A 288,358-nucleotide genomic window follows, 5' to 3' on the forward strand; every position below is an offset into this window, starting at 1 on the left:
GGAGTTGGAGGCGGATGAGCGAAGAGCTCGAGAAGGAAGATATTTAGGAAGAGAGAGTTGAAGGTATTTTGGCCCAAGGCCCCAGACGGCCTTGTGGACAATGCAGAGGGTTTTGAACTTGATCCTCGCAGTCACTGGGAGCCAGTGTAGTGATTTCAGTCCTGGAGAGATACGGTCCCTGGGCTTGAGGCCAAGGACAAGTCTTGCAGTCCTGTTCTGGATGAGTTGCAAAGGGCGGAGAGTAGAGGCGGGCAGATTAAGATAGAGGCTGTTACAGTAGTCCAGCTTAGAGAGAACCAGGGCTCTAGAGACAGTGAGCTTCTGGGGGAAGGAGAGGAAAGGAAGGATACCTCTGAGGAGGTGTAGCTGGTAGTGTGACTTCTTAGATACGTCGGATATGTGAGGAGAGAAGGAGAGTGTGGAGTCGAAGATGACCCCAAGGTTTTTTGCCTTGCAGGTAGGAGTAGGAAGAGGGCCCAGAGAGGCCGGCCAGAGAGCAGCAGGGAAGGAGGGAGTGGGAGTGCCGATGAGTAGAATCTCAGTCTTACTGGCAGTAAGGCAGAGGTCGTTGGCGGCACACCATTCCTGGATAGCAGAAAGACAGTCAGAGATGAGGGAAGGAGAAGAGGAGGCCGAGGGTAGCCTGAAAATGAGTTGGGTATCATCCGCATAGCACTGAAAGTAGGGGCAGAGGGCGGCGATGTGGTGGGTGAGAAGTGCCAGATACTGGTTGAACAGCCAGGGAGAGAGGTTAGATCCCTGGGGGACACCACAGGTAGAGAAGAAGATGTCAGAGAGGAAAGACCCCAGTTGGACCTGGGAGGGTCGATTTGAGAGGGAAGAGGTCAGCCACGCCAGAGCCTGACCAGTGATACCGAGGTTATCACGGAGACGGTTGAGCAGGATGGTATGGTTGACAGTATCAAAGGCAGAAGAGAGATCAAGCAAAATGAGAACACATGGAATGTTAGAGTCAAGGTTCGAGAGCAGGTCCTCACGGATGTTCAGGAGAGCAGTTTCCGTGCTTCTGGCAGCTCTGAAGCCAGACTGATGGTCATGAAGACTACCAACACATTCAGCATGGAGATTAAGCTGGGAGATGGCCAGTTTCTCCAGGAGCTTGCCCAGGAAGGGAGTGATAGAGATTGGGCGATAGTTAGCTGGGCAGGAAGGGTCGGAAGAGGGTTTCTTAAGAATGGGGTGCACAAGGGAGTGCTTGAGAGGAGATGGGAAGACTCCAGAGGCGAAGGAGTGATTGCAGAAGTCAGCAAGGGCAGGAGCCAAGGAGTCAATGTGGTCCTTGATAGTTTTGGAGGAACAGGGGTGGACCTGTTTTGATGAGACTTTCATAGATCGGACTTGTCTTGAAACCTCGTCAGCAGAAAAAAGGGGAAAGGAAGAGAAGGAGAGAGGAGGGGTGGCTGCAGAAGAGCCAGAGGAAGGGCAGGGAATAGAGGGGGGGAGGTTATAGGAGGAGAGTGAGGACAGGATGTCCTGAGTTTTTGAAATGAAGTGAGAGGCCAGTGCCGTGCAGAGGGCCTGGGAGGGGACAGGAGAGGTAGAGACTGCAGCAGGGTTGGCCAGCTCCTTGCAGATTTTAAAGAGTTCGGCCGAATTGTTAGATGCCGCAGAGATGCGGGCTTGGATAAGGGCTCTCTTCTTGGTGAGAACGGAGAGCCGGTATTGCCTTTGGAGCAGGCGACAGGCCAGTTTGTCAGAGGATGAACATGAAGCACGCCATTTCCTCTCTGCCACCCTGCACTTGCGCTTAAGGGTGACGAGATCCGAGTCATACCAGGAGTTACATTTGGCTTTGGGCTTCAGGCGGATTCTCATGACAGGGGCAAGGATATCAAGAGTATCAGATATAGCGGAGTGGAGAGTGGAGAGGGCTGTGTCAGGGTGGGAGTCAGCCGAAGGGGGAGGAGGGGGCAAGAAGGTGGCAGCGAAAGCCTCAACTCACACACGCTTCATGGGTCGGATGACCGAGAAGGAAGGTGGCAGTGATGGGGGTGGCTTTGCCTGTGGGGTAGGGAGGGTGAGGTGGGAGGAGAGGAGAAAGTGATCGCTCCAGGAGAGAGGAGTGGAGAGAGGGACAGAGAGGGGAAGGTCAGAGGAGATCAGGGCATCAAGAGTGTGCCCTGCAGAATGAGTCGGCCCAGACGGGAGAATAGAGAGTGAGAGAGAGTCGCAGAGGTTGCGAAAGAGTCCAGAGGGGGACAGGAGGCATCCAGGTGGATGTTGAAGTCTCCAAGAAAGAGGAGTTGAGTGGTTGAGGACAGGAGTGAGGAGGAGAGGTCCGCCCACTCGGAGAGGAAGGAGGAAATTTGACCAGGTGGCCGATAGATAGTAGCCACGGTAAGGGAATGGCTAGGAGAGAGAGAGAGTCGGCAGACAAGACATTCAAAAGAGGAGTAGGTCTGCATGGGAGTAACAGTGGCAGGAATCCACTCAGGGAAGATAAGGGCCACACCTCCCCCCGCACGGTTGGGCCTGGGCACAGAGAGGATCTTGTAACCGTCAGGTAGGAGTGTGTCAAAGCTGGTGACAGAGCTGGCCGTGAACTATGTCTCAGTGAGACCGAGTACGTCAAGGTCAAGTTCCTCAAGAAGGCGGCAGATATCAGAGGAATGTTTGACGGCAGAGCGAGAGTTAAGAGTGGCAATGTGGAGAAGTTTGCCATCTTTGAAGGACTTCCGGGGAGGGGTACAGATCAGAGGTACGCCCTGCGGAGGTGAAGAAGGAGAATGAGAGGGGGTGGGGAGGGAGGGAAGAGGCAAGTTAGTCGAGGACAGAGGAGGGGGCACAGCAGGAGAGGAGAGGAAGTTGATGAGGCGTGGGAAGCGTCTATCGAAGAGGTGAAGGTTGGCCTGAGGGCCTTGGACCAAGACGGTCCCATTAGCATAGACATTAATGATGGCCTTAGAGGAGTGGAAGGAAGCCAAGAGGACATCCCAACGGGTGCCACCATTAATGGGGGAAGAGGAGAAAGGAGAGAGCACAGAGACCATATGAAGGGTCCATAGGTCAGGAGAAGGCACGAAAAAGAGGATGTCAGTGAGAGTTTCCTTGGAGGAGGCACTAGTGTAGGTGTCAGCGATAGGGAGGCCTGGGTTGGAGACCAGGATGTCCTTTTTAAACTTTTTCCTACCAGATTTAGTGAGGAGAGCAGGATAGTCAATGGAGAAGCAGTTACAAAAGATTGGTGAGATAGAGAGCACCATAGAATAGGAGGGAGTGGGTGGGGGAAGACAGGACAAGCGCAAGTGGATAGGAAGAGAGCGGCAGGCGTTCGTTTACCACAAATTCAGAACACAGTAAGGGGTATTAGGTACACAGTGGAGAGGCCACCTAAGTTTGAAAATCCTGCAGAGGGAGAAAAACCCTAGTTTACCACAAATTCGGAACACGGTGAACACAGTAAGGGGTATCAGGTACACAGTGGAGAGGCCACCTAAGTTTGAAAATCCTGCAGAGGGAGAAAAACCCTAGTTTACCACAAATTCGGAACACAAAGAAGTGTAGCCACACTGCGAGGAAGTGAACAGGTAGGGGTGGGGTGGGCCGAGGGAGCAGGTGGAGCTCACAAGATGAAGCGGTGGAATGGCCCTGGCGTCCCCTGCGGACACCTGCAGACACACCGGGAGCCGCAAAGGAGGGAGACGCCCTTTGCCTAAGGGGGCCCTTAGCCGCTGGGGCTGCCGGGCAGGGGCTGCCCTGGTAGCACCAATAAGAGGAGGAGGAGACACGGGCCAGCAGCCAATCAGGGGGGAGCTGGGAGGATTGGAGGCGGGAGGGAGGGAGGGGACCAAGGAGAAACACGGAAGGGGAGGGAGGGGGGCTGGGGAGAACACACGGGGAAAAACAATGGCAGCAGCCCAAGAATGGGCAGAAAAACAAACACACGGCCCACGGAGGGCTCAATACCTTATCTGGGGGCCTGCAGTCACCGGCTCTGCCTGATGGAAGTGGCGAGCGCGGTGGACTGCAGGCAGCCTAGCCTCGACAACACACGGGCCGGCAGCCAATCAGGCAGAGCCGGTGACTGCAGGCCCCCAGATAAGGTATTGAGCCCTCCGTGGCCCGTGTGTTTGTTTTCTGCCCATTCTTGGGCTGCTGCCATTGTTTTTCCCCGTGTGTTCTCCCCAGCCCCCCTCCCTCCCCTTCCGTGTTTCTCCTTGGTCCCCTCCCTCCCTCCCGCCTCCAATCCTCCCAGCTCCCCCCTGATTGGCTGCCGGCCCGTGTGTTGTCTAGGCTTGGCTGCCTGCAGTCCACCGCGCTCGCCACTTCCATCAGGCAGAGCCGGTGACTGCAGGCCCCCCAGATAAGGTATTGAGCCCTCCGTGGGCCGTGTGTTTGTTTTCTGCCCATTCTTGGGCTGCTGCCATTGTTTTTCCCTGTGTGTTCTCCCCAGCCCCCCTCCCTCCCCTTCCGTGTTTCTCCTTGGTCCCCTCCCTCCCTCCCGCCTCCAATCCTCCCAGCTCCCCCCTGATTGGCTGCCGGCCCGTGTGTTGTCTAGGCTTGGCTGCCTGCAGTCCACCGCGCTCGCCACTTCCATCAGGCAGAGCCGGTGACTGCAGGCCCCCAGATAAGGTATTGAGCCCTCTGTGGGCCGTGTGTTTGTTTTTCTGCCCATTCTTGGGCTGCTGCCATTGTTTTTCCCCGTGTGTTCTCCCCAGCCCCCCTCCCTCCCCTTCCGTGTTTCTCCTTGGTCCCCTCCCCCCCTCCCTCCCTCCCGCCTCCAATCCTCCCCCTGATTGGCTGCCGGCCCGTGTGTTAGAGGTTATGGTCAGGAGGGTCCAGATCGAGTGTGTAGTTGCATACCCCTTCCTGAATCCCGTTTGTTAATAATTTAGCAGGCCCTTATCCCCCACCCAAGCTTACAACAACTCTAATAATAGGTTAGCAAATAGCTTCGAGCTAGAGTCGAGCATTGCTAACAGTCTATGGTTGGACGGCAGATCGCGGGGTCCTTTCTTAAAAACAGGAATTAAGATAGATACATTCCATGTTCTAGGGAAACCTCCCGTTACACAGATCTGCTGGAAGAGTTGATGTAAAATGTAAGCCCACATTTGCGGGTCGGCCTTCAACACCAAGTTGGATAGGCCATCTGGGCCGACCGCACTCGAGGTCTTAGCTTTAATTATACAGACCACCAGGTCCGCCTTCTTTATATGCAAGCTTACCAGCCAGTTGGCCATAGTTTTGGGTTCACCTGTCCCACTATCGTAATCCTCACCATCAAACTATAAAAGCCGCCCATTAGTCCTCTGTTACCCCAACATCTCTAGTGACAACGTGTTTGGCTCTTGGCCTCGAAGCCAATGATTTATAGTTATAGCCTATTCAAGTATCTCCACCTGGTATCGTTCACAGAAAACCTATGGTCCCGCAGCAAATTTTTATACCTAGCCCTAAGCCTCGCTAGCTGTTTCCACTTGTCACACCCCCAAGAGAAGGTTGTTTCTCCTTATCCTGCGAACAGCTGCATTTAGCTCACGTTTCTTCTTAGCAATAGCACTGTCATAGTGGCGTGCCTTGTTTATAGGGCTATTCCGATTAAGGAAATACCTGCACTCGGTGGGGCCATAAAGGGCATGCAATGCTCCTAAGTCTATATTACAGTATGGCAATTTCTTGGGGTCATTAAGGCCACTATTTCTCAAAGAGAGGTTAAACCTTGCAATAGTTCCAGCCGACAAATGCAGTCTGTTTCCATGTGAGTTCACAACAGGGTTGCAAGTCAATCTCTCTCTGGTCCTGCACTGGGCCGTGTGGCAGCTCAAAGTAAGCATCACATGATCACTTACCGGGGAGAACCTAGTCTCAAACTCTGGGCTTTATCCAGCAAGAGGATCACTCGTAAAAATAAAATCAATTTGGCTGGGCAGTTGGAGCAAGTCATTTTGTCTGCCCCCTCTTTCAAGCGTAATGGGCTGAGTTCAAACTCGGCCAGCTCACCTAACCACTCTTTGGCCCTAGTGCGCAACCATCCTTTTTTTATCAAACCCCCACCGAACATTTGCCCACACAATCAACATTAAAATCACCAGTCAAGATAATTCTTCCTCCAGGATAATGCAACAGCCAGTCTCTTAATGTCTCCACAGCAATGTCAATTATTTTCACTGTCGACGCACCCCCAGCCGGATCATAGATGGTCTCCAGCAAAATTGCTGCAATTCCGTCTCCCAGATTCTTTATATGGGTGGCTAAAAAACTAGGGTGAAGCATGCCAGAACAGTACTCAGATAGGTTGGTCGTTACTCTTGCACCATTGCATAGGCTGCCTTTTTGGGTGGCCTCTTATGGGCGCCCCAGCCAGACAAAGATGGACGATAGCCATCCAGGTCGAAAGCGGCACATAGCAGGTCTCCTGTAAACAGAAGCACGGACCACTCCTCAAGGTGTTCATTGTTTGGGTGCTACCAAGAAAAGAGCTGTGGCCCCTCGAGTTCTAGGAAAGCAGTTGGATCGCACCTATTTCTTCAACTGCAAACTATCACTGTATAAACTGAGGGACCCTGGACCATCGCCCACTCTGTCTCGGGCACTCCTGGATTTTCTTATTTCCCAGGAGGCCCCTCGTTACTACCCGCGGTTGCGTCTCCAAAATACTTGGTACATCTGAAGTGGTAGGTAGAAAGACCAGGATTTCAAAACCCAGCTGCATTAGGGCCCTGACATTATCACATATACGCTCAACCACTAATGGTGATACAAACGTTGCCACCACCCAATTGTCTCTGCTGTTAAATTTTGCAGAGCTCCAGCTTCACCAAGTCCTTTGAGGAAATTATTCCAAGATCCGATATCAGATGTAATAGTTCAAGGAGCCTTGTTCGGTTAAGGAAGGGGCTATACACTGTAGTGTTTGTTTCCACAAACGTAATGTGCAACAAATCTGAGCACCGGGTCAAATTTATCCCTCCCCTGACCCCAGGTTTTGAGCATTAGTTGTTCTACCTGGTCAAGCTAAGAGAACTGTTTGCCATTAGACAGATCTTTGGGACAGCTATGGGGGACAGTAGTTGGAGCTCCCCCAATTTGAGCCTTCTGATTGGAAACCGCCAAAGGGACCAGGGTTGCAAGGGGGCGCCTTTCCGGAATCCCATTCCTGCCCACTTAGGAACGTAGAGTGCGAACTGGTCACTTTTGTCATATAAACACCCAACCCTGTACTGGACAGGACCAGCTTGTCCACCATTATTCGAGGCGTCAGCTTCTTACCGTTCATTTTTGGATCAGGAGAATGGGATAAAGACCCCACTGGAAATGCTTGCGAAGTGACCAGCTTGGGAAGAGGTCTGGCTACCAGCCATCAATAGGGCCTGATCATGTGTTAGTCCAAAAATATGAGGCTATTGTAAAGCAATGAAGACACGCCAGTCACGAGGAACAAATATATAAACAACAGTTTATACACACTCGAGCGGACTCGACTTTTACAATGCACGGCATACAAGCATAGGAAATGTGAGCAAAAACGTGTGGGCGTAGGGGTGTTTTATGCACCTTTAGAATACCATGACAGATTCGAGCTAGCTCATCATGTGATAATGACTTGTGCCCTACAGACCCATGAATGTGGGCAATTCACCATGGCGACATGTGGTCGAAACTCCATGTCACCCTGCAGACTATTTACTGTTTGGAAAGCAAAGCGGAGAGTGGGTTAGGAGAATATTTTGTTCTTCAGTAAAAGGTAACATTCCTCGCACTACTTTATCTATGTTTGTGCTAAGCTAAAAGGTCAGTCTGCATGTCTACTCAGTAGTTTGATCATCTTAGAAGCAGAATATGCTGTAAATCGTCCTTCGCTTTAATTGTCTTGATCGCACGTCCACAATTAGCTGCGGGAAATAAGACAGTCAAAGAAGACAGGATGGCACCTAATTTACAGATTATCTACGTTCGTGCCAGTGCTTCAAGGTTCTCTGTTGCAGAGTTCAGAGTGCTCAGTGATTTTAGCATTCCTGTGTAGGGGTATGTTTAGGGAAGCTTCCGAAGCTGTGACTTTGTGAGGTTTCACCGCGTTCAGAATGAAAACTCAGAAACGAGAGCAAAGCAGCAAAGATGATGTTTTCGGAACCTGCGATGGCGCGGTTCAATATGTATGTGCTTAGGCCAATATTATAATGCAAAATAGATCTACTTTTACACATGGACACCCCTTGTGTTTCTTAAGATGTTATATAAGGAAAACACCCCCGCCTTTAAGGACTGCTGCTCTGCAGCCATATTTGAGCACAATATAAATAGTGCCTCGATCTTAGCCTCCAGCGACCCCAACAAGCTCTTCTCAACAGGAGGCCTGAGATAGTTAGATTCAGCAAATACCTTGTTGCCCTCTTCCGGGCTCTCCTCAGTGTTGCTCTCCCCAGGTGACGACTCATAAGAGGTCATACATTTTTCCAGGTCAGGAGAGCGAGAGAGGTTGGACGACAATGTGTTATCCTGCTCAAAATTGTCCGGTTCCATTGATTTTCTTTTAACCACCTAGCAGAGTTTCAAGAGTGAACCATTATTATCAAGGAAGGTTGCAATGTTCTTATCAGAATCTTCCAATTCTGCACATTAGTGGCCATATCGGACAGCTCCATGAGATCCACAGTCGGATTAGCTGCTGGCTTAAAAACAACTCTATCTTTTGTTGAGCGTGGAGGGCATTATGCGCTGGCAGTGCCAAGACCTTTTTCCTGCAGGGAACCGATCTTAGTTATGATTTATTCATTCGCGGACTCCTGGCGCGCTTCCCTCTCGCCCTCATACCACTTCCTGAGATTGCTAAGCAGAATCTTTTTTTAATTTTCAATGTTATAATAAGAGTCTGGTAGCTTTCAACTGGTTGTTCTTAAGCAAGCAGGTCAGATAGAATTTGACAAGTTGAGGGAGGGCCCAAATAATAAGGACCGTCCCTCCAACCACAGCTCGAAAGGTCCCTCCCCACTCAGCAATCACAGTATTCTCTTTCCTTTGTGCTAAAGCGGGAACCGCCGCACTACTGTTGGCGAGTAAATCTCATAGCAGGTTACCAGGCAATTGAAAGGCGGGGAATGTCAAGATCACTTTACCTCCTCCCGATGCAAGCACTAATCCAATGCCTAGTCCTGTGCGGCAGGGTCCGCTGTCCCTCTGCCCCTCGGCCCCACGGACCACAGACCACTTGCCCCCACTTCTGGGTCAAGGGGATGTTATAGTAGGAGGTTAGAACGTCCTCGTAGCATGTCGCTCCGGTTCTGGTCTCAGCGCCTTAAAGGGACAGAGCACACAGGAAGTGTGTGGCACAATGACACCAGCAGATTAAATTCCGTCCCTGTTCAAAGGCACCATAATGCTGCACAGATGCCCCAGACCACTTGCACCCACTTACGCACGCCGGAAGGGGGTTTTATAGTAGGAGGTTAGAACTTCCTCATAGCATGTCGCTCGGGTGCCGGTCTCAGCTCATTCACTTCGTGGGGTGACATCAACTGTGTCATGTCACTTCTGCTACCTTTGGCATTTTCATGAATTGATGATCCAAGTGGGACAGTTGGATCATCAATTCTCACTCTTAGTAGGTCTCACTCTTAGTAGGTCTAAGCAGACAGGGAGATACAGGGCCGATTCATGAAATTATTTGCGTTGATAATCGGGGATCTGCGTGCCATTCTGCATGCAAATTCCCGCTCGTCGATTCATGGAATTGATTGCGCAGGACTTTTCCAGGACTTGCTTGGAGTTTGCGCAGGCTCGGCACGTTTCTGTGAGTGGTCGAATGCCTTGCGCAAGACCCCACAGAGAACGTGGGCGGAGCCTGCGCAGAGGACGGAGTAGGGGGCAGAACTCAAAAAAAGACCAAGAACAACGGAAAAAGTGTGCATTACGAGGGACGGACAGCAGGCAGTCCATAGTACGACCACAAATGAGCACGACAAAGCGTATTCATGGATGTGACTGTGCAAACTCTCGCCTGAGAAATGCCCACGCTAACCCCGCCATCTCTCCGCCACCCAAAGGCAGGCGCAAGAACACTTGCGCATCGGAATCACAGTGCAGAGGTGAGTTTGCATGTCAGATTTAGGGGTGCGTGTACACAGCCAGGGATCCGATCAGACTTATGGGTGCGTCTTTGCAGTGTAGTGCAGGAACGGTTTGCGGGGGTTCGTACACAGATTTTCCAGGTTTTACCAGAGTTACGACCCATCGTACGCGTGTTGTCGGGGTGCAGGGAACAGTTACAGGGAACCCCACGTAGGGTTCCCGAGATGCAGGGCCGCTTGCAGGGGACCCCACACACTGTTTGAAGGGTGTGTGTATTCGCGCCTGGAGGAGCACGCAAAGATAGCTGTTCTGGCTGCTTTTCCTTTACGAAGGTAGCATGTCGGGAGCGTTCCATCCGACTTACGTATGCGGTTAATTTTTGCAGGAAATTCCATGAACACGCAGGGCGCCAATTTTTTATTCTGCGTGCAGGCTCGCACAGTGTCGTTCTCGGCAATGCGGCCTTTGCAAGAATAATGCACACTTTTCCATGAATCGGGCCCATACTATGTAAATGCAGCAACTTTGAAAATTGAGCTGCAGGTAATGGAAGGCATAGCTGCGCACCTGCGCATAGGAGCCTGATGCATGCTTGTGGGCTGCTTATACTCCTCTCTTTAATAGAAACAAATTGGTTGCACTGACATAACCAGGCTTTTCAGCTCTTATGATTGCCACGATTACGCCTGCTTCACTGGTGGCCATTACCTGTTTGCGAAAGAGCGCAAGCCTCATGATTTTTCATGCTAGCTTTGCTCCTGATTTTTCTCTTAACATATGAGTTCACATTATTCCTGAATCCTGGTAACAGAAAATAAAAACAGCATTCCAGAATTATATAAAGTAATTGCTGACGTTGTCTTAAGGAAAACAATTAAAGTTCCTGGCTAAAGCACCAGCCCTCTCGATTTGAACCAAAAAAACGAATTGATACGGGAAGTCTCAGAGGCCAATTGAAATCAAGGGGAGCTGCGAGAATTTGGACAAAACTGGCACTGGAATTGAAACAAAGATAAGTGCAGACATGTACATTTGTAAATGCATATCCCCGCCGACCCCCATCCGACCCCCTCCTGCTGTAGCCGCCGTTGTGGAATAGATTTGCATGGCACTGCAGCCCTGGGATAACGGAGGCACTCAGGCAGAGAAACTGCTGAGTGCTGATTGTGAGGCCCACTAGAAAAAGGAGCCGGCGTGGAGAATAGGCCCCAGTGCTTCCCTGTGAATTATGAGCTGGGGCTGAGGTAGCTGGCTAGGATCTGTTTTCATTAATCAAACGAGAAAGGTAAGATGTAGACGATGGCCGCCTCAGAATATAGGGGTGCATTAGGAGAGGCGAGCCATAATTCTCTTACAAGGTGAACAGTGATAGGGGCGAGGGGGCTATTTATAACTTGAACTGTAGAGCATGCACACGTTTGATCGAAAGGAGGGAGGGGGCAATGTAAAACAAGTCCCAGGAATGGAGTTAGTCAGTGGGTGGCTGATGGCTCTAGTTATTGACAGATTATTTTTCCATTTCTGCCAATGTATATATAAGGGGGGATTCGCTGGTGCATACGTTCAGGGGCACGTGTGGACAGGGCAGAAATGTGTCGATCATACACCAACTGCTTGAAAGTAGGAATTGTAATTTTACAACTAAGCTTGTTTCGGGCGTGTTACACCTGTGGTCTCCATGACCATACCTAAATAGCCAGATCCAGTCCGTGTTTTCCGGATATCGACACCGTGCACGTTCGATTGCAGTACATCTAAATGGAGTGTTAAATATAGCCTGTGGTGGGTGATCGTGAAAAGCTGGTGTGGACGGTGCTTCCGAGGATGGGCTTAAAGACCTAGTACGCCATTCAGTGTGGCAGTAGCAGACATGTTGTGTGTCTTTGGCAGGTTCTCGTCTTCATCGCTAGCCCTTTGGCGCTTGGGCAATGGCGCGGTCGGTGCATGAGTTCACAGTGAAAGACCTGGTGGGTCAGGATGTCTCACTGGACAGGTACAAGGGCGTTGTACTGCTGGTCACCAACCTCGCAACTTTCTGAGGGTCCACCCTGGAGCAAGTAAGAGACGTCGGTTCTTCCACTCAATGTGGGGTAGCCATATTGGGGGGCGGGATAAGTCACATGACTTGTGCCTTTGTTATGAATGATAACGTAGATACCATTACTGTCAATCAAATGGGGTTGATGGTGTAACAATGCTCTGCAAATGAACTTTTTTGATTAATTGCAAAAGGTTGTCAAGCAGGGTGATGATCTTTTAAAGGATTTCTTTATAAGATATTTGGTTTTAGTGATTGAATATGTTGAACACTTGTTAGAGGCGCTTTTAAATCTAATTTGTAAATGTATTTGCTAGTGTACTCTTATGTAAGGTATCATGCATACTATGAACAAAATACAAACAATTAAAAAAGTGACTGTGTGCAGAATATTTAATTTAAAAACGACATGGGTGTATTTTTTCTGCATACAAATTAAGTACTAATTAAGTACTCATTTATGATAACTACTTCTAACAGTCAGTGCAGTAACAGAAAATGAGGAGGCACCATGTAAAATGTGGTGAGGGGAGCGTCCCTGGCATTCTCAAGTACTGACCAGTATCAGTGCATCTACAGTACAGACATTAGAAACTAGGGCAGTGACAAAGCCGATAGTTTTGGCTTTTGGATAGAGATTACCTTTTCTGTTTTAGGGCACAAGGGCAATGGGCGCAGAGGGAAGTAGTGAACTCAACAGACGCGCAGACCATACACCTGCAACAGGAGCGTAAGCTTCCCTCTATAGCTCCCTGTCAGTCTCTCAGTCTGTCAATCTTTAAATCACACACATACTCACTCACTCTCTCTCTTTCACTCTCTCTTTCTCTCTCTCTCTTTCTCACTAGCGGAATATCCAGTATCCAGCAGCATGGGAGAAGTGAGGGTGGGGGGGCGGTGAACTATAGAAAAAGCCCTGGTTTCTTTAGGGGGGGAGGCAGCAAGACCTAACTAGCCATCTTCATTGGCTTCCATGCCTCACTCCAACAACAACACTACAGTCTAGAGCAGTTGCAGCTGGTGAATTTGTAAAGTTCATAGGTGTAAATCAGGGTAGTTGCTAGGTCTGGAAAAGACCTGGGGCTAAGCTGATGTCGGAACTGTTGGGACTGGGGGCTAGCTAGTCTTTTGGCTGTAGTTCCTGAGATTCTATCCGGGGCTACAACCAAAAGATCAGGGGCTATAGCCCCTTTAGCCCCCCCCTAGCAACGCCCCTGGTGTAAATGCTTTCCATGAAATGAGCCGAGTCAGCACACCTGAACTAATCCAGTACGGTTCTGGCCGGTGCTTCCCCTTAGCCATTTTCTTTTAAAAATGGTTTGAAATCATGCATATTGAAGCAACGTTTTCTGAAAAATCGGGTAAGCATGTAGAATGTACACTCCCCTCTGCAGGGCGCACATAAAACACTCCCATTGATGCCAGGTAACCATAGCCCACAGGGAAATTTTGTAACAGGTGTTGATGATGGCAGTCCCCCAAAAAACAGATGCCTCAACCATAAATGCCACCATTGCCCCACTTGCAACCAGGTTCTTCCCAAACTAGCTCAAGAGGTCTGACTCCAATGCTTTTATGTTTCCAAAGAAAGCAACGAGGCTGGTCTCAAAAATACATGCCAGCATTGTCATGCTACAGGAGCATAAAAAAGGCTTGTCTCAACAATATATACTCACACTGCCCATCATTCATGCTTCCAGTGTCCAAATCAAGGCCTGCATTGTGCCTCAGTACACGTCCATACTGACTCCCGTTCTGCATCATGTCGCTCTCAGCACCAGACACACTGTGCATTTGGCCCAGAATCACATGCATACACAGAAACACATTCATGACAACACCTATACAAGCATACCTTTGTATTTCTCATGAGCCTTTTTCACTCCTGACATTGGAAAACCTCAGATCTTCTTAAACTGTGCAATACCTCTTAGTAACTTCAAGTATTATACACCCCCAGAGCAGCCTTTGAGATAAACTCATCAGCTTGTAGTTATTGTTTGAAAAAGGTATCCATAATGTACAAAACATTTGCACATCAAACTATCATCTGTGAAACTGAAAGAGACCCTGGATTTCTGAGAGGAAATGGCTGCCCCTACATTGTATCCCATGCCTTCCTCCATGGATGCAACTACACTGAAACTTGGAGGCGGGGATGGACTGCCTCTTCAAATGGTGGCTTTGTCAATTGTTACTTCATGGTCCATGTCCATCTGCATTTGACAACAATCCCATGTAAGAATCGGTGACGCTACGGTTGGAGTGTCTTTGAGGTATCAGTGGACAGTTTGAAGGGAGGCCCCAGCCAATGATTAGAAACTGTAGGCACTGAATTGTGTCATGGCACAGTGTCACCTGATGTAGGCGCACTTAGTCTAACATCCTATAATATGGCATAATGAGCCACAACACCTGGAGATTTTTTTTTTCTTGGATATAAACAAATAAATGCGACCAACTGGGATGTTTTCGAAGTGAAACATGTTTTCCCACGTTTTTGCGTGGTTTATTGAGCGAGGTATAATAAGGATTACTATTTAAAAATCATGCTGCCTCCCACCCTAACAGAAAATGCTTCTTGTCACACAACTCCAGAAGCAAAACAACTCCAGTTACAAAATGAAACATACACCACCACTGAAGGCACGTATCGACACTAAACCTCCTTATACGCCACACTAACTCACTTAACCCAACTTTCCTCGCTCCTTAAACACCACAGACAACCGCACAAACAATTCAGATCAGCAAAGTGGAGTGTACATTCACCACTGCTCGAGACAGCTCATGCAATGTCTAACACTTACACACCACAGGAAGCCCTATCTTTTCAGATACGACATTGCAACAGAGCAAACTAACCCTGCTCCCCTAATTCTATTATAGCCCCGATACCAGCTCTTGAAGAACATAAAGCTCTGAGAACCTGTGAAACCAGCAGGAAGTGTATGATGCAAGACTAAATAGCAAAACATAACAGGGCATATCAAGCAGTTCCACTCATTCACCTGTGAGGCAGTACTCTGGATGGCCCAATCAACTTCAGTCATTGACAGCAATAGGGGAGGAAATTAACGTTGGCGGTGCCACAGTCTGTCTGCTATAGTAGAATCTCTGGTGTACTGACTGGTTGGTGAGCCTATATGTATCTGCCTGCCAAATCAAGGGTTATTGTATGGAGGGAGAGCCTGTGCAACAATAACACAATTCTAGGTGACGGTTGTAAGGGCCACTAACAGAGAAGCACCAGCATTTTGCCCCTAAAATCATTATATCTGCCCCTTTGTAAGGGAGTTCTTTTTCTGAGCAGTGGGAACTTAGTCACTTCTAAGGACTTCAATGTTTGCAGTTAAGTCACAATGATATTACATTATTTGCCTCAGATCACACACGTTGGTGTAGCAGTGGAGCCAGGATTTTGAGCCACTCTGATATGTGGGCACGTGCCCACATATGTTCCAAGTTTCACATGGTACAAATATTTATATTTTGGTTTTCAAGGGATACAATAATACTGTCTTGCAGTGATTACTTGCAAAAACAGTGATAGGGGAACTAGGAATAGAAGCTTTTCTGAGGGTGCTTGTTGGTGCCCTACTCCACGTGTGTGAGGGAATTCTTTAAGTGGCGCATTAAAGGGCACTTCTGTATGACCAAGTTGAAAGGGAAGTTATGACGTGATGTCTGGTGGCTACCGTTGGGTATACATTTAGAAACACTATCATGCTAAGTGGTAAGTTCAGTGACACTTATAGGGAGGTCCAAACAAAGGAGCAGTGCAGTGGAGTTCTTGAATTAGCCAATTTACCATGGGTATCATTTAATTTTGTGAGGCCAGTCATTAATATTTAATGTACAAGGTGGGAGAAGTCAGCACAAGGTGGTGTTAATAGATCATTTTGTTTCTAATTGCCCACACACGTTGGTCACTCATGAGATAAAGTTGAATGTGATAGATTTTTTGGGGAAATATATCCGTGGGGTAAAGGCTCCCATGAAAATGGTGATGAGTAATATTGGGCAAATAATGTTTAAACAGATCAAGGGATTTCTGATGGAAGGTGGGATCGAACACAGCGCAACCTCATTATATCATCCTAAATTGAATGGTGGGCTGGAGCGGTCTAATGGCAAAGAGTGCGGGGAAGAATTGCTACAAGGCACTGTGCATGATGTCAGTGTTCAGATTAGCGCCACATGCCACATTCAAACTCATGCCATTTGAAATTTTCAGAAGAAGGAATCTGAACACCAAATTATCCAGGATGGATAGAACAAGCATGCTTTGTTAATTGTTATGAACAGTTTCAAAGGAAGCGTATGGCTGAAGCAGATTTTAAAATGATGAAACAATTACACATTCGTGGACATGCAATCAAAGATAATATATTGCGAGTAATAGAAATGATAAAAGTCTGCTTACCATGATATGTTAAAAAGGGGACTGTCAAGTTTCCCAAACCTTCCAGGGTTGTGGAATTCTTAGGGAATGTGATAAGTAATGATGATCACAGGGCATGAAAAAAGGAACAGTTGCACTTGTAACTGAGTAATTGTAAATGCCCATTGCAGAAAAAGAGGAAGAGCTATGGTTTTCGACAGTAACTGCAAGTCAATACTGTACTTACCGAAAGACTGAACTATAGAAGAAGGAGTGTGTTATGTTCGAGCACCCTAAAGAATGCTTGCAAGTGTTTTAGGAGGTAGGGTTAAGACGTGTCATTGTAGGGAGGTGACACAGAGGGGTTTTGTTCTGTTTGTATGGAGTGTTAGTTAAATAAACATCTACATGAATATCTCTGTGTCAACATTGATTAACATGGCCACTTCATTTGACTCTTTTTTGTTTCATGGGTAAGTTGAGCTTTCTAATTTCGAGAATCACTAGCAACGGATCACCCTTATCCACCTTAAAAATGCTTACCCCTAAAGGGAGCATTGAAACGTCCTTCTAAAAATGTTCCCGTAAGCAAATATATGTAGTTTGCCTTCATCTAACTTGCAATTTGAAGCTATATATCCATTTTTATATATATAGCTAGAAAGATGTCAATAAAGCGACCTTGTATGGCCACACACGAAATGCTCATACTTTAGGCTGTGATTATTCACACTTGAGTGTGATATCAATATGGCCAGACAAATAAGGATTTATAGCTTTTCGGTCGGAATTTAGTGTTTCAGGTCCCTGCTGGCTGGCCATTTCCTGTTATCGACAGCAGTTAACTTCAGGCTGTGTTTCTTTGTCTCCATTATAATGTATGCACCCCACAGGCACCTCAGATTTATGCGCAAAGCATGGGGGGCGCCCAACCATCATGTTGAAATGGGCCCCCACACATCTTCTGCCGGGCATGCATATGCTGCTCCTCATTGTCATGTGCTTGTTGCAGGTCTTCGTCTTTTTCTGCATAATGTGCATGCATGACCCACTCTGATGGGCTTATTCAAATGAGCCGGTAGAGGCTGGGTGGATACTGATGATGATGATTCCCCAGATAGTGATGATGCACTGCATGCGGAGGAACCTGTGTGGATTCTCAGATCCTGCCTCGATCCACAACTGCGTTTAAGGTGGGGATTCGAAAAGGCAGCTGGCATGGCAAAAATGACAGCAGACATTCCTCTGTTGATGAATACAGACTGTACCTGCTTATTCCTGGTGCATGAAAAGAGGGCACAATCCACAGAAATCAAGCCCCATCCCTCCCACTATGTCCCCACCCTCCCACTTACCTGCCCCCCCCCCCAACCGCCCCGAGGACCAGAAAAAGGATCTTCGTGGACCGGCTTTAGGATTCTCTGTGCAGTGCTGCAATTCCAAGTAGAAACTGGATCACACAGAGCAACAGAGGTTCGAATCTGCGCTTACAAACCAAACTCAGGTATGGTGTTAGGCGCTTTATAAAAAAACAAATAATTAAATCCTAGCTACCCACACTGGAATGGGGTGTACATAAAAGAAAGCGTCAAAGGAGTTTTACCTTCCCTTTTCTTCTACATATGCCTATATTCAGAAAAATGACCCCCAAGTGCTGTTTTTGGGCAAACTTTTTATCGCAAAACTGACATTTCATAAACTGGTTCCCGAGAACTGTTTATAAAGAGACTTTGCATTTCTTTGCTTTGCCCAAGTCTCCATTTGCGGGTAACTGGGATATCTTCTGTATTCATCCATATTTATTTTGTATTTCTTATTTATCTACATCTACTGTTTTTAAAAAAAAAATAGGTTATAATTGGTAGTTTTCCACGATTCATTGGATGGAAGAAATGTCTATAATTAGAAATAACACGCAAACCGACAGAAATCGGTTAAACAAATTGAGCTGGTGTTTTGCGCATCAAATCCAAATGCTGTCTAACTTTGAAGAACATGCCTACTTGCACAACTGCTGCACACCTGGAACACGTCTGGCCAGAAATGCAAACAAGCATTGACACATTTCAATAGTTTTGGCTTTTGTGTACGCTTGGGAAAGGCAATTGACAGGCACTCCTATAGTGGTATTAACTGGCCATCGATGGTAGCAGCTGCAAAATAGAGCAAGTACCTGGCCTGTATAATAGCAGTGCCAGGCAAATGGCTAATACTTAAAGCGGTTGGCCTTTTTTTTTTTAATTAAGTGCATTTGGTTTATACAAAAACCTTTTACACTATTAATATTCATCCACACAGTGAGCAGAAAATAAACATATAAACAAAAAAAGAAAAGGTAAGAAAAAAACATAACCATCTTATAACAATGTCACAATAAATTAAAATAAGTGACAAGCAAGTGTATCATCAAGTGACATATACAAATAATTCAAGTAAATTCCCTAAAATACACTTCATTCCACATCTATATTTATAAAAGTGAAAATGTGTGGGTTTGTGGATGGGTTTGTGGCTTGACACATTGTTGTTCCTTATACAATTCCACAACGATACACCAATCTGCACCAAATTCTGCATAGTTACCTGTTAAGACACTCCGGACATTACGGGCTACATGACATTTGGACACCCGACCCCGTTCCCCGGATTTCAGAAAAAGTCAAAATGTGTTTGTGGGTTTGTGGCTTGGAAAAGCACTGTTCCTTATACAATTCTATACGCTGCACCAAATTCTGTATTTGTTAGAACCCTCCAGACATTACTGCTACATGAAATGTGTACACCCCACCCTTTTCCATGGATTTCAGTACCTTCGCACAAGAGAGGGTTGCCTGGCGAAACATCAATGTGGTCGTAACGGACCGCTCGCAACACAAGAAACAAAACTCGAAAATCACGTTTCAAGGCCTTAGGATGCATGGTTTCCGAGATATTTGCAATGCAATGCATCACAATGAACTGCACCATGCCAGGGGGAGGCGACGGGTGGGGAGAGAGGACAGAAGGTCCGAGCCTGCAGCAGCACACCAACTCTTGCCTCATCCCAACGTCTGCTCCTGGGTATAGCAGCCAGCCACACGCGCCCATTCTCTGTGCCGTTTACTTCAGAGTGCAAAGCACATCGAATCAGAACAGCGACTTACAGGATCATTGATTTTCAGCAACTGATGAGAGTGTTGTCATGTCTGTCCACCGAACCCATTCGAAGAACGGGTACTTTTTGCTAGCAATAAATATAATAAATTACACATTCATGCTGCAGTTAAAAAAGAAAAAACAGTAAAAGTCACTGCCAATTTCCTCAGAAGCAAGCTAAAGCTTTTTTCCAAATGTGATAACAAGCAGCAGTGATGACTAGAGATTTTGCTGAATACACAGAAGACCAGAATTGGTCCGACGCGATGCTAAACAAGGTCCTTACAAATCTGCTATATGCTTCACAGCAATTCTCAGTGAGGCAAGGACAATCAGTCAGGTTATGTTGTTTCCCTTACATAGGGAATGCCTTGCCAAGCCCCCACATACTCCAAACGTGTGTAGGATATTCAAGCATAAATACAGAATATATCAGTTAAAATCAGTTTCACACTGTTTTAGCAGATAACTGTGTGGCACAAGGGTCCGGATGTGCACAAGTAGTGGAGGGACCGCCAAAAATGGACGCAGGTGGAAACCTCAGTGTGGCAAGAGGTGTCCCCTCGGGGCAAGGAGTACAAAACATAGACTTGGATTCCTGGAAACGTATGGTGCAGGAATTGATGGCCTCAGCGCACAGTGACACCCAAAGGTTAATAAATGCCCCCTCACAAGAGGCGGACTAGTGACAATATATATATTTGGTACAGTCGAATCCAATGAGTCAGAACAATGTATGCAGAATAGGCTGTGGGAGAGAGGGAGTGTTGGGGGGAGGGAATACACAGACACAATCGCTGTATATTGTTATGCAACGTATATTTGAGTCTGTAAATTACACTGCTGTTAAAATGTAATAAAATGTTTTTCTTTTTAAACTGCGCAGCTGGCCAGGTGCAAAACCTTCCCTAAAAAAACTGAGCATACCTTTTCTTATGAGAAAGCTTCAGTACATTTTGATTGAGTTCCCAATCTACCATTTTGGTTTTTAGCCTTAGATGGAATACGTGGCTGTTTTCCTCAGGGGGTAGGACGATGCCAATGGATTCAAAATGTGACAAAGAGGTGCTATCTTGAAAGTTGTTAGGGAAATTGTCAGCAATAAAGCAAACAGGGAATCCCTGCTACCCTTTGCACAAATAATTTTAGCGCTGAGCTTTCCAAAGTGCCATCAATGACATGAGACCAATTTCGCATTTCAGGGCTCTCGGTAGACACAACAGATAGAGAAGCAGTTTCCCCTCAATAATGTCTAGCCAGTGCACAAACTGTTCCGATAAGACCTCAAGGCCATATAATATTCCAGGATTGGGGGGGCGCTGTAGCGTGATTATCTGAGCAGGACTTGTGTTCTGGTCACTCCGCTCCGACCGGGCCCGCGTTGGAGGAATTCAGGGCTGTCTCAGGGCAAAAGCGTTCACCACGAGGCGGGATCGAGAAGCAGTTAGAGTGACAGCAGGTGGAGGTGGCGGGTTATGCTCCAGAGCCCGCAAAAATGTGTAGAAGTGAGGCGCAGGTGATCTCGGCAACTGCAGGACCAATATGGCCGACGGTAGGAGGATGCCGTGATGCTGAGGATCAGCGCAAATTGGAGGGCGGGAATGGAGCGGGCTGATCGCCCGATTGCCGGGTGGAGGATCAATGGAAATCCCGTGCCCACAGTGAGGACAGGGCAGCGGGAGCACCAGAGACCTGCTCACAGGCTGGAGGTTGCATCGCAGGAGGTGGGCTTCTGTGACCCGTGCAGTGCGGGCAGCCGGCCGACCTAAGGTAAACACTGTTGCAGCCCGGGCAGCAGGAGGAGCTGCTGGGGCGTGAACCCCAGGATCAAGCAGCAGGGCAGAGGAGGTGGTGGAAGGAGCAACAGTCTGGGGCGAGGTATGCAGACCCCCCTCTACAGCTGGGGACTAGTGAAGACCGGAACTTCCATAAAGCCATGCCTGTGAGAACTCTGCATTCATCATTTTACTTGAAACTCACGTTTTGCATGAACCACTTTCCAGGATCCCGTGGGACAACCCTCAAGGCACAGTGCTCTGGGCTGTGAACTCCTCTCACCCTTATGGCAGCAAGCAGACTTTTTGAAACTCAGATGAGGCTTGATAGCATGCTGGTCTTGCACAGCTTGTGGGCAAGCTGTTTAATTTCCTATTTTTACTGTGCATCCGGCAGAGCCACGAGGATGAATATTAGGAGGGTGCATAATGCACTGGAAAAAGCACAAGAGATTGAAGGCCTGCATGCCATAATGGCCCTAGATACAGAAAAAGTTTTCCATTCGGTAAGTTGGGGCTACCTATGGGAGGTTCTTGGCCAAGTGGGCTTCAGTGAAGGTTTTTTGGCGAAGGTCAAATTGTTGTTATGTTATGTTATGTTACTTGGCATTTATATAGCGCCTCATGTATCACTGGTATGTCCTGAAAGCGCTGGTAGGTTGAACACCCTCGGGAACCGCAGTTCTAGTCAGTAGAGAGAGTGTCGTATGGTGCGTGGGTGCACCGGATATGTGTGCAGCTGATGTGGTTGTTGCATGATAGCTGCTTCTTAGCGGTAGGTGTGGTGCTGAGGAATCAGTTGTATGTGTTCAGTCTGGAGGGGGGACACCCAGACTGAGTTCTGGCTGCATTAGGCCTGAGGAGAACGCAAAACTAGCCGGTATGTGCTCAGCTAGCAGTGTTTTATCAGGATGATGAGGTGTTTGTGGGGTCATGTTAGTATGAGAACAGCTAGGCGGAATTTTGTCATAGTATAGCTGTGTTCTAGTTGAATGATGGTGTATAGGAGAGAATTTTGTCATAGTACAGCTGTGTTCTAGTTGAATGATGGTGTATAGGAGAGAGTGAGCGTAGTAGTGTGATATGGTGGTTATCAGTAAAGCGCCTGCAACCAGGCACGAGACGAGAGCAGGACAGAGGGGCGTACATATTCAAACTATAATTCAGTGTCGCTATTGGGCACATTTTCTAAGTTCAAACTTTAAAACAATACCGCTATTAGGCACCCTTTCTAGGTTCAGACTTTAACACATTGACGCTATTAGGCAGACTTGTTGTTGGGAGCACTTTCTAAATTCGAACTATAGCACAACGACACTATTAGGCACACTTTCTAAGGTCAACTTTAACACAGTGACGCTAAAAGGCACACTTTCTAAGTTTCGGACTTTGACACAGTGACGCTATTAGGGGGTCGCTAGTGGGGCAGTGGGGGAGGCAGATGGGAAACCTGAGATGTTGATGGGTGCAGGTTGTAAGGTGGCAAGAGAGGTAGAAGGGAGACGGGTAGTTGGAGGATGAGGGAGGTAGGGCACACAAAGGCAAAATAACCTGAAACCCTCCACTCCCAGCACTGGTCTCTTGCAGACCAGGCCCACTTCCCTATCTCAGAATGCCACTCTCAAGATCTCTCTCTCAAGCTCTCTCTCTCTCGCTCTCTCTCTCCCTCTCTTTCTCCCCCCTATGTCCCCGTTATCTCTCTCATCTCTCTCTCTAACCCATTATATAGCTCTTGTGTTATCTCTCTCTTTCTCTCTCGTTATCTCTCTCTCACTCTCTTCCGTTCTCTCTCTCGTTATCTCTCTCCCGTTATATCGGTCTCTCTCGTTATCTCTCTTTCTCTCCCCTGTATCTTTCTCTTTCTCCCTCTCTTTCTCTCTCTCTAATACTCTCTCTTTCTCGCACTCCCTATCTCTCCCCTTTCTTTCTCTCTCTCTTGTTATCTCACTCTCTGTATCTCTCTTTCTCTCTCTTTTTATTGCACTCTTTCTCCCTTCCCGTGCTCTCTCCCCCTCTCTGTTTCTCTTTCTCGTTATCTCTCTCTCTTTCTCGCTCTCCCTCTCTCTCTCTCTTTCTCTATCCCTCTGTCTCTCTCTCTTTCTCTCTCTGTCTCTCTCTCTGTCTTTCTCTGTCTCTCTCTCTTTCACTATCTCTCTCGCTATCTCTCTGTCACTCTCCTCCTCTCTATCTCTTTCTCTCACTATCTCCTCCTTTCTCTTTTTCTTTCCCTCCCCTTCTCCCCCGCTCTCCCTCTCTCATTATCACTCTCTCCCCCTTCTCTTTCTCTTTCTCTCTCTCTCCTCTTTCTCTCTCTAACTCTCTTTTTCTCTCTCTTGTTAGCTCGCTCTGCCCTTCTCTTTCTCTTTATCTCTCTCTCCCCTTCTCGTTCTCTTCATCTCTCTCTTTCTCTCTCCTCTTGCTCTTTCTCTCTCTCTCTCTGCTTTCTCTCTCTCTCTTTCACTCTCTTTCTCTATCCCTCCGCCTCTCTCTTTCTCTCTCATTCCCTCTCCTTGTCGCTCTTTCTCTCTAGCTATCTCTCTGTCCCTCTCTCTCACTAGCTCTCCTCCTCTCTCTCTCTCTCTCTTGCTATCTCTCTGTCCCTCTCCCCCTCTCACTCTCTCTCCCCCTTTCTCTGCCACTTTCTTTCTCTCTCTTTCTCCCTCTCCCTCTCTCGTTAATTCTCTCTACCCTTCTCTTTCTCTCTCTCCTCTTTCTCTCTCTCTCGCTGAAATAGATACACTGTACCCCATGTGCAAGAAAGCAAGCATCTGCAGATCGGAAGAGGAGAGGAAGTGGCGTCTGGAAGCCCCACTCATTACCATAAGCTACACGCTGAGGCTTATGGGAGGCAAGAACGTTTTGTTCAGAGAAAGGGCTGCTTACATAGGAGGACTGCAGGGGTCCATTGCACCTTCCTTAGCGATTGGTTAGCAGGCTGAGAGATTCCCACCCCTCACTGTAACATGCTCAGACGCCTGCTGGAAGTTTGGCTGTTGGGGTAATCGCCCATTGGGGCTTGCATGAGGTGTTTTTCAGGCATTAGCCAGGAAGTCGGGGCAGGGGTCGGAATCCCTGCTTGTTTCTCCCCAAAGATCCCCCGGGAGGGTAGCAGCACCACTCTGGTAAATTGTGGCCAGTGAGGGCGCAGGGAGGTTCCAGTTTGGCCTGTTGCTGCATGCACTGTATAAGAGAAGTTTAGGGCTCGTGGGGGACAGCAGGATAGTCTTCTGGGATGAAATAAGGAACCGAAAAGCTAGGAGCCGGAGCAGGGATTTCTCGAAGTGTCCCACGATGCTCGGTGCCCCTTCGCTGGGGCTTGTAGGGGATGTGGCGGTTGCAGGCATGCTAGCAGTAAGAGAAAGAGTGCTTGGGTGGGGGCTTGGGTGGGGGCGGGGTGATAGAATTGATTTTCCAATGACAATGCAATCTTGAATTTGCAGTCTCTCTTGCCCCTTGCTAGGTGAGTAAGAACCGCGGCCCAAGTTGCCCAAATGAAAGTGGCGGTGATTTGAGGGTGTTGGTGCCGGGTAGTAACGGAGATGTAAAGGGCTCTGGGATGAGGTGCTTGGAAAGAGCGGTGTCAGAGGTAGGGATGTTGCCATGCTCCATCATAGCGATGCCCGGAGTACAACATCTGTTCATTGTCTAAAATGGCATCAGACCATGAAAAGCACCCAACAGCTCGAATTTTGAACACAAGCAAAGGTCACGGGTGAGATAATGACAATGGCACCCTTCTCTACACTGTAGGATGGGGTGTGCAGAGTAAATGAGCTGTGGTAATACATGTTTCAAGGAGGAAGGGGCTGCAGGTGAGGAATGAGAGTTGGGAAAAAGCAGCAGTGGGTAAGAGAGGTGCTGGTGGAAAGAGGTGCCACTGAGGCGAGACAAACCAGGAGAGATTTGCAGAGTCAGGTGCAAGACAAAATGCCCCAAACTGCACAGTGGCAGAGGTGCCCTCAACGTTTGCCATTTTTGGTTCACATGTTGATGGCTAAACGAACCATGCTGCCATTTAGAAATCCCAACCGTCAAGCCTCGCTTTCCTTTGACCCGTGCTGACCAGCTCAAATTCTGCCCACCGCGGCGAATAACCCCCCCCCCGGCCCGAGGCTTGAACCCTTGCTTGGTGGCAGTGCTACCAATAACGTGTTCTGTTACCGTTCATTCTCTGCCTTCACCTCCAAGAGGCTAGACTCCAGCAGCCCCCTCTTTCATGGCCTGAGCACCTGTGCCTTGACGTCAGAGCTAGCAAAATGGCGTCACTGCCTCCTCACGAGACTCTGGAAATGCGGGCACAGCCCTCCTGCTCCCACTGCTCTTCACTGGTTCCCAGTGGACCAAAATGATATATAATATATAATTTCTTAATTATAATGCGCTTAATACCCAGAGGTTACTAAGCGCAGACCCAGGGATCGAACTTGTGTTGCTTCGTGTTATCTTGCTTCCAAGGCGAGCAGGCGAGTACTTTGAACCCAGGGTCAGGGTGAGCGTGAATGGGTATACAAAGGAGAGCTTTCCATTGCTGCGAGGCACGAAGCAAGGTTGCTTGTTGTCCCCGTTGCTGTTCTTATTCGCGAGAGAACCGCTAGGCGAGAGCATTAGGAGTGACCAGCATCAGACAGCGTTCGCGTGGCAGGGGGTGATGGGAGGACCGCATTTCGTTGTACGCAAATGATTTACTGCTATTTCTGGAGGATTCAAGGGGCACGGGTCCGAGTCCCGTGGCCACAATTCGGGAGTTCAGAGACCATAGCGGATTGAAGATTACCTGAACAAATCTGTGATTGTTCCAATAAAAGAAGAGGGGGTACCAGAAAATTGCCTCCTAGTTGTGGCGCCCTTCTTATATCTTGGGATCAGGATTCATGTTGGCGAGGGTCGTTTTCTTTGGGACAATCTAGATCCATTATTGACCTGGTTACAGGAGGACGCGAAACAATGGGCTACCCTGCCGCTGACTTTGGTGGGGAGGGCTGACCTCTTCAAGATGATGAATCTACCCCAGTTGCTCTGTGTATTAAAGAATGCCCCGGTTAGGTTACCCAACTCCACTTTCACCAAAATAAACTCAACGCTCCAGGGTATCATCTGGGGGCGCATTAATCCCAGAATAGTGCTTAAATACCTCACTAACTCAGTGGGAGGGCAGCCTCGGGATATCTGACATGCATAAATACTACTGGGTGTCCCAGCTGGTGATGGTCAATGAGTGGGTATTTGGGGGGCTGGGCTGGCGCACAAGAGGCTGGAAAGGGAGGTTATGGGTCCAGAGTATCCACTGCAGGTGCTATATGGGTGCTCAGGGAAACGGGATTACCCCCCGGAAGCTAAAACAGTCATAGAGGTCAGGGCGGCAGTCACAAAGGCCATGGGCTACAAAAGGGTGATAACGGGCGGCATGCCATTGCGGTAGAACCCACACATACCCGTGGTGCATAAGCTGGGAAAGCTTGCCAGGTGGGGGGACAAGGGCATTGTCACAGTGGGAGATGTCATCAAAGGGGGGCGATGGTGTCCTTCTCTGAACTTTGTGCCGCATACGGCCTGGGGGGCAGGGACCGATGCATCTATAGGCACCTGAGCCACACCTTACATGGTCAATTGGGAGCTGACATGAAGATCCCGGGCCACACTCCATTAGAAGTTAACCTACTCTCAGGTCGCCTGGAAAAGAAGGCAATCTGAACACTGTACCAAGAAGTTAACAATTTTTCTGCACAACGGCCAGACTTGGTCCAAGCAAAATGGGAGCAGGACGTAGGGATAATGGAAAAAGAAGAATGGGTGGAGGCCCAGATGGTTATTAGGGAACTCAACATGCCTACCAGACTACGCCTAGTGCAATTGAAGATCTTCTACCGTGTCTATTATTCAAGAGTCCATTTTCACAGAATGGGGAGGGTTGACAGTGCCACTTGTTTGAAGTGCAAGGACGAGGACAGGTCTTTCTTCCACATGATATGACCATGCCCCAGGGTACGGGTGTATTAGGACAAGATTCTGTGCATACTGTCAAGCCTGGAGGGCAGCAAAATCCCTACGTGCCTCAAAGTGTGCTTACTGCATATTTTAGGGATGTGGTGACCGCCAAGGGCACTAGAAAGCTGATAAGTACAGGACTGGCCCTGGCAAGGAGGGACATGGCCACCAAGTTGGGGGTGGGGGACATGCCAATGGTGGTTAAATGGAGGGAGGGTATGGACCGCTGCAGGTCCTTAGAGGAGAGGGTATATCGCCACAGAAATAACCTTAAGAAATTCCCCAAGATCAGGGGGAAATTGGTTGAGCTGAGTTAAGGGTGGGGGGAATTGCAAGGGCGTGGCGGGATTGCCGGAGAAGGGGAAGGGGAGATGTGGGGCGGTTATGTTTAGCTTTGACTTCCGACTGTGGCCTTGCTGTGGAGCAGCATCAATCAAAAGTTGTGATTCTGCCGGGATCTGTTTTTTTGTTGTTAATCTGTTTTTCTTTCTTACCATATAAAGTTATTTAAAACATACATATTTTTTTTTAATTCCAGGAATTACATTGGTTTTATACATTTCAAGGAGACCTTCGATGGAGTGCCACCCTTTCCTGGCCAGAATGTTTTAGACTACAAGTCATTTCTTAAAAGTTCTCTGTGGAAGCATATTACCATACAAGGTGCTAGCGGGTATGCTCAAATAAAAATAAGTGTTAGCCACCTCCAGATTTTCACCACCAAGGTTCCAAACATGATTCCTGTTGCTACAAGCTCTTTTACCAATTACTATGTCCTTGGTCTGATATAAATTTACTTCCAAATTGTTCTTTGACGCATAAGTATAAACAGCATCCAGAAAACGCTGTAACCCTATGTGGTTGCCGTCCGGCAAGATTGTATCATCGGCGTAAGAGATCCATTAAATATGCTCAAAGGTGATTTTTGGGGGGAAATTGTGACAAGCGTTCAATGTTTCTTCCATATCCGCAACATATAGATGAAAAAGCAGATGTGCCAAAACGCACCCCTGCTTTAAAACGTGGTTAGTTTAGATAGATCTTGTTACCAAACCATCCTGATCCAAACGAACAACCACTGAGGTCTGCATGTGCATCTGATTAATCAGAGCGCAGAATGGTAGAAGCAAGCCGCCAACGTGCCAGCTTCTCCCATGATCTGTATCGCATTACGCTATCAAAAGCACCAGTGTAGTCAATGTAACACCGAAGTAACCTTGTGTCAGGAGAACGATGTGTATCTGCCATCAAATACTGTCACGTCTAGATGTTGGGTATGCTGCTATAGCCACTCCGGAAGCCAGTTTGTTGCATTTCTACCAATTTCTTCGTTCTGACCCAATTGTTTAACTGACTTAATAGCAATGAGGAAAAGATGTTACATCTCGAGTGATCATTGCAAGCAATCGTTAATTGGGGGCGGTCCAATCTCAGTCCTTTTTTTAAACGCTGGAATCAATATGACCTCGCGCCAGCTGTCAAGTATAACGCTGCTATTTAAAATCATTGCGTAAAGTTTACATAGCAGTTGAGCCCAAAGGGTCAGATAATTTTTAATTCGCAACACCGTTCGGCCCAGGTGCCCTGAATGCTTTTAACTTCCCAATGGCACCTAGAACATCCTCGGCTTCAAAGCCGTCCTCAGTGCTTACTGGCACATATTTGAGTTTGTCATTAACCACATTACTGGTTGTCGTATTGAAACAGAGATTACTAAGGCGCCTTCCCCAGCAATTCTCTGAGATTTACATCTTTGGGTCTATCCGCCGCTAAGAAAGTGCAATACATGTACGAGAACTTTTTGCTGTCATGCATTTTGAAAATACTAAAGATAAGTTTCCAGTAAGCGTTGTTCTGATCTTTCCTATAGGAATGTGCCAGTTTTTACATCGGGTACGCAAAGAAAGAATCATAGGGCTACCAGTCTGTCAAAGACCTACATGCAATTATTTCTTTTCCTTTTTAAAGATAAAATCAAATGTGCTACGGGGGGCCTTGCAGTCATGCTTTACGCTGTTATTACTTCTGGGCATTATCTGTATATTATTCATCAAAGTACGAATATCCCACTGATTCTCAGTCAAAAGGTCACCAATGGACCTACCACAACTGTCCAACTTTCTATTCAATCTTTCCACATTTGGCGTGCAAACTATTCTATTCCACTGCAAATGAACAGATGCATTTTGCTGCGTGATCTTAGTCACTTTTTTCCCTTTACTCAATTCTAGAGTTCATTGCAAGGTGGCATGATCACTCAGAGTATTGAAACGAGTTTCAAATGTTTTGACCAACTTTCTGGTGCCTGAGTCCACAAAGAAATAATCCAGCCTAGACAAGGCCTTCCCATTGGTCCACCTACTAGCTAAATTCCCTGCAATGTGAGGCTAAGGATTCGGAAAATCGAGACCATGGGCCTCATTCCGAGTATGGCGGTAAGGGATAGCGGCCACCGCTAACGAGAGCGGTGGCGGTAATCCCTTACCGCCATACTCCGAGTTCCCTTAGCGCCATGGTGCTTTTAACACCTGCTTTTAGCAGGCGTTAAATACCATGGCGCTAAGGGACCTTGATGTTAATTACGCCACCGTAATTTACGGTGGCGTAATTGACGCCTTCCCCACTCCCATTATGCCCTATGGGGCAAGAATGGGAATGGGGAAGGGTAAATGGGGATTGGGGAATTACCGCCCCGCCAACCTTGGAATGGGGCGGTAATTCCGCCAACCACCAAGGCGCTGCCGGTCCGGGTACGGCGTCAACCAAGGCGTTAATAGCGCCATTGGTTAGCGCCGTACTCGGAATGAGGCCCCATGTCCCTGCAAAAAACTATGCACACTGACAACCCTTATCCAACAATTTCTGATGATAAGTTCCAACTTTAAAGTCACCAGCAACTAATATATTACATTGTGAATGGTCAGACACCCATCCCAAAACTATTTCTTCCATGTAAGATTGAATCTAGGGGGGGTCTTAATACCACCAGGGGGGTCGTACAGGTTAATTGCCAGGAGTTTAGCAGAGGACCACATAGATCCTTCTGAAACAGGGCATAATATGCAAGGGGGATGTTTACCCTTCTTATATTCATACACTAAAAATGCGCTTCGGCACCTATACGCAATCCCCCCACCGACCGATACTTATCTGCTGGGGAAGCCGCTCACAACACAAAGCTGTAACCATCAATGGAGAAATCCCCCACCCCCACAGCCACGTTTTCTGCAATACAAAAACATCACTTGCTTCAAGGATAGAACAATTATCATCATTAAAGAGAAAGGAGCAATGGCATCCAGTATTCCACGAGAGGAGCCGGCAAGATTCAATCAGTACCTCACATCAAGGCTGATAATCAGCACTGGAAACAGAAATCCACCACTCCTGCTGTTTCTCATACGGCATCAATAATATATTACTAGATTGCATATTTAACAGGCTTAATACTTCTGTTAGATGGCCATCACCATTACGTTCCTTAGTTGTTTTACACTGCCTGGTTTGTAAGTGTTCATTCGATTGATTACACCGTAGCATCTTTCTACTGACATTTGAGTCAAAACCCAGTCTTACTAAGGGGGAGAAGTGAGAGAGGATGAGTACCACGATGATGGGAGACACACATTTAACCAATGCCCAATTGCTGCTACAATCAATGTCCGGCAGCGCCACACCTTAAAGAAGGAACTAAATGCAGTAACTGCAGAATGCGGTTGCGATTCAGGCGAGGACTCTCGGCTGTAGGAAAAATCGCAATTTTTTTAATTATCTTGTCCAGTGACCGATCCGGCTTAATAGGCTCCTGAAATGTTGGGTAGATATTATGTGGGTACTAAACTCAGATGACATGCTGGTATCATTTTTCACTGGACCCCGAATGATCTGTGCCCTATCGGTTGCTGCTGGATTTGACATCCTGAGCCTCGTCCCAGGCACAATGGGCATGCCAGGGGTTGAATACCATCATTGATCTTCTTATTGGGGGGGGGGTGGCAATCGCATTTTATCAGTGGCAATACCACCCACTCTCTCTACTTCCTGAACCCATTTATCTAGCGGACCCTGGGAAATGTGTTCTTGCGTAGTATCCTCAAGAATTCGAGATAGAGTGTTCTCCTCATGTGCCGAGATAAGCTGCTTCTCAGTGCAAATGCACATTGAGACATCTTTGCTTGTTTCAGTCTGAGCCCCCGAGGACACCTTGCCTTTACCCTTAGGCTTGTTCAACATAATGATAGCAGGCTCTCGGGATATTGTTTGTTTCCGTTTTAATTGTGTTTGCACTGCTTTCTTCTACGCTGCTCATGAGGGGGCACCTCAGTACTATTTTCCACGGTGTCGTCCTGGTGAGGCACACAAGAGGCCCAAGGGCATAAATTCGTGGTTTAGAAAGACTACATAGTGCAAAAGTACCCACAAGGGAATGCTGTTCATTTAAAGCCGCAATCAGACTCATGTGGGACCAAGTAAGCATCCAAAAATGCCAGTAACTTTACCAAATCAGCTGCGAAATATCAGGGTCGTATTAACGTGGAGCCGTAGGTCATGTGATTGTGAGACTGCACTTACTCGCACTAGCCACGCTCCTGTGCTCGTAATAAATGCAAGTAGCGGAAACAGAAAAGAGCTCACCCACCATAAGCTTACACTTCCCAGACTACACCAAGCCACAGAGGCCGCTCACTCTGCCTCACTTCGCAGTTGTAATAAATATTATTAGCCGCCTTATCAGACGATGAAATGAGGGCACTGATTTACATCCTACAGTTTAGTAGGGCAAACCCCTAACTAGCCCCGACTGCCTAGAGTACACACATCTAAGCCACTCCTACAGCAAAAAACGGCCTCACACCAGGCTCCTTATCGATGCAAATATACCTGCCCCAACTTTTTTCACAGCATCTAGCAACAAAAATAAGCATGCCAAGTCAGACGTTGCCTCACTGCTACAAGTAACGGCAGGCATGCCAGACGCAAGCAACCAGGGTCGCAGCGCCAGAGGTGTTGTGACTACCGCCCCTCCTGGGCTGGAAAGTCAGGTCGACCAGGACATGTGAGAGACGTGTCATGATGACAATAAAAGGGCAGAGTGGTAGCCAGTTTCCACCATGACTCCTGCCTGCAGTGCATTATTTAGCGCTGAGCCTGCACTGCGCAACAATGGACCTGCATTTCAAGACCCTCCACCACGAGGGCTCAGCCTCTATGGAGCCCTTAACACTGGTGACGAGGATGGGATCGGCGCCCCAGTACCATGTGGCCAGCATGGTCCAGATCGCTCCTGGAGGAGCTGGAGCGGCATGGCGAAGTGGGCCAACAGCGTGGATGAAGCAGTGGCATGCAGGGCACAACGGCCAAGATGGTGGCCACAACGAGGGACAGCCGGTCCCTGTCACGTGAGTAGTGTGGCGTAGTGCACCAACGTTGTTGAGGAAGCTGTGGCGTGCCGAGTGCTGAAGGCCAAACTGGTGACCACAATGAGGGGCGTGGCCTCCGCACAGCCCCCAACACATAATTAAGGTCCACCGCCTACCCGGCACCACACAGATCTGCTGGCCTCCCTGGCATGGTTCCCGCGAGGATCGCCATTAGCCCACTGCCAGAAGTCACCCCAGGCGTCAATAGGCTCCACAATGGAACTTGATGTATTGGGAAAAAAAGCATGTACTCCCGCCTGGGGAGCCTTCCAAGTGTGCGGCCCAGACCGCTGCCAGCAATGGCTCCTGCCCGGGGGAGCCAAGACAGGGCTTGGCGGCAAGTCTGCTGTCCTGTCACAGCAGCTTCAAGTGCCACCCTCAATGAGAACTTTGGGGTCTGCCTTCGGCATGGACTCTATCCCACAGTGGTCGCCCCTACCTGTGGGGGCCTTGTGGCTCTGAATGCTGCCTTCAATCAAACCCATTCCCCCCCAGACCCCAAAGCCCACTCCCACATGGGGGAGATCAGTAGAAGAGCGGCACCCGCCACACGAAGGAGAGAAGGGGCGGCCTCTGCCGCAAGGAGCGAAGAGGGGCTCCCGCCTGAGGGAGAGTTAGGAATGGTGTCCTCTGTCGTAACAGCAGGGAAGGGACTTCCGCCTCACCGACGTAAGTTATCCCCACCCGGGGGGGGTGCCCTACCTCCACACCCGTACAGCAGTGGTGCCGTGCCATGCGCAACACTGGTACTGCACCCACCAAAGCCCTGAGGCCAATGCCAACAAGGGTTAGGCTAGAGAGCTGCCTGATCCTCAACCACAGACCATTAGCGCTCCGCACAGCAGATGTGGTCCCTGGGGCACCCAGGCACAGCTTTGCCTGCATGTGGTTCGTGAACACTGGACACGTGAGCCAACCAGTGTCACTGTTTGAGAGGAGTATTTCCAAATGCCCCACTTCTGGACTAATAAAGTTTGCCTGATGATGTATCTGCCCCATTACCTCAATTGGACATCACATGGCAGATGTGGCCCCATTCATACCCGGGTGCGACTTTTCCTGCCTCCCAAAAGGACAACAAACAGAATAAGCACAAGTATGAATGTATATGCCCAATGTCTCTATTAGCTGACTTAGCGATAGCAATTGTGGAAGTATGTCATTTATTTTCTTTATTTCTTTTAATTGATTTTTATATAACACGCTTAATACCCGAGTTCGTTTTCTAAGCGCAGATCCGGGATTTGAACCTCAGTTGCTGAGCGTAGTCTTCCTTCCAAGACCAACACTGATGCAGTGTCATTAAGTTTATTGTTGTTTTGTTGCATATACCTGGCATGGGATGTTGTGACTAACGCCCGTCCTGGGCTGGGGGAAAGTCGCGTGGAGCAGGACACATGGGAGACGTGTCATGATGATAATCAAAGGGCCGATGGTTTCCCACTCGGCAGTCAGTTTCCACCATCACCCCTGCCTGCAGTGCATTATTTAGCATGGCGCCAGTGCTGTGAAACAGGCAGTGGGCCTGCATATCAAGGCCCTCCACCACCAGCACCCGGCCTCTCCGGAGCCCTTAACAGGAGCCACACCTCGCCTCAGCTTGCCTGACCTCGGTCTTGTGAAGAGACACCCCATTGGTCCCATGAGTGATCTTGCCAAATCTCGTTTGCTGGCCGTTTTGGATATCGTGCTCATCCGGGTGTCAAGTGTTCAGAAAAGGCACCAACCGATTCAGAATTATGCCAGCGTCTCACAGAATATTGAGGAAGCATCTACTGCTTTCCAATTCAGCTCCTCTCGGGAGAGAGAACAAGTTAGAGGAAGGGACCTGGGTTCGTCCCAAAGACCTCAATCCGCAAGCTCCCCTCACACTAAAAAACTAGTAACTAGCAAGGCAGCCGTTTTAGGTCATCAATCAATGCTTGTTTTTAATTGGGATGTGTTTTGGGAGGAGGGGCAGGATGTGGGTGGCAATGGTCATACGGATAAGCAGTCAGTCGTTGGGGAAATAACCAAACAACACCTATAAGCTTTGTGTCCTTCCTCATTTGACATTTCTTCCTAGCTGTACTTTTAGTGCCACCTAATGTCCAAAACTAAAAAGGAACATCATGTAATTGTTTTACACTTCCCAAGCTGACAGTTTTCAAAATGATTGGCCTGTGTTAGGGAGTATGATTTAGCTGAAAATTTCCAAAATAAAGGTTTAAAAAAAAAAATTATAATAATTTGCTAATTTCCTTCTAACTTAGAGACCCCCAGCTCATTTTGCTGGACTTTAGAATTTTTAATTTCTCACCTCAAGAGAGCGAGACCCTTTTTCCCACTCCCTCATGTATTTTTCTGTGACTTGGACTCTGTGTTTCTTTTGACTTTGGAGTCTGACAAACACCATAGGCATCATCTTTAAATTGTGACACAGAGCACCTTCAGTGCAGTGGAACAGGGAAGTCTCTTAGATTTTCCAAATGTTTAAATACCTTCTCTTGGTAAAACTTCTGTTTCCAAGAGCAGTGAAGTGAAATTGACTTTACTTACATTTTTGTAACTATCTAGACCCAGCACACACTATCTTACAATAGGATGCTGGAGGGGTTAATTAGTATCCCGTTTGTCTAGTTTCTCATGTAACATTTTTATGTTAACCTTTCTACATTTAATGGCTGGTGGCAGTGGTTTACCTTTTTCTACCATTGTGTGTTTTTACAGTGGGCTGCATTCGCAGCTGCAGTAAGGCACCCATGGGTGCCCATTTTGTCAAAATGGCCAGGTCTTCTTTATTTGCCATTTCTTGTTGCAAAGGTCCTTCATGAGATTTACAGCCACCCTGCTGGGTGATTGACAGCTAGGCTGCAAATGAATGGGAGAAACCTGCATAAAAGGGGAGGCTTTTGGTTTGGAAAGCAGAGTTGACCACTGGATGAAGGAATCCAAAGAAGAACTTGGAAGAGACACCTGCTGCAACTCCTGGACCATTGGTGTGCCCAGTGAAGACCTGCTGCAGTGCTGAAGCTCTGAATTTGCCTTGACTAAATAAGCCCAGCAAAGGTTGACTTCTCCCTTTTGGTTGGTGGGACTAATCGACCCCAAGACAAGCTCATCTGGAAATCCTCTCGGAGCTGGCTGTACTTCCGTTGCTGCTGCAGGAACCGATTGCCAGGGAGAGCAACACCAGGATCGAGTGAGAGTCTTTAAGTTAGGCCTGAGCTACAGGAGGATCCTCTGGACTCCCATGAAGCAGGACTGACCAAGCATGAGCCAGTCAACAGAGTGCTGGAACCCAGATGCGAGGAAAGTCCATTAAGGTATCCGAGAACCGCAGTGGTGCTATTTGCGAGGGTCACGAGAAGATGAAACTGCGAAGTGCCGCTGATCTGAAGTTTGCCCATTGCTGCCGCCGACCTTACATTCATAGTGCAGGAGTCGCCAGATGTCCTCCCTCTTGTCCCAACGAATGAGGCTCAGGAACAAGAGGATCTGCAAACCTACACATGAACAGAAGCCAGCTGCAACCAATTTCTTCAAACCAAAGGTACTGTAAAACTAAGGGGACTTACCTCTTGTTGTGTAGCCTTGCCAGCTCTCAGTTGACACTTGCCTTGGTTGCTTTTGCAGAGTTTCCTGCAGCTTTGCCCCTAACAAGCCTCCCAGCTTGTGACCCTACAGTGATTTCATTTTCTACAAAGACTTCTAAAACATTGTGCAAGACTTTTTGCTTACCTGCAAGAAGCACTTCAGCTCACCTAGACTTTTGCTTAATTAACAGTGTCTGTCTTGGCTCCCTGAAAGATTCTTCTTACCTCTGACTTTGTGCTTTACCTTTCCCCCAGGAAAGGGTTAATCTACTTTGCATTGGAGGGTTCAAAAGTACTTATCTGCTTAAGAATATTTGTTAACCTTTGTTTTATTCCCTAAAACATTTTCTTTGACACCAAATTCTGTATTGCTCTAAATGTGCCAGTGATATATCAATGTCCACAGTGTTCTAGTTATTTAAGTCACCTCAGGGTGTAGAAGTGTCTCTGTGCCATCCCCAATGGGTATCTACTGATTTACAGAAACTGAGAGTGTGTATTTTGAAGTATATTTCTGTGTTATATATATTTTCACCCTTCGAAAGAAGGCTTATTCAACAGACTGTTAAATTAATACATAATTGTTTAATTAAGAAACCTTGAGTGTAAGCGTTTATTTGGATAACTGTCACTATGAATCTCGCTGTTATAGCCCTACAGCTCATATTGACCCCTCTTGAGATATGCCTGGCTGCTCAGTTACGCTACCAGCGTGTGTAGTACATGCTTATAACAAAGGTTGGGTTAACTATTGCCAAGAGGACAAGGCTGGTGCAGTCTCCCACAGGGCACTGAATACAATTTTGCCTAACAGCCTGCAAGGCATGACTGACAGCATGGGGATCTAAGCAGGATGAACTGTGTGTTTTCACTTTTTTATATAGTATACAGCTAGAAACAAATTGATTTCTGTCTTATTTATGTGTAGAAATCAGTAGAAACCGGGAGCCTTATAGTATATGTCCGTTTAGGAGCTCCTACAGGTTTTCTAGGCTCTTCTCCATTTCGAGAAAATGCACAAAAAGCTTTTCTGTCTGGCAATGCAACGACATACAGCGGTTCCACAGTGCACTATACAAGAAAACAGCGTAGGTGAAACCATTGCCGATTTTTATGTGAGGTCAAGTTGGTTCTGTTCAGGACTGCATTTTTTTGTTCTTTAGTTAACATTTTTTTATTAAGACTGCATGTGCTTTTTTGGTCAGGATGTGTTGCTATCTGTTCAAGAACACTCTGACGCTATCTTTTTTCCAAACAGTTTCCTAAACTGAACAGACTGATGCGAACGCTCAAGGATGCTCCCTTCACAGTCCTGGGCTTTCCTTGCAACCAGTTTGGTCTCCAGACACCAGGTATGTGGGAAAAACAATGTAATGGGCACATTTTCTTGAAAGGTAAAACAAATGACACTGACGCACCCACATGTAGACCGGTTCTATGTCATTTCATCAAGGGGTCTAATTTCGATGGGTTTTTTAACAAGTATTTTTTACTGAAAAAACTCATCGAAATAGATTATTTTTATTTTTGGGGTTATTCCCCCAAACTCCCATCCCTTATTCTTTTTTTTAACTATTCCCGACCCCTCCTACGCCCCTTATATACACTTTCCCAACCCCACTATATATTTCAATTAGTTTTTTCAGTAAAAAATACTCGTAAAAAAAAACCATCGAAATGACACCTGTCGATGAAAGAACACTATACCATGTAGACCAACGTTGGGCAAACAGCAAAAGGGCAAAACACAAGGGAAAGAGTTGTGAGGTCGGCTCAAAGATTTATGCTGCACAGGCTGAGGTCCATTAGGCCTCCTACTCCCTCCTCCCAGGCTTAATAGTGGAGCTTGATTTGTTGTTCTGGTGGTCAAAATGGCGTCCACGTCTGTCCCTCTGCTAGTGGCTCGCTAGGCAGCTACTTAGAATTGCCTTATTATACCACTGGCCACAAAGATTTGACCACTTAAGAACAATATAGGAAAGTTGGTTAATTCAAAAGCATCTAATCCACTAAAACCATGAATTACCTGACTGCTCCTCCTCCCGACACTTTGCTGGCTTCCTATTTTCTGCTTCAGACTATGCCAATGCCTTAATACCACGGGTCAGGATTATCCACCACTCCTATTTTACGTCTTCTTGTATCCATCTCCCAACTCATTCATATCACTCATCATTACAACCTGCAAGTGTGTCTGAAATTAGGTATCTACGCCAATCCCAGATTCTGCCTGTCTGATCCGGTGCATTTTCTTTTTATGAGCATAGAATAAGCCATCTCTGTTAAGTCACAAATGTCGCAGCGCCCTGCAGTAGCCATCACTGGCAGCTCACCTCTACTTCAGGAGCACATGAGCAATGCGTTGTGGGTATACAAACGCGAGCCTTGAAAATCGTGTTTATCTTAGAGGGCTGGGATATTTTATACATAGCACTTTCAGCCTAAAACAGGCAACTCTCAAGGATGCAGAGAACTGCAAACATGTTCTATTTTTTCACTTTATAAAGTCTCGGGAGGATAGCTCAGGGGCAACGTGCTCGCCTTGGAAGCAGGACGACGCGGAGCACCACAGGTTCGATCCCCGGGTGCGCGCTTAGAAACCTCTGGGTATTAAAGGTGTTATAAATAACTTATCATATCATATCCCCATGCCCTTGAAAGGCAGCAGCATACTGTGCAAAGACCAGCTCACGAAATATCAGTGTGGAAAGTCAAATGGGATAAAAAGAAAAAAATCGAATGGCTCACCAAATCTTGAACACAATACAAAAATCAATAGGAAGCAAGTAGAGACAGGAAATGAGGTGGGTGAACCTTCCAGGCCCCATGAATCGGGCAGGCTGCTGTGGGGAGAATTGATTTCAAAGGAACAAACGGGGGCCCATAAGAATGGCATTGCCTCCTTCCATGCTCAACATTAAAAGTGATTGAACGATAGACCAGAAGCCTCAGAACTAGGTGAAACATTGAATTTTGAAAAGTAGGGGTAACTGAATGGAAAGCAAGACTTGGCAATAGTAGAGATGTAGGGTTCAGGGTAGTATCCAGAATAACGACCATGACTTAAACTGAAGGCACTAGAGAGGGAATGGCATGAAAGAACAGGCAACTCCCAGCCAGTGAGACAGGCGAAGGGATGAAGTAGTAACAAGCTATCCAGTCCTCGGTTGCACAGAGCCATCAGCCAGACCTTAATATACTGTTGGTTTTCATCAACATTTGGATGTATGGTGAGGTCTGACTCAGGAACCAAATTCTCCAGTGGTTCACTGTAGACGTTACATGATATAGAAGGCCCACTTGGGCGTTGGGGGACCTTGTGCAGCTTGGTAAGGGAAATCTTTCTTGAAGATCCCCTTCTGTGCATCTTAAGTATGGTGGCCTAGACAAGAAGTGCCCAGATGAAAACATCCATTACTCTGTACTTCTGCGATATCACCATATGTCCTCTCTGCCCGCCTTTGAACCTTCAAATGCCTTGGTCCTCTTCTCAGATTCCACATAGTGCCAGCATCTTGCCAAACAGCATACGCTGAAGCAGACCAGTCATACGTTATATATTGCCGTCACATGCCCGTGCATTTCCACATAGACACTTTCACACTTGCATGCATTTATAGGGACATGCCCTCACATACATAGAGGCAGACCATCACACATGCCCACAAATACCCCATTACACTATGCATTCACGAACACAGACACACAGAGGCACTTGCAGGTGCAATCATTTTTTTGACATGTATTTTGAATAGTTTTATAAAGCATGAGATATCACCTCAAGGACCTTGTGGCTATAAAAACTGGTAATTCAGACAGGAGCAATTAAACGAATATTTAAAACAAATCAAAGTGACAGGCGGCAGGCATGAGAGGTGAATGTGTAGAGTGCATGCTCACCCACAGGGCTGACCTCCTTGCCCACTAGACACTCAGCAGGTACTCACTGTTACCTAACTCAATGATACTCATTTTATTGGGATAAGGCACGTGCCAGGATTTCAGCCTTTGACCAAGAGGTCAATCTAAGATTCCTGGTAGTGGATGCATTAACCCACCTCAGCCACACGCCTAGCTTATTTAGCATCCTTTATCGCCATGGAGACATATGTCTGCCATTCTTTGTACATAGTACCCTAGACACATCAATGCCGGGCATCACTGGCTGGGAGTGGGACATCACAATCCATCAGTGTCTGACCCTATTGACTGACAGAAACACACATCGAAGGTAGAGTGCCCTGCTGCTGAATTCTGGGGGATGCTAAACCGCCAAGAAATGTTCATTCTGTTGGAAAAAGGCTGGGCATGTTGCAGGTGGTTGGATGTAAAACTACATCTCCAATGCAGCAACTGGTTTAAAAAGCTAGGGCAGGGATTTCTTCTGAGCGTGTCTCATAGATGACCATGCTTCTTTAGCGGCCATGACTTCTTTCATACCTGTTATGTTGGCGGTGATCTGCTTAGATGATTGAGCCAGACCAAAACCCAATTCAGACTGTATTCTCTCTGCCGTGAACCTGCAGTCAGGCAACACACTAGAGCTGAAAATACTCTCATACCGCTGAATGGACTAAAAACAAACCTCCTTATGGAATGTGTCATTTATGGCTACAACCACGGGCATGTGAAGGGCAGAAATCCCCAGAGCAAGATTGAATAAACTCCTAGAAGGCAACCAGAAAATCAGCAATGCTCGTAGTCAAAGATCAAACCCAAGTGGAACTCCTGCAAGGAGCCTGCAAGCCATTCTCCGAGAAAAGGAAAGGAGAAAAGGAAAGGACTAAGGAAAGGAAGCCCGCTGCTAGCCTTAAGCCTGCCTAACAATTTCAAACAAATGATTTGTGTGACCGAATGACTGAGGACCTATATGGCCAGGAGAAAGGGGTTCCATGGTGAGGTTGTGAATGATTAGCCTTTTGCAATGTATTATCACGATAGCTTGCCGGTTGTATTAGTAGCGCTACCCATTGTGTGTCACACTAATTGGATGTTCTGGGACGAGAGGTAGGTGGGAACAGGATGGAGTATTCAACCTGTGGGAATGTCGATTATGTTCATTGTATGCTGAGGAACCAGGGAGATTACGATTTGACTATTATTTTTTTGTGGCTGTGCTGTTTTTTTCTTTTCTTCCTGTTGCTCGTTGTTTGTACTGTTTTTCTTGTTTTCGTTATTTTCTCCTTGTTATGGAAAACAATAAAACATAAGTAAAAAAAAACACAACACATGATTTGCCAAAAAAAGATTTAAAAACCTTACAGCAGGACATGGGAAACACCCAATCGGTGGAAAACATGTGTGCCCATTAAACCAACAGACAAAATGACCAGACAGAAACCAAGTCTTACACACCAGTTATTGAGGCGTATCTGTAGGGAAGCAGGCAGGCACCCGGAAAAAGAATGAAAGCAACATTTCTCACTGGAATAAAGACAGTCATGTTTAGGAACATTTCTCAGGCCCAGGACATGACAATTCGATGAGTCTGATGAGGCCTAATGAGAAGTTAAAAACACAAAGAGACAAACTGGGTTGAATAGGGTCAGGGGGTTTCGTGTCCCACTATCCAACGTGAACCCTGTCCTGTAGAATGCACCCCTACCATCAGGAAAAACAGAACTGGGCGTATCTCATGATCCAAGGTGACTTCTTAACTAGCTCTTCAAAATGATTACCACCAGACAGGCGCGATTACTTCCTCTTTGACAAGAAGAGCATCTGTATATCACAACACACACTTGCAGGTGGCTTCTTCCGATGCTAACTGAATGTGGCACAGCCTAGCTCAAACGTAACTTCTTTCCTGCCCACACCAAACTTGCATTTGCCTCTGAAACACTGCAATATGTAACTAGACTGCTCGTCCCTATTTATTGAAGATCTGCGTCACGTGCCTGAGAAAAGGAGTTCATGAAAGCTAGCAGCCAAACATATGCCTTGGGTTAACATAGGTATCAACAATGTTGCATGTTCATGAGGAAAGTGCTGCAGCAGTGTGAGAGCAACATTGCTGCTGCCATGCTTATTCTGTTAGATCTGTCTGTGGCATTTGACACTGTGAATCAGTCTACTTTCCTCAAACAATTGGAGGCTTCCCTTGGCATTTAAAGCTGTGCATTACAATGCATTTCTTCCTTCCTTGACTGTAGGGAGTTCTAAGAAAATGCTGAGCCCTTTCTCTCCAAGGTGTGTGTCAGCAATTGAGTGTACTGCCAGGTTCAGTACTATCAGTACTATCACACTGGCTTTTAATGCCTTCATGAAGCCAGTAGCTGTCCTTATGTCCCTGTGGCCTTATCTTTTCAAATATACACTCAAATATATATGCTTGCCTGCAGCTTGCAACATTATCTTATCTTGTCCCTCGCTTACCCAGAACTGGAAGATAGACAAGAGTCTATACCTGAATGCCTACAGGTCTGAGATTGTCCTTGGTTACTGCTTTAACTCCATCCAGCTTCCTTTTGTCTGGCCTCCTGCATGGCACCTGCTCCAACACACCCCTGTTCCTCTGCTAAAAATGTTGTCTTTATTTTTGACGGGATTCCCGCTTTCTTCCAACAAGTTCAGTACCTCTAACAAGAATCACAACCTTAAATACACATCTTGTCTTTCCTTTCCTGATTGTTGCATAAAGTGGAAGTGACAAGAGTCATGGTCATATCCCATTTGAACCCTTGCAGTAATAGCTACTTAGCCCTCTCTGAAAACATAATCCACCGAAATCAGCGAACCCAGTACAAGCCAGAAAGACTTTTTTTTAACTCAAAGCTCAGAGATCACTTTACCCCTGCTCAGGTGCCTCTCGAATGGCTCACTGTTGAAGCGGGACTATCATTTAAAGCATTCCACCATGTGTACCAAGTCCAATGCCCCATCTATTTCGCATGGACGATCAAAACACACTTCCCTACCAGAAACCTCAGATCTGCCAGGTCCATGACTCACATGGTCAGCTCTGTCAGGAAAGAGAGGTTTGGAGGCGGTGTTCTAAAGTGGCTGGGGTAACCTTTGAACTACTTACCTATTTCCCTCAGAAATTAAGAGACCCACCTTAGATTCTGGAAGCAATTAGCAAGTCGCTCCTCTACACAACTCCCTCCTACACACTACATCTCCCACCTACACACTACAACTACCACTCCACCTTCTTCCTACTCAGACAACCCAATTTCACCCACACATTCACTTCACATTCACTCTCTATTCCCCATCTCCTAACCACATCTGCCACACTTTCACACACATTCACAACGCAGTACCATACTCACTAACTAATCCCACACATTCTAAAGAAGGTTTCTCCACACACCACTGCTCCTTCTTTCGTCCTGCTGGTATCTTCGTCTGCCACCTCCTCCTCTGACCTCTCTTAAACTGCCCACTACTTCCTGTCTCTGGCTAGCGTTTTTATGCTCCCCTTCTTCCATCAATTCAATTACTAGCCCTGGCCAATCTGACCCTGTGCACCCTTCCTATTAGGTGTTCTAAGCAACAAAATGAACAAAAAGCGGGTTAAACCCGCCCACTTTCTCCACACAGGTCCAACGAGGATTGGGAATGGTGGCCCAAGAAGCTGAATATCCAAGTTCGTGTTAGGGTGCCTTGGGAACCGGCTACCCTACGGTGTTCAGGGATCTGTGTTTCCCTGTTTACTCTCTGGTGACCTTGTTCCGGGTAGCTGCTGGAGCTATGGCAGAGTGCAGCACAGCTTCCCCTTCTGCCTCATAGGTGCTTTATTGCTGAGTCTCTCTCTCTCCTTGTCTCGGGTGGGAGAACCCAACTTGTGAGGGTGAGTTGTTCTTACTGACTCTGGTCTAAAGAGTGTTGCATGCATTGTGATGTGTGGGAGTGCTGCTGGTTGTTGATCTTTGTTTATTCTAGACAAAGTGTCTGACAGGCATTCTATCCCAGGGGCATTGTGTGAGACAAAGCAGGACTGCACATTTATAAGCTGGAACAAAGGGGGTAAAAAGGGGTTGGGGTCCTCTGAACTGCCACTGTCTTCCTCAGGGGTAGGACTGGCTCTGGATTTCTCGCTGTTAGGCTGCCCAGCCCTGGGGGTTTCATATCCCCTATTGGCTATGGCACTGGCCTTGTTACAGTGAGCAAATAATTACAGGCAGAATGTGATAACTCACTGAAAATACATTTTGTTGGGGCTGGATGGCAATGGCATTTGGCATTCTCTAAGACTTCATTGCACCCCATGAGTCTTCGTGAGTAAACAAAAAAAAGGATTAAGAAGAAAGAAATGATATGATAGAATGACTAATCTCTGGATCTTTATTAAGTCTACTAACCATTGACAAAGTTTTGTTGCAAAAGATGATAAATGCTTCTAGACTAATGAGCAAGACTGGAGTGAAGAATTGCCACGGAAACCTCCTAGCGTGCTGTGTCCTAAGAGGTATGATATGATATGGCATTTATATCACTCCTGTACACAAGGGTTTCGAGGCGCAGCAAGACAAGGAGGGGAGGACAAAACAACTTTCTTACTAGGACCTGTGTCATTCAGATCCAGCCAGTGCACGGAAGTGGAAAGGGAGAAGTGCTGAGGGGTGGAGGGAGAAGTGCAGGTAACTCAAAAGAGCAGCCATCGAGTGGCTCAGTGCTGGGATAAGGGATTATAGGTTTGCAGATACAGACCACAAGTGCTAGGGGAGCCGGGAGGCAGTGCGAAGTGCAACTGGACGTGCAGGAGCCTGGGCCCAAGTTCAGAGGGTAGTCAGGTGAACAGTGCGTGGAGCAGTCGGATATCAGCAGGGGAGAGGAAGAGAGAAAGCGGAAGCAAAGAGGAAGGTCTTTAGTTGCTTCTGAAACTGGAAGTGGTTCTGCTCAAGTTTGAGGGAGGCACCGATGCTGTTCCAGAGGGAGGCCCCAGCCGAAGATAGAGATCTGCCCCCAACTCTCTGTTTGGAAAGGGGACTGACACTCAGAGAGTTGGAGGTGGGTGAATGGGGAGCTCTAGAAGGGAGATATTTAGGAAGTGAGAGTCGGAGGTAGTGCAGTCCCAGGACCCAGAAAGCCTTGTGGACGATGCAGAGGGTCTTGAACTTGATCCTTGCCGCCACTGGGAGCCAATGAAGAGATTTCAGAAGTGGAGAGAAATGATCCCTGGACTGGAGACCAAGAACAAGTCTTGCAGTATTGTTCTGGATAAGTTGTAGAGGTCAGAGAGTAGAGGCAGGACGATTTAGAAAGAGGCTGTTGCAGTAGTCCAGCGTAGAGAGGACACGAGCTCTGGATACAGTAAGCTTCTATGGGAAAGTGAGGAAAGGAAGAATACCTCTGAGGAGGTGCAGCTGATAGTTTGACTTCTTAGAGACGTCAGAGATGTGAGGGGAGAAGGAGAGGGTGGAATCGAAGATGACCCCAAGGTTATTAGCCTCACAAGTAGAAGCAGGAAGAGGGCCCAGAGTGGGTGGCCAGAGAGAGAGAGAGGAAAGGAGGGAGCTTATGTTCCCATGAGGAGGATCTCAGTCTAACTGGCATTAAGGCAGAGATCATTGGTGGCACACCATTCCTGAATTGTGGTCAGACAATCTGGAATGAGAGAAGGAGAAGAGGCTGCTGAGGGGAGAGCCTGAAAGACAGCTGGTTGTCATCCGCATAACACTGAAAGTTGGGGCAGAAGGAAGCAATGCGGTGGGCAAGAGGTGCCAGGTATTGCTTGAACAGCCAGGGAGAGAGGTTAGACCGCTGGGGAACACCACAACTAGAGAGAAAGAGATATAGGAGAGAAAATACCCCAGTTGGACCTGAGAGGGTCAGTCAGTGAGAAAGGAGGTCAGCCAGGCCAGGGCCTGATCAGTGATACCCAGGTTATCATGGAGGCGATTGAGCAAGATGGCATGGTTGACCATATCAAAGGCACAAGAAAAATCGAGGTGAATGAAGGAAAGTTAGAATCTAGGTTAAAGAGCAGGTCTTTGCAGGTGTTCAGGAGAGAAGTTTCTGTGCTTCTGGCAGCTCTGAGCCAGACAGGTGGCCGTGGAGACAACAAACAGAGTCAGTGTGCATATTAAGCTGGGAGATGGCCAGCTTTTCCAAGTGTTTCCTCAGGAAAGGAGTGATGGAGATCGGGCAATAGTTAGCCGGAGAGGAAGGATCAGCAGAAGGCTTCTTAAACACCTTAACATAAACATGTGCTTCCCACAGTGAAACCCTGTGCTTCAGATTTGAATGGACAAACAGGAAACTTTGTAAACCGAAACTCCAACAATCAGATATATGCTGGAAATGTACCTAAGAGAATAAACAATACATATATGACATGCTACTGAACTACAGTATCCTATTTGTGATCAGTTTATCAATAATCAATCAATATGTATTCATTTTTTATCTGAGGATGACTCTCCTACTTCTGATATTTATCATCAGACCCCAGTCAATGGGAATTGACAGAATGTCTAGGGTATGGGTCAAGAAGTGTGACGCTTTAAGCAGAAATGTACTTTCCAACATTGCAAATTGAAGAAGAGAGGGCGTTTAGAACGGTGGCATACCGCAATGATGAAGCTCACAATGGTAATGTTGACTATGTGACTAAGAAATAAGCAAACTCTGTTTCAACTGATACCGGACAAGTACATAGAAATGGAAGAGTGGAACATGGAGATCAAAACTGGGTTACAGACTGCCTCTGAATGTATACTTTCAAACTGCACACTTTATTTTATTTTCTCTTTATCCCTGCAACATTTTCCTGGCCCAAATGATTAAATACATGTTTAAAAAAAAATACAAAAAAATCATACACAATAAAAATACACCCTTGCTCCTTACTGGATCCTTTTGGAATACCTTTTGGAATATCACTGTCAGGACAATCGGAATAACCTACTTAAATTAAACAGTAGGTTAGTGTGTAATGTAAATTAGCATATAATGAGACTTACTAGCCTTTTTGCCCTGATGAAAGCAACAAAACACGAATGACTAAAACAGGTCAGGATGCAGAGCATAAAGGACGTGATTTTTAGTAGGCAACCCTAACATGTGACACAGATGTAGCTTAAATGCAGGATACATGTACTGCAGATATACATTTGTACTACTATCCTGATTTTCATTGGTTGGTGCTGAACTTTAACTTGTCATTTTGCTATAATCAACATTCCTTTCAACACTTTCAAGTGGTATTTGGTATGTATCCCCGATTACATATTTAAAAACCTTGGAAGGGGGCTTGTGAGCCCAACAAAGAAGTCTGCTTGTATGTGAGCTCCTGGACGGCCCTTAGAACTCCGAAAAATATCCTGCTAGTGTGCCGCCTAACAGCCACGAATTGTGAACCATATCTCATGTGACCATCGCGGGTATCCACCTGGAGGAACTCCCCTCCTGAATTGACCCTTCTTCATCGATCCGGTGCGAGGGTGCCACAGTGGTGCATGGAACCATTACGTGGCGTGGTGGAGTAGAGAACCGAACGTCCTACAGTAATGCTGCTGGGTGGTTATACCTGCGATATGAGGCTGCTTTGCCGGCAGACTTGCATCACTGCTGAGGAATGGTGAGAACGCGAGCGGGGGGAGATCATTGCCTACCATGAGTCCCAGACCAGGGTTCGCTCGCCAGGCCCTGTCTTCCGGTGTGGAGAGCTGCCAATAAATGAGACTGGTGGTGTCTGACATCTGAGTTGGCCAGGCTTGACATGCTTTCGGGGTTGACCTCCTGGAATGGCCTGGTGGCTCATGGCTTTCCTAGTCCTTCACTAGTGGAATTGGATGGCTCAGATTGTGCAGATTGCTCTTGAGGAGTGTGTCCATTGGGGGATGTCAATGCTAGGTTTGTAATCGGACGAAGGGCTCAAGAACCGGCTTGAGGCGTAACGTGAGAGGCGGCAGGAGGTGCTGGATGATTGGTGTGTTTGAGGCGTTTAGCTCTTGAGTTTCAGTAATATTGCTAATGTGGGCTCCTTTTATCTGTAAGCCCCCTTGGTTTTAACCTCTCTGGTAGGTGAGAGTATTTTCCCCAGTACTGGGTATGAACTGTGTGCTGTTAAAATTGCACTGACACTAACTGGTGGTCTGACAATGTACAAAGGGGTCAAGTCTGTAGCTAGGACACTGATACATTAAACTATTCCTTTGTTCAATATGTTCAATATGGGTAAATTGGAGAGACAACCGTTTAAACTCCACTTTGACACCCCAGCTCACAATAAAGAAAATAAGGCAGTGGAAGCACCACCATGTGTGCAGCCCCTTTGCTAGCAGCTGATTCAAGTGAAGCTTGACAAGATATTCGAGAAATGTTTACGCAAGTGCAATCTGGCATTCAATCTCTAGATGGCAAGATGGACACTTTAACCTGCAAAGTGGATCATATGCAGATCCGCATGGATAAACATGGTGAAAGATTAGATGAAACTGAGATGAGGGTTTCCACGGTTGTGGATGAGTCTTCTGCAACTTTGCAGGAACTTACCCAGTTTACAAGGGCGCTTAAAGGGGAAGTTTGCTTAGAAATGGTATTGACCCGATTGATCGGGCATGTATTTTTTGAGCATACATCGATCGATTGATTGTAAAAAAAATTCCAATGCATCTTACCTTTGTTTTTCTAACATTTACACTTGTGAAACTGACAGGTTGGGTAACACCATCTTGTACTTAACTTAGCCGTTGATCCATCCCCCTTAACTTCAAGTGCCCTTGCACCAGTAATTCATATCACCCGTTCTTCAAGCTGACATCACTAGTCAAAACGATATGCTCCACCCATTCTCATGATACATAGCGGCAGCATTTGACACTATAAGTCATGCAAAACCAATAAAAAGAATGACAGAATGTGGCATACAGGAATCTGCCCTTAAATGGCTCGCCTCACTCCTAACAAACCAAACCGAAAGAACCTTCTTACCACCGTTCACCTCAAACACCAAAAATAAGTCCTGCGGAGTCCCTCAGGGATCCAGCGTCGCTCCTCTGCTCTTCAACATCTACATGTGCCCATTGATGAAAATCATTCAAACCCACTGACTTACCGCCTACAACTATGCAGACAAGACCCAAATGATGGTGAAAACAAACAGAACACAGGAACAAAACAACTGCCTCACAAACATCTACAATTGGATGAGAACGAAAAACCATAAACTGAACCCGGTAAGAACTGAAATAATGTTCTCACCCACAGGATTCGATGGATGGAACCCACAACTGGTGGTACTGGTGGTATTTACTACCGATGTAGTAAATAACCTAGGAATACTAATGGAAAACGGACTATCTCTGGAACCGCAAGTCATTGAAATCACCAAAAAATGCTTCTTCCTTCTAAGACTACTCAGAGGACTACTCCCCTACCTCTCCCTCAGTCACAGAACTCTCACAATCATATCCCTAATGCTCACAAGAATTGACTACGCAAGACTCAGGATCACTTATGAACACAGCCTAACTAGTGCACACAACCACAACCCACACAACACATTAACACAAACAGTAGAACACACCTGAGGCACTGAGTCTTACCCATTTGTTTACAATGCATGGGGCCTGCGCACCAACTCCCACATGCAAAAGAACACTCACAGACACTAGTTCCTCCTGGTTTTGAACCTATCTGCTCCTCCTATCCTCACTAACCTCCCCAGGCCTCCTTTATTCCAGAGCAACATGAGCGCCTTGGTACTTCCCCTGGGTGGTAGCGTTGCACGGTATAAATCAGCACAACATAACATAATGCTCAAAATAGATTACATCCACGAAAACATTGATATCTTTTGCCAATAGCAGTGATAGCTAGCAAACATTGCTTGCTTTGCATTTTTTCTATAACTGTCAAGCTCCGTCATACATTGTGGATTGGGTTGATAGATTGATTAATCCCTGTATTTGCATTCTCTAGTCAAAGTTCTGTAAAATAAATGCGCTTATGTTCCATCACCAGTGTTTCATTAACGCACATGGTGTTCCATTAGTGAGAAGAAGGAGTCGTTTCACTTTGTGATGCAACACTTTTCCATCTGCACGTATTCAGACCATAAAGGCCGGCATGTTACTCTTTATTACTGCAATCGTAAAAGGACAAATTGGTGCAATCGTCTCAAAATATTGATATTACAGATGTGTTGTTGTTGGTTATTGTCCAATTCTGGTTGTAAAATCTGCCCACGTGAAGATAGTATCCATGACAAATGCACATCGACAGAACATAGCTATGTAAATTTGGCAATGCAAAAATACATTTCAGTACCCATTTTAAAAAGAATATACAGAATATATAAATATGTTAATTAACAATTTATGGTAAACTTTACATGTACAATGTCTAGTCTTTGCATCAAATTGAACAGTAATCAGGCACATTGTAATCATCAAACATACAACACACATGCCAACCTCAGTCGCATAAATATGATGTAAAACTATGCTTCCATTATTTGCTGATTTTCCATTGTCTCCATATAAAGATGAGCAACCTCCTAGAACGACAGGTCTCAGTAATAGAAACTTAACTTTCGTATATCCGATTTCATCATAGTGAATCCTATCAATTTTTTGTGGATATTCAACCCATTGTGTCCTTCAAATTGTTAGTAAGGGTGATTCAAGGACAATTAACAAAGAGACCCTTTATTGTGTGTTCTCAGCCAGCCAGGAAAAAATGCTACAAAAATGAAAAACTATTCTTTTCTGCTTTCAATTGGAAGCTGTACAGTGAAACTAATGAAATACTTCAACTGTTCCACATACCAAAATATATATTTCTATTTTAATGGTCTCAAAGTGCCTTTTCCCACCCCATTTTTGGCTACTTCTACAGATGCGGCTAGGAAAGGTGCACATCACAGACACCAAACATTGCTGTGCGCTAATAGCACAACCAGTTATGTGCTCTTGGCCTGTATGTATTCTTTGTTATAGATGCCCATAAGGGAGGCAATCCTGCAGCAGTGTAGGTGGGGTGCAGATCTGTCTACTCATAGGGTTCAGATCGGGCTAGGTGGTGATTGCATTACTGTTGAAAGAGATTTCACTAACTCATGCCAGTCTTTCTTCAGTGTAAAGTCAAGCAACCACATCACAATGAAACCTAATTGTATCAAGCCTGTACGCATCCAAGCAATCTCCTCACTTCTCAAAAAACAGAATTCGAATACTTAACATGAAAACAGGCTTTTCCACCTCGAACCCAATACAACGACCTCTGAAATTCTGTCCATCTGTTAAATCATTCCACCCTTGGGACTCTGCCACCTATTGCAACATTACTCAATGCACGTACTTCCCAACACCTGATAAGTATGTATTGCTGTTAGCTAGCTAGGTATTCGCTACCCACCTTCAGTGTGGATTAAAAATGCACAAACTAATTTCACAAATCATATGTGACTTATTAATATGGTTACAGCGTGAAATACAGATGCGTGGATATTGATGGATGAAAAGCGGTGGGTTAACATATTGAGACGGCACGGGTGGACCGGGAAGGGGGGCACAGGGGTGAATGCCCACCGGGCTGGCTAGACAGTTGCTCCCAGGGCCAGAGGTGCAATGAGCAAAGAAAATAAAAAGAGATCACCCTTAAAATTATAGCTTGTCTAGAATGAGCTGAGTTTTGAAAGGCTTACTGGCTTCTGTGTAGATCTAACCAAGCAATCATGTTGATGTCAGTAATGTTGCAGGTGTGCCTGGGTGGCCTCCACATGTGGGCCTCCACAGTGAGATGGAAATGAGCATAGGCCACTGGTGCTTTTTCATACTGCACATCGGCAAAGTATGCATTTAAGTGACATATTCTGTCTCTAGGGATGTCAATGTTGGCTAACACTGTGGCCCATAAACCTTTTGTCTGTTGCAATCTGCTTCCACTTACCACAAATCCTACTTGCCAATTTAGTTAGACTCCATAACTTAGAAGAGTTTTTCCTTGCTTTGATTCTGTATGACTGCTTCTCCTCTGTTCCGATGAGATTCTTGAGCACTTACAAGTTCATTACAAAAATAGTTTAAAAGCACCCTGAATAATAATCATGAATATTAGAAGTGTGCTAGTTTGTCATACTCACTTTTGGGCACAGTTGAATAACACGTACAGAAGGAGGTAAATGTCATGTATTACTTAATAGTAGAATAATACCATTACTGGTTATATTGCATGCACATCGTAGTCAATATTGTCCCTTTTAAGAATTTCCTGTAAAAGGGCTTGAGAATGTGGGCATCTGAGATGTGATCCTTTTCACCCTTTTCCATGGCCCTTTCTAAAAACTTTAAGTGTTTTGGAGGAAAGTGCCTCTGCTTCCTTGAAAACACAAATACATATTATAGGCCACTCTTACTCCATTACAATATCCTGGATGACATCTCTTGCATTTACCTCTAATTCCATGAATTAAAGTATTCCGCAAACTTTACAAGAAAGTGCAACATTGTAGCAAAATAAATGTCAAGTCAACTCAGCGTCTTTAGCTGTGTTGCCACGGGCAGTCCCCATAGCAACAATTACAATCAAGTACCCGACCACACTTTTCTGTCGTGCCCTGCAGAAGATGAATGGCAAATAAATGTGATCTACCGTGTACATGTGAACCAGGGCCATGGAAGCGGGAGAGTTACAAGCAGTTAGTCAATGAACAATGTGGGCAAAGGAAAGGGATTGTGTGCTAGGTAAGGGAAGGGAATTGAGTAAAGAGTAAAGGGACGTTGCAAAAGGGTAACTGAGGTGTAAAACTTAATTGTAACTAAGCGGAGGATGAAGGGGCATGAAGCATGTGGCATAATGGAAGAAGACCACAGGGTAAATGAGACAGAGGTATAAATCATGAAAGGTACGTCATTAGATTGAGTGTCCATTGCAAAAGATCTATGCCTGACTTGCAAGCCAATGCAACTTCTTGTGGAACTGGCATGACTCCTTACTTGTTCTAACAAGGGGATGCATACTTGCATTAAGAACATATGTTTCAATTAAGACTCATCTTAATAACTTGTCTTAATGCAATGCGGCAGAGAAGTAATGTTCTTCCAAATGTACCATTAAATGCATGTTTGTTGCATGCTAAAATCCATACACTGTCAGCCTATTTCCTCGGCGTTGTGCATGGTCAGACCATAATCCAGTGGTCAATTCCCACAAATAAATTGGGCGGAATCATTAACATACCAATTGAATGTTCTTTCACTGGAAATTAGCATATGAAGCTGCCTTTAGAAAAAGTGGGGGGACTCCTGAAAACAGTGGGGCCATTCCATCCACACTTGTGTCCCTTCGACTTCAGCCTTGTCATAATGCTTGATTACTATTAACCACAAAACTAATAGTCCTTTTCCTGTCAATCCATGTTCTGTGTGCAAGATAAATTGTAATACATGTAACATTACATCGGGCATATGTTGTAATGTAAAGATTCAATTGTGTGAATACATTTCGTGCTATCAATGTTCTATTTCTCGTAATGAAAATTTCGCCATTACCTTTTACACATTTTTTTAAAATGGAAAAACATATGTATACAGAATTTTAATCATAAAAGACTTATCCATAATTTTAAAATAAAGGCACATGCCTAAAATAATCACATTGTTATTTATTGTTGTAATATAAATCTATCATATAGAGGGAAAACAATATTTTAGAAAAGGACAACTAAAACAGAACTATTAATGCATATATACTAATATTACATCACAAACAATAATTAAATCAAAATAAATTCTTCATCAATTACATTACAAGTGTTATAGTATTACATTTTCTTTGTGATCAATAACGTTTCAAAACGTTAGATAAATGATTGAAACTTGCTTTGGATAAAATTGTAAAGACCCCAACACATCATTTGAATCTTGAAGTTAACCTTTCAACAAGTTCACATTTTGGAGGAGAAATCAATTTTGCAATGTTCTGTGGCATAGGCTGGGCAACTAGCAACAAACTCGGGAGCCATTCCATGTGCGTGCATGGCCAGCACAGTCTATGTCAGATCTTTAAAAAATTCAAAATCCATCTGCTGGAATATTGGCTATGCCACCCACTGTTTGCTGCTTTTTGTAAACGCCATGTTGTAACAAAGCATCCTGAAAGATCCTGCAGTTCTGGCTCATTCCTTACCAACGTTCTCGTTGTGTGCAAGTACAGTCAGTCTTGTTCTGGCCTTCATACCATTTATGCCGAAATGCAACCTTTTAGACCTGTACTTTGGGCATATATTATGGAACACCTAAACATCTCCAATGTCATAGAATTCTGTGAGTCACTTCATGTCTCTTAAAAGTGTTTTGTTGCATGCAATCTTCTTGAGTGCTGTATGAGTAGGAGAGTCTGGCACCAACCACTTTTTCTTAAGCCCCTGCTCCTTATTCAAAGGTCCATGTACACATTTGTGGAAAGGTTCATTTTCTTCCCAAGAGTACATGTTTGAACAATGGTGCAGCATTGAACTCCACTTATTAAGAACATTATCTACAGATCTCTCACAAGTTTTTCAGCTCCACCAAATATGGTTGCTAATACACTGTGACCAATTAAACATGTTTTTTGTACCCTTTTTTTGTACCAGCAGCTGCTATTTTTTAGAAATTGATTTTGTGATGAGCCATATATCATATTGATGCTGTATGTGTGGGAACTGCTCTCACATTGCCTTTGCTGTTCCAACATTCCTGTCAGTGGCTATCAGGTCTATTTGTATTTTCCTGGATTTCAGATGTTCAATGGATTTAATGAAACCATATTTGGCCATGGCAGCAGAAGATGTACATTCAGAAACTTGCACAATGACTTAACTCACAATTCTTTTGCTTTCTATGTCTTGGAAGTGGTAAGTGCAATATTTAGCAGAAAAATCAGGACTGTTGCACTGTCCATCACCAGTAAGCCTGAGCCTTTTGCCCGCAAGAGCATTGTCCATTGATACCTGTTTGAGATTCCAGACCTGGCTAATAGTGGGGAACAAGAAATTGATATGTGTAGTGTGAAGTTTTAGCAAGGAACTCCAGTCCCACAAATTCACAGAACTTGAAATTTACTGAACGTTCATCTACTAAACAACAAATCAGGTGAACAAAGTACATTTGCAGCAATCACTTTTCCGAGAATTGGTTGAGCAAACCATGAAAATGTGTTATGTTGGTGGACACAGCGACCCTTGATCTTCAGGTTGGTGCATTTGACTACACGAGTAAACTTCACCAATGGCTCCCCTCATATCCTCCAATGCAATTGATGATCGCATTTAATCATTTTGATAATCTCTAGCAGGCAGCAGTCGAATACAAGGGATTTTGGCTCCCTTAATAACCAATCATCCCACAGTACAGTGGTTTGTGATTTGATGGTGGTGGACAAGTCCTCCACACTAGGAATAGTGAAGTTCAGATCATGAATACATTTGTTGATCAATTCTGAAGACGCTTCAGTTATTTTAGTCTGTGATATTTCTGGATTGTAAACAGGTATTGGGGAACAGGGACATTTTTTAGACGGTGTGGATTGATGCCGGATGTGGATGGGTGTGGATGATGTGAGCGTAATAGGTCCGGAACATAGTGAAAGGACACATACATATGTTGATTGCAGGGACAGGGTCGTCAGAGGGGAGTCTGGAGACACTGGGTCTGGGGTAGCCATGCGGCCAATGCTCCCCATGTGGATGAACCCTTGGAGGTGTATGTGGTATCTGGCACCTTGTTAGTTTCCGGCAGCACTTTTGTTTTCAAGTAGGGATGAATTCAAAATGTGAATACCCATTCCAACAAAAATAGTTTGTGACATAGGGAAATATTGTTTTTAACTCAAAGTGAAAAAAATGGAATTGTTTGGCCGTTAAATATAATGTTAACTTTGGCATGAGATTAGAACAAGACATTTTTCAAATATCAGAAGAATTCTTTCGTCAGTGATCCATCAAAGTTTTAATGACATGGGAGAACAACCTAAAATGTTAGCGGTCTTGGTTGGCAAACACGCAACGTATAAAGAGGAAGCGTACTCATTACTCAGATTATGAGGACAAACTGTTGCTCGAAGTTCGTGCATAAGGACCATCATCATTCACAATGGTTCTATGTTCTTACATCGCCAGGTATTTTTATCGCTGAGTTTTTTGACGAAAATGTTCAGCCGTAAAATCTCATCGAATTTAAAAAATATATATATTTGGGGGGGGTTTCCCCCAAACCCTGCCTTTGCTGTTATCTAGTCCCTATTCCCCACATCCCCAACTCCTTATATACCCTTAACCCCCCGCCATATTTTCCGATGAGTTTATTCAGTCGAACATTTCTGGAAAAAAACTCAGTAAAAAATACCTGGCAATGTAACAACGTCGTACCATTGGCAACACAGATCTTGTAAGGCAGACTACCCTGATGTCATAGTGGTGGTGTGCCTTCTACAACTATGTAGGCCAAGCAGCCAGAGTTTTCTCTACAACCGCAGTTCTCCACCACAGTTGGCATCACCTCACATTAATGGCAGGTACACCATGTGGAAATGTCTTCCATGTGACTGGGACCAGGCACCAGTGATTGATAGTTGCGACTTTCATCTGATTCCCCATTTTGGGTTCTTTCTCTTTCAACCATTTCCTCCTCTGAATAAAAGCGATTACTGAGTTAATTTAGTTAGGGTATTGTAGGTACCTGCTCTCAGTACGTCGCACTTGGTAGATAGCTGAACAGAGCAAGTCAGGGAGGCTGTGAATGAAATATACTCACACAAAGAAAAAAGAAACTCCAATGTTGTCTGATCAGAAAGGGTTTGTTTATACTTGTCGAGGAAAGAGGCATCCTGACATTTCATGGAGACACTTCAATAGACTGCGCAAAGAGGACGTTGTTATGAGACGTGCATTGGCATTGTGAAAAGGGGCATAAGCGTCTAGTGATGTCAGCTTGAGGGGTGGGTGATCTGAATTATTCCCGCAAGGGCACTTGAACTTAGGGCGATGGATCATCTCCTGAGTTTAGCACAGGATGGCAGCACCCAACCCGTCAGTTTCACAAGTGTAAATGTCAGAAAAACTAAGGTAAGATGCACTGGAATTTTTTCTACGATCGATCGATGTATGCTCAAAAATACATGCCCAAATAGGCCAATAACATTTTGGACCGAACTTCCCTTTTAAAGAACTGGCTGACAAATAGAATGAATCTCGAATCCAGGTCCCAAAGGAACAACCTCAGAATAATTGAGGTCCCTAAAGTGGCTGACCAGTGATCAATGGAACTCCTGGTAGAATCCATCATACAAGAGGCTGTGAGTCATGAAGGATTTTCTTCAGCATTTATTCTTGAACGGGTGCATCGGATTTAGTGGAGGGAGACCCATTCCTGAAGCCCATACTCGACCAATTATAGCAAGGCTGTTAAACTATCAGAATAGAGACCTTGTTCTTCATCGAGCAAGAGAGAAAGGTGTGTTTTTGGAGGGAGGCTGGTTGTATGACCTCAGATGTTACAGACAGCAGTTTACTCTTGATGGGATTCCTGATTCACTGGTGTGTCAAATGAAGATGAATGGTAATCCCGGTAGAGTAGTTGGCATTCATAGCCTATAATGTCTAGTGGGTAACATTGCATGTCATACAATGTAAGATTTCTGAACTTCCCATTGAAGGACCATAGGCTGTTGTTGTATATGAAACGTCATAGAGTTGACGTCGCCTTCCTACAGGAGATGTGTCTGTGCACCTTGGGGGAGTCATGCTTTGGTACAGTTCAGGGGTGTCATAGATGTTTTTGATCATATTCAAGCTTTTCTAGAGGGGTGTGTACTCTCTTTAGTGATTTTGTGAGCTTTCGTTTTAGTGAAAAGGTGAATGGGCAGAACTGTGTTGGTGACTGGGGTAGTGCATGGACATCAGGTCACTTTGGTGAACTATTATGGACCTAATGCTGAATGGGTGGATACTTTGGAGTGGATAGATGTGCAACTGTCCAAGCACCCATCTAGCGTCATACTTTGGGCAGGTGATTTTAATACAGTGATGAATCCGGTGCAGTGCTCGATTTGGGAATTGAGCGACCTCTGGAGGGTGCACCATGATGGAGAAATTGGGTATACCTTTAGGTCCACAGCTCATCAGTCGGCATCCAGACTTGACTACTTTTTTGTCTCTGAAAGGGTGACTGGATTGGTCAGGGATTGTACGATACTGGCGCATATCATGTCTGATCATGCCCCGGTGGTTATGAATAAGGGGATACCGGGGAAAATGCTAAATGCATGGGTATTCAAAAATGAGGGTCTGGCAGATGTTGTATTTCGCACTGCGATTTCTGATGTCGTCACCACTTTTTTTCACAGATAATGAAAATTCTGTTGGATCGAAATCCGTATTGTAGGAGGACCTTAAGTGTGTTATGAAGGGGGAGTGCATTTTGAAGGAGTCTGGCATATTGCAAACAATTAGGAGAGAACTGGCAGATAGTGAGGTAGCACTATGGCAGGTACAGACAGATATTTATTTTGCAGGTGATCCAGTCAAGCAGATGAGGGCACGTCATAATGTGGCACCGAGGGAGGTGAAATTCCTGCAGAGGTGGCTATCAGCACATCAGTGTGGGGAGGGTCAGTGCCCGGGTAGGTTAGTAGCTAGTACAGTCAGGGCTGAGACATCTAGATCAGATGTGATGGGTATTAAGGATAGTACAAGCGTCTTACAATCAGTGTTAGACCGGTTTCTTGACCAGGTAGCATTATATTGGTTGGGACAGGATAAGAGGAAATGGTTGAGCAACCCTATCACCCTATAAGAGGTACATCAAGAGATCAGGTCATTATCGTCTGGGAGAACTACAAGTCCAGATGGGTTTACCGTGAATTTTATAAAGCTTATGCGAATATCCTAGCCCCTCGTCTGTTGGACTTGTATCAGCCGGTAGTGATTGATGGAATACTTCCTAATTCGATGCAGGAGGCAGTGGTCACTATATTGTTGAAACCAGGAAAGACTGCAGCTGAGTGAGCATCTTACCACCCTATTTAACTTAGCAACTTGTATAATATAATACTGGCCAAGATCTTGGCAGCTAGGCGATTCCTCTGATGTGTCGGTGTGTTCAATCAGATAAATCTGGCTTTATTCTCGCCTGTTCCATTTCTTATGGGTTACAATGTATATTTGGGTTGATGTCAGCGGAAGATCAGGAAACTCCTTCAGTGGCAGCATTATTAGATGCTGAAAAGGCGTTTGACTCAGTTGAATGCCTCTTTCTTTTTATAGTGTTGAGGCGGATGCGAGGTGGGAAAGGGTTTATGTCACTGGTCTCTTTATTGTACACCTCTCCTAGTGCTCAGACCTGGGTTAATGGTCAGCTGACCAGACCAGTGCTCATAGGTAGGGGTACGAGACAGGGGTGCCCTCTTCACCCCTGTTGTTTGCAATAGCGATCCTACAATTGGCTGAATTGATTAGAGATCGAAATAGAAATGTGTGTGTTGCCCAAAATGGCAATGTGTTAACTGTAGCTCGATCTAATGGTATTTTGTGGCCAATTGACCTTAGTTTTCCACTATGCTTGAGACCCCCTAGGATGAATCCTGGGTGACCTTAGAGTAGCAGATATGCTATATAATGAAACATCTACTAGAGACAACTTTAGCCAAAATATCTGTATTTATCCATAAAAGAGGACAATACTACATATTTGTGAAGTTGCTTGCCTGGATTCAGCCATACTGTGACTAGAGGTTAAATACTGGTCCACAAAATGCTTTACTAGGCAGATGAGGGACAATTAAGTGTGAGCATTCCTTAGGCAATTCAGTTTTGAGCCCTTTGGTTTGTCTTCTTACAAGGTCATTGATTGCTGCTTTATTAGCTTCCAGGGAGCGACACTGGTCAATCAGGTGGCCAGGAACGCTGGCGGAATCTGACAGTAAATGCTCTGGTCCCTTCCTAGCCTTCAGCTCCTCTCTTTCCTGGCCATCATTTTCCTCCACTACCCCAGCCGCACATTTCTTCACTCTCTCTACCTCCACCACAGACATAGATACCCCTAACCCTCCAACCCTGCATACCGCTTACCTCCACATGCCTCTCCCCTCCCTGTGCCATCTCTTCTTCGTCATTGCACCCAGCCTAGGACATAGATATAGTAAAGGTGCTTAATCTCTTTAATAATTTGTATTTATGCCATCTTCTTGTGTTGTGTTTTTTTTAAAGGAAATTGGGCACTCGCTTCAATCATGGTCAGGATTTCCCCCAAAAAACAATTAGCACCCCAGAGAAAGGCCCGGACTGGTAATAGTCTGATGCATTCATGTGCGGACAGGGCTGGTAATATCAAAGAATCCTCATTGAGGCCCTCAGGCTCAGGCTGGCCAGTGGTTACTACATCTGTTCAGCCCCAAATACAGGGAGGATTATATAATCTCTTCCAATTTGATGGCAACTGAAAATGTACACCTCATTCTGGAATCAAGTCACATTAAAGAAAATTGATTTTGGTTAATTTAACACTCATGTTTATTTGGTTATGTTTACTGTGGTGACTGATAGAATCGCTCAAATGTTTCGAGCATCCATCAGCAGTTACAGATGTATTTCTGCCACATGGGGTGCTGCAAGATGTGCATAAAACCGAATCTTAAAAGGGAATCTAAAGAGTGGAGGAGCCCCTTAAGGTCCTGCGACCGCAGCACTCTGAACTCTGGGTCAGTCATGAAGCATGTATGATAGACCAAGATGAGATTGCAAGCCTAGCTCGTGAACATTGGCTCGGATTTCACTTTCCCCAGATTTAGTGGCTCTGCAGTGGTTATGCAGGAACCACACCCGACCCCTAAAGCAATTGGGGAACCATACAACCAGGAGACAAGTATCTGTTCATTTAGAAATTGCGGCACACCTCTCACAGAGTCGTTGTCCAGAGCCGTTGTGTGATCTGGCACGTAATTGAAAGAAATTAGCAATTCTGCAGGCTTCACCCATTCCAACAAGCCCACTCACAGCTCTCACACAGCTGCCACAGATCTCACCATTACACAACCTGAGCCAGACCTGCTAAGGCATAACAATGACGAGAGTTAGGAGTCAGAATGCAGAGGTTCAGGAGAGCAGGTGAGTGCAGTTCAATGTATGGCTGAGTGGTGAGGAGAAGGAGAGAGGAGCAGGTCGAGAGTAGCAGGTCGAGAGTAGCAGGAGAGTGGGAAAAGGGATGAGAGGAGGAGAGAGGGAGAAAAGAGGAGGAGGTTGTGAGGAGAACGAAGAGAGCATAGAGCAGTATGTAATAGGCAGAGGAAAGTGCCTGAAGGAGGAGGAGAAAAAAGGGAAGGCAAAGGAGTAGAGAGGAAGAGGTGGTGAGGAAAGGAAGCAGGGGGTAGATAGGAGGAGGTGGAGAGATAGCGGAGAGGCAGAGGTGTAGGTGAGGTGGAACGGAGAAGGTGATAGGGAGAAGAGAAAAGAGCAGAAGTGGAGAAAGAAGAACTTCTTAAGACGGTGAAGGTGGAGGTGGTACACGCAAACCTAAAAGGAAGAAAGAGAATGGGGAGTGATACACAAGGAAAGGCAAAAGAAGAAGAGAAGGGCCAAGGAAAACTAAAGAAAGAAGAGGGCAAGGCATGAGTATGATGTGGGAGAGACTGACAGCAGGAGATGGGCGATGACCAGGTGGAGGAGAGGACTCAGAGAAGATAAAGGGGGAATAACTCTGTCAAGGAGGGCAAGGACTACAAAGTCCTTGATAGATAAACTGGTGTTCTTTAAGTGTAGAGAAGAGACCAGGACAGGAGCTTGAATGAGACCCAAAGAGCCAAGGTGAGGCCAGGCTGCGAAGCCAATATATCTAGTGTGACTACGAGGGGAAGGTGTCGGTCCCCTGAGGCCCAATTGCTGCCTGCTGCCTGACCTCCACTGGAAGCATATTAAGGGTACCATTTGAGGGTGCTTGGTAGAAGATACTGACAACATTAACTGCAGTCTCAAGAAAGTCAAGAAGAAGGTGTTTGAAATTATATAATTCCCAAAGACTGTGAGTGACTGCTTAGCCACTACCAAGACAGACACAATCAAATGAGGGAGGCAAGGGCTGGGACCACGGAATAGTAAGAACTTGTGAAGGCCCAGACTATCAATTATTGTGTAACCTAACCCCATCTAGTAGGGCTCAGGCAAACATAATGTCTATTTATTTTGTTAGATTCTCATAGATTCCTCGGCTGTGACTGCTGTCAATGTGGGGGAAAAATGTTCACCTTTTATGAATTGGGCATATGATCTCAATTTGGCCCTGACCCAGAGAAATACAATTATGAGGTGGTCATCAGTGATAATGCAAATAGGCATTTTTATGATGGCACAGGCAATGTCAGTTTGTGTACGTTTGTAGAATATGATTAAAGAAAGTCATAAGGCACGAATTATGACTTTTATAACATAGGAAATAATATGTTTATATCTTTCTTTACCTTGCTTGGCATCTTAATGTTCATTTGCCTATTTCTGATTGTGATGCATTTGCCATTTTTAAAGCATGTCGAAATGAATGTATGTATTAATTTGTATATGCTCTAGAGAAAACAAAGAATACGTTAATCATTTTCAAAGTGTAGTATTCAGATGAGAACTACTGTAAACTGTCTCTCTGAACGCCTACCTGGGTGAACACAATTGATCGTTTGTTATTTTACATTTCAGAGGAGAATAAAGAAACACTGAACGTCTTAAAGTATGTCAGACCCGGGCAGGGGTTTAGTCCAGATTTTCCGATCTTTGCAAAGGTTGAGGTAAATGGACTCAAGGAACATCCACTGTACACTTTCTTGAAGGTAAATAGAAACTTGTTTTATGTTCAGTTAATAATATACATTTTATATTAGCTTGTATGAACTTGTAATTAATATCACATTTATGTACAGTGGGGTTTACGTTTTCCTATCCACCGAAAATAGCGCAGAACTATTATATAAATCAACACTCTTTGGGGGTAATTCATGGAATAAATGTGCGCCGAAATTTGTGGCGTAAACTGGCGCAAGTGTGAAAAAGCTAGCGTGCGATTCATGGAAGGCCCTGTGCGTGTTTTTCCCGGGATGTGCGCCAAATCCACGCTTACCTTACACGTCACTGCGACTTTCCAAACGCGTGCCCTACAGGAATGGGGAAAGCGCACAAATTCTCGAACACACACCTAAAAAGCAGGCAGAACACAGGGAATGGGGAACAACATGTGAAAATGTAGGCGTAACGTGGGAAGTACCGCTGGGAAACACACGCAACGCCCACACACTAGTGAACAACACGTATTCATGGAATCGAATAGGGAAAACCTGCGCACATCAAAACACACGCACAAATACGTCCGCCACACGAAAGCAGGCGGAAGTGCCCCCGCTGCATAAAAGTGCACGCAAACAACAAACAGGCATATACAGCTACGATGAATGTCCCATTCCTCGCAACAGTCATCGTGGGACACCGCAGGAGGAGGAGAATAGCCAGGCCCCGCATTTCTTTTCCCAGGACCAGCCTTTTTGGGATGCCTGATGACCAAGTATATGGCTGGTATAGGTTTCCACCTCATATCATCCTAGAGCTGGTCAGGGAGTGGGAGGATGAACTCGCATCACCATCCTGTGCTCCCCTTGGATAAATTGCTCAATGTACTGAATTATTTGGCCACTGGGTCATTTCAGCGGACAACTGCGATAGTGGGGGGCGTCTCACAGCCCACGCAGTCACATTGCCTACACCAGGTGTTGGCAATCATCACTGTGCGCCCCGCAGTCCGCAGGCACATATATATGCCCAGAACACCCGCAGAAAGGCAGGCTGTGGTCCTGGACTTCTACAGGGTGGCACGCTTCCCCAAAGTGCTCAGTGCCATCGATTGCACCCAAGTGGCCCTACATCCACCTAGGGCCACTGAAAACATCTACTGCAACCGCAAGCACTGGCATTCCAAAAACGTGCAGGTTGTATGCAATGCCAAGAGAATCATCACCTCTGTCTATGCAACCTATCCTGAGTCCACCCATGACAGTTTAATATTCAGAATGTCCGCCCTGAACCGGGCCCTGGAAGCTGGGAAGCATTGCGACAAATGGCTCATAGGTGAGTACAAATGCCTGTGCACATACATGCATGTCACACACAGACTGTCACGCCGTTACGGCACTGGTCTCTTTGGCAGCGCCGCTGTGTGTGCGGAGTAATACGATCCAACCTGTCCAAGATGGCCGTGGATGTCCGTACCGTAGCTACAGACAACGGTATAGACTCGGCACGCTCCCTAGAGACGCAGATGGCTGCTCATGTGATCCCATTTAGTGAAGGAAGTACGGCTACCCGCCGCGTCGCTACTGCTGATTTCGGCGCTCCATAGGTATCGCTGCTAGGTTGTCCTTCGCTGATTTATATCAATTCTTACTCTCCCTGACCTCTGCCTATTTACTCTCCTTTCTATTTAGACTCTCCTCTCTCGTCTCGGTTTCGTACTGGGCCTCATTTTTCCCCGGCAAGTCATCCGCTCCCAACATCCATTCAGACTACCCGCACTCTCGACATTCCCATCCAAAGTAAGTTAGCATCCTTCCAAACACCCGTTCTCTGCATACCCTTTCCCTATTTGCTTTGGCAGAACGATAAACTCTTTTTCTCTAAGGGTGGACTGATATGTCCTTTTCCGGACCTCAGTATTGGAAACCGGTGTTCCTGATCACCGTATAGTCCTCAGTATATTCGGCAACTTCTTTCCGTAAGTGCCAGCCTACTACGCCTCCTGAATTATTCCAGCCTTTTCTTCACTATTGAATTCTTACCTGCCCAGAGCAATGCCAGAGGTCAAGATTTATTCTAAACCTTCCAGCCATCAATTCTTTTGTTTTGCTATTGTCACCCCGAGTGGGAAGGGTATGCCCAGACGTGGGTCCCTTGCCTGCTGGGCCTAGAGACCCAAGCTACTCCTCACTGATGACGCCCAACAAGGCTGAAACATGTCTGGGGATGCTTGTGGTCTCGTGCAAAAAGGATGTGACCTAGCAGTTCGGGCTGGACTACCCCTTTGGGGATGGGACCAAGCCTGATTTGCATATGGTTTTTCCCCTTTTGTAATGGCTTGGCAGGTGAAGAACGATGGTCTGGAGGGTTGCCCAGAGCAATGCCAGAGGTCAAGATTTATTCTAAACCTTCCAGCCATCAATTCTTTTGTTTTGCTATTGTCACCCCGAGTGGGAAGGGTATGCCCAGACGTGGGTCCCTTGCCTGCTGGGCCTAGAGACCCAAGCTACTCCTCACTGATGACGCCCAACAAGGCTGAAACATGTCTGGGGATGCTTGTGGTCTCGTGCAAAAAGGATGTGACCTAGCAGTTCGGGCTGGACTACCCCTTTGGGGATGGGACCAAGCCTGATTTGCATATGGTTTTTCCCCTTTTGTAATGGCTTGGCAGGTGAAGAACGATGGTCTGGAGGGTTGCCCAGAGCAATGCCAGAGGTCAAGATTTATTCTAAACCTTCCAGCCATCAATTCTTTTGTTTTGCTATTGTCACCCCGAGTGGGAAGGGTATGCCCAGACGTGGGTCCCTTGCCTGCTGGGCCTAGAGACCCAAGCTACTCCTCACTGATGACGCCCAACAAGGCTGAAACATGTCTGGGGATGCTTGTGGTCTCGTGCAAAAAGGATGTGACCTAGCAGTTCGGGCTGGACTACCCCTTTGGGGATGGGACCAAGCCTGATTTGCATATGGTTTTTCCCCTTTTGTAATGGCTTGGCAGGTGAAGAACGATGGTCTGGAGGGTTGCCCAGAGCAATGGCAGAGGTCAAGATTTATTCTAAACCTTCCAGCCATCAATTCTTTTGTTTTGCTATTGTCACCCCGAGTGGGAAGGGTATGCCCAGACGTGGGTCCCTTGCCTGCTGGGCCTAGAGACCCAAGCTACTCCTCACTGATGACGCCCAACAAGGCTGAAACATGTCTGGGGATGCTTGTGGTCTCGTGCAAAAAGGATGTGACCTAGCAGTTCAGGCTGGACTACCCCTTTGGGGATGGGACCAAGCCTGATTTGCATATGGTTTTTCCCCTTTTGTAATGGCTTGGCAGGTGAAGAACGATGGTCTGGCGGGTTGCCCAGAGCAATGCCAGAGGTCAAGATTTATTCTAAACCTTCCAGCCATCAATTCTTTTGTTTTGCTCCATCTATAGAGACTCCATCTCCAATACGAGTTGTCTGTTACACCGAAGACCTCTACTTACCTCAAGACCTCTTCCAGACTATCAGTGAGCAACATCGTCCAGGGTTTTCTTTCCCAGAGGGTTTCCCTGGGGGTTTTGCTCCTTCCCACACTGGCATATTATCATTTCCGGTGAGGGGAGAGTAGAGCTTTTACGGGGGAACTTTCATTTCAGCATTTGCATCCTTCATGGGAAGTCGCTATCAGATCATGTTAGTGATACTTTTGAGATTGAATGTTGTTCTAAAGGTAATCAGATAGTTACCAGAGTTTACAGAAGCTAACAGATAGCAATGCCATAATTAGGAACTACACTTGAGCTTTCAGATTTTCCCATGGAGCAACAAATGCAGCAGCTCATGGCTGCGATGCAAGCCATGTCTCTCGAGGTACAGTCTCTTAAACAAGACAACGCCCAACTTAAGCAACAGGTCGCTAGAGCTTTCTCTGAGACTCCTCCAGCAACTTTAGAAATGGGCACATTTGATGGGGATCCTCACAAGTTGAAGGAATTTCTGGATAGCTGTACCATCCAGTTTACCTTCAAGTCTCGTTTTTTTTCCCACTGATAAAGACAAGGTGGGGTTCTTAATATCTCATTTGGCCGGACCTGCATTAGCCTGGGCAACCCCATTGGTCACCTCTGGTAATGCCATTGGTGATTCTTATCCAGCCTTTACTAATAATCTAAAGTCAATGTTTAGGCGACAAGAAGTTGCGGTTACCACTCAGGAAAGACTACCTGATTTGAGACAGGGATCTAAAGACCTCATGTCCTACATCACTCAATTTAAACAATTATCCGCCGAAACGGGATGGCCTGATGGTGGTCTTCTCACACTCTTCCGTCGAGGACTGTCAGAGGATCTTAAAGATGAGGTTGCTAAAGTTCCTTGCCCGGCCAATCTGGCAGATATGATTACTCTCACAATGCAGATAGACTATCGTCTGCACGAACGCTCCTATGAGAAAAGGAAGGGAAAGAGTGTCCGGTCAATGCAAGAATATCATCCCCCCGCTAACAAGCCCTCATCAGGGGACGAGCCGATGCAAATCAGATCGGTTCGAGGCCCTCTTTCTGGTATTGAGAGAGAAAGACGAAAGACCCTTGGCCTATGTATGTATTGTGGGTCCTCTTCACACATTCTACGCGATTGCCCCTTAGTCCCACCTCGTCGTGCATCGATCCCGGTGCCGGGAAACGCCAAGGTCCTGCCGTAGAGGGGAAGATGGCAGGATTATAGACACAGGATTCCCCACAAAAATTTGGATCATCTTTAGAACCACCTTCCGATAACCAGACTATGGTAGTTCTCTCCCTGACCATATTGTTACCAGACAGGACATTAAGGGGTATACCTGCATTGGTTGATTGCGGGGCAGCAGGGAACTTTTTGGATGATCAGTGGGCTGCAGAAAGAGGGATAGCTAGAGAACCTAAATCTTCGACCACTTCTATTCAAGGGGTAGATGGTAATCCATTAAGCTCTGGACCCATACGAGAACAGACCAGACCAGTCACCTGCATGATCGCTTCCCACAGAGAGTCTATGGTGTTCGATCTGATCAAGACCACCCACTTCCCAGTTATATTAGGCCTTCCTTGGCTGCGGGTCCACAACCCATACATTAATTGGACAGCTGGTACATTATTTTTAGGCTCGGAACATTGGCCCTCATTACGACCCTGGCGGAGATCGTGGTGCAATATGCACCATGGAGCACGGCGGAAAGCTGCCGATACCGCCATGGGGGTTGGCGGATTTACCGCCCCATTCCGACCTTGGCGGGGCGGTAAATCCCCATTCCCCATTTTACCCTTCCCCATTCCCATTTTTGCCCCATAGGGTATAATGGGAGTGGGGAAGGCGTTAATTACGCCACCGTAAAATACGGTGGCGTAATTAACAACAAGGTCCCGTAGCGCCATGGATTTCTCCGCCCGGAAAAACCAGGCGGAAACCGCTCCATGGCGCTACGGGAACTCGTAGTAGGGCGGAAGGGTCCGCCGCGAATACCGCTGGCGTAAACCCACTCCGCCAGGGTCGTAATGAGGCCCATTGTGTAAATAATTGCCTTTCTCAATATACTGTTGGAGTTCAGATCCCTTCGGAGATGGTTAGTCCTCTCACGGCACCTCTGGTCAGTCAGCTGGGACTTATCCCAGAAGGCCATCAAGCCTATCAAACGGTGTTTGCAACACCGGAATATCCAACGCTACCCCCTCATCGGAGAGACGACTGCCATATAGACCTAGTGCCTGACACTCCTCTACCATTTGGACGCATGTATGTACTAGCTCAACGAGAAAAGAAGGCCCTCAAAGAATACCTACATGCCAACATCCAGAATGGACTCATAACAGAATCCAAATTCCTGACAGGAGCCTCACTATTTTTCATTCCAAAGAAACTTAGACCCTGCCTTGACTATCGTGGCCTCAATAAGATCACTGTGCCCGATAAATATCCGATGCCATTGATAACTGATACACTAGAAGCAGTTCAGGGGGCTTCTGTCTACACAAAGCTGGATCTCCGAGGTGCGTACCATTTGATACGGATAGCCCCGAGAGACGAGTGGAAAATGGCCTTTCGGATACCGTTTGGCCATTATGAGTATCGAGTTATGCCTTTCGGCCTTGTTAACGCTCCCGCTGTATTCCAGCACTTCATGGATCATTTGTTTGCTGACATCCTCCTCCATTTTGTCGTCATATATCTGGACGATATTCGGGTCTTTTCATCAAACAAGGAAGAACATATTCGACATGTCAACATAGTCCTAGATCACCTACAGTCAAACCTCTTATATTGCAAAGCTGAGAAGTGTGCCTTCCATCAAGATAGCGTTACCTATTTAGGATTTGTACTGTCTGCACAAGGAATCTCCATGGATCCCAAGAAAGTTTCTGCTGTATTAGATTGGCCTTCCCCGACCAGTATCAAGGACATACAACGTTTTCTTGGTTTCGGGAACATCTATCGGAAGTTTATTCCCAATTTCTCAGACATCATCCTTCCCATCACCAGGCTACTAAAGAAGGGGGTTGTATTTACATGGGATAATCAAGCCCAAGAAGCCTTGAATACCTAAAAAATGTATTCACTTTGGCGTCCGTATTATTGACTCCAGACCAGTCTCGACAATTCATGGTAGAAACTGATGCTTCTCATCATGCTTAGGGGCCGTTCTACTACAAAGTTCGGATGAAGGAGAGGAAAGACCAGTCGCATACTTATCCAAAACCTTCAATCCTTCGGAAATAAACTACTCGGTTCTTGAGAAGGAACTTTTAGCTATAAAAAGGGCCTTTGAAGAATGGAGACACCTTCTCCTAGGCTCTCCCTTTCCGGTTAAGGTACCCACTGATCATCATAACCTCAAAGTTCTTCAGCAAGGCCAGACTACCAATAGCAGACAAGCAAGGTGGGCCCATTTCTTCCTACCATTCCGGATTGAATTCACGTTCCTAACGGGAAGTCAAAATCTACGGGCGGACGCCCTTTTCTCGAAAGGACACGCCCAATCACAACTTTTGTTCGGAAAAGCTATTCCCAAAAGCTTAATTCATCGCTGTGCTTACCGCGTTTCTTCAAAGGTTACAGCAAGACTCAACTCAACATTTGCATTTATGTGAGAATCTGGAAACATCATACCATCTCATAAAGGACCGAGGGTATTACTTCTATGGGGAACAAGTCCTTGTCCCTACACCTTCCCTGCAAAAGGAAGTCCTGAAAATGTGCCATGACTCCCGGGCAGCTGGGCATCGCGGCTATCAAACTACCCTCGATTTGATCAAGCGACATTTCTGGTGGCCCACCTTATGCTCTGACGTAAGGGATTATATAGCAGCATGCACAGTATGTATACAATCCAAATCTTCTCAATCCCCACCATTCGGTTTGCTGGCTTGCATGCCTATCCCGGATAAACCCTGGCAAGTGATTTCCACAGATTTTATTGTGGATCTTCCATCTTCCTCTAAATACACTACCATTATGGTCACTATTGACTATTTTTCCAAACTGGCACATTTCACCCCGTTAATAAAGATCCCAGGAGCATCTCACATGGCCAAGCTGTTTATCAAAGAGGTATTTTCCCGACATGGCTTACCAGACACCGTAGTATCAGATTGAGGCCCTCAATATACCTCTCGCTTTTGGAAAGAAGTCTGTCACTCACTGGGAATCAAGAGAGCTCTTAGCTCAGGATACCACCCCCAGACCAACGGACAGACTGAACGCCACAACCAAACTCTAGAGTGTTATCTGCAGTGTTTTGTCTCAGCGGCTCAGGACAATTTAGTCGATCTACTTCCATTAGCGGAATTCGCTTACAACAACTCCACCCATTCTGAATTGAAGACTAGCCCCTTCCACTGTTCATATGGATATCACCCTTCTTTTGTTCCTACGGTTTCCTCGTCCTCTACCAGTTGCCCAGGTGTCGATGATCTGATATAAAATATACAGAATGGACATCGGATCGCCCGTTTGTCTCTCCAAGCGGCACAAGAACGAGCTAAACGGTTTGCTGATCATCATCGCCGTGTGATGCCAGAATTAAAGGTGGGAGATTTGGTCTGGCTAGCCTCACGGTTCCTCCCAAGACATTTAACTCCATCTAAACTATCTCCAAAATTCTTTGGCCCTTTCAAGGTGAGAGAATTAGTATGAACTGCCGCTGTTCGTCTGGCATTACCCCTATCATGGTCTCGTATACACCCAGTCTTTCATATCTCTCAGATCAAGATGTCAGTAAATGACCATTTTCTACGTTCTAACAAGGCACATCCTCCCCCGATTATGAGAAACAACGGCCCAGAATATGTGGTGGCCAGTATCTGTGATTTCCGTTATTATAGGGGCCGCCTTCAATTTCTGGTAGACTGGGAAGTTTACTCCCCTGCTGAGAGAACATGGGAACCTGCTTCGGGGGTTCATGCCCCTAGACTTATTTGGTGATTATTTCGGTTCCATCCAGGAAAGCCAGGTTCACCCCCTTTGAGGAGGGGGCATACTGTCACGCCGTTACGGCACTGGTCTCTTTGGCAGCACCGCCGTGTGTGCGGAGTAATACGATCCAACCTGTCCAAGATGGCTGCGGATGTCCGTACCCTAGCTACAGACAACGGTATAGACTCGGCACGCTCCCTAGAGATTCAGATGGCTGCTCACGTGATCCCATTTAGTGAAGGAAGTACGGCTACCTGCCGCGTCGTACTGCTGATTTCGGCGCTCCGTAGGTTTCGCTGCTAGGTTGTCCTTCGCTGATTTATGTCAATTCTTACTCTCCATGACCTCTGCCTATTTACTCTCCTTTCTATTTAGACTCTCCTCTCCTCTCTCGTCTCGGTTTCGTACTGGGCCTCGTTTTTCCCTGGCAAGTCATCCGCTCCCAACATCCATTCAGACTGCCCGCACTCTCGACATTCCCATCCAAAGTAAGTTAGCATCCTTCCAAACACCCGTTCTCCGCATACCCTTTCCCTATTTGCTTTGGCAGAAAGATAATCTCTTTTTCTCTAAGGGTGGACTGATATTACCTTTTCCGGACCTCAGTATTGGAAACCGGTGTTCCTGATCACCGTATAGTCCTCAGTATATTCGGCAACTTCCTCCCGTAAGTGCCAGCCTACTACTCCTCCTGAATTATTCCAGCCTTTACTTCACTATTGAATTCTTACCTGTCTTGTCTCCGCCTATAAAGACTCCATCTCCAATACGAGTTGTCTGTTAGACCGAAGACCTCTACTTACCTCAAGACCTCTTCCAGACTATCAGTGAGCGACATCGTCCAGGGTTTTCTTCCCTAGAGGGTTTTCCTGGGGGTTTTGCTCCTTCCCACACTGGCATATTATCATTTCCGGTGAGGGGGAGTAGAGCTTTCCGGGGGGACTTTCATTTCAGCATTTGCATCCTTCATGGGAAGTCGCTGTCAGATCAGGTTAGTAATACTTTTGAGATTGAGTGTTGTTCTAAATGTAATCAGATAGTTACCAGAGTTTACAGAAGCTAACACAGACAAATACACAAGCCCAACTAATGACAACCATTATCACCTTACCAGGGGACAGTGCCTACCCTCTGAGCACTTACATGATGACACCAATACGGGACCCCACCACACCACCCCAGGTAAAATACAACGCAGCCCATATTGCAACCAGGGCCATAGTGGAGCGCACATTCGGAGTGCTCAAGTATCGCTTCCACTCCCTTGACCACTGTGGCGGACAGCTACTATATGCACCCCCAGTAGTGTGCAGGATCATTGTGGCAGTATGTATCCTGCACAACGTTGCAACATGGCATGGCGTACCGGTGGACATGGTGGTTCCCCCACATCACCAACCACACGCACGGCCGCTGCGCATGGGATGGGAAAGGGCATGTGGCGAGGCAGCCCGTACCCAGCTTGTGGCCACATTTTTCATCTAAACTCCAAACCCTGCGGAGTGCACACAGGCCTGGCACATACCAGGTGACCATCAATGATGAGAAAGGGACAGTTAACTGTCACAACCTTACCACCCTGAGAATGTGTCCATGGAAGTGCCATATTGTGTGCATCCCTACCTATTTAAACACAACCAATCCCATGTGACCAAAATGAACACATGCAAGCATATCCCCCCACCTGCAAAACAGGGCATGAAAGTACTGGTATGCCACCCAAACCCTTGCAACCCCCATGACCCACGTCTGCCACACCATACCATGGTATGCAACGGCAAAACATCAAACCATATGCACAACACTTGACACAATAATCATCAAGTGCCACGTGAGAAATGTAAATAGGCACCAGACAATTACACCTGACATGGAATCTGAAGAAATGACTGACCAAAACCTCACACCCTGAAAAAGGTGGCACAAATGCATGCCACCAGTGGTGCAAGCAACAAAAGTCAGAATACCTGGTGCCATGCACATTGGACAATAGAAAATTGGCATTTCAAACACTGTGTGCTGAGTGTGTGTCCCCTGCAACACACCGCTCACCAGACAGCACAGTGGGTGTGCATTGCGTTAGGGAAACCCCTTGAGCATCATGAAAAAAAAGTGCAATCAACCAAATAGTACCCTGTCATGCATGTACACGATCAATGAATCGGAAGTGAACATGGATTGTCGGGACACAGCATGCCTGAGAAGGCAATCTGGGTGCACGTGTGTGCATGGTGTCGATGTAGTTGGTGTAGGGGGTGTTGCCTAAGTGTTTGTGTCAGTAGGGACATGCATCGAATACATGCATGTGAAATGAAGTGAGCCTCAGTGTCCTGTACACAGCACATGTGAACATTGCACTCAAGGACCCCCCCTGTGTGTTAAACCACACCCACCCCGTGACACCTCAAAATAAAACCCAACATAGGATCAGCCATCGACCAGCAGAACATATCATGTACAGAGTACCCCACATTGACAATGGCAGACAGTGAGCAATCACTGATTGATTGAAAATCCTTATAGGGCCTACAAACAAAGTGCATCAAAGCACCTCAAGGAGGGAGGGAACAAGGGGGAATAACAGTACATTCCTACAAGTGTTTCAAACAGTCCAGAATGTGAAAATGAACTATCAAATCAAAGTACATAGTACAAGTGCCTGGAACAATAAGGGAGAGGCTACAGAGGGAATGTGGGAAAACAAAACTAGCATCAACATTGCTATGCCTGATGGCAATAGTTGCAGTGCAGGAGTCACATAAGAAGGGGGGTGAGGGAAGAGGAGGGAAGATGTGAGGAGAGTAACAAAACGAGTGACAAACTGTGGAAGGTTGACGAAGAATCAAGATAGTGCTGGGGAGGGGGAATAGAAAAACAGAAGGGAAAGGGGGAACAGACGACCTGTAATCAGTGGTGGAGGGACCGATGATAAAAGTAAGTGCCAAAATAAAAGTCAAAAAGGTGAAGTTGGGGGGTGGATGGACGGAGGCAGAGGGGTAAGTGTCTGCAAATAACAAGCAGCTATGTATCACCATGCCTGATGGCAATTGGGGTAGTGCCGGAAAAAGACAGACAGAGGACAAGGAGGAAGGGAAAGGGTGGTGAAGAGGGAGAGGGAGGAGAGAAGGGAGGAGGGAGGCCAAGGAGTAAAGGCAGGAAGGGGGATAGGGGAAAAGAAAGCACACACAGGGGGCAGAGGGAAAGAAGACGGTGCAGAAGGGGAGAGGGTGTGATGGTGAGGGGGGAGACAGAGGGGGACTGGCGGGGGCAGGTGTAGACTGGCGCGGGTCAAGGGAGACAGGGGGAGACTGGCATGGGGCAGGTGGAGACAGGCGGGGCAGGGGAAACAGGGACAATCAAGGGACCCATAAGGGTGGTGGACAGGTGTGGACAGTGGTGTTCAGGGGTAGACAGGGCCTTCATTGTGGGCCATTGGCAGTGGTGGCAGGCTCCAGCCTCCTGGTTGGCCGGATTGTCACAAGGGCCAAGTGCAACCAATGGGAGGGGTGGAGCAGGTCCAGGCCACAAACATGACAGTCAAGTCAAAAGCAATGTGGCCATATTTCGAATGGCACAACAAAATACCAGGCAGGGCTGCAAGATGGCCAAAACAGGGGAAACAAGGAAATGACGGTAGTTGAAACAAGTGGTGACAAGGATAACTCAGCGTGAAGTGTTCATGTTGCATATCAAAATCACTGTAGGGCAAGTGTCCAAATGCAACATTGTCAGCACACAGACCTCTCCCAACATCAGTGTGTGTCACACAGCCAAAGGGTGTATGGTACCGCCTACAGCAGGAAGTGCATGAACATAGACAGTCAATTCTTTAAAAAGTCATAAACTACATGATGAAATGCACAGTCAACATAATACTCACCAAAATGAAGTGCAGACATGCATTGGAGAAGCCATCCAGAATACCCACTACCTGTGTACACACAAGTAGGACTGCAGGCTAGCCACAGATATGATGTAAGCCCAATGCCCCTGTGTGAGATGCTGTCACACCAAGCCATCCTTGCGAGCCCATGGAAAGGGGAAGCAGGACTAGCATATGTGTCAGGACCCCAAGCAAAACACATACTCGAGACAAGCCTGAATGGGCCCTGCTGGAACACCCAGTGGATGCCTTCAAATGCCACGAAGTACCACACTGTCACATGAATGCACAACAGACCAAAATAAAATACTTGCAGAAAAAAAAACAAAAAACAAAATAAAAAATGGCCACATATGACTGGGGAGTGGGGGAGGTACCCAGGAGGGGGGAGGTACAGGGTGCACCTCAACACCAACATGTGTAGATGTTGAGATTTTAAAAAAAAACTCACTGGGCGCAGCGCCTGCACGGCCCGAACTATGTGGGAGATAGGTTGACGTCATCACCCTCTGGATGGAATTCAGAAGGTGGATGCAGCACAGTTGCCTCACCACGCCTTTCCGCAGCTTGCCCCTCAACAGCAGCAAGCATGCAAGTCTGATAAGCCAGGTCCTGCATGGCAATGACACGCAGGTCTGCATGCATTACCTCTCGTGTCACGCATGCTTCCTCCTGCAAGGACTGACGTCTAAAACAGAGTTCTGCCTGCATGGCCTCACATGACAGACGGAGTACCTCCCGGCTTGCATGGAGTTCAGCTGAGATGGTTCTTTTAAGCCGCTCCTTCCTGTCTTCTGCTGCCTACTGTCGTCCATCCTGAGAGCACCCAGAGTAGATCGGAGGTGTTGATGTTCGGGGCCATGAGTTGGGGCCTGCTGGCAGGTGCCCGTCAATGGGGGGTGGGGTGGGGGACATGAGTCGGGGCCTGCTGGCAGGTGCCCGTCAATGGGGGGTGGTTCAGGGGACATGAGTCGGGGCCTACTGACAGGTGCCTGTCAATGGGGGTGGGGTGAGGGGGACATGAGTCGGGGCCTGCTGGCAGGTGCCTGTCAATGGGGGGTTGGTGGGAGGACATGAGTCGGGGCATGCTGGCAGGTGCCTGTCAATGGGGGGGTAGGTGGGGGGACATGAGTCGGGGCCTGCCGGCAAGTGCCTGTCAATAGGGGGTGGGTGGGTGGATATGAGTCGGGGCCTGCTGGCAGGTGCCCGTTAATGGGGGGTCGGTGGGGGGACATGAGTCGGGGCCTGTTGGCAGGTGCCCGTCAATGGGGGCTAGGTGGGAGGACATGAGTCGTGGCCTGCTGGCAGGTGCCTGTCAATGGGGGGTGGGTTGGGGGACATGAGTTGGGGCTCCCAAGTGCATGGTGCCATGTGGCCTGCCTGCAGGACATGGTCAGAGTGGATGGGCTGCCTGCGGGGCATGGTCAGAGTGGATGGGCTGCCTGTGGGGCATGGTCAGGGTGGATGGGCTGCCTCTTGGGCATGGGGAGAGTGGATGGGCTGCCTGCGGGGCATTGTCAGAGTGGATGGGCTGCCTGCGGGGCATGGTCAGGGTGGATGGGCTGCCTGCTTTGCATGGGGAGGGTGGATGGGCTGCCTGCGGGGCATGGTCAGGGTGGATTGGCTGCCTGCGGGGCATGGGGAGGGTGGATGGGCTGCCTGCGGGGCATGGTCAAGGTGGATGGGCTGCATGCGGGGCATGGAGAGGGTGGATGGGCTGCCTGCGGGGCATGAGGAGGGGTGTAGGGTGGACCCCTGGGGCGTGGTCTGGCTGCAGGCGGTGCATGGGGCTTCTCACCACACTGCTGCATGAATCCGGGGGTACGGGAGTGAGAATTACATGTAATTGGGCTGGCGCGAGCGGGGTATGCGTATTCCAGGGGTGCGCAGGGAGTTTGACAGGCGATTTTGCTGGCACAAACGGGGTACGCTTATTCCGAGGGGTGTGCATGGAGTTTTACACGCAATTTCGCTGGCTCGAGCGAGGTACCCGTATTCCGAGGGGTGCCCGGGGAGTTTTACACGTGATTTTGTGGGCGCTAGCAGGGCATGCATATTCCGAGGGGTGCGCGGGGAGTTTTACACGTGATTTCGCTGGTGTGAGCAGGGTACGCGTATTCTGAGGGGTCCACGGGGAGTTTTACATGCGATTTTGCTGGCGCGAGCGGGGCACGCGTATTCCCAGGGGTGCGTGGGGAGTTTTACATGCGATTTCGCTGACTTATGAGGTCTGTGTGGCGTTTTTAGTGCGGTTTTGTGGTTGGGGGGCTGTATGCTGGTCCTCTGAAACACTTGTGTACGAGCGCAATAGAAATAAAATATCAATCAATCAATCAATCACTGGCATTTGCGCCATGTAGGGGATTTGTGCAATGTTTTTGGCGCACAGGGCGGGGTTGGGGGCATAACTGGCACTGCTGCAGGCTCGCTGCGCCACTCTGCACCACGGCTGGTTATGGATGTAAGTATCCATGAAAACGCTGCCTCTCTGCGCTGCCCGCGTGTGCTGCTTCTGCGCTAAATTCTATGAATTACCCCATTTGACAGATTCTCAAAACTTTTTGGGCGTAAGTGAGGAGATGTGCTAACATTTGCACCAAACCAAGTGACAGCCCAATGGACATAAAATGCGCTCATTGAGATGCCCTTTTGTCCCCCTTGCGCATTTGCGCATATAATGGGGCGTTTCAGGGTATTTAAAATTGCATCGTGAATTCACAAAGGCCATGCACTTTCAAATGCCCTGTAACAAAGGGCATGCCTCTTAAAACAAGTGCAGGGGAAGATTCAAATTGTGGCATGGAAATTTCTGACCCTGCCATTGTTTGTTTTTGAAGTGTCACAGTCACAGGTTTTTTTCCGATCATTTCAGAGAGATGGCCTCTGTGAAGTGCGCTTCCAGCAACCGCACGCATACATTAGTGTTGGGAAGGAACTACCGACACATATGCGTGTGAAACGTGCTGCACTGCACATCTTTACACCGCTGTCCAGCCCCTTCTAAAATGCGCACGTCACTTTTTAGAATAACCTGCTAATTTCTAAAAGTAGCCCAAATGAAACTAGCGCATTCTCTGCACTCCTTTCATTGACGCTATTTTTTCTGAATCTGGCCCTCTGTGTGAACGGTAAAACATCCATCTGGGATCTTTAATGCCTTTCTATTAACAGTTGTAAGCGGTTCATCCAATTTAACTAATTTGTGGTGGTTCACTTTGATTAACATACTTTGTGGCTTTTATTTCATATGTGTATAATGGGGTCCTCACTATAACACCCCACCCACTCGCCACCCTTATATATATATATATATATATATATATATATATATTACACGGCCTGCGTTAGCAGCCGTGTAGTTATGGTTAAGTTGCTCTACTCATAGGAAGAGCACTTTTAGGGCAGCTTATAACTTCGCTCTCCCTGGAGGAATCCTTAACAAACGTTGCAAATAAAGTATATGCCTGCTCTGTGTGTTTTGGCAAGTTTGGTGAGGGGTTGTCAAGGGGGGGCAAAGTTATAGGGGGTGGCACATTTTTTTTCTCCATAGACATAATGGAAAACATTTTTTATCACGCCTACAGCCCAAACTGCTGGACGGATTATCACCAAATTTGCGCCAGGAGCGGCGGCTTAGTCCAAAAAGTAGGTCCAACAAAATGAGTGATAGCTCTGCTTCGCAGACCCATTTCCCTGTTCGGACAACAGAGGTGCCCACTGATTGGATGCTGAAAAGCGTGAAGTGCGTCAGATTTTTGGAAATGCCTGCCATGTTGAATTCGTGGACATCCGCCCGTGTCCGCAGACACACCATGGTAGAAACATATACAAAAATTGCACTTGTCAAACTTATCAAACAATCTCTGGGGAGGTAAGGGGTGATGAGGATGGGATGGGATATGGCAGTAAGAAGCCAAAAAACAGGCGTTTCTCACCCCAAATGTCAGCGAATGCTCCGGATGTTCTGGGCAGTCCTGCGATTTTTGCTAACACTTCAGATGCTCGGGGACATCTATGCCTATTCCTGCATTACAGGGTTGGTAAAAAGCAATTCTAGGATGGCTTATAACTTTGGCGCCACTCAATGAAACTGCATGAAATGTTTGAATTTTATTCTAGACTTGATTCTGAATGGATTTGGAAAGTCTGGAGCTGTTTTGTAAAGAGGGAACCAATTTAGAGGGTGGGTCCCAAAATATTGTAAAGGCTTATAAAGGTGGTGCCATTTGACGAATATGCACAAAAGTTTGCAAAACAATTGTAAATCTAGATATAAATGTTTCTGTAAAGTTTGGTGGGATTTTCTCAAGATGGGCTAAATTAGAGGGGGGTATCAACATTTTTAGATGGCTTATAACTTAGTTGCCATTTGACGAATGTGGACAAAAGTTTTCAGAAAAGTTATAGACCCAACCTTCAATGTTTGTATAAAGACTGAATGGATTTTGTCCAGTGGGGGCTAAGTTATAGACTATTGTATGTACATACATTTTGGAAAAAATAAAACATGTTCGCATTTCAGGGGGCTGCAATGGAGGATAATGGTCCGGAGCCTTCGTTATTTATTTATTTATAACACGCTGAAGCTTGCAGGCATCAGGGTGCACACAGACACACTTCGCTTGGGCCGATAACTTGGGCTGCTGGGCCGTTAACTTGGGCTGCTGGGCCGTTATCCCCCGTTCCGGTCCCTGCAACGGTGGATGAAGGTCACATTATTGCCATTAGCATAACACAAAATGCTAATGGAAATGTTGGAAAAACGTATTGAGTATATGTCCTTTACTGAGAAATGTAAAGTAGATGGAGTCTATAAGATTTTCTTCAGTTCTATTTTTTAACTGTGAAAGGTGGTTCCTAAAGGAACCCTTCTTTTGTTGTTTTTTTAAAAAAAATTTGCAGGAGAGGTTAGAACGTGGGAAGAGGCACCAAGCACTAATATGGAGGTGCAGGTGAACAGGGGAAGATGTTGCGTGTGTGTTATTTCTAAGGTAGTGGGCAGTGTTTCTAATGCTCCTTGATTACAGCTTCAAACGCAGGTCGAAATTGCTTCCCCTTGCAGAGTGGTGTGTTGCAGTATAAACAGAGGACTGTTGTCTTCCAAAGATATGGGTGAACAGCCTCTTTTATTGCTTGGAAGGTAGCTGGTGGGATTTTGTGTCTCACAGAAGTAGGCTGTGTGGTTACAGTATTGGTTGAGGAAGATGATGTGGAGGAAGACAGCCTACTACTTGCTAAGAATGGAACAATCTTTCTGAGAGCATTGTGGTAGTTGGATTTGTTGTGGCATCACATGGAGGTGCTCCCATAGGAGTTATGTCCACGTAGTCCGCGACTGAGTACAAAGCTGCATTCAGTACATTTCACTTCTGTAGCTTTAGCCTTTGGTACATTCCCAACAGTGGTAAAGAACTGCCACACCCATGATTCTCTCTGGGTGCTAGAGATTGCCACTTCCTCTACCTCATCTTCTTGGTCCTCTTCATTGTCTTTGGAAACACTGTGCTTTTTTTGTTGTGTGGGTGCTCCAGCTGGTGGTGGTGGTGACTCTTGGCGAGAAGGCATGGCAATAGCTGATGCCATTTTTAAGATAAATAGCAGTTTTGCTACTATTCTTCCAATGATGTGCTTTGTACTAGATTGTTAATGGATAATGAGTAGGAATAGGTGTAGGAGCTGTGCAAGTTGTACATTTTGAGCTTGAAAGTTCCTAGATCAGTAGAAAATGCAGTTCCGAACTGTTCTCAAAGCAAAGACCCGAACACGAAGTGCAAATGCATTCATGGACATGTCATCATGCCGCGCACATACGTATGGTCACATGGCACTGTCTGGAAGATCCACAATGACGTCAAACATTTGTGGACATTGACGGAAGCAAAAACAGTGAGAAAAGTATAGAAGTGTTAAAAATTATGCTAGAAGGTGGTAAATGGCCGCATTTTAAGGTGAAACGTTGTAAATTGGACACAAACTTTGCTATATTGTATGATATTAGTAAGTTCTAGGAAATTAGCATGCACTGTTAAAAACCCATGGAATTCTCTGAAAAAAACTTTGTTAATGAGATGTTATGGTTAAGTTGCACTAATAAAAACAGATGGAATTCAATGAAAAAAGTTTGTTAAAGGGATGTCATGGTTAAGTTGCACTAATAAAAACCTATAAAATTAACTGAAAAAAACTTTGTTAAAAGGACGTTATGGTTACAAGTAAAACTGAAAAACGTCAAAAATTCACCAGTTATGGTAAGCTAAGCAACCATAACTCGAGCCACAACTCTGCACTGCTAAGACTAACACCCAGGACATCAAAGATGCCCACATTATGGATTAGACGTGTCTGCTTTGGGGATAAAGGGAGAATCCTGAAATTGATACATGATGATTTGTTATCAGGTGAAGGTGTGTACTACACCCTGTTGATTGATTGATTGATAGATAGTTTATTTGTATAGCACCTATACACAATGTGTTTCAAGGCGCTTTAAGGCAGGGAGGGAGCAAGGGAATAATACAATAACATTCTTACAGGCCTTGAGACAACAAGAATGGGAAATTTACTATCGTACTAGGCCTGACGACATTTCAGATAGTGCAAGAGCATTGACAATAAGTGAGGGAAGGGAGGGAGGGTGGGGAAGGAGCAAACAAAGACTTATCGTGCTAGGCCTGATGACATTTCTGATAGTGCAGGGGATAAGACAATAGAGGAGGGGAGGAGCAAACAAACACCTATCCAACTAAGCCTGACAACATTTATGATAGTGCAAGTGCATTGAATATGGTGAGGGGTGGGAGAGAGAGGATACAAGCAGGGGAGAGGAATAGAGGAGTGAGTAGCAGTGAGCGAGGTGAAAATGGAAGCAATGACGTGGATAAATAGTGATAAGGAGCACACAGACAGATGGAATGAACACCGCCAAGATGAAAAGGTTAATACTGAACAACAAATGTTGCAAGAGACCAGCATGTACAAAGGCAGGAAACAAAGATTAGTAGAAAGGTGGGCCGCCATCTTGGAGGGCACAGAGACAATGAGGCAGCAATTGAATGCTGGCAGCAGATGGAACCCAGAAGTGGGTGGTGCACGGAGCGCAACAATGCGGGCATCACAATTCAAGAGTCAGGCGCGGCATCGATTCAGAAGATATTGCAGCACTGAATAAATGTCAGCGCACACACATGTAAATGTGCTCCCAAAATTTTTCAGCCTTACTCCAGCACGATTGCAGACAACAGGTGGATCTCGGTGCGAGGAAGGCTGCCGGGGGTGCAGGAGGGAGTGCTCCGTTTGGTAGAGAAGAAGAGACACAGAAGAGTCCACTCAGAACCCTGGGGAGCCATTTCAGTGAAGCCAGACACACCCAAGACAGAAATTGAAATATTGAAGGCTATTGAAAATATTTGGATGGGTAAAATGTCTGTGTCTGAGGGCCTCCCCTATGCATTATCTGAAGAGTGTGGTGTACTGCTGGCCAACCTACCTGAAACAGTTATGGTAGAAGGCTATGGGATGGATATGATCTGATATGATATGGTATTTGTAAAGCGCCTATACACAAGTGTTTCAAGACAATATTACTAGACTCACTGGTTGAAGCTGAGTAAATGTCTTGTGGCTTGCACAGGATGCTCTCACTGATGAATATTGATTTTAAGAGTTTTGCAAGTTTTTGTTTGCGGTCACGGATTAGATGGGGTTTGGGAAATATATCTTTAACAGTATGAGTGCTTGCTTTACTAAAACCCCAAAGCCAGTGTGCGCAGTCACTGTCTGAACTCTGAAAGGAGTGGTACTAGACAGGTCATTCCTCTAGCCAAGCTCCTATGTGCGCTAGCAAAAGGAGGAGATCTGACGGTTGAGGTCTGGCTCTGGATGGCCACAAAACTATTATCTCATTGTAGCTAGAGAATGTTTTGTTCTACATCAGAAGTCCAGAGGTGAGCCTGGCTCCAGTCGTCCAAAAAGTTAACACATTGTTTCATTATTCATATATTCTAATAAATAAATAAATAGATACAATTATTCATGGTTAAAAGTGAACGAAGCAAGTCTATTTTATTCCTATTGACTGAAAACATGGAATGCCCCGCTTAGCCTGCAGTATACCGTCAGGCTCAGGATGAGATTATGGGCCTTGTTATGAGTTTGGCAATAATTGTGCAATTTAGTGGTATGAATGCCAAACTTGCTTACTGTTTAGCGCCACACAGTCCGGCAGATTTACCGCCAGATTATGAGTGGTGCTAAAGTGGGGTTTACTCCCCATTGGACTCTGTGTTGATTTCGGCAGTTTTACTGCGATCCATAAGTCTGATGTAGAAAATCTGCTGCCTTAGGCATCTAAAGTGGAGGATTTAGGCTCGGTTTAAATCATCCACTTAAACTCCAATCCAAACTGATAATTCAGCTGTGCAGTAAAATTGGCAATAAATGTGCAGCACTCCGATACTCGGAATTAGACCCTATGGGCCTCATTCAAAGGGGTGTTTTATAATGGCACAATCCCATAGGAAAACGCTCTGTGAATCAGGCCCTAAGTGTCTAGGCGTCCAATATGCAGAAGGGCTGGAATGTTAGATTGTAGCCATGAAGTATACCCCACTGATCTAGAGTTGAAGGTCACAAGATGGTTCACACCCCATATTTCATTATATGGCAGCATGTCAATTTCGAAAAAGTGCATAAATAATTCATAATTTTTATAAAGCACAGGCCCAGCATTCTACTTTGTGTTGCTCTGCGTTGCCCCTGAGCTATCCTCCCGGCTCGCATAGCTCCAAAACTCTTGTATTATTTTTCAAATCTGCTGATCTGGCCCGATGGAAAGTATTGAACTAAGTTATGGTCACTGCTAATTCCAACATTTTGGCAATAAGACTCCATTCACAAGTTGTGATTTATTGACAAAAACCTTTTATTAAGTGGGGGATTGTGGCCCTGCTTTTGTACTTGTATTTCGAGTTGCGCAAGCGTCGTTTGTGGGGTATGCAGGTCGTCCACTTCTGCATGTAGATATTCAACATGCGGCGGTGCATCCTCTACCCCTCTCATCCCTGCTATTGTGATGAAAGACTGACAATGACTGTTGATTTGACACAATGAAAGGCGATTTCGTTGCACGCCTTAAACATTGGAGAAAATTGAACACAACAGAACCAATTGTGAAGGAAGTCTGGATATAAAGGAGCCTGCTCCACGTGTGACCCTAATATCAAGCAGACTTGAAAAGTACTGGCATTTGTAAAACGAGGAGGCATGTTCACTATGGGTGCTTTTTCTTCACCTTGAACATATATGGTGAAAAAGAGGGCCACTACGTTCTTTCTCTACTTGCAGAAGCAAGAGTGTGATATATGCCATTCGTTGCCCATGTAATAAAATGTACATCGGAAAAACCTCCCGAGCAGTGCACTTGAGGATCAATGAATATTGCTCAAAAATCCACACAAGAACACTTAATGGCCTGCTCATAACACGCTATGTGGAAACTGGACATAAAGTGGAAGATTTATTATGGTTTTGTGTTGAAAGAATTTGTGATTCTAAGGCAAGTGAGAAAATTAGCGTACAAAGAACAACTATGGATTTTTAATCTCAAGACCATTCAACATGGTCTTAACTCAATGGAAGAATTTATTTTTATTTTTATTTATTCGCATTTGTATAGCGCACTTGCAGCCCAGAGGCATCGAGGCACTGTTACAAGAAATTGTAAGAAGTTTTGATTAATTTGAAAGACGGGCGACCAGAGGTCTCATGGTTACAGGTAGACACTGTATGCAGTACGGGAATGGTAAGGATTGCATAATAAAGTTAATACAGTTACATCATAATACAGGCATTCATTGACATTTTACTTTCAGACAAAAAGCTTGGTTTTGATTGCTTTGCAGAATGCTTGGTGAGACTCTATCATTCTTAGGTGGCTGGGGAGCGCATTCCAATGGGTGGCGGCCAATGTGGGAAAGCTGGAACCCCCCGCGCAGACTTTACAAGTCCTGGGGGTGAGAATCATGTTGCAGTATCCCTTCCTCAGAGGTCTTGTGGCGGTGTGCATGGTGATTCTTTGAGCCAGGTAGGGGGGTGCCAGGTCATGGAGGCATTTGTGAGTTAGTGCAAGGGTTTTGAATACAATTCTCTCTTTGACTGGGAGCCACTGGGCCTGCCTTCTAACTTCGGAGATGTGATCTTTTCTGGAGGTTCCTGTGGCTGCCCGTAGGGCGTTGTTTTGAACTAGTTAGAGTTTGGCAAGATTTTTGCAGGAGGTCCCAGAGAAAAGGGCATTACAATAGTCCAGCCTTGAACCAATTATTGCCCTAGCAATGGTGAGGCAATTCTGGCGCGATAGGAAGGGTCTGGCAGCATTAAGAACCTTAGAGTAGTATGCTGACAATGAGGCAATGGCATTCACCTGTCTGTCCAAGGTTAGATCGGAGTCTAGGTAGACTCCAAGTGTCTTGACGTTGTTGGAGACCTTGATGGGGATGTTGTCGATAGTAAAAGATGAGTACTGCTGATCGAGGTTGCCCAGGGTGGTGGGTGACCCAATGAGCAGGAGTTCAGTTTTTTCGCTATTGAGGCAAAGCCAGTTGTCTGCCATCCAGGATGGGATGGTAGAGTAGATGGTGGTGAGCATGTTCATATCTACTTCATAGTCACCCGTGAGTGGGATAAGCACCTGTGTGTCATCTGCGTAATTGGTATACGAGATGCCCATGGAGTCAAGGATGCTGAACAAAGGCCTTGTGAAGAGGTTGTACAGCGTGGGTGCTATGCAAGATCCCTGTGGAACACCACATTTGATATGGTTCGGGGTTGCACAGGCTGAGTCAGAGAAGACTTTCATGACCCTCTCTTGGAGAAAGGAGGTAATCCAGTCACATGCTTTAGGGGAGAAATTGGCCTCAGTTTCTAGGTGGCGGCACAGGGTGTTGTGATCCACCAAGTCAAAGGCAGCGGAAAGGTCAGAGAGCAATAGGAGCGCAGGTTTGCCTGTGTCTCTAAGATCGTCCATTTGGATTTTTAAGTCTAGGAGAGCCATTTCAGTGCCATATCGTGGGTGGAAGCCAGATTGCCGCAGGCCGAGGAGACGGTTCTCTTCAAGGTATTTTTGGACTTGCAGGTAGGCTGCTTTGTCCAAGATTTTGAGTAAGAATGGGACGGTAGTGATGGGCCTATAGTTCCCTGGGACCGTTAGGTCGAGGGATGTTTTTTTTAGGAGTGGGCGTACCCAAGCTTCCTTAAGGCAAGTAGGGACATGGGCCACCTGGAAAGATGAGTTGATGATGGGGGTTATGAAGGGTGCTAGGATGTGTGCCACGTCTTTGATGAGTTGGGCTGGGCAGGCAGGCAGAATGAGAAAGGTGTACCTGATATCATGTGGTTTCAGTTGTGTATTGATTTAAGGGCCTTTCCCTTAACATTCCTATTACAATTTCAATTGCTGTAATCCATCCCACCACTTATAAATTGAGGGACTAGCCACGTGCCACCTTTATTTATCCCATCGCTGGACTCAGCCTCCAACGCTGTTTAGGGAACTTCTGGCTTCCTCAACGTATTGCATTTTTCCAGCTCTAATATGTCTGCCATAGTTATAAATGTTTCCATTATTAAGTCTAGTCATTTGGGCAGGATTACCATATTATTTAGGTAACCCTTCATATGCCGGTCGCACCGTCGCAAGTTCCCGTGCAATGGTATGCTGAATTGCTTGTGTCCTTCTTCCTGCTACACAGTTACGCTGCCACGAGGTGTATGCTACTTGTCCGGTTACTTGTTAAATTCTTTTATGGGCAGTTAGTCTGTAGGTGGATTGAAACTGTTGCAGACTGGCAACACGGGCCAGCCAGATTCAAAATACTGGTCCGTAAGTTACTTTTCAGCATTTCATGCCAATTTGTTTTGTTGGCTCATATGTGTAACCCAGGCTACAGTAATGCATTGATTATTTGTACGTGTGCTCATGTCCAGGCCATTCCATTGATTTTCAAGAATATGGTCAATAATACCTTCTACACCTGCAATGTGATGTGCATGCAGGTATTCTATTTTAGTTCCAACGTTGTTCACACATTGTGTTGAGCCCCTAGAGTAATGTATGGGTAAGCAGAGTCATCCCATTACTGGTTTAGAGTTGTTTCATTACTGCCTTACTTTGTGGTATCCACTGGTAGGCTGCTCTCCCTTCTTTAACCACCGTGTTCTGACTAAAATCTTTGGTTCAGGTACTCCTTCAATGGTGATGCACTTTTGCTTTGACACCTGGTTATGTGAGGAGTCCTACATTTTTATGGTCTCCCTGATTTTTTACAAGCCAGCAATTTGTTTCTGACGGCCATTTGCCTGTATGCTTTTTGTTATTTTGCTTTACATGTATGGACATTTTTCAGTAGATGGGTTTTAATTATATATGTATATGCTTCTACTAGGTAGTTTGTTCCCCTGATGAAGACGTTGATAAATCAAAAAGTAACATTGAAACCGGTCGCTGGTGTGTTCGAGTATCCTGAAGATGGAAACAAGAATTAATTAAGCATCTCAATTATGGGCTACATGTTTTAGAACCATGAATTTATTGGACATTTGTTCTAGTTGTGCATTGATTGGTGAATGCTGAGAATTGTAATATGTGTGTGGAATGATGTAATGTGTGGAGTGATGTTGTGTGTAATAACTGATTGAATCAATGGATGTGAATAATTTTTTTCCATTGTCCTCTTATATTGTAAATAGTGTTATGGTGATTTACTTTACAATTGATTCGTTTTGTATAGTGATTAAAATGAATTTCATGTTTGAGTAAAATTGTCTAGACTCATCTTTCAGTATATAATATTTTCTGTTGATGAGTCTGCGGGGTAGGGACACCTGCTTTTAACTATGCTTTGAAGAGGAGGGGGAACCTGATGAAGACACTAAAGTATGTCCAGCCTTTCAGCCTTTCTGTTGTGGAGAGGCATTTGTTCCCTAGATCCTACGCCTAAACGCTTATTGAAAATACATTCTGAATGCTTTGGGTCATTGCTTATATTTACAGATTGGCCCATATTGATTCTGGCATGGGAGTAAACACTGGCAGGCCACAATGTGATCTTCATTTCAGATTTTCACTTTCAAACGGTCTCCCTTAACTCACGATACAAACTAATCTGGGCTACGGTTCTGAGTAGAGTTGTTTTACGCCAAGTTAAAATGAGGGTCTTTAAAACTGATGGCAAATCCTATTGCCTGTGGTGTAGAACTAAGGACAAAGGAGGTTTGTGGAGTGCTCGATTGTCAAAGCATTTGGTCCAATGTTCTGTTAAGACGTTAGTCTCTCCTGGTTGTCTCTTTGGTAGGGAGTTTAACGACCTTGCCAAATATAAGTATAGATTAGCCTTCTCTGTGTTGATATTGGCCCACTGATGTATCCTAACAACATGGAATGTTGATATAATATTGCTGCTGTCTACATGGGTTTTGGGATTTATTGAGGTGTAGTGAATGCAAAGATACCAACTGTTGTATATTATCAACTAGGAGCAGCCCAGAGATGGCGAAGGACCTCTCCATCTCTTTCCGCTGGATATGAACTCTTCTCAAGAGTGCATGCTTCAGTTCTACAGGGATGTTCATTGTATGCACTTACTACAAAATAGTGGCTTCCTGTGTGGCTTGTCTCATGACTGTTCCGTCCTTAGTCAGCATTGTGTCTTACCAACACCTTTCGTGAGATGGTTCCTGCCGGACATGCATTTATTTGCAACTGACTTTTCATTTCATTGTAGTTCCACTGCAATCTCGTTTCATATATTTTGTGTTCTGTCCTGAACTCTGTGAGTCCTGTTTTGGCATGGCCTTGCCATCTACTAAATTGACCTCTGGCATGTACGATATACACATTTTGCTTTCGGCTACTGTGATCAATCAAAAATATTTAAAAAGTGATTAATACATATGTACAGTCCATGTACACCCATGGGCGCTTTGGCACATGTTCAATATACTTTAGATACTGGAGGTGAAGTCTTATTTCTGGGAGGCCATCCCTACTTGAGAAATAACCACATTTTCATAATTCTTTGAAAGCTTAAAGATTATACACAGACCAAAGCCAAGCAGGGTGAAAGTTGCAAAAGCTTGCATCAGAAAGGGATAACGCATAACCTCTTTTACATTGCCTCCCTCTGGAACCGCCTCCCTGACACCCTCTGTCTTGAGCCTGAAATTCTCAAGTTCCGGAAACTCCTCAAGACCTTCCTCTTCTCCTCTTCCTTCTCTCTCGTGCTACCCTGCTAACCTAGCTCTCTGCTATTCCTTCTCTCCCTCCTTCCATACAGCTTATTGACTGGCCGCCTGGTATACCGCAGAGTCTCACAGGTCGCAGGCACCCCTGCCAGTCCTTCTGCACTTGCCGCAAGGCCCAACACCCCACTGCACTTGTAATAAATCCTTGAGAGCTTCTCTCTCTGCACTTCACCAGTCTCTACTGACTGGGCGCATTTGGTCCCCTGCCCTCTCCCCCCCCCCCCCCCCCCGCACTGCACGATCTGTATACATCGCTGCCTGAAGATCGTTGTCTGTTCTCCCTTGTCTTCACCCCTTAATGTGTACTTGAAATAAAAAGAATTGCTGGCAGGCCAATTTGCTGTATCTAAACTTTTAAATGTATAATATTGACTTAATCTGCCTGTGCAGACCGTTATCGTCTCCGAAATTCAAGGGCTCTGAGCGACTGTTGTTTTTCCCTGTGTTCCTTCCCTTCTTGAGCGCTTTGAAACACTTGCCTGTGTATAGGTGCTATACAAATAAACATTACCATACCATTTGGCTATGAACATTGAAAAGCGTGAAAAATCAAAGGACTATGGCCTGAGAAAGAAGGTAATGCTTAGACTTGCCTTGAAGAAAAGATATACTTCCAGATAGCGGAAGGTTCGATGAGCAATAGGTATGGGCCTTAGAGTGGATGCATTGGCTGGCAGGCAGATGCGGCTCATGCCACTTACGGACAAGGGTCTCAAGGTATCAACGTGGACATTCCTTGAATTTCGGACCACAATCATGAGCAAATAAGTATATTGTGGCTTTCCAGAGGGAGACCTCTTGGCGTGAGGTTAAAAGGTGTGGTGTAAACCTGTCTATAGTGTGGAGGGAAAAGATCTCCTTCGCAGTTTTGGCAGGATCTACCAATGTAGCCCTTTATATGGCAGGGTCAATTTAAACAAAGAAAGAACAAGCATGGATCCAAATAACATCATTATACAAGTCCAACTTTCTTTTACTTGCCCACCCCTTTATAGTACTAAGAGCAGGCAGGCCCCTGGCCCGCCCCCTTCAGTGTATGGCCTTCAATACAGACCTCAGTCATGGGCACTAGGCAGAGCTATCTGGCAGACCCTGCCCCGACTTGGAGCACAGCTGGGACGATCATGAAGATGATGACAGCAAAGGTTGTAACATGAAGCAAAAATGGCATAACGCCCCCTAAGGTGTTAAAATGTGTTCAGTAACCTGTGGTCCAAACAATGGCCCTGAGTATCTGTGAGCCTGAGCTCTTGGATCACCTACTGCATAGGAATTCCATGCCTCCCATGACACGACCCCCATTTTCTCAAAAAAACTATTGGACAGAGAAGTGACCCAACAGCCACAATCACTCAAAGAAAAAGAATATCACGCATAATCAGTGCTCACCTCCATCCTAGACAGGCACTATAAAGGCACTGGTCCTGCCTGATCTGTAAACTCACTTCTATAACATAGACAATGATATGAGTCTGTGGGGTGGTTAGAGAATCTAAGCGCGACATGATCCGTATGTCGGAGGTAATATAGTGGGCTAGTTATTAACCCCTGTCGCAGCGTGTGCGGGAAAAAGAGTCAACCCACTATACTCTTTTTTGATTCAATGTAAACAATTGCCACCACGCTATCTGTGCCAGTTTAGATATATAATTAAGTTCACTTGGTCTAGATGTTTGTTCCGAAAGTGTTTAATCATAACTAGTGACCAGAACATATGACACGTGTTTTGACCTATGGCCTTCTTCAGAAATGGACTACAATTAATTCCATCAGCGTCCACGGTGCATAGAGTAATCATAATGACATCACATTACATCGTCACAGTACAGACAGTCATTTAGAAATGCATTGTATGATTACAAAATAGAGACAGAGATTGACAGGTTGGGCAAGGGTAGGATATGTTGGGTAACATGAAATAACCCAAAGACAGAAAATAAAAAAGAAGAAGAAAGAAAAAGGACATAAAATTTGATAAATATAATGAGAAATGCCATAATACGACAGTAAGATATAAGGAACATAATCATATGTAGGAGCATATTCACTGAATGATATGAGTATGACCCTAAAACATTGAATTTGCTACGCTTTACATCTCATCTGTGAGTCATAGCCATGTTTCCGATATATAGTTCCCTCTTTGCCATTGGGTGTACGATACCAGGACATATGACCCCACTTATTTGATTTGTCTGCTTAATCTACTTGCTGCAGGTCAAAACACTAACGTGTATGTAAAGTAATGTATTCTATTAATTCCTTTATTTGGCAATAGCTAAGAGATCCATGCCTAATTCTAGGACATAGTACGCTAATGATCTCTGACAAATTAAGGTGAAAAATTAAAAAGTATTAGCAAGTGGCAAACTTACCAATCTCACTGTCAATTAAATCTCCTTAGGTCGTTATAGCCAAATTATATGTTCCTGCCGAAATCGCGTCCAGGTCCGGGTTCCCAGAATGAGGAATTACCGGGCCATTCCGAGTTCGGAGGGCCCGGTAATTCCTCCTTCTAGGAACCCGGACCTTCCCCATTCCCATTTCAGCCCCCATAGGGCTGGATGGGAAAGGGAGCAAACAACGGGCCAATTACGAGCGGCCCCTTGTTTGCTCCCTCCTCTCCTCGCGGGACCCGCTCTGCACGTCTGGTGAAACCAGACATGCAGACCAGGTCCCGCGAGGGAACCTCGTAATCAGGCGGGACGGGGTTGACGGCGCCGGCACCTTTACCGGCGCCGTTAACCCCGTCCCGCCTGGGTTACAATGAGGCCCCATGTCTGTAAATATCATGCAGAAAACAGTGCTGTTCATAATGCATTTAGAGTCATAATTTGCCTTTACTGTAAGCTCGACTGGTTGTATACGAATTGTTCAAACTATAATTGTTCGAATAACAATTGACCTTTGCACAATTGACCGAATTGTGAAGGCCAATTGTTATATATATGCGGGGGGAACCCCCCGCAACCCCCCATTTTATATATATATATATATATACATATATATATATATATATATACACACATATATATATAACCAAACCAATATATATATATATATATATATATATATATATATATATATATATATATATATATATATGGTCAATTGTGCAAAGGTCAATTCGGACCCTTGACTTTCGGTCTATTCGGTCATTCGAACAATTGTGTTCGAACAATTTGGGTAATACCAGCTCGACTTGATTAGCGCCGTTTCCTATTGATTCGTACCAAGAGGTAAAGCCTTCCCACTTTAGATTAGGTAGCGTATAGGCTTATTTGAAACTTGCTGACCATTGGTTCTGCATGGGATTCTATGCGTGAGTTTCTAATGTGACGTTTGTACAGACAATGTTCATTATTTAGAATAAACCAAAATGAACTGGGGCATCATGGCCATATTAACGTTAGTGTCAGCACGACCTGCTGTCCACAATATTCCACACAAAATGGTGTTATAATTTTGCACGGGATTCTCTCTGCAACAGACTCTGCCTGCATGGGAGCTCTGTCGTGATCTAGGCTCTGCATTAGAGTACTGCTATACCCATATGCGACTTCCGTCATAAGTATTGTAATCTAACCTTACCTAGTTCCTGGAGTTCTGTTCTCCCCGCCTATGTTCAACAAAATGAAGTTCCCAGCCGCCTGGTCTACGTGTTGAAGTAGAGACACACCTACTTCTGGATTGGTTGCTCCCAGTAAGGGTTCCCAACCAATCAGTAATGTTATGCGGGCAGTTCCTTGTTACCTAGAAATGCACGGTTCGCGTTGTTAAAATAAATAGAGGGATATGTTCAAGGTGAAGCGTTGACGCTCGTTTGAATATCCTGTGGGCCTGGGTTGCTTTCTTGGTAGGTCATCTGCTTTGGGACCCGATGGTAACATCCGGCCCTCAAAGCCCCGTCAGAGGCGTTTCGAGGATAGGAGGATAGCTCAGAGGCAATGTGCTTGTCTTGAACGCAAGACGACACTGAGCAACACAGGTTCAATCCCGGGTCCGCACTTAGAAACTGTAGTGAAGTGACTCCCAGCCTTCTTAGGTTGACTTGCTAGATTTATTATTGTCATTACAAGCAGTCAATCAATAAGTTACATATAGGACAATAAAACACTGGCAGCCCATCACCCAGGCCTCTGGCTGAACAACTGACCAGGTTAGAACATTCACCCATGCATTCCATCACACACACCACATGACATCACAACATTCCTTCTGCAAAGCCAAGCCATACACAACACATCTCCTCCCTTTACATTGCACATCACACACAGCAAAGCGTTACAGAACACATCTCCCCTCTTACGGCAACAGCGCAAGACATTACACGACACATCTCTACACACACCAACATAAGCCATTCACACCGACTCGCATCATCAGGGCTAGCACACAACACATGCTCTGACACTCTACCACTCACCTCATACCTGATGCACTGGCCAGGCACACCAGAACCAACAACCAATATCACTGTCACACTTTGTACCCTGATGAGGGTGGAAAGAGTCATAGAAGCGCACACAGTACAGCTAAACACAGCCGCACTGCATGTGCACAGAGAAAAAAATCTAATTATTTGTGGTAAATAAACCACAAAGTCGGGGTAGTGTTTGACCATGCAATGCCTAATACCACAGACATGCCCATACCAAAGTCGAGGGCGCTACCACCCGTACACACATACCCCTACACCTACTGGGGGCGCTACAACCCAGACACCAAACCAATCACCTTGCATGACTAACTTCAGTCACACCCCGACAATTGGTGGCGCTACCACTTCACACAGCCATACATGGAATTACCATGCATAACCTATTATAGTCACGCCGCGACGGAACTGGTGGCGCTACCACCAGAAACACACGTACACTGTTTAACCATGCGTGACTCATCACAATCACGCCCACACCAAACTGGAGGCGCTACCCCCAGATACCATACCATGTGGCACTACCTTTCAAATACCCTTGTGGCATACCCATCCACATCCATACTGGATGTTAGGTTGAAGGCGCTACCCCCAGCAACCACATTGAGAGGTAAGACGTGCTGACCTGGCACTCACACCATCAGCAACCATACTTATACATTTCATATAAGCTTCACCCAAAACCAAACACATGGGAGGCGCTACCCCCTCAATCACCAGACAACCATATCAACACCCATACAAGGGATACTTGAAGGCGCTACCCCCAAAATGACTTAACTGCCCGGATCCATACAGATCTTCCATACCCTACTCCACACATCACATATTACACAATATGTAGTTCACATTGCAATATTTTCAGTATTAGTTTGGATGCATTTCTTAAAAGACACCTCATTACAACCCTGGCGTTGGACCATGGTGCTATTAGCACCATGGTCCATGCCGGATTCCGCCATGGTGGATGGCGGATTTACAGCCCCATTCCAAGGTTGGCGGGGCGGTAAATCCCCATTCACCATGGCCCCTTCCCCATTCCCATTTTTGGCCCATAGGGCTCAATGGGAATGGGGAAGGCGCTAATTACGGCACAGTAAATTACGGTGCCTAATTAGCACCAAGGTCCCTTAGCAGGTTGGACTTTAACGCCTGCAAAAAGCAGGCGTTAAAGTGTGAATCGGGTGTTAAGGGTTTAACGGCGCCGCAGCCTTTTACGGCGCTGTTAACCCCTTAACGCCAGGGTTGTAATGAGGCCCACTATATATGTCATGAAGCCCAAACCAAATCCATTCCTAAAAGCCCATGTCGCTATTTAGCGACCTAAATGCTGAAAATCCTCAAAAAGGTACATCTAGTCTCTAAAACATTAGATGTCATGAACCCGACCCAAATCCAATCCTAAAAGTCCATGTTGTCAAATAAAAGTCCATGTTGTCATGGGACAACGTAAATTCTGAAACTCCTCAAAGACATCAGAACTAACCATTCAGGAAACCCCGAATTCCATGCTCATTTTGGACCATACCATAAACTTTACTCCATACTAAAAGTCCATGTTGCTTGCTGCGACCCTAAACTGCAAATCCCCAAGAGTGTTAAATCTAAAACACTCTCATCACATCCAAACCATACCCATCCATACTTAAAAACAAAACACCAGATACCAGCCTGAAATCCATCTATGTGCATCAAAGTAAATGAAACACAGATAAGCACATAAGCAAAATACACACTAGGATGCTCCATATAGCACATTTTCCTTCAATCCATAGAGCAATCAACTTCAACCATTTTACCCAAGTCCATAGCTCCATAGCTTAAAGCATATGTAGTTTTACCCAAATCCAGGCTCCATGGATCTGTCCCACGCCGTACCATGTCTTTTGTTCTACCCAAATCCAGGCTCCATGAATCTGTCCCAAGCCGTACCATGTCCAAACACCTCCATCGTGCAGATGTGTCCATAATGTTGCCAAACTGCGCAGCTTTTACCAACCTCCATTACGTATTCCGATCCCCTGCATTAGTACTCATTGCAGGTTTGTCCAACCACTGCAATCCTTTGACCACCAGACCTTCTATGTACCACTGTCCTCCCTTATGGGACCCAGCTCAAACTCTCCAATGCACAGATGGGACAGTCTCTTATAGTTGTAAGTTGTAAGTGCAGTAATGACATGCACATAAGCCCAGCTATGATGTTAGACTTCAGTGCACATAACCGGAGCAGCAGTTTTTAGTGCACATAACCACAGCAGTTATTCTCCAGACCATCAGACTCCTCTCTCCTGCACATGAGACTCGCTTCACCTGCCATGCAATTCATGCCCAGCATCCAAGCGCTATGCATCTTCCATTAATTGGCACCTCAAAACTGGGAAGATGACTCCATAAAGATGTCCCTGGATCATAATAATCCGGCTAATAACCAATCCGTTGTTCCCTCTCCTGCTTATGGGACCCAGCTCTGCCTCTCTCTCCTGCTGATGGAAACAACTCCCCTTTCTTCAACTTAAGAGTTGGCTTCCCTTTTGCAGCCCTGCAGTACCTTGCCACCCTGGGTGATGGGCCTTACTTCATTTGGGGGCAGTGTTGTCCTCTTCTTCCTTCCTGCACCCCCCGCAGCAGGGCACCAGCTTTACACCTGTTTCACGCGTAGATTTTATTTTTAAAAGACCAACTCGTCCCCATTGTAGTGAAGTGACTCCCAGCCTTCTTAGGTTGACTTGCTAGGTTTATTATTATCATTACAAGCAGTCAATCAATAAGTTACATATAGGACAATAAAACACTGGCAGCCCAACACCCAGGCATCTGGCTGAACAACTGACCAGGTTAGAACATTCACCCATGCATTCCATCACTCAGGCATAAACACATCACATGACATCATAACATTCCTTCTGCAAAGCCAAGCCATACACAACAGAAACCTCTGGGTATTAAGCGCTTTATAAATAACCCATTACAATTCCTTTTATGTACCGTCTATGGGAAGGAATCCAATGGGCACAAAATATTACAGGGTTTCTGCTCCCCTGTTTTAGCTTCATTTGTATCTATTAACTTGATTAAGCATATCTTTGCATTGCTCGAGTCACCAATAGTGACTTCTTGTCCTTGTGGGAACCTGCTCCTATCTTGATAATCTCTCTCTAAATCTTGGACAATATGTGGGATTGATCGTCCTCTTTGCTTATACATCTAAAGTGATTGATACAACTGCCTTTGTCTGCTAAAGACAATCATTATTTGATATCAGTCTAGTTATCATTACAAGTCGACTCGTTGGGCTCAATCAACTTAAATGTCATAAAATGTTGAGATCCACAATGCTGATCCCTAATAATATCACTGAGTGAATTTCGACCTCCAATGGCATTCAGGAGTTACCAACACCTTTACACCCTGCCTGAATCTTTGAGTTTGGAGAGGCTACGAAGCCATTCCTTGCATGAAGATTAGATACTCTCTAACCTCATTGGTTGAGAGCTCGGTCCATTGAGCCATGCAGTTTGAAATTGTACATCTGGATACAATTGTATACGTATCCAACGCATGAAGTCCATTAGGATTATAACCACTTATTCATATAGTGTTAATACCTGTTGCCTGACTTGCTGTAATATTAGCTGTATCACTACATTTACTGGCAGAAATATATGGCTATTTTACTGCCTCTACCTGCCTTTTCTTCATTGCAGGCAGGGGCTCACACGCCTTGTTTTCATGAACACATCCCTTTGGACTCCCCATTTTTTAAAAATCTTAGCTCTAGTACAACAGGTGCCTGTCATGCTGCACTGAAACTTTAGAACCCCGGCTTCATGGGGCAAGTGTTGTGTGCTTGCTTTTCCTGCCAGATGTTAAGATTTCTTCTAAACCTTCCAGCCGTTACCTCTTGTGATTTGCTGTAGTGACCCCGAGTGGGACGGTTATGCCCAGACATGGGTCCCATGCTTGCTGGGCCCAGAGACCCAAGCTACTCCTCACTGAGTGAGGCCCAATGAGGTCGAAACATGTCTGGGGATGCTGGTGGTCTTGTGCAGAAGGGATGTGACTTAGCAGTTCGGGCTGGACTGCCCCTTTTGGGTTGGGGCAAGCATGGTTTGCAAATGGTCTTTCCACTTCTGTAATGGCTTGGTAAGTGAAGAACGGTGGTCTGGAGGGTTGCTCAGAGCAATGCCAGAGGTTAATATTTATTCTAAACCTTCCAGCCATCATCTCTTGTGTTTTGCTTTTCCTCCCGTCATGATGGCCGGTGGCTCTATGCCATGCCAGTAGCAATCTGGACCACCACGGACTTCCTCCTGGTAGAAATCTGACACAGATTTGCTTGATGCTCACCCGCCTGGCCACAGCTTTCCGTGCAGAAATTCTCATTGCTTCTCTGTTTGGTGCATCATTTCACCAGTAGGCATTGTGAATTAGCGCTTCTTTTTTTGTATGTGCTACATGGCAAAGGAGGTAGGAACGTGTTAACACAACAGAGGAAAATGTTGAAAAAGAAGTACTGGCGAATATGCTACGGTGAATGGAATCAGAAGTTGCCAAGGCATATAGGACGGACAGCAGGAGCGCGCATGTATTTCTCCCCACCCCTGTTACAGGGGATGTAAAGAGCCAATTTCATGCAGATGATTGATGTTCCATTGTTGCTAAGCAGCCAAAAGTAAGATGGGAAATCCCCAAGAAGACCACTCCAGGAAATGGCTTTGTCCCCAGGAGAGCTTCCCATCCTTTGCTGCCCTGCCCTGCCCCTTAAGGGCACAATGGTGGCTCTCTAGGGGACATGTGTGATGTTTTGTAGAAGACTTAACAGACCTTTCTTCAGAGGCCTTCAGAACATGTGACCTGTGGTCTTCATATTCGGGGTTCTCACTGGTATAGCAGAATGCAGGTCATCCAAAGGTAAGGCTGCTTTTCTACAACAAACATCGGAAACATTCTGACAAACTACTCGTTTGTTTCGTGAGGAAGTTGATGGAATATTTTATTTTTTTCTGACATCGAATGAAGAAGTAATATTGGAAGCCCTGAGGTGGAAAGGGCTGTGGAAGTAAAGCTGTTTTGCTCTTTGGCGAGTGGTGAGCGGTGACCAATGGCGTCGACCCTGTCCCGAGGACACGGGCTCAGAGGCGGCGAGATGGTGTGGCTGTCACAGACGATCCTGTGGTTGTTCACCGCCCTCCACGCCCTCAGAAAGTAAGTCGTTATCACACTTGCACTTCTGAGACAGTCGAGTACAATGAAGCACTTTCTCATGCACAGGATGCACATGTCTCTGAATTTGCAGCGGTTAATACGTCCCATACACTCCCATACACAATGTGTTTGAAACTGCAAGTTATATGACTGAAGCCATTCACGCACAAGATGGAACTCATGTGGTGTGCGGTGCGGCTGGCGAGTTCTGTGTGCCGGCTGTCGGTGGCCCCCGGTGTGCGACCGCGGAGAGCGCCGAGTCCGGTGCATCCGATGTCTCTGGGGCGTTGTCTTGCGGCGGCGGCGTGGGCGCAGGTGGGGATGGGGCTTCGCCTTGTATCGGCGGTGCTCTCGTCCCGGGGTCTGACGCGGGGTGCGCTTGTCTGACCTGCACTCCTGGGAGTGACGGCTCTGAGGGGGCGGGACTCGGAGCGAGGGTGACTTTGAACTTACATGGCCTGAGCGGCTTGCAACGCGAGGTAGTTCATGGCGGCAGGGAAGAGGGTGCAGCTCCCCCTAGAGGTGAGCACCCCTCTGAGTCTGTTGACGATCAACTTAAAGATCGGTTATTGGATTGTTCTCTCTCCAGCCTACCCTGTGAGGACATGGGGCTCATTGCAAAGGATACAGATGCAGTGATCACTGCAAGTTACCCAGTGTGTGTAACCACAAACTTGGAAACAGTGGGTTCGCATGAAGGTAACGTGAATGACCTTAGCTACCAACAAAGCATTTTAAACTCAGGCATGCATGGTTGCGACCACAACTCAAAGAATGTCAATCTGAGTGAGTCGAAGGCAAGCCATTTAATGACTGCAAGAAGAGACTCACTCGGGGTTGTGAACAATGTTCTTCAGAACCTAGTGCTCCTGAACAAAGCGTGTTCAAGCAAGTTGTCTAAAGAGCAGAGGTTTCCTGCCGAAATTAAGGCAAAAACAGCCATAAAACGTAACAACAGTCAGTTGTTGGGAGCAACGTCTGACATATGGCCAGAATCTTGTTACAAACGGCTAAAGTCAATCGATCACCCGTCAAAGGGTGAATCGAGGCATGAGATATCTGACATCCATCTGACCTCCCAAAAAAGACATGCCACCTTTAACTGGAAAACAAATGGAGTCATTGATGAACCTGATTGCAATGAGCACTCCTCACACAACGATTCTATGGACTCTTCTCTAATGGAACGCCCGTTTCCTAAAATTCGCCGCGACAAGGAGCCTTCTGAGTTCCATGCAAATTCATCAAGTGAGGTTTTACCGGCTGTGTCATCTTCGACGGAACTACAAGCCCTTCTAATGGCTTCCTCGTCGATCTCTTTGGCCCCGTTTATGAAACTTTATGAGAATATACACGAGGCCACCAAGGATCTAACAACCGTTGTAGCAATGATGAATTCCAAATTAATACAACTGGAAAAAACTTGTGATCGCTCTTATGTTGAACAACACAAGTGCTTTAAAAGACTGGATGCAGCGTTTGTCTTGTTAAGCGAGAGCAGGAAAAGTGACTCATCTGACAAAAGACTGTTTGCAGAAGTGGCCCGAGAGACTCTTGCCCTATTTAAACATGACACTAAAAACGCAGGCAGGCATTTGCCTGAAGAGTGTACCTGCTCCGATGGTAAGCAACCGAGTGCGAAGTGCAAACCTCAAGCTGAACAAGAACATAATAGGTCAGTAAAACAACGGCATCTTCCCACTGATGCTATATCCATCCAAGAACCTCACTGTCCTCAGTCGTTAACGTCAACGCACATCACTTCAGTGGAAGCGGACCCAGTACTGGCAACTGCAAAGGTCTTCGAAGCTCCCCTAGACACAGGATGCAAGGTCGCAAAACTTTCATCGAAGACTGGTCCTTGCTCGTCGGTTATTCCGTTTGTATCGAATGTTGTTGACCTGTCTTTTAAAACAGCGTTCGAACAGGCAAGATGTGCGGCCAATAAAATTTGTAATGACCCCCAAATGGCTTCATCTTCAGGTGTTGGTTTTCTAACTGAACCAACTTCAGAAGTTTCAATTACTTCCTCCATTGTGGGCCTACCCAATGTTTTCTCCATCTTCACACGCGGCCCTAATGCCACGGACAAACCCGCGACTTTGCCATCAAAATCAAAATGTGCTGCAACCAGCAAGAAACCAAAGAACCAAAAGGCAAAGAAAAATAATGCTTCAAATGGAGCACGAAAATTCCTCCGTAACATAAAAATGGTACAGGCAGATCCTACTGACTTGGTTAAGACCTCTACTGCCCCTGCTTCATCTAATAAAAATGCCAAAAATCAACAAAAAAGTGCTCTCTCAATTCCGATCAAACAGACCCAAACAAAGAGTACCACGCCATCTGAGGAGGACGTGACAGAACTTCTGGACCTGTCAACTTATGATGAACCAGAACAGGTAGAGTTAGAAACCGACTTACCAACAAGCTCTGAGTTGCCCCTCCACACTGGATCTCTGCCAAATGTGGCCCCGATTCAATGTAAGGAGAAACCTGTACGATCGATGGCCAATGTTGTCTTGGATAATCCTGCAATAATGCAACCATGTAATGTGGAGGTTATTGGCAAAAACCCCGCGACTAATCACAAGTCTCATAAAAGATATTGCGAACTGATTGAAGTATGTGATAACACGACCTCATTGTCTCTGCCAATAGTCAGTCCTGTGTTTATGACTATGGACGAGAAGAGAAAACATTGCATAGCTAACGCTCTAGTCGTTAGACCAGGGAGGCCATTGTTAATGTCAGGACAAACTAACAAAATAGTTAAGGAAAACGAGTCCTATAGGCCGCAGATGGGAGGGTTGGAGGCTGACGTCCTGGAAAGCAATCGAAGAAAGCTGAAAGAGCTGGTGTTTGATAGACGTCCTCAAACCTTAAATGAAAACGCTTCAAAGTCAACGCTGAACAAAGGCCTTACATATAAGCTGACAATTGAGAGTCTTGAACCAATCGAGAATTTGATCTTGAATCGAAGAACGGTTCTTCAGCTACTCCACCTTGTACCAAGCTTACGTGCAATTTCCTCTAATGACATAAAAGTCGTGGAGTTTCCAGCAGAAGGAACCAATGACAAGGTGGTGCTCCATTTTGCCTTGAATCTTCTAATTACATCAATATTAGAAGAAAATGTAGCATTGTTTTCACTAGGTTTTGACGTCTATAAATTGAACGAGTCTGATGTACCTCGACCAAATTACAATGGAACCTCCAATAACGTAAAGGAGGCACCTCCGAATGTAGTTACAGCACCTATGCCTTCAAAGGATACGGCAACAATGATCTCAGAAGGGTCGTCTCACTTGATTCAAACCAGTAATCAAAATCAAAATCATATTCAATTACAGTGCCCATCAAGGATACCTCAATTGCCAACGAGTGATGTTAGTGTAAAATCTGACGGCCTAAATGCACAAATAAGAATCACAATCAAAAGAAAGGAGCCTTCCGACGAAACCATTAAAGAGTCTCATCAATCCTCAACATCTGCATCTGGAAATCATGAATGGCATTGGCTAGCAGGGGCCTTAAATGCAAAGAATAGCCAATAATGCCAGGACTCGGTAGCTCCCACAGTTTGTTCCTTAGCCTCCTGTAACACTCAAGGGTTCTCACACTTGTTTAACACACTCTGGTTAGACAATCTCCAAATCGTGTGTTTACAAGAAACATGGCTAAGTGAGTTACCAGTCACCTCGGACTTTGAGTCTGTAATGAATCCGGCCATAAAGTCTAAGCTTGGCCGCCCTATGTCAGGCCTTTTAACGATGGTGAGAAGAGCATCAGGTTGGCGTGTTATAAATTCCATCAATCATTCTCCCTATATTCGGGAGACTATCATTGAAGTTTTGGGGGACAGGATTCGGCACAGGACAAGATCATAATCTTGAACTTGTATTGGAACCATCTACGGGCAGGAAAAATGGAGTTAATTGATCAGATAACAGGTCTAATTGATCTCCGTATGGAATCATTAGACTTGCCAAAGATACTTCTATGTGGTGATCTAAATATCGATCTACTTAAGGAATCAAACTCAGACCAAAACTTAGTAGCACAGGCATGGTTAACCGAAATGAGGCTACGCAACTTTCAGATGTTGAATGGCAGTACCTGTGGCGATATACCATCTGTTCAAACATGGCATCGTATGGATTCATCCTCAACAATTGATTACTTGTTTGTATCCGAAGCTTTGCATCCTAGGATACAATCGCTGACGATTTGTGAAAAAGCAAATAGCGATCACAATATGTTGCTCATGAAATTTGCAACAGTTAGACCTACTCAAAGGTCAAAATGGGCACATAAACTTGAGGTTGAATCAAATAGAATTTGTTTAAGACTGGAGGAGAGCGAAGTCAAGGGTGTAATGATCCAGTACTGTCAACTGAGTGCTGACCTTGAATATGATCAACTATTGACACAATTCAGAACTGCAAAAGTGGGCTTAAAAAATCTCAAATTGGTCCGTGCCCATCACTTCAATCTCGAGATCCTGATTCAAAAATGAAAGATGCGTGCGGCCATTAGGAGAGCTAAGTCTCTCGACATTGACACTCGCAAATTGGAAACAAAGGCGTTGAAGCAAAAATATAAGAACTGGTTGAAAATGCATAAATATACTCTAGTGCAAAACAACGCAGAACAGATGCTAGCCACTCTAAAGAATAAAAACTCGAGTGACTTCTGGAGACTCATTAATAACTTTCAAGCTCCTCAAACGGCATTGCAGTCCTGCATGGTCTCGGAAGCAGCTTGGGTTGACCACTTCGAAGCCCTCTACAAAGCAGAAGTCCCTGGCATCACTACATTGGAACCAACTTCGAAACCATGGGATTTGACGTTTCCAAGAGAGGAGATTTTGTCTATAATTAACAAGGCAAAAAAATCTAGAGCTCCTGGACCGGATGGTCTTACCAACTTCACGATTAAACAGCAGCCTGAGCTATGGGCATCAATATGCGTAACCCTATTTGACAGAATATGTAAAACCCAGAAGACTCCTAAATCCTGGAAATCCGCTGTTATTGTCCCGATATTCAAGAAAGGGGACAGAACATGCCCAAAAAACTATCGCCCAGTGGCATTACTAGATACTCTGGGGAAAATCTACGCCACAATGTTACAGCAAAAACTGGTGACCTGGGCAATTGAGTCTAATCATGTAGACAAAAGACAATCTGGCTTTGTGAAGCAAGTGGGCTGCTCATTAAACTTGTTACTCCTGAACCTGATGAAAATGGAAGCGATAAAATCTAAATCTAAGGTATATTTGGCCTTTATCTACTTCTCAAGTGCCTTTGACACCATCGACAGGCCTCGCTTGTGGTCAAAACTACAAAGTTGGGGCTGTCCAGCTGACTTAATGGCAGCAATTCGAGAATTGCACTCCGAAACCTCCATAAAAATCCAGTTGGATCGATCTGGAAACCCCAATTAAAACCTATAAAGGGGTGAAACAAGGCAGTCCCTTAGCTGCCGCAATATTCAGTCTATTCATCTCAGGTATTGGGTTGGCAATTGACTCTGTAAGATCATTTCCCCCGAAGATTGATAAAACCCGTCTAAGTTGGCTGTTATACGCCGACGATCTTGTTCTTATGGACCTAACACCTGTCGGCCTACAGAGGAAACTGAATGCGGTTGCCCATTACGTTGCATCTAACCACTTGGTGATAAACACAAAAAAATGTGAAATTTTGGTGTTAAAGAATCTTAACAGCGGAAGACAAAACAAGTTGAGACAACCAAGATGGCACTTGGGTCGGGACGCCATTCAGATAACTCAGAACATAAAATATCTCGGAATGCTAATAAATTCATCAATCAACGATGGATCATGGATTATTGAAAATAAAAGGAAATGCAAACAACTGGCTAGTCAAGCGGTCATCATACAGAAAAAATTTGGGAAATTTTCACTAAAACCAGTTCTAGCTTTTTACCATCAAAAGGTAATCCCAGTGTTATTATATGGTGCTGAAAACGCCTTGGGGTGCAGTCATGATACATGGTCATCGCTGGAGCACTGCTTTTGGTCTAAAGTTTTGTCTTTGCCAAGGGGAATTCCGACATCTTGTGTGAGGTATGAACTCTCGCTTATCTCGCTACATGCTAGGGTATGCTGGGCCCTAATAAGTTTGTTTCGGAAATCTCGTCAGCGTGAGCACATACCACAATTTGACATCTTTCATGATCCATCGCCAGCTAATGATAGCATGGGGTCATTATGGTCTAAAAGATGCGAAGAGATCTTGAGTGATCACGGAATGAGCATGGATAAGCTGCATGATGACCCGAATGCTGCCAAACTGAAAATCTGGCGCGTGGACTGGGAGCAAACTTGCTCACAACGTGCCACAGCCTCCATGATGAAGGACGCCCCGCTTGAAACAAGGCCATTTAACGTGCTACAACGCTATATCGAGATGTTTCCAGACTCACAGGCTCGAAGAGTGTTCATGATGCTGAGTCTGAACGCATTTAAAACTAACGAGCGGTTGGCGTCATGGAGAACAAACAAAGTCTCAACCTTAACGTGTAGACTATGCGCTAAAGATAAGGAAACCCTGAAGCATTTGGTGCTATTCTGCACGGCACTTCGCTCAGAAAGGACAATTCACCTGGGGCTTTGGGGCCTAAATTACCCCTCCCGTTGTGCCGACGACTGGTTGGCCTATATGTTTCAAGGATGGGACATGAAACTGATATTACCACTAACTCGATTTCTAATGTTAATTGAAAAACGCCTGAATATATTGTCGGCTGATGAGTAACAACGACAGTGCATTGCTTACTCGTTTGATAACTGGGAGGGGTATTTCTAAGGGATTCCTAAAGGATGACGTATTCTGATTATGTGTTGTGTTTTGTGTTTTGTTTGTAACGATTTTAAAGGTTTGTAAGAAACCGATAAAATAAAAAAAAAAGAAGTAATATGAAAACACTAGCAATATTCCACGAGCACAGTAAGATGCAATGAAATCGATATTTTGAACTTCACATGTGGGCGTGGTTATAGCGTAGCAAACTTCCCAGAATGCCTTGTTTTAAGATGACGCATGACCTTTATTCTCAATGGAAGGTGAAAGCCAATAAATCACGCAATATGACAGAACAACCACTGTTCTCTGAGATAAGAAAGTTCCTGTGAAGTCCCTAGGATTACCACATTGGTCCTCATTACGAGTAGGGTGGTGCAGGGAAAAATGGCAGTAAAGTGGCAGTAATTGCATTACCTCCACTATACTGCTGCATCACCCCACCACCACCGTTTTGTGAGTTTGGCAGTAGGGAGCAGGATTTACCTCCAGCAACGAGCTGCAGGTAAATCTTCTATTTCACAGCTAAAACTCAGTGGACCTACTGCGCGGTAATACTGCCGGCGGTAAATCTGCTAAAACTCCCAGGGAATCCTAAATACTCCATAAATGGGGACTAACACCACTAACCTGCCACTCTTAATCCTATGTTAAGTCCATGGTACCAAGTGGTGGCAACAGTAAACGAATTTGGCAGTAATTCGGCTCATTTGGACTCATCACAAGTTTGGTGGTAATTCGGCAGTAAATCCAGTGAATTACCACCAACATTGGTTACTGTTACCTGCACTCAGTCCAGTGGATTTACCACCGGATTCCAAGTGGTGGTATGGCAGCTTACCCCTCATTTTGGAGTTTGGAGTTGCACAGGGGATTTTGGCAGGTAATTCTGCCACAGTAGATTGACCGATTTGTGGCGTTAAAGAGGGCGATTTACCTCCAGCACCATGCTGAAGGTAAATCCTCAACTTCAAGGTCAAACTCGTAGTTTATCAGTGCAGTAAATGTAGCAGTAATTCCGTTACAGCCAACAACCCCTTTTTTTCTGCACCGCCAAACTTGTAATGAGACTCATTGGCCCTCATTCCAAGGTGGGCGGGAAGGGATACCGGGCACCGGTAAGGAGACCGGTGGCGGTAATCCCTTACCGCCCTACTACAAGATCCCTTAACGGGTCTCTCAAGTAACGGCTGGTCTGACCAGCCGTTGTGGATGGGACCCGTTAAGGGACCAGGGCACAAACAACGGGCTTGACATTCGCGAGCCCGTTATTTGCGCCCTCCCCATTCGCATTGAGTCCTATGGGGGCTCAAATGGGAATGGGGAATGGCATTTTCAATGGGAACTTACCGGTCCCGCAAAGGTCGGACTACACCGGTAAGTCCCCATTGAACTATACCGGTGCCGGACCCGTTATTGGTGGCAGTCATGGCGCAAATAGCGCCAAGACTACCACCAATCTCGGAATGAGGCAAATTGTCTTTAATATTTATTTATTTGTTTTTTTGTATACCGCCGGGAACCCGCGGGCATCCGTGCGCGCATATACACACAAGGCGAACACAAAAGACAGGACTCAAACAGGGAACATGTGAGGGAGGTCAACTTCACTGTGGGTCGTGAGGGCAATAATTATCTGAAAAAAAGGGTCTTTAAAGAGGTTCAAAAGGTTTTCTCGTTTTGGTCCATACGTAGAGATATGGGCAGGGACTTCCAAGTTTTTGCTGCCAGTGTGGGGAAGGCTCTCCCCAGGCACATAACTCTTTTAAATGTATGGTCATTTATGAGACCCAGATTGGTGGAGCGTGGGTTGTGTCCTGGTTTGTATAGTATGATACAGGACTTCAAATAGACAGGTGCGTTGCTAAAGAGGTATTTGTGCACTATGGATGCGGTCTTAAACTGGATCCGGTCCATGATAGAGAGCCAGTGAAGGGACTGTCTGCCAGAAGAGATATGCTGACGTTTGAGGGATGCCCTTGATGAACTGGACGGCATCATTTTGAAGAATTTCTAACTCTTACAAACACTTTTTGCTAGCCCCCAAAAACAGAGCATTGCACTAATCCAGGCGTGAGAGAATAATTGCTCGAGCAAATGAGGCACAGTTTGCCTCTGAAATGTAGGTTTTGATGTTCCTTATTAGTCTCAAGTAGTGATAGCAGTTCCTTGAGATATAACTCGTTTCAGTCTCTCAGTCTAGTGAGGAGTTGATGAACACACCCAACGACTTGACTTTACCCACAACAGGAATAGAACAACCTTTGAGACTGAGACAGGTGTATTTAGCTCCTAATTTGGCTCTAGGCGCAGCAGTACCGAACAGAAGTAGCTCAGTTTTTGCTCTGTTAAGAGATAGCCAATTTCTAGTCATCCAGTATTCAAAGTTCAGTTGGGTGACATCTATGAAGTTTGTGAAAAAAAAAACTTTTCCCCCAATAAACTACAGAGAGGTTTGATGTACAGATTAAATGAGGTGGGCGAGATGCATGCCCCCTGTGGAATCCCACAGAGGATTGGGGAGAGCTTGGCTGAGATACTCTACCAGCATACCACAGATTGTCTGTTAGATAAGCAGTTTACAGATTAGATTGAACAGTTCCCGACATCTGAGAGAGTGTTAAGCAGATGTTTATAATCCAGCACATAAAAAGCTGCAGAAAGATCAAGGATGACCAGGAGTCCAATCTTCCCCTGGTGCATCATCTCAAGCATATTCGTCTGCAAGTCTATTAGAGTGGTCTCTGTGCTGTGGTCTCTGCGAAATCCAGATTGTTTACTATGGAGGATGGATTGTGATTTGCAGTTGATTAGTGGCTACCTTATCCAAAACTTTCAGTAGGATGTTAGAATTGGTAGTTGGCCTTAGACATTTTGCGTCTTTTGGCCTTTTTTACCAGGGGGGTGATGGTGACAACCTTAATAGCCTCTGGAACGGTTAAGTAATCAAAGGAGGAGCTGTCAAAACGAGTTAAGAAAAAAGTGAAGATGTCTTTGTGTTCCAATACCAGTTTTGTTGGGAGTTCATTGAGGACAACATTCAATCCATATCTTGCTCTAAGATATGTTTAAAGGAAAATGTACCTTGTCCTTCTTGTTATTTGGACAGAGTAGGAGATGGGGAGAGAAGAAACACATCAGGTTTAAAGTCCTTTTTTATTCTATCGTGGGGTGTTTGGAGTTTGTTGGTGAAGGCCAGCTGGACCTTTTCACAGTCCTGATCAGTAGGATGGATTGGTTGGACCAAAGTCTTGGGGCTTTGAAGACGTTTCATATTTTTTAAAATTGCGACCTAATGATGTGGAAGGGGTCATGCTTCAATGTTAACCCCTGTTCTACAAATATTTAGTAACTTTACGACCTGAACTGATTGGTTCGATGATAAGTTAAATGTTACTTACAAGATTAAAAAAGCAAAGTGATGTTGCTAGTCCCAAAACTATATGGCTTATTGAGGTTAGTCTTTACTACTGGATGCTAGCTTGAAACTTACTTGACTTTTCTCACCTTTGTGCTAGAGATGAATGGATCTTGAAGCCTTGGCAGTCAGTCTAAAAAAAAACATAAACAGAAATTCATTTGATTAAGCACTATTTCTCTAACAAAATAAATTACTTTTTTCAATGTACTTATGTCTTATGCCATTAGTCATTGTAATATGTCTTGGTCTGTTTTATGTCAATAATATTCTTCATCTATGTTTTAAACTTTATTTGACTTCAATTTACTTTGTTGTATGATCTCATGTCTACTTCGAATCATGCTGCACGTGAATTGCATTACTCTGACATCCCTCAACATTATCAGGCCGATTCATGGAATGAATGTGCGCTGAAAAAATAGGCGCACGCGTGCGAAAACGTGCAATTCGCAGTGCTACTGGAAAAATCGCAGTGCAAGTGCGAATATCACAGGGAAACCAGCGCACATCTATTCCTGGAAGTCCGTGCGCGAGTAAAATGTGGGATGTGCGCAGAAAAAGTGCGCGGCGCACGCCCTGCGCACAGGTCATCTAACGGCGTGCGCTAAGGCCACAGCGAAAGTGCACATAACGCGGCGCACATAACAAAAGTAGGCGGAACACAGGGCGTGACACGCGGAATGTGGAACAACTCGTGAAAATGTGGGCGTCACGGGGGAAGTACAGGAGGCAAGTGCGCGGAACGCCCACATGCTCCCCTACAACACGTATTCATGGAATTGAATAGGGCAAACCAGCGCACGGGCAAAGGCGCACAGGCCCATACACATCCGCCACACGAAAGCAGGCGGTAGCGTCCCTGCGCATGAAAAAAATGTACGCCAAAATGTGTGCTAACAAAAAGCACGTATACACAGCTCTGATGAATGTCCCATACTGTGGCCCTCTAGGACAAATGACGTGCAAAGGGGTATGCGACAAACACGGACACCCGCTGTGTGAATAATAGCGTGTGCGTGTATTCCGTGGGTGCGCGGGAAGTTTTACACGCGATCGGGCCTGGGGGAGCGGGGTACGTGTATTTCAGGGGCTCGCGGGAAGTTTTACACGCGATCGGGCCTGGGGGTGCGGGGTACGTGTATTTCAGGGGCTCGTGGGAAGTTTAAGACGCGATCGGGCCTGGGGGAGCGGGGTATGTGTATTTCAGGGGCTCGCGGGAAGTTTAACACGCGATCGGGCCTGGGGGAGCGGGGTACGTGTATTTCAGGGGCTCGCGGGAAGTTTAACAAGCGATCAGGCCTGGGGGAGCGGGGTACGTGTATTTCAGGGGCTCGCAGGAAGTTTTACACGCGATCGGGCCTGGGGGAGCGGGGTACGTGTATTTCAGGGGCTCGCGGGAAGTTTAACACGCAATCGGGCCTGGGGGAGAGAGGTACGTGTATTTTGTATTTCAGGGGTGCGCGAGAAGTTTTACAAGCGATTGGCCTGGGTACGTGTATTTCAGGGGTGCGCGAGATGTTTCACACGTGATTGGCCTGGGTACGTGTATTTCAGGGGTGCGCGAGAAGTTTCACACGTGATTGTCCTGGGTACGTGTATTTCAGGGGTGCGCGAGAAGTTTCACACGCGATTGGCCTGGGTACGTGTATTTCAGGGGTGCGCGTTAAGTTTTACACGTGATCGGGCCTGGGGGAGCTGGTACGTATATTCCAGGGGCTCGCGGGTGGTTTTACACGCGATCGAGCCTGGGGGAGCAGGGTACCACTCACCGTCTGCCTTGCGTGTAGAAGAACGCGTAGCCAACACCCACCCGCTGTGAAGTAATAGCGTGTGAACCCCAACACCTGGAAAACACACGCACCGCACCCCACGAAAAGCACGTACAGAGCAATGGAAATCCACGTGGGATCTTCAAGCCCTGCCAGGACAACGCCCGTGCGTGATACGTCACAGACGCGCTTACGCGCTAAGGGCCTGTGGTCCAATGAAATCGTGTATGCGTGCTGACGCGCTTACGAGCTAAGGGCCTTTCCTGGAATCACACGCTGACGTGCAGAATTTTCACCTGCCAAATCACTCCGTATCAAGCTGGCCACGCCTATGCACACGGAAGACCACGCTCCTGCCCAGAAGGCCGAATTACTGCCCCCAGAGCCCCGAGCACGCTCCCACCTGCCATCTACTGCTGCCTGACTGCCTGCTGCCCACGTGCCCTGCTATTTGCTGCCTGCACATCAGCCAGGGGTGCAGTTGCTGTGACCACCCCTGCTGGAACTGAAGACTCCCGACTGGGATTCCATCGCTCCACAGCCCAGCCCCAGGACCCAGTTGCCCACCCACTCCTGCCTCTGGGGTTGCCATGTCGGGCACAATACCATCTGGCAGCACTGGCAACCCCCAGCCAGAGAGGCAGAGGGCCACCAGCTTCAGTGCCACCGAAGTTGGTGTCCTGGTGGAGCAAGTCCTGGGGCAGTATGATGCCCTCTTCGGAAGTATGCGCGCCGACAAGGAAGGACGGACCAGGATCTGGACGGACATCGTGACTGCCATCAACGCGGAGGGGGTGGCAGTCCCCGACTACGAACATGTCAAGAAGCGCTGGGATGACTTCAGGGCCAGGACCCTCAACAAGGCCCGGCGCCTCGTGAAGCCAGCGGATGGTAAGGGGCGCCTGGGCCACCTGTCGGAACATCAGATGAGGGTCCTGGAACGCGTATTCCCAGCGCTCCACAGCCAGGTCCTTGAGAGGCAGACCCGTCTGGAGTCGAGCTGTAAGTGTACATGCATGCTGATTGTAAGCTGTGCGTGTGGTGGTGTGCCTGTAGTGTGCAGGTTGCACATGTGTTTTTGGAGGGCCATGTATGGATGTGTATGTACAGGGCCGTGGGGCTAACACATGCGAGTTCTCTCTTGTGTGAGACACATGGATGGTGCATGTGTGTGTAAGCTTGCATGGCAAATGCAGATGTCTGAGCACACATGTTTGAATGACTGTGTATGTAAGTTGTCATGGTTGTGGTGTGACACATGGATGTCGGTTCCAGCTGCATGTATCTGCACCGTGTACATGTGCATGTGTGTGTATCTGACAAGGGTGCAACAGTGATGCAACATGGATGCTTGGGACGCTGATATGCAGAAGACTGATTGCCCGATGTGACATGGATGCAAATCTCATCACTGCGACAGTTGGTGGAGGTGTATGGTGGCGTGAGTGCATGTCTAGTGCACTACCTGTGTTTCATGTGATGTCTGGCTCACCTTTGGCTGCTCATGCTGTTGTATGTGTATGGATGTTGCTGCCTGTTTCCATATGGCTGTGGAATTGCTCATGTGTGTGAGTTGACATGCCATGTGTGTGGGGGATTGTGATGCCATGTCTGAAGTCTGACACTGCCACTCATGTGCAACTGTCATGTGTGTATCAGTCCATTGTACAGTGTCCTGATGCCTGTCTCCTAGCTCTCCCTGTCTGCAGCGTCAACTGATGAAGAGGGCGGAGAGGGTGCTGTGGAGCACAGCGGCGGGGATCACACCACCAGCCGGAGACGCAAGGCCCGGCTCCCCTCCCAGGTTTCATCTTGTCAGGGAGTGAGGAGTCCGGTGCCGCGTCCCAGGCCGCAGCTGCTGGGGGAAGGTCCAAGAGGCGGAGGTCGGAGTTGGACTCCTCGGCAGCAGAAGGGGCAGCTGAGACCCCACAGGGTCCGACGGCGGAAGATGGCACAGAGTCATCCAGGTTGGTGAGGGGTTGGGGGAGGAGGAGGCCGTGCAAGGGACAGAGACGGGGTCTGGAGGTGGGGATTTCACTGGTGCTAGTGGTGCAGCACAGGGACAGGAGGCAGCACAGGCCGCCGCGGAGGTGCCTGTGTGTAATCCTGTCCCCGATCCTGTGACTGCATCATCTCGCACCAGCAGGGATGCCTACGTCCAGACCCATTTTTAGGGAGGGGATAGCCGCACAACAACTGGCCTTCCTCTCCCTTCAGACGTGGCTATCCGGGACCGGGTTGAGCCTGTCCTGAGTGTGGTGGCGACGTGTCAACAGGCCATGCGAGGTGACCTGCGGTCTTTTCATGAGGAGACTTCAGGTCATCTCGTATGGCTCGTTGACCGCGTCAGCCTACTGGGACAGGTCACCCAGGCCGGAATCCTCCGTTTACTTGAACTTGCTACGACCCCCTCCTCACCTGAACCCCCTATGCGCCAGTCGTCCTCCGTGCCATCTTCCCACCCATGTATCAGCTGGGTGTCCTGTGGAGCTGCCTCTGACCGTGCGGCCAGGCTGGTGGAGGACACATCCCTGCCACAGTCGGGAGTCGGACGTCCAGCAGGGGTGGCCACCTCGACAACTGCACCCCAGCCGGAGGAGGATGTGCAGGCAGCAGGAGGCAGGGCACAGGCACAGGCACAGCAGCAGCAGCAACAAGATGGGAGCCATGATGGCTCGGGGCCTTCGACGTCGGAGGGGACGGGAAGTGTCTTCCGTGTGGCAGCGGTTGGGCCACGCCATAGATGCGGAGCAGCAGCGGGCGGAAGAGGCACGGCTCACGATGGTCAGGGCGGAGAACTCCATGCCGAGGGCCCTGAGGCGGGCCGAGTGCCTCGAGGCGATTTGCAGGGACTTGGGGGTCCAGATGTCATCGTCCCTGCGAACCCTCGGGGACATGGAAGAGGACCGCTTCCGGGACATAGAGCAGGAGTTCGATGATGCCCTGGCCCGGGACATCCAGAAGTGAGCCGTCAGATTAGCCCGCTGCCCTTGTAAATAGTTCTTTAGTGTTAAGTTTCCTTTAGTTTTTTCTTTATTTTGTTTGCGCTTGGACAATGCACCACGTTTCCGTATATATTTTTTTAGTAGGTAGGATTTTTGTTAGGTTTCATTTCTTCAGTTGGGATCATGGACCCTGGATTGTTCATCTGTATATAGTTCACCATTGGATTCTTCTCTTTATATTTTTTATTTTCTCACCATGGAGCAATGGTTTTCACTATCATTTTTTGCCTTGGATTTGATTTGTTGGACTGTGACTTTGGACACCATTTCTTTTGGATTTCTTTGGATTTTGATTTCTTGTTTTTCATTCTTTCACGAACATGCTGCTTTTCTTTTTTTTATTCCCATTGTTGTTTGTTTGATTTTAATTCCATTCATGTTGTGATTAATACATTTTTTTCTTCATACTTCGATGTGTGGTATTATCTCATTGGTTTCATGCATGTCATGATATGGGTTTTGACATTCACTTTCACCCATTGTGTATGTGTGTGTGACGGACATGTGTTCATTTACATACTTGCCATTGGGGTTGTATCATGTAATTGCCTTTTCTATGTGGGTGGATGCAATACTTGGTTGGGTCTTTGTGCTGGGTATGCTGGCAATAAGGGCCATGATTGAGGATCGTCATGACCTGGGGGCAGGGGGACATGAGTGGGACATGAGTGGGGGCCTGCTGGCAGGTGCCCCGCACTGCTGGGGTGTGGGGGTGCAAGGGGACATGAGTGGGGGCCTGCTGGCAGGTGCCCCGCACTGCTGGGGGGTGGGCGTGCAAGGGGACATGAGTGGGACATGAGTGGGGGCCTGCTGGCAGGTGCCCCGCACTGCTGGGGGGTGGGGGTGCAAGGGGACATGAGTGGGACATGAGTGGGGGCCTGCTGGCAGGTTCCCCGTGCTGCTGAGGGGTGGGGGTGCAAGGGGACATGAGTGGGACATGAGTGGGGGCCTGCTGGCAGGTGCCCCGCACTGCTGGGGGGTGGGGGTGCAAGGGGACATGAGTGGGACATGAGTGGGGCCTGCTGGCAGGTGCCCCGCACTGCTGGGGGGTGGGGGTGCTGGGAGACATGAGTTGTTGAGCATATTGAAACGTGTCATGTGGCTTGGCTGGGGGCATGCACATGGTGGATGGGCTGCCTGCGGGACATGACCAGGGGTGCAGGGTAGTCCCCTGTGGTGTGGGCTGGCTGCAGGGTCCGTGGAGGGGGTAGAGGGGACACCTGGGAGGACCCACACTGCCAATTCACGTGTAGGACTTCCCGTGCACATCTGAAATACACGTACCCAGCCCAATCGCATGTAAAACTTCCCATGCACCCCTGAAATACACATACCCAGCCCAATCGCGTGTAGAACTTCCCGCGCACCCCTGAAATACACGTACCCAGCCCAATCGCGTGTAAACCTTCCCGCGCACCCCTGAAATACATGTACCCAGCCCAATCGTGTGTGAAAACACCCGCGCACCCCTGAAATACACGTACCCAGCCCAATCGCGTGTAAAACTTCCCGCGCACCACTGAAATACACGTACCCAGGCCAATCGCGTGGGAAAACACCCGCGCACCCCTGAAATACACGTACCCAGGCCAATCGCGTGTAGAACTTCCCGCGCACCCCTGAAATACACGTACCCAGGCCAATCGCGTGTGAAAACACCCACGCACCCCTGAAATACACATACCCAGCCCAATCGCGTGTAGAACTTCCCGCGCACCCCTGAAATACACGTACCTAGACCAATCGTGTGTAAACCTTCCCACGCACCCCTGAAATACACGTACCCAGCACAATCGCGTATAAAACTTCACGCGCACCCCTGGAATACACGTACACCGCTCCCCCAGGCCCAATCGCGTGTAAAACTTCTCGCGCACCCCTGAAATACATGTACCCAGGACAATCGCGTTTGAAAACACCCACGCACCCCTGAAATACACGTACCCAGCCCAATCACGTGTAGAATTTCCTGCGCACCCCTGAAATACGCGTACCCAGGCCAATCGCGTGTTACCGCGAAACCCGTAATACACGTTCCCCGCTTGGCGTTTGCTGTTTGGCAGTCCGGTAAACTGGTCCAGGGTTGGCGCAGCCCTTTGCGCTGGTTTGGGGATTTTGATGGCTTTTCCTTGCGCGAGGGCGTTCTTGGGGGCTTAACTGGCGCTGCTGCAGGGTCGCTGCGCCACGCTGCGCCACGGCTGGTTTTGGATGCGAAAATCCATGAATACGCTGTGCGCGGAAATCGATTTTTTCGCACGCCGCTGGCGCAGACATTCACACGGGCACGCTGTGCCCCAGCCGCGTGCGACACTTTTGTGCGAAATTCCATGAATTACCCTGTATATATTTGAGTCCAAATCCTGTAAGTGGAATCCAAGACAATGAGGAGCAGCTACAAAAATTGGCTCTATATACTATATTGATCCTTCAACGGATTCTGTGAGATTTTGTTTGAGTTACTACTCCTCCACGTACAAGGAGCAAGATCCACACATTTTCTTTCTATTTACATAAATTCCGTTAAAATACACCATATAATATACTTACACTCTGAAATGTTCTTCCTCTACGCACATTAGCCCGTGCACACAGGCTCTTCCGCTGATCCTTTAATATTTGGTCAGCCTGAAACATCCAAAGAGCAATGTATCAGAAAGGCGATCAAGAAAAGTTCTATCCCATGTTCCACCCTTTAGCCAAACAGAAAGTATACAATGCTCATATATATTTCAGGTGGAGAACCCTTTTTCAGGGAGTAGGTAAAGCCACCAAAACTAAGTAAGCTTATAAAATGACACTGCAATGCGACTTTAATTAGATATAGATATGCAACTTTGGGAGTCTCATTACAATCAGGCAGATTTTGTTCAGGAACATTGCAGCAGATGAATACCACTACCATTGGTGGCATCCCTGAAAATCTACCCAGTTCAGGGGTTACCACTTCCACAGTGATAAAGTAGTTGTATTGCTAGAATATTACTAGAGGCACTCCAGCAACACCACTTGCAGGATTTAAAAAAAAAAATGGTGTGTCTATTTCTACCCTTGTATTCATAGTGGGACAAAAGGATCATATCTTGCCCTTTTGTGTATTACACAGGATAGATGAAGGGGGTTGACATCACAGATGCCCACATGTTCACCTGCTCCAATGTCCCCAAGAACTGGTTTGTTTCCTCTATTGGAGGGAAGCACGTGTGCTGCCCGCAGTACCTGAAAACAATTTTAGAACTATTCTGGAGGCAAGTTAAAACTTGTACCTTCACCAGTGGGGTGGAAGTAAAAAATGAAAAGAAATGGTGGATTCTCAAAATGAAAATCCATTTTGTAATACCTCCAGTACTGCTCCATTTGATTATTCCCTCCAAACCAAACACAGAATTGGGAGAAGAGTAAAATTGGTGGAATTTGAAAAACACTGCCAATTTGACCACAACCCCCCAACTCACAATGATGCCTTATTTGTCAAATAATGAATTACCAGTAAGATAGCTCAGCAGGTTGAGCGCTCATTGGGGCAATCATTTTGTGATTTGCAGGCCCAAATCCCTGTAAGGTGGACGCATCCTTCCGAGGTCGATAAAATCAGTACCAATTTTGATTGAGCAAATATAATTGTATATAGAAATGTTCTATGTAAGGCACTTTGGATAAAAGCTATTTATTAATTAATGACAAGTTATTATTAATACAGCAAATATAATTATGAACTTCTTGCCACTGAGTTCAGTACTTGTTCTATCAAAAATGGACTACTATAAATTATTAATTCCTCAGACTAAGATGCTGCCTGTCTCCAAGGCAGGCATATTATCACTGAATGCCATTAGAAAGGGCAGAAAATATATTCATCTAGAGAGAAGAAATAAACATGTCGGTTTATTCACCAGGCAAAATTAACAAAGAATACTACACCCATTATCTAGGGTAACATGTGATGTTAACGAGTCACAAAACAACAATTGAATTTTAATGTATCAAAAATGTCAACAACAAAAAATAAAGATTTGTTGTTCATTGTTTTGGGGGTTTCCTCCTCAGCCCCCCTTTTTTTAATTCATAATTTCCACCCACCCCAAAACTACTATTCCCATTCCCAACTCCATATATATAGTTTTAAAAAATGTGAATTTTTTTTTTTAGACGGTTTGGGTTTGTTAAAAATGTAATTCTTTGTTTTGTATTTGCCTCTGCATACCATTATCTGGATATAAATCACGTTAATGAGAGATTTCTCAGGAAGTTCTGTTGCTGGAATTCAAGTTTTGTTTCCTTTTAAAACACATTCTAGTCCTGAAAGACAAGGTAAACGAACCACTGGCCTGTGCTTTTGGGATGATGGCCAAAAGTACCGGCACGCCAAGATGTATCCATCGGAACGTGCCAAACCCCCTATTCTTACGTCTAGCATTCATTTTTTGCAACACTGGGCCTCATTTTAAGTATGCCGGTACGGTAACAACGGTGCAGGTAAGCCATTGACAACGTTGTTACCGGACTGGCATACTCTGAGTTCTGCGAGCGGGTGCCTTTCCGCCCGCCAGGTTTGAACTGGCCGCCGGAACGGCACCGCTTGCAGACCTTGACGATAGCATCGGCACTATTCATGAATGGTGCCGGTGCTACCGTCCTCCCCATTCCCATTTAGTCCAATGGGACTCGAATGGGAATAGGGAGTCATTTTTTCTGGTGCCCGGCAATGGGGAATTACCAGGACCGCCGGGACTTTAATGCCCCAGTAAGTCCCCATTGCTGGGCGCCGGGAAACAAATGACTCCAGTGGCAGCTGTGCCGTTTTTACCGGCATGGCTACCGCCAGAGTCATAATGAGGCCTACTGTCAATTTGCCACACCTGAGCCAAAACCTAAAAACGAAGCACACACATTTCTACAATTAGAAAAACTACACAGAAAAAAACGACTGCAGTACCCTTGAACGGTTGAATAAAAACTGATGGCCCTGCAGAGTTAAAAAAAGAAAAGTGACTGGGGGCATCTCCATTAGCTAGCTCACAAGATGTCAATGAAAGCATTCCTGTCCAAATGCATGTATTTGATTCCACTAAAAGTGGGCCTAAACCTCTGCCCCTCTATGTCCCATTTCTTTTAGGAATCCTGCTCTTTTGTGAACCCCACCATTGGGGATACGGACAGGCTGCACTGGTCCCCATTAAAAGTGAGTGATGTGCGCTGGAACTTTGAGAAATTCCTTGTGGATGCAGAAGGGATCCCCCAAAAGAGGTGAGGAGCAGCCCATATCATCAGGCTAATGCTCATTAGGTTGTAGCATACTTTCTGATTGCTGAACATTTTAGTATAAAATGATTACATGCCTTGGATTTACCTGGTGTAGTATACGCTTTAATCAGAATTAATATTTCAAAGTGTAATAAAAGTATTTTAAACTAATGTAGTGTTCGCTTGGCATTGTCTGTATCTAGCAGAAGTAGTATTCATTTATGTAGCGCCTTTTCCCATTGTTATGGTCTCAATGCGCTTGTGGTGGGAACGCCCCTAGCGGACCGAAGTCCAGGTATGGGACAATTCTCAAAAGGCTTAGAATGCGTGAGTGCATTTAGCAAAGGTTAGCGATGCGATGGGCTGGCTAGGCTCCAGTCAGCAACCCAACAGGTCGGGCATGTGGGTGGGTGCTGAGGGGGGACACGAGTGTGTGCGAGTGTAAGAGACTCGTTGTGTGTCCAGCTGGACCAATATGGGGAAAAGCTAAAGCTATAAAAATAAATGTGCTTGCGACACTGGACCACCATTTCCTTGCTCTTGGGGGAGGAGAAAAAGAGGTTCTGTTGTCGTGGAAAATTATCAAAATTATAAATGCCCACCTCCCACCAATTTCTCCTCCCCGAAAAGTGATTATGCTTGCATCGTATGCTGTATAAGTGTGCACAGCCTTACCTATGTCTCCTAAAATATAAAGATTTTACTGTGTTATGAACACCATCTCCAGCACTCACGGGATCCCCCCTGCACTTGCACGATATGAATGACACAATGGGCCTCATTACGAGCTTGCCAGTCCGGATACAACAGTACCGGTAAGCATGCCGGTACCGTTGTATCCGGACCGGCAAACTCTGAGTTGTGCTCGCGGGTGCCTTTCATTCCTCCAGGTCTGACCTGGCAGAATGAAAGGCACCCGCGAGCACAGCATGTTGGATGCACCGTCACCGTTATAAACGGTGCCGGTGCATCCGACTTCCCCATTCTCATTGAGCCCTATGGGGCTCGAATGGGGAAGAATGTTTTCTGGCGCCCAGGAATGGGCAAATACCAAGGCCGTCATGACCCGGTAATTGCCCATTTCTGGGCACCCGAAAAAAATGGACACCGCGGCAGCTGTGCCTGTGTCACATACATTGTACAATCATTAATAAATATACACAATAGGCCTCATTACGGGTCCGGCGGTAACCCTGCCGGTGATACCAGCGGATTGCCGCTGGACCCGTAAAAAGTTACCGGCGCCTGACTTCCCAGTGCCACTGGGCTATTCCAAGTCCAGTGGCCGGGAAGCCAGCCGCCGGGAATTCTGTTAGCCCCCATTCCCATGTAGTCCCATAGGACTACATGGGAATGGGGACACGGGAGCACCGGCACTGTTAAGAATGGTGCCGGTGCTCCCATGAGAACTCTGCGAGCGGGTGCCATCTAGCCAGGCAGGTCTGAAGCTGGCGGGCCGGACGGCACCCGCCCACAGAGTTGTAGTGTGCCGGTCCGGAAACAACAGACTGTTGTTTCCGGACCGGCCCAATGACTTCACCAACTTGAACTATCTGGAACGAAGGAATCCACTAGAAAACTCAAGGATTTAAGTATAACGAGGCAGACCTTTGGCTATAGGTCGAATGCTTCTAAATTAAGCATCTTTAGAATCCATATTGGGATGTTACTTCAGCGTTATGCACACAAAACATATGTTTGATCACGTTGGTGATGTGCATATGTTTGCTGAAGGAGAACTGCCAAGCCTAACTACAAACAATCCATCCCCATATTTCCCTGCCCAGGTTTCATGATCAGAGTGCATCCTTCACTAAGGGTAATTAAACCGATATCCTGCTTGTAAGCCTACTCATGTTTTTTCCACTTATCCTTCTTGTTAGTGAGGTGTGGTAAGAATCTGGTGGTACAGTGTGGCGTTCCGCGTGGCAAACAGAAGTCACGCAGATTGCAGCCCTATACCACCAGGTTCTTGGGTTTAAAATCCCCATATATGATTTGAGAATTTTGGAGTGTCTGGAACTAGAACTTGGGATAGCAATCCCGCCTCACTAACAAGTAGGCTATGTGGAAACAATATGAGATGGCTTACATGCAGGATATGGAGATATGGGAAGTGATCCCAACAAGGATTAGAATGTAAAGTACCCATGAGCGTTTGAAGAAACACAGAATTAAGATTGGCCCTGAAGAACGCCCTACGAGGGTCGAAGCACGCATTGGGTGTTCAATAAAACACAGAATGCCTCATTACGACCCTTGCGCTCCCGGAATGAAGGGGGCCGGTACGGGACCGGCTCCCTTCTTTACGGTAGCACGGATTACAAGGTTCCCTTTGCGGGACCCGGACCAGACATCTGGTAAAACCAGACGTCTTTTCTGGGTCCCGCGAGGGGAAGAGGGAGGTAACAACGGGACACTTGTAATGTGCCCGTTGTTACCTCCTTCCCCATTCCCATTGAGCCCTATGGAGGCTCGAATGGGGAATGGTTCCTGCAAGGAGGAATTACTGGGTCCTCCTATGTCGGAATGACCCATTTATTCCTCATTGCAGGAACCTGGTAAAGGAGCCCGGTTTGGAGGCAGCCATGGAGCTGATAGCTCCATGGCTGCCTCCAAACTCGTAATGAGGCCCAGAGTCTCTAATTTGGAGTATTGGTGTGGTGGTTATCTGATCGAACAGAATTGTTTTGATAGCAGAAAGTATTGGCTTCATGCAGTGTAGCCTGGGCCAATCCAGAAGTGAGGGCCGTCTGGGATGCAAAATGGTTGCTTGGCAGGAGAGATGAATCTAAGTAGTGGCGAAGAAAGGTTTGCTCCTTCCTCTTAGTCCTGACTGCCCCTCCGACCTCTTTCTTGTTTGCATGATTTAGTCACTTCTGGCCTAATTATCTGAAACAAAAGTTTAATGAACTTCAGCAGATACAGTCTGTGAGAGGTTAACAGATCTGTCACATCTACCAGGAAAGCAGGTTCTTTGTCTATTTGACCAAGTCTGTCAAGTCCTCAAATAGTTAATCTTGGCAAAACATTGGCTCTGCCTTATTGTGACCTTAAAATTGAGTTGACCTGTTGAGAGTGAATCATACACATGTGGCCCCATATAATGATTTTATGTATATTGTGAAGTTGATTTAACATGTGGTTTGACTGCTTTGAAAGTTAGCATTATTGTACTCGGTGTACTGATGCAGCTTCTGTAAAACAACTGTTGGTGCAAATGTAAAGATGGGACAGGAGGATATATCAACTTCCAGCTAAATGGCAAACAGTGGAACATGGCACCCGGGGCTCAAATTCCAGCGTTCCCACTTGACATAATGTTGTTGTCCTAGGCAAATCACTAGTTCATTTGCCATAACTAGCAAACCTAGGATCACCTAGAAGTGATATAGTTTTCAAGTGTTGTTGCTATAAGCGAGCAACAAAGCAAATTGCTTTGCATTGTGCAATTATCAGTGGCCACTTTTTTTTTATCCATGAAGGAGCGCATATCATAACCAGTTAAACTATGAGTGGGCTTCTTTGAAAAGTTCCTTGAGAACTAAATCACAATTTGGAAAGGTTGGGTACTATAACATTAAATGAGTGGCCCAGGATCACACATAAGTAGTGAAGCTGAGACTTGATCACACATCATTTGATCACTCACCTTCCCCCAGAAACTCAATGGGGGTCATTATGAGTTGGGCGGTAAGGGATACCGGGCACCGGTAAGGAGACCGGTGCCGGTAATCCCTTACTGGCCAATTCCTAGGTCCCTTAGCGGGAACCGTAAAGGACATGTGGTCTGACCACATGTCCTTTACGGGTCCCGCTAAGGGACTAGGGCGCTAATAACGTGCCAGCTATTTGCGGGCCGTTATTACCGCCTTCCCCATTCCCATTGAGCCCTGTAGGGGCCCTGTAGGGGCTCAATGGGAATGGAGAATGGTTGGTTGAATGGGGACTTACCGGGTCCTCCAGGGTCGGAATGACCCGGTAAGTCCCCATTCAACCAGACCGTTGCCGGACCCGGTATTGGAGGCAGCCATGGCGCAAATAGCGCTATGGCTACCTCCAATCTCGGAATGAGGGCCAATGTCTCCAGAGCTCTGGTCCGCTCCAGGCCAGACTACTGCAACAACCTATTTCTCAATCTGTCTAATTCCCCCCTTCGCCCCTTCAACTAATACAGAATAGGGCTGCAAGACGTATCCTTGGCCTCAAGCCCAGATACAGCATCTCCCCAGTCCTAAAATCTCTTGACTGGCTCCCAGTTGCTGCGAAGATCAAGTCCAAGACCCTCTACATCATTTACATGACTTTTTGGGGCCTGGGACCCCACTGCATTCAACTCTCTCTCCCTAAATACCTCCCTGCTAGAGCCCTTCGGTCTTCTAGCTCCAACTCTCTGCAGATCAGACGCTTTTCCAAGCAGAGAGTGTGGGGTAGATCTATATGCTCCACAGGTCCCTCCCTCTGGAATGGCCTCCCTACCCCAATAAGACTTGAGATGGATCTCCTTATGTTCCGGAAGCTTCTCAAGATCCTCCTTCCCTCTCCCCAGCTAATGTTCCCTCTGCCTCTTTTTGACTGGCTACCTGGTTCCTTCTGATTCTTATAGGGCACCAGGCCGTCCTCGACCAGTCTACCCCTACACTTGATCTCCCCTGATCCCCCACCCCTAAACCTGGACTTGCCCTTCCGGGCTCCCTTCCCCTGCACTAGCCTGGCTGGGCCTGCACCCCATTGAGCCCTACCAGCCCCTTCCCTCACACTTAGCATGTGGATCTTCTTTCCCTTGCACTCTCAGCATTCCCCTGGCCAATGTTCCCTCTAATTTATTTTGGCTTCGTACGCCAAAGAATAGTTGTGTGCGGGCTGCTTTGTGCGCAATTGAGTGATGAAGTGGCGGTCGGCGGCCCGCCACTGAGCTAGTGGTTAGTGATCCACTCTGAAAGCGAGGAATGCGAATTTGCAGCACAAGCTCTCCTTCAAAGGACATTTGAGTGGTCTATTCTCCTCTTAAGACTTTAACTAATCTGCAATTGTGTATTTTTAAATCTCAAAACATTAGCAAGATCTTTTGTTTTATGATGATTGGTACAAGAAGGGAGTCTGGTTCTTCTGGTGGAACACAGATTCTTCCTCACAAATGAATATTAGCAGTAGCACAGCAGTAGCACCTGCATTCTCAGTACACTAAGTGCATGGGCGTAATTATAGGGGGGGACAGAGGGTTTTGTCCTCCCCCCAACTTCTGTGGCATGCCTTTTTGTCCCCCCCAACTTTTGGAGGGAGAGCAGAGGGGCCACAATCATCAATTAAGTAATTGGACAGCGCAAGCCCGGCTGGGGTGCCCAGCAAGGCTTGCGCTGTCTAATTTCATAATGCTGAAATGCCTGGCAGCCACGCTGCAACACATTCAGGGCCGGGATGCCCTGCGTGGCTCAGTCCCTCACCCTGGCTGGCCTGACTCAGTCAGCAGCCGTGGCGCAGAGAATCACTTTCTGGCTTTGTGTTCGTGCGACAGACAGACAGGAACCAGGAAGCTCATTCAGCTTGCTGGTTTCTGTCTGGAGGTGCGTGAGTGCGTAGAGGTTAGGTCGGTGTAACATGAGACGTGGCCTGGACGGCATTTGAAAGCAGAGCAGAAGTACTTTTTTTTTTTTAACTAATGTTTAATTGTGTTTGTGTATGTTTGTTGGGGGGCTGGGCTGAAGGCTGACCCTAGTGTGAGGGCGCGTGTCACATTTGGACAATGTGAGCAGAGCTCCCAGTACACATTAAGGCCCCAGGTATGAACACACTAACAATAACAAATGGTGCATTCTCTGTGGCAAGCCACAGCTTGGCAATGCCTCTAAGCACCACCATCCTAATTTTAAAAAGAAGTTGGCGGAAGGTGCGCCCTCCCAAGAAGAGTGGAAAGAGTCAAGCTGAGAAAACCTGTGACCCAAAACTGTCACACTCTGCAAATTCTGTGAAATGAATTTGAGTGCTATACGCATTCCAAACATGGTGAACCGTTTGTTAAGCAGTTTTTGCTCTAGGTGTGCAGAAGGAACCGTATGGAATTTTGTGTTAAAAGCACACTTTTAGGAGCCCTGTATAACTTTTCCTCCTGCCCCCAAAAATAATTTTCACCAAACTGGCAAAAAGTATTTCAAGTTTTGCAGACACTTTTTCAGGACGGTTTGGTGCATATTAGTAAATGAGTGTCATGGTTCAGGTTACAGGCCACCAAAAACTGCTTCACTTACCAAACTAACAAGAGGAGTATCCAGCATTGTGATAGTGTGGGGGTTGGGGTGAGCAATGAAAAGCAGTGTGTGGAATTCCACATGGTCTCATTGGTGCCCCCAAACCGCCCGCCCCTGCCCCAAGCTACTTTCTTGGTAACGTTAGTGGAAGATGCATTTTAACACACAACAACAAAAATAAAATCACAGGATCATTCCAGATGCAGGAAACTCTTCTATTAGAGCTCTGTCCAAGCCCTCTGAGGCAGAATACATGCAAACTTCCTAATTATTATATGGATTGCAGCAAGTGACTTCACAGAAAATGACTTTGCAAGGCGCATCATCCGTCTTTGATACTTGGAGGCGCTGTGGAAGCGACTTTAGAATAAGTTGCCATAAATAAGCAAAGTGACAAATAACTTTGTGGTGCAAAATACCTAAATTGCACTTTTGTTATATGTGGAGCACCTCCATAGGCATTAGGCTTTTCCATTATAATACCATGATACATTAACATACGCTTTGAAGTGAATCAGAGTCACTTGCAGAGCTGCAGATAAATCACAGTGTGATTAAATGATTTGCTCAGGATCACACACTTGGTTAAATGGTGAAACTGGGATGTGGACAATTTAAGCGACCGTGCACATCTTTCCAGGTTTAGTTGATATAGATATTTATTAAGGTTTTGCTTTACATTTCATGTGCCTAACTAATAATGTATAGCAATGCCTTGGAAGCAAACCACATTACATAATAAACTAGCCTTTCATAGTATACTAACCATACACTATATACATTGTCATAGAAATATGTTGGGCAATGGGAATATGACTTTAGTTTTACTCCCCCCATTCTGCATGCAAATTCACAATAGCAGCATGTAGATTAATGTGAGCCTAACAAATCCCCCTTGGGTTTTAAAGCCATAGGGCCTCATTACGACTCAGGCGGTAAGGGGTTTACGGCGGCGTAAACAGCGCCGACCCTTACCGCCTGAGTACGAGGTCCCTTAGCGCCATGGAGGTTTTAACACCTGCTTTTAGCAGGTGTTAAAATCCATGGCGCTAAGGGACCATGGAGTTAATGACGCCACCGTAATTTACGGTGGCGTAATTAACGCCTTCCCCACTCCCATTATGCCCTATGGGGCAAAATGGGAATGGGGAAGGGTAAATGGGAAAATGGGGATTTACCGCCCCGCCAAGGTTGGAATGGGGCGGTAAATCCGCCAACCACCATGGCGTAAACGTAGTTTACGCCATGGTGGTAAAGTCACGGCCCAGGCGGTAACTTACCGCCTGGGTCGTAATGAGGCCCATAGTCATTATTTCATAAAGCATGCAACATTATTCACCCTTCTCACTTCTGATCACTCCCTCCCTTTCAAATTTCTAAAGGGACAAAAGTCCCTTCTAATGGTATACCCCCTCCCTCCAATCAGTGCTTAATCGCTCACATTGTAATGCTCTGTTGATAAAGAGCCACCCGAGGACCCTCTGCTGCCCGGAACTCCTTGGGATATTGCCCTGGCAGCAGGACACCTCTACCATTCAGAATGGGTAAGGTGTCCTGCTGCCAGGACAACGAGCATGCTGAGCAGGAATTTCTCAGCACACATTGTCCTGCCAGCGGGACACCTTTACCGTTGGGCGCCCTCTTTGATGTGTCGTACGGGAGAGGTGTCCCAATGACAAATGTCCCAGTCTGGCTCTTAAAAGAGCCACGGGGGGCAGCTTGCCCCCCCCACCTCTCCTGCTTGGTATTCCACTGCTTGGAGCCATTTGAACACAGGAAAACATACCTTCATTTTAATCAGTCAGAATCTTGTAGAAACAATCTATCAGCACGTACATATATAAGGTGTTGTGCAGAACCCAAGTTTTGGAGATATATGGCATTTAAAAATTGATACCAAGTATACTTGGTCACCCACTGCACTGCATTAACCAATGGTTTCTGCCTTTGAATGAAAGGAAAAACCAAGGGAATTGCTGACATTCCAGTGTATCTGTTCCTTTCGGCCATGGCTTTATAGTTCAGCTAGGTCAAGTCAACTTAGACGAAAATTTTAGGTATCATTGGGTGATAAAGTCTGGTCTTCTCAGTGGACGTTGAGCTCCTATTTCCATGTGTTATTGTATATGTACATGTAAATGGTGTGTGCACACAGTGTATGTCAATGGAGGTGCTGGGTGCATTTGTGTGTGAGAGTCTATGCAAGCATATGTGTGTTGAATTTTGTGTCTGAATGAATGATAAATAATGCATTGTTTGTATGTTCTATAGGAATTAAGTTTGTGAACGTTATGTTGTGTCACTGAGTGCATTGCAGGCCGGCTGGAGATGTGTGGGGACCCAATTGAATTTTAAAGATAGGCCACCAGTCTTATGAAAGTTATTACAGAGCGTCAGCAATGGACTCTTGTGGTGTAGTAGTCTAGTGTTATCCCTCAGGGATTTAGGTTGTTTGACCGAGGTACAAAAACACGGCGAAATTGACCGTAGTCATTTTCGCTGCAAATACGTTTCTACCTTGGTACAAAAAAACAAACCCATGTCCGCCTAAACCGCCAGTACTCCCATAAACCACCCATACTTACCTTTTCTCCATCCGCCGCCTCTCCTGTACCCTGCAGCGTCAGATCCATAAATCTAACACGGAACGGATCTGACGCTTCAGGGTCCCTTTTTCTTTTTTTTTGTTGGGTCCCCTGCCACCAATGCTGAGGAAGCAAGGGACATCCCCGCAATCACAGAAGTAAAACATACTGAACAAGGTGAGCAGGGGACAGCCCCGCAACCACAGCTCTTAATGTTCGGTATCTTTGGCTTCGAACTAATGGTGGTGACCAAATTCAGTGAAAAATCTATCATTCAACCAAATTTTATCGAACAATTTGGCCGAAACGATCCCTAAGAGCCACCATCCATCCTCCCTCAACCCCTGTCCCCCCCAACATTTTCAGCAAAGTTACTCCACTGACTAAGTATATGGTATATAAAGGAAATGCTTTCTATTGGTTGAACGAAATAAGCAATACATGAACATTATCATTGACTGAGACGACTAAAGAGAGGGGGTATGGGGAGTTAAATAAATACCACTAAATCATATAATGTCCGATTGTCACTTCCACTACTTAAATAAGCACATACCTGGTCAGAGTAAGTAACCAGAACTAGTTTATATTAGTCCCTCTTTCTAGAATGCCGAAGGTTATTGAGTAGCCACAAAAACACGTACCTAATGTGGCGAAAAACAGGCATTGTGTGCAATATTTGAAAATCCATGCAAAAGTTTCAGAAATTGAAAATATTATTGGCATTGGGAACTAACCCAAAAAGGGTTCATTGGCTGGTGAATCAGGCCTGCTCACTCAGTGGGCTTGATAAACCAAGCCTGCACGACTTCAGAAGAACACATACTGTGCACTAGGACAATGGCAGTGACCAGTATGGTGTGGGATGAGGATAAAAAGGAAGCATTGCCAGGCTGGCAGGCATATCTGAGGTGTTGTATGTAGGTCCCTTAAAAGTGAAAAAAAGCACCAATTTCAGAGATATTCCGATGCACATTTCCTGTTTTGGAAAGTGTGAACCTGTTTGGGTGTACTGTACAGGCAGGAATGTCGTATAAAACTGCATGGGGATTCAGTGGGGAAAACAGGTCAGGGACTCTGCACACATTTCGGGAAAATGGCAAAACAAAGGGGATATCAAAGCTGAAAATGCTGCTGAAATATGTTTGTCAAAAAATGAACAAGAAATAGTCTTTCACTATAATGAAAAAGAAACCGCATTGTGAGGTTTGTTACAGATGTCTCCTATGCAGCCCCTTGAACCTTGTGTGAACTGTGCACTTTTGGAGTCTCCACTTGGCGCGTTACTCACAATGGCCATTAAAAGGTTTTTGCAGCATTACACAAATATAGCTCTGCCATATCTCCTGCTGCTAGTGCAGCTCTATTAGCAAGTTGAGTAGGCATTGGCAAAACATGTACTTAAAAATAGACAAAGGCTGCTGTCGGCATAAAACAGATAAAGTATAGACTATGCTCCAGATAGGTGTGGACCCCATGCAGGTCACTGGGAAAGGGAGGTGAAAGCAACGCATTCAGGGGCAAGGCTAGTGTGCATGTGCAGTGCACCTGGTGCACTTAACTAATATCCAAATCAACTTTAAGATAGAAAAGGGTCAGAATAATCTCAAGGATGTGGAGTCATACAATCAACTACGGCACATGGTTGCCATGCAAGCCTCGTGAATTACAAGGAACAACCTAACAATGTACGTCAAACGTAACAAAACGTACAAGCAGTGAACATCTTCCCTGCAGCAGATATGCCTCGTGTTTGTGCGTGCGAGCACCTGGCTGCCATGCATGAGCAAGCCCCTTACATAGGGGAATGCATTAAAATGCATTCAATAAGACCTGGATCATATAGCCAAAATAAGGCAGAAAAAAGAGAAAGAAAGATAGAAAAATAGAAAAAAGATAAAAAGGAAATAAACAAAAAATTATATATATGTATATAGAGGGCACCATCCCACGCAGGTCAAGACAATCAATGTTTCCTGCGAGGTAAATAGGTTGTCCCCAATCAAAAATCTATTTTATTATAAGAAGACAAGTAAGAATTGCATCAGTATAAACTAAAACGGATGCAATACTTGTCTCCAATCTGACCACAATAGTCAACGACCAGTACCTGGTACAGTTACCACAATCTCATGGACTGTACTGGTATCTAACACAGGTAGTTTCGACGACTAGTTAACAGTGTCTAAGCCGTCTGTCTCCTAACCTAGCAGGAGAGAGAAGGCTTGACAGTCGTCTTCCTCAGGACAGGACAGATTAGGTAATCAATTGTGCAAAATACATGTAATTTCTCCACACATACATTTTCAAAAGGCACTTGTTAACAGACAATGAAAGATGTCTTGATGTTATTCCATTTGCCCCTTCTTCATGCGGTTCTTCCTTAATTCGTGACGATGGTCAATACGTTCCATCTTAGTGCTACTCAAAGTTAAGGTTACATCAAATAAGGGAAGAACATAAGAAAGAAGAGAAAAAGAGTAGTGTGAGACAATACGTCAGTAAAAGTTAAAACTGCACAGTTAAAAACATACCTTGACCTGATCTAGCAACCCCATACATAACTCCACAAAGGCAGTTTAGAAAAATATTATTCACAATAGTAATGATCAGGAGATATTCCCACAATCTACTCTCGAAAGAAGTCAGAGGTAGGGAATCCAAAATTGATTGGAAGGATAATGTCAAGGGACATGTTGCCCCTTCATCTGTGCCGTGAATATACAATTAAGTTAATCCAACCAGGCACATGGGGAGAGGAAAGCCTAAATCAATCTCGGCATTCACTACCATCCCAGTGGCAAAAGAACTAAAATACAGAGTGGAAGGCATCCTGAACAGTTCAATATATTGTAAATCACAAACCATACCTTCAAATCGAAGGAAGACACTCCTCTTGAGTGTATCCAAGGGGAAACAGTCAAAGAAGGAAGTGAATCTCTTAGTAATGCGACCTCAGAATCTTCTGAGGGTGCAGTATGAATCCAAACTAGGTGGGGAAGAAACCCATCGCCTAGTGTCCTAATGTGAACCGCGTCCTGGAAAAAAGAAGAAAGAAAAAACAGGGGGAAAGAAACGGATAAGAAAACCATTAAATGGTCTGGTATTACTCAAAATGCCATACCCTGACGAGCTCTAGACCTCTGTCATAGGGTGTGTTGTATTCAAGAGAAAGACCCGTTAATTATATGGAATTAAGGTCCCTGGGTATCATTACCCAGGACTACACAGATATGCTGTGGGCCGTATTGCAATAAGCAGATACCACTAGGCAGATCCCCTCCAAAGCGGTGATGCCCCTTGTCCATAGTATAGTAATCCCATAGCTGAAAGAGACAGAAAGAGAAAACACAGTGAAACTGTCACGAGCCCAATGGATTGATTCACGTGACCCTCCCTTTCTCTTTTGCTTATTGGTCTGTTACTCCCCTGGGTCCACGTGGTTGGGGACGCCTATCCTGGATTCCAGGATATGCAAAGGCCTGCTCACAGGCAAGAAAGGCCTGCCTACCGCTGTCTCCACAGGCCTGCTCCAAGGCCGGATACTATGCTAAATGTGCAGACGATGCCACTGCTCATCACAGTGAGTGGCGGCAAGCTCTGACATCTTCCTTCCTACACTTTTATATTAAAAGGAAACGATTCAGGAATTGTTTCGTTTTAATATGAAAGTATAGGAATGCTGAAAACATTTTTTAAAAAGGAAAGGCGCGCCGCTCCCTCCCAGTGCCCAAGCCAACCGCTCCCATATTTCTTCAATCACTGAGTAAAGCACTCTGTGCATACCTTTTTACAATCCGATTCCGGTATGAAGAGAGGGTGCCTCTGCTGGTCTTCAACAAGTACACGCACGGAAATATTCCCCCACAAGTTCGCAACACTTACAATCTATGCAGCGCATGGGCCTGAAAACAACTGGCTGGGGCACGATCAATCTGCATTCACACCACACTGGATCGCTTCAAGTTTCCACGCCTTACACACGAGGGCTGGTGGTTGAAGGGAGCCGTGTTTGATTGGCTGTAGCTGCGCAGCACGTGCAGCCAAGCGCTGCTGCAGCCAATCGTCTTAAAAGCATGGTATTTGTTCACTGTGCACAGCTCCTGATTGGCTGAACACAAAATACGATGAAGGGAGGGCAGGACAGCCACAATTCATGTGCGTGATGATTGAAAGAATGTGCGCTGCTTCAGAATCAAAGGTGCGCGGCCACACAGCCATGCACCTTACAGGGAACATTGCCCCTGGCACTTGTCCACCTGGCCTCCCCTTAGCACTTGCCTAACCCATGTGCCCTTTTTCTGCCCTGACTGGCAATCTACACCCACCTCTCTCCCCCGCACTTCTTGTTACTGCACTTGCACGATCTGAACGACACAAGGCCTAGTTTTACCATTTTTGTTTTTCTTCATCCCCTCTTTTGTCTTGTTGTGCCTTGAAACACCTTTGCTGTATAGGTGCATTATTAACACCCAATCAATAAATAAAAATAAATAAACTCATGGAAGATACAACCACTAATAGTGTGTAAAACAGATGAGTATAGGTTAGTGCCCACATCTGTAAAATATACATCTACCTTTGTACCAAGGTTTATATAAGAAAACATTCAATTTACCCAATGAAAGTGATTTGCCACCCATCCATCTGGGAAACGACTAGAGCTATAGGAAGAGGAAAGAATTCCCAAAACGGGCCACAGGAAAATAAAACTCCAGAAATACATACAGGGGGACAAATCAACTCACAATAAAAGAGGTAAAGAGCCACAGAAGAGAACATAGAGCGTTACAGCAAGAATAGATGCACAAGCCAGACAACCAAAAACACACACTTAAACAGTAGCTGTTCCATAGAGGGGAAATCACAGGAGCAGGAGACACATTTGAAACCTGTACAATTGCACGAAAGGTAAAGTGGCAAAAGAAGAAAGAGAACAAAGAGCGGTGAGTCCACTAACACAAAGCAATCTAAAAAGCACAAGCAATGGAGATGAAGAGTCAAATATAAGTAGGAATTGAATGTTGCAAGGTACTGGAAAAACAGGCCACAGAACTATAAATGTCACCTCTGGCCCTTACCCGGAAGTACACTCTTCACTAAGGACCTCCAGTCTCGATCTATCCCAGAATTTCTACAACATGCCAAGCTTATTTATTTTGAGAAAGGGTACATTTTGCATTGTACCAAAGTATTCTTGCAATTTCCACCCTAGAGAAAGAAATGGCAACTCAACAGCTTCTACAGTAAGGTGAAGCCCACCCCCTTTTGCATGACTAGTAGTTGGGATTCTGGCCAGCCAGTGGGGACTAAATGTGCTCTTCTTTGCAGGGCAGTGGTCGAAGTGTCTGAAATGAAGTAGTGGAAATATGTTCCCTACTGGTCTACACTGCTCCCCACACACCCCATCGGCACGCCACATCCCATGCACAGTACAAACCCCAAAACACATGTGCCTGATGTTTAAAGGAACGTCCAGTGCAGTGCACTGAAAGTGCAAGTTTCAACTTCTTCCCACACTTTTATTTTAAAACGAAACCATTCCGGAACAGTTTCTTTTTAAAGTCAAAGTATAGGAACGGTAAAACGTAATTAAAAGAAGTAGAGGAGCATCGCTCCCGCCCACTTCGACCACTGCACGAGAGACGAACTCCTGAGGTCTCTACATAACAATACCCCTGCCATCCTCCTGCTAGATCTTTCAGCAGCGTTTACCACTGTATGTCATTCTGGTTTGCGCCACCATTTAAAAACGTCTTTTGGCATTAAAGACACAGCATTAAAGTGGAAGCCCGCTCAGGAGTAAAGGGCGCGACTGTTTCTGCTGTTCGGCTGGGACCCTGTCATTCACTCATTGCCGCATTTTGATACCCTGAACTTACTATCTCATCAGGAGGAAGCCGCTCTGACTCGCGTGAGTCTGTCAGCAGGGGCTGGCAGCAGTTGAAGCGAGCGGCTCATCGTTGTGAATCCCCACGTGACATCGGTCACGTGACTACTTGGGCCACACCTCCAGGAAGTCCTCCTGCATAAAAGCAGAACAGCGCGACCCTTGCGGCGTGAAGCCCGCTCAGGAGTAAAGGGCGCGACTGTTTCTGCTGTTTCCGGCTGGTCCCGGCGGTTCGTGGGTAAGTGCTGAGAAATTATGACTCAAATATCTTCCAGTGTTTCAGCTGTATAAAATCACACAAGGAGTGTGGTCTGGCAAATCGACCCTGTACTCATCCATCCATAAATTAAAATCAGCACAACCAAATAAAAGAAAAACCCAAAACACCACAAACCAACATGAAGAAGGTAGTGACGGCTACCCAGAGTGTCAAAGACAGCTGCCCGCTCCCAGGAGAACCCCTATTTAACATCATCGACGAACCAGGTCGTATACTACGAAGTGGCCTCTTAACAACAAAAAACCTGCCTGAAATGACCATCACACACCCCATAGCAATACTGTCACCCCCAATACCCCCTCTTCGATCCCCACACAGATACAACCTACCTATTTGTGACGACGCATGCTCATCGGACACGCCGGGTGCTGACGATCCCTCTGGGGTCCGAGAAGGGAGCACATCTGGTTGCAGCACCGCCTTGTTGGCGGTAGCCGGTGGAGGGGAAGGAAAAGGTTGCTCGAATCCAAAACCAGGGGAGACGTCGGGTAGTGAAAGAAGTACTACACAAGATAAAAAACCCGCACAGTTCTCGGCCTTGCGACCATCTGTGGACCAAGAAGAGGCACGACGAGGCAAGACGGAGGAGGAAAAAGAGGAAACATCGGTCGGGCCCGTCAGAGTTTCCACAGACAACGAACTCTGTATCCACCACCGTAAAGATCCATAAAACAGAGACTGGCGAAAAATACAGCCGGACCTCGGTCGACCCGAAACTTAATACTTTCAATACAGCTAAACCACTACAACAGACTTTCCTCACAGAAAAAAGTCTAAAAAACTTACCAGACCATACCTCTTTCAAGAATCAAAAAGAGAGCAATACGTATCCCCCTATTCTTGAAATGTTGACTCAAACAGAGACACATCCAGTGACAGCCAGGGCAGATCTATCAAGCCCTGAACTGAATATAACCAACTGGAGAGAAAACTGTTCAATGAACGGAACTATATCCTACTTGACAGATCAAGATGGTCAAGAAACTGACGACACTAACATCTTGAGAGAACACAACTGGGTCAAACTTCAAACATACCCAGCCATAGACCCAAGTAATAAAATCCCGTCCCAAAAGGATTTGAACCTCTCACGTGTCGACCAGAACGACAACACGGGCAAAGAAAATACTCAGGAACTAAAAACCAAAGATCTTGAAAATAATAGAAATTAAAAAAAAACAGAAGTCAGTATCTCTGACGCTACTTTTTCATCAACTCCGATCTCCAAATCCGTGCTGAAACCACATAAAAAAAAACAAGGTAAAATGACGCCCCAGACAAACAATCCGATCGGAAGATTCTTTGAGAAGTTAGGGAAAACTCCCACTACGAATCGGTTTGAACTTTCAGATATGGAAATACTAGAGGGAATCCCTTCATCCCCTCAAAGAATTCCACTCAAACAAATACCAGCAACGCATTCCCTGGTAATAGGAACCCCGACACCTCAATTACGATGGCACTTCGGCCAAATCGAGACCCCTCAAGATAAACCAGAAAAATCAAAATTAGACACTGAAACTTGGACAAGTGCAAAGAAAATGACTCAAAATAAGGAACAAGAAAGAATTTTGGAACCCAAAGTGTCATCTAAAGAAAATGAGAACAATCAGAAAACGAGATATAACCTAAACAATCAATGTATGAATAACAAAAAAATAGTCACATTGACAGAAGAATTTTCAAAGGAAAAAACTACGCTAAGCGAAAAACCTGCAACTGAAGAAATTAGAAAACCAAATCAAGAAAGGACAACAACGGAGGCAAAAAAAACCATGAGAATGCACAGAAACCAAACACCATTCGTGAAAGAAGTCAAGAAGAAATACAGTTGACAGAGGCCATACTAAACTATAAAAACATGGTTAGGCGCAGAGAATCGAATCCAGATTTGAAACCTACTTGCCAGCAAAGAAAAGAAGATTCCTTGGTGGAGGCTCTGCACCCACTCTATTCGACCCCAAACAAAACTAAACCGGGACAAGAAACCACAAAAATAAAAGAAAAAAACTCACCTGGAAAAAAGCCGGACCTACAACTAGTGATGTCTGCAGTAACAGTTGGTCTAACACCATTTGGTAAATTATATGAGACCATCAACGATACGTTAAAGGACCACACCTCTATATTAGCATCTGTAAACTCAAAGCTGACCCACTTAGAAGGATACATTCTGGCTCTCGAAGCGTGGAAGGCTAGCACAAGAAACCAAGGAACACAAACGGATAAAAAAGGAAAGAACGACGTGTTTCAATTCAAGAAAAAATCAGTGAATAACAGCACTCAAACTATACTGATGAAAACAAGTGAGATCCCTAACGGAAAAGAGCCACCAGAAGCACTAGAAAAGCATGCTGAGAGATCAGCACAAAAGTGCAACAAAGATAAACCCAAGAGAGACACACGAGAACAAACTAGTATTAAAAAACATACGAACCCGAGAGATCAGCTGAATGTAACCGAGCAACTAACAAAAAGTGAAAGGAAAGCCGATCATTCTAAAACTCCACAAGAACTGGAAAACGCCAACATACAACAGGCCCAGAGGAAAGTGGAAAAAACAACTAAAACAAACGAACTAATGACAAAATGGATAACAGTCACAGACAAAAAATTATCCATGAAAGAAAACAGCAACACTCAGATAAATCAAAAAGGAGATCTTAATCAGGAGCCAGATGAGAGCACGATCGACATATCTAACATCAGCACTTACTCAATCGAAACTTCTGAGTCTGAAATACCTCCCTCCATGACAAAAAAAAGGAAGGTATCATTTGCGGAAAATGAACTACCAGCAGAAAACCGAAGGGAAAACCAATATAAAAAACAAATGAGAAATGCTGAACAAAAAAGAGAAAAGCTAGAGGATTCAGAAAATAAAAAAGATCGGATCTCCCCAGAAAGAAAAACGCTGTTCCGACTATCAAAAAGAAAGCTTAACAAACATGAGTACAGACAAAGACCTAACGAGGAAGCTTACCCAAAGTCCAGCAAAAGATTGTTCGAAAATGAGAGACAAAAAGAAAAAGAAAAGAGAGGTGATAGACGATATCAACAAACTTACTTGACCCCCATAGGACAGAAGGACAAGGCAAGCGAGATAAGAACACGAAGAAGCCAAGTTACCGAGACGTTCGACAATAGAAGAAGAGATAAATCTTCAGAGAAGAGAAACAGGTCTAATCAAAGACCCTTAGACCAGTCTTTTCAGCAAAACCGAACTAGAAATTCGGCGATATTTACTCGCAAAAGTAACTTGACCCGAACATTAAAACTTGAAAAAAGATCCACCTCAGAAGAGAAAACCATCCTGAATAGAAGAACCATGATGAAGCTCCTGGACAAATTCACAAATGGAGATCAAATCAAAAGCATAGACATAAACATAGTAGAATTTGCGCATAAGGGACGGACAGACAGCATTTTCCTACACATCACGTCCCAAAACTCTTGCTTCAGATGACAAAAGAATTTTTGAATCGGGGTTACCTCTTGCGAGAAACGACACCAGAAGAGAGAGGACAAAAGATCCAAAAAATGAACGAAACAAAACAAAAGGACAGCTATGAAGATAAAACAAGCAAAACCAATGACTGGATAAAGAATACTTCGAACAGAAAAGATAATCTGAAAGAAAAAAGAAAATATCCCGCAAGCCCGAGGAATCATGAACATACGAAAAAAGTAGAGAGAGAAACAACTAGCAAACTTAAGGGTTCAAGTTCGGCAGAAATTACAAAAGAAACAAGAAAAGAAATCTCAAGGGAAGATCATCACATTAAAAGATACCGCAAAGACGATGATGAGGATACAGAAAAAACCAAATCTAGAAAAATAAATGGCCCAATCAGGCGGCAGGAGGGTACAGGAACAGAAAAAACAGCTATGAGAGAAACAACCTCAACCCAGAACCGACTAGATCTAGCGAAAAAAAGTTCAAAAATATGGACATGGCTCCCTCAGGCATTAACACGCTATACTGGAAAATAGCAGTCAAAGAGCTTCCCTTCGGGTAAAGAAAGGGATCAAACAAAGATGGCAAATGCGCTGTACAACAAAGAGCAAACAATCACTATCGGATCATGGAACACTAGAGGCCACATCCATCTGACAGAACCCGGTGAGATAAACTTAGGCGGATTCGACCTACTAAGCCTACAAGAAACCTGGCTGCAGCTGCCACCCAGCATGGATGGTTACGAGATCCAACTGTCTCCTGCCCAGAAAGGTGAAAAAGGTCGCCCAACTTCGGGCCTTTTAACAGCCGTCCGTACGGGCGGATCACTTCGAATAGTCCATAACCTGGTATCAGATACACTAATCCAAGCGATTGTCCTAGAATGGGCAAAAGAAGAAACCGCAACGAGAAAAAAGAACAAAGATCTTATCCTGCTGCTGAACATCTATTGGAACCCGGCCAAAACTAATACAATCACTTTTCTAAAAGAGATAGAAAAAATATTAACCTTGGCTACAACAACATTCAATGTGGACCACATTTTAATATGTGGAGACCTAAACTCGACTTGCCCAATGGTAGAAGATGTGAAAACTTTAGGAAATAAAACAAACACCTGCTCAAAATCAACAGCAAGAGGCCTTGCATGGGCGGAGCTGATGGAATCCAGAGATCTGTACAATCTAAATTCCCTGGAAACAACTAGACCGAGAACTCCTACCTGGAAGGGAGAAGGAAACGCAAGTACCATCGACTACATATTTGTATCCAGGGATCTATACCAACAAATCAAAAGCTTTGAGATAGTAGAATCCACCCGGAGTGACCATAACTTACTCAAAGCGACATGGTATGCCAACAAACCCCCGCAACTTAGCATGTCAACCAAGACGGCCATAAATACCCAAGGAAACCGACTACGAATCACAAAAGAGGGAATAGCCTCGATTACAGAGTCCTACAAACAAAAAGAGCTAGGAGAAAACAATAACACATTGAAAAATCTGGACTACTGCCCGTTGCTCATACCTTACCTTCAAACTAGGTATGCAAGGAAAATAGAAAAAAACCATCTGCATAAATACAATGACGAAATCCGCTCAAAGAAATCTGAGCTACGAAAATCATTAAGGAAAGCCAAAAAATACCCCACACAGTTAAACTTAGATCTTGCAAACAAACAAAAAAGAAAGTATAAATGGTGGCTTCAAACATTCAGAAGAAACTTGTACCAAGAAGACGCAGAGACCATGCTTAGAGCAGTCTGCAAAAGAAATTCGAACGACTTCTGGACTCTACTATCAGGTCCAACAAAAACAAGTACTAACAACGTCCCAGAAGACAGATGGCTAAAACACTTCACAAAACTATTTGCAGAAACTGAGCCATCGGAAAAAAGACCACCAAAACCTGCAAAAACTAAATGGGTGGCATGTACGGAGGAAGAGATTCGAAAGAAAATCACTAAATTAAATAACTCCCGTGCACCAGGTCCGGATGGAATTACAAACTTACATCTCAAACAAGAGATGGAAACTTGGGCCCCTTTAATTACAGAAATCTTTAGAAGATGTAGGACAACACAATCTATTCCGGCTACATGGCGAACAGCTAATATTGTTCCAATTTACAAAAAGGGGCTGAAGGATGATCCAGGAAATTACAGACCTATCGCACTATTGGACGTGCTGGGCAAACTCTTCGGATCCCTGATGCTAGAGAAACTCCAAGACTGGCAGAAAATGGCACACACAGCAGATCCCCTACAAACAGGCTTTGAAAAAAATCTAGGTACCGCGGTCAACATTATGATAATCAGTATTTTGAAGGCCAGAGTCTCCGAGGGCTATCCAACAATCTTCATAGCATCGATCGACCTGGTACAAGCCTTCGACCGTGTAAACAGGAGAAAACTATGGTGCAAACTGGAAAAACAAAGGTGCCCTACTTCACTCCTCAACCCTATCAAAGCGCTGTACAGTAACACCTCAATCAGAGTTCGCCTGAACGAAGCTGGCCTTCTATCAGAAAGTATACGAACAGCAAGAGGAGTCAAACAAGGATGCCCTCTAGCTCCGGCCCTCTATAAGGCGTACATGGCTGACATAATGGATGCAGAAATCGACAAACGCTCCTTCCCTCCAAAAATAGGAGAGTCGAAAGTGACAAGACTGCTCTATGCGGACGATATCCTTCTGCTGGATCAAACACCGATCGGACTGCAGCGCCAACTAGACAGTCTTGTAACCTATCTAAAGAAGAATGACTTGGATCTGAATACTGCCAAAACTAAAATCATGATCTTAGAAAAATCATCCAGGCCAACTAAAAGACCACAATGGTTTGCCAACGCAGAGAAGCTGGAGACAGTGAAAACCTTTACATACTTAGGAGTGAAAATATCTCGCAGCCAAATAGAACTATCGATGCAAGAACACCTTATCTTAAAGATGAAAACATTAGCTGCACAAGCAACACTCCTGGAAAGGAAATTTGGAAAATTCACCATCCTCCCAGTACTAAAATTTTTCAAAGCAAAAGTCACTCCAGCACTAACTTATGGGGCTGAAGCAATGCCTCATATTCCTCCTACACTGTGGAAAAAATTGGAAGGCGCGTTTTGGCGCAAAGTCTTGCGACTCCCCAATTCAACCCCAACAGCAGTAATCCGAAGAGAACTATGTCTTCAATCACTGGAATCAGTAGTAATCAGAAACGGACTACTGTTCCTGGGAAAAATTTTAAGAACTCCACGACCTATTATTCTGGATATCATCTACCAAGAAATGACGAACCAAAAAAACAACATGCTGACAAAATGGTACAAAAACTTATTACAACACTCAGAGAAAATCGGATGTTCGGAATGGGAGATAGAACGCACCCCAGAAAAAATCAAGAAAAAATTAAAAATCTATGATTGGATCGAGACCTTGGAAAAAGCAGAGAAGCACACATCACAGAGTCACCGCACAATCAACATACAAAGGATAGACGAGACAAGGAATTATCTAAAACAATTTCCAGACAAACCTCTGCGTATAATCTTTCTGAGAGCACGTCTGAATATTCTAAAGACGAAAGAAATCTTATACCTCAGAAAACAGGTTCGAGATAAAAACTGTCGGTACTGCGACACCCTAGAAATCGAAACAGTGCAACACCTACTTCTTTACTGCTCAGGTACAAATAGTCTCAGAACGACCTACCTACGACCACACAAAATGAAACATCTTACCACCAGTGACGAAGATTGGTGGAACATGCTAATGAGTGGAGAATCCACAACATTGACAGTAGCAACAGCAAAATTTTTCGAAGGTCTAAAACTGGAAGAAAAACTAAGTCGAGAGTAAACAAAGAAAAACAAAAAAACATGGACTTTAAAGAAAGAAATATAGAAACAGGGAGAACTTTAATTTCACCAATCAAGGATTCGCAATGGAAATGTCGGAAAAACAACAGCCAACAGAAAGTTTTTGCAAAAATTGTAAAACAATTAAACGCAAAAAAATAAAAAAAAATAAAAATAAAGTGGAATACAACTTTTTTTTACTGAATAGCGAGCTGATAGCCAGAACATACAACTTACCTTCTAATGCTACCATCCACAACTGTGGTGTCCTCCCAGGATCCACCCTGTCGCCATGGCCTTTCAGCCCTTCTTTGAAACTTCGAGCAGACCACATCGAATAGGTTTCTGAAACCTTCCAAACTTAGATCCGGCTTTGGTGGATCCATATCAACCTCTGCCGTAAAGACTCAAATTCTAGGGTCATTTACTCTGACTATTCCATCCTTCCTCCTCTCCAGTTCTTTTGGACACCCACATTAGGGGCCTTGCCCATCCTTCTCCCAACCAGTTATAAATGTGGCAGTTCTTTCAGTGGGATACTTTTCTCTCTTACTGAAAATAAAGATGGTAACAAAGAAATCCCGCTTTCAGCTCCAGGTCCTGATAGTAGCGACCCTCTCCTGAATATGGCAAACAGTGCAAGAGGCACTTACCGTAGTAATATCATGCCTGAATGACTGCAACAGTCTCTACCCGAGTCTATATAAATGCCTCAACCATCAACTTCAGACCTTACAGAATAAGGCAGCTAGATTCCCCATTGGCTTGACACCATGTGTCCATATCCCCCTGCACTGCTTTCTCCACAATGGCCCCTGGGGGCCACCTGAATCAGCTTCAAGAGTCTCTGTCTCACACACCGAGCCCTCTAACACTGGCCATGCACACTGAAGCGTACGATAAAGAAATACTCTGCAGATCCACTGTCTACAAGAGGAGGCATATACAGGATTGTCTAACAAGTGGGGCCTGAAGCTACGCTAGTTGGGCCCACCGCAGTGACATTAACATCTGTAAATGCCCACACAGTGCTGCTGAGTGGCCTTTTCCAGATTTTGGGTGGGCCTTGACTGCTCGGGACCTACCCTGTCTACACCTGTGACCCCAAGACCCATGTCATGGTGACGTTCCGAAAAAAAATAAGCCCAGTGGAAGAACGCTTGACAGCTTTGGAGTATCCCGCTCAAATGAACTCCAAATTAGGATTTTTTGCTCAGCCACCTACAATTTAATGTGTAAAAGGATACCTCAATTTTCTTCTGTTTTTTATTATTTACCTGATCATTATTCAACCATTATTAAAGATGCTTATTTTGAGGTGTTTCATGCAGGATGCTCTACCTGTCCTGTTTACATCCCCGTGTAAATGTTCTACTTAGTACCATACTCTGAGATAGATTGAAAATGATGGACTTTTTATATGGATTTGGTGTATAGAAAAGCAGGTCAGCTAAGGTCAGTCCTTTATTGTGATTGTCGTAGGCATCAGCTAGGATAGAGTCTGGTAAGCCCTTTATGCAGCCCCCTTTTCCAAGGGGATGTTAATTGGGAAAAACAGGTGTATGGCACTGACCTGTGCAGATGAGTGGCAAAGTATAGCCCTTAGGGGAATACAAACTAAATATTGGATGTCTTCAGTAACTGTGAAGTGCCTCCACCCGGCGTCAAGGTGCAAACTCCAAGATCCCCTTCAAAATATGCAACACAATGATAGTAAGACATGTGAATAAACAAAGAAATTGATAACCTTTTCAATTGTTTTGATTACGTGTATAATACAGCCAAATAGGCTTCACATGCCTTCATATGGGCCCAGAAGGATAGCTCAGGGGCAACTTGTTTGTCTTGGAAGCAAGACAACGCATAGGAACACAGGTTTGAATCCTGGGCTCGCGCTTTGAAACTGGTCCCCGGTATTAAGTGCATTATAAAAGAACTATTATAATTATATACAAACATAAGATCCAATTAGAATTGCATCATCTGTTTCATAAAATATGTTGCTTCATATTTCCCCAGTCGTTCAATTTCACACCATTGCCCTGTCAAATGGTAAATCAAGTTCAGTTGCATGTATATATCCTAAATTTCCATGAGATTCAATTCCAAATAATTGTGAATTCCATATGTATTTAGTGTGAAGGCATCATGAAGCAGGACACAGACAACTAACTTAAAGTTCAAACAAATGTAGTTTATTAACTTACATTTCAGGATGGAGTAAGGCCTAACTTGCCCTATTCTAAGTTGGGATTTCCCTACCTGGACTAAACTAAGTAAAGTCTGAGTCAAAGAGTTCAACTTAGTAGTCCGTCTGTGTCCAAAACCTACTCTTTCTCTCACAACTAAAACAAACAAAGGTATAGGGATGTCAAAGTCACAATAAAGTGTTCTGAGCTTCTTCCAGCTCACAGCTTCCTCTTAGCTCCCCTTCCCCTAGCACAAGAAAGTTCCATGATAAAAAAATCTTTAAGTTTACCTTTCCCCAGTTCAGGGTAATATAGTTCAGAATAAATCCTGGACTTCTTTCCCAAACTTCAGGTGACACAATCAAAACAAAGAGGGGGTCTTGAGATTATGGCAGGTCTCATGGTTCCCTTCCCCAAGACTTCAATGTTTCACACCAAGTTCCTTGGTACTTGCCCTGGTGCGCCAAGTTACTTTTACTTGTCCTGGAATTCCCTTGCCCAAGTTTCAAAACAACACAATCCAGCAAAAGGGGTTCTTGATATTGATATTGATATTTTATTTTTATCGCGCTCGTAAACAAGTGTTTCAGAGCACGACAAGGCAAGGGAGGGGAACAGGGGAGAACAAAACAGCGCTCTACAAGGCCCAGTGACATTGAGAACGCGCAAGTGCATGGGAGAGGGGGAGGGGAAAAGTCCATGGAAGGGGGGAGAAGTGGAAAGTGCGAAGCAGAGGAGAAACAGATTCTTGAGACTCCAATCCCAAGACAATCCATATGAACTTGCCTGGTCTCAGGGTTCCCTCCCCCAAGACTTCACTGTTGTAACCAGGTTCCTTGGTACTGGCTCCTGTGCACCAGGTCACCCTTACTTGATTTCCTTTATTGGTTTCTGGGTTTAGGGCGGGTGTTCTTGGGCTCCTCTGGTGTTCCCTTAACTTCCTCCTACATCTACCACCATGTGTTACACCCCTTCTTAAATGTTAGCCTTGTAACACTGTATTCAAAATCACAGTTAGCTGGTTAGCGTTCCTTCACCTTTTGATGTATTACATTTAAAAGTTCGGGTTCATTTGCTGTATAACGATTATTCAGGGTTGTTAATATGCAGTTCAGGAGGTTATGCAATCTTGTATTATTCAATTATATTCAGTTTTGAGCTTTGAATCTTTTCTTTGTGCCCCATGCATTCAGTATTCAAAGATTACTGGTTTGCTTCAATGTTGGGTTTCTCTTAGGTTCAGTATTTATTATGCATCAGCTTTCTTTAAGTTTCCCTTTTGGTTCAGTATTCCATATGCATTGGCTTTCTTTAAGTTGCCTTTTTGTTCGATATTCAATATGCATTGGATTTATTTAGTTCAGTATTCAATATGCATTGAATTTAATAAAGTTTCTTCTAAGATCCGCAAACACTTCACCAACACGTTAATTAGTTCAAAAGGGAATGCTTTGTCTCGTTCAGAGACTTTAAAAAATGTGCTTGTTTCTTTTACAAGGCACTCAACCACTCTGTTACATTGTATATGTCTCTGCTTTCATTCAACAATAGCAGTTCACTTTCCGAGCCTCGCGGTTACAGTAATACCGGGTTTCTCTATCAGGGAAACTCACCGGCTCACTGTGAAGTTGTTTTTCAATGTCGCGCTGGCCACAAACCCAGCGGCATCCTTCTCAGGGTACTTTCTCTGTCCCTCAGACACTCTCACGCCCTTTCAGAGCCTCGGGAGAATAAGCAGTTGTGCTGATAGAATGAAGGATGGTCTCCTTCCTTCTCCTTGCCTCGGTGCCACAGAGCTCCTGTTCCTGCTTCACACTTGCCCAGACCCTCGGCTGCTTCGATCCTCGGCATGCTTCTATAGCAGCAGCACGGCTAACCACGACTTGCATCAGCCTCTCACCCCTCTCCTCTCACCTTCCTGTGTAAAGGGGTTGCAGGTGTGAGTCCTTTCCCTTAACTGCCTGACTATAGTTAGGCTGATTAGCAATAAATGCCTGATCTTTACAATGCTACTCTTCTGAGGCCCTCTTCCCTGTCTCAGTACCAAAGTGGTGCATGTCAATGTGCATTACTCCTAGTTGCCTCTTTGCCTCTTCCTTGTCCCAGTACTGGCAAAAGTCATGTGTCGAAAAATGAGGGGCGTTGGCTTAAAATAGCCCATAAAGTTAGGGGGAGGGTTAGGTTTATCATCAATGAGAAAAGGTGGTTGCCATGTCTCGCCCAAGGGTTTCCCACTCCCAATCCTCAAGGACCCTCCATCCAGGTGGCCCTCCCACGCTTCTCCAACCGCAGGGTCAGGATCCAAGAGAGATGGGCTTTCCATGGCCAACTGCGCATACGATCCAAGGGGAGTAGGAGTGAGAATACCCCCAGGTTTCTCACAGTAGGTGCTTCATTTGTAGAGTCTCAAAGCAATCTTAAATCTGGCTCCCAGGTTTTCTCTTGATGCTATTATATTGAACTTACTTCTGATGTACTCTCTTATGATTCTAGAGGTGAGAAAATTGACCAAATGTTTAGGTGTCATTCCTAGTCTAGGTACATAAGATACGAGATATAATACTGATTCTTAGACTTAATATCCAGATTAATGATATTTAAATGGTCTATTTCACTCATGGACTTTTTTATGCTAGACTTGATGTCAGTTTCAGTGAGCATCACTCCATCTAAATTGAGAGTTGCATGCTATTTACTGCTTTCTCTGACAATATAGTCCATAATGGACCCCTTATATTAGTTTGGAAGTACTTATGGGTCCCTTGCCAGATAGAATACTAGTGTGTTAGTGGTAGCATTTAAAAGCCTACGATAGATTCTCAATCTGCCTATGCTGGTATACATTTCCATTGATGTAGTGCCCAGTTTGGCACGTAAGTGTTCTACTGGAACACAGGTGGGCAACCCCATAAGATATCTAAGGCAGAATGCCCCCATTTTCTTTAGCTCATGACCATGCTTCATTCCCCATACCTGTGCTCCATTTGCAACAGTGGGCCTGATTTTATGTAAATACAACTTGCCCGTAAAGCATAATCAATTGGCTCCTTCCACTTTACCTATCTTAAGTAACTGTGGTAGAGCCTCCCTGGTGTGAATGGGCAACCTCAAGACGCCCTTCAACATATGCAACACAATTATAGTAAAACATGTGACTAAGCAAAGAAATAGATAACCTTTTCAATTTAGTTTAGTAGGCAGTATTTTTCATGTGGAAAAATTACAGTTAATGTAATGTAATGTAATTGTCATTTGTTTAGCACCTTTTCCCATTGGTGTGGCCTCAAAACGCTGTAGGTGAACACCCTTGAGGGACCGAAGTCCAGGGTATGGGAATTTCGTCAGTGGAGTTTAGACTGTATGTGTGCCTTTTCGCCAATACGAAGGTAGGTATGGATGGCCAAGTCCATGCTAGCTACCCATGTTGAGCTGGGATGTGGATGGGGGTTGTGAGGTGGTCTGGAGACTATGCAAGTGTAGGAGACTCACTAGGAGTCCAGCAGGACCAAACTGTTATCAGGGGGATAGCTGCATTCCTATGGCAGAGGTGTTGTGCGATGTATTTTAAAGTAGTGTATGATAGCAGATCCATTTGTGTGGGTGGCCGTGCCTTCGGCTGTCTTCCATAAGCCTGGAGTGTGATACGTACCTGCGTGTCCTGGTTGGTTTCTTGGTTTCATAGATGCAGCTGAATTTAGAAGGGGGTGAATTCAAAGCGTGCCTTAATTCTACACAGAGGCTATACTCAAAATGCAGTTAGATTTAAATGGGGCGAGTTCCAAGCGACGATTAATTCTGCACAGAGGCTTTACTCAAAAGGCTGCTAAATGTAACACATTGGCTGTACTCAAAAATGCAGCTAAATATAACACAGTGGTTATACAAAAAAAGCAGCCAGGTTTAACACATAGGCTGTACTAAAAAATGCAGCTAAATATAAGATATTGGCTATACTCAAAAGGCAATTAGATTTTAATGGGGTGAGTTCTAAGAGATGCTAAATTCTACACAGAGGATATACTGAAAATGCAGCTAAATATAACACATTGGCTATACTCAAAATGTGACTAAATTCAGCACAGTGATTTCACTCAGAGGGCAGCTAGATTTAAAAGGGGGTGATTTCTAAACGAGGCGACATTCTACACAGTGGCTACACTAAAAAAGGCAGCTAAATTCTACATAGTATACTTACAAAAGGCTGGTAACAGTGGCTATATTCACACTGCAGCTGAATTTAACACAGTGGCTATACTAAAAGATGCAGCTAAATGTAACAAAGTGGCTATACTAAAAAAATGCAGCTAAATTCACAAAGTGGCTATCCTCACAAGTCAGCTGAATTTAAAACTGTGGCTTTACTAAAAAAAATGTCGCTAAGTTCAACACTGTGGCTATACTCAAGGCAGCTCAAGTTAACACAGTGGCAAAATGTAAAACACTGCTAGATTAACACAGTGGCTATTCTTAGAAGGCAGCTGAATTTAACACAGAGGCTATAACCAAAGGGCAGCTAGATTTAAAAGGGGTCTATTTGTAAGTGAGGCTACATGCTACAGAGTGGCTATACTCAAAAAAGGCAGCTAAAATCAACACAGTGGCTATATTCAAAATGCAGCTAAATTCAGCGCAGGGGCAAATGAAGCACAACAAGAGTGAAGGCCGTGGTGACATTATAGATCAGGTAAATATAAGACAGTGTCACGAAATCGCAAATACAGCACGAGCTTTGCAACCAAATAGTCATCTGTTACCTGGCAGTTGCTGCAGGCAGCTTTAGAGGCCTACTGGGATGCCCAGGGTGATGAGGCAAATAGGCGATGGAGGTACCCTCGGGAGGCGCTCTTTGACTTGTCACTTAGCCAGCGCCCGGGCAAGGCTGCCCAGGGAGCTGTGCTTAAGAAATGGAGAGTGAGAGGAGAGAGGAAAGGGACAGAAGCTAACAAAGGATTAAACTCCAGAAGGACAACACACAGGCTGTAAACTCCTTACCAGGTGCTTGCTGGACAGGACGGCTATGGTTTACTAACAGTAAGGCAGGAGCAGTAGAAAAGGACTAAAAAAAACAGAAGCAGGGACACTTGATTGCCTCAGCCATTTGCTATGAAGATGGGAGGAGAGAGGAAAGGAGAGAGGAAAAGGACAGAAACTAACAAAGGACTAGACCACAAAGGCAGTACCCTCTATAAACAATCCAGCACAAAAAACAGATTGGACATCACACTAAATCTCTCCAAAAGGACACCACATAGACTGTAAACTCATTGGCAGGTGATTGCTGTGCAGGATGGATATGGATTACGAACAGGAAGCCTGGGTAAAGCAGTACGAAATGACTTCAAAAAACAGAGTGCCGGGACACTTGACTGCGTCATCCACTTGCTGTGGAGATGGGAGGAGAGAGGACAAGGAAAGAAACAAACAAAGAACTAGACCAAAAGGCAGTGCCTTCTAGAAGCAATCCAGCACAAAAAACAGATTGGAAACCACACTAAAAACACACATGTCTCCAAAAGGACACCAAACAGTCTGCAAACTCCTTACCAGGTGCCTGCCCTACATGATGCCTATGAATTACTAACAGGAAGTCAGGGGAAAGCAGTAAGAAAGGACTAAAAATAAAAAAGGGCCAGGACACTTAACTTGCCGAGCCAATTGCTATGAAGAATGGAGGAGAGAGGAAAAGAACATAAACAAACAAAGGACTAGACCACAAAGGCAGTGCCTGACCATGTGATGCATTGGAGGCCCCACTACGCAGGCGAACAGAGTCGCCAGCCCACAGGCCTGCAGTGAGACAGATACACGCAGATCGTGAAGGGCACCCACCAGCAATCACCAATACGGTGGCCCCTCCACTGCGCAGGCTGACAGAACAGCGCAACGCCGCAAGAGAACTCACGAAAAGCACTGCGGCCCAATACGCCTCATTGAACCATGGCAAAAACACGACGAGGCCCACATATTGAACACCACCAACAACCCATCGAAAAACAAGTTCAAGCCCGGGCCTGCACCATCCACCCTGAAAGTACCGGCCACAAAGCCACAAGCTAACAAGCTGCACAACTCCACACCAGACCGCCAAAAGAGAAGCAGGGCGAACCAAAAAAAAAAGGAGGCCATCTCACCCAACCGTAGAAAGCCCTTCGAGCGACAAACAAGGCCCTGAGGACCACGGTGAGGCACCAGGCAGAGTATAAGCCAACCCAAAGGACAAAGGCACGAGCGAGGCACCCATCCCGCCAACGCCAGCTAGCACAAAAGCCCTCACAGCCCAAGCGCAAATGCCCACAGGACAGCGAAGGTATCCCGGGTGCCACCACCATTTGTTCCCTCCCAAACTACAGCCACCAGCCGCCAAGGGCAGCAAGATCAATCCAGCTCACACAGCGACCTGCCAAGTTACCCCCACAGAGATACCCCACGACCACGCCATGGGAGGATAGCAAGAAGGGATGACTGACAACGCTATCGCAAGGATCCCTGCCACAACACCCCACTATCATGGGCAACCAAGCGCAGGTGGCTGCAGACGGAGGAGCACCTACCCTGGCCGATCTGGGACCTGCATCATACGCCACCCTTATGCGACGGCCAAACCCATTCGCAATGAACCCGCATCACGACCAGGGACAAAGATGGGAAGACTGGGTCGAGGAGTTCGAGGACTTCCTAGGAGCAATCGGGGGACAGGTCTTACCCAACAAAATGAACATTTTCACCAACATGGCAGGAAAAGAAATAAAAGGCATCATCAAGACGATTCCAGCACAAGACAGGACCACGTACCAACGCCTTCTCACTGCAGTCAACGACAGGCTGTTAGTAGGCTTCAACAAAGACTATGAACGCTTTGCATTCAATCAACCCGTGCATCTTCCGCATGAGTTCATCGGAGAGTTTGTAATCCGTCTCCAACAGAAAATACTGCACTGCGACTTCGCCAACTTCAATGATGAGGAGGCTATACGGCTGAGGATCATAGAAGGGTGCACCTTGTCAACGCTGAGAAAACACCATCTCAAAAAGCCTCTACCCCTAATGAAAATACTCACTCTGGCAAAAACGTACAAGCGGATCGATGCACAGGCAGCCGCCATTGAAAGCAAAAACAAACGTGACTTAATTGCGGCCCTCACCGTAGGGCAGCCAAAATACTCTTAGCCCACAGGACCCTGGGGACGGTGAAGACTTAGAATCCACCGGCAGCAAAGCCAGAGCAATGCGCAATGCCACAGGTGCGGGTGGGAGATCCCACACAGACGACCATGCCCGGCCATCGGACAGAGATGCCGGCGCTGTGGCCAAGAAGGCCACCTTCAGGCGGTGTGCAGAGCGGGACTGCCTACAAACTCTACATGGCAATCCATACCACCACCAGGAATGACCAGACAACCTGGACAATCAGGAGGCCCCCACGACTGACCAATGCACTGGAGGATCCGAGCACCACCACCCCAAATAAGATACACAAGTACGCCAACAACACGGCTTGATGTCAGGAAGGATATTGAGGACATGGACACCAACCCACCAAGACTATACGGGTTCGAACACCCCATCTACCCAGAGCTAAGTCACCCACGGAGATACGACCAGCACACGGCACACGAACCTCACCCGTCCTGCGAGACGATTGTGAGCCACACAACCACCCAGGACCCTTCGAGATGTCATACCGGGGGTGGGGAGATGTGTAGGCCACAGCAAACGTCGGTACAGGGCTACGTTACCAAACAAGAGCGGAAGCACACCCCCTGCACAAATTCCAAGCCCACATAGTGCAGTGGAGAACAGCACAGCCGACACAGCCAAAAGGACAATCACAATGCAACCCAACCAAGGGAGACCGCAGAGCACCCACCACCATCCACATGATACCTAGCCCGGCCATAATGCACAGCCGCCTCAGCCATCGAACAGCTCTACAGCGCGCCCTCACCAACAGTCACTATAGATCATTCGAAGTAACCCAGATGAAGGACCACAGTGAAATGACGCCGCAGGCCTCCATCCTCCACAAGTTATACTTTGAGGAACATGAACCAACGAAAGAGGCAGCGATCGAGATGGAGGAAACAGAGAGTGCAGAGACCTATGAAACGCTGCAACGAGAAAATGTGGGGGGGGGCCCGCGAGCAACCAAGCAGGCCCCATGGAACCACAAAGAGACCCCAACGGCTTATTGAGCAGCCCGGGAAGTCTCATGTTAAGTGGGGAGCAGGTGTTGCGAGTGAATAAAGAGCAGAGACCCTTTAAGGAGAGGACACAGAATAATGGGAGGGAGCGGGAAGAAGGAGGAAGGGGAGTGCCAAGGGAGGAGGAGGGCGGTTTTTAAACGGAGGAATAAAGAGAAGGTTGAGCGGACAGAGGCTCCCGTGTCATTTGTGTGTGGAATGCGTGAAGAGACCCCCACTAGGGTCCAACAGCGCTTTCTAGAAGCAATACAGCCCAAAAAATGGATTGGAAATCACACTACAAACACACATAAATGTCTCCAAAAGGACACCAAACAGGCTGCAAATGCCTTACCAGGTACTTGCGGTACAGGATGACTATGGATTACTAGCAGGAAGGCAAGGGAAAGCAGTATATTTATTTATATATATATATATATATATATATATATATATATATATATATATATATATATATATATATATATATATATATATATATATATATATGTAGATATACCTACTTCTCAGCCTCACTCTATCCACAGAGTGAGGATTCCGGTGAACTTTGCAGTGCAGCAGAACAGGATACAAACAGTGATCGAAGTGGGCGGGAGTGATGGTCGGTGCTCCTCTGCTTTTTTTAATTACGTTTTACTGTTCCTATATTTTTATTTCTTTAAAAACTGTTCCGTAAAAAGGGCTTCATTTAAAATAAAAGTGTAGGAAAAAGTTGAATTGTGCACTTCAGTGCACTGCAATGAACGTTCCCTTAAACCGCAGGAACGTTTGTTTGGGGTTTGAATTGCTCGTTGGAGGGGTGTGGCGATGGGGTTCATGGGGAGCTGGGGCAGGCCAGCAGGGTCCCCTACTTCTTTTCATACACTTCGACCACTGGATACAAATGGTCAAATGGAACTCTCTGCTCAAGCACTTCTGCACAGTAGAGGAACACATTGCTGTCAGAAAGAAAGCTAAAAACCTGCCTGTTGAACTAACACCAGTATAATACCAGCATTGAAACCTCAATTACATACCTACTTACAGCAATTCAGACCCAATGGACATACCAGGATCACACACAGAGGTTCCTGACAAAAGGCTATTGGAGAACAGATTAATTTGGGCTGACCCCATTTGTTTACTACCCTCTTCTTCCCGACAGACTCCCTCCAAAATCTCCTTTCACCTTACAATAGACACCCCCCCCCCCTTTACATGGCCTCTTCCCCAGCTTACACAATAACATTAATCAAGCTATGATGAAGCTCACCTCTTTATCTCGAACACCCTCCCCACTTGAGTGCCTCATCCATACCCGTAGCTCTTTAATTAGTCAGGCCTGAGGACCTACCCCTCTGGATAAACATGTTCCCAAGTATTACCGCCAAACAAACAGAAGCAGATCGGCACTCAGGATTGGTCTACTTAAGACCTGCACTCATCAACTCCGCAGGTTTTGCATCTTCCTCTATCCCAATAAGAACCCCAGCCAAACCCTGTCATGTCTTATCGGACTGCACGCAGAGGAGCCACCAAAAATGCCAGAAGGGTGCTTTACAAGAGAACCATACATTACATTAAGTGGCAGAAAAATGTCTGAGCTGTCAGTTAATAGCAATTAGCCAACAGCCACAGATTGTGTCTGAGCCACAAATCTCAGTGTGCAGCCCATGTGTACTGAAGTCCAGTCTGCTTATGCGTCCAACAGAGGTTCTCCTGCAACCAAGTATTTTCTATTCTAGAGGGGTAATCTTCTACAGAGATGAATGTCCCATGCATTGAGCATATTGTTTTCCTGTTGACAGTCAGATACCCAAGGCTTCCAAAAGAAATTCTTGAGGAAGTAATGATATGGCTGTATCAGTGGCAGCTTGTGAATATTTTGACAGAAGAGGCATATATATTCTGCACTAAAGAGAGCGAGGGGCTGAGTGTAGCGAGGGAGACCCAACCAACCAAGGGCAGTCCCACAGGTTCTCTCCCCGAAATAATTTATTTCAATAATGGGCTAAAATGCTGCATTGAAATGCACAATTGCCTTGAAAAATTAGGTATATAACCATACAATTTACAATCAGTTCTGTTGGATAACATGAACATTTCAGTACATGCCAGGTCACCCTCAATACTGAGAAATGTTTTCCATTGTATTTTCATGATGCTTTTGCCCACAATATATGCCATCATTGCCACTGTACAATAAATCCATAGTATTTGCAAGTATTTTTTCACTATAAGAAGACATTTTAATTCTAGCTTTGTCAATACAGTATATGCCAGAACTGACACTGCCAAGTAAGGCCAGTATTTGCCACTGTGAAAACATTTGTGTTTGGTATACCTAATAATGGTTTTTAACACTGTATGAACACTCGTGCGGGCGGTGCCCAGTAAGGACAGCTTTTGCTATCTAAGAAAACCTCTGTTCCAACTGGGCACAGTTATGACTGTATTTTCCACTATGAACAGACTTGTGTGTGCTGTGTCCAGTACACCCACTACTTGTGACGGTAAGAACACTGGTGGTGGGTGTGCCCAGTAAGACCAGTATTTTTGACTGCAACAACACAGACGGTGTCTATGCCCAGTAAGGTTAGTATTTGCCACTGTATGAACACTGGCAGTGCCGACCAAGGCCCATAGACACCACTTTAAGACCACTACTGTTGGTTGTGCCCACTAATGTCCTATAAAACACATGTCCCAGGGTTCCACGTGCGATCAAGAGAGATGGCAAGACTGGGTGCCAGAGATTACTATCTTTTTTAAGGGATTGTTACAAGATTCCCAAGCAAAGAAAGGACAAGATAGCTCTCTTCTCAATTCCTCCTCAGGAACCCCGCCCTCGCTCACATATTTTTTCTGCGGGATGCAGGTGTCTATGCTTTTCGGGCCTCTAAAGGAAATATCTCACTGTACACAGTTCATATGGTGTTGCTGCATGACTTCATCTATGTAGGATTTAGGGTGCCCCCAACTCTTCTTCTTCATCTGAACTAGTTGCAGGCTTCCCCAGGTCATGAATCCCATAAATCACCACTTTTATCCATGCATTAGATAAAAGGGTCAGTATTGACCAGTGTCTGTATTAAACAATACAATAGGGGTATGAACCATTATTTCACCTTCATTTACATGAAATGGGCCACTCGTGGGGTCGGATTTCCAGATATACCCTAGAAGAGGTGGTGATTTCTTCCAGCAGTATTTCTTCCTGAAAAAAACACCAAACTCTGAATGAGCCCTCACTCTGAATAGCTCCAGAATTCTATTTTAGTCCAAAGTTTGGGCTTGAACATTGTCAACAAATTTGGATGAACAAAGCTCTGCGACGAAGCCCCTACATGTTACTTTATATCATTGAGGGCCTGATTCATGGATTGTTTTGCACGGTGTACACTTGGCACTGTTCCATGAATCAGGGTGTTTGTTGTCAGTGTAAAGTCACTTTTCACCAGTGAAAAGTCACTTTGCGCCATGCAAAAAATTCCATGAATCAGGCTCTGAGTATTTTGCACATGTGACCCACATCTAGAGGATTACTTTTCATGTTTGGCCAGACCAGAATGGCAAGCTAAGTTTCGGGCAAAGTAACATAAATAACCAAAATCAACTTATTTATTAACCAACATGTCTATTTAAATGGTTGATCTTTTGTAGAAAACTAGGTAGACACACTTGAAGACGCATGCCACCCTTTACAACTCAAACTAACAATATGGCGTTAATCCCCCGTTCCAAGGGCTGGAACGTGGGTTAACGGCCAAGCAGCACAAGTTATCGGCCTGAGCAAAGCGAGGGCGGATAACGAGGGCTCCGGGACGTTACTCCCCGTTCCAGCCCTTGGAACGGGGGTTTAAGGCTATTAGCAGCCCGGGTTGCCAAAGCGGTAACGCGGGTGCTAAAAAAAAGTATTTTCCTTTGTTCAACGGGACACCACACGCATCCACGAAGGAAAATACTGTTCCAAGATGCCCACCATTGAAAGGGAAGGCACGGCTCCATAGGGAGCCCCTCATCCCTTTCCATCGCGGCCAGTTGGAGCAGGGGAGAAGGGGTGGCTGTAGTAGCGGCACTCGCCACTTCAGAAATAAGGACGTCAGGCGGCATGGAACGTGGGCTTTCACCAGCAGTTCAAGCCTGCGTTCCTAGCCACTTGATTGGCTGGCTCCCTCCGCCAGGGTGCTAACAGCTGTTAAGCAACTATCTGAGCAGGTGCGTCACGTTCAAGGGATGACTACAAAACATTTAAAGAACATGGACTCACTTAAGGTGACTTTGGCTGTGGCGTTTTTCAGATCCTGTCAAACATTTTCGATAGCTGCTAAATGGATATTATTAGATGATACGCAGCCCCTCCTGGTCATCCATCTTGTGACCCTACATGAACATGCTTCCACAGTAGCGCAGCAAAAGGATCATGCGAGTGTGTGGGAGGCCTGACAATCAGGTGAATAATTAGGTAAAATGTGGGGTAACATACATGCAAAGTGTAAAGCCAACATGCAGACTTTTCAGTGTTTCTCAACCCATCTATTTTATTGTGCTACCCCTGTAGCCTGGATATACGGTGGAGTATACAAAAGCAATGGCAAATCTTTTTGTGACTGGAAGATAGTGAAGGAACAAAGGTATATGCACAAAAGAAAGCCTCAACGGGGCGAGGTCTGTGATTAGGGGATGGATAAGCATTTTAATGGAGATAATTTTCAGATTTGTAATCTAAGATTTTCTAACTCTTGAAAATGTTGACCGTTCACACCTCCCTGCACCCAACCGCATTAATGTTCTTCTTATTCTTCCATCTTCCAGGTATGACCTGAAGACATCTTTTGAGGTAATTGAAAAGGACATTTGCATGCTTCTTAACAAAAATACTCTGACAAAATGCTAACTTTACAACAATACAAGAGATCCTGGACGGTCCATACCTGGAGGCTGAATGAAGAACATCTGGTCAAAGCTGGAAAGCAGCAGCTAGTTGTTACTGATGAGGTACACGAGTCATTTCTCTGCACCGTCTTCTGGAATGGACTATTAAGGACTTCTTCAAGGATTTAAGCACCATATTGGATTCTGTTTTATATCACAAAGCAACAAATAAAACGTTTTGCCACAGTCAAATGTCCCCGACTGGTTTATCGAACTGGAGCTGTACAGGCGTGTTTTCGGCTGTACTGTTGTGTCTACAATTGAAAACTCATTGTCCGAGTCTCCCTTCACTTGCACAATAGGAAATGCGTTCAAAAGTAGTGAAAAGGTAGTGGCTGACTGAAGCCCCTCTTAAAATGTGCCATAAAATATTGCTGCTGCAGAACTGCAGAAAATGTTGCTTCAAAGGAGAGTTGATAGTGATATTAACATTTTTACAAGCATCTGAGGGCACGGGTAGTACTATGCAGAAGTCAAGGATAATTTGAATGAAGTGTAGACTGCAAGCACCACTGAGATTTACTAATTCCATTTTAGAGAGTGTGCCTTCCATTGTCAAGAGGCTCCATGAAATGTGGAGAAGACCTTTGTGCACTTGTGCAGGTCATGTGATGCCTCCTCCAACCACCTTCTGCTATTTTGGCAGTGATCTCTGATAATCTAAGTCCTTATTGATATTGGCTTCCATTGTCAGGACTGCATCTCTGAGCCCAGATTTGCAAACCACTGCTGGCGAGGATCAGGCAGGCAGTGCGTCTCTCCGTGCAGGCGCCTCCCCAAAGCATCAGTGGCCAAACAATACTGCAAGTTAAAATAGTTTTCTATACAAAACATGCAACATCCTGTATACTGGACGGATCGCACAGTTTTGAGCACAATTCACCTTTGTCTTTCTACGCAAAATGTCAACAAGCCTTTTTCATAACATGTGGCCTTACCCTTTACGTTTAGACACATATCTATCCCCACATTATGACTAGATAGTTCTATTTTAAAAATACCAATGAATTATGAATTGGGGTCGAATGTGATATTTACCACGTGGGTTTCATGAAAAGTGCTGCATGGGATAAACATATTATTTACCCCATGCAGTACTTTCCATGTACCCGAATAGGTAAACATTGTAGGCAATTAAAAATAACAACACATAGCATTTACAATTAGGGGTTATTTAACAAACACATGACTGTACTGTTGTCACCATTCGCATTATGTGGCATGAAACCTCTGCGAAGCTTATTTTTATCAGGGGCTCAACGTTAATGGAAGGCGTAAAAGTCTTGTATAAGGCTTTTACGCCTTCCATTAACCTCGTGCCCTATTTCATCTTATTTGTATGGCAGAAAGGAGGGCCGGAAGGCAACTTGCGTTTCCACTGCCTCCCTTCCTCGCCACCATACAAATGCCCCAGCATTTGCGCCAGCATGCATTTTCATGCAGGTGCAAATGCTGGGGATTCCTATGGAGCCCGCCGGCTTTAATGCTCATGGATCCATTGTACACGATGCCTGCCATGCTCGCATGGCAGTCATCATTTACAGATACAATTAAACGCTGCCTACCATGCACGCGTGTGCACCACCTTTTGCACTGTACATTTGCACTCTGCCGCGCAAATGACCAAAATTTGGCAGCAGGCTGCCACCTACGTGTATGTCTACACGTAAAGACCACTCTCCGCCACATTTTTTTATAGAACAAAATGAGCTCCTACATGTCAATCTCAGTGCCGCCAAACGTCCACTATACATGTTACTGCAAACCCTCAATGAAGTTTAGGGTGGGAAACCAGGAGACCTCACACCTCCATGTATGCTTCAGTTCTATCAATCCATGGCTGAAACAACAATTGTACAGTTATATGTGACTTTACCGACCACAATTACAAAGTGGTAAATGTCATCACGGAAAAACACTGAATTTTATAATTTGGGGGTGTCCTCCAAGCCCCCCCCCCATTTTTTAACCCTTATAAAGCCACCCCAACCCCATCCCAACCCATTATAACCCCTTTACCCCACTACCCTTTATTTATTTAATTAATGTTTGCAGTGTTTTTCGGTGTTATGGTCCACTCTGAAATGTACCACTCTGTAATGTTTTAGATATATTGACTGGACAGCCAATTGTACTTGTGTGAACTCAGATTAGAGTAGTTTTGAAACTAATTTACAAGAAACTGATTATCACAGGTAGCAAGTAGAATACTTTATAAAGAACGTGCAGTTGTGTGTGAATACGCCTGTTAAAGAACTATTAGGCTTTTGCCCAGTGGCAGAGGCAGCTTTTGGTGCCGGGGTGCAGAAAATAGGGCGCCCGGGAGGCTTGTGGGCACACAAGGCACCCACAGGGATCCAGAGGTGGTGGCCACCCCCCTCCACCCCTCTCTGTCTACGCCACTGCGTTTGCCCTCATACACAACAAATAGCCTATTATGAGTCCACAAGTGTGCCCTTTCTCCTTTGCTCCATGTTTCACTCGTATCCTCAACAACCTCCCTGCTTCTTCTTCCACCTCCACCTGTCCTTTCTCCGTACAACACTGGTTCCTTCAATAGCACTAGGCACTAGGTTACAAGCCTATTTACAGACTGCAAACTCCATATGGCTCTACACTTCATGTGCCTCCCTACTTGCATTGTAGAAGGGGCTTCGGTTCAATGTTTGGCACGGATGTACTATGGTGTAGTGTCGGCTGGTCCGCCATGCATGCGGGTATAATGGTGGTGTGTGAATGAATGGCAGCTCAGGAGAATGTTGGACGTGTGATGATGCATGGAAGGTACAGTGAACGCCTGCTGGGCCTCAGCTGGAATGAATGAGGATCTAACGAGAAAGCATAGCAGCCAAAGACCTTGTCTCCCTCTAGTAACTTGTTGGCGGCAGAGCAGTACAGCGAGCACTTTCACAGTATCTGGAAGTATCTTTGCCACTTGTGCTGTGCAGGGTCCCTGCTGCACGCAAGGGCTACCCAGGATCAAATACTACAGGGTGCTCTCTGTCTTCGGAAGGGGCAATCCCTTTGTGGATTAAGCTCAGAGTGAACGCTTGCACGTTATTGATGGTTTACACTGTATTTCCTTACCGGTATGTTCCAGTTCATGGTGGTGATCACGAAGGGGCTGTCGCTGGGATCTTAGCAGAGGATTATGAGGTGGTCTGTCCTCCGCAGGATCCGGTAGGAAGTGATGACTCAAGAGGAACACTAAGGGACAATTCCAGCTACACAGTGCACATGTATGAAAGTTGTGTACACTAGTGAAGTGTTTTCTCTGGGAGATTGGGGGGGTGACAAATCATCAGAGCTGCGTGGGAGAGGGGGCAGGGCCAGGGGGGTAGAGCTCTTCTTCAATTTGCTGTGTGCCGCACTTTATTGGTCATCAACAATCCCGGTGACGCCAATGTCCATCCTGAAAAGTGCTCTGTTGCTACAGGGCCTGACTGCTTGCTGATGTGGCCCGGTCTGTCATGTGGCTTTTTTAAGGTACTGTCGGTTTTAGTTTCGCCAGCGCCAGAGCTGTGGAGGCGCTGGTCCCTAGGCAGTCTACAAGTGAAAGACGCTACTTGCTCCTTCACCAGCGCACGTTAGTTCACCTTTAAACCTGCTCAGTGTGATAGGACGCCAGCATAAGAAGTGCAGACATTGATTTACCATAATTACTTCCTTGATTCAGAAATTACACTTCCGAGAAGGTAAAACAATAACACAATTCACAGCAAAAACAAGACAAGTTACGATAATGTTATAACAGTAAAGCACAATGTCATCCAGTCGGCATCATGTCTACCGGATCAAATTGGACAACATTTTAAAGGTATTAAAATATCCATTACAACTACACAAAATAGAACAGAAGCAGCCCATGGCATTATTATATTAAAATAGCAGATATACCTTTTATAAGGTGCAATGCACAGTGAATAACATGTGCAACAGCCAATGTGATCTTGGCAGAGCTTGCAGTTTTAAAAAGCGTTGATGTGTTGAAACTCCTTGGCTGCCAAGACTGAAAAAGTGTGTTTGCTTCTTGCCTTGCTGTATAGTGGGCCCATGAACATAAAGTGCCTGTCGCATTCGATTGAATTTAGGTGCAAATCAAACATTGATCTGCGCCAATCAGATTCAATGTTACCATTAAAAAAGGCGAATGGAAGAACATTAAGTCTGTATTTCATAAAAAGGACTCGTTTCCGCGGACTCGATAGCGAACTTAGATATTTTTGATATTTCTCTCTGCACTTATGAGCCACCCGCTGGCTGCACTTATTGAGTAACCTGCACTTAGCCACCCGCTGGCTGCACTTTTTGAGTTACCTGCTCTTCTCCCATCGCCTCCTCTGCACTTCTACCCTTCCACTTCCCTGCACTTGTGCAATCTGAATGACACAAGGCTTAGTAAGATTGTTGTTTTGTCCTCCCTCTGTTTCCGCCTCCTTGTCTTGTCGCGCCCAGAAACACTTGTGCACAGGCACGTTATAAATGACATAGCATATCATATCATAACCCCAAGTGATTTTAATGAGCAGGTATTGCATGGTTAGAACCCTGAGAGACTTTTGAATTGAAAGGTTTTGTAATGCCCTCTCTTAAAACTTGGTTATAAAGGCTTTTGTCCGAAACCTCATCAAGTCTAGTATTTCGGAGTTGTCTTACAAATCGAAGCCACTTCCACATTGGTCGCTCGGTAGACTCAACGAGTTCCCATAAAAATATGTAGTACGGCAAATCAGACAACCCATTGTGGCACAGCCAAAATATAGCAGGTTTTAGACATGCTTCATAGGTGGCTGGGCAAAGACCACGTCCAAGATACAGTGGTACTGTGGGTGCCCTGTTAGGGAGCGCTAGCCTTTTCCTCAGAAAACGGTTCTCACCTGGTTGTAATTCAATGACTGATATCCCCAAAGTTCAGGGGCATACAGAATGGCACTCCGTACCTGTGCAGTATACACCTCTGGGGTTGGAGCTGTGATCTTGCCACCAAACCTATGGGCAAAGTTTATGGCGATAACAGCGTGTTGAGAAAGAGTACATTTGTTGCGAGCCACCTGGTCCACCCAAGATCCGTTAGCCATCAGCCTCAGGCGAAGGTAGTCAAAGTGGGTAACCTGTTTGATGGATTCGCCATGAAGCTTGAAATAAATCTTTGTTTGGATGGCAGGCCATTGCCACTATGAAAAAGCTACCGTCTTCACAAAAGTCAATTAAAATGTCCAATTTTGGGGAAGGCAACATGGAGGGGCATCCTGATGAGAGAAGGGTCCAGCAAAGAGAGGGAGATGAAGCTAATAGAAAATAGACTTAGAAAGGAGATTTGCCATCGGGACAAGGAGGCTAGGAGGGATGTTAGTGTGAACCTCCATAAAATCAATGAGGCAAGAGAGGAACACCGACTATTAGAATATGACCAAACAGTGCGCAAGCTGCAACTCCTGAAGCAGAAATTTTATGAAAAAGGAGACAAAGCTGGTGCACTGTTGGCCGCTAGACTTAGGGAACAAAGGGCTGAGCAAAAAGGACTGGAAGTGGTGGAGGAAGGGCGTTCCCCAGTCACCACACTTACCGGGCACTGAAAGTTACCTCTCCTCGGTTAATATGGCAAAGATATCAGGATCGGATTCGCAGTTCCTGGATTCCCCATAACGGGACAGAAAATCGAAAATGCAATTAAAAGACTGGCTTTAGGCAAATTCCCAGAAGAGGATGGCTATACGGTCGGATTCTATAAATCCTTCATTGCCCGCCTCCTACCCTTCATGGTCGAACTCTTTAATGAAATCTTAGACTCAGGGAAGATCCCAGATTCCTTTGTCCGAGCCGTAGTCACAGTAATTCCCAAGTAGGGACGGGATCCCAAACGGTGTGGCTCATATCATCCCATATCTCTGCTTAATATAGATGCCAAAATGTAGATCCGAATCCTGGCCTCTAGATTAGAGACACTCATGCCACGACTCATCCATGCTGACTAGGTGGGCTTCATATTGAGAAGACAAGGTTCTGACACTATGCAAAAGATCTTACATCTTATCAATGCATCCCGGACTATGACCAACGACCCTGTCCTACTCTCAATCGATGCAGAGAAGGCCTTCAACAGGGTTGAATGGGGCTTTTTAATGGCGGTTCTGAGAAAGGTGGGAATAGGCCCAAGGTTTAGGAAGGGGATACAGGTGGTATACACATCTCCCAAAGCATCTGTATTTGTAAATGGCGAATACTCTAGGTGGTTTGAGCTAGGGCGGGGTACTAGACAGGGGTGTCCTCTCTCGGCTATTCTTTTTGCTCTCTCATTGGAACCCTTGGCCGAAAGGTTGAGAGAAGACCCTCAGGTAGAAGGATTAAGGTTGGGTGAGGTTGAATATAAGGTTGCACTGTATGCTGAGGACGTACTCCTTCATGTAGCTAACCTGATGACATCAATTCCCAGAGCCCTTCACCTTATTGAGGACTATGGTGCACTCTCAGGCTTTAAGGTAAACAAGGCCAAGTCCATTTTGTTCCCCCTGCAGAACACTGAACAGATCAATGAAGCTAAATTTGCCCCACTGGGTCTTACGATTGAACATTGTAAATTGAAATATTTGGGCATACAAATCACCAGGGATTTAAATGATCTATATGGGGCCAATTTCCCCCCTCTTCTGCAGAAATTCCATGCAGATCTTACCAGGTGGGATAAATTGACGATATCCTGGTTAGGGCAACTCAATGCAATTAAAATAGTTTGTCTCCCCCGATTTCTGTATTACTTTCAAATGCTCACTATCTCAATGCCAGGATGCTTCTTTAACAAGGTCAAGAGGGCAATTTCTAGATTCCTCTGGCAGGGGAAAAAGGCTAGGGTCACCTATGACACTCTGACGTTATTCAAGGATAAGGGGGGAGTGGGTCTCCCAGACCTTAGGAAATATTATGAAGCAGCCCAATTACGAGATCTTATTCCTCATTTGCGTAGCCACAAGGAACCCCAATGGATTGCCATGGACAACCATTATGTATCACCGACAACAGTTTCAGAATGGTTGTGTGCCCCAAGGCATAAACTCTTAAACAGACTGAAAAATCACCCCATATTGGGAACCATGGGAGATATGGAGGGAGGGTACAAGGACGCAGAAAGTCTCCACCTGGTCGTCTCCATTGAGCCACCTGTGGTCTCCGGGTAGCAATGAATACATCCCCAATGTAGATAGATTCCAATCATGGTATGAGGCGGGACTGGAGAGGGTGGGCCAATTATTGAAAACTGATTCATTCATCAAACTACCGGAGTTGGAAGAAGCCCTGGGAATAGGCAATTTGTATATTTTTGCAGATTAAGGGTACTTTGATGAGAGCAGAGTGGAAGGATAAACTAAAGAGAGACCTTACCCCATTCGAAATGCTCTTGAAATCCAGAATGGAGATCAAAGGCCTGATATCTGCAATGTACAAGGAATTGAAAGAGGCAGGATATGGGAGCACGAAGACGCTAAAAGATAGATGGGAGAGAGATCTTGGAGAAGACATAGAATCAGGCATGTGGAAGAGAATATGCAGAGCAGCCTCACAAACCTCGATATCGAGTCAATATAAACTGCATGCTATTAAATTACTACATCAATGGCAGTACAACCCATATAGGCTCTCTAAGATGTTTCAGTCAACTAGCCCACAATGTTGGCGTGAATGTGGCGGGATTTCAGACTACTGGCATATGTGGTGGGGCAAGTCATTCTAAAGATTTACAGCTCTAAGTTGTTAGAATTTTAGCGGTCTCCATACTGGATCAAATGCAAGTAACTCCAACTTTGTTCTGTGTTTCCTTGCTGACATGTTTTCGTTCATGACTTGCATTTGTAAAAACTTAATAAAATCGAATTTAAAAAAGAAATGTCCAATTTTGATATTAATGCCAGACGAGACTCAGAAATCAGCACCACGTCATCGGCATAAAGTAATATGCCCATTCTAGTACTAGCAATCATCGTTGCATCACAATCAGAATCTTGGACCTTATTGATACACAATAAGCACAGCAGGGTTGCCAAGACACATCCCAGTATTACACCCTTATTATGCTCAAATCTTTGGTGTTTTTCCCTCTACGGCCAAATCTTACTCTGGCTGTGTGTGTTATTAGCGTACAGTAATCAGATCATACTCAAAAGGTAAGTTGGTATTGCTTTATTTTTTAGGATATGCCCCAGCCTCGTCCTATTAACCCCAACAAAGGCAATTTTAAAGTCTACAAAGTTTGGGTAAAGGAACATTTTCCTTTGGATAGCAACCTTTTGGGTCAAGGCACACAAGAGAAAACAGTGGTCAATAATGCCTTTGTTTTGCCTAAAACTGCTTTGCAAAATTCATATTAAATTTTGTCCACATACCCAATCATTGATCCTCAAAAAAAGGACCTTATCATTAACTTTTGCCAGAGAATCAATGAGCGATATTTATTCATTTATTTAGACATTTGTAGAGTGTACCTAGCACTGATGCATCTGGGCAGTGTTGGGGTGGTGGTTCTCCGAATAGATACTATGTCTGTTTTGAAAATGTGGACTATTTCCGCCGAAGTCCCAGAACTTGGTTATCTGAATAGCATGTTAATACGATTAAAAGGGGATGTTAAAAAGGGTACCCAGACTTCACATTCTTCAACAAAAAAGGGGATGTTAAAAAAAGTACCCAGACTTCACATTCTTCAACAAAAAATGATATTGACATTTTGTCACGACGGGGCGCTTTACCTCCTTTTTGTGACAGTAAAGCACTTAAGACCTTGCTGCCCAGAATGGTAAGCGAAGATTCTGTGCTTTTATGAGGTTTCTTAGGGTGTCCTACCGCCATAAAGTTCTTTAAAATGAGTGTACCACTGATCAGGGGAGATACTAGTAGTCGCTGGGCTAAGCTCAATCACTGCACGCCCTTTGGCCACTATACACCAAAAGGCCTGTTGCTCTTTATTCGGTACTGCAGTCATCAGCGAGGTCCATTCTGCTTCAATTGCCTGCTGTTTTCTGTGCTTAATACGATGCTTATATTCCGCTTTTACTTGTTTGGTCACAGTTGAATTTGAACAACAGGTTCCCTTCGCTAGCGCTCTTTTTTTTTGTTGCACAGACTCTATCACACCATTTATTGCTGGTGATTGTATGTGATTTGAGTTAGGTGGCGTTGTGACCCCAGTGCCCAGCCGTAGATTAGATACTTGTCACGGGATAGTTTAGGAGTACTTTATAATAGTTAGTTGCCTTGGTCCAGTCCGACAGTTGGAAGGTGTGAGTAGCTGTTGCTGTGGCGCCGTGTTAGGGTTTTAATTGTTAGCTACAGAGTATGTTTGATTGGATTACTGTGAATTGCTAAAAAAAAATGGACCTACTGGAGAATTGACCGAATTATATTTGTTTGATTTTTTTAAAGAAATAATGCAAGGGGAGACCCCCCTCTACCCCTTACTCCCCCCTACCTTAACCAATTGCCTTACCCCACCCCACATCTACATTTAATAAAAAATAACCAAAATACCTAACGAATTCGACCAAAGAAATCGGTATGGCTGGCATATATTTTTTTATTGTAATTTTTTTAATTGTATCTGGTTTAAATTAAACCTTTACAAAAGAAACATCACAAATACATATACAGAGATTCAATTTACATATAAACAACATATGTAAAAATGCAAAGCATAATTACATAATTTGCAAAACAAACCCATAGCTACCAAAATGTATAATGTACTGCAAGAAATACTAAAAGGGAAAGAAATTAAGAAAATAAAATAATCAGACATTTCCCTTTTTTAAGGCAAGCAAGCAAAGCATTTCATAACTGAACCCTTCAATTAATCAACAATCAGAGTCAAAAGGTACAGCTTAAGAGCAGAACAGACCAGAGATAATAACCAGGAATACCATTGTACTAGTACTACAAAAAATTAAGGGTTTTAATTCATTATAGCATCTATCAAATTGGACAAGCACTAGAACCCCAAATTCAGTGTGTTACTTGAACGCTATCGCACCAGGATACAAAAGGATGGGAGGCTAGATATTGGCCATAAGGGGATAAGCCTCTTCTTAGAAGTTTGGGAAAACCATCGACAAGAGACTAGGCGACCAGTTTAGGGTCCACTGCAGGGATACCAGCGTAAGAGAGGAACTGTGGCTAAAGCTAAAGCTTGACAAGATGTTGGTGATGGCAAAAAGAGTGGAGCTCTGCGTGAAGTGTGTGGGCAAAGTAGAAAGGAAAGATAGGGCGCAAAAGAGTGTCACTGGCAGTAGAACTGTCTAGACAATGTCAGTGCCAGGACTTCAGACAGGAGGTTCATTAGAAGCAGCTGAGTTCAGGCTGGGGGTAGCCAGTCAAACAGAGCCAATCCAGAATATGGATCTGAGAGCCAGGAATGCAATATGGTCAAACCATGCTAGGGGTGCATCAGCAGGATACACCTGAGGGGAAGTGGAGAAGGTACAGTGCCTAGGAATTCAATTCAAGAAATTATAGGAAAGAGCCCACGATTAGGTGCTGCAAGGCATCTAAAGTGAATTTAGTAGAAGAGCTGTGCAAAGACGTGGACAATGTTACCCTTGTGGTTACAGGTGAGGACAATCCAGAATACACAGTCTATTGAGTCAACTCTCTCTCTTCTTCATTTGCCGGTTTTGATGGTTGCCTTCCTGGCTTTTCACTTCTCTACGTACACCAAGGGGAACCTGCTCCATTGGGTCTCATTGGTTTCAGGGAGTGATCAAGCAGTGCAGGTAGTGGAACATAGTGGCCTAAATTAGCGTTTTGGTGACCCCAGAAAAGTGCCCCGGGCCTGTTGCGCAATTGGCATCCCACCCTGTAATGGTATTCTTCTATTTAGCTCTGAGACTAGAGCTTGAATTGAGGTGTGTACCTGCAACGTTAACAGCATTTGTGACCAAGCTGTTTGCTGTTGCCCGATCTCTGAAGTTGTCCCCCCACACCAACCCCTGCAAGACTCTCTCATCTGATCCAGCGTATCATATTATATTATAACAGCAAGGCAACAAATTCACTGGCCCCCAAGTAGCAAAGTGTGCTTACCTATAGTTTAGATCACACAATTCCATTTGAACAAGTACTCTATACAAGGCTATTATTATAATTTCAAAGCCAATGCCCTATTGTGTAGCACCATCACCCCAGAACATAGCTTTCACATGTTTTTAACTCAAGATCCTTCATGAAAATGTCAAGGATCTGTTTGCCTAGTTTCAATTCTTGCTTTTCTGAGCGCTGTAGTTTAACAGTACGTCAAACCTTCCTTGTACCTACAGACGGTTATTGTAAGGTGTCCTTCTAACACTCACGGCTAAAGGTGTTTACTCAGTAAATATATTTCTGCCAGTTAGTCATGAGTTAAGTATTCACGAAGCGGTTTATATAAGCTGTCACGTTAGGACATCTTAAAAGAGTTCTGACAGAAAGATATGGCAATCACTATTAAAACATAACAGACTATTAACAGGGTAACTTTTTATTTTCAGCAAAGATTTAGGACCTGACTCGAGGAATTTCTGGCACGGTGCATAGTGACTTTGCACTGCCAACAAACACCCTGATTCACAGAGCGGTGCAAAGTGTATTTTTGCAGTGCAAAGTGACTTTGGTGCAAAAACGTCCTGCCATTCCTTCCCCATATTCATCCGCCGAACAGCCCTCTGGTTCACAGAGGTGAGGTTGAATGCGGTGGTAGTGGTTGGTGCTGGCAGTAGTTGGTGATAGCATTGAGGTCCAACAGCAATTACAACAGGTGGTGCAAGCAATGACAGGGGGCGGTGCCACGAGTGGCAGTGCTTGGCAGCCTCTCAATCAGCACTATGATCCCTGGCACTTATGGTAAGACTTTAAAATCTGTAATTGAACCCTATGAACTCCACCAGTGGGGATTTCCCATGCCTACACAAAAGCCCAAACTGTTGGTATTGCTAATGCTTTTTAAACTCATCCCATGACTCGTCCTTGGTAATATTTTTGCTTCCAGACTAAAGCGATCAGTAGGAATTTGTGTTTCCAGTTGGTCTTTCAAAGGATGTGTTTAGCTATTTTCCCCTCCGGCCAGATTGTTTTTAATTTTGCAACTGCATCAAGATTTCCAGCATGCACTCACTAGTCGCCGTGGTAGGTCAATCCTGAAATATCCGGGTGTGAATGAGGCTGTAACAATGTACAAAGTGGACATCCGGAGTTCATTCCATACACAGCCATGTGCCAGTAGAGGATTTCAATAGTTACATCTGATTTTAACGAATCACAAAGCAACGCATTAATTGTTAACGAACCCAAAATACCTACAAAAAAAAAATGAATACCCCTGTTTTTTATTAATACTTTTCCCCCACTCCAAAAACTACCATTCCCATTCCCAACCACATATATATAATTTTAACAAATTCTGTTTTATTAGGTGTTTTAGGGTGGTTATAAAAATTCAATTCGTCATCTCTCAGTTGAAATCACTGCATACCGATTTCAATGGTTTGGGTCTATTTGACCTAAAACATTTGACCTAATCACATTTGATCGAATTTATTTCACCTTTTTTTCAGTCTAAAATGCGGTAGGGGAGATCCCCCCCCCCGAAAATCACCCGCACTTCCCCTCAACCGAATCTATACGCTTACCCACCCCTATATATATTTAATTAAATTTGTCCGGAAAAAAGGTCAAAATATTTCAATCAAATGTTTTAGGTGAAATGTTTTTATGTCAATTATGCTAATACCATTTCAATGACCGCCTATAATCTTCCTTTCTCCCCCATGAAGCATGTGGTGCAGTTTTAAAAGGAGACTACTCGAAAGGAGCACACAGGCATGCACGCTAGTCCACCTGCATTCATCTCCTCTCAATAGCCAAAACGGACCCCATAACGGGCAAACAAGAGGCCCAAGGTGAAATCACTCTATTAACTTGGAGCCAAGTGATTTCCATGATGAGGACACCAATGTAATCCCTTATAAAATCCGGGGTCACTCATTTGTGAAGCCCTATGTCACCAAATGTGCTTCATGCCAGCATTATTTCGTTTTTGTTATGTATATTGCCGTTGAGAAAAATGACACAGAAACAAGTTTAGAGAGTAACACAAACTATTGTAAACATGTAAAAGTCTTTATTCATGCAGAGGTACATTTGACATGTCACACCGTTGAGTGCTCCCTAATGTACTGCAACTGCATGCATTACGTATGGTAAGTCGAGACTGTTTATCACTTACCTGATTTAATAAAGCACTGATTTCCTGGTTAAATCAAATATGCAAACAAACAGCACTTTAGAAACTCGCCTGACGTACCTGATTGGCCATCCAGCTAATGACTGACCTTGGTGTGTCCAAGCGGGAGCAAATCAAAGTCCGCATCTGAGGTCATTTGTAACGAAGATCTTCCCCAAAGGTGGGGACAATGGTACACAGTGCAGCCCACTGGCTGGCTGTTAAGAGTAAGCCCACGTTTTTCCAGAGAGATCTTGGTGGGCACCGGTTCTAAGTGTATTTGAGCTGCTGAAAAGTGACTTTGCACTGCAGACACAAACCCTGATTCATGGAACCCTGCAAAGTGTATTTTTTCAGTGCAAAGTACAGGCAAAGTCAGCGCATAGTCATTTTTGCAGTTCAAAATGATTTTGCCCGGACTTTGCACGGCAAAAATACATTTAGCTCTGTTCCAAGTGTCAGGGTTTGTGTCGGCAGTGCAAAGACACTTTTCAGCAGTGCAAATTCACTTTGATCCGGGCAAACATTCCATGAATCGGGCCTTTTGTCTTAAGGAGAACTGAATTCTGCAGTGGTACCCAGTGCTTTAAGTGTGATTAGCAATCGAGGGGAGTGGGGGGGGCTCTAACACGTTGTGATGCAATATGAGGGTGGGGTAGGGGCTAAAAGTGGTCTGGTGCAGCTTCAAATCCCAAGTAGCTAATAAACCTTTAAAAGAGGTGGGGCTTATGCAATTAAAGGAGTGACCTACCAGACCCTTTCATACGAGCAATGAATGGAAATACATTCTAGTTAAAAAAATATGCTACAAATAATCCATGTGCTGTAAGAATATTGACTAAAATAAATATATTAAAATATATAATTGCACATCAAATCTAAATAGGTCAGCATACCATGCAATCCCACATTTCTTTTTAAAGGAATTAATGATTGTTATGGGCTAATTACAATCATCGGAATGACAATATTTAATTGTTTTACTATTATTATTAATGTTACACAGTCAATACAAATATGAGTTTTCTCGTAAAATCAGACGATATCCTATAAACAATTAACATAATATGTCCGTTAGATAAAAACAACTTCATGATTAAAGTCTCGTCCTAACCAATAGAATTTTGCAAAAAGCCTAATTCATTCAGAAAATGCATTACCTCTAAAGTTAGTACTGTCTCGTGTCCAGAGTACAGCCTCAGCCAGAACTACTCTGTTTCCAGCTATTAAACATTATTCACAAAACTTTTATGAAGTGTATTTCTTTGTTCGTAGGTGCCAAGGCATTCTGTCGGAATGTGATATAATGTTTGCGTATTTCAAAATTACGCAACCTATAGTTGGATTTCATCCCACATCCTTTTTCACGCACTGCCAAAAGCTGTCTGGTCGGTAACAAGTTTAAACAAAATCTCAGAAAGCCCCCCTTTTTTTTGCATTAGGACATTTTCGGAGGTAAGAAGGCACAACACCCCCTGGGTTTATCTAAAATTGCAAATGTGTTGTGCAGCTTAAAGTTACGTAAAGCATTGTTTGTCTTTATCCAGTCTGTTCTCAATGGTGCTCTTTTTACACCCAGTGGATGCTCTGCCAACTCTTCCAGTGATCGATCGCAGTTGGATAGAATTTCCGACACTGGGCCTCATTACGATGTATGCCGGTAGTCATGCCGCTATTGGCGGCATGGCTGCCGGCAAAACCGCATCCGTGTCCGTGTCCTCGGAATGAGGACTTACCGGACCATTCCGAGTTCGGATGGCCCGGTAATTCCTCACTCGAGGACACGGACACGGTTCATCCCCATTCCCATTCAGCCCCCATAGGGCTGAATGGGAATGGGAGAGGGAGTAAACAACGGGCCATTACGAGATGGCCCGTTGTTTACTCCCTCTTCCCCTCGCGGGACCCGGTATGCACGCCTGGTTTTCCCAGGCATGCTTAACGTGTCCCGCGAGGGGACCTCGTAATGTGGCGGAACGGGTTGAACGGCGCTGCAGCCTTTTACTGCGCCGTTTAACCCGTTCCGCCAGGGTCGTAATGAGGCCCACTGCCTTTTGTAGAGTTCTTAATTAATAGTCAGAGTCACTCTGTACCATTTGATGCACATCTTCGTACAAGGTGTTTGCTGAGGGAAACTGGATTGATCTGTATAGTTGAACCAGTTTCCAATCTAGGTAGGCCGTCAAGCAGCTCATTACTAGCTCGTAGCGAAGGGAAGTCTTTGATAGTGACTAGGGTATGTTTAGGACTTTCATCCATACTCGCCCTTCTAATGTTATCCAGTTCAACCTCCACACCTGGGATTCTATGTCCATTCCATATAGCAATGTCAGAATTACCTTCCCTTTGTAGAATTTGATTAAGGGTAGGATTGAAAACCTGCAATACTTGCCTAATATGGATTGATTATGAAGTAATTCTGTTCTGCATTGGTCTCCAATCCATGTAGTCAAAACTGGAGACCTCGAGGAGTTTAGTTTAGTTTAGTTTCTTTATTTATACCGCGCACCGAACCCTGAGGTAATTGGGCGCCAGACACTTAGAGCGAGTTCAACAAGTTGCATGCATTTTCATATTATACAGGACAATAACAATAAGTGCAATTGACCAGGTTACATGATGGTCGCAGAACTGATACAAAGTGAAGTAGAGTACAGGTGAGAGACAGTGATTCGTCAAACAATTGAGCAATTCTTGGTAGCAAGCCAGGTCTTAGTTTTAGCTCTGAAGGTCCAGAACGATGGTTCCATTATGAGGTTAAGCGGTATAGCATTCCATTGTTTGGCTGCTAGAACTGGGAAGCTAGAAGCACCCGCTTTTTTTAGGGAGAATTTGGGAATGGTGAGGCAATGCGAGTACATTGTTCTAGTTGGTCTGACTGACAGACGTTTGTTGAATTTAACTACCAAATACTTGGGTGCGTCATTCGAAAGGCAGTTGTGGATGATGACAAGTGATCTAAGGGAGATTCTGTCTCGAACTGGGAGCGAGTGGGCGTCCTGTCTAAAGCTGGAGATGTGGGAGTGCCGCAGGATGCTCAGTGCAGCTCTGAAGGCATTATTCTGCAGAACCTGGAGTTTGTTCAGGTTGCGCTCCGTGGTGCCAAGGAAGAGGGTGTTACAATAGTCAATTATAGCGAGTACTAGCTCTCTGGCTAAGGTGATGCAGCTTTTGGGCGAGAGGAATGACTTACAACCATTTATGAGCTTGTTTGTGTAGGCCGTGGAGGATGTTGTGGCGCTTACTTGTTTTTTGAGGGAGAGAGTGGAATCCAAGTAAACCCCTAAAGTTTTGATTTCTTTGGCCACTTTGATGAAGTTTCCATCTATGTTGATGGAAGCATAACAAGTGTCAAGTTTGTTTAGTCGTGGTTGGGATCCGACGAGAAGAAGCTCAGTTTTCTCGTCGTTGAGGCATAAGCCGTGTTCAGCCATCCACGCCTGGATCTCCAGGTAAAGGTCGTTAATCAATTTGGAGTCCTCTTCGTAGCATCCTGATAGTGTAATGAGAGTGTAGGTAGTATCAATAAGATGTAGTATGTATCAATAAGATGACATCAGCGTATGCGATCCAGCAAACCTTGCACAGCCCCACTTTTGGGCATACTAAAGGTTGATCCATTAGGGCATTATTCTGGTCTGCCAAATAGAGGTTGAAGAGGCAGGGGGCAAGAATGCACCCCTGCCTCACTCCTCTCTCAGTTGGTATCGATTTTGTTAGGTGGCCTTGTCCATCCAAACATACCTGTACAGATGACTTCTTATGTAAATGCATTAATTTTGTGAGGAGACCTGACTATACTTTAATAAAATGTGTTGCAAAAATCAAACAATAAATTCTGTTATAATTTCCCTTATATGTTTGAAAACAAACTCACTCCAAATATTTTTATTTGATATTGTGATTTTAAACACTGGTGATAGTGGCAACTACTGTTGAAGAGCCTTATTGTCACTAATCCTTTTATTTCTATTGCTACAGTGAAATAATTCTGGTCCGCGAAGTCAGTTAGGGAGCCCCGCAGAGCCCTGGCTCAAGGGCAATATCTGGAGATTGGCAGGGCTGAGCCCTGGCTAGCCCTAACCCACTTGAAGGCCTGGTGGTCCCTACCACCCCTGTCAAAGCCTGCAGTAGATCTGTGCGCTGTACCAGTCCCTTACTATTGATGAGGTCCACTGCTTCCAGCACCTCCACAATATAGAAGATTACTACGGCGACACTAGGCGTCCCAAGCTCTGTTCTTCTGATGTCCTGGAAGAAATGGTGGTTGTTATAATCTGCCAGAAGTGGCCCTCCAGCGCTGCTAGGGTGAAGAAAAAAACGGACAACAAAAATGGAGCACTCTGGCACTCACGCACTAAGAGATGCATTACTAGACTCAACAGAGCCTCATGCTCATCAAGGAGTGAGTAATAGTGCACAGCCCAGGTGGAAAAAAACGAACAAAACATCTTCTGCAGCCAAACCCTGGGCATCTACCTAGACGCCACCCTTGACCTCTCTCACAAGGTCAACGCCATTGCTTCCTCCGCTGCCCACACTGCAAAACTACTGAATGCCAGCAAGCCATTCCTCACCACAACCAACCGCCTCACTATAGCCAGAGCCATCACCGGTGCCAAACTGGATTACTGTAACACTCTTGTTGCAGGAACTTCTGAACAAAACTTGTGCAAGCTGCAAACCATCCAAAACAATGCCCTCTGAGCAGCCCTAGGTTTGTCCAAGCATGACCACGTCACAAAAGCCAGGAAAGTCGCCCGCTGGCTTCCGGATCCGAGAAATTATTACATTTAAGACCCTCTCCATCGCACACAAGTGCATCACGAACACTGCTCTGGCCTACCTCTCACGCCGGGTGGAGAAATACACCCCACTGGGCCCTCTAAGAACCACGGACAGCCATCTCCTCAGAGTGCAAACCTTCTACCTAAAGACCACAGGAGGACAGAGCTTTCCCATCATGGCCGCCAAGCTCTGGAACAATCTCACCATCACCCTGAGAACGGAACCCTCATAATGGCCATTCAGAAAAAACCTGTCTTCTTTTCACCTAAAAGCACCCCGAGCTATGGGACTAAAACATTTGGATACCTGTCTCGGCACCCACTCACCCCTCCGCTCCTTGAACCAAGACTCTAAGACACTATAGCACCCCTCCTACTCCATTGTGGTCGCGTTTGTTTCCTGTATTCTCTGTTTTTTATTGTCTCCCTACTCTGTATCTCTCTGTATTTCCATGTCTCATAATGTAACTAGCACCTAGATACCCAAGGGTTCAGTGTGCTGCAACAAATGCAAAAATAAATAACTGGATTACAAATTAGCAAACAAAAACCTGTAATTGTGTTAAAGGAGTGACCACTATAGATTCTAACCATTTATATTGGAATTAATGCACTGAGCCTGTATATGTGTAACCAGATCTCTAAGCCACAAAAGAGATTTTTATTCCGCTGGGCAGAAGTGATAGAACAATAAACCTCAAACATTGGTCCTATCCCACCTGGATTGGGAAAAATGCACTCCGCAAAGGCCTCCCGTCATCCTCCCTTTGCTACCTGAGAAGTGTCCAACATGCGGCTGCACGCCTCATCAAGGGTCTACGCAAATACAAACACATCCCCCTGGCCCTCATCAACGTTCACTGGGTCCCACTGCACTCACAAATCACCTTCAAGTCTTGCTGCATCATCTATAAGGCAGTCACCCTCAAGTCACCCAGCTACCTCGTGGAGACACTCAGCATTTCTGGTGGACAGCACACCACCCGAAGCCAGGATACGTGCAGACTTGAAATCCACTGCTGCAAAAAGGAAAGCACCAGAATACTAGCCTTCTCTATCTACACCCCAACACTACAGAACCTCCTCTTCATCAGCATCAGACTCGCCTGCACACTCCTACAATTCAGAAAAGAACTACTCAAACCTATCTCTTCAAGGAGTCTCTCCTCCTCAACATATAGGCCATCACGTCACCCCTCACGCCATATGACTCACTAGGCGCTGCCTGACCCTCTCCTCCCTGCCACCTGGTACAGCTGTACTCCTGCTCTGTGCCCCTCTATATCCTGCCCCACTGTATATCTTATCTGCTGTTACCTCTGAAAAAGTGCTCCATTATGCATCTGTACTGTTGTAGACCTCTGTAAAGCGCTTCGTTGCTTCTCGGAGCTAGGTGTGCACTCAATAAATACAATATAATAATAAGAATAATAATAATAATAATAAAAACCTCAGTGGAACTCTGTAGGGAGAGAAATCTAAAACACATTCTGCACCCTATCCTACACTGATCCACACATGAGAGCGATTTACTATCCCCTATGCATATCTCATGAAAAATAAATAAAACATTTATTAACCTAAGGAGGAGGATGCTGTACTTACGAGCCTCTATGGCTTTAACATTAATTAATTTTGACATTTATATAGTGCCTTTCACCATAATTATGTTCCCAAAGGCACTGTTTATTGAAGGCCAGTGGAGGGACTGGAGTCCAAATATGGGAGAATTAGGGGGTGCTATTATGCATATGTGCATTTAAGCCATTAAAGTTATATGAGGGTGGCCAAGACCCTGCTAGTCACCTGTGCCTGACTGGAGTGTGGATGGGCGCAGCAGAGGCAAAATATGAACTAAACATGGGAGGACTGTATTTAAAGAGATAGAGATCATGTGAGAAGCTACAGTTCGAATTGTTGTCGTTAAAGGTAGCTTCATTCTTATGGCAGAGGTGTTGTGCAGTAGTTTATGTGTTATATGTGAGTGCTGGGTGTGTGGAATGACCCTGTGCCTTCCACTAAGTAACAAAGGTGCTGTGAGTGAGGGGAGAAAATGAGTTAGCTGTACAAACAACAATGTCTACATCCTGGGTTCAATCGATGTACAAACAGCAGTGCTACGTTTCACAGACGAACTAAGTGCTAAATCAATATATAATAGATAATACTCTCCCTCTGCGTTGATTTTAAAGTGATTAATTTCGATCCCTAGTTCCGTCAATTGTGAACAAGGCCCTGCTTTCACGTTTTCTCAAAGCTGCATGGCCCAGCCTCAAGTGCTTTAAAGTTACCTAATGTGCCAACTACCAAGGAGGGATCAGATGTGTCTGATTGTCCTCCTCCCGGGAAGAACCAAGTGTTTTTCCTAAGGTGCATTTTAAGCGTGATACTTTGCCCACCCTCCCAGCCCAAATGAGTGCAATACCCGGCCCACTGTCAGGATTCTTAACATGTGCAAGTTCCTGGAATACCTTCTTGAGTCCTCCGTATGAGTTTGCAGCGCCCCAGGCAGGGTTTGAGGTGGCAGAGGATGGAGGAAAGATGAGGCAGGTAGCTGAGAGAGGGACATGTGCATGGGAGCTGCTGGGTGAAGCTAGTGCGCAAGAGTGGGGGACTGGTTTCAGGGAAGGGGGATCAGGAAGTGGGGGGGGAACAGACAGGTTTGAGGGCTTTCCTAAAGGCAAGGTGATCCTCTATGAGACGGAGTGTGAGGGGGAGGGAGTTCCAGAAGGTGAGTGCAAGGATGGGGAAACAGGCACCTCCTAGTCTGGAGAACTTCAAAGGGGGGCTACCACGAGGTGTGCAGAGCCTGTGAGTTTGTGTTGGAGGAATTCAGGGCCTTTCATGTAAATAGCACGATGGGTAATGCACATGGATTTGAAAAGGCCCATCAGCTGATGGGCAGCCAGTGAAGTATCCTGAGTGTGGGGAAGATGTGTTCTCTGAGGGAGAGTGCGAGAATGAGCCTTGCTGTGGAGCTTTGGGTCCATTGGAGCTTTTTGCTGTTGATATGCAGGCACACCTAGTTAGAGTAGTCTACACGCCGAAGGATGATGGCCATGATTGCGTAGACTCTGTAGGGGAAGGTAGGGATTTGGAACGATCCGCTTAAGGATGCAGAGGTGGAAGTTGCATGATCTGGAGGCCGCATTGATGTGACGGGAGAGGTTCAAGTCCAAGTTAAAAGTGCATCCTAGGTTTTTGAATGAGGGGGATGCAGTGGGTGTGGGTCGAATGAAGGTGGCCGTGGGATAGGTTGGGGAAGTAGAGCTGCTTTGCCGCAGATAAGGATTTTCTTTTTTTCCAGGGTTTAGGAGCAGGTGGTTGATCGTCATCCAGAAGTCAATGGGCCTCATTACGAGATTTATGTTAAAAACCAAACCTTACCGGGCTGGAGGTAAAACCGCGTCTGGGTAGCAATGATGCCGCTAACAGCGGCCGATTACGAGAATGCGTGCACGTGCATTGCGGCATGCTGGTATTGTGTGTACCGGCATGCCGTAAATGACCCCAAAACTGCCGTTAGCGGCATTATAGAAAGTTCTGACACCCCCTCCACCTCCGTCCACCCCTAAATAACGGGCACCGGTAATAACAGGCCCGGCAATAGCGGGCCCAACAACAACGGGCCCGTTATTACCAGAACCCGAAGTAACGTCATCGCACCGGAACGGGAAATGGTACGGCAGCCATCTTAAAAAACACAATCCATTGCAATTCTAAAGATACAGGACCTGGAGCCACACACCACCAGCCACATCTGCACCCACACCTCGGCACAATGCCAAAGGCCATAAAAAAGGTGCATCCCGCCAGAGAAAGGAGAGATTCTCAGAGGATGAACTTAACATGCTGGCCGACACACTGGCAGAGAATGCAGATGTGGTCTTTGCCTCAGACCTCAAGAGAGCTGCACAGATGAAGAAAAAAGAGGTAGTGCTAAGAAAGAGGGAGCTAGTGGCCCAGAAGGTCAGTGCGGTTGGCACCACTCCTGCACCGTAAAGGATGTTAAAAAACACTGGGACGACCTGCGCCTCCAAGTGCGCAATATCTTGTCTGCTAATCGGAGCCAGGGTCTGGCTACTGGCGGTGGATCCAACTCACCCATTAAACTAACCCGCTGGGAAGAAACCTGCACCAGCACCATTGGAATGGAGTCCATAGAGGAGTGGGAGATATGGAAGGTGGAGCATCGTCATCGGCAGATGGAGGTGAGTGTCCAAATAAAACACTGTAATGCAAAGTATGATGATGGTCCACCAATGTGACCGTGCCATGAGGCAATGCATGGGCCATCACACAAACATGGACACATCCCTGCCTAGATGCTGTCCCCAGCACCGTCACATTCACATGCATGCAGCATGCCAATGCCATATCTGAGACACACACCACAAACAGGGAAACGGCATGTGTCACACTGCACGTAGTTCACAACACAAAGGCATGTCACACAGCATACACCACCTCACACATGTGTGAACCTAACGTATGCCTGAATAACCCCACCATATGGCAAGCAACCTGTATGCCAAAACTGTAAGACAGCAAGTCATCAAATGTGTACAACTGCACTAATACCATTGTATGCATGATGCATGTACAACCATCACTGATGCCGTCCCTCTTTCGGTCCCCTACAGGCCCTGATACCGACAGCGATGCACAGGACTCTGCTGCACAGGCCACCACTCCATCGAAGAGGGCCAGGTCCAGGGAAGACACTAACAGGCCTTCCACGTCCAAGGGCACAGGCAAGGCACATCAGCCACTGAGGCCAAAGGCAACACAGGATGGCAGGGAACAGGGCCGTCAAAGGACATCCACTTTACCAAACGTGCCAACACCTGTGGAATCCACTGCAGTTGAGCCAGTGGCAGATGGGACCCTGTCTGCAGCTAACAGCTTGGTAGGGGAGGCAGCTTGGAACAATCCCAAGACGAGGTATGTGTCCCTGAGGAGGACAATCGCTCAATTGAAGTTGGTGGCACACTCAGCCCCGCCCAAACACCCCAGTACACCCCATTCAGCACACCGATGGCACCTCGCACGTCCACTCTGGAGGAGAGGCAGAACTAGAGGCCTGGAGCACCACAGAGGACCCACCTGAATTTGGCCCCTTGCCACACGTACCATCCACCTCCACAGGGGTCCGGGACGGGGAGTTCAGAATGGCACAAATGGAGGCATGGCAGCAGGAGCTGATCAGGCTTGTAAAACAATATGTCTCTGATGGTGACGTGACGAGGAAGGAGGCCCGAGAGAACACTGCGGCCATGAAAGGAGCAATAGAGTCGTGCACCTTACAGATCTGTGAGGAGCTGTCGGCAATGAGGCAGGTCCTTGGCAGGATTGCGAATGCCTTTGAGGCTCAGCGTCCTGCCCCAAAAGTAGAGCATGCGCCCACAGGGTCATCGTCAAGCTCCACACAAACGAGCCCCCTGCGCCGGTCTGTGTGCACCATGCAGCGCCCCAACAGGCCGTTCCGGAGTCCGACACAGGACATAAGTAGCAGGGTCAGTCTGCATGTGCAGGCTTATGCAGCAGACTCGAGTAGCATAACATTGCATGTCATGTGTGGGGGGTGTTGTGGGGGGAGGGGGAAGCCGGAGGGGGTGTGTGGGGGTGTTGTGGGGGAAGGGGAGGGGGAGCGTGGGGGAGTTGTGTGGGAAGGCGGAAGAGGCAGGGGGCGTGTGGGGGAGTTGTGGGGGGATGGGGCAAGGGGAGGGGGTGTGTCGGGGTGTTGTGGGGGGAAGGGGTGTGTGTGAGGTGGAGGGTCAGTGCACTTTTTACTTATTTCCTGTTAAATACCCACGCTGTGTACCAAAAAATCACATGACTGGACATTCCTTATTCTGTATGTGTGCTTTATTGGTTTACAGTGAATAGTGTCCATGTACCCCCACAACCAGTGCCCTGATTCCCACATTCATGGCACCCTCTGCCTCCATGTGCCTTAGAAATATTGGCCTTTCACAGACTGGTGCACGTCCCTCCTGTGCATCGCCACCTGGATGATGTGAAACCCCATCTTCTTCATCTTCTTCATCCTCACCTGGTGGTTGCTGTTCAATGTCAGGGGGCAGAGGCACGTTCCGTCAGATGCACATGTTGTGCAGCATGACACATGCCATGATGATCTTGGCCACCTTCTCATGCCTGTACAGGAGTGCCCCACCCGACCTGCTAAGGCAGCGCAAACGTGCCTTGAACAAGCCAAAGGTCTGCTCGATCAATACACGGGTACGTGTATGGGCACTATTGTAGTCCTCTCATTGCCTGTTCTGTGGGTTACGGACAGGGGAGAGGAGCCACAGCTTCAAAGGATAGCCACTATCACCTGCATGGGTGCAAAATAAGGTATGTATAAGTCAATTCCTGAAAGACACCTGTACTTATCACACATGCCTGCAGATATTTGTTGTTCACATGCATATGTCCCTGGATGTATGCACACATTTTACCTTGTCACAATGTGTGCTGTCCCATGGTCTAATGGTGTGGGTTGCGTCGTCCATATGACACAGTGTGTCCACTCCCTTGCTGGTGTTCATGCACTGTGGATGCATACTGCTGTGTTTGGTATCATAATGTGATGTGTAGTGATTAGTATGATTTTATTACTAGCAGCATTGGCACAAGTGTCAGCATGATTTCTCATTCAGCGCTTATTATTCCCATGGTGACATGCAGCGCTACTGTGGTGGTGGCCCAGTGACAAGCAGTGTATTCCCTTGGTGGGATTGGTTTGTGTGCACTCATGGATGCTTGTCCTGTGTTGTGTTTTGCTGCAGACATTTACATTGTGCATACTCACAGCATGTTGCTGGATTGTGTTACAGAGGGTGAGGTCTGATGATGTGCAGTGGACGTGTTGTGGGATGTGGGCTGATTGAAAGTCAGGCATATTGCCATTGGTGTGCAGCTTCCATCATTACTATGGGATTTGGGTGTCATGTTCAGTTTGGGATGCTTTGGGGCACAGTGTTTTGCAGTATGGACATTGTCCAGTCACCACACCAATGACACCACAGTGGTGTGTGCATCTTTCCCCCCATTACACTGCCATGTGCCTGTCATGCAACTTACCAAGCAGCCAGGCACGTCATCCTACATGTTGCTCCATGTAGCGTGGTGCAGTGGAGTTGCGCAGGATCATGGAGTCACGAGTTGATCCGGGAAATCAGGCACAACAATGTGTGATGATCTTGCTGGAGTCACATACCATCTGTACATTGATGGAGTGATATAGCTTACGATTGTGGTACACCACCTCCATGGCTTGCGGGACCCCCAATTCCACATGGGTGCAGTCAAGAGCACCAATACAATTTGGCATGCCTGCCAGTGCATGGGAGCCAACTTTAGTTTCAAAGATCCCGTGGGCAGTCTGTGGTAGGGATATGTAGTCGCTTGAGTGCTTCAGGAGGGCATCCAGCACTTGGTTCAGCATGCATGAAAATAAGGGTTGTGATATGCCATGCATCTGCCCCACTGTGTGCTGGTAGGTGCCTGTGGCCAGGAAGTGGAGCACAGACACTACCTTCAGTAGAGGGGGGGAATGTGGTGCGTATTTTAATCAGGCTGGCTATGTCATTGTGTATCATGTCCACAATGGTGGTGATGGTGTCCAGGTCCAGGCGGTACAGGGTGTGGATCTGTTCAGGGGTTAGGGTGAATGGACTGGCTCTGATGCGACGGATTGGAGTCTGCCTGCGTGATACCACTGGCTGCACTGGTGGGACTTTCTGGGCCTGTCTCACCCTCATCCTCCTGTGTCTCCTCTGTGGTGCTTGTTGTTGTTGCTTGTGTAGCAATGCAAGCATGTCCTCCAGCCCCAATATCGCAACTGCAAGTGGGATCATTTTGGTGTGGAAAGGGGTCTGATGTGTGGGTGTGCTCCTTTTGTGCTTGGCCAGACTCCATTGCCTCCACCTGTGCTGATTGTGTGCACCTGTGGCAGTTGGGAACACTGTACATTGCTGTTAACGGGTGATTCGCAATGCTGGTGTTGCCGCCATCCCGGTATCCTTTATTACCGCCTCCGTGATGCCGGTAGTTGCATGTCCACATGACTTGTGATGTCCTCTGGTTAGCACCATCCCGGTATTACCGGCCCAAAGGGCCGAGTGCCCACGCACATGCCGGTACAGTGGGTGCACGGTCTCAGCGGTGGCGCTAATACCGGGCTGTTGACTCGTAATAGGCCGGAGCGGTAGGCGGTGCCGGTATTCCCTTATCGGCATTGTTTTTCCATTACTGCAAATCTCGTAATGAGGCCCAATGTATTAGAGGTATGATGCCAGGTCTGGGCAGGGTATGGAGGTGGATTTGGGAATCTTGAGTATGATCTGGGTTTCATCAGCATAGTTGAAACAGGTGAGATTGTGGGAGCGGATGATCGTGGAGAGGGGTGAAAGGTAGAGGTTGAAGAGGTGAGGTGAGAGGGATGCTCCCGGAGGGACTCCATGGGGGACTAGGCGGAGGCAGAGGAGAAAGGATGGGTGAAGACGATTGGATTGGAAAAAGGAGATCCATCTGAGGGCAGAGCCCCTGATGCCTAGGTCAAAGATTCTGTTCGTGAGGATGGAGTGGTTGATCGTGTCGAAGGCTGCTGAGAGGTTGAGAAGGATGAGTGTGGCATAGATCTCAGAGTCTCCTGTTCTTTTCAGGTCATCTCAGATAGAGACAAGGGAGGATTCATTTCTATGGAGGGGTCTGAAGCCAAACTGGACAGGGTCATGAAGGCCGTGGTATTCGACGAAAAGGATGAGCTGAAAGTATACCGTACGATCTAGTAAAGCGATTGTTATTTTTTATTAGTTTATTGTGCATTTAGTATGCGCTTATACATCCAAAAGGTGTTTCAAAGCGCATAAAGATAAATAATGGGGGGAGGGGGCAAGGGAGATTAAAAAACAATACAGAAGTACAGAAACGCTCTTAATTGGCCTTAACACATTCGGAGCGGGTAAGTGCTAAAAATGAAGGGGAACGAGGATGAGGAGAACACGAAAATAACATTCCTACTAGTCCAAGGATATTCGGAATGGGCATGTGCTGAACAGAAAGCAAGGGGGGGTGGAAGTGCGGCTAAGTGTAGGTAAAATTGCATTATGGAGAACCAGACATGCAATTACAGCAAAAGCAGATAGGGTAAGACTGCGGCCTGGAAAAGCCACGCCTCATGGAATGAGGGGCTTCATCTGGCATATAGACATGCAATTATTGCATTCGGATTGTTCAAGTGCTTAACAAGAAAAAGGCAGGGGAAAGGGTGAGGGGGGGCAGATAGGGAGGAACAAGGAAGAATACACAAACAATAACCTTCCTACTAGGCATTAGAGACATTCTGAATGTACAAGTGCTGAACATGAAAGCAGGTCTGAGGGGACGGAAGGTGCATGAAGAAGGGAGGCAGGAGAATACAAAAAGTGGGTTCATTGATACTTGTTTCAGCACAAAGGGAGCAATGGGTCATACAATATCACTAGGGGCCTTCAGAGAAGATCCTGGGGGACAGAACCACAATGTACCTTGTGTTATCGGAGTTCTTGGTGCTCAACTGTGAGGGGTCTGTTACAGGGGTCTTTCCAGCTTCTGCGACAGAGTTCAAGACGGGAAACAGCTGTGGATATGAGGCAGCAGGCAGTTTGGCGATTGAGGCTGGACGGACGGCTGCAGACTGTCCTACATGGCAGCTCGGGGTAAGGAATCGTCTCAGTGCTGATCATTAGTTCTGAAGCACTGATCGAGGCATCTCGGATGGCTTTAGCGACTCTGGTGTAACAGGCAGCGGTGCAGTCGGTTGCAACTCGAGGGGCTCGACTGGCTGAAAACTTTCCTTTAAGGTGGACGTTGGTAGATGCTTGTTGATGAACTACTCCTAGCTTCTTTACTGGTCTTGTGTCGTCCTTTAAGGTGGACAGAGAAATGCTGAGGAGAGTGTTGTAGGCAGCTGCCTTGTCTTTGGTTTGGTTCAGAGACCCTCTGGCACTTCCCACCTAAGAAGGTTGCTGCAGAGCCTAGCAGGGCATGCTGTGTACTGGCTGGGTTCCGGTTCTGGAGCTGCTGGAGGGTCCTCTGGATTCAGTATCTCCCTCTGTTACCTGTGAGATGTTTAGAGGTGGGATCTTGCTTCACTCTTGGAGTTTCTAGCCTTCCTGCACTGGTGGAAGATGTAAGGCAGACTGTACCTTTAGCCAGGGTCCAATGCTGAGTTGTTCTTTTTACTCCTTGCAAAGTCTTCAGATGATCTGAGTGTCACAAGTGTAGGCGGAGAGCACAGGACAGAGGCTATCTCTCACTGTATGCAAGTAGATTAAGGCAGATTCCGGAGACAATTCTAGCATATAACAGATTAAAGGTACCTACCACGCTGTGAGTTGAACAGGTATTCACAGGAACTGCAGGAGCAGGCTGTAAACAAAGAGACAGAGAAAAGGCAAAGACAAGCAAGTACACTGGGCAACATGGATTGATCAGAAATAAGGGTGTACTGGAATATGATAAAGCCCTTGGGATAGGTACCAGCAGATTACTCGTGACAACAGTCATACTGCAACGTCATGACTTAGGCGTGCCAAGGAAACTGTTGTACTCAGTGCAAGGGTAAAACTGAAAGACCATATACTGAGGCAGGTACGACTTCAACGGACTAGGTGAAGGCAACAGAAGTCTTCCCTTATCTGATCTAAACGGAGACCAACCCAGGGTCACACTGTAAAATGGATTCGATTGGCGGCACCACAGTGGACCAAGATGTATACAAGTAGAAAGCAGCGTTGAAAGAAATAACCAGGTACAACACAGGATAGGATATCAGAAGCTAGAACAGGCAGCTTGCAAGGCAAGGTGCCCAGAGGAACAGGGCAGAAGGCAGAAGAGTGTGGCAAGTCTGCCAGGCAGGGAATCCCAGAGAAGAAGGGCAGAAGGCAGCGGTGTGTGGCAGAGCCACCAGGTGGGAGCCCAGAGGAGCAGGGCGGAAGGCAGCGGAGTGTGGCAGAGCTGCCAGGTGGGAGACCAGAGGAGCAGGGCAGAAGGCAGCGGTGTGTGGCAGAGCCACCAGGTGGGAGCCCAGAGGAGCAGGGCAATAGGCTGCAGCAGAGAGGGAGCTGCAAGCAACAACAGCAACAGGAATCAAAGGCCAAAAGAGGATTTCCAGGAATTTTTAGTAGCCTGCAGCAGTAGCAGCAGTGGTTTCTAATCAAGTGCTCTCTAGCTCTCTGCAGCCTAGCCTGCAGTAGCTTGGAACAGGTGAATGCAATCAGGCCCTCTGCAGCTCTTAGTCGCTTGCTGCAAACAAATGTATTTAGTATGCATCCTCCAGCCCTCTGCCTTTTGGACAGCATACATGTCCCAGAATGCATCTGCTGGTTTAACTCAAAAGCCGGAATGGAACATGCAATTAGATTAGTCCAAAACTGCAGCGGTAAAACAAGGAAATAAAGCAGAGGCGCATGTAGCGGTACTGGGTGGCAGGCGAGTAGGATCGTGACACTGAGGGGTGGGTGATGGTAGAGATGGGGTGTTAATTAGAGGGCACAAGGGGGTCAAGAGAGGACTTTTCTTTAGTAGTGGCTTGATGTGAGAGGTTTTGTATGCTGTTGGGAAGATCCCTGCTCTTAGGGAGTGGTTGATAATTGATCTGGCGAGGGTGCCTGAACAGGTGGAGGAGAGAATGTTTTTGAGGAGCGTCAGGGTGAAAGCTATTGGAGAGAAGCCTTGAGAAGGAACTACTATAGAGGGTGCGTGTAGGGGTCAAGGGTGGATGGGCGGTCGGTGACGGGGCAGACGAGGGTAATAGCTTAGAGTGGATGGAAAAGTTCCTTTGAATGGCTATGTTAAAGTAATGGTCAGAAAGGGTGTCGCACAGCGCTTGGGAAACGGGGGACAGAGAGGAAGAGCAGAGGGTCTTCAACTCAGAGATGATCTTATGGAGTTCTTTGCAGGGGTTGTTTGCATTGGTGATGCAGGAGGTTTAGAAGGCATGCTTGGCTTTTCTAATTTCAAATCTGCATTCTCTCGTATGTGTAGCAAGAGTGGCTTTGTTTTGGCTGGAAGGGTTGGTCCGCCAATGGCATTCCAAACAAGGGTTGAGGCTTTTGAGGGATTTGAGGGTAAGGCAGAACCACCTTTGGGAAAGACCTGTGTGGTAGGGAGGGGGTTGTGTGAGGGTTAACAGCGGTAGAGCATCGGAGAGCCATTGGTCAAAACGGTCTGGGTATGGGGTTCCTCTTTGGAGTGGGAGATTGGGAAGGGAGGAGAGTAGGGAGGAGGATAAATCCGGTTTGATGGCTACCTTGTTCCAGAGCAGGATCCTAGGCAGGGTGGAAGTGACGATGGAGGGGGGTGTGGGAGTCAGAGCTGAGAAAAAGATATCACAGCGATCAGTTCAGACGAGGAGGTGTGTCAGAGGGTATGAGATCGGGTTGGACGGGCTGAACACTACATCTAAGGTATGACCTGCAATGTGTGCAGGCCCAATATAAGCTAGGTCATTTTGAGGGCTTCTAGGTTGTCAATGAGATGGCAGGTCATGGAGCTGGAGAGGGTGTCAAACCAATTGTTTATATCACTGAGAACGGTAAGCTTGGTATGAGAGATCAAGATGGCCACTACACAGTCACTCAGAGAGTCTGCAAAGGTTCTGTTATAGCCCATGGGTCTGTAAAGGAGGAGGAATCTGAGGTCGAAAGTGGGAGTCAGATGGAATTTGACTAGCAGGAATTTACAGCCATCATTGCACGGTTGTTCTCGACCTGTAAGGTGTGAGGTGTAAGGAAGGCATGGTATCGAAGTAAAGACAGACACAAGTGATCACAGTTCAAGGGTTTTTATTAAACTGTATAATAGGTGAGATAAACGCCTAATCTAAATCCTAAATCTAAGATGGAAGCAAGCTACGACCATCAAATAATAATAATACAGTCCTAGTGGTGTCTAGTCAAATGAAAAGGGCTTATACTAAAAGAAAAATATTGCCAATCCTTACCGCTATGCTGCAAAAGCGTGTGGGATAATGTTCACAAGAAAAGAAAGAAGTGTTCTCAAAATGATAAGTCAGGATGGTACAGCTGGGGTCTCCCTTTCCCACGTTTTTAGCCCAGGACAAAACAAGACCCCTGAGCACAGCACATAGGGCTTCTCCTGTACGACGTTACAGTTTGTTTCCAAAATATCAGAGCCTTCTCTGGCCAAGTCTCTCACACAAAGGGCCTCATTACACGGACAACGGTAAGGGCACCGGTACCGGTAAACCCTTACCGCCTTACTACGAGGGCCCTTTGCGGGTAGGTACTTTAACGCCTGCTGTTTAGCAGGCGTTAAAAACCAACCCGCAAAGGGACCAGGGTGCTAATTACGGTACCGCAATTTGCGGCACCGTAATTAGCGCCTTCCCCATTCCCATAGAGCCCTATGGGGCAAAAATGGGAATGGGGAAGGGCAATGGGGGAAGGGGGAATTACCGCCCCGCCAACCTTGGAATAGGGCGGTAATTCCCCTTTCCACCAAGGCGGTGCCGGTATTTTACCGGCATGGACCAAGGTGCTAGTAGCACCTTGGTCCTCCGCCTACCGTGTAATGAGGTCCAAAGTCTCTTGCCTCAGAGGGCCTGATGTGCCATAAACAACAAAAGAAAAGTTCCTTTCAGTAATCTTCACCTCAGGTGATTTCTCTTCACCCTTGGATCCCCCTCCACTTGGCTCCGATCCTTCTTTCAAAGTTGGCCTCCCTCAGTCGAGTTCACTGCAGCCTTTCATTCAAAATATCAGCACCTTGTAACGTTCAAGAGTCTCAATGTCTTTTTAAACAATCATTCATTGTGGACATCCCTCAGCCAGGTTCACACTTGTCGACACAATGTTCACAGGTGTATTGTGGTTCACCCTGATTCACAGGCATCCCTCAGCCGGGTTCAGATTTGCCAAATACACAGTTCACTTTGCTTTACCACAATGTGAGATTCACTCCCCTTAGCTTTTTATCTTGACAACGTGTCAAAGACTTTCAATTGTACAAGGGGTTTGACTTGACCCGCATATGACAACTTTGCCACCTCACACCGGCCTCTCCTAGGGCCTCTTGATATTTGTAGTTTCAACAAGGGAGACCAGCCAGAGTCCTTCAAATGAGCACCCCCACGTGGCGCCGGACCATTCTGCAGCTGGCTCTTCACTGGGTTTGCTTGGCTATCAGTGCGAGAGGGCCCTGTGTACCATTTACATCTGTCACACCATACGCCAGCTGTATATCCTGGTCTTATAATTCCCTTTTCGGAGGCTTTGCAGGTCTTGGTAGAAAAGAGCAAGGGCAATTCCCTCCTTGTCGTCCTTTCAGGTCTCGTCACCTTTCTCCTCCTTTTGAACTGCCATCCTGGAATAGCTGCTTCCTCGTACATTTGGCATTGCTCAAAGTGCGCTCTCGTGCTTCGTCTTTTATCTCTGTGGGGAAGGAAAAGGACAGTCAGGTGTGTGTAGTAATCAGCAATTTCCTGACTCTGCCTGACCATTGAGTTGGGACATGTCAGGTAAATGGCTCTGGTGTAAGTCTTTTGTCTTTCACAGTGTGACAAAGAGTTTGTATCGGAAAGGGGGCAGAGCTTCTAAATATCCTACTGGATAGGATGGGGAAAAGGTGCTATAAGCAAGGGGGTACCGCGTTTCACCCTTCAGTGTCCCACTTCCACTCCCCGAAGTCTCCTCATCCAGGTGATCCTCCCCCACTAGTTCACCCCCAGGAGCTAGATCCAATAGTGATGGCCGTGTCCTGGCCACCTGGGTGACAGATCCCTGGGGACTAGCGAGTGAGACACCCTCAGGTTTTTCACAGAGGTGAGGTTTATGGAGGATAGCTATTCCAGCTGCTCTGCTGGCTCTGTGTGCGAAGAGGAGGAAGTCATCAGAGAACAAGGTTTCAGTGATAAAGAGGATGTCTGGGTTTTCATCAGAGATAAGGTCAAAAATCATGTTTTAGTTTCTGGTGACTTATCTGGCATTGATGAGGATGCAAGAGGGGTGGTCTGGGGAGCAGTGTGCTGAGAAGGGGGTGGGCCTTATGGAGGGAGATGCTGCAGGTAGGGAAGGGCTGGATATGGGTGGGGTAAGAGGAGGGACAAGGTGAAAAGGAGTGATGGGAAAGGAGCATGAGTGGAGAGCATGGATGATAGCCGATTGGTGGGAGTGGTGAGGTTAAAGGGGGGAAGTAGAGTTACCAGGGGAGAGGAAGAGAGGACGGATGGAGTTGGGCATGGGGGAGGAGGTAGGAGTGTAGCAGAGTGGTGAAAAGTGGGGTCAAGAGGGTAGCGGGGGAGTGGAGTGTTCCAGGTGGCAGCTGTGAGTATACGGTCTTCTGTGCCTGAGGTGAGGGTGCTAAAGGTGTGTGGGTGAAGGTGGGGAGGTTGGTAGTGTCAATTAACTTCGCGAAACAGGCTAAATCATTCTTGAGGAAATCGGTCAATTCACACTGTGTCCTGTTTTCACTATTCGTTGTCCTGTCTTTTTGTCAGCGCTCTGATGCCCGCGGCCTTTCAGCGCTTTACAAACAAATAAAAAGAAATAGTGTAGGAGAGAAGGAAGGAGTGGGGTCACAGTGGTAAAGTAGGCAAAGATTGCAGTGGCCATGGTGGGGGCTGAGAATGGATGGACTTCTGTTCCTGGGCCGAAGGGAGGGTGCCAGAGGTGTGTGGGTGAGGGTGGCAGGGTCTGTTGAGAGGTGAGTTTTGACCATGGCTGTGCGGGCTGTGCTTAGGTAAGTAAAGGTTGGGTGTCAGACAGGAGGGGTTTGGGCAAGGAGAAAGGGGAGAATAGGTGGAGGGTTTGGGGAGGGACAAATGGGGGAGGGGTGGGCATGTGGAGTTGCTGGGGTGGTAAGTGGGGTGGGACACGGTTGGGCAGACCAATTGGGCCAAACCACACCACCCGAACAAAGAAGGAGGAAGCCAACTAACCCAAAACAATGGTTCTATCCAAGAAGGAGTGACCGCCTCCCCAGAAGACAGGCCAAGCAACAACACAGATTCATGGGCCGCAGCAAGGAGAGGGAGGAGGGTGGCTAAGCTCCATGATACCCCAAAAGAGAACCTCAAAGCTAAACAAGAGGAAACAGGGTTCAGTGGGACTACAAGCACTCTGAAACGGAGAGAAAAAAACAAAGAGGAAGGTAAATTATATAGGCCAAAAGGGGGGCAAACCAGAAACCAAAGAGTAAGCAAACTGTCCAAAATGGCTCAACTCAAACCATATATCCTAGCAGGCATGACTGAAAGCATAAAAGCAACGGAAACAACCACATGGGTTGTAGCTGAAAGATACATTCCTCAAGAAGGAAACTTTAACCCAAGAGGTGTGGGCCCAACCAAGTTACACCTAGCAGCCACACACTGCATGGGGAGAACTGTGTGCCATTATATGAAGCAGACCCACCTGGTCCCAGTAGAATGACCGACAAGTATAGCCTATCTGATATGCAATCACCCTAGAAATTTGTACCAAAAACAGGGGGAGGAAAGTTGAAAGAGTTACAAGATCAGTTGGAAGCCAAACTATCAGAATTGAGCCACTTGTTCTGGAGGAAACCAGGAATGTATCCTTTATTCTCTTATTACCTAAAATTACTTGGTGATTTGTTGGAGGTTTATGAGAAAGCTCAAGCGTAGTCGGCTAAGAGGAAGATTATTTTCTTTTAGATTTTGTGGGAAACTTAAGGAACACACTATTTCTGTTTGAACTGTATCCAAAGCCAAGACCCTGAGAGTTCAAGAGAGTGACGTTTACAAGAGACACTTTTGGGGAGCGGGGTCACGCGCCAACCAGCAGAAGCCAAGAAAGGGGGAAGTGAACCACTTCTCTAGGCCAGGTTTTGTCTTTCTCTTATTTAGTGGTAGGGCCAGTTTGATAAGGATAGGTTTGGAAAATTGTGTTTGTATGACATCCTGATGAGCACTGTTACGAGCACTGTTTGTTATTTTGCAGAAAAGGGAACCCCTGCCATAGAGATAGGGCCAGATGAGGATTTTCTTTAGTTGAATAAAACCAAGTGTTGAACCCAAGAATGTCCAGTGGTCCGCCTCCAATATCTTCCTCATCACAACAGAAACACATCCTTTCAGCACAGAAGCAGTGAAAAGCCAAAAGCTTTGACAAACAACACATGGAGAAGACAAAAACAGAATTCCTGTTAAGGGAAAACCAAAGATTATATTAACCGGCAAGCAAATCTTATGATCCTTGTAAGTGAGGTTATCGAAAAATAAAGTATGCAGAACTAGTTATGAAAATTATGCAAGAAGTCATTATAATCCTTAAAGGGAGTAATGGCAACTCAAGATGGGAACGGAGGCTTACGTGGTTAACCAACACAAGTTCAGCAGAATCCTAGGGCTGTTGCCAAGTTTTTATGAGCTGCATTCAGCAAGGCATATTGGCATCCATACAAGGAAAACTGTGAAAAGCAAATGCCCTGTGACCAATGCATAGTCCGGGCTGAGAACCAAATAAACCATGACTAGGGTAAAGGGTCAATACTGGTTGTGATCCAAACAATTTAGACAATGTTTCATGGCAGGAGCTGCAACCAATATATTGTTCGAAAAAACTGAAGCGGCCAATCCATTCATAAATAGTTTTAAACAGCCCAAACAATGAGTTATAAATACAGGTGCAGGAATTGGGAGGCACACATAGAAACCTACACATTTGGCAGAGAAGACAGGAGATGCAATAGTTCAGTGGATTGTGAGCTGGTGGCTTTAATGGAGCAGACAAGGAGGAAGCCAAGAGAGATTGTCCTAAAATATTCCAGGCCCCTGAAATATGATCGGTATGTTTTTCAGCTGGCAAAGAGTGTGTGATTTAGCAAATGCAGGCTGCATGCAATTGCACATCATTTTTAAATTGACAGGCATATGGTTGTGGTTTTTCTGATTTCAGTTATTTTTTAACAACTGAGAGCCACAGAGGTCTTTGTTAGGATCAATAGTGAGAGCAACATTCAGTAGCAAATGAGAAAGGGGTTTGAACTGTGTTAAAAATACAATATATATGCAAGACAATTTGTATTTCGTTTTTAAGCTGAAGAAGCCAATGGGATTAGCCTGTCCTTGCGCCAGAGTATATTAGACACATTTTGAAAGCAAGATGACATGCTGTTTTTAAGCGTATATGGTTTGGTAAATATTAGGTGTGTGTTGTGAAATGAATGAACATCAAACTAGATCAACCAGCATGTTATAACAGCAGAATGGTTTTATAATAACTTGGAGCATATTGCAAACGTTATATGAATACTGCTGCTTTATGAAATCCTGCACCAATGTTGAATTGATCAAGATCTTGTGAAGGACTAATAGCAAGAAAACATATTAATGATTTGAGGCAGTACAGTTGGTATAATGAACACACAAATAGATGCTTAAAATGAAATGTATACTTTTAATATATATTTTAAACATAACCAATCAGTGTTTAGAGCCTTCACACAAAAGTGGCTAATTTAATGAGCGATTTCTTTGTCATAATATTGTGTGGTAGTATGCTCATAGGCAGTATTTAAATATAGACTAGCGAACCATGCACAGGTCCATGTATCTACATAAGGCTACGTGGAAACGAAAACATGGTGCACATGAATGCATGCTTTTGAGTTGTGTATAGACACATTAAGCCCTTCACTTAATATTTGGCTTAAATGCTGACATTTGCTTTTGCTAAAAAAAAATGACGATTTTGGGGGATTCCAAGATGGGCACCGGTGCAGGGAGACGTGTGTGAGTCTAGATCCTGCTGGGCCAGTCAGCTGCACCACACAAAGCAACGAACCTGAGGGTGGCCGTTCCATCACCATGCACCCATCTTCGCCCAGAGACACCGGACGTGCACGGGAGGTGAATTCCCCAAAGCCCGACCTCCAGCGACACGGTGTGAGTGGAGTGCCCCTCCCCCACCGCGACTACGAGTCGCCCCTCGCGGCCCAGCGATTGGGGCGGCGGCGCTTCGTGGGCCGCGGAAGCAGGGCAGAGCAGATCATCGGCCCCTGGGACACACAGCGGTGGCGGACAGATTGGGCCGTTCCGGGTGGGGGAATTGAGCCGGGGGTCCCAGCGCTGCAGAGCCCTTCGAGGCGAACATTACGTCGGCGGCCCGCTGGGACGGGGCCTGCGCTACCCAACTCCCACAGATACTGTGGAAGGAGTGGGTGAGAAGCCGGAGAGCCTTTGCAGGACCTGAACACACACCGTGCCCCCGAGGCGGGGGGCACCAACGGCGGTCCCCGGCCCGGTGGACTGACAGGTGAGAGGCCCCCCCGCTCATTCCCTCCACCTCCGCCCCCACGGCCCAGTAAAACGGCAAACAGACCCAGGGAGCCTCCTGCTGGGGGGGACACCCACATACCCCGCACGGCAGCAGCTGGAAGCTGGACACTAAGGAGGGCCGGGCAACACCAGTCCTAACGAATGAGGGAAGACCCTACCCCCTCCTACACCCCGCGCATAGACTGGTGATCAGCCTGGGGACAGTGAGGCACGGAGGGGAGGGATAAGACAATTGGAACCCCTTCCTCTATAACCAATAGAGAGCAACACTACCAGGGGCTTACATTAGGTGGAAGACATAAATGAGTGACTGGGACCTGTGTCCTCTCAGTAGAACCAGCTAAACGAACTCGCTCTAAACGCTCAGAAGGAGATCACCAGAGGTACCACTTAAGAGAGCGCTGCGCAGCCACTCAACAAGAGAGTGGAAGACTCTGGACTGAACGGCGGCATTGGAACATTGAAGGGGTTATGTCTAAAGCAAAAGGGAAAGGGGGGGCCCAACAGAACCCGCAGTCTTCCAAACAGGACTCCAGTTTATTACAGATGTGGGCAGCGGAAACCCCAGTAACAACCAGAGGTAGATCGCAGGAAGACTCATCCATACCAACAACGAACCCCAGTCACATCACCTCCAGCAACCAACCCCCAACAAAAGAAGATATGCATGCTTGGTTTGTAGAGCTACAAGATAAGCTCATGTTGACAGTTCAGGACCAATTCGCCGCAATTAAGCACGACATGCAGCAGGCAATCCAAGACGTTAAACACGACATTGCCAACCTGGAAGAAAGGACTGACACCTTGGAAAAAATAGTGCAAAAGGTAGAAGACGAGGCTCTACAGAATAGCGAAACACAAGAGCACTTAGTATTTCTGACCCACAATCTGGAAATACAGTGTGAAGACCTAGAAAATAGGTCCCGCCGATCGAATATTTGCATAAAAAATATGCCATAATCAGTCTTGGACAGGGACCTAAGGAAAGCGGTGCAGGAAGTCTTCAGGGACATAATAGAAGCACAAGAATCGGATGATATAGGGATAGACCACATCCATAGAGTGGGCCCTAAACGCACAGGGGCACCAGGGGAGAGACCCAGAGATGTGCTGGCAGCTTTATCTTCTAATCCGCAAAAAGAACTCATCCTACGGAGAGCGAGGCAGCTAGATCAAATCAGGATGAACAGTGTGGATATCCAGCTCTTTCAAGACCTGTCAGCCGTAACACTCCTAAAGAGAAGAGAAATGGCCCCACTCATAAGGGAACTGGTCGCGAGAGAGATAAAATACAAATGGACATTCCCATTCGGTCGGCTGTTCGACTGGGAAGGAAAGCAAAGGAGGGTGACCACCAGGGAAGAGGGGCTAAGCATCATGGATATCCAGGCAGAGGAGACATCCACCGGGAATGAAAAGACGAAGGGGGAACAGCAAAGGAGACCATGGAGGTGGGAAAGGGTCCGCCAGAAAAGGAAATGGTTCGGAAGGGGAAACAATAAGTCAAATACAACTGAATAGAGGACTCGACTCTGCAAAAGTTGAAAGGGTCCAGGGTCCTGTTTCTAAACATGGTTCGCAGAACGGTACCCAATGAAGGGATTCGTATTCATCAGATTCTTTAAGCCCGGTGAGGATCAGGAACGACTCACATCAAGGCCTGAGGAAGACGCGGGGTTTACGACTCCCCGCAAAGTTAGCCTCGAGTCTACGAGGATAGGGAGCGATAGGCGGAACGCCAGAGCTACCATAGGTACCCGGGCCCTCCTCGGGAGCAAAGTTGGAATAAGGTTAATGGTTGGGGGACAGTTGGGGTGTTTGGGGGGGTGGCCTGGGAATGGGGAAGATTCGGAAGAGAGAGGGGACTATATTGCCCGGGCAAATGGGGCACCCATAAACACCAGCTGAAATGGGAAAGATAAGAATCGTAACTTTGAATGTTAATGGCCTAAACTCCCCTGTAAAAAGGAAAAAAGTGGAGAATATGCTATGGAAGGAAAAGGCTGACGTGCTCCTGTATCAGGAGACCCACATTAAAGCCCTGGATAAGGGGGAAATACGCCTTAGAGGCTACGATGTAATTGCACAATCAAACGCTCCAGAGAAACGGGCAGGGGTGATGATAGCAGTAAAGGGGGGATTGGAAGCAATATTGGTCGACAGGCAGACTGACAAGGAAGGAAGATACGCATTTGCCAATATCAAATTACATAATGCCATGCTAACTTTGGCATCTATATATGCACCGAACACGGGCCAAGATGGCTTCCTGCGAGATACAATGGGGAGGCTGGAGGGATATGCGAAAGGTGAGCTAATAATTGGGGGAGACTTTAATATGGCCTGGCACCCTCAGATAGACCAGAGCGCGGGGGACCCCACCACTAGGGCGCACCATCCGAGCGCCTTAAAAGACGGTTGGAAGGTATGGCACTTTGTGATGCGTGGAGGGAGCATAAAGGTCAAACCAAGGGATACACTTACTACTCGCACGTACACAATACGATGTCGAGAATCAACTATTTCTGGGTTTCGGTGGGGATTCTGGGTAAAGTTCAAGGCATGGAGCTTGGCCCCATTTCACTGTCAAATCATGCACCCCTCTGGATGGAGCTGTCAACCCCAGGGAGAGAGGGAGGCCTATAGCGATGGAAGCTCCCGCAGGATCTATTATCAGACCCAGTGATGGGAGAATCTATAAAAGACAAGATCGCAGAATTCTTCGGTCACAATGATACAGGAGCGGTCTCCCTGGGCACAGTATGGGAGGCGTTTAAGGCGGTAATCAGGGGTCACATGATCGCCCTGAAAGCTGCTACGGAAAAACAAAGACAACAATGAGAAAGTGAACTGGAAAATAAACTTTTGGAAATTCGAGAAGAACTAGTGGCAAGCCCCACCAGAGACTAAAGAGGGCATTGAAACACACACGGGGGCAACTTGAACTATGCCGTAACAAAAAGGCACAGAGATCCCTCCTATACCTCAAGCAAAGATACTACATCAAAGCCAACAAGGCTGATCGTTATCTAGCTAGACAACTCTCCTCGAAGCAAAAATCTATGACCATCCGGAACATTTAAAACGGACAAGGTGACACGCTGACGCGCACCAAAGATGTTGGGGACTCATTTAGGGCATTTTATCAGAAATTATATGCAACAGAGCACCCAGTCGAAGCAGACCAAGATAGATTTCTGGAATCAATCCTCATCCCAAAAATATCAGAAGAAGCCAAAACTGAATTAGATACCCAGATAACAGAAAGTGAAGTGAAGAAGGCTATAAAGGACCTCCCGCTCAACAAAGCACCAGGCCCGGACGGCTTCACAGCTTCATTCTATAAAAAATACGAGCACCTCCTAAGACCCATCCTTACTAGACTGCTGAATTCCTTTAGAGACAGTGGGAATGTTACCCCATCCATGAATGAGGCTAAAGTATTGGTATTTCATAAACAAGGGAAAGACCCCTCCCTCCCAGGCTCATACAGACCAATTGCTCTGATAAACTTAGACTAAAAAATCAATACGAAAATCCTGGCAGCCAGGCTTTCCCCACTGCTACCCTCCCTAATTAATCCGGATCAATCAGAATTCATTCCGGGGAGGCAGACACATGATAACTTGAGGAGGCTCATACACCTGATAGAAAAAATAAACATGTCCCACACCCCAGCAATGTTACTATCACTGGATGCCAAAAAGGCTTTCGACCGGGTAGAATGGTCCATACTCTTTAAAACCATGGAATACATGGGATTTGGGAATCAATATATAAACATGGTCAAGGCCAATTACTCCTCCCCTTCGATCAGGATAGCGGTAAATGGGGAAGTCACAGAGAGGGTGACTGTCATGATGCCTACCCCCGGGCATCCGGATCAAGCCCATCAGCCCCGGGAGCAGGAATCCAGGTATTTAATAAAACCCCAGCAGCCCCGGCTCATAATAGAAATCAGTCCTGGCGCCATGGGCGCCAGGCTCATAGACTTTACTTACCTTATGCAGACCATGCTGCAAATGAATCCAAGCCAACGTGAGGCCTGGATGGGACTATTTTTCTACAGGGACTATTTTATTACTCGGGTGTGGTTCTAGGGACTTCTTACCTGGAACTACTTTGGAGGCTATTTAAACCACGCCCGAACAGCAGCACATGCTTCGTGTTATTCTGCATCCAGCAGCGTAACGCTCACCGTGCCTGCAGTCAGCATCCAGTCTTCAGCCACGCCCGTCTCGAATCCAGAGCTCCTAGCAATATAAGAAAGAAGAAGGAAAGGTTAGAAAACAGATATTATTTCAATCCTTACCTGAATTCCGGATCCATCACGTCTTCGAACTTGAAAAGGACATTATCCTACACGCGTTGCATCGCCAGCTGCAGCGCCGCGCCATACTCACCAGTCCTCACAGCATTTTTCGATCCGGCGCAGCCTCCATCATTTTCTCCACCGAAATCCACCATCTAGAGGACAAAAGAAACATAAGTTGAGCCGAGAGAGCCAACAAATACAACCTCTCCACCATAGACTTACCTGATTAACAACCAGAGGCATTATTCTGTAACAAACCGCAACTTCTTACGCTGCACCTGTAAGGAGAGAGAAACCAGCACTTTAAACACACGCATCTTTTGCCGGACAGTGTTGGGTAATGCAGACTCTTACCTCAACACCATCAGCTGCCACAAGACAATCTTCCCTTGGACCCAGTTGCAACACAAGAAAGGAATGTACAAGAGTGAACATCGGACATATTGAACTCTTTGAACTTTATACTTACGGGTTCTCGCCTGGAACCTCGGAGTCAATATTCATCCGGAACTCTTCCAACGCCCTCAAACCAGTGAAGTAACTGGTATCTACGTGCCCCTGCATTCCACGCAGGATGGAGAGCTCATCATTTACAAACAGAAGGTGAGCTTACAGAAAGTGAATATCGGTGGTGATTAGTGGGGAGAACAGTGGGGTGCCATTACTAAAATCCACGGGTGGCTGAATCCCTTTCTCCACTTGCAGGAGAATATTTCTACGGGTCAAGCAGATGAGATTAGGCGGTCCAGTCTGTCATCTCTGCACTACGCTTCACGTTGGAGGAGGTCGCAGCTGTCCGGGTCCGATTGACGCCCCTGTGGGAGCCAGGTGAGCGTAGCAGAACACAAAGCCTATCTACAAATTCCCACCCGGGTGTTATGGAAACCTCCGAAACAGACCAACTAGCCCAATTATTTGGGGAACTTAGGGCAGAAGTGCACTCTGCGCGCCAAGAGACTAATGCCCTCAGGAGAGAACTGATTGTGTCAAAGGAACGCACAGATGATCTTGCTAGACAACTGCTGCAAAATCAAGCTGGGCAAACACCCCTACCTGGACTCGGGGGAAACCCAGCTCCTGATTCATCAAGCAATCCTGTGCAAGTAATCCTACCAGGGGCTATTCCTTTAGCTCCACCCGAACGCTTTGCTGGGGACCCAAAAAGGTTCGCAGTGTTTATTAATCAATGCCGCTTGCACTTTTTATGCAGACCTGGAGCTTTTCCAAATGACCAAGCCAAAGTAGCCTTTGTACTATCATATCTTAGTGGCAGCGCAGCTGACTGGTCAATTCCACTAGTCAACCAGGATGATCCTCTTTTCAGGGTTTTCAAAGAAGCATGGAAAGACTATTCGCCAGACATTCACAGGGACAGGCCCTGGATACAAACTTTTATCCCTTCGACATGGTAATCAGGATCTGCTAACCTATATCGCAACCTTCAATAGGTTGGTGGTGGTAACCGGATGGCCTGAGGAGAAACGAATTACATTATTTCAACGTGGGCTTCGGGGAGAACTCAAAGATGTTTTGGCTCAAGTTGTGAACCCACCTCAGGATTGCGCAGAATATATAGACTTAGTGGTCGATGTTAGACCACTGACTTCAGAATAGAAAGGCTGAGCGAGCTAAATTCGAGAGTCGGGTATGGGTTAAACCCAATGTCACCCCCAAAGGAACAGATGCATCAGAACCTATGCAGATCGGGGGGGTTAAAGGACCCTTAACTCAAAAGGAAAGAGAAAAGAGACAGCAGATGCAATTGTGTCTGTACTGTGGAACCTCAGGACATTTTCTACGGGATTGCCCTATAAAACCACCCAAGAAAGTAGTAGGAGTTGCTGACAAAAGTCAAATAGAGCCTGATTCGGGAAACGACCACGCCCGACAAGCGTAGAGGTCCGCTTGCCGAGCTTAAAGAAGGACACTCAGACCTCCCACCTAATTATACCAATGGTCCTAATTGATCCAAGGCAGCCATCACGTATGCATGCAGTAAGGGCATACATTGATGGCGGGGCCGTAGGAAACTACATGGACCACGAATTGGCCTCAAGGATGAATCTACCGCTTTGCAAAAAGACCGCTTCGGATGTCATCACCACAGTCGATGGAACTGAAATTGCCTCTGGGCCTGTAACTCATTCCACTACTGAGCTGATACTGCTGGGTCAAGATGGGCATCGAGAAACTATTGTGTTTGATTTAATCAAGGCCCGCAATTCCAAATAATTCTGGGAATGCCATGGTTGGAAACAAATAATCCTTGTATTGATTGGCGAGAGAAGAGAGTGACCTTCCCAGATTGTGCACACACCTGTTACCTGGAAAAAACCTTGAACAAAAGCCTGGCCACCGTTACTAATCCAGTTGTGCAGTTAGCTCAGGAATATCAAGAATTTCAGGATGTTTTTCAAAAAGAACAGGCAAATACCTTACCACCTCACAGATCATACGATTCTCAAATTGACCTAGTACCCAGTGCACAACCTCCATGCAGTAGAATCTACGCCCTTACGGAACCCGAAAATCTTCACCTATGACAATATCTGGACCAATACCTTGCTAATGGCTTCATTCGTCCATCCAAAATCTCCTGCATCCTCAGCTCTATTCTTCGTGCCTAAAAAGAAAGGTGACCGTAGAACGTGCATAGACTACCGCGCATTAAATCAGATTACAGTAAAAAACCGATACCCATTGCCTCTGATCCCCGAATTACTAGACCAAGTAAAGGATGCTTGTAGCTACACTAAGTTAGACCTCCGAGGGGCATATCATCTGGTACGTGTAAAGAAAGGCGATGAATGGAAGACTGCCTTTCGCACCAAGTACGGGTTATTCGAATACCAGATGATGCCCTTCGGGTTGTGGAATGCACCAGCAGCCTTCCAGTATTTTATGAATGATGTCCTTCGTGAACTCATTGACGTCTGTGTTGTCGTATACATAGACGATATTCTAGTGTACTCCTCCTCAGAATCAGACCATGTGAAGGACGTTCGTGCAGTCCTAGAGAAACTACGCCAGCACAAATTATACGCAAAATTGGAGAAATGTGTTTTTCATTCTACAGAAGTTGAATTCCTGGGATTTATCCTGACTCCAAAAGGAGTTCGAATGGACTCTCGAAAGGTGGACGCAATCCTCAAGTGGCCATCACCCAGTTCTGTTAAAGGGGTACAAAGCATGATTGGATTTGCTAATTTCTATCGCAGATTTATTCCTGAATTCTCACATATTGTACACCCCATCACAGCACTTTTGCAAAAAAACAAACGTTTTTTGTGGACTGAAGAGGCTGAAAGAGCCTTCCAAGAGCTAAAATCGAAATTCACGTCTGCACCTGTCTTAAAGCATCCACGCCCTGAGCTTCCATACATAGTTGAAACCGATGCATCCAGTTTAGCCATGGGAGCTGTCCTGTCCCAGAAGGATCCCGAAACCGGTCAACTTCATCCAGTAGCATTCTGGTCAAGAAAGTTCTCAGCACCCGAATTAAACTATGCAGTTACTGATAAGGAGTTATTAGCCATCAAGTCCGCCTTCAAGGCTTGGCGGCATTATCTTCTCGGTGCCAGGCATACCATCACTGTAATCACAGATCACAGGAATCTGCAGTATTTGAAAACAGCCAAGGCCCAATCATCGCGTCAACTTCGGTGGGCATTATTCTTTGCCGAATTCGATTTTGTGATCACTTATCGACCAGGTTGTAAAAACGGCAAGGCAGATGCCCTATCCCGAATAGGGATGGGAGAAGTATATTCGAACCCGGAACCAGTGCCTATAATTTCAGAACAAACAATTCTTGGCATAACTACTCTACAGACTCTAGAAGACATTCATTTAAAAATCCAATAACTTTTCGATCCAGCAGCCCTGCAGGACTGGGTAAAGAAAGGCCAAGATTATTCAGTCATCAATGACCTGCCTTACTATCAAGGACGACTAATTCTACCACACAAGGAACTACAAGAACTAGTCATCTCCAATTATCATGACACCCTTACGGAAGGACACCCAGGTATCGCAAAAACTGAAGCTAAAATTAAAAGACAATTCTGGTAGCCCACCTGGCGAAAGGACGCAAAGTCATTTGTGATGTCTTGTGGTATCTGCGCCCAAAACAAAAGTCAGAAGAAAAAAACATCTGGCCTTTTACAACCTTTGGATATTCCACCTACACCATGGCACACCTTGTCTTTAGACTTCATTACAGATCTACCTCCTTGTAATGGATTTAACACCATTCTAGTTATTGTGGATCTTTTTTCCAAAATGGCCCACTTTATTCCTTTAAAAGGATTACCTTCCGCTTCGATTTTGGCCAAGGAATTTCTCGAAAACATTGTTCGAATCCATGGATTTCCTTCCGTATTGGTCTCTGACCGAGGTAGTCAATTCATTTCACAATATTGGAAGAAATGCTGTCAATTGGCGCAAATCGATGTAAGGCTATCAACCAGTCACCGCCCCCAAACTGATGGTCAGACGGAGAGGACCAACCGGACTCTTGAACAATACCTACATTGTATGCTACACCAAACCGAAAGCAATTGGAAAGATATTTTATGGATTTCCGAATACGCATACAATAACTCCGTACATTCAGGAACCGGACAAAGCCCCTTTTATACCATATATGGACATCATCCTCGAACCTCAGAACTCGATTCGCCTCAACACTTAGAAATGCCTGCAGTGACTCATCTGCACTCTACTATTACACAAGCCTTTAAGGAAGCAATAGAACACTTGAAACAAGCAAAGGAGAAACACAAGAAAAATGCTGATCGACATAGAAGTGAAACTCCACAATACCAGATTGGAGTTCAAGTTTCGCTAGCTACAAAACACATACCTCTAAAGGGAACTCGAACTTTCAATCCTAGTTATTTGGGACCTTACACCATTAAGGCCATTATCAACCTGGTGGCCGTCAAATTGGAATTACCCTCTAATTTGCGGATTCATCCTGTCTTTCATGTTTCACTTCTAAAACCAGCTCAACCTGGGACAAGATTAACCAAACCACCTGACCCCATCCTAATAGATGGAGAACCTGAATTCGAGGTAAAGAATATCCTGGACTCTAAGATGGTTAAATCAAGACTTTTTTATTTAATCGACTGGAAGGGTTACGGACCACAAGAAAGGTCATGGGAACCTAGTGACCACGTTCATGCACCTCGGTTGGTGAAGAAATTCCATCGGAACTTCCCAGACAAACCAGGACCAAGGGGAAGAGCAACTTTAGGAGGGGCCTTGGGGGGGAGTGCTGTCATGATGCCTACCCCCTGTCATCCGGATCAAGCCCATCAGCCCCGGGAGCAGGCATCCATGTATTTAATAAAACCCCAGCAGCCCCAGCTGGGGGCTGTCTGGGTTCAGTCCTGGCGCCTTAGGCGCCAGGCTCATAATAGAAATCAGTCCTGGCGCCATAGGCGCCAGGCTCATAGGGCCTCATCACGATTTGGGCGGTAACGCCGGCGCTACTAGCGCCAGCGCTAATAGCCCTGCGCCAAATCCCCCGGCGCTATTAGCGCCAGATCACAGGATTGGCGGAAGGGTTATTGCCCATTCCCCATTGGTCCCATTTGGGAATTCCTCATTCCCCAATGGGGAAAATTTGCGCTATTACCGCCGGCGGATTTCCCACCGGTGGTAATCGCGCCGAAAATCGGCAATTATGCCACGGATTTCCCCCCAGCTCAGAGCTGGGGGGAAATCCGCCAAAGCCATGATCTGGAGCACCCTTAAATGCAGCGGTAATAGCGCTACCGCCGCATTTAAGGGTTACTGCCAAACTCGTGATGAGGCCCATAGACTTTACTTACCTCATGCAGACCATGCTGCAAATGAATCCAAGCCAACGTGAGGCCTGGATGGGACTATTTTTCTACAGGGACTATTTTTTACTCGGGTGTGGTTCTAGGGACTTCTTACCTGGAACTACTTTGGAGGCTATTTAAACCACGCCCGAACAGCAGCACATGCTTCGTGTTATTCTGCATCCAGCAGCGTAACGCTCACCATGCCTGCAGTTAGCATCCAGTCTTCAGCCACGCCCATCTCGAATCCAGAGCTCCTAGCAATAGAAGAAAGAAGAAGGAAAGGTTAGAAAACAGATATTATTTCAATCCTTACCTGAATTCCGGATCCATCACGTCTTCGAACTTGAAAAGGACATTATTCTACACGCGTCGCCAGCTGCAGCGCCGCGCCATACTCACCAGTCCTCACAGCATTTTTCGATCCGGTGCAGCCTCCATCATTTTCTCCGAATTCCACCATCTAGGGGACAAAAGAAACATTAGGGGAGCCGAGAGAGCCAACAAATACAACCTCTCCACCATAGACTTACCTGATTAACAACCCGAGGCATTATTCTGTAACAACTTCTTACGCCGCACCTGTAAGGAGAGAGAAACCAGCAATTTAAACACATGCATCTTTTGCCGGACAGTGTTGGGTAATACAGACTCTTACCTCAACACCATCAACTGCCACAAGACAATCTTCCCTTGGACCCAGTTGCAACACAAGAAAGGAATGTACAAGAGTGAACATCGGACATATTGAACTTTTTGAACTTTATACTTACGGGTTCTCGCCTGGAACCTCGGAGTCAATACTCATCCGGAACTCTTCCAACACCCTCAAACCAGTGAAGTAACTGGTATCTACGCGCCCCTGCATTCCACGCAGGATGGAGAGCTCATCATTTACAAACGTAATGTGAGTTTACAGAAAGTGAATATCGGTGGTGATTAGTGGGGAGAACAGTGGGGTGCCATTACTAAAATCCACAGGTGGCTGAATCCCTTTCTCCACTTGCAGGAGAATATTTCTACGGGTCAAGCAGACGAGATTAGGCGGTCCAGTCCAGTCTGTCATCTCTGCACTACGCTTCACGTTGGAGGAGGGCGCAGTTGTCCGGGTCCGATCGACGCCCCTGTGGGAGCCAGGTGAGCGTAACAGTGACGATCACTAGGGGAACGAAACAGGGTTGCCTGCTCTCCCCGCTTCTTTATGCACTATTGTTGGAACCGCTACTAATTAAAATAAGGGAAACAAACCAAATTAGGGGGATTGAGATGGCGGACAGACAACATAAGGTGATTGCCTATGCTGACGACATGTTATTAGCACTCGAAGACCCAACACACACATTGCCCGGTGCTATTCAGCTGCTTGAGTTATTTGGGGACATCTCGGGTCTAAAAATAAATAAGAAGAAATCGGAAATCCTACATTTAGCCGGGAGCAGAGAAATATTGAACAGGGAAACAGGGTTATCTGGCCTAAAAATAGCAGAGGAAGGCATTAAATATTTGGGCATAACATTCACGCATAAGGTAGATGCCTTATACAAAAGGAATTACCCCCCACTACTATCCAGAGTAAAAAAAGACCTAGAGCGTTGGTGCCCCCTAAATATCTCCTGGTGGGGAAGAATCAAATCGGTAAAAATGAACACTCTTCCTAAATTGCTGTATTACTTTCAAGCCCTCCCGATAACAATCCCTAAGTCATTCTTCAAAACATTGGCAAAGACAGTTTCTTTATTCATATGGAACGGGAAACCCCCAAGAGTTGCAAGAACAGTTCTCACTGCTCACATCAGAGAGGGGGGCCTAGCGCTCCCACACTTTAGGAATTACTACCAAGCGGCGCAATTATGGATCTTGAAAGAATGGCTGGGGGACAACCAGCGAATGATCTGGGTGTCCCAGGACAGGGCGGTTGCAAGAACACCGCTAGAAGATCTCTTATGGAAACTAAAGCAGCATAGACACCCAAACCTACGCATTAGCGAGCTCATGAAAGCCACACTGAATGCTTGGGACGAGCTGACACGGAAAGGAAACATCACCACGGCAACGGCCCCATTCACTCCAATATGTAGGAATCCACAATTTCCACCAGGGCTAGAGCATGGCGCCTACGAGAACTGGGAGGAAGCAGGATGCAGGAAAATTGGGGAAATGTTCTTGGATAAGGAAGTGAGATCTTTCGCTGAATGCAAGACAATCTGGAACCTCACAAATGCGGATAGATACAAATATGAACAGCTCAGACATTGGCTGACAACGCCAGAGATAACCCGGGCGGCGACAAGGGAACTGACCACTTTCGAAAAAATATCTTCTTACCAACTCAGGGGACAAGAAGCTAGTCTCCGCTCTTTACAACTTCATAAATACACAGGAAGAGGATCTAAAATGGGCATACATGAAAAAATGGGAAAGAACACTGGGAGAAGATATCACGACCCAACAGTGGCAGACGCTATGGGCTGACATCCCCAAACTAAAGCGAGCGGCCCAGACCAGGGAAATGTGGATTCAAATAGTTACACAATGGCACTATACGCCAGAGAGGCTAAACAACATGTACCCGCAAACGTCAAGCCGTTGCTGGAGAGTCTGTACAGACTCCGGCACATGGAGACACATCTGGTGGGACTACCCAAGGGTCAAAGGCTTCTGGACAGAAGTGATATTGGAAATAAAAAAGATATTCCCAGAGGCGGATCAACTAGGGGCAAAAGTGTCGCTCTGCGAACTGAAAGGGCAACAAGCCAAAACATACACCAAGGCGCAATGGAGAAGTTTCATGGGCCTAGCCATAGCGGCTTGTGCCACAATTGAACTGAGCTGGAAGAAACGAGACCCACCACTACTATATACATGGTTACAAAAGGTCTGGTTGCAAATGACCATGGAAAAGATCACACATAATCTTCAAGGAACACAGGACTCCTTCATGAAAGAATGTAATGGAACACACCGTTCCATTACTCGGGTACACTCGTGTTTTCAAGCATGCAAGCTACTCTCTGTGGTTTAGGGGATAGGGGAATAGGTTCTCGAAGCACAGCAGGGGCATACTCCATCATGGCGCAATGATCACAAATGGTGACTGGTTGAAGGGGTCGGTACAGGAAGCTGAATTTAAAGGAGTATCCCCACTGGTCACTTTGCACTGCTCCCCAGGAGCATCGCAGCTCAACATTCCCATAGGCCTGACTTCCTGGTGTAACCTGCGTGGCTCGAGCTGTTGTACCTCTGGAAGTGGCTCCATGGAGACAACCATGGCAAGCCTAGGATTCGGTGGCTGGTTCTTTGCAACAGTCCGTGGCTTGAGGACTATTTTCATGAATAGGATAAGAGGCTTCAATATCTGCGCTTGAATCCTCTTAATCCAGTCCCAGGGGTTGTTGGGATGTGATTAATGCTAATTTGCAAAAATATTTACTTCAGGGTTCTCTGTGTTCCCCTCCTCAGCTTCTGGATGTGGTCTGTTCTGATTGTGGGCATTATTTATTTTTTATTTTATTACATTTGTTATACGCCCAGACCCGGGGGTATCACGGTGTAGTTACAGACAATGGGAGAATGCAATCTTAGAAAGAACACAGAGGTACACAGGGATAGCAATCAATACTATACAATAATATACAAAGCAGTCAGGTATGTACAGTTAATTGGAGGGGATTAGTGCTCTGGTTCAGTTAGAACTTATTGAAGAGCCAAGTCTTCAAGAAGCTTTTGAATTTAGGGAAGGAGGTTTCATTCATAATGTGGGTAGGTAGCGCATTCCAATGTCTGGGGGCCAGTGTTTTGAAGCTACTACCCCCTGCTTTCTCTCTTTTGTATCTGGGGGTTGCAAGGTATGCGTTTTTGTTGGACCTGAGGAGTCTGGTCTGGGGCTTCATCATGACTGTGTTGTTGAGGTATTTGGGTGCTTTGTTAGCCCTGCATTTGTGGGTGATGCTCAGGGTTTTAAATAGAATTCTGGCTTGGATGGGGAGCCAGTGGTGGTCTCTTCTGGTGTTAGAGATATGTTCGGATTTTTGATGCCTAAAGCTGCTCTGAGGGCTTTGTTCTGCATGAGTTGAAGTTTGGCTATGTTGGCTTTGGAAGTGCCAAGGAATAGGATATTACAATAGTCTAGCTTAGACAGTATGAGTGCTCTGGCTAGAGTAACACAGTTGTTGACTGAGAGGAATTTACGGCTGAGGGAGATGAGTTTGGAGGTGTAGGAAGTGGACAAGGCTAATGTGTTTACTTGTTTAGACACGGATAGTGTTGCATCTAAGTAGACGCCAAGGGTCTTGACTTGTTTAAGAACAGGGATTATGGTTCCATCGATGGTGAATGATTTGAAAGCGGGCTCAAGGGTGTTGATTTTGCTGGAGGAGCCTAGTATGAGGAGCTCGGTTTTGTCGTTGTTGAGACAAAGGCTGTTATTAGCCATACAATTTTGGATGAGTGAGTAGATTTGGTTAACCAGGAGGGAGTCTTGTTCATGATTGCCTGAGAGAGGGATGAGGATTTGGATGTCATCGGCGAAGTTAGTATAGATGACACCCATGGCATCCAACGCTGCAAATAATAGTTTAGTGTAGGCATTATACAGAGTGGGGGATAGGCAGGAGCATTGCGGCACACCTGCAGGGACAGGCACTGGGTCTGCTGATTCTTTGCCGATGGATACTCTGGAAGTCCTATCAGCCAAGAATGATTTGATCCAGTTGGTAGCGTTCTGAGCTAGGTTGAAATTGTTTGCTAGAGTGTTGCAGAGTTTATCGTGGTCAACCAGATCAAAGGCCGCTGAGAGGTCCAGGAGCATCAGTAGACAGAGTTTACCTGCTTCTCTAGTGGCATCCATTTGGATCTTCAGATCAAGGAGGGCTGTCTCTGTGCTATGGTTGGGACGGAATCCTGACTGGCGGTCTCCTAGTAATTGATGTTGTTCCAAATGGTTCTGAATTTGGCAGTAGGCTATTTCGTCAATTATTTTTAGGAGAAATGGGACTGTTGTAATAGGTCGGTAATTAGTGGGTATTGTTGGGTCCAGGGATGTTTTTTTTAGAAGTAGTGTCACCCAAGCTTTTTTGATACTGGTGGGGACTGTGTTTGTGAGGAAAGAGGCATTGATGAATTCGGTGATGATGGGTGTAAGGGTGGGGGCACATAGTTTCACTAGGTGGAAGGGGAATTGGTCTTCTTTACAGTTGGAAGGTTTGAGTTTCATTATGGTGTCAAATACTTCTTTGTTAGACACTGGTGTGAATTGAAATGGGGAGCCAGTAGTGGCATTTGATGTGGTCATTGATATGGTGGATGGAGTTTTGTCAGCTAGGAGCGTTTTTTTACTATCGATTTTATTTTGCAGTAGGAGGATTTTAGATGAGAGTGCGTATTGTATAGTGGTGCACCAGTCTTTGCTAGCGTTAGAAGGTGCTGAGGTTTGACAAGGGTTTTCGAGCTCTCCGAGGATGGTAAACAGTTCTTTGCTGTCTGAGGACGCATTAGTAATGCAGAGGTTGAAGGCATTGGCTTTTTGGGTGATTATTGCTGATTTATAAATTTTGTTGGCTTCAGCGAAGGCTAATGCCGATTCTGGGGTATTGTTTTTCTTATGGAGGTGTTCAAGTGATCTTTTTGTGCGTCTTAAGGCTACAAGTTCCTCATTAAACCAAAAACAGGAACGTTTGTCAGGTCTACGGGTTTTAGTGGTGATGGGAGCAAGTAGGTCAATAGTTTGGGTAAGGGGAGTCGGCCACCAGGGGGCGCCGAATGAAGACCTAGCTTCACGTCGCTCCGCCAGGGCCGCCTAAATCCTCCATAATCCTGCCGTTCCTTCGACCCTTCTGTTGACCAGCACCTCGCACCACGGTGGGGGAATGCACCGGCATCCCCTCCGAAAAATCCAGAGGAAAATCGGACCTGCCGGAGCCTCCCGCACCGTGTGAAAGCCCGGCCGGGGCCGCGAGGCGGGCCGCGCGAGTGAGTCGGCGCGAACACCAGCGCGACCAACGCGGCTCCGCCAAGGATACATTGGGCACCTCGGAGATCGCTGCGGGTTTACCGCCCCGGGCCACGGGACTGCTGCTGGAGGATCGGAATCATCGCCCAGCGAGGCGTGAGGTGAGGACCCCCCCCCCGTGGGCCTCTGTTACAGCCGCAGCCGCCGGTGCCGAGGGACTGGGGCCGCCTCCTCTCCCCCAGTGCGGCAACCGTGCGGGCTCTCCCTCCCCGGCCCCCGCTGTGTGCGGGCCGCCTGGGTCGAGGGGGAACATCGAGTGCGGAGGGGCACGCGCGACGGCTGGGGGAGGGGAGGTGAAATTACCAGGGGATCGAGGCGGACCTGCTGGGGGACTGCACCAGGTACTGCAAACTGGGGCCCCCTGCCATCGGGCAGCCCAAAAAGCACCCGCCACGTATTGAAGAAACGAGGGATTCACCCCCCGCCCCCCAGGCTCAGACTTGCCAAGTCCAACACCACCCTCTGCCGGCATAATCCCCCCCGGAACCACACGACAAAGCAGGCCCTGCGCTAGGCCATACGGGACATAGCACCAGATTGTGCAGGCCAAGGCCAGATGAGGGCCCAAGCAGTGCGGCGCAAACAGTGATAAGGCCACCGGCCGGCGACACACGGTGGACCACGGGGGCGGAGCGGAGGGCGGAGGACCATCCACGAGGGAACCTCAACCCAAGGAGACACACCCGCACCTAGAGTCGCCCCACAGGGTCAGGATGGGCAAGGATCAGCCCCGTAGGGGAGCGACCCAGAACAAAATAGACAAATACACGATGAGCACCCCGGTGGCTCTCCCGGACCCAATTAGTGGGGTGGAAAATGAGACTATTAAGGGGGGTGCGGCCCAAACGCTGTCCCTCACCGACATCATGGCAGCAATTAACGACTCCAGAACCTCGGTAGAGACCAAAATAGACGGGTTGGCCTCCGAGGTGTCCTTCGTGAGGCAAGACTTAAGGAACCTCACTGCCAGGGTTGGGGAAGCAGAACAACGAATATCAGACACCGAGGACACGGTTAAAAACCTGGGAAGCCGCCTTGAGCAAATGGAACGGAAAATCACCACACTTGAAAACAGAGCCGAAGATAGTGAGGGTAGGTCCCGCCGGAACAACCTCCGCATACTCGGCCTTCCCGAGAAAGAGGAAGGGCCCTCTATGGAGCTCTTTCTGGAACACTGGCTAGCGGACTTGATGGCTCCCAAGCAGCTCTCTAAATTCTTCTCAATAGAAAGAGCACACAGAGTTCCGACGGGCAGACCAGTTCCGGGGGCCCCCCCAAGAACGGTGATCGCAAAACTCATGAACTACAGGGACCGGGACACACTACTGCACATGGCAAGGGCGACCGGCCCCATCACCTACAATGGTCACCGAATCGGGCTCTTCCCCGACTACACGAGGGAGGTCCAGAAGTCGCGACAGTCCTACGACTCTATCAAAAAGAAACTGTCCCCCCTGGGCATCAAATATGCACTCTTCTTCCCGGCAACATTCAAAGTATACCACAACGGCAAGGTCCAAGTGTTCTACACTCCCCGCGAGGCCTGGGACTGGTTGGAAACACAGGTCCTCTCTACTCCACGCCCGAACAGACCGGATGGAAACACACCCCGCAGGAACGATGGAGACAACAACCGCCCTACTGGACAGGTCACCCCACCACGTGGGGAGGCGGGAGAACCCGGCCCCCCGATAGACACAGGACACACCTGAAAATGTGCAGCTGCTGTGGGACAGGAACAAGGAAACAGGAAGAGATCCTTGCGACCGGCGGCCCTGGCTGGCTACCACCTCTTCACCCCCGGAGGGGGACTCTTCACGGCTAGCTGTACTTTAAGTTCAGTGGTTATTTTGAACCACACACGTTGCGGGGTAGGGTCCTTCTGACCCCCCCCCGCCTCCGAGTTGGGGCCTTCGCCTCTTTAGTAGTTTAAATGGTTAGGGAAACAGGTACTTCAGGTTGGGGGGAAGTGCGGGGTGGGGGGAGTTTGGGGTTTTTGGAGAAGGAAGGGACTGGCCTCATGTCACAACAGCTAGTAACAGTGGGCTGCAAAACAGAAGTTCACAGAAAGTCTTGTACTAGATATGAGTGGGACCGACACGTCCCCCCCACTGGCCAGAACATATCCACCTGCACGGACGGGACCTATGGTGCACAGGATGGGGTTCCAGAGTTTGCACATGAAGTACACAAAGTAGATCACCAAATAAGCAAGGCAGAAGGGCTCAGGCGCCAGTTACACCTTAGAACGACAGGCAAAAGAAGAAAATGGGAACCACCCCGCATCCTTACATATGACACCAAACCAAATCCCACGCTGATATAACACAAAAGAAACAGATATCCCTGTTGACTTGGAACGTGAACGGCCTGGGGTCGGGCATAAAGCGTAAACTGGTACTCCAGTACCTTAACCGCCATTCCCCAGACATTGCATTCATAACAGAAACCCACCTGATCGGTACTAACTGTGGGCTCTTTAGGAAATCAAATTACCCGCACACATACCTCGCTGGGTTCTCCAGAGGCTCTAGGGGAGTAATGATCCTCTTGCATAAAAGATTTCCGTTTACTACAAGGAAAGTCAAAGCAGACCCTCGGGGCAGGTTTGTGATGGTGCTGGGTGAACTGAAGGGGGAGACGTGGGGCCTCGTGGCAGTGTATGCACCTCCCACACTTACAGCGGAACTCCTTGCCGAACTCCAGGACATAATACTAGAAGAACAGGCAGACTCATGGGCGATTGGGGGGGATTTCAATGAGGTCATGGAGACAGCTCGGGACAGAACACGCGTGGGCAACAGAGCTGTAGGCATCCCGACCAGACTCCACACCTTTGCAGAAACTATGGGGCTATCTGACACATGGAGGGCAGCCCACCCAATGGACCGGGGCTACTCGTTCTATTCCAATGCACACCGGTCCCTATCCAGACTTGATTATATCCTCACCCCAAGGAATATGGGCCATCGACTATTGTCCGCAGAATTCCTGGCGAGAGGGATCTCCGACCACTCCCCCCTATTGGTAAAACTCAAGGGCCTATCAGCAAAACAAGAACCCACCTGGCGCCTAAACACCTATTACTTAGGGATACCCGAAATACTGGAAGGACTCGAGAATAAAACATCGGAATATTTTAACCTAAATGTGGAGGCAGTGGACTGCCCAATAACAAGGTGGGAGGCATACAAGACCGTCATACGGGGGGAAGCAATATCCTTGGTGGCAGCTCACCGCAAACAACATAGCGAGGCAATCTCCGAAGCAGAAGCCCAGGTAACTAGGCGGGAGGAGCAATTCCTCGAAGAGGGAACCCAGGAGGCACATGAAGCCTTGGTAACTGCCCAAATAATCCTGAAAGACAGGGCCTTAGATAATGCCCGAACCGCCCACTGGCTGGCCCAGAGCCATATATACGAGAGAGGAGACAAGGCTACCAAAACACTAGCCTGGCTGGAACGTAGGGAGCAGAGCAAAGGACAAGTATGGGCCATCCAAACCCAGGGCGGGAACTTATTAACCGGGGACGCTGAGATCGCGGGGGAATTCGCAAACTACTATAGAGAACTATACTCCCCACAAATACGAGACCCCACAATATACGTCCCAAACTTCCTGGACGAGATCACGATCCCCCGCCTTTCTGAACTTCAGACAGAACAGCTAGACACTGCCATCACTGAAGAGGAGGTAGGGGAAGCCCTTTCACAACTACAGACCGGGAAGACCCCAGGCCCCAACGGGTTCCCCGTAGAACTGTGGAAAAAACTGAGCGCAACGACAACGAAACACATGCACGACATGTTCCTCCGTAGCAGAGAATTGGGCACCCTCCCCCCAGACCTCCGAAAAACGACAATAGTGGTGATCCCCAAAGCAGGGAAACCCCCGGAGCACTGCGCCTCCTACAGGCCCATTTCTTTAATAAACGGGGAGGCAAAAGTGCTAGCCAGAGTCCTCGCCAATAGACTGCTGGGGGTGATTGGATCTCTAACTCACCCAGATCAGTGTGGATTTATGCCCGGCAAGTCCACCCGAATGAATCTCCGCAGGGTCCAGATTGCCCTCGACAGAGCTGACGAGATCCGGTCTCCACTGGCCCTCCTGGCGGTGGACTTTGAGAAGGCTTTCGATACAGTGGGATGGGATGCCCTGTGGGACATAATGGAACGCATGGGCTTTGGACAATACTTCATGTCATGGGTTAAACTCCTTTACTCCCTCCCCGAGGCCTCTGTAAGAGTCAATGGGAAATCATCTGCCACGTTTCAGCTGAGTAGGGGGACCAGGCAGGGATGCCCCTTCTCCCCCCTGCTGTTTATCCTCGCCATTGAACCTTTGGCAATCCGGTTGAGAACTGATACACGATGGACAGGATTCGCCTGGCCACGGGGCGGGGAGGAACGGGTCTCGCTGTACGCGGATGACCTTTTGATATATTTGAGCAACCCAATAATCTCCTGCCCGATTGTGACCAGAACCCTGGAGGAATACCAACACTTCATGGGACTACGGGTCAACACACAGAAAACAATCTACTTCCCGGTACAGGGAGGGGAGGAAGCAATCCCAGATCCCTGTCCATACTCCGTTTCAATCCTGGGCTTCACCTATCTAGGTATACGAATTAACCAAACACAGGAGGACTTCCCCAAACTGAACTTACACCCGATAATGGAAAAACTGGAGAACGATGTCACCCACTGGCACTCCCTCCCACTTTCATTACTCGGGAGGGCGGCACTTTTTAAGATGCTGGCTCTCCCGAGATTTCTGTATGTCCTCCAAAATGCCCCGCTCCCTATCCCGGCCACAATATTCGCAGATATAAACAGGACTCTCCGCACACTTCTCTGGGGAGGGAAACAGCCGCGCATTGCCCTGAAAACGCTCTATCGCTCTGTGTGGGATGGGGGTATAGGACTGCCCAACATTCGTACATATTATTGGGCGGCACAAGCGGGAGTGGCAAATGAATGGCTGCACGGAGACCCGCGGCTACCACATATCCGCGTAGAGACAGGGGACACTGGCTTGCCATCCCCCCTGCACGTACTATATGATAGCCCAAGGAACCTAAGAGCAACGCCGACAGGGTCCCGTCACATACAGCGAGTTTGGAGGGAGATACATAGATACTTAGGCTGGGCAGACAGACCAACCCTGATCCAACCCCTCTGGCGTAATGCACACCTTCCCGAAATACAAAAAATGGGCCATTTCGAAACCTGGGAGAGGAAAGGGATAACCACACTGGCGGACATAGTCCAGGAGGGGCGAATGATGGACTTTGAAACCCTGCGAACGAGACACGGGCTGTCACCCATGGACCGCTTCAGATACCTCCAGCTTACACATGCCATTAACACCCAACTCCCGAACCTGGCCGATATACCTGCCTGCTCTCCCCTGGAAACAAACATACTCCCGCACCCCATCCCCCATAAGGTAACCTCCACCCTCTATCAGGCAATTAACTCCTTCGGATCCAGGGAACTTGACAATCTCAGGGCTAAATGGGAACAGGACCTAGGGCCACTAGAGGCGGAGGAGTGGGTGGAGGCCCTGATGTCCCCGAGGGAAATAGGGATAGATGCCAAACTCCGGCTGATTCAGCTCCGAATTCTGCACAGGTCCTACTACTCCAGAACGCAAATGGCCAGTTGGGATGGGGATGTAACCGCAGAATGTAGTCGATGCAAGAGGGCAGAGGGCACCTTCTACCATTTGTTATGGGAGTGTGAGGTACTACAGGAGTTTTGGACTGCGTGTTTACTCCGCCTCTCCAGAATACTTGGCTCCACAATCCCGAGAGACCCTAAGCTTATCCTACTGGGTATAGGGGGCGAAACTGACCTTAACAAGTATGAAAGATTGTTTCTAGGAGTAGCACTTGGTGCTGGAAAGAGACTCACGGCAGCCACATGGGGTTCGGGGGACAGGATAACCATTGACAGATGGTCCAATGAAATGGACAGATGCGCCTCCCTGGAGAGGCGAATTTATAATGCAAGGGGCTCCCCCCGTAAGTTCCAGAAAATATGGGGAAAATGGGAACTATAAATGCTAAGACCAAAACAAGGGACAGCGGCGACGCCCTACGCAGCTGCCGGGTGGAGGGTGCGGATTTCCGAATTCGAACCCCAGCCCCCCCCCCCGCAGAACCACACAACTGTCAAGGAATATGTTGAGCACCCTGTCTATTGCGATCTTGATGATAGGTCTCCTAATGTCTTTTGTGTACTCATGCTGAAAGTGCTACCTTTCTTTTTCTTCTTTTTGTTCTCTGTTTAACAAACCAATAAAAAAAGATTTATTAAAAAAAATAGTTTGGGTAAGGCATTGTTGGTATTGTTCTGCTAGATAGGAGGGGTTGTTGGTGCCTAGAACCATTTGGGCAAGGGCAGCACTCAGGGCTGGAGTGAGTTTGTCTGAAGAGAGCTTTTTGATATTTCTAGTTTCGAATGTTTCTGGTTTTTTAGGGGTGATGTGCTCTGTACTGGCATTGTCTATAGTGAAGTTAATTACATAGTGATGTGACCAATTGACTGGGAGGATGGAGTCAATGGTGACTAGAGAGTTAAGAGTGAGAAGCCAGTCTAAGGTTCTTCCTTTTGAGTGGGTGGGTTTATCTATCAGTTGTACGAAGTTAATTTCTGACATGGCTGTATAGAATGTAGATGCTTCTGAGTCCAGGGGGTCATTGTATCCTAGGTTAAAGTCACTGAGGACTATTTTTTATCTGGATTCTTAGATTCACTAGCTTTTGGTTCTTTAACGGTCGTCTTTTGGTACCATGTTTTTTGTTCTTATGGCCAGTATGGTTTTGCTCACAGGCCTGCTGCTCTGTGTGGGCATCCTTTTAGGGGAAAGAGGGGCTTCCGCTGCTTTTGACTCATCACCACCAAGTGTCCCAGTGATAGGACACGGTTTCAGTGAAGAGGTATTGTGACGCAATTTTCTTTTCTTCTTTTCTTACTCGAAAGATTAGTAAACTGTGGAAATGGTAGCTGATGTAAGGCTGGGACCATTGGTCACAAAGCTTGTTCTGTGTTCTTTTTACAAGGCTTCTTATGAGGACATGGTCCTCAGGCGGCAGGTCTTGAAACAGTAATGTGGCGTCGCATCGCTACGTCATTCTCTGCTGCCACTTGTGTCAACTGATCTGCCTGGTTCAATTGATCTTGGCAAGCTTCCATACTTGCTATAGTTTTTGGCACCAAGCCCAACCAAGGAAATACCAAAGCACCAGGCATTCCTCCCTAACACGAGCTGGTATGGAGAGAAGCGGGTGCTGTCATTTCCAGTGAAATTCTAGGCATAAACCAAGATGGAGACGTGTTGACTCCAACAGGATTTTTCTGTAGCTGTCTAGGTACCCAACATGCCCAGAAGTATGCGATTACATCACTCTACATGGACGTTCACCTGATGGTGGTATGAGGGCATTTTCGTTTTCATTAGCCCCATGAACAACATGAATTCTTTATAAATTAAACAAGATCCACAATCAGGCCACTAGTCGCACTGGAGCCAGGCAAGCCAGCTGTAGTTTGCAAACATTTCTTTTATTTGTGTTATGGTTTATAAAGAAAACCTTTCACAATTTTCCTCTGAAATCATTTTCATACATCATAAAAGCAAGAGAAAGAAAAGATTCAAGGGAAAGAAACAAACAAATGTCCTTACAAGAAAAAAGAGAAGAAAAAAAACTATATTTAGGACCAACGTTTCTTCTTATAATTGCTGTATGTAATACATAGGTTTTACTAATGCAATTATTGGATGTACGTGATTAATTATTTTCCGAAAATTTCGATCCTGCAAATTATGCATTTTACATTTTCTAATCACGAACAACACCCCGCCCACTAGTCCACCTCCCTCCACATCCCTAACCCTAATACTTACCTCCGGCACCCAACTTACCTTTTCTCCTACACTGCAGTGCTCACCTTGCGACTTGAGTTCCACCTCCCCATCTAGAGGCAGAACTTCCACCGAAGTGTCCTTTTCTTTTTTCCTTTTTTAAAAAAACGTTCTTTGTACCCCACTTTCCTTTTTATGGAAGTGGGGGACATCCCTGCAACCCCGGTAGTCCCATAGTGTCGATCAAGCGGTGTGAGCCCTGCTCCCGTTGATCGACATTATAGGACTTCGGTCATTTTTCCAATGCCAAATTCAGCATTTTTGTCCTTCCTATTTTTTTTTTTCCTACAGCTATGATGGGCAGCGGAGGGGCTTACAACCCGAATATATAGCCGTTGTGGTAGGCCTGGAAAACATGTGCGCTCTTTTCAGCTTCCAAGGAGTTATTCAGCAAACAACGATTATGAACAGCTATAGTTACGACGAGGGGAAAACGCCCCCTGGAAGCACCGGGGATTAAGACGGTTATTTCTAATTGTTTTATAGTGTATGGTGGGATGGAAGATGCTCAGGATTTAATGGCCGACTATGAACCCAAAGAGTTCTGGGTAAACAATGATTTGGGGTTTGAGCAACCATCTGAGGCCAATGTGGGCTAGGAACACAGGCACTGTGAATCTAGGGTTTTGCAGAGCGATGGAGTGATGATGCCAGAAACTGATCCTGCCTCCTGGGGACTTGATGAAAAACAGAGCCCTCTGTGCGGGGGTGAGGAGCGCAAAGCTGTAGCAGAAACTATCAGTATTTACTGTGTTTGCTGTTCAAACCAACTTGAACACCCAGTGGATCCTGATAATAGCCTGTGGGGGTCATCACGGGTTGGGCGGAGTGGCAAAAATGCGGCAGTAACGCTATTACTGCCGCATTACCGCTCTGCCCAATCCCAAGTTTGGGTGGAAAGTGGGAGATTTACCTCCAACTTTTTGCTGGAGGTAATCTCAGCACTTTCCTCCCATTTGCGGCACTATTACCGAGGCAAAAATAGCACTGCAGTAATAGTGCCCAGAATGCCCAATTTGGACCAACGGACCCAGTTTGAATGGGGACTTACTGCTAATAGCACCAGACTGAGTTGCGATAACGCAATATGTGTTGGCAGTTTCCCGATGGATTTACTGCCAAAGTCCTGATAGAGCCCTATGTAAAGACTGTGTTTCGCTAATGGAGACTTATGGTGTTAAAGACAATGTTATTATTCATTGTGCTTGCTGTTCAAACCGAATTGAAAACCCCGGGGCTAATAGTCTGTGTAAGGAATGTATCTTGCTAAAGGAGACTAATACGTATAACGACTCGCTTCCGCCCTGATATTCGGGCTACCCAGGGGTTTACAGCCATAGTGACTGTGGCGTGTTTAAAACAACACTTTTACAGATGGTGCTACAGGCTTTAAACTGATGATCCCCAGCAGGATGCTCACGAATGTTTGGAAATACCTTACACGGATAATTCACTACATAAAATATGTTATGTGTTTAGCCCCAAATATCTAGTAGATTTGCAGTGCTTGACGCAGCCGCTGACACAGATAAGGATTGGCGTAGGGACTGAACAATGCATGTCTAAAACATTATGGGCTATAGAATTGGCAAATATCATCCTTTTCAAAATGAAGCGGTTTAGATGCATGTGTCCGAATGGCGTTAGAAACATCTTCAGAAAACAGTTTGTAAGTGGGGGGATAAAGTATATCAAAAACAGTATGGTAGAGCAGTGTGCATGTGGCCCCGTAAACTGACATACAAGGATTGAGACTGTAGATGTTTTCATATGTATCTGTGCTTATTTACAGGAAATAAAAAAATATGATCTTCTGGAAAGCAATCAATTTAATGTGAAACCCACCATTGGATGTGTGCAGCGATAATTGCTTGCTTTACTTAAAGAGCATTTGAGTACTTTATGTCCACGGCTGTTGTATTATCTGGAAGCTCCAACTGAGATATACAGAAGGGAATCTAACAATATTTTATGTATCGCAAATATATGCGTCAACACCAGCCGCCCGTTAATCGACAATTACTGGCAAAAGCACCACAAAATGGGTTTTGGCGATTTAAGTTTGTCCGTTGGGCCCTCATTGCGATTGAAGATGGTCAACCTGCAACAGAGTTTTCTCTTTGTTAAAGGATAGTGGCTGTTTGACAACAAATTTTTGTCAACCATTTCTCTATTGTGTATGTTTGCTTATCGACGCAGTGAAGACAGTCCGTCTATGAAGTAACTGCTGATACCACGCATTTTGTAGCTGACAGGATCATCGTAAAACGTCTGATAACCCAAACTACTGTGAATTAAATCTTAATAAAAGTATAACACCTAGTTGTATCTTTCTGTTCAGCGGTTATCAGGCAAACATAACCGGGCATGAAGTTCTTGGAAATATATTAAGACAAAGGGACGTTGACAGGTATGGAAGGATGTTAAGAGCTTGTAACATCATCTGTGAAAATAAAAAAGCCAGCATCTGGAACAACAGAGTTCTACTCTGCGTCTTAACTTACAACGTGTGATTAAAAACATAGAAACTGTTTCTTTAGCCCATATGGGATTGGTGGTCCCCAGCACACCCTAGCCTTACACCTCTGAATAAAATTATACATAATAAAAAGGAACACGTAATAAAGAGCCAGACCATTTTATGATTTTGAAAACATATTTATTTATATAAAAAAGACATAGTTAATACAGAAAGGAAAAAAGTATGTACAATCAGTTCAATGGAGAGAAGAAAAGTTTTAATGCGATGGAAAAAATAAACGTGCAGATTCAAACAACAAACTCTTCAGACACTCAGCTAGGACGGGTGCATTGCCTCTGTGGCATAGATGATTTAGAGGTTGAGAGATGACAGGGACTGTGTGAAATAGTTAGGGGGTGCGTAAGAGATTAGCACCACAATATTAAATAGCCACAGGGGTGCGTCAATCTGCATGGTGCCAGCATTCTTTTGTTAAACACAACACTGAGCGTCTTTTGTAGAGTGACAGTGCTAATTTCTGACAGTTTTATATCACGCACTATACCCGGATGTGTAACAATGATAGACTGCGTGGTGTTACACATGGCTTCAAAAACAACTCCATGCTAGGCCCTTCTTCTCTTTCCGGCACATAACCACAAAATACAGATCCCACACTAGCTCATGCTCCCCTCCACAGTGTATGCTTCTCTGGCCTCCAGTCCTCCCTTATTGTGGCAGGGTGTCAGTTCTGCACCTCGGGAGCCCTCCTGGGCCTTACACCCTCACAGGTTCTACAGTAGTGGCAGATCCTCTGTGTTCCTGCCTCACCAGCAGTCCTAGCATCAGGTCGCACAGCAGGCTCGCAACACACTGGGAGTACCTCATGGATGTCAGGGCTGGCTCCATTAGTAAGTGCTGGCCCTGTGCCCCTCTGTGGCCATCAAACCCTGAAGTGCCGGTGTTGTTCTTAGTGTTTTGCGCCACTGTCGGTGCGAATGTGGCCCGCACCCACCACTGTTCAGCACCGGCGCAGGCACCCCACTGGTCCTAGTCACCTGATTTTCGTGTTGCAGTGCATGCTTTAGCTGGCCGCAGTGAAGCCCCCTCCTACATGCCTACAGTAGTGGCCTGCCTACCGCACCATCCTCGCTGCCAAGATAGCACCAGAGCCCAGGCGCTCATTGCAGCAGTTATCCTTTCGGGGTCTCTGAGCCTCACTTTCTCCACCAGAGCAGAGCAAAATGTAGCGAACACACTCTGGTTCGATGGAAACAGGTTTTCAACTTAAGGATAGCAGCGGCCTGAGAGGAGCTCTAAGGGCTCACGTCTGCATCGCCTCCCTGCGCAACAGCACCCCTGGTAATCTCATACTTAAGAGAACCTAACTCGCCACTTCACTGTACTTTGTAATGATATCTATGAATGGAAGACATTTAGTTTTCTAAGGATTCTTATTGCAGAAGCAGTTCACTAATTTAATATGCTCAAAATGCAATAATTTCACCCCACAATCTGGGACAAGAAACAGGCTGTTTTGATCTGAATATAACATTTCATTTAAAATAATAAATCAAGGAATTGAAGTGGTCCTGTATATTTCCATGCTGGGGTCACCCACAATATAACAACTAAAAACGGACAGATTGCCTACAGAAAGAAAAAGGGAATCTATGTGATATGGGACCTCATTCCGAGGTGGGCGCAAAGGGATACCGGGCACCGTTAAGGACACCGGTGCCGGTAATTCCTTTGCGCCCTATTCAGAGGTCCCTTAGCGGGTCCGCCCCGTTAAGGGACTTCAGAGCTAATAACGGTACCGCAAATTGCGGTACCGTTATTAGCGCCTTCCCTCTTCCCATTGAGCCCTATGGGGGCTGAAATGGGAATGGGGAATGCTTTTTCAATGGGGACTTACCGGTCCCACAAAGGTCGGACTAGACCGGTAAGTCCCCAATGAACGAGGGCGGACGCGGTACCGGTATTGGAGGTAGTCATAGCGCTAATAGCGTCATGACTACCTCCAACCTCGGAATGAGGCCCATGGTCTTGCGAATGATTTAATTCTAATTCACACAAACATCCGTACATAGAAGAACAAAATGACTGACTACTCTAGACAATGTAATGACATCCTTCACAATATAGACATAAAAATGGATTTAAAAAAGGTGAAACAGTTCTTCGAATAAGGTTTGAAACAACAGTTCAATTTGTTTTCTCTGAAACCATTGACAAGGATTATCATCGGAGAAAAATACTTGTTCTAACATATGGGTCTCTGATTCTTGGACTAATTTTAATCTAAGAGGTTGGACACTATCTGTGACAAACTATTGGTTCCTAGCTTGGACATAGATACAATTCTCTGTGGTGTTTAATTGGTTGCACATATTTTAAAGTCATCGGTTCATGAATTCTGTTTCTTTTTGGAATGCTGTGTCAGCAAAATATACACCTCTCACTATTCTCAAGGAATCAGCCTCACCCTAAACATCCTACTTCCAGGAGTTCCTTAAAGAATATATTTCAATTTATTTATTAACTATGGAAGGTAGAAACCACAAAGGCCTCTCATTCCACATTTCAATTGGGGGTGTATAGGGCTTCCACAGGCCCCAAATAAAGCCATATTATGTGAAGCTTCCCAGGGTTTCATGTTAGATATTAATCACAAAGTAAATGTGCCTTGTATTACAGTCCCTCTTTCAGTGACTGCTTGTAAACAGCTTTGTCCCAAAAACATGTTAATTGCTACCTTTCGGTTAATTGTTGGGACATTTGTCTAAATACTCTGGGATCATTGCACTCACATTTGGTTTGTCTTTCAAAGCCACATAACAGGTAGGGGCATCAAACAGCTTCTGCCACCAGTGCTCGCAAAATCCCTCTCAGAAAATCTGGTTGTGTCTTGGGAAAGTACCATGCATTCAGTCCCATCTTTAAAAAAAAGCTCTTTTAAGGAGATTTCCCCATTAGTCCATCTCATTGGAATCCACATATGCTCCTCTCCTGTACGATGGGCTCTCTTGCGTTTCTATTTTCCGAAAACACTCCCCATCCTATACATTTGAGTTCAATTACTCTGCAAACCTCACCCATGCAGTATATTTTGAGGAAGTCACTTTGGACGGGTCAGAGCCTACGATAAGTTCACTACACTTATTCACATGCCGGGGGCTCTCCTCCTTGCTTTCATTGGCCCGCTGAACTCTGTGTCACAAGGGGATGTGTTAGCTATGAGTCAACCCTCCCCTCAGGAATAATGGATTAAATTGGACTGAAATATTCATTTTTCCTGCTATACTCCTAGGGCCATGTGATATTAATAAGAACAACACATTCAAATGTGTGAGAATATTCTGAGACATGCTTTATGCGTTCACTGAATGCATAACAGTTACTAACATAAGCAGATTGGTGCATACATTTTAGTGCAGCATTTTTATATGCATAGGATTTGGGATGTTCTGCTGAATTCAATCAGTTCGATATTATGATTTCCAACCGGACAAATAGTTTTAAGGTAAACCTAAAATGCTTTTCCAACTTGTCCTCTGTGAATGCACATTTCTTTTTAAATATACTTTTTTTATACATATATTAATTAACTCATTTCAATTGTATGGGGCCTGCCCCTATCACCAGAAACATCTCATGGGGTGACATTTGGTGGAACAAAAGCGATCATTTTAATAGGCTGTTTAATTGAACAGATACACTTTTCGTGAGGCCTTCATGAGGTCAGTGGTTAGGGTGTGTGTACGAATTTGCTTCTTTTAAATTAATCAAACGGTCGATTAGACACACAAGTCTATTTCGAGTGTTTCTTTCCAAATTAGCTTAAAACATGAAGACCATGAAAATCCCAGTCCTGAAATTCATTTTGACTTGTTTTTTTTTTATATTCTCAAGTAAATACAGCTGGGACCTTTACGTTTTCCCTACCTGGGTCAAAGTCATGGATATTTGGGGCTAGGCATTCCAGTTTCCAAGAAAGCTGACACATGCAGAAACAAAGTTTTGGGTGAACTGAAGTCCGCAGCTTAGGTTCACAAAATGTCAAAGCCACATGAGATATATCTTCTCCATTGCACCAGATATGTGCAATTAAGGCTGTGGTGCCTATAATGACAATATAACAACATGTTGTTGATTACTATCACTTGACTATACTTTAAAAACAATCCATAAGCACATCCAATCACAAAAAATCAAAAAAGAAATGATTCACTTTTTTCATTGGTTACAATGTTAACCTATTGTGGCAAGTCAGAATCATGACTCTGACATAAGGCTTTGTGTTAAGGGCTTATTTTTGTCAAGTTCACCTAATCTATCCCTAAATCTACAAGCTCCAGCCTATTCTATAAAAGAAAGTCCAAAGGGTGCTCAACAGGATGTCTGTATATTACCAAAGTTGTCTGTCCAGAATTCTACTGTAATCTAACCACTTTCCCTATATGACAAAACACAAAAATAAAAGAAACAAAGAAAGCCTTTGTAAAACTGTTCATTTGAAAGGGTGGCTGCTGGCTTCTGCCCCCAGCCATGTCTCTTTTAGTAAAGGCCTTTGACCATCATCTAAGTTAAAGGAAGGCAGTTCTTGGTGAACTGGAAAGCTATCAAGGTGTTCCAGCCCAGTTCTCGCTACATCTCTTACAACATGGGGATTCTTCCAATGTTTCTTCATCCCCACCCTGGGGCTCTTCTCCTTCTTATTCCCCACTGTGGGGTGTTCTCTAGGGTATGCTTCCTCTTTCTCCACTCTGGCTTCTTTCCCTGCTTCCTGCCCACTGTGGGGCTTTTCTCTGTCTTCCTCCACACTCTAAGGCTTTCTCACTCTCCAACCACTCTTGGGTACCTCCCCTCCTCACTCCCCTCCTCTGGGGTGCTCTTAGTCTTTCCACAATTGTGCTTTTTACCTCTCCCCTTCGTACACCTCCTTGTCCATTGGAGCCACTGCATACATGAATGTCTCGAGCGGTGTTCCTCGGGGTGGGAGGGGGGGGCGATGAGTCTTGTTGTTTTTTCAGGTTGTCAGCAAGCAGCAAATGCATCTCTTCTGCTGGGCTTGGCAGTCCACTGGGGTTTGAATCTCTTATTCTGGCCACTCGGTCAGCATGGAGTCGCTCATGCAACTTTTCAACTGATAGGATTGGATGGTCATTAGTACTGAGATTAGTTTTACCAAATCTTTGTACCTGCATAAGAGATTTCCTTGGCTAGCGGTTTAAAGACTTTAATGACCTTCAAATTGCATTTGTAATATGTAGCTCATTGTGTGTTTGGGCACAGTAAAACTAGGCATGGCATAGAAACATACGCTTTTGCTGATGACTGATATTTGCTCATAACATTTGTTTTTGGAGTGGCTCATAACTAGCAATTGATCCATTACTACTCCTTGTTCAGTGCTTACTTTGTCCCATAGTACATTTTTCTTGCTTCAGAGTTTAATCCCTCTTTCGTTTTCCTTGTGTGAACTCATGTGCACTATTGTCCTCTACTAGTCTTCCTTCTGTGGTCCAGATCATTATCTCTGTCTTGCCCGCCCCATCTAAATGAACACATCTTGGTGATAGCTTCAGTTTTGTCTTTAGAAGTTTGTTGCAGGTTTCAACGCTTCATCTAATGCTGTTCCTGTTTCATGCTGTTCCTGTTTCAGTTTGTCTCACTCTTTTTAGTCCTTTGCAGAGACATTTTATGTAGGGCATTAAAGCAATGTGCAAATGTGTCCACTTTTCCTAGTTCATACTCTTTTCTGTTGCGTAGAAGTGTTGTTTTCTGACCTTTATTTCGGATGTGTTTGTTTTAAGATACTCTGCCCTCATTTTAATACGGCTGTTGTTTTCCTCTGTGGACTCCATTTTGGCTAGGTCCTGTTTCACTTCAGTGATTTGCATGGGATTTTCGTTCTTTCTTGTTCAGCTTATTTGACTAGAATTTCCAGGTGGATTCCTTTGTTGATATTTCCCATTCACTCAGCATTTTATGGTCAAGTTCCTCAAATGAGGATATCGTCATTATCCGCAATCCTCCAGGTATTCTTTTAATGTTTAGATCCTGGGTCTGCAACCTACTGCTCACCAGACGGCACCCATGATCCCTCACCATTGACTCTGCTGACTAGAGATGTATGCACATATCTGTAAAGCCGAAGGTTGCAGATTTGTGGTTACATAATTCTGTAGAGAGGTTCCCTGTGACATTTACTCACTTTATTTCTGTGTTATGTACCCAAGTGTTTGACAGGTTGTGCTAAAGTCTATCTTTCTGGATCATCCTCACTGCTTTTCTTACGTACTCCCTTTTGGGAGATGCTAGATTCTTGACAAATAATTTAGATAAACCTGCATCTCTGGAGACATCCATCAATGCCATTCTAAGCAGTTTTAAAGTTTTATTTTTTATTGGGTATTTGTAATGTGCCTTTACACAATGTGTTTCAAGGTGCAACAAGACATAGGGGGGCAGGGGAGACGGAAACAAAAATGGTCCTGCTTGGCCATGCGACATTCAAATCATGCAAGTTCAGAAACAAGACGTGTGGGGGAGAGTGGTGAGGGAGAGTGCAGGTAAGGGAGGAAGGGCCTGTGAGAAAGCGAGTGCCAGGGGAGGCTAGGTGGACAGAGCCAGGGGAATGCAGAGGGTGCAGGGGAGAGAAGGTCCACAAGCTAAGTACGAGGTAAGGGGCTGGAAGGGCTCAGGGATGCCGGCCCAGTCAGGCTAGTGAAGGGAGGGGCCTTGAAGGGCAAATGCAGGTTCAAAGAGAGGGTGAGGGGGGTAAGGGGTGACCAAGTGCAGGGTTAGACTGGATGAGGAGGGCCTGGTGCCCTGTGAGAATCTGAAGGAACCAGGCAGCCAGTCAAGGGGCAGATGGGGAAATTAGCAGGGGAGGGGGAGAGGGAAGGAGGAAGATAAAAGGAAGGTTTTGACAAGCTTCCAGAAATTAAGGTGATCCGGCTCAAGTCTGAAGGGGGCAGGGGGGCCATCCAGAGGAAGGCTCCTGCAAAGGAGATAGATCTCACCTTCCCCCCACACCCCCCCCACTATCTATTTGGAAAAGCATCTGATCTGCAGAGAGTTCAAGCTAGAAGACCACAGGGCTCTAGCAGGAAGGTATTTAAATGCTTTATTGCATGGACTAGGAATGTCAGAACATCTCACTGTGGTGGCACTGCATGTGCCCAAAATAATCACAGTTTCCTTGGGGTTGTGTTTGTCTCGTGGGTATCATTAGTGGGGCAAAAGTAAAATAAAGGTAGTTCCATACATCGAGCCTCCACTTCACTCTGTGCCACGTTATTGAACACTCCACTCTGAAAGGTAAGGTATGTCAGCATGTATATAAATATCTTTAGCGTTCCGAGCAGCCTGAGTGCTGCCCGCCAATGTCCCTTCCATTTCCCGCTCCTCCTCCTCTTCGACGCTCTCACCTCACCTCTTATCATCCACTTAGTTGTCTACGTGGGTGCAAAGGGTGCTTATTTTTTTTTAAAAAGAAACAGACCTCGCAGCGCTGCAGCAAAGTTTCCAAAGTGTGTTTTCTTGAAACTGGCGTCATGGTCATCAAAATGAAAAATTGACTTCAGAAACTACAGCACTTCACAAGGTAAGTAATTTTTTTTTCATTAAACACCCTTAGCACCCGCATAGGAAACTACACGGGTACTAATGGGGATATAACCCACGGCGGGCCCTTAATTTGGGCAGCATGGCACTAACGGCAGGGTCGGACGACCGCTAAGGGTTATATCTCCTCAATATCACAAACAATTAACATTTACCCGATAAAATACCCACTGTACTTTCCTGACAGCAATTCAAGAGCTGTGCAACATCATTTTAAATGATTTCTACTCACTCTAGTAGCTGAAAAGATTTTGTTAGACAATCATGTGAACTATAGAGATGCCAGAAAAAAAATTGGCTAACTTTTTATGTGCCATCACAAATGAATTTTGGGAACTACATAACATTCACACTATTCTTTTTTAATTACACACAGAACCCATGGCCACATACTTGAATGGACTTCTATACATGAAGCTTTTGCTGTGTCACACACCTTCAAACTGCATTTAATGAAAAACATAAAATTTGACATTAGCGTAGTGGCTTTTTATTAAAACACAAAACAAAGCTAAATTGACATTTCTAATATAATACCTTTAATGAGTTATACCACTTATTATTCTATCTAGGCTTGCCTAGTAAAGACCAAAAAAAGTATAAACCCCACAGGAAATCTGTTAAAGTGCATTTTCCAAGCAGCATCACACAAGAAATTGGCCTAAAAGAAAAAACACTATGTTTGCTAAACAGAAAATGAGTAATCACCCTTTGAATGCAGTCGCAAATCATTTTTCTATAGCACTAATAATCTATCTCCATGTGCATTTTTTCCTTTAAAACTCCGCCCCAGAATGGGAGGCTAAACTATCACTGCCTTAGAACCACCAGGCATCCAAATGACCAAGAAAAACATTTTATGGAAAGGAAATGTGCCCTGTCTGTGCCTGTCCGGGCAGAGGAGGGCTTGGAGAGCCACAGATTCACAGCTCCAACTATGATCCGTCTCCCAGACTAATTACTTGACTGCTTCACTGCCACCGGTTCAAAAGCCATTCACGATCCCTGCAGACATGAAAGTGAGTTTGGCTAACCTCCAACACTAGCTCGCCTGAGGTGTCTTCAGTGCGTTTCACCTCCTCCATCCTCGCCTTAACTAACTTCATTCCTTTCACTGCATTGTTTTTACTCATTTGTGTTCAGCATTACTTGTGCACCACCTGCATTGCATTGTTTGCTTTCTCCATTTTAAAATCGAATTTGGGGTGTGTATAGTCTGTACATCTCTGTACCACTTATCCAATGTAATTCTATTCCTTCTGGGTTTCACCTATTCTTTCCGACTCAATCTACTAGGCTTCCTAGTGAGTTTAGCCAGAACTGTGCAGTGTTGCCACTCCTCCCTCATTCCTTGGCTAAACCTCTGCCTTCCTATGGCTCTCTCCATCTCTCCTATATTCTCTGACTGCTTCACTATCACCTATCCCCCATCTCTCTCCAAGTCTGGCAGGAAAAAGCTCAAAAAAGACATCCTGAGTGAAAAAGCTGGACTTCCCATTACAGACTCCTATGCCAGTGCTTCCTCTAGTGAGGTTTTCACTGATATCCTTTTCTCTGTCCCCTCTCCTGATCTTTGGACCCCCATCTCATCTCCACTCTCTCTCCTTCCACACACTCCTCTATTAACGGTGGCACCAAGTGGGAAGTCCTCTTGGCCGGTTTCGGCATCCTCAGGCTGCTTCGGTAATGTCTATCACACTGGCACCATTCTGGTTCAGGGTCCACAACCCAACCTCCTTCTCTTTGACCGCATCCTGCATTCTTTGAATAACTTCCCTCTTTCGTCTGCATCCCCCCTTTCTACTCTCTCTCTCTCTCCCTCCTCTAAATGGTGCACCACAAACCTGTAACCCACCTCAGAAAACCTTCAAAAGCGCTGACAAACTCCACCTGGCAACACTTTATGCCCGCTCAGTCAACAAACACTCCTATGACATCTATCTCATTCTTCAAGACATTGACCTCGACATTCTCGCGCTTACTGATACTTGGTTCAATGCCAGCTCAGTCACTGCCCTTGACTCCCTCCTCCCTGATGGCTTCAAGATCATCTCCAAGCCACGACCTCACCGCACTGGCGGGGGTTGCCTTAATCTTCCTTTAGTGGGTTCCTGCTTCCATCTTACCTACCCAGCCCTATTCCTCTTTTCAAAGCCTGGTTTGAAAGTTGGTCACCTCTCCCACCTCCACCCTGACCATTGCTACCGTCTACCGGCCCACAGACGCCACCTCCCTATTCTGCTCTGAATGGGCTGACTTCTGCTCTTCTTTACTTTCATCCACCTCTAACCTTCTCCCCCTGGGTGATTTCAACATTCAAGTGGACTCCCCATTGGCCCTTGACCACCTCCCAAAAAGTCCCACCAACCTCGTTCACTAACATCTGCCCGATTACACGAGTGACTGTGGTTGCCTTCGCCTCCAACTTCACCCCCTCACCCCTCCTCACCGCCCCACCTCTGCCCTTAGCAACCTCTATCTTTCTATCTCCAACACTCTTGACATTCTTGCCCCAGTCATGAGGATCCGTCTGAAACCTGCCTCAAAGCGTAACACTTGGTATGACACAGAGCTTGCAGCCCTGAAACGAAAGTGCAGGACAGCAGAATAGAAGTGGCTAACTTCAGGCTCATCCTCTGCCGCCTGCTCCAAAGGCATTTGAGGCTCGCCATCCGTAAAAAGAAAAGAGCCCACATTCAGGCACGGGTAATTGGCGCATCCAATAACTCGGTGGAACTTTTCAAAATCTGCAGGGAACTAGCCAACCCCTCCGCAGTCTCCTCCTCCCGAGGCCGTCTGCAATGCACTGGCCTCACACTTTGCCACCAAAACTCTAGATATTCTGACCACCCTTTCTACACTCCCTCATAACCCATTCCACACCCCCACCACACTCCCCCACCCTCCTCCTTCCTCCTTCTCTCCTGTCACACTGAAGAAGTTACCAAGTTGTCCGCTCCATGAAGGTCTCTTCTGAACAGGTCTCCCCTTGCTCATACAGGACCATCATGGACAACATTGGCTCTCTTGCCCTTGCTCTCACTGACTTCTGCAATCACTGTTTTGTCACTGGATCTTTCCCCTCCCCACTTAAGCACTCCCTTGTGCGCCCACTCCTGAAACAAACATCCTCAGACCATACCTGCCCTGCCAGCTGTTGCCCTATTTCCATCACCCCCAAGCTGGGGAAGTTGCTTGAGAAGCTGGCCTTGCCCCAACTCAACTCTCAGACTGAACTTGTTGGTGGCCTCACGACCATCAATCTGGATTCCGAGCATCCAGAGGCACGGAAACTGCTCTTCTGAACACCTGTGAAGAACTGCTCTTATCTCTGGACTCCAAATCCCCAGATGTCTTTATCCTTCTTGATCTCTCCTCTGCATTTGACACAGTTAACCATTCCATCCTCATACAAATGCTCCACAATACACTTGGAATTTCGGAACGGGCACCGGATTGGCTTTCCTCTTTCCTCACTAACCACTCTTCCCATATCATCCTGGACCCCTTCTCCTCTCCTACGTCTAACTCCACCTGTGCTATCCCCCAGGGCACTATACTGTCCCCCTAGCTCTTTAACATGTACCTTGCTCTCCTTGCACACCTCATCTCCTCTTTCTCCTCCAACTTCCAGTGTTACACAGACAACACACAGCCCTTCTTCAGACTCCCTGCTGACCCTCTTGCACTTTCCATCATCCCGACTGCCTATCTGCCATCCATTCCTGATGCGCCTCCAATGATCTCTGTCTCAACGCCTGTAAAACTGAGATCCTTCCGATGGGGACCCCTGCTCCTTCCTTCTTCCCCTCACTCTGGACTTCCTCCTTGGGCTATCCCACTGCACTTTCAACTGATGCCACAAACCTTGGAGTCATCTTCGACTCCTCTCTCTCCTTCCTCCGTAACACTCAGGACATTGCCAAGAAGTCTAACTATCAGCTTTTCCTTCTCCAGGGAATTTACATTTTTCTCACTTTCCCTCTCTCAGAGGCTCAATGTGACTCAAGCCCTGGTCCTCCCTACACTTGACTACAACAGCCTCCTCCTGAATCTTCCTTCTTCCACTCTGCGAGCCCTCCAGCTTATCCAGAATAGAGCAGCAAGACTTATACTTGGCCTTAAGCCCAGGCACTGCATCTCTCCTGCACTATAATGTCTGCACTGGCTCCTGCACCGATTACATTCAAATCCCTCTTCATCATCCACAAGGCTGTCTGGGCCGGTGACCACACTATCTTCAATTTTATCTCACTAAATACTCTCCCTCTGGCACCAACTCTTTGTGTCTAAAGTGTTTTGCTAAACAGAGGGCAAGGGGTTGCTCACTTTCCTCTGTGGGCTCCCTCCTTTGGAATAGCCTCCCCCTGCCCCTGTGCTTTGAGCAGGATCGTCTCAATTTCCGGAAGCTCCTTAAGAGTTTACTCTTTTCCTCTTCCTTTCCTCCTTCTCTCCTCTGCTAATCCCAGAGTTGCTGAATTGGTGTCCTTAGCCCTTATGCATCCTCGGGGGCCTTGGCCTCCCACACCAATTCTTCACAGCTACTGTCTATCCACAGCACTTTGCAACTGCACACCCTCCGCTCTGGAGGCTCGCACTTACACATCCCAGGCCGTGTAGCACTCAACATTCCTAGCACTTGGTCTATGGCTCACCCATGAGCTAGGACCCCCAGCACTTACCCCCTCTTCCCTCTTCCTTTCTGCACTTGCATGTTCTGAATACTCACAAGGCATAGTAGGTCACCCCCCCTCTGCTCTTAAATATTTGTGTTGTAATATATTTCTCACCCTTGCTCCCTCACTGCCCTGTGGCCGCTTTGAAACAGTATTTTCTTATTGTATAAGCGCCTAGCAAGCAAACATGAAATAAATAAAATAAATAAATAGTAACCAATGGGGTATTAATGTATTTAAGTCCTATTCTCTCCCATTCTGTTCTCAGTCATCCCTTGGTAACAACAAGGCAGGCCTATAATGTTTGCTGTGCATACATGGGCTCACCCTCACCAATGCGCTGAACGATCTAGAGTGGTTTGGCCTGGTTAAGGCTGCTTTCCTGCCCCAGATAGCCCCAATAGACATACTGTGTAAGAGGACCAGAGTGTGTATTTGTTAGGGCCACCCTTAATGGCTAGGAGCTGTCACATATGGCTGAAGAAACACTCCAAGTCTCTAAGACTGCCCAATGCTTTTTATTAAGAATTCAATAGGCCCTATGGCCATCCCTCTCTCGTCTACAAAAGCACATCCTCCCTAACCAAGGTGCCCCTAAACCCTATGTTAGTAAATACTGATTGTTGAACCCTACGCTCTGACTTTACCGGGTGGTGAAGACCTAAAGGCAGTTTGCCTTTTCTATCTACACTCCCTCAGTGACTTCCTACACTGTCCCTATGCTATCAGTAATTTTAAATGGATATTGGAATGTGTCTTACAGCCACTCTGCCTCCTTTCTAGACTGCCAACATATTCCTCTCCCTCTATCCGATTTTCTTCCTTTACTACTCTCCTCCTTCCAACACCACCAACCTTACACTCTTTCTACTTCCTGCATCTGCCTCCTCTGTCCCTCACTCCTAAGCCCCATCTGCACCTTCTGATGTTACTACTTTTTTACCCAGCAGTAGTACTCAGCAGTAGTACTCAGCAGTAGTACTCTCGCCTAAACACTGCTACTCCCTCTGCCACATGTGTTGAATCCAGAGAGTTTGTCCCTTCTCCCCAGTGTGAGGAGTCAGGAATGAAACTCGGACACAAGTTAGCCATGGTTTTTGGTTATAAACCTTTATTAAAACAAAAGAGTGTTGGAAAAAGCCTCTCTGTCCCTGATCTAAGAGGATTTTTTCCCTACCTAAACTAAAACTAGGGATCAGTCTGTGTCAGGATGTCAAAAAAAGGCTGTCCTTGTGTCCAAAGGTTCTACTCTGCCCATCAGACTATAAACCAAACAAAGAGGTGAAAAGGGGAAATGGCTTTCACCTTTGATGCCTTTAGAAAAAGTGCTTATAAAAAAATATAAGTAGTTCCAACTCTAAAAGTTCTTCAGGGATAAGGAATCCTTGTTCCAGAGGCGGGCTCCCTTCCCCTGGATTCCTCTTTATTAAAAACAAATGTTTATGTGACAATTCCTTATATTTTGTTGGGCCTACAATGGCACCATTACTACACACACAGTTTTAAAGTTCCATTTATTTGAAAGATCTGTGGCTAGATTCCTGCTCCAGTTTGTCTGGCCTTCACAGTCCTAATATCCTTTTGGGACTTCTTGGTTACACACATTTTCAAATTGCCCAGTATACTCTCCAGCCAGGACTTCTTATACACTTGTCTTGCCTGGTATACTCTGTTGCCACGACTTCTTATTCTTCATGCACATGTACTTCCCTGGTATACTTTTATGCCAGGACTTCTTGTATTTATCCACTTGCACAATTGTATGTCCACTTTGCTGAACAATATATTCTCTTCATGTACCATTTGCATCTGTGCTTCCATGTAATTGCATTCCATGCATTCACATACTGCTAAGGGCTTTGGGTTCAATTCACTTTCCCTTTTTGTCAATAGTCTCTCTGTTTTCTCTTATTCTTTAATCTGTTTTACAATTCTTTGCATTTGGTGTGCCCGCTGATAGGCCCCAGGGTCCCCACTATCCTTGGGTTGACTCATCGGCAGTTTTTGGCATTCTTGGGCTCTAGGCCGGTAACTGGGTGAATGTACTCTTCCTGTTTTCCCTTTGTGACTGCTTTCTCAGCGTCTTTCTGTTCCCTGCGGCTTCCCTTCAGCATGCTGGTTTCGGACTGGGCTGTCGCAAGTAAGGGTCTGCTTTTGATGGTCAGCTAATGCCCAGGAGTCTCTTCTGCTCTGCCTCCCCTTCTTTCATAATTTCCCTTCTTCTTCTGCTTTGAGCCGAGCGGCTCCGCCACACCTGTTCGTTACCTCGAATCTCACGGAAAGGTGGACTGTTCTCTCTCCTACAACAGCAGCCTCTGACACTGGGCGGCTGGTGTTTAAATTTCCCGGATCCCGGGGGATTTGGCAAAAAGCTAGAACGATTGGCTGAAAGCCTCCTTCCTTCTGTACTGCTCTGCTCCTTTTCCTCGTCCCAGTACTCAGAGGATTCTGGGACAAAGAGTCAGTTATTGGTGTTTGATAAATTGATCGTGTTTGGTCTGCGAATTTTGGCCTGTTTCTCTCGGTTCGCTTACACTTTCCTTTCCAGTGGTGAAGGATCTCAGTGTCAGACTGTGTGCTTCACTTTCATATGGTGCATAAGTGGCAGCTGTCTGCCAGTCCGGTCACTTCAAACTAAAGATCCTACGGAAAGTCCTCCCTTTCATTCCGGCTCAGCTCCATGCTCCTGTGGTTGCTTCCCTTGTTTTGAGCGGTGCAGATTACTGCAACTTGCTCTTTTTACCTTAGCCACAGCACTTTTTATGACAACTTCAGATCTTACAAAACACCACTGCGCGTGTGCTGTCCAATGTCCCGTTTGCCTCCCACATCTCCCCAGTTCCCCGCCAGCTTCACTGGCTGCCTATTGGGAAATAAGTACAGTTTAAATCCCTGTGTATTGTACACAGGGCATTTTATGGCCTGGGGGGGTGGAGAAATTCCGGCCATATGTCCCCAGTCGCGCTCTGTGCTCTCAGGACAGTGCAGTTACCTCTGTTCCCAGGATTCTGCTCCTCTTTGTTGGTGGCCGTGCCTTTTCTGTGGTGGCCACTGAACTTTGGAACTCGTTGCCTCAGTCGCTACGGGTTATGGAGGATGGTGGCGAGGATGTCTGATGGTCTATGTTTTGCTGGTTCTTCTAGCACCAAGATGCCTATGGGTGAATGTGCACTTAATACATATTGTAATAATAATAAAAAAGAGTTTGGATAATCATTTTCAACATGCCTTGATGGTAACAAAGTTCTAGGTGATGAATAGATAGGACTAATAAAGGCATTCTCATTACTTTCAAATGGTAGACCAAAGTTAGGGGAGTTTGGTGTGTATGTTTTAGTGAAGAATCTTTTATTTTATTCCAAGGGGAGGAGTAGGTAGGCCATGAGGGTATTGGGTATGAGAGGATTATCTTCAAGGGCAAACTGAGGATACCATGTGCCATCCAATGAAGCCGTGCTATCTCCCCAGAGGTTGTCTCCTCCTATGTGATCCTCCCTCATTAAGCCACCCCAAGGGTCAGGATTGGGTAACGGCTGCCGTCCTCTGGCCACATGGGAGGTGGTCACCACCGGGCTAGCAGGGGTGACTCCTTCGGATTCATCACAGGAGGTGAGCCTGCTACATGAAAGACTCTCTAGAGGACAGATCGAGCAGACTCTCACTGGGGGGTGCCCCCCCCTTAAAGGGATAAGTACACCCGAGCCAAGTGGCTACAACATCCTACTTGCAGTCAGAGTCCCACATGTTCATGGGTTATATAGGAACTGAACAGTGTGTCAAAATATGCAGGGCCCTTTAAAGATATGTGGCTTGGTCTGTGACGCAATGTTATTGGCCCCTTTGCCTTTAAAATGGAACCAATGGTCTCCTCTCTCTTGTTCCAGGGAGGAGTATAAGAAAGCCAACACAGAGCCATGGAGAGAGATAACCTGCCTGAGCAGCCTACAGAAGGGATGCCTTCCTTCACTGGGCGAGCGTGGTGGGTGGAGAGAATAGAGAGACTGTGGAATGCTGCCAATCCCAGGAGGGCTGAGAACTTGAGAGACGCTGAGCCTCAGTATAAAGGGGGAAGCAGAGTTCTGTTGCAACTTCACACAATGGCGTCAAGCTATTCCAATGCCAAAGTTCTGCCAGTTAGAAGTGGGAATAACCGATGTGCAAAACCCGACCACGAAGACATCAGAGTCACGGTCCTGAGACGCAGAAGAAAGCCACCTCCCCAGTCAAACCACGCCACAGGAGAGAAGGTACGAGGGCAAGAAGTGGGAGAAGGGCAGCGAAGGGTCTGAGAAGCCCCAAAGAAGCAGACCCTGGAAACAGCCAATAAAGAGGGGAACTGAACCAAAGAATCACTATGCCTGGAGGACCACATTCTCCAAATGGGTTGAAGGTAGAAAATACCAAACGAAGGGTGAAGCAAACCTGAAAATCATAAAGCCTAGATGACTGAACAACCCAAGAGGGGTTGAACCAGGATCCTGCATGCGAGTTGTAAGGAACTCCTGGTGGCGTGGCAACAGTGATCATAGTTCAAGAATGTTTATTAAACTGTAAATGCAGGGTGGAAAAACGCCTAGCCTAATCCTAAATCTAAGATGGGAGCAAGCTTCGACCATCAAATGAAAAATAAGGCAGTCCTTGTGGCGGCTTTTCAAAGTAAAAGGCCTATAATAAAAAACAACTATTGCTTAATCCTTACAACTAATTACAGAAAGAGTGGGGGATAGAGGTTTCAATAAAGAAAGACGTGTTCGCAAATAATAAGTCAGGATGTGATTGCCAGGGCTCTCCCTTGACCACGTTTTGAGCACGGGACAAGGTGGATCTCCTGAGCACAGTACACACTCGAGCTTTCCCAGCACGAGCCGACAGTTCCGTACCAGCTATCATGTTCTTCGATGGTTAAGTCTCTTTTCAATAAAAAGTCTCTTGCCTTCAAAGGCCTGATGTATTCAACAACCAACAAACAAACAAAGGGTTCCTTTCCAAATGACCTTTGGGTGATGACTTTTCAGCCCTTGGATCTCCCTCAGTCGGGATTGGACCCAAATGACAAGAGGACAATTCACTTCCCCTGGTCTTACAATACTTTTTGCATTCACAAATCTTAATCTCTTTTAAAAAAATTCACTATGGACATCCCTTGGTCGGGTTCACTCCTGTCAACACACTGTTCATGGGATTTCAGGCTTCACCCCTTCTTGTTAGCATCCCTCAAGCATGTTCAACCTTTGCAACACACTGTTCATGTTCACCAAGCAGGATTCATTTCCCTTAGTTTCACAATCATCTGTCGGCCAAAGACTTTCAACTGTACAGAGGATTTTTACAAGACCCCTGTATGACCACTTTTTTCAGTTTTTTCCAAGGTGTTCTGGTTAAGGTAGTTCCTACCATCAGGTAATCGCCCAGTTTCCTGCGTGAGCACCAACGTGTTGCCGGACTTCTCTGTTGCTGGTTTTCCCCAATAGTTTCGTTAAGCCTTTCAAAGTTCAAATTAGTCGTTGGCTACTTTTCGTTCAACACAGTTTGGCTTCTTATCGACTCTCCCCTCGACTCTCCGGCTGTGATGAACTGCTTGGCTTTCTTTCTCCTTGGAGTTTACGGTTAGTACCACAGAGACAAGTGTCTCTCCCCGACTTGGTAATCAGCAGAGATGGGTCTCACGTACCGTTGACATCTGCTGCAACACACGCTGGCTATTGTTCGCTGTCTTATGAATCCTTCTGCAGAGGTTTCACAGGCCTTGGTCGGAAAGGGCAAGGTTGCTTCTCTCTTTGTCACCCTCTCGGTATGCGCCGTCTTTCTCCTCCTCTTGAACTGGCCTGACGAGTTAGCTCTCACGTCGTGCGGTCTGCCTTGCTCCTCCTGTACTATCATGCTCCACCTTTTATCCCTGTCGGGAAGGCAAAGGGCCGTCAGGTGTGTGTGATTCTGGTCAATTGCCTGACTTTGCCTGACCCTTGTATTGGGAAATCTTTGGTAAACGGCTCTGGTGTTAGTCCGTTGCCTTTTGTGTTGTACGAATGAGTTCATGTCGAAAAAGGGGGGGGCAGTGTTTTGGAATATCCTATGTGGCAGGATGGGGAAAAGGTATTGAAAGAAGGGGATACTACATCTCACCCGTCGGTGTCCCACTCCCCAAGGACCCCCTATCCAGGTGATCCTCCCTCACTAGTCCACCCCCAGGAACTGGCTCCAATAGCAATGGCCATGTCCTGGCCACCTGGATGACAAATCCCTGGGGACTAGCTAGGGCGACAACTTCAGGTTTCTCACAGGGTGAACCACAGGAAGAGTTGAACAGCCTGGAGGGCCGACTAGACCAAAAGGGGCAAAACTAGAGAATACAGAACAAAGGGGAGAAGCAAACATTCCAATCATAAAGCAAAGAGGGCTGAATAACCCACATGAGATTGAACCAGAAATTATTCTACATGGGGGTGAAATGCACAAAAGAATCATAAGGACTGGAGGGTCAAGAGTCCGACAAGGGGCTGAAATAGAGAATATTGTATGAAAGGATGAATCCAGAACGATAAGGCCTGGTGGGCCAGACAACCTATACCAAGCTGAGGAATTTGAGAACCTAGAACAAACACATTTTCCTAACCTGAGCAATCAAACTCCTAATCATCAAAGGGAGACCATACAGATTGTTAAACCCAGATTGAAGTTGAAGAAAGGCGTTCACTTAGAGGGAGCAGAACTTTTTCAAGGGCATGAACAGTATGAGCCTTGAGAACTTTACAAGAACCTTTTTATCTTTGAACTGTGTGAGCAGGCCAGAGCCTGAAGAGGAGAGAGACTCACCAGACATTACCGGGTGGGCACATGGACCAGCCACCTCATGCTTAACATAGTGAGCTTAACTAATTTATGTAGAATTTGTTATTTAGGTTATTAATGTTAGGGAGAAGTATAGGACAGATCAGGTTTGGTACTAAGGACTGAACCTTTGTAAGACATTCGGACAAGCACTGGTTTTGTTATTTTCCTTACCTTTTTTAGCATAGGGAACATAATCACTGTAGTTGGTAGGGATAGGAATGGCGTTTGTTTTTTTGTCTTTAATAAAACAATCCCCTGTTACATCATGTCCTCTGGTCTGTCTCCTATCTCTGGCTTACCACACACATTACTACTCCCTTTGGCAGACTACTACAACAACTGCACCCCACCTCCATGTCAGTTACCGTCCCGGGATGGCCACATCTGGCATAAAGGGAGCTGCTTGAGGGCGTGAAGGAGCTCAATTTCCTGTTTCTGATATTTTCTTTTTCCCTGCTGCTTGCACCAAGCTTCTCCCTGGTGCGCCAGTCTCTGGTTCCCTCCATGCTGACTCCCATTCTTTGGCTGAGCTTCTGAGTGCCATGCTATGAAGCTCTGCGGTTTCCTCTTCTTTCTTATACTCTTCTCCTATCAACAGGGTATTTTGAAAAATAGAAGAAAACAGGGGGCTAGAACTTGGAGTCATAGGCATTGGCTTATGCAGATGGGTACTGAACATGACATTTGTAATGTTATCTTTGATGTCCTGGGTGTTAGTCTTAACAGTGCACGGTGGTGGCACGAGTTATGGTTGCTTAGCTTACCATAACTGGCAAATTTCTGAGGTTTTTCGTTTTTACTTGTAACCATAACATCCCTTTAACAATGTTTTTTCAGTGAATTTTATAGGTTTTTATTAGTGCAACTTAATCATAACGTCCCTTTAACAACGTTTTTTCAGTGAATTTCATGGGTTTTTACCGGTGCATGCTATTTTCCTACAACTTACTAATATCATACCCCAATATTGCAAAATTTGTGTCCAATTTACCAAGTTTCACCTTAAAACTCTGCCATTTCCCATGTTCTACCATCATTTTTAACACCTCTATATACTTTTTGCAACTTTTTCCAGTTTTTGCATCCATCGATGTCCTCAAACGTCTGACTTCATCGCGGACCTTCCGGACAGTGCCATGTGACTATGCACTTGCGCGCGGCATATTGACATGTTCATAAACGTGTCCACACTTCGCGATCGGATCCATGCTTCGAGGACAGTTCGGAACTGCATTTTCTACTTATCTAAGAACTTTGAAGCTCAAAATGTACCCTTGCACAGCTCCTACACCTATACTTACTCATTATCCATTAACAACCTAGTACAAAGCACATACTTGGAAGAATATTAGAAAAACTTCTATTTATCTTAAAAATTGCATCAGGTATTGCCATCCCTCCTCCCCAAGTGCTGCCACCACCAGCTGGAGGACCTACACAACAAAAAAAGTGCAATACTTCCAAAGACAAGGACCAAGGACATGAGGTAGAGTAAGCTGCTACCTCTATCACCCAGAGAGAATCATGGGTGTGGCAGTTTGTTACCACTGTTGGGAACGTACCAAAGGCTAAAGCTACCAAAGTGAAATTCACTGAGTGCAGTCGCGGAATACCTGGACAGTACTCCTACGGGACCACCTCCATGCACCACCACACAAAATCCAACCACTGCAATGCTCTCAGAAAGGTTGTTCCTTTCTTAGCAAGTAGTAGGCTGTCTTCCTCCACCTCATCTTCCTCAACCAATACTATAACCACACAGCATACTACTGTGGGACACAAAATCCCACCAGCTACCTTGCAAGCAATAAAAGAGGCTGTTGATCCATATCTTTAAATCTTCAAACAGTCCTCTGTACATACTGCAACACAGCACTCTGCAGTGGCAAGCAATTTCAAAGTGCTTTTGAAGCTGTTATCAAGCAGCATGAGAAACACTGCCCCCATACTATAGAAGTAACACATGCACAACATCTTCCCCTGTCCACCTGCAACTCCATAATAGTGCTTGGTGCCTCTGCCCTCATTTCCCTCCCCACCTTATGTTCTAAGGTCTCCTGCAAAAAGAAAAATGCATCAAAAAACAACAAAAGAAAGGTTCCTTTAGGAACCACCTTTCACAGTTAAAAAAAAGAACTTTAAAAAAAATCTTATAGGCTCCTCCTATTTTACATTTCTCAGTAAAGTAGATGGACTCAATAAGATTTTCCAACATTTCCATTAGCATTTTGTGATCTGCTAATGGGAATAATGTGGCGTTCACCTCCATTCCAAGGACTGGAACGGGGGAAAACGGCCCACCAGCCCAAGTTATGGGACCAAACGAAACAAGGGCAGATAATGAGGGCTCCGGACCGTTATCCCCCGTTCCAGCCCCTGCAATGGGGGATGAAGGCCATTAGCACCCCGGGTTCCCAAAGCAGGAACCTGGGTTGCTAAAAAAAATGATTTTTTCCCTACACCTGTAGGAAGGAAAATCCTTTTCCAAGATGGCCACCATGGAAAGGGTAGGCGGGGCTCTGTACAGAGACCCTCTTCCCTTTTCATGGCAGTATGCAGAAGGCGAAGAGAGAACCCTATGACCATATTACCACAAGCACATTCTTTTTTCCCTTTCTAACCTATCCCACTTTCGAATAACTTTACCACAGAACCAGTCCCAAGAGGAAATGGCCACTTTAACCCAATTTGTCTTCCCTTGTGGTCATGGCCAGCAGCTAGATTGTCTGGGTCATGACCTTAAGCCATGACCCGAACAATCTTGCCACTGCCCACAGCCACAGGCTATACCTCAGTCAACAAAAGTATATCACTATTTTTTGTACCTACATTATGACACTTGTCAAAAAATAAAACACATGCACATTTGCAAAACCATGCTTTAAGGTCCTTTCCAATGCTCCTTACATGAGTTTCTGGGAAACAGGAGGTTGTATGTGTTTCGCCCAAAGATATGAAACCAGTTACCAACTGTCATCCGGTCATGGCCATCGTTAGAATGCTTTAGAAATGCACTTAAAACCTTCTTATTTAAGTGAGCCAAAGAGGCATGGGTTAAAACAGCTTTCTCTCAGTCAAAGGTTGAATCGTAGTTAACATCTGCGCCCGAATGCAGCTTAGTCTGCTTGGTGCACACAAAAATATGCAAAATCCCAAATCCAAATCTGTAATGCAGAATAGGCATCTGAAGTGTTCGCAAACATCACAGGACCGTACCCGAACATCCAGAATGTTTGCGGGCTTCGGAAATGAAAAACACCCGTTTTTTGGGTTCTTAGGGCCATATCCCATCCCACCCTCATCACCCCTCACGTCCCCAGAGATTGTTTGATAAGTTTGACAAGTACAATGTTGTGTTTTTTAATATGTTTTTACCGCGTTGTTCGCGGATACCGGCGGCTATCTGGAATCCAACATGGCAGGCGCTTCCAAAGATCTGACGCACTTCACGCTTTTCACCATCCAATCAGTGGACGCGTCCCATGTCGGCAGACATCGCGTCGCTCTCTAGGACAATTGGATGCCCGTCCGCAGACCAGTAAGGGAAGTGAGTGCACGGACCAAACCCAGATTTCACTAATTTATTTTGAACTACTTTTGGGCCGTTTAAAAAGAAAATACTGGACGGATTCACACCAAATTTACAAAAGCACGCTTTCGGGACTAAGCCACCGCTCCTGCTGCAAATGTGGTGCTCTTCCTATGGGTTGAGCAACTTAACCATAACTACAGGGCCGCTACCGCAGGCCCTGTAATAAACGAGGTATATTACATAAACCTCAACCAGAAATAACCACCCACAATACAGAAATACAGAAAAAAATACAATCATATCAATTGGTACAAAATATATAAACACCAATGACCCATCACCAAGTGACAATAGTGATCAATTAAATTAACTAACAGTTATTTACCAATAAACAATTATTAACATGAACAACACAATGTAATGGATAAAATACAGTATAAAACAGGCTTTTGTAAAAAAAAAAAAAAACAGACATTTACAAAACACAACCAGAACCCTGCAACTGCTAATTGCTTGCAGGTTCTATGCCTCTGTGGTAGGACTGGCTCTATATTCCTCCCTGGTAAGCTTTCCACCCCAGACTGAGATGGGCTCCCATCCCCTCTTAACTTGTCACACTGGCAAAACATTTGTGCTTTTGCCTGGTGTGCGATTGTAGGGCTGGTATAGACCAGCCTATTAGTGAATGGGTATGTCTAAGAGTGACCCTGCCTATTACTCAGATCAGTGAATTATTGCCTGAAATTGCTAGAGGATTTGCCACTAATCTGGGGATGCTGAATTTTAGGACCAGGTGTGTCATAATGCCCGAGGGTTCCTTTGTCTCTTCCCCACCTTCTTTTTTTGGCAGCAGGATATCCTTCCTGGGCTGTTCTTCCTCCTACACCTGGTCCTCCTCGCGAGATGGACTGAATGTCTTTTGTGGGGACTGTTTCTGGTCAGTTCCCATATTGTCTCCCTGTGTTAACTTCCCGAGGCTCATGGTAGGGAGTCTCTGCCATCCAGAAGAGTGTTGTGTCACCACTAATCTACCATGGCAGTCTAAATTGGCTCATTTGTTGCCCCCATCATGAGATTGTTTCCTGCTAGCTGACTTCCCTGTGTTGCCCTTTGAGCAGTCAGGATCTGCTTGACAACATTCCTCAGTCCTCCAGGTACCTTCCCTTTTGCTTCTTCTGCTACTCACTGGTTGGTCAGCCTCCTGTGAGAGTGGACTACTCTTCTTATTGGTTGTTGCTGGTTCGGGTTGTAAGCTCCTGGTTACCAGATCCTGTAACTTGCCATGTGGAAAGGGCCTTACACTCACTAGGGTTGTTTTGCTGTTTTCGAGCCAAGTCCTCTGCATCTGGTGCTTTATGTACTACACCCTGAGCCCTGGGTTACTTGTCTAACATCCCATCAGTAGTCGCCTCTGTCCTGGATTGTTGAGATATTGCAGCACCCACATGCATGATTTTCCATTGGCTTGGATCCTTTCCTCTCTTGCTGGGTGAGTCTCTAATCTGGCTGTGGAACTCATCAAGCGGTCTCCTATGGCGTACTCTGAGATTGGTTGCTCCTTGGTGGGGGGATAGAACAGTCACTTACCTGTCTTTTCCCACATAACAGTTCATCCCTGCCAATTGGATGTGTCCTGTTTAATCATCTGCGTAAGTTTTCAACAACTCCTAAAATCTTAGCCATTACTCCTGGTTTTCTAGCAATTTAATTATATTAAATAGCTCCACTGCACTCCTGTTACAGAAAATGTATTGTGATACTGTTTCTATCTGTCGTTATGTAGTATCACTCTTTTTCTAAAGCAGGGGTCTGCAACCTGCCATTATCCCTCAACATTGACTATGCTGGGTAGGGCTACTGGGATTTGTGGTGTAAAATGTCTGGAGACCCATAGGTTGTAGGCCCCTGTTCTAAGCCTAACCTAACGTTTGGTGGCCCATTTAGACAGTGTTGGAAAAGTGTTAACCCATATATATCTGCATGTGCCTTGATAATTTTCTTATGTACTAATGCTGGTTGGGACTACAGTGACTGTAAATGTGTTGCCATTTTGGGTTCTGATTAAGACTGTGCAAAAACATTTTCCCTTTTTCTTCCCGCTGTGCTGCCTTTTAAGCACTGAGTTTACCATCAGGTAAGGAATATGTTACTTACCTGTAACTCCTGTTCTCCAGTATTGGTATCTTACATAGATTCCCATGGTGTATGAATATTTCCCGTCATCAGGCTGGGAATCCTCGGTAACAGGAGTTAATTTTAAAACTGAAACTTCGGTCACTTTACTGCTCTAGAATGGTAATTTTTGGGTCATATTGCCCATAGCAAATACAAAGGGCGTCCTTAGCTCCACCCAATCTTCAGATTTGGCCTAGCACACGGAGTAGGCGGGAGGGCTGCATGTGAATCTATGGAAGATAACAATGCTGGAGAACAGGAGTTGCAGGTAAGTAACTTATTGCTTCCCCAGCACTGGATCTTTCATAGATTTGCATGCTGATTGAATATATTATAAAGCAGTACACCATAATGGGCACAGGCAAGCTTCATGTAGAAACACTTACCACTGGAGACACTGACCTTATGCAAACATGTTATGAAGAACCGCTTAGCCGACACTGGACTCTGCTATGGAGTCCCTGTCGACACAGTAAAACGGTAATAAGGTGTGTGCAGATCTCCAGTTTGCGGCCCTGCAGATGTCCAGCAGGGTGACCCCAGAAAGGAAAGCTGTTGTTGCAGCAACTGCCCTTGTAGAATGTAGAATGAGCTGTGGGCAGGGCCAGTCTTTGCGTCAGGCAGCCCAGGCGGCACTGCACCAGCAGTCCACAGTGCTAGATAGAATACACGTGTAACACGTTAGTTTCCTAACATTATAAAAATGAATGTGCCTGATCATTTTTATAATGTTAGGAAACGAACGTGTTACTCGTGTATTCTACCACTGGCACTGCTGCAGGCTGCAGCCTCGGCCCTCAGGCAGGGCAGTGCAAGAATACACGTGTAACACGTTCATTTCCTAACATTATAAAAGTGAATGTGCCTGTTCATTTTCATAATGTTAGGAAACAAACGTTTTACACGTGTATTCTACCACTGGCACTGCTGCAGGCTGTGACCTCGGCAGTTTCTATTCCATTTGGTGCCCAGGGCAAAACATTAGGAATGCGCCCCCCCACCCGCACCCCATCCCATGCGCCACTCCCACCGCACCCCGCGCTCCACTCCCGCCGCACCCCTCCCACTGCACCCTGCGCACCATTCCCAAACTACACCGTTAAGGGACTCCTACCCAAAGTCAAACAGTCCGTCACACAAGGAATGAATTGCCATTTGCAACGGTGGGCCACTTTTTCACTGGTGCCCAAGACAATTTTATGCCCCCGTCCCACTTAGGCTGCAGATAATTAGGACTGGGCACACCAACCAAGATACCATGCATATGGCACAGGATGCAGTATAAACAACCAACAAAGAACACAAGATGCTGAAGGGGGTTTGGAGGCAACCTAAGCCAAAAGGGCAATGGCAAGGAGACACCTGAAACCAATAAACAATCATTTTAACATTCTTTGAATGGGAATCAAGGGTTATGCTTAAATACAGTAAAGTCTTGACTGTTGTAAGGATACATGGGCCAGGATTATTTATTTATTCATGCAATGTTTGTCGGGTACCTACATATTTATTTATTTACGCAATGTGTGTCGGATACAGGTATCCGACACACATTGCATAAATAAATAAATTATCCGTCTCCATGTACCCGAAAAAACATTGCATAAATAAATTAATAAAAAAATAAACCGGTTCGTAGCTTAAAGAACATTTACTCAGCAACACTGGTCAAAACTATTGTCCGCATAGTGAAGTAACTCATCACCAGTGCCATGGAAGTGGTTTAAAGTGTAATTGATATATAGTTTGGAAAAGAAGCGGCATGATAGAAATAGCGCTGCTTTAAATTATTATTTTGGCCATTTTCTGGGCTTGCAGGCACGCACCATGGGCCCAAATGGGTCTCCGATTGTATCGTTTTGGGGCCCACGGTGCGTCCATGCAAGGCATGCACACTCCCCACAGCCCACTGCACCTCCCCTCCCATCCCAATGTCAGCACCAAACCATTTAGTGACTAATGGGCCACCATTAGCAGTTTCCTGCCAGCATTGTGATGGAAGGGGCTGGTCTTAGCTGCAGGGGGACCTAAAGTGTTTTTATTGGTGTGCTTATGCCCCCACCCCAAGTGGCGCAAAAGTGGTCAGAGGGAGCCTCTGACTTCGGTAATGTCACGTAGTACTTTTGTACTACGTGACATTACAGTCGAAAGGGGCAGAGCCAGCACCTGACCTGCGGAACTTTCCCCACGTCAATGTGCCGCCCCACAAACTAGGGAATTCCATCCTCTCCAGAGGCTCCAGGGACCGGGGCAATTGCGTCCCCCGGGGCTATTGCGCCCCGGGCAGTTGCCTGCCTCGTACGAGCCAAGAAACAGGCCTGGCCTTGGCCCTCAGGCAGGGAAGGACAATTTGTAAATAAATTAGCAACATTTGTTGCTTTATTACTTTCCCCCGGCCCCGGGTGGTGCCGGCACTGCTGGAGCCAGCCAGGCCCATGTGCCCACGTGCGGTGTGCCCTCCTCCAGGCTATGGGTGCGCACTGACACTGAAGTGTGGATCGATTAGGGCTGGCTGGTGTTGTCAGGCCCGGTCATTACAGAAAAGGGGAGCGAGTGGGTCACTAAATCCTGAAGTTGTTCCCATCACAAGCACACACTGCCAAGCAGCAGCAGAATCAGCAAATACAAACAGTTGCTGCATCCTGCTCTCGCTGATTGGCCTTGTTTCAGGAAACCCGGCAGTAACTACAGCCTGCCGAGGCAAGCATACTTCTTTCTTCCTGCTCCAGTCCTCGCAGGTGAGGCCTATTGCTGCATAGGCATTTTATTAATTTTAAAATGGTATTGCTGAGATGACTGGGCCATCCAAGAACAGCCTCTGGAGGCCACAAAGCTAGACACTGTTGTCAAGGCTCAAGTAGTCATGAAAAAGGAAGGGAGCACTGGTGGTGGACTCTCCTCAGGAGATCAAAAGACTGGTTTTTGGAAGACCTGGGCAGAATGTCACCGTCAGCAGATTTTAGACAGTTGCACGTTCCAGCGGGGTTCGATTGGTCGGTCCGTTGGCTGGGCCAAAATCACTTTGAGGGTGAGGCCCTGGGGGCCGGTACCATGCTTGGGCCGGTTTGGGGGTTACTACGCCCCCCAAGTTCCCGCTCCCGAGTATATTGTTCGTCGTTCCCTCTTTCCTGGGCATGCACTGCTGACTTTATTTTAGTGCAAGAGTTTCATACATTTCACTGTTCGCTCAGACTTGTCTTATACTCTTCTTTGTCGTTGTGCTTCTTTTGTTTGGAATAGCAATCACGCTAGTCTAACGAGATAAACAAACACCACACGAACGCACCTTGTGAATGATGGTGTGAAGGATGGATGCAGGCGCTGGACCAAAAGCTGAGCGAAGTCTGCACAGCAGCTGGCTTGGGAAAGCGACTCAGCAACTACAGTAGAAACCATCTCCGTGGACGGTTGGCCCGTCTTCCGTATAATGCAAATACCCAGACTTGTAGGATGCATGCTTCACTTTCTTTATTCCATTGGGGGCGACATGCTGTAGCATCAATTCATGGCCTTTAAAATACCCAGAACGGTGCAGCTTCCGATCTCCTTTAACACAAATGCTGGGAAATGGCCATGACTAGCTAACGCCACATTAATCAAAGCCAGGTCTCTAAAGAATGGTTCAAGTGTTGGGGAATCACCTGCTCACACTTTCTGTTGTGTGACCAACCAGTGCGCACAAGATGTTTCAGAGCGTGGGGCTCTTGATGCCACCCATTTCTGCATTTGATACACCAGCAGCTAAACACACCCTGGGAGGCAGTTCCTTCTGCATAGTCCATTTCTCTCCCAAGCTCGGGACAATGTTCTTTACTATAATGGAGAATGTGAAAAAGCGCAGGGCTGCAAGGCTGGGGGGTGAGGGTGGAGGGCAAAGCGCAATACGCTTGGGGTACACTGGAGATGCTTCCCCTGATACCCGCAGTAATCCATGTCCCTTGAAATGAAATTCGTCTATACACTGCACAATGTGCAAGGGCCACTGTTATTCAAGCAGCACGCGCCTAGTAATTTGCAAAAAGTAAACTTAACGAGTCCCAAGAAAAGGTCATCTTGCACCCTTTAAGAATTTTATTGTTTTTATGTTGGGATGGTAGACATCGCTTTTCTTTGCGATCTTACAGTTTCATGGTGCTGTCGGGAGCTAAAATGAGTGATCACGAAGGAAACATTTAAGAATTTTGAGAGTCCACAAGCATGAGAAAAACAAACCCCAATACTCGAACTGCCATTTCTCTGCCACGGTAATGCACTGCAGTGTGTTTCAATGTAAAGTCCACATTGTAATGTCATAATTTTAGAACGCCACCTCTCCAACATTAACATTGGGAGCTATGTTGAATTGTACATGCATGTTATCTCTCTGCATATGTTTAAAGTAGACTTTACCACTCACATGGAGTAGTGATATTGTTTATGTGTCCCTCCTAAATATATTTAACTTCCTGTGAAATATTTGATGGAATACATATTGCATAAATGCATGTATTTTAATGCTGAGATAGACGGGCTTGTACAGCTATCGGTGGGTATGTTGCTGGTGCTTTTTCTTGGAGGTTTGAGTAACACTGCTCAAGACCAGTTCATCACCTTTTAAGAGTGGCTAAATGTTTGAGGTCATATGAATGACATTAGTGTAGATCTGAAATTGTCAATTCTCTGACCTGAGTCACAGCAGCAAACTGGTCATTGTTACTAAAAATTAAGAGCAAAAGCAGACTAACATAACCAGGCCTGTTCGGGTTTGACCTTCTTATTGCTGTTTTCTGAGGTTCATGAAATACAGCAGATGCCAGCATTGACAATTTTGTTAACTCATAGTTCCCACTCCCGCTGCTCAGCCCATGACACATGCATGAGATCACAGGTCAGGGAAGGGGGGGCGCCAACGATGCTTCCCGTCTGGGGTGCAATCTGTTGTAAGACCGGCCCTGGCTGTGGGCTTTCCAGGGAGAGGCCTGCCAGCCTGTTCATAACAGAAGAAAATGCAGGAGGAAATCCATCTGGCAATTTATGATTTAGAAAGTGCGTGTCTCATTCGAGAGTGACTAAAAGTCACTGAGAGATCTTCCGGAAAAACATTATGCTGGAGACGTAATATTTCAAAGCATGAACTACATCTAGAGAATGCAGAGAGCATTCAGCAGAAGAAGGCGAGCCAAAGAATACAGGTAACACCACTGGCTCATTGAGGTGAAATGCTGAACCTTAGGAAAAAATGAAGGGTTAGTGTGCAGCACCACTTTGGACTTGTGGAAAACTAGGTAGGAGCAGCCTGAATCTCACCCACACGTTTAGTCGACGTGATGGTGAATAGTAAAGCAGTCTTCGAGGACAGGAACTTGAGAGAAGACTTATGCGTAGGCCCAAAGGGAGGTCTCATGAGCCTGGTGAGAACGAAATTCAGCTCCCAGGCCACGGCCGGCCACTGGATCGTTGGGAAGAAACAGATAGTCCTTTGAGGAATTCCTTAACCAAGCAGTGGGACCACAGAGAATGTGTGGAAGAGGAGCAAGTATAGCATGAGCTACCTGTAAAGTACACTTTGGTGGAGGAATGCGCCAGGCCAGACTTAGACTTAGCCGATAGTTATTTATTTTTTATTTATTTGTATAGCGCGCTACAGCCAGCAAGACAGAGATCCTCCTCATCGGCACACCTTCACCATCCTTTCCCCTCACTCTCTGGCCGTTTTCACTTTGCCCTCCTCCTACCCCCACATGCGAGGCTAAGAACCTTGGGGTAATCTATGACTCCACCCTTTCCTTCTCTGCCCACATCTCTTAGGTCTCTAAAAAGTCAAACTTCCTATTGCACCTCCTCAGAGGTACTCTGCCTTTCCTCTCCTTCCCCCAGAAGCTCATGGTATCCCAAGCTCTGGTTCTCTCTAGGTTGGACTATTGTAACAGCCTCTTTCTAAATCTACCTGCCTCTACTCTCCGCTCTCTGCAACTAATCCAGAACAGGATTGCAAGACTTGTCCTTGGCCTCAAGCCCTAGGATTGTATCTCTCCAGCTCTGAAATCTCTCCATTGGCTCCCAGTGGATGCAAGGATTACATTCAAAACCCTCTGCATTGTCCACAAGGCTTTCTGGGGCCTGGGTCCAAAATACCTTCAGCTATCCCTATGCAAATACCTCCCCTCTCGAGCTCTTCGCTCCTCTACCTCTAACTCCCTCGGGTCAGTCGTTTTTCAAAGAAACAAGCTGGGGGTAGATCTCTGTCTTTGGCTGGGGCCTCCCTCTGGAACAGCCTCCCTGCCACTCTAAAACTTAAGGAGAACCATCTCCAGTTCCGGAAGCACCTCAAGACCTTCCTCTTTTCTTCTGCCTTCGCTCCCCCTCTCGCCTGTTGATCTGTACTCTCTTGGCACTGTGCACCTGGCCACCCTCTGTCCTCCGGGCCCAGGTACCTTCTCACCCTCCCGCAATGCCTCCGGGTCCCCCTTGCACTTGGGTTTGTATCTGTACCCATACAGCCCCTCCCTTTTTCTGCCTGCATTTATCAGACCTACTCTGTCTGCTGCCTTAAACCTAGCACTTGCAAATTGCTGGCTGCACTACCACTGTTTGTTGCCTTTATTTTTTATTTATTATTATCTGTTTCTCCTCTGCTTCGCACTTTCCACTTCTCCCCCCTTCCATACACTTTTCACCCCTCCCCCTCTCCCATGCAATTGCGCATTCTCAATGTCACTGGGCCTAGCAAGATCGCTGTTTTGTTCTTCCCTGTTCCCCTCCCTTGCCTTGTCGCGCTCTGAAACACTTATGTACGAGCGCGATAGAAATAAAATATCAATATCAATATCAATACAGCCCAAAGGCATCAAGGAGCTTTTACATGAAATTGTACGTAGGCTTGATTAGGGTTACAATGGGAAAGTTTGTTAGTTACACAAACATCTTAGGGACAGTTACAGCAATGATACAGGAATGTGAAGCAAGTTTCAGAATGGCTCAGCATACAATTATTGCATAAAAGACATGTCATACAGTCAAACAAATAGCCTAGTTTTAATGGCAGGACTTCCCAAGGCGAATGCTGAAATGGTCATGCTCCTGTGCTCTACACCAACAGGAAAACATGCCTATTTACTACTGTAACAGGCAAGCATGGAAAAAGTGTGTGATCTAGCTAGAAAGTCTTTGCAGTGGGATATTGTGGAATTCCAAGAGTGTAGGAGCCAGGTTGTCAGGTTCATGAATGCTGGGTCATGATGTAACACTGTACTGTCGCTCCTGAAAAGAAGATTGCACAGAGGATGCTTTGTCGGTGGGTCGGATGAGGTCGGAGAACCAGAACTGTCTTGGCCAGTCAGGGGCCACTAAGATCAGTCTGCACTGATGTTGTCTGAAGACATTTAACACCTGAGCCGCCAGGGTGATCACTGGGGAATGTGAAGGCATCTCCCAGGCTCTCTGGATGAGGAAACCTGCTCGCAAAGGCCACGCACCTTCTGTTGGCATGGGTGGCAAAGAGGTCGATTTCTGGGGTGCCCCATTGATGGAAAATCCAACAGTGGTAAGACTCCTGGAGTTCCCATTCTTGACAGGAGCAGAGTTTCCTGCTGAGGGAATCATCCATCATGTTCTGAACACCCAGTAGGTGGAAAATAAGGAACATGTTCAGCTCCAGTGCCCAGTGCCACAGGGTCTGTTCTTCTGTAGACAGAGAGAGAGCTGGTGCCCCCCTGTTTGCAGATATAAAACATTGTGACCTGGGCCACCTGACCGATGAATTGAGGAAGGAAGAACTTGATGGCCCAAAACACTGGATGCAGCTCCAGAAGATGGAAGATGAAGAGTCCTCTCCTTGTGTGTCCAGAGACCCCTGGCATGAAGATCTCCTGTATGTGTGCCCCGGTTCTCCAGTAAGGCATCCATTGTGATGAACGGTCGCTGAGTCGGGGTCAGACAGGATTTCGGAAGGTTTACAGAGAATCTTAGAGACTGTAAGCATTGGATAGTCCTTGTGGTATGACAGGTAGCCTGGGGAAGGGACTCCGCCCATACCGGCCAGTCGTCAAGGTAGATGAGTGCATCTGAGCGATGAAGGTGTGCAACTACAAGGGCTAGAATTTGAGGGACACGCTCAGGGCTGACCGAAGCACAAAGGGCAACACCTTGAACTAGATATGGCAAACGGCCACTGTGACGCGCATACAGCGGCATTGTTTTTCTGATGATTAGGGAGGTCGGGATACTCTTTTGAAGATAAGACTTGCTGCAGAGTTACCATCCTGAAAGTTTTGGCCTTGAGGAATTTGCTGTGGACTTGAACCTTTTAGAATGGGCCTCCAACCTTCTCATTTCTTTTTCACTAAAAAGTACCTGGTGTACACTCTGTGCCCGCTTAGGACTCGTTTGATGGCTCCCTTTGGCAGGAGCGATTGAACTTCTTGTAGTAGAGGCATATGCTTCTCTATATTTTTCAAGGGAAGAATTGTGGGTGGTCTCTTGGCAAACTGTAGCGTGTGGCCCTGCTGGATGAGAGATAACACTCATTGGTCGGTGGTGATGGATTCCAAATGGTCGACAATGAGGGAAAGCCTCCCTCCCACTGGGGTGAGAAAGTGGGTGGGCTCTGCCAGAGACAGGTTTGTTTGGCTCCTGGTGAGTGAGGAGCTGCAACGGTGCTGGTTTCCCTGATATGATTGGAACTTTAATGTATAGTTCTCTGTCTCCCACGGAGTATGATGGGGACTGGTATGATGAGAAGCAGTATGAGGCCTGTAGAACGTTGATGTTCCAGAGAAGCTGGATTTTTCTGAACGAAAGGACTGGCAGCGTTGCTGCAGCATGCAAAGACAATATGCAGTCTCCCTGTTGGCCATGATGGTCTGTAAAGTGTTGTTCACTTTCTTGCCAAAGAGGTCTACACCATTAAAGGGTGTGTCCAACATCTTTGCTTGGACTTCTGGACGGAAGTTGGTGGCCTTGAGTCAACCCTATCTGCGTAAAACAGCACCGTCGCCAAGTTGCCTGAAGCCGGTGTCAGCAATGTCCACTGAAACGAAAATTGTATGGTCATAAGCTGCCTCTCCCTTACGAAGAAGGGCAAACGCCTCCTTTTTTGTGTTGTATGGAAGGAATACAAGTATCAGGTCCATCTTGAACCAAAGTTCTCTTTCGTAACTGGATAGTGCGGCCATTGCATTAGCTGCCTGGATGGTTGTAGCTGCTGTCGCAATTATGCACTTTCCTAAGGCATCCATAAGCCTGTCCTCTGTCTGTGGGAACGGAGTAAGGTCAGGAGGGGTTGGATGAACATTTGGTGGCTGCTGCTGATACTACGGAGTGCGAGTTGGGCTGCGATTTAAGAAATTTAGGAGCCGAGTCTGGCACTTTATATTTTTTATCGAACCTCTCCTTTTTGGGAGGTGCAGAGGATGGATTGGTCATGGCCAACAGACCGTCCTCCTATATGTCTTTCAACATAGGAATCGCAATAACCAATTTTCTGGGCTGTTCACAAAGCTAGTAGATGAAACATCCGGAGCCAAGCCAAACATCTACGTGGCCCTTGCCATTAGAGCATGGAATGATCTGATTTCATCTGGAGAGAATCACTGAGAGGAACATCATCTGTTCACCATCCCCAGGCACCAGATGGTCAAACGAATCAGTGCTGTTGGTCTGCGTGGAGGCATGCCCATGTGACACGCCATCATCGGATTCTGTTTCTGTATGGTTGTGCACCAGGAGGGTGTCCAGTCAACTCGTCGAAAAAAAACTGGTCGACTGCAATTTGGTCGACGAATTTGGTCGAAAACCAAATGGTCGAATTTTTTTTTTTATTTATATTTTTATTTTTCGGGTTTTCGTTTAGTTAAAAAAGGGGTTTTTAGAGAAAAAAAGGGGGTTGGGGGGGACCCCCCCAAAAAAAAAAAAAAAAAAAGGTTAAAATAAAAAAAAAAATTTCGACCATTTGGTTTTCGACCAAATTGGTTTGACCATTTGTCTGGTCGACCAATTTTTTTCGACGAAATGTCTGGCAACCCACCAGGAGAGGTGGTAGTTGGTCCCTACGCAGATGAGGAGGAACAGCAACTGACCCACCCGGGACTTGTGGTGTGGATGGGTCAGGCAACCTGTGTTGCCGAGTGTTAGGAAAGATTTCATAATTGTATGTAATTTTCCCTCCATGTGGCAACCCCCAAACCTTTTGCTGTTGTTTTACACCCTGATCTAGACTTTGCCAGAGAAGCGCAGCCTTCCGCCGCACTCCTCTGGGCTTTCGCTCAATTCTTATGGGGAAACTGACATGCCCTTAAGACAGTCAGTACTGGGAGACTTTGTTTCCCTTAGTCCTTTCCTCATGTTACAGCTTTTGTGCAACATGAAACAAGAGTGCACCGTAACTTACATTACTGCGCTCTTGGGTCTCTAGTCATTCCAAAAGGCCCTAGAAACTCTCGCTGGACTTATTATGAACTGTGCAAGTGTGTCACGGACGGGACTGGTGGCAGCTATCGTTTCTCTTGTGTTTTGTTGCCTTTTTCGCCATGCTATCCGGGCTTACCGCGTTTGGCACAAATGAGTGGACTGGCTCCAAAATGGCCATGCCACGAGGTTCTTTGTCCGGTCCGCTGACCGTCTTGCCCCTTCACCTTCCCCCATGTCAAGCCGACCCGGGGCAGTCCTTATTTGGTCATGCACTTTCCCACGAAACCCCAAAGCTTTCGCGGGCTTATGCATGTCTTGTGTGTGCCTCCAGGATATGGGCTGGGATGTCTGGTCCCAATACACATCCTGGTTGCCAGAGAGTCTGGAGTGTCCTGAATGCCTGGGACCACCGTGGTCCATGATAGGTCCACGTATGGTGTGAGTGTTTGTGAGCAGATCTCCCATTGGGTCCTCTCTGTTTTGGCGCGAAAGGAACTTTGGATAAGAGGAGGCTGAAAACACCACTACCATGTCGATCTCCTGAGTTCACACCGAACAAGGGATAAGGAGCCAAGTATCCTGCAACAAGAAGCTGAGTCGAGGAACCACTGGTGACCCGCTGAAGGTTTGGCACCCTGAACTGCTGTTCTCCTGCGAGACCCCTCTGCATCTGATCGTCCTATATGGTCTGCGAAGGCGCTTCGACCCATTGGAATAGTGGGATCAACTATTCCCGGCACATTCATCAAACCCTGCAAGTAAGCCTCTTCGGAAGTGTCCCTGGGCCAACCAGTGGGCTGACCAGCTTAAGCAGGACGCTTTGCTCTGTCACCGCCGCCGTTTCGGGGAAGCCTTCGAAACTTGGTTTACTGCTTGCTCTGCGTCCACGGCACCCTCAAACCAAATTTCGTACACTTGGCATTCCCAGGTCTGAAGTGAGATGAGTGCGCCCGGACCAGAGTAAACGCGGTTGCCGTGTTGCCCTGCTGTGGTAACAACCTGTGCACGTCCGCTGCATTTGGGACATCTTCGATCCTGCATCCTGCTACGCAGAATCTACACGGTGTCACGACGTCCTGATCATCACAGCTGAACCTGCCAGCAACGTGAACTGAACTGGAGAAGTCTGGTTCTGCCTGCGTCAGGGACCGGTGAGTAGTCCATACCCCAACCGGTGGCCCCTCGCGCAAGAGCCCGTTTCTTTTCTACCGCTGTTGCGAAATAGCGACTCTATCCCGCACTCTCACCCTGCCTCTGCCCACAAGTGGAGGCCTTGCTTGAGTAGTGGGGACTTGTTCTGCATCGCTTCATTCACCTTTCTGAACTGCCTGATATCCTTGAAGAGGCCCACTTTTGTCCATTGGCACCAGCGCGTGTAGGTACTTTTGAGCATAAGGCTCCTCTCTTCGTAGGGCTCGGACTTCCTCCTAGTTAGGTGTATTTCAGATGTCGAACTGGGTCTAATGATTACTTGCACTGCCTGTTTTCCTCCCCATCTGGGTGGTTTACATATTACGTGCTCCTAACTCCTTAGGCCCCTCGGTCTTGTATATATATTGTATTGATTGTGATGTGTTGGTTTACTTTAGTATTATTGTGATTCTTTGCTATGGTCGATGTTACAAAAGCCTTGTAATAAATGTGTCTATATTTTTAATATAACACCTGTCTGGAGTTATTTGTAAGTGTCCTTGCTTTGTGTGCTCATTGAGGTCTTTCCGTCACCCTCACCCCTCTTGAGACTTAGTCTTGAGCGCCGCCATCGCTACCCTGATTGGTCTGGCTTGTCCAGAGGTTACCCTGCTCCAAGAAACTAGGCTGGCCTTCTGAACCTCTGCCCCTCCAGGTCCGAGTTCAGAAATCAATCTTAACACCGATCTAACACAAAGGACTGCAAGGTGGTGAGAATGTCCATGGAGGCATTTATAGGAGGCTCCACCCTCAGAGGTATGGTGGCTGGAATGGTGGGAGGAACCACCACTGGCACAGGAACTGCCCTATGGGGGGCCTGGCCAACTTGGGGCTAGACTGCACCACCTCAATCTCATCATCGAACACTCCCACGGGGCCCTCGTGGTCAGAGTCATGGGTGGGTTGAAGAATGTCTTCATGTGGGATAGCCGATGAACACCAGGGTCAGTGGAAAAGGACATGGTGGCCCGGGTAAGGTACCCAGGGCTGATGGTTGAGCCAATGACGATGTTTATGCTGTTGCAGGCTTAGCCCTGTGGCTAGTCGATGGGGTCATGGTTGAGGACTTGTATGTGGTCGTCGATGGGGACATGGTCGATGTTTTGAGAACGGTCATCGTCTGGGATTTTACTTGCATTGCTGATGAGGACTTGGCTTAGAATCATTGACCTATAACAGAGCAGAAACTTTGGGCTTCTCTGAGGAAGAAGCCAAACGTATCCTCAATTTGATTGCTACTACAGAAAAAGAAAGCACACAGTCTACTAAAAAACAGAGGAATTAATCAAGCAGTTGGAAAGGGTGATCAAGCGAGAAATTAATCAGAAATTACATGCTAGTACTTTGGCAAAGTACTTTAAGTCTCAAAGAATACCTAGAGGTTTACGGGTAGATCTAGAACCAACCCTGTGTAGAGAAAGTCTGGGATTTGTCAAAAAGTGGAGACAAATACTCAATAGGTGTTCATTAGACCTCATACTTCTTACTATAGAAGAATGATCAAAATCACTAACATCATTGAATGATGAAATTGACACGTTCAAATTGAGTGTCATCTTTGATGACTAAGGAACAACTTGTTGACTGGACCAATTTAAATCTGAAATTGAAACTAAGAAAATCAGAAAGTTTCATACAGATACAATAGATTATAAACTTGACATTGTGTACACGTGGAAAGAGTATTACAACAAAAGGCATCCACAACAGTTTCCTGGAAAACCAAGAAGAACGTCTGTTTCACAAATATCATCTGAAGCTTTAGGCCCTGAAACCGAAGAGGAAGCTCGCTTAATGCATCAACAAACGGACTCGACAGAAGGGGGAGAGAATCTGAGAATCAGCCTGGAACAAGTACGAGCACGTTTTTTTTAGACAAAAGAAAACCAGAAGATCCCAAAAGAAAAAACCCAGCACGTCAAGTGAATATACCTCAAAAGAAAACATAGTTATTAATATATCATCATACCAATTAAGTGATTTTGAATCGAAGACTCTACAAAAGGGTTTATCTTTTGCTCCAACATACTCAAGCAATCTTCTGAAAGAGAAAATCGATTTATTTAGGTTGATTAGAAAGATGAAATTGAAAGTATTTTTCCCTACCACGGAAGGTACACAAACATTGGAGTCCTCAAAATATTTGGAAATTTCACCAAAAAGTGTGTTCACACCACACACTCAGAATCATATTTTGAAAGTTTTTTATAAACAAACTTTAAGAGATTTCAAGTCTATTTCTTTTAAAAGCAGAAGTATGATGAGTAATTTTTCAAAACATGAAAGACTAGCGTTGGAAAAATTGTGGCAGAATGAGGATATTATACTGAAGCCAGCCGACAAAGGTGGTGCATTAGTAATAATGGACCGAATGAAATACAAATTGGAAGTTGAACGTCAATTGAGTCATCAAGAGACATACTTGGAGGTCACTTTTGACCCTACAAATCGAGTGAGAACACTCATCAATGAATTTCTCGATGAAGCAGAAGCACAAGAGTGGATAATGGAAAAAACAAGATTATTCTTAACTAAAAATTGCCCGATAATGCTGGTTATTTACATCTTACCGAAAGTGCATACAAATCTTCAGGATCCACCGGGCAGACCAATCATAGCAGCAACGGACAGTGTTTTAGAAAAATTGGCACAGTACATCGATCAAGCAATACAGCCACTTGTTCAGAAAACCACAACGTATCTCAAAGACTCTACAGATTTCTTATTAAAGATCAAAGACCTTGAATTTGAGGATATAACTGACATCTTTTTCACTATGGATGTCTGTAGTTGGTACACGAACATCACATGAAGCAGGAATTGAGGCAATGGAGTGGTTACTGCTGTCATCACAAGAATGCAAGGCAAACAACCTGTGCATATTGAATGTATTGAAATTGGTTTTAAATAACATTTTTTTTTCGTTTTGAAAATAGATACTTTATCCAGATTGCAGGAACATTGATGGGGGCCGCTATGGCACCCGGATTTGACAATACTTATATGGCTTACTTAGAACAAACAATGGTTCTTAACAATCCAGAATATCAACCCCACCTAAGAAGCTTCATGAGATTCATAGATGACATTTTCGGCATTTGGAGAGGTTCTCACCAAAGTCTTCTTCAATTCTTTGAGTATATGAATCAGTTGGCACCAAGAATTCAGTTTACGACTCAGACCAATAAAAATCGGATCCAGTTTTTAGACCTGGAAATTTACATTAAAAACAACCATCTGCATACGACCATTTACAACAAACCCACGGACAGAAACAGCACATTGATGGCATCTATCTTTCATCCATCTACCACGATTCAAAGTATACCCTACAGCAAGTTCTTAAGGTATCGTAGATTGATTTCAGAGCCATCGGAGTTTGAGACTCAATGCAACAAATTGAAAAGACACATTTTCTAAAAGAGGTTACGCAACAAACACATTAGAAGCTGCCTTAACAAAGGCCTCAGCAGTTCCGAGAGCTAACACATTGGAGCGATCACCTAAGGGGGATTCGGAAGCTATGGTGTATGTCACAACATACTCTCAACAGAGTTATAAAATCAAGAAAATAATTAAAAGAAATTGGCAAATGCTAAAAATTGATCCTTTGTTAACACACTTGTTTGAAAGGGAACCGACATTTGCATATAGAAAGAGCAAATCAATTAGAGATTTTGTGGTCCGAGCTGACTACCAAATACTGACTGCCGGTTCCAACTTATTTAAGGGCACTCTGCCCTGTAACAATTGTCAGCATGGTCACAATGTGATTAAAGGTTCAAGCATTAGCCATCCCTATACTGGCAAAAAGATCCCTTTAAGGCATACTAGCACATGCAACACAAGTAATTTTATCTATGGAATCAAATGCCCATGTGGGTTATTTTACGTAGGATTAACAAGAAAAGTTAAATTGAGGTGGATTGAGCACAAATCCAACATCCGATTGTGCTCAGTCCACTTACCGTTGGCACAACATTTCAAAAAATGTAAGCACTCAGTAGCCCAGATGAAATTTGTGATCTTAGAGCAAGTAAAATGTTCCAAAAGAGGTGTTGATATACACACGTTATTAAGACAAAAAGAGGTTGAGTGGATTGAGCGGCTAGATGCCCTTGAGCCAAAGGGCATGAACAATGATTTTGATCTGACTTGTTTTATTTGATATGACTTTGAATTGATAGTTGTCAGAAAAACTGCTTTTTTTGTTTGTCTCTGGACTCGCCCTTTGGGCACAAAGTGTACATAGAACTGTTGTAATCCTAAATTGTGCTTCGACTCACTTGAGGATATGTTAATTAGTAGAATGAGGGAATGCTGTGTTATTGAATATAAGTTGAAATGGTTACACTTGTTTCTGATTGCATGGTGAACGCCCATGGTATCTGAATGAATTTTGGCTTTCATTACACCTTAGTGGATTTGGCCACTTTGGTTTGGAATCATAACATACTCGTATACCCTTATTTAGATGATCAAGGATTAATACCCAGGTAGTTGCAACCAGTCTATCTGTTTACAGATTAGAGCTGATTTGGTTTATATTTACTATATGATCTACCCTTAATTAGGGCATGGTACTCCTTAGTGAGTATCATACCCGATAGAATATTTACTTAACCTACCATGATACAAATCAGGAAGAGTTTGTCCGTGAACGTAATAAGATGAGTTGGCGTTCAATACGCGATCTCCCAAAACTGAGTATTTGGATTAGATCTCATTAGCAGTATATCTCAATATCGGCTTTTATACTTAACTTTAACAGTATGTATAGCTGCAACAAGAAATGACGGCACGGAAATCCCTTGACTGTGTGTCTTGTTACAGACACGACATCACGTGATCACAAAGTGATCACGTGATGTGTCTGTAACAAGACACGCCGTGATCACGTGGTCTCCTTCAATACACATCTAGCCTTCTTTGAGCTATAGCTGCAATAATAATGAAAACACCAAACGTGGTGTTCTTGTGTTAGATGTACCACGTTGGGACAGAGAAATTGAGGCGATTGTCCTTCATGAAATGAACGTGTCCGGGTCACGTGATCAGGGATACGATCACGTGACACATTGAAATAAAAAAAATAAAAACGCACTGCGGGACGGAAGGCTGTGTTTGCAGCCGTTTTGCTGTTCCCGCGTTGCGTTTTGGAAAGTCTTGAGTTGTAGGTAAGTTTTCCTGGAGGCATTCACTTTAGCTTTTTGATCTAGTGAGTGCTGGGTGCAGGGATGCAGTATTGAGTGTGGGTTTTGACAATCTGGTAATGGGATTATTCTTTTTCAGAGTGGGTGCAACATTTTGTTTGACCACTGGGACAGGACCATTGAGGCTGGTTACAATATCAGTCTACCATCAATTATCCATACATGATTTCAACCAGTGTCAAGAATCAGAAGTTACACGAGAGTCAGTGATGGCTATATAGACCCTGGATACTTTCAAGGTCAGTGAAATTCACATTTAGAATGTCAAAACATTTTTTTCAAGATATATTGGTGTTCACTATGCTACAGAGACAAATCTAGTACAAATCTTTGTTTTCTTTGAAATGTGTTTTAGGAAATAAGGAAAATAATACAAATCACATCAACACCTGAAGAAGGGGTCAAGATAACCCCGAAATGCGTAGTGGATTAACATGTGTTTGTGATTGTGTAAAAAAAAAACTTTTTGGTTGAATTGGTACTAAAATTTGCTATATTCTTTCTGAATGATATTATTTTATTGCCAAGATTAGTTGCTCTTTTATTTGATGAAAAGTCTAGTATGAAAAACAATTCTGTTTAAATGAATGCTGTATTTCAGGTTGTTAAAAATATTGTATGAACTAAGAATACAATTGACTGTGAAAAAGACATGTACAAAGTGTTTTTCTGTTTTTTTGAAATTGTGACTCAAATGAAGTAATACTTCCCTTATTAGTATTCAATAATTAAGAAGAGGTTCTTTCTCGAGTAGAGTGACCAGGTACATGCCCCATAGGTTTTTTGAGGCATAACATTCAGAGGACTTGGCTTGACCTATAGACAGAGCCGAGGATGAACACTTGGCTCCCTGGCTGGTCAATGATGATTTTCCTTGGGCCATCGGAGCAGTGGACTACTTGCCTTGTTTGGTCGCTGATGCTGTCGACAAAGAGTGTTTCTTCGATTGAAGATGCGAAGCGGACATTGAGGCTATCGCTCAAGCCAACGTCAAGGCCTCCTTTGACTGGGTCTTCCAACATTTCCTACCATGGGAAGTATCTTCATGCAATCTCGACCTCTTGGATGAGGGAGTACTCTGGACAGCTCTGCTGTGCCTGAGGCATCAATCTAGACTGAGGCCGAGTCAGAGGCCCCTTCTCCCCCAGCCTCATCGAGCCACGCCACTACCCTCCAGTGATAGTCTTGCAGCGTTTTATTTGAAAACGACTGGCAGATGGAACTGTCTTGGATGTTGTGTGCTGGGTACAGGCAGTAGAGGTAATCAACATGGAGGTCTTCCATGTACACATTCTTGAGGCTGCACCTTGCACAGGCCTTGAAAAGACTCTTACTCTTGGACTCAGCCATGGCTGGATGTAGGCCTCATGGTCGAAGATGAGAATCTGCTCCAACAGGGCAACTGCCATAAGAAAATGAGCAACCCCAGATGTCAAAGAGCCAGGGATTCAACAAACGTCATTAAAACAAGGAAACTTGTAGAAAAATCAGAAGCCAACATCAAATTATTATGAGAGATATTTCTGAGGACTCCCAACAAATAATGTGTGGTAAACCATCTGAAGATGGCCTCCAGGGGTGGAGCTAAGGGAGCCCTTTCTATTGACTGTGGGCAATATGACCAAAAGATTACTAAACTAGCGTACTAAAGTGACTAAAGTTTCAGTTTTAAAAATAAACTGCTCTTTGTTACTGAGTATTCCCTGCCTGACAACAGGGAATTTTCATACAGCATGGGAATCTATGAAAGATCCAATGCTAGAGAATATTCATACCTTTAACTAAGGAGTGGAAAGGCTCTGCCGTTCTCCTTTACTGTTTTATACATACACTTTTTTACTATGTGGTTTGTTAAACCCAAAGTATATATTTGAACCAAGGCCCAAAATGTGCACTCCCCACTAGCTATTGGCTAGTAAAAATTGACTTTTGTCAAGCAATAAATGGTGTGCTGTGTGTATATCTAGCATTGAGGTGGCAAGTGACTTTTTATGGCTGGATAATAGCTTGGAACTTGAAAATGTTTACTCCTGTTTCCTACAAGTGTAACTGGACAACACCGCGTTACAAGGAAGGTGAAAGGGCCTCTGACTAAAGAGTACATTTTCTCCAATACTCCTAAGAAATCAAATCAGTGCAAAGGAAAAGAAAGATTCCAGAGTATGATATTTTCATTAGGCCTTAATAGCAGATAAATGAACTTTAATGGAGGGAAATTCCAAACCTGAGTGAACAGATAAAAGAAAAAAATAAGGATTCACCAATATTCTTCCAAGAAGTAAAATCAGCACCCCCAGAGGCCAGAGGATGAATCTCTTCCATTTAAATGCATACATGGGGCCTGATTACGAGTATGGAGGCAGCCATGCCCTTAATAAGGGCATGGCTGCCTCCATACCGGGTTCCAGGCCCGGCAGCCATGCCCTTAGTAAGGGCATGGCTGCCTCCATACCGGGTTCCAGGCCCGGTTCCTGCGAAAGGGGATTTACTGGGCCATTCCGACCTTGGAGGGCCCGGTACTTCCTCATTCGCATTTCAGCCCTGATAGGGCTCAATGGGAATGGGGAGGGTGCTAACAACGGGCCTGTTGATAACTCTACTGCTAGCGGATCCCACTAAGGACGTCTGGTCAGACCAGACGTCCTTAGCGGGTCCCGCTGCAGACCTTGGAATAGGGCGGCCTGGAATGAACGGGCCCGGACCCTTACCGGACGGTTCATTCCGTGGCCGCCTGACTCGTAATGAGGCTCATGGTCTCCTAGACTGCCTCCCTGCAGAACAGTCATGTACTTTTGTGAGTCAAACAAACATGCTGATGGTCCTCAAGAGCAAGACCGCTAAGTTCAGCAATGAAAGCTGTGATGGCTGAACACTGGTCAGAGTGCCATCACAGACATAACTTCCTATCACATTGTTTTGGATTGTCTCCATCTTAGAATTACTTTTGGTATGAGACAAACTGGAGGGAATATGTATAGAAAACCTCCTGAGGAGTTGATCAAAAGGGCATTCTCCATGTGTCTTGTCTCCCGATACTTGGAGGTGAATCCAGGCATTTGCATTTTCAGAGATCTCTAACAAGCCCATGTGTGGTCTTCTTCATTTAAAATAATTGTTTAGGACCCACTCATAGTACTGATGACAGGAAAGCCTTCAAAGTCGGATTACCTGTTCTCAGCACTTGAATGTTTACGTGATAGTTCAATTTCAGACTATGCTCCTTTGGAGGGTCAAGTGAATCAATTTTGCACCCCAACCTTTCATTGATGCATTAGTGTCACATCCTGCTGACTCATGAATTCGGCAGCCAGCATAGCTGGACGTTTCCAAGGAGATTGGGAGCCCAGGGACACCTTCACTACACGTCCCGGCGACCAATCTGGTCACAGAACACATGGAGGAACCGCCAACATGGAAAGAAAACGCCTGAGTACCGACAGCTCATTGTTAAATGGTGTTAAACCCTGGCAAACCGTGTTACATTGTTCCACTGCTCGACAGTTCTGCTTTGTGGATTTCCTGGCTATGATTCTTTGGCTTACTTCTCCTGACTCTGTGCTTAGATTGTCCCTCATTGGTTTGGGACCCTTTGCTGTTTTTACCTCCAGGTTTTGACCCAGCTCACACTTGATTACTCTGCTGGATTACCCTATTGGCACTATGCTTGGTGGGCTGCTTAAACCGAACTGCAGCCTTTTGGCATTGGATTGAAGCATTTACTCCTATTTGGATTTCCCCCTTGTTGTTGATTCCTTCCATTCTTAGCGTCTGCCCTCATTCTGTCTGCGTTAGGTACTTCCGGACTTGTGTTTGATTTGGCTGTGTTCCCTGCCACCCCTGGTGAACGGACTTGGCACAAGGCGTTCATCTGGTCTATGCACTCAGGTAATTTTGGTGGTAGATGGGATGTACATAGGTTTTCCATCTGCCCACAACTTCTCTAAGGTAGGAAAGGGGAAGAACGAGGGTGCTGGAGTGCCTCAAAAACGTAATCCTGTGTTTTTCCTTTTGCAGCATGGGAGAAGCAGTATCCTCATATTTCTGTCTTTTCACTGGCCTCCTCTCCTCAGCCCTTGTATTGAGTCTGTTAGAAGGGGTGCAGTCTGGAAAAAAGCATACGATTCTTCTGGGCACCAGAAAATCTTGTCTGGCCCTTGACAATCAATTGTTGTGCCTGGGGTGTTTGGAAATTAATTCCTTGAAGGATATTCTTGTCCTTGAACTTGTTGGGTTTGAGAAATGGGTTGGCCAGTCACAAGTCTTCTGTGAAGACTTAACATTCGCAAACTCTTTAGTAGTCTCTTGAGCAGCCATGCATGCGGGACAATGCATAGATAAGAGGCTATTGCTCCTATGAAGGTGAATATTGATTTTTGAGTTGCATAGTTTAAGGACCTCAGGGACTGACATTTCTGTACGACATCAAATGTTTTCTCTGCCAAAGTGTCCAATGTCGCTCAGAGAAAATGTATTGCTTGTGTCGGTTGAGGAATGGATTTCTTCAAGTTTTACATGTGGATCAAAAATAGTCAGAACCTATGCTGTCATTTAGAAGCTTTGACTTGATTTTAGTACTGCATTAGGCTCGATGAGTCAGTCATTGTCGTACAGTTATACAGATTCTCAAGTGGGCAGCTAGCCATGCATGAACCTTGAGAGCACTCATGGGCGATTTAAGGCTCAACAATGGTAATTATGATATGGCATTTATAACGCACCTACACACAAGTGTTACAAGGCGCGACGAGGCAAAGGAGGGGGAACAGAGGGGAGACAGACAATGATCCTACTAGGCCAGGTGTCATTCAGATTGTGCAAGTGCATGGGAGGGGGAAGGGCGAGAGGGCAGTACATGGGATAAGACAGTAAATAAACAATGAGTAAAAGTACGGCCAGCAGGTGGCAAGTGAAAGGGTAAGTGCAGACGTCCGGTGTCAAGTGCTGGAAGTGGGACCGTAGGGATACAGAAAACCATCACCAAGTGCGGGGGTTGTGAGGAAGGCAGTGCAGGAGTGCAACTGGCGGGGGAGTGGACCTGGGCCCGAGATCAGAGAATGGCCAGGTAACCAGTGCAGTTTCAGTGTCAGCCAGGAGATCAGCAAGGGAGAGGAGGAGAAAAAGCAGAAGCAAAGAGGAAGGTTTTGAGGTGCTTACGGAACCGAAGATGATTCTCCTCAAGTTTCAGGGAGGCTGTTCCAGAGGGAGGTCCCAGCCGAAGAGATCTACCACCAACTCGTTGCTTGGAGAAGCGACTGACCCTGAGGGAATTGGAGGCAGATGAGCGAACAGCTTGAGAAGGAAGGTATTTAGGAAGAGAGTTTTGAAGGTATTGAGGCCCCAGAAGGCCTTGTGGACGATGCAGAGGGTTTTGAACTTAATCCTCGCAGCCACCGGGAGCCAGTGCAGCGATTTCAGTCCTGGAGAGATACGATCCCTGGGCTTGAGGCCAAGGACAAGTCTCACAGTCCTATTCTGGATAAGTTGCGGAGAGTAGAGGCAGGCAGATTTATAAAGAGGCTGTTGCAATAGTCCAGCCAGTTGATTCATTAACACAAATATATTAAAACACATTTCTTTTTACAGCCACAGGAATGTTAACATGTGCATCCTGATAAGCCATTGTATGCATCCACTAAGGTTTTCATATGAGGAAATATCCGGTTAAGTGCCAGCATCTGAAATTACTCCCCCTCACATATTTGTTTACAATTCACAAATCAAGTATTAGTTTCCAGATCTGCCCCATTCTTCTCAACCAGAAAAATAGCACTTACTTTCCATTGGTGCATTTTTTGGAACTCTTTGTATCACACTTTATTTTCTAAGAACCACCTTTACTCCCTGCACCAGCAGGCAAAGGTATCAAAACTGTTCCTTTGTGGCAATAAACTAAGGCTTCCAAACTTTAGGGAGTTACCATTCTGTACAATATTAAGTACCCAATTGTCCTTGTGCTATTTGGTGACAATAGAATGTGGCTCCGAAGCCTTCCTCCCAACTGGAAGATTTTTACTGGGGCAGGTCCTAAGATTTTGTTTCTGTGGTGCGGGTGTTTCCTTGCTGCTGCAGACGGCTTTTTGCCTCCCCTTTTGCTTTAAAATGTCTGATATTACTGAGATGTTTGCCAAGATTGCTGTGTAAATCAAATACAATGATCAGTTTGGGTCTGGTTGATTCAAGGATGACATCTTTATTCAACAGTGCTGCAGGAGATAAACCTAAAAACAAAGAGACCCTTATGACAGAAAAGAGTATGCCGTATCCCTCCGAATTGAAGAAGCTATTATGCAGTTCATGGTCATATAGCTTTCAGTGCACAGTCATGGACGTTTCTATGATCTCATCAAAACGAAACTCATCAACCCAACTTTTGTAGCGTGTGTCAGACATGCAGCCCAAGGTTGGTTATCTAGTTAGAGGATAGCTAAAACTTGCAGCTGAGCCAGGGAAATAATCACGTGACTTGGAAGCCATTGTTTCAAACAAGAAGATCGGGAGGCATGACCAGTATGTGCCCTCCTTGAGTTCATGTGGTGTAGCAGTCTTCAATTTAATTGTGCAAAAACAGCAGAATATAAAACATGCAGTGAATAGATTGTTTTCCTCTACACATTTGCATACATCAGTACAAGATGGATTCCAACTCAGCCAGGCCGTGTGTTTCTACATAAAAGTGCCCAAGTTCTCACATCATAAGGTGCTTCAAATTATTTTTTTTATCTCAATTATCCTACTTTGAGGCTTTTTTAAAATAGCCTCCCGTAACCCAAACACGCTGAATCAGAAGAATAATTACTCCCTTTGGACAATCCTTTGGACACCTTCATTAACATTTATTGCTCCTAAACCTTCATTGTGTTACAGACACCTCTGCAGGTGCAACGGAGCGCATATTTCACAAGTAGAAAAAAACAAACTCCAATTAGAATTGCAAATCAAACCAGAATTAACCTGCATTATGGAAGCCCCCAAAGATCTCATCGACACAGTAAGCCAGCCTCACAGTGACTAGGCTGTGTGTTTTCTCTGTGCAGCGTGGCATCAGAATTTCAGACAGGTGAGATACTGTCAGATACATTGCTGCAATGATCAAGGACATATGTGCAACATTCAGAAATAATGAAGGCACATACTCATCCCTGGAAGGTCAAGATAGTGCCCAGGACCATACAATTTTATAAGACAACAGCGAGCAAGGTTACTTACGCATGGTTTATTAGGGCATGGTGTCAAAGGCCTCATTGGCCACTATTGCAAACAATAGGGACAGCGCCCAGCTGATTGATAACTGTCCCAGGTATTAGAGAATCAATACCCTAAGTAAAACTCCGGCCACGTTGATCCTCTCATGTCATGGCAGTACTTTGGCAGAGTACTGATGGGGGTTAAGACATACTCCATGTAACAAGAAAATGACCAATTTATTGCAAGAGGGCGTTCCACAAATAAAGTAAGCACCATGATATGTGGCGTAACAACCCAATAAGGGAGAACAGTTGTTTGAAGATGAAAATGACACCAATTATAGTGACAGTAAATGTAGACATACCCTATCTGCTACAAACAATAACAACCATAAACAGTGTGCCTCAAGTTATATAACAGAGACCTTCTGGGGCAGTGGACAACCTGATATCCTTAACTAAGAAAGTGGGGGATTGTACAGAGGTCTGCTAAACCCAAATGAAATCCAAGACCTTTTCAAGCTTACGAACAGTGACTCAGAAACAACTCTCAATTCATTGCAGATGCCACCACCCCACCAAAACAAAGGCAAACGATGCCATTGGAAAGCCAGAATCATTGCCATGGTGAGGCTGTGCACATATTCAAAAGCAAGCTATGTTCTTGATACAGGTGTAATGGGAAGTCGCGTGGCGAAAGCTGTTGCTTTCCATCCATGGGTGTACAGCAGTGTCTACAGGCTTGTGGCATGTAGTGCTGAGAGTCTACATTCAGTACTAGGAGCATAACAATGAGATGAAAGTCACATTGTGGTACAAGCTCAGCCTATGTGCATGTGTGCAATCGAGTTTAGGAATAATTTATTGACCAAGTTCTTCTGCAGCATACATCCCCACCATCATGAGAAAAAACAGAGCTACGCACAAATAGTAGCCGTTACATAAGTGGGGATCCATTATCTGCCTGCATTTTAAGAAACTTCCCAAACTCACCAGGATTCCAACAACCAGCAGATGCACTCCATGCTCGATCTTGTACAAAGGTATGTCGAAACAGCATGAGATGCTCTTTGCAGCTTCTTCTTGCAGTCATACTTTGAAATTGCAAAATTCAAGCAAGCTGATCACCTATAGGGCAGGGGCAGTCATTGTACCTGTACAAGGCCGTTGTCCTTTCGCCTCGAGCAGCAGGAGGGCACATCACTGTGTGAACTCACTGGATATGAGGCAGAGGCATCAGCTGAAGTTGGATATGGCGCCACTGCTGAAAACTCAAAATCTACATCAATCAACAAAGAAGTGATCACTGCTGTAGGATCAGTGGATGAGTGATGTAGAGCAGCCACTCTAGCAGGTATGTTTGACAGTGAGCATTCCAGAGACATTGGGCCTCATTATAAGTTTGCCGGTCTGGGAACTACGGTACTGGTAAGCTTGCTGGTACTGTAGTTCACGGACTGGCAAACTACGAGTTCTGCTTGCGGCGGCCATTGTGGCTGCCAGGCCTGTCCGTTGTTAACGGTGCCGGTGCATCCGGCTTCCCCATTCCCATTGAGCCCCTATGGGGCTCAATGGGAATGGGGGAAGAATATTTTCTGGCGCCCAGGAATGGGCAAATACTGGTTCCAGCAAGGCTGTAATGACCCAGTAATTGCCCATTTCTGGGTTCCAAAAAAAGAAAAATACCAGAGGCAGCCGTGCCTGTATTACAGGCTTGGCTACTGCCAGCCTCGTAATGAGACCAATTATCTGTAGCACATGAGCTTCAGGAGAAGGAAGAACCATTTTTGGCACAATTGTACGTACTCTTTGAATTCAAACATTTTGAAACTCTCATAGAACTGTTCCTTCTGCAACATAAATCCAGAAAAACAAGTTACTTACCCCTGGTAACGTTCTTTCGACTGGATGTTCCTCCAACGTATTCCTCATTTTTGACATGTAATGTGCAGCTTCAGAAAACATTTTCAGCAGAGGGCATTGTGCAACGATGTCGGCGAGTCACTGTCCCTCGAGGGTGACATCATTTGAGGATATATGTAGCATGTGCGGCGCCCGATGGCCTCAGGTCTGTTTTTCCCCTCCTTGTGTAGCCAAGATGCCCATAATTAAAGGCATGAGAGTACTCAGCCTTGTTTGGGTCGGAAGCTGTAATAGAATGGGCAATTCTACAGAGCGGTAGGTTGGGAGGGCGATGAGGAATTTGTTGGAGGAACATCCAGTGGAAAGAACCTTACCAGCGGTAAGTAACTTGTTCTTCAAATGGATTGTGTTCTCCAACGTATTCCTCATCTTTGACAGACTTCCAAAGCAGTATTTATGATTGGAGGAGGGCGTAGAATTTATATATTAAGGATTTTCCAGGCCAGAGTAAAGTATTGCCTTTCCAAAAGCAACCTCTTGAGAATGGGAAGCATCCAGAGAATAATGCTTTGTAAAAGTGTGTATTGATGACCACGTTGCAGCATCACAGATATTGGTAATAGGAATGCCTGTTTGAAGGGCTGTAGATGTAGCCATGCCCCTGGTGGAATGAGCACGCAAACCTTCAGGAAGGTCTTAGCCTGTAGCATTCAGATATGGTAAGAATGATCCATCTAGACAAGGTCTGTTTGGAAATAACTTGGCCTAATCTGTGTCCTGTGTATCCTATAAAAAGCTGGTCGCCCACTCTCAACTTTGACATTCTGCAGATGTAAAACATAACACACTCCTTGGGTCCAGCCTATGAAGCCTTTCCTCTTCCTTACCAGGATGAGGAGGATAGAAGGATGGCAGAACAATTTTCTGACTTAAATGAAAGTCCGAAACTACCTTTGGTAAGAAGGAGGGTTTTAACCTTAAAAACAACCTTATCATTGTGTAACATGATAAAGGATGGCTTGGATGAAAGCACCTGCAACTCGCTCACTCTACGGGCTGATGTTAGACCCACCAATAGAATTGTCTTAAAGGTTAACAACCTTAAAGGACATGTGTGCAAAGGTTCAAATGGAGCACACATCAGATATTTCAAAACCAGGTTAAGGTCCCAAACCGGAACCTGAAAAGGAGATGGAAGGAACACATCAGTGAGCCCTTTTAGAAATTGAATCACCAGAGGGATCTTGAAATAAGAACATTCTTCTGATGAGGGCTTAAAGATCAACAGCACTGCCAAGTAGCCCTTAATGATGCCAACCTGAAGGCCCTTATTTGCTAATGAAAGCAAAAAGGATAAACCATCCAGAGTTTTACACTGAAAAGGATCAACATTCTTTTCTCTGCACCAGTTGCACATATTCCAATGGCAACGGTACAGAGATTTTGTTGCTGGCCTTCTGGCCGAAAGCAACACTTCCATTACTTCATCCGGGAGGTCCCAATCCTTGTATCTCAGCCTGCCAGAAACCAAGCGTGAAGGTTGAGAGTCATGACTTCTGGATGGAGAACCCAACCTCCTCTTGCATGAGAAGGTCCTCTCTTTGTGGAAGGTGTATCGGAGGACAGAGGGACACGTCCAGAAGGTCCCAGTACCACGTTCTCCTTGCCCAATCCAGGGCAATTAGGATCATGTGTATCCTGAATCTTGTCAATCTTCTGATCACAAGAGGAATGGCAGGACTGGAGGAAACGTGTACAGTAGTGGAAACTTCCAGTCCACCACAAACGCGTCTCCAAGAGCTCCTCTCGAAGGAAATTCCCTTGAACAGTACTGCTCGCACTTCCGGTTCACACTGGTCGTGAAAAGATCCACCTGAGGGGTCCCCCAAAGGGCGAGGATCTCTTGAAGGAATTCCTGAGCTAGTTCCCACTAGTGAGAGACTGTGCTCTGCCTGCTCAGATCATACGCCGCCGTGTTTTCCTCCCCAGCTAGGTGAACTACTAATATGGAGATCCCTTCTTAAATTGCCCAATACAAGAGCTGCATTGCCTCTCTGCACAGTGTTAGTGACCTTACACCTCCTCTCTTGTTGAGGTAGTACATGCCACTGTATTGCCCCTCATTATTAGGACATTCTTTCCCCGTACAGAGGGCAGGAAGGCCTTCAGCGCTAGTCTGATTGCCCTCAGCTCCAAAAGATTGATATGTAGTTTGGACTCCGATGGAAACCAACGACCGCTGACTGTCAGATCGATGGCGTGGGCTCCCCACCCCATGAGTGAGGAGTCTGTCACTACTGTAATCTCCGCCCATGGTTTCCAAAAAGGTTCTCACTTCAGAATGTTTTCCTAGCAGGCCCACCAAAGAAGATCCTGTGAGACTCTGGCTGGAATCTGAAGTCGGTCCGACATCTTTCCTGAGAATTGGGACCATTGTGTTCCGAGAGCCCATTAAAGGGATCTCATTCTCAGGCGGGCCTCTGGCACCACAAAAATGAAGGATGCCATGAGACCAAGCAACCTCAAAAAATCAAAGGCCGGAAGACTTTGGGCACTCAAATTTGGTTACTATCTGAAAAATTTCATGAGCCCTCACCTCAGGTGGCAAGCTCTTTCCCGAGGATGTATCTATCGCAGCTCCGATGTATTGGAGCTTTTGGGAAGGTGTTATATGGGACTTTTTGTAATTGAGGGAGAAGCCCAGTCTGTGAAAAGAGTGGCAGGTAGCATTGGGATGATCCCGGTGCTTGTTCGAGAGAAGGTGCCCTGACCAGCCAATCGTCCACGGAGGGGAAGACGTGAATCCTCCTCTCCTTAGACTTGCTGCCACCACAGCCATCAGTTTGGTGAAACCCCTCGGACGGAGGTCAGCCCGAATGGCAGGGCTTGAAATTGACAGTGCGAGCCGCCAATTGTGAACCTCCGGTATTTTCTGTGCTTGAGATGTATTGGCACATGAAAATAAGCATACTGAAGGTCCAATGACACCAACCAATCCGGAAGTTGGAGGGCCTGAAGGATCTGAGAAATAGTGACCATCTTGAACTTGTCCTTCCTGAGGAACTTGTTCAAGTATCTCAAGTCCAAGATGGGTCTCAGTCTCCCGTCCTTTTTGGGGATAAAAAAATATGGGGAATGCCAACCCTTGTTCCTCTCCACCACAGGCAATGGCTATATAGCGCCTTTCTCTAGCAGGGTTAAAATTTCCTGCACAAGTACTGGATCTGGAATCCTCAGATTGTTTCCCCGGTGGATTTTTCTGAGGCTTCTTTATAAAAAAAAGTCGTCAAGGACCTCGACCTCTCCCCATGTCTCGAGTGATCCTTCGATTTCTCAGATCAAGGCCTTGAGGGCTCTCGACGAGTATCATGCCTTTTAGCCGGGCTTGAGGGCGTGCAAGTTTTAGGTCTAGATCTCTCCTTTATGGCTTACTTATATGGCTCAGTCGGAGCACGGCTTTGTTTCTCAAATATTTTTAGCATTTCCACATGGAAAGCTTCAGATTCTGCTGGGGTACACTTTTTCGAGGGGCACTCGACCCTTACGATGGAACCATCAGACGAAGAGGTCGACGAAGGTGACCGTTGGTGCCTTCTCTTCGACTTCTTCAAAGATGACGAGTGGCGGGAACCACTCCTAGACGTGGAACGCTTGTCCTTCTTCCTCCGAGGAGAGTTGCCTATCGAATAATCGGTCGAAGGCCTAGCAGGTCAGGGCTTGTCATGAACGTACACTAGGAGCAAACGGTAGTGTCGTGGTCCCCCCCCAAAGCACCACAGGCAGATTCGATGCGGGTCGATTAGGGGCATCTTCGACCTGCAATCCCTGCATTTTTTAAACCCTGACTTGAGTGTCAACGGTGTAGATGAAGATGACAATCATCGAGCTTTCAAAGAAAATTGCACGAATTAACAAACTTCACAGTTATGAGGCTCGCCGAGTTTCACACGAAGCAAGCGCTGTTTGAGGAAAAACAGAACTGAAGCCAACAGGCACCGTGCGTGCTACATATATCCTCCAATGACGTCACCCTCGATGGAGGCCTTCGAGGATCATCGACACGACACCATCAATGCACATCGCCCTCTGGCGAAAAAGAATTCCGAAGCAGCTGAAGCTGGACATTACATGTCAAAGATGAGGAATACGTTGGAGGACACAATCCATTTGAAATGGATATTCCTCTGTCCCCACTCCCACCTCCCTTTTCTAACATGTATTTTCTAGGGGACACCCCCTGACGCCCCATTAGTTTCCCCTCAGTCATTTTCCAGGGACACCCAGGGAACGACCCCACTGCTACCTGTTAGGGAGAATTCTCCTTCTGGGGCTAATTTCCCTCACATAGTGAGTCCCCCAGCAGCTTTGCTGGATTTCTGGAGTTTATTTTTTCCACCTGGTACGAGTGTACATCCTTTTTCCACTCTTACATGTGTTTTGGCCTATGTGTTTTTACTCATTGTGTGATCTTGGGCACTGGAGCACACCACTCCAGGTGCCCCTGTTCTTGTATGGGTTACACCGCACCTTCAGTGTAGTAACCCAGGGTTGTCTTTAAGACTTCCCTCTGACTCCATTTCGCTGGGGCTCACTACTGTCCCCCAGAGAAAGGTAAAGTTGCCATTTACTTTACATAGTCATTTTTACCACAGACCCAGTACACCCCATCTTACATGGAGTACTGGAAAGGGCTAATCTGTACCCCTTTTCGGGCTGTACCTCCCTGAGCATTGCTTCGCTCTTTTAGCATTTAGACTTGGCTGGTGGCAGTGGCATCTACCCAAACTTTTCTACCGCGATTATATTAGATAAACATGGTACTGTTCTTGGCTATTATATTAGCCTCGAACATAAACCCGCCTGACCCAATCGTCTTTCTTTTAGCTCCGGTTGGGTTTATTCGGCATTTCTTTTTGTTAAAGTCCTTCTTGTGTTTTACTTTGCAAGGCAAACTAGGTTCGCCTTCTTTGTTCACCGTCTTTTGGCGGGCTTCTGCAGAGAGCCCTCCTCAAGGCTTCTGGGTGTATAGGTGGGCTGAATGTGAGGGAGGGGTGTAGTCACCCCCTGCACAGGGTATCATAGGAAACCCAAGTCGCACTTTGCCATGATTGGCTGAGGTGGTTGTCCTGGCTGGACAACCCCCATGCTGCATGATTGACAGCCAGGCTGTGTGAATGGGGGTTTTGCGCATAAAAGGCAGATCTCTTGTGCTAGAAGTCAGAGTCACCTCTGGAACTACAAGGAACCAAAGAGAAGCAGAGAGAAAGACGGCTGCTGCAACTACCCTGTTCCGGTGAAGCCCTGCTGTAGTCTTGAGCTATCTACCCTTCAACGACTAAGAGGAGATCCAATCCGGAGTCTTCTTCCCTTGAGCTTGGTGGGGCTAACCAGCTCATCTTCTTCAGCCAGAGATCTCTGCCGTGGTTGAAATCGCTGCACACTGCTGTAGTGGTCCAGATAGCCACCTGCCGAGTCTCTCCTACTGTTGTTTAAGGAGCGCACCTTTCATTCGTAGTCGCTGCTGCCAGCTTCATCCCTGTGTGGTGCAGACCCCCTTCAGACGTCCTCCTTCACAACGAAGCTCCAGGAATCGTGGGTCTGTGGGAAAGCAACAGGAACAACTGCCAGGGCACCAGCTGCATCATTGGAATAAGGTACTGTGCTCTACTTGAGGAAACTGGGTGAATCCCTTTTCTTCATCCTCAGGGCTCGCCCTTGTCTTCCCTCCTCCTTATAACTTTTGCTTCCGAACAATGACAATATCAAAGTACTTTTGGGCTACGCTGAATCATGAACTGTCCAACAGTGTGATCTTCGGCAACAGGTCTCTGCTGTCACTTAACCCTGGCTCCGACCCTTTGACTTTCGAACTCCTGTTTCTGAGTGTTTCTCAATGCTGTCTGCCTAACCTAAATATTGCCTGTGATTTTTGCCTCCAACTCCTTCTGGGTATCTCAGGTGCTAAGTGTGTTTTTGCCCCGGTAGCATTTCATGTCACGGATACGCGTTTATTGAGTAGACCGAATTGTCCAAAAGTGATCGCAACCGTATCCGCGGTATTGTGTATGGTTCATACACCGGTTCATTCAAACACAGGGTACTTACCTTGAGACATACTGTGCAAAGGGAATTGGTTAGTTGTAGTATATTTAACGTGGAGTTTTGTTTAAAGTTTAATAGAAGTGTTGTGTTTATAACTGATGGTTTAAAAATAAATGTACTTCTATTTTTTACCTGAAACCTTGAGTCAGTGTTTGCTTGAGCCACAGTAATTGTGGTCCCTTTGTGTAATCTCTGCTACTGCTCATATACTCTTGAGATAAGCCTGGCTGCTCTGCTACTGCTACCACTATAACTTAGTAGTACAGGCTTGTACCAAAGGTAAAGCTTGTATTGCCACCTGTGGTCTTAATTGTGTGTAGTGGTCCCTAAGGGCACTGCACAGGATTCTGCCTAACACTACCTCACCCATCCAGTTTACAGTCCACTCCCACCACCTCTCTCTGACCCAACCCTCACTACTTCCCACTCACCTCTCCTTCAGACACCACCTTTGGCTTCCTGGATTATGCAATCAACATTTTGCAGTGGTTAGATGCAAAACCCTGGTTGAGTAGCCCATGAAGTACACCTCTTGCACGGGAAAGCATTTGTCCACAACAAATGACCTCCACACTTGATTGCAACCTGCTACAGATGAGAATTTTGTATGGCCCCCACCACCTGGGTTGTAACGCACACTTTGTCGTGATGCGCACAGGTGTGAACCCAGTCATCTGGCTTGAGTGAATAAAAGATCCGAAAGAACATGGAAGCAGGCCGATCTAACATCCTTCACAAGGGATTTATCACTGGAAAGGGGGCGAAAGGAACAGTGTAGCTTCTGGGTGATATTTAGAGCTTGACAGATTTCTCTAATAACCTGACCTGTGACTTGGGTTTCCCCATCACTGTCTAATGTAACTGGAAGAATGAAGCAGGGAATGAATTCCATCAGAATACTTTTTGCCGTAGTAATGACACCTGCCTTTCTACAGGGATAGGCCTCCACCCACCCCGTAAACCCATCCACTATCACCAGACGTAGGATAGACATTTGGAGAGCTGGATACATATATTTGGATAGTCTGAAAAGAGCCTTCATGGGCTGGGTGTGTGGGAGAGTCTTCATAGCCTGACCCATGCTGAGTCACAGGCAGATGGGACAAGGGCTACAATAATGGTAATAGGAAAATAAGGAGCAAACCAATCATCTTTAAGAAGATCAATCATGCTAGCCTTACAAGTGTAGGCTAAGTGGGCCAGTGAGCCGAGGTAACCTAAAAGTGATTGAGGTCCTACCGGGTGGCCATCAGGACTGTGCTTTAGGGTATCACTCCTCAACTTGCAATTTCCAGAAGACAAGTATGACTTCTCTTTTTCAGGGAATAGAGCATGTTATATCACCAGATTAGAAAAGGTTGCGATGGGGACTGGTTTACTGAAACACAATTAAGAATATCATTAGGAGTCGAGGGCCACATCCTGGCTAATTCATCAGCCAGAGTGCTCCCTTGGGCAACAGTGATGGGCATTTCATGTGCCTTGCACTTGACTACTGCAAGGGCAGAGAGGAACATGGAGCATCTAATGTATCAGCTGCATAGGGGTCATTACATATAAAGGTGCAGGCCAAGATTAAATAAACCTTGTTTTCTTCCACAATATACAGAAATCATGGGTACTACTATGGTAATGGAGAGAATCAGTTTTGATGATTGATCTGTTGCTATAGTACAGACGTACGAGAGCAGTCAGCTTAGCAACTTGAGTAGAAGAGGTATTGGGAGCCTAACACTTTATACCGTCTACAAACTGAGTAACATACCGTAAACTATGAATGGTGATCTCTCAAAAGAGAACCATCAACAGAGAATCACTCTGGGTTCGGCATGTTTCTGATCCAATCAGGGTCTTAGGAGGTGCTCCTTAAGCAGTCAGGGGGGGGGGGGGGGTCACCATTACAGAGTGTCTGAAGCAGAGACGCAGGGGTCATAATACCACAATATATAGTCACTTGAGCAGCAGAAAGTAGCAGCTTTTCAAATTTAGTCAAACTGGAATTAAAAACGTGCTGATTTCCCCATCAAACAGTAAATCAGTAACAGCATAAGGTACAGTCACTAGGTGGCCTAAAACCAGAGTATCTGCCTTTTCTATCAATAAGGCAGTAGTGGCCACACATTGGAGGCAAAGAAGCAGACCTGCTGCAACAGGCTCATCAGGCAATTTAGTCAGAACCCATTGTTACGCTCACCTGGCTCCCACAGGGGCGTCGGTCAGATCCGGACTGCTGCGGCCTCCACCCACGTGATGCATAGTGCAGCGATGACTGACTGGATCTGCCCTCCTAATCTTATCTGCTTGACCCGTAAAAATATTCTCCTAGAAGTGGAGAGATGGATTTAGCCACTTGCGGATTCACGTGATAGCACCCCCACTGTCCTCCCCACTAATCACCTCTGAGGTGCCCTCTCAGCAATCTCACCTTATATTCTTGAAGGATGAGCCCTCCATCCTGCGAACTACGCAGGGGTGCGTTGATGACCAGTTACTTCCCTGGCCTGAAGATATTGGAAGAGTTGTAGATGAATCCTGACTCCAAAAAGTCCTGGCGAAGAGCCGAAAGTATATAGTTTGTAAGAGTTCAAAATGTCTGGAATTCACTCCTGTCCAATTCCTCTTTTTATCTTGCAGCTTTGACCCAATAAGAAGATTGACAGCTGAAAGCGCTCCGGTAAAAGTCTGTGTTACCCAACACTGTCCGGTAAATAATGCCAAGGGTTAAACTTGCTGCTTTCTCCTTTTCTTACAGGTGCGGCATAAGAAGATGTGGCGTGCTGATGAATAATACCTCCGGCGGTAAAATCAGGTAAGCATATGGCAGCTAAAGAGATTGTCTGTCTGTTCTCTCTGCTCACCTTATTGTTTCTTGTCCCCCTTAGGTGCCGGGATTCAGCGATGTAAAGATGGAGACAGCGCTGGATCGAAGAGATGCTGCGTGGAACAGTGAGTATGGCGCGGCGCTGCTGCTGGCGATTGCGACACGTTTAAAACAAAGTCTTTCCTCTGGTTTGAAGATGCGATGAATCCGGGATCAGGTAAGAAATCAGGTAATACTCTTGTTCTAACCTTTGCTTCTTTCCTTCTTTCTAGGTGCTCCAGGTTCGAGGCGGGCGTGGCAGAAGGCTGGATGCTGCTGCTGGCACGGTGAACGTTACGCTGCTGGATGCAGAATAACACGAAGCGTGTGCTGCTCTTCGGGCATGGTTTAAATAGCCTCCAAAGTAGTCCCAGGTAGGTATTCCTCCCCGACCACAACCGAGTAACAAAATAGTCCCTAAGGTAAAGTAGTCCCTTCCAGGCCTCACATGGGCTTGGATCTTCTTGCAGCATGGTCTGCATCAGGTAAGTGTGCACCTATGAGCCTGGCTCCTATGGTACCAGGACTGATGTCCCATATGAGCCTGGTGCCATAGACGCCAGGACTGAACCCAGACAGCCCCTAGCAGGGGTTGCTGGGTTTTCTCAAGGCAACATGATGCCTGCTCCCGGGGCTGATGGACGTGGTCTGGATGCCCGGGGGTATGCATCATGACACCCATTAAGAAGCAACACCGTCGTTTTTATCACAACAAAGGTTTAATGGATTCTGGTTTTTGGGTAACCCAGAGTAGGGGTCTTGGATATTTCCTGCTTGATCTTTGTAAATGATTTGCCTACTTTTGGGGACCAAGGTAGAGTTTTAGAAGTGGAGTCAGGGGTAAAGGCTTGCAGAGGCTTGACATAAGAGGCATAATCCAATATCTATTGCCGGCAGTAACCTGCTATGCCAAGACAACCTCATCTGTTTGCAAGCTCCAGGTTTGGGAACACGGAGGATGACAGCAATCTAGGAATATTACAGGCTACAGAGAAGTGGTTTCCTCGGTTCAGGCTGCTACATACAGGTTCTACTTGAGTGTGTGTGCAACCTCTTTTGCATTAGAGGACAATAATTGCAGTGAAATTTGGCCCGGAAATCCCTGTTGCCACAAGGCAGTGATGTGCTGCCATCTCTCTGTCCAGCAGATGGGTCCTTTAAAACAGCTACAAATTCCAGTTCTCTATGAATGGGGACATCCAAATAATTACAATCGGGTAAATAGTGCAATTCATTTAACATAGGATATTTAATCTTAAAGGGGAAGTACCCAGATTAACAAAGATGTGAAACAGGGTGGAGTATAGGCTGACTGCCAATCACCAGATAATGTGCGACTGCATCTGAACATGGACAATTGAGACATTCAGATGTTTTCAGCATGGAGTGGGAAGACACAGTCTCTACTAAACTGAACACATTGTTTTAAACAGAGCATTCTACATAAAATGCAGAGGGATTAAGCGAAATCAGTAGTGCAAAAATGTTGGACTTTTGGCTGGCCTATGGGAATTGAAAAAAAGGAGGCGGGGTGGGGGTGCGGTAGGGGAAAAGACTGGTGAAAGGACTAGGCTGTGCTGGCCAGTTAATACATTCTGATTTCAAGTGACCAAACTCCTTACAATAAATACACTGGCCATTGTATGTGTAGGAGGCAGGTGGCCATCGGTTCTGGGCTCTGACCAGGACCAGACTTAAAAACACATACACCTTTCACTAGCTCTTGCACTGTCCTTGGTGCCAGCCTTGCATTATGTCCCACTATCACTTGAGAGAGTTGCTGAATAAACAATGTCATTAGTTTAGCCTCAGTTGCTTCTTTGTACTTATGCTTTTTCATGAAAGCCTCAAATTATTTACTTTTCACATAGCATTACCTATTTCACTCCATCTGCTATCTTGGGCTGTAGCCCCATTATGAATGCAGACACAACAGCTATTGTGCTCTTTCAGCCGTAGAGTGTATCCTGGAGTATTGATCGTAGCAGCGTTTTAATCTCCAGGTAATCCGTTGGATGTTTATCTTTACACTGCTTGCAAGCATTGATCTTTGTACACTCTGTTTTCTTAGGGAAGACCTCTGGAAAAATGCCCAGAGAAATCAGTCAGTAAATTGCTTCAAGTTTCTGCACAGGGGTTCTTGTAAGGGTTAGTTGCATTTATGTATGGGTAAATTATATGTGTATAGGGGAATAGCTGCTCTGAGCAATTTGTTCAAGTCAGAACAGGTCAGATTACAATTGTCTTACTACCTGGAGATCATCTTGGGACTTAACAGGATGGTGCCATACTTGAGGTAAATATTGGACAATGTTAAACAGACCTGTGGAGTTCCACAGGGCATGGACAGTCACTAAGATGTTCCCGGTGCTGGGCAGTTATCGTAACTGGAATGCTGAAGAGCAAGCTTGAGTTGGGGTAGGAGGAGCACTGAAAGTTCTCGTTTTTCCACATCAATGCTGTACTTAAAATGTTCGAGATTGTCCCTCTTTCTAAAAACGTATCAAAGGATGAGAGTTATTGTGTTGCAATGCTGGCCCACAATTGTATAGGGGTAGCCAGACTAGGTTAGAATTGACATATAAATGAAACGCATAAATCAAACACAGAGCTCAGTTTGAGTCAGGTGAATCCAAGAAGACATTTTTATCCCACTGCGCTACCGGAGACAAATTCAAAAACAAGCAGATACCCCTGTAAAAGAAACCCTCCCTCAGAATGCAACAAGCTATAAAACCTTTAAGGTTCAGATAGGTTTCACTACATAGTGGAGGTTTCTATGCTCTCAAAGCAAAACTCATCAACCCAATTCATGTGATGTGCATTTCATTCAGACCCAGGTAAGACACCCAGTTAAGGGATCGATCAAACTTGCAGATGAAGACAGGGGTAAAACAAGTGTCTTGAAGGCTGTTCCTGCAAACTAGCAAAAGTGAGAGACATTAGCAGTAAGCGTCCTCCTTAGGTTCATGCCTGTAGCAGTGTGCAATTCTAACTGTGCAAGCACAGCAGAATTGAAATCATGCAAGGATTATTTTTTCTTTTCTCTTCACTTTCACATACATCAGTACAAGAGAGATTCCAAATCAGGCAGTCCCTGTACTTGCATTATATTGTACTTCAAATTCTACTTTTACCTCACAAGATTACAAAGACCAGAGTTGGTGGGTGTGGCCAAGAAGGCGGCTGTGCGGGAGTGTCCCCAATGAGCTCCGTGCACACCTTCCTGGTAACGACATATTTCGGCGGAGTGCAGACACAGGCACTGCGTGGTGAGCTGCAGAAGCCTTCAGGAGAGGGTTACCTTCATTACCAAGATGTTTGATATCTCCACACTGGCACAGAGGACCGCATTAGGTCATAAAGGGAGCAGTGCCCTCCTGCGTTCTTTAAAGTGCCGGAGAGGCGAGCAGGGTTATCCCAGATGACTCTGGAGGTTCCTGTGACCAATGGAGGTTTCCCCGCTGGCAGTCTCTCTGGGAGACTCGTGGCACAGGCTGCAGCCAAGAGTGGAGGGGCTTTGGCCTCCAAGGTGCGGAGTAAGTGGTGACGAGCTTGGGTGAGGGCAACACGCTTTGTTTGAATATGGAGAGTGAAGCTGTACGAGAGGTGGCCATCTTGGTTAGGGGCAAATATGCTCTTACTTAAGAACTTGATGACAGAGTTACCTGGGCGTACCAAATGTATGTGCATCCAAAAACACCAAATATCTCAAGAGTGCGCACCGGATAAGCAGCTGTTGACCCTCAAACGCAACAACAAAAGTGGGTAGCGGATGGTCAGGCTCCACATAGTTTCCTTTTTCGTCTGTTTCACCTCCAGCCACAGAGTGGTGGCACGCTAGTGGCAGGAGAGGAACAATGGGAACAGGGAAGTCCAAGAAAAAGACCAAAGGTGCAGAGGTAGACTTTCTCGCACCCCGTAGCGGACAACTCAACTTGGATGCAACCCGAACAGTGTTGCCAGCTAGGCACCCGGTATTGGCATCCCTGGCTCAGATTGAGAAGTCATTAGCACAACTGGACACCAAATTTCACACAAGTTAAATGAAAAAGTGGCACAGCTAGATCCAAGAAGCTAAAGAGCTATTGAAATCTGTCCATGGGAAAGCCACAGCAACTGCATCAGTGGAATGAAGGCAAATGTGTATAAATAACAACAGCGTCGTGTATCTGTGCTAGAAAAGATCTCACTGGTGCATGGACTATGTTTTCCGGGTTCATGGAAATTAGAGGGATGGGACATGGATGCTATAACAAGTAAAGCTTAGAGTAGATGAACTCATGAAGAGACAAGAAGGTAGTGGCGGAAGAACAATACTCTTGGTAGGGGGAGAAGATGATGTGCTGTAGACTTGCAGAATAAGATTTAGTGGCGACATATCCTTCTGGAGGGGACACTTTTCTTTGCATGGTGCACGGTCCGCAGGGCCCGCACATCTAGACTTTATATTGCTTAACTTCGTATTCCCCCAAAGTTAAAGAGGACATACATTTTACCGTTTGTATTTTTACCTGGGATTGGCCGTTTTCGCCAAAAATAATTTCCGACAGACGGCTTTCATTAAACGGCGGCCTGTCTGGGACTATGCATGCATTTACTGCGCACAGCGGAGGAAGAGGCCACAGTATGACAAGTAAGGAGGGGGTTTGGGGAACAGGTGGGGGTCTGTGTGGATGAGCCTGCATGAATGGTATGCATGGGTAGGGTGGTGCAGGGAAAAAGGGCATCATGGGTTGTGGGTTGCTGGATTGGACCCACCCGATAGACGTTAGGGAATGGGGGGTTGAGGAGGGTATGGGGATAGCAGGGGGGTCACCAGCATTAGGAAACTGAAGGGTAGGGGACGTTGAAATGGGGGAAAACGGTTCCCCGCAGCACAACTTTCGTTGTTATCTACATGCATTTCATATGTGCAGCTTTATCTTGCAACCAAATCCCGTTATATTCACCCTAAACCATTTAGATCTTCTTTCGGCCACAGACTTGTCATTTAAACATCAGCTCTGGTCTTTTTTTTATAATTTTTTTTAATTTAAATTGTATTGCAATTTTAAAATGCAAAATGTAACAAGAGCCAAGCCCTCTACATGAGAGGCCAATGCATATTTAAGGAAAGGTAAAAAAAGGTTTAGGGGGCAGTTGCGTTGGTGAAATGATTTCTGTGGCTGAAAGAAGATCTAAATACATACCACTTTCTCATTTTATGTGAGCTCCAAAGAAGGATTCTCCAGAGAATGACAAAACAAAAAAAATCAACCGCTACACTGTCTCACACAGGACAATCAACCTCGCCCATGATACTCATCTCATGGAATTGCCAGGGCAACCCGTGAGCAAATCTATCACATCGTTGGGCACACGGATGACCATTTACCACTGTGCAGCCTTCCCACAATATCTCCTGCATGCCCTCCTTTTTGTCCTTTGGAAGAAAATCAACCATTCCCTTAGTTGAATAGTACAGAGATTAGCCATATCTCCACTGAAGTGTCAGATAATTTGAAGCCAAGATCAGATTTGCTGCAGTGCAGTAGAGGCAAAGATGACATGTAGCATGATTGTAAAGAACATCTTTCTGGCTACTGGCACGAGAAGAAAGCAAAGATCAAAGCATATGGAGGAGGACGATTAGAACGGGTTGCTCTGTATTTCTCATCCCACCTCTGATTGTGCACCACTTGCATGGGAGACAAGGAAGTGCTCATAACTTGTTGCAGCAACGCAGGAACCAATTGGATCAGACACAGCAGATCTTTCAGATGAAGTGTCCCTGATGGAGCATGCCTGTCTGGGTGCAGACATAGGGATATTCAATTTGAAAGCGTCAGTACCTCAGACGCAGCGATAATATAGTCTGTTTGCATGCTCCCCGCCAGGTTGGAGTACATTCCTTTTGTTTAGTAATCAGAGTCCTCTGTGGTAGTATATGTATCCACTTGAGTTGGAAACTACTTGTAAAGAGATATAGGCTTCTGCGGAGAAACAGGTCTCTGTGGGTGATGCTGCTTTTTGAGGGAATAAACCATGTTGATTGGGGTCAGCTTTGTGGACTTGGCCAAAGTTAACAATGGTCTTTATGCCCCTCTCTCAAAACCCAGTGGGTACTCAGATGGCAAATTTCCTTGGAGGCATTCAGAAAGTATTTTGACAGAGGCTCTAGACAACGAAGTTGCTCACCTTGCAACATGGGATATCTTGTCAAGAAGCGGCACGTGACGTCCTATTTGTACACTTCTCTATGTAGAGTGGTGCTCCTCGAATTGAAGCCGAGGATGGTGAGAATCCTCCTCCAATTTGGCTTTTCTCTGGGCTGAAGATTCAGGAGTTTAGGAATGCTCAATGGATGAACACAGATTTGTCCCAAGCCAGATGCCGCCCCCCCCCCCATTCCATTTCTGCAGCCTTTCCTTAATGGGACACTCCAGTAATGTGGCTGTTAAGGAGGCAATTCAAGAGCTGGGATGTGGAGAAAGCATAGTAAAGAACAACCTTAAACCCACCCAAAAAAAGAAAAAGGTTCTCGCAAAGTAAAAGATGAGAAATGGTTAAGCAAAACCAAATTCAAAAAGTAGTGCAACGTGTTCCTAAATCTTCCACAGTGGGTGGGATAAACAACCGGCTTCAACTGCCAGGACAGTATAGGATGGAGGGCAGCTGCAAGTGTCATTATGTTTTCAACGCTTGCCTATTGTTTCCCTGTCCTTTTCTTTGTTACTACCAAGGGTGTAGGACATTGTCTTCCAAAATGTCACCGATGTGCTCCAGTAAAGAAAAATATAAAGGCTTAATCCATTTTTTAATGGGGTTTCTTTCTATTACTATGAGTATTTATGACTATCAACACATATCCCATGATGTAGAAATGTGATGATTCTACCAAGGTTTACCTTTTTATTAGAGGCAAACTATGACCATACCCAATACCTTTTTTCAAACCTCAACATGAATATGAATTTGGGCCACCAAAGCTCAGAGTATCTCCTAATAAGACATTAAGGAAATCAAAAAGAAAACAAGTTGCTGGCACTTCGATGTTTCCCTATTTATTTCTGGGCAGAACAGCTAAAAAGAATGGAAGGCATTTTTGGCATAAGACTTTGTAAACGGGTAAATTTAATATCCCAATATATGAGGGCAAATGTATATGAATGTATTTCATTACTGAACATATATACAAAAAAGTAGATTTCTTGGAGCCAATGAAACTCGAGAAAAAAATGATAGCAGTCCAAATCAGAGTGGAAGACAGCCAAGTAATTGCTGATGAAAAGAAAGTACATTCGTTTTTAACCAAAGGTATATCAGAAGGCGGTTTTCACAAAGATTGTGCCTAGCAAGAAAAAGATCTCCCTCCAAGCCATATCACTTACAACGAGAGTCAGCAGGAAAGCAACTTAATAACACAGACCAACAACAAAGGTAGGGAACGAACCAGAACAAATATCTATTAATACACGTTTGCCTAAAAAAGGTAAACAAAATGCATCTACCTTTGTAGTGATTAAGTTCAACTATATAGATATCGATGGAACATAGACAGCACTTTAAAAATTAACCTACACTTGACGGGAAGCCAATCAATTTGGTCAAGAAGTGACATGGGCACAACATGAAGACAAGAAAATAGGACGTCCAGCTGCAATTTGTAGAATTGGCTACTG

The 288,358-nt window shown here is 46.1% G+C and overlaps 1 protein-coding gene across 1 annotated transcript; it reads left to right on the forward strand.

Annotated features, from left to right (window-relative positions):
• Positions 1-11,219: 11,219 nt before the first annotated feature.
• On the forward strand, positions 11,220-157,333 carry LOC138473649 (glutathione peroxidase 3-like). The gene is made up of 6 exons (XM_069612175.1): positions 11,220-11,314; positions 11,920-12,086; positions 37,600-37,693; positions 62,953-63,083; positions 119,414-119,544; positions 157,042-157,333. Exons 3-6 carry the CDS (start codon positions 37,621-37,623, stop codon positions 157,121-157,123), a joined length of 417 nt encoding a protein of 138 aa, XP_069468276.1. The 5' UTR covers positions 11,220-11,314; positions 11,920-12,086; positions 37,600-37,620; the 3' UTR covers positions 157,124-157,333.
• Positions 157,334-288,358: the final 131,025 nt, after the last annotated feature.

This window comes from Ambystoma mexicanum, chromosome 8 (assembly GCF_040938575.1).
Source record: "Ambystoma mexicanum isolate Mex_15411 chromosome 8, UKY_AmexF1_1, whole genome shotgun sequence".
Taxonomy (NCBI): Eukaryota; Metazoa; Chordata; class Amphibia; order Caudata; family Ambystomatidae; genus Ambystoma; species Ambystoma mexicanum.

Bases quoted from the DNA above. Each gene is read 5' to 3' on its own strand.
- LOC138473649 (XM_069612175.1), top strand. From the start codon at position 37,621: ATGCGAACGCTCAAGGATGCTCCCTTCACAGTCCTGGGCTTTCCTTGC. The intron at 63,084-119,413 runs GTAAATAGAAAC...CATTTCTTTTAG, and splicing joins CACTGTACACTTTCTTGAAG to GAATCCTGCTCTTTTGTGAA. The intron at 119,545-157,041 runs GTGAGGAGCAGC...TCCATCTTCCAG, and splicing joins GAAGGGATCCCCCAAAAGAG to GTATGACCTGAAGACATCTT.